The 288,358-nt window shown below is 36.9% G+C and overlaps 1 protein-coding gene and 3 long non-coding RNA genes across 9 annotated transcripts; 1 reads left to right on the top strand and 3 right to left on the bottom strand.

Moving 5' to 3' along the window:
• Window positions 1-38,757: 38,757 nt before the first annotated feature.
• On the bottom strand, window positions 38,758-46,306 carry LOC126952643 (uncharacterized). Its single transcript, XR_007724977.1, has 3 exons — window positions 46,116-46,306; window positions 39,676-39,793; window positions 38,758-39,019 (listed from the first exon to the last, which is right to left on the bottom strand). It is a non-coding gene; the product is annotated as an uncharacterized LOC126952643 (long non-coding RNA).
• A 19,562-nt stretch (window positions 46,307-65,868) lies between these two features.
• LOC126952642 (uncharacterized) lies at window positions 65,869-76,399 on the bottom strand. Its single transcript, XR_007724976.1, has 3 exons — window positions 76,309-76,399; window positions 75,321-75,438; window positions 65,869-66,622 (listed from the first exon to the last, which is right to left on the bottom strand). It is a non-coding gene; the product is annotated as an uncharacterized LOC126952642 (long non-coding RNA).
• Window positions 76,400-80,614: 4,215 nt separating this feature from the next.
• On the top strand, window positions 80,615-215,854 carry ADGRG6 (adhesion G protein-coupled receptor G6). Of its 6 annotated transcripts, none has more exons than XM_050787340.1 (25): window positions 80,615-81,097; window positions 88,505-88,605; window positions 140,728-141,069; window positions 143,619-144,242; window positions 153,489-153,557; window positions 161,765-161,850; window positions 164,410-164,462; window positions 165,350-165,412; window positions 169,403-169,545; window positions 172,343-172,454; window positions 173,845-173,903; window positions 174,456-174,663; window positions 175,627-175,798; window positions 177,511-177,651; window positions 180,288-180,407; window positions 181,966-182,011; window positions 183,397-183,503; window positions 187,063-187,190; window positions 187,887-188,155; window positions 189,351-189,447; window positions 191,903-192,186; window positions 206,938-207,039; window positions 207,705-207,857; window positions 210,532-210,577; window positions 212,948-215,854. In XM_050787340.1, coding segments are annotated over exons 1-25 (3,573 nt in total). In that variant the 5' UTR covers window positions 80,615-81,095; the 3' UTR covers window positions 212,994-215,854. The 6 variants fall into 6 exon arrangements, with proteins under 6 accessions (XP_050643297.1, XP_050643296.1, XP_050643294.1 ...); XM_050787339.1 differs by having other exon boundaries at window positions 140,725-141,069; XM_050787337.1 differs by lacking the exon at window positions 210,532-210,577.
• Window positions 187,966-189,837, bottom strand: LOC126952635 (uncharacterized). The gene is made up of 3 exons (XR_007724968.1): window positions 189,748-189,837; window positions 188,595-188,741; window positions 187,966-188,064 (listed from the first exon to the last, which is right to left on the bottom strand). It is a non-coding gene; the product is annotated as an uncharacterized LOC126952635 (long non-coding RNA).
• Window positions 215,855-288,358: the final 72,504 nt, after the last annotated feature.

Genomic DNA, 288,358 nt, shown 5'->3' with positions numbered 1-288,358 from the left:
CAAATGTACTGCTTACAGTTCTGGAGACTGGGAAGTACAAAATCAAGGCACCAGCAGATTCGGTATCTGGTGAGCGCTCTCTGCTTTATAGACGGTGCCTTCTTGCTGTGTCCCCACATGGCAGAAGGGGTAAACAAGCTCACTCCGGCCTCTTTTATAAGGGCACTAATCCATTCACGAAGGCTCTGCCCTCATGACATAAGCACTTCCCAGAAGTCCCTGCCTCTTTTTTTTCTTCTTCAACTGTTACTTTAAGTTCAGGGGTACATGAACAAGATGTTCAGATTTGTTACATAGGTGAAAATGTGCCATGGTGGTTTGCTGCCCAGATCATCCCATCACGTAGATATTAAGCCCAGCATCCATTAGCTATTCTTCCTGATGCTCTCTCTATCCCCAGCCTTCCACCATCAGCAGGCCCTAGTGTGTGTTGTCCCCTGCCCCCAATATGTCCATGTGTTCTCATCATTTGTTTCCCACTTATAAGTGAGAACATGTGGTGTTTGGTTTTCTGTTCCTGCATTAGTTTGCTCAGGATAACAGCTTCCAGCTCCATCCTTGTCCCTACAAAGGACATGATAGTGTTCTTTTTATGGCTGCATAGTATTCCATGGTGTATATGTACTATGCTTTCTTTATCCAGTCTATCATTGATGGGCATTTGAGTTGATTCCATGTATTTGCTGTTGCGAATAGTGCTGCAGTGAACATATGCATCCATGTATCTTTATAATAGAATGATTTATATTACTTTTGATATAGACCCAGTAATGGCATTCCTGGGTCAAATGGTATTTCTGGTTCTAGGTCTTTGAGGAATCAACATACTGTCTTCCACAATGGTTGAACTAATTTACACTCCCACTAACAGTGTAAAAGTGTTCCTTTTTCTCCACAGCCTTGTCAGAATCTGTTATTTGTTGACTTTATAATAATTGCCATTCTGACTGGCATTAGATGGTATCTCATTGTGGCTTTGCTTTGCATTTCTCTAATGATCAGTGGTGGTGACCTTTTTTTCATATGTTTGTTGGCCACATGTATGTCTTATTTTGAGAAGTGTCCTGTTCATGTCCTTTGCCCACTTTTAAAGGAGGTTGTCTGGTTTTTCTTGGAAATCTGTTTAAGTTCCTTGTAAACTCTGGATATTAGACCTTTGTCCAATAGGTAGAGTGCAAAAATTTTCTCCTATTCTGTAGGTTGTCTGTTCACTCTTTTACTGTGCAGAAACTCTTTAGTTTAATTAGATACCATTTGTCAATTTTTCCTTTTGTTGTAATTGCTTTTGGTGTTTTTGTCATGAAATCTTTGCCTGCACTTATGTCCTGAATGGTATTTCCTGGGTTTTCTTCTAGGGTTTTTATAGTTTTGGGTTTTACCTTTAAGTCTTTAATCCATCTTGAGTTGATTTTTGTATGGTGTAACAAAGGAGTCCAGTTTCAATTTTCTGCATGTGACTAGCCAGCACTTCCAGCATCATTTAGTAAAAAGGGAATCCTCTCTCCATTGCTTGTTTTTGTCAACTTTATTGAAGATCAGATGGTTGTAGGAGTGCGGTCTTATTTCTCAGTTCTCTATCCCATTCCATTGGTCTCTGTGTCTGTTCTTGTACCAGTACCATGCTGTTTTGGTCACTGTAGCCTTGTAGTAGAGTTTGAAGTCATGTACTATGATGCCTCCAGCTTTGTTCTTTTCGCTTAGGATTGTCTTGGCTATTCAGACTCTTTTTTTGCTTCCATATAATTTTAAAATAGTTTTTTCTAATTCTGCGAAGAATGTCAATGGCAGCTTAATGTGAATAGCATTGAATCTATAAATTACTTTGGGCAGTATGGCCATTTTCACCATATTGATTCTTCCTATGCATGAGCAAAAAACATTTCTCCATTTGTTTTTGTCCTTGCTGATTTCTTTGAGCAGCGGTTTGTAGTTCACTCTAAAGAGGTCCTTTATGTCCCTTGTTGGCTGTACTCCTAGGTATTTTATTCTTTTTGTAGCAATTGTGAATGGGAGTTCATTCATGATTTGGTCTCTGCTTGCCTGTTTTTGGTGTATAGGAATGCTACTAATTTTTGCACATTGATTTTTTTTTTATAATACTTTAAGTTCTAAGGTACATGTGCACAACGTGCAGGTTTGTTACATAGGTATACACCTGCCATGTAGATTTGCTGCACGCATCAACTCATCACTTACATTAGGTATTTCTCCCAATGCTATCCTGCCCCCTACTCCTGCCCTCTGATAGGCCCCAGTGTGTGATGTTCCCTGCCCTTTGTCCATATGTTCTTGTTGTTCAACTCCCACCTATGAGTGAGAACATATGGTGTTTGGTTTTCTGTCCTTGTGATACTTTGCTTAGAATGATGGTTTCCAGCTTCATCCATGTCCCTGCAAAGGACATGAACTCATAGTTTTTTAAGGTTGCATAGTATTCCACAGTGTATATGTACCACATTTTCTTAATCCAGTCTATCATTGATGTACATTTGGTTGGTTCCAAGTCTTTTGCTATTGTGAATAGTGCTGCAATAAACATACGTGTGCATGTGTCTTTATAGTAGCATGATTTATAATTCTTTGGGTAAATACCCAGTAATGGGATTGCTGGGTCAAATGGTATTTCTAGTTCTAGATCCCTGAGGAATCATCACGCTGTCTTCCACAACGGTTGAATTAATTTACAATCCCACCAACAGTGTAAAAGCATTCCTATTTCTCCACTTTCTTTCCAGCATCTGATATTTCCTGACTTTTTAAATAATCGCCATTGTAAATAGCATGAGATGGTATCTCATTGTGGTTTTTATTGGCATTTCTCTGATGACAAGTGATGATGAGCATTTTTTCATGTGTCTGTTGGCTTGATAAATGTCTTCTTTTGCAAAGTGTCTGTTTATATCCTTTGCCCACTTTTTGATGGGGTTATATGTTTTTTTCTTGTGAATTTAAGTTATTTGTAGATTCTGGATATTAGCCCTTTGTCAGATGGGTAGATTGCAAAGATTTTCTCCCATTCTGTAGGTTGCCTGTTCACTATGATGATAGTTTCTTTTGCTGTGCAGAAGCTCTTTAGTTTAGTTAGATCCCATTTGTCTATTTGGGTTTTTGTTGCCATTGCTTTTGGTGTTTTAGTCATGAAGTCTTTGCCCATGCCTATGTCCTGAATGGTATTGCCTAGGTTTTCTTCTAGGGTTTTTCTGGTGTTAGGTCTTACATTTAAGTCTTTAATCCATCTTGAGTTAATTTTTGTATATGGTGTAAGGAAGGGATCCAGTTTCAGCTTTCTCCATATGGCTAGCCAGTTTTCCTAGCACCATTTATTAAATAGGGAATCCTTTCCCCATTGTTTGTTTTTATCAGGATGGTCAAAGATCAGGTGGTTGTAGATTTGTGGTGTTATTTCTGAGGCCTCTGTTCTGTTCCATTGGTCTATATACCTGTTTTGGTATCAGTATCATCCTGTTTTGGCTATTGTAGGCTTGTAGTATAGTTTGAAGTCAGGTAGTGTGATGCCTCCAGCTTTGTTCTTTTTGCTTATAATTGTCTTGGCTATGCGGGCTCTTTTTTGGTTCCCTATGAACTTTAAAGTTGTTTTTTCCAATTTTGTGAAGGAAGTCAGTGATAGCTTGATGGGGATAGCATTGAATGTATAAATTACCTTGGGCAGTATGGCCATTTTCATGATGTTGATTCTTCCTATCCATGAGCATGAAATGTTCTTCCATTTGTCTGTGTCCTCATTTATTTCATTGAGCAGTGGTTTGTAGTTCTCTTTGATGAGGTCCTTCACATCCCTTATAAGTTGGATTCCTAGGTATTTTATTCTCTTTGTAGTAATTGTGAATGGGAGCTCACTCATGATTTGGCTCTCTGTTTGTCTATTATTGGTGTATAGGAATGCTTGTAATTTTTGCACATTGATTTTGTATCCTGAGACTTTGCTGAAGTTTCTTATCAGCTTAAGGAGATTTTGGGCTGAGACGATGGGGTTTTCTAAATATACAATCATGTCATCTGCCAACAGAGACAATTTGACTTATTTTCCTAATTGAATACCTTTAATCTCGTGCCTGATTGCCCTAGCCAGAACTTCCAACACTATGTTGAATAGGAGTGGTGAGAGAGGGCATCCTTGTCTTGTGCTGGTTTTCGTAGAGATGGTTTTTTTGTTTGTTTGTTTGTTTGTTTGTTTGTTTTTTGAGACGGAGTCTCGCTCTGTCACCCAGGCTGGAGTGCAGTGGCCGGACCTCAGCTCACTGCAAGCTCTGCCTCCCGGATTTACGCCATTCTCCTGCCTCAGCCTCTCGAGTAGCTGGGACTACAGGTGTCCGCCACCGCACCCGGCTAGTTTTTTTGTATTTTTTTTAGTAGAGACGAGGTTTCACCATGTTAGCCAGGATGGTCTCGATCTCCTGACCTCGTGATCCGCCCATCTCGGCCTCCCAAAGTGCTGGGATTACAGGCCTGACAAAAACAAGCAATGGGGAAAGGATTCCCTATTTAATAAATGGTGCTGGGAAAACTGGCTAGCCATATGTAGAAAGCTGAAACTGTATCCCTTCCTTACACCATATACAAAAATTAACTCAAGATGGATTAAAGACTTAAATGTAAGACCTAACACCAGAAAAACCCTAGGAGAAATCCTAGGCAATACCATTCAGGACATAGGCATGGGCAAAGACTTCATGACTAAAACACCAAAAGCAATGGCAACAAAAGCTGAAATAGACAAATGGGATCTAATTAAACTAAAGAGCTTCTGCACAGCAAAAGAAACTACCATCAGAGTGAACAGGCAACCTATAGAATGGGAGAAAATCTTTGCAATCTACCCATCTGACAAAGGGCTAATATCCAGACTCTACAAAGAACTGAAAGAAATTTACAAGAAAAAAAAACAAATAATCCCATCAAAAAGTGGGCAAAGGACATAAACAGACACTTCTCAAAAGAAGACATCTGTACAACCAACAGACATATGAAAAAATACTCATTATCACTGGTCATCAGAGAAATGCCAATAAAAACCACAATGAGATACCATCTCACACCAGTTAGAATGGTGATCATTAAAAAGTCAGGAAACATCATATGCTGGAGAGGATGTGGAGAAATAGGAATGCTTTTACACTGTTGGTGGGAGTATAAGTTAGTTCAACCATTGTGGAAGACAGTGTGGCGATTCCTCAAGGATATAGAACTAGAAATACCATTTGACCCAGCAATCCCATTACTGGGTATATACCCAAAGGATTATAAATCATGCTACTATAGAGACACGTGCACACGTATGTTTATTGCGGCACTATTCACAATAGCAAAAGACTTGGAACTAACCCAAATGTCCATCAATGATAGACTGGATTAAGTGTGTATGTGGCACATATACACCATGGAACACTATGCAGCTATTTAAAGTATGAGTTCATGTCCTTTGTAGGGAGATGAAGCTGGAAACCATCATTCTAAGCAAAGTATCACAAGGACAGAAAAACAACCACCATATGTTCTCACTCATAGGTGGGAGGTGAACGAGAACACACGGACACAGGGTGGGGAACATCACACACTGGGGCCTGTCAGGGGATTGGGGAGTGGGGGAAGGATATCATTAGGAGCAATACTTAATGTAAGTGATGAGTTGATGGGTGCAGCAAACCAACGTGGCACATGTATACCTATGTAACAAACCTGCACGTTGTGCACATGTACCGCAGAACTTAAAGTAAAAAAAAAAAAAAAAAAGAAGAAGCAGCTTTTGGGCTAAGACAGTGGGGTTTTCTAGATATAGGACCATGTCATCTGCAAACAAAGATAATTTGACTTCCTCACTTTCTATTTGAATATGCTTTATTTCTTTCTCTTGCCTAATTGTCCTGACCAGAACTTTCATTACTTTGTTGAATAGGAGTGGTGACAGAGGACATCCTTGTCTTAAGCCAGTTTTCAAGGGGAATAGTTTCAGCTTTTTCCCATTCAGTATGATATTGGCTGTGGGTTTGTCATATATAGCTCTTATTATTTTGATTTGTTTTCCTTCAATACCTACTTTATTGAGAGTTTTAACATGAAGGGATGCTGGATTTTATTGAAGGCTCTTTCTGCATCTATCAAGATCATCATATAGTTTTTGTCTTCACTTCTGTTTATGTGATGAATTACATTTATTGGTTTGTGTACATTGAACCAACCTTGCGTCCCAGGGATAAAGCCAACTTGATTGTGGTGAACAAACTTTTAGATGTGCTGCTAGATTCAGCTTGCCAGTATTTGGACAAGGATTTTTGCATTGATGTTCATCAAAGATATTGGCCTGAAGTTTTCTTTTTTTGTCATATTTCTGCCAGGTTTTGGTACCAGGATGAGGCTGGCATCATAGAATGAATTATTGAAAAGTCCCTCCTTTTCAATTTTTTGCTTAGAGGATCACTGGTGATTATTGCTGCCATGGTCTGTGCTGTGAATATTTAGGGTAAATCATGAAAATACTACAGTGCTTGTTAGAAAGCTGTGGAAAAGTTCACAATATGCTTTCATTTAAAAAGTTTCCAAGGCCTTCACCACCTAATCCTGCTTTGATCTAGATGTAAAACTGTTTAACTAGGACTGGAGACAGAGTATCACTCCAAATGAGTCTTGACAAGAAGGAGCACATATTATTAGAGGCGTGTTTAATTTAGTCACAATTTACCTTCTCAGGAAAGTCTTAGTGTTTAGGCATTTAAATTCCTATACTACTTGGGGAATGTATTAGTCAGGGTTCTCTAGAGGGACAGAACTAATAGGATAGATAGATAGATATAAAGGGGAGTTCATTAAGTATTAACTCACATGATCACAAGGTTCCACAATAGGCCATCTGCAAGCTTAAGGAGCAAGGAGAGCCAGTCCGAGTCTCAAAAGTGAAGAACTTGGAGTCCCATGTTCGAGGGCAGGAAGCATCCAGCATGGGAGAAAGATGTAGGCTGGGAGGCTAGGCCAGTCTCTCCTTTTCCCTTTTTTCTGCCTACTTTATATTCACTGGCAGCAGATTAGATGGTGCCCACCCAATTAAGGGTGGGTCTGCCTTTCCCAGACCACTGACTCAAATGTTAATCTCCTTCGGCAATGCCCTCACAGACACCCCCAGGACCAATACTTTGTATCCTTCAATCCAATCAAATTGACACTCAGTATTAACCATCACAGGGAAGATGAATAATCCTGGAAACTTGAATTCAGTACTAATGAAGTATAAAAAGCTTTAGTAATATTGATGAAGGTGATCTAAACTCTTTGATTCACAAACTTTTAAAGACAGAAGGGACCTCGAAGATGATATTATCCAGTCCTTCCATTTTACAAAGGATGGACTTGAGACCCAGGAGAGATGCAGTTATTTACTCAGGATCACACAGCTGGTTAGTGAAAGAGAAAAAAACAAAACACCTCTGACTCTTTTCTTATATCACGTTCCGAAGACTATTTCAAAGTGACTCAGCTAGCTAAGCACATTTTGAAATTTGACATTTTCCCCAAAATATACGTGTAAGTTTAGTGGGAATAATTAATTGATTAGTCAATTCCTTCATAAATATTCACTAATTATTACTCTAAAATGCCCTCAAAACTCCACAAAAGTACAAAGACGTATATCACTTCTGCTTACAGAGCTTCCAATCTCCCTAGAGCAGTAAGAAACATACAGTAAAATGATACCTAATGTCCCAAGATAAAATGTCAAATTGAGATGTTGTAAAATAACATGTTAAATTGAGACATTGTGTAATAACATGTCAAATCGTAGGATAAAATGTCAAATTGAGGGAGAAAACAACAAGAGTGTAGGCTATCATTGTGTCCTTAAAAATGTCCAAGAAGGCTTTGTAGAGTAAGCAGAGCTTGAAGATACTTGGATTTTCCTGGCATTATGGAAACTCTCACCCTTGCTGTTCAAGATAATTTGCATGACTTGTAGAACAGGGTCTGTACTCTTTTTGCCATTCCCAGGGCAACATCAGTGTTTTAATTCTTGATGTCTCCTTAGAACAAGAAGTTCTTAACTTGGAAAAGGGTCGATGATCTTGGATAGGATAGGAGAAAAAACCGTATCTTTACTTTTTTATATCTAGCTGAAATTTAGCATTATCTTTCTCTTTTTTTCTCTCCCTTCCCTTCCCTCCCTTCCCCTCCCCTCCCCTTCCTTCCCCTCCCCTCCCCTTCCCTTCCCCCCCCTTCCCTTCTTTTGAGTTTCACTCTTGTCGCCCAGGCTGGAGTGCAATGGCACGATCTCCGATCTCCGCGCACCACAACTTCCGTCTACCAGGTTCAAGCGATTCTCCCACTTCAGCCTCCGGAGTGACTGGGATTACAGGCATGCATCACCACGCCCACCTAATTTTGTATTTTTAGTAGAGACGGGGTTGCTCCATGTTAGTCAGGCTGGTCTCGAACTCAAACTCCTGATCTCAGGTGATCCGCCCGCCTAGGCCTCCCAAAGTGCTGGGATTATAGGCATGAGCCACTGCGCCTGGCCAAAATTTAGCATTTTCTACAATTATGAATATAAACAACAAACCACAGTAGTATTAGCAATTTCTGTGACCATCACCAATAGAAATTAATTACAGATATTTTCAAACCTCATTACAGTCATTGCAGAAAAATAATTTATGTTCATCACTGTTTTGAACATATGGACATTGTTAGATCTGTTCTAGATCTTGTTATTTAACGTGATAATAAAGACGAACATTTATTATTATATCAAAAATTTGGCTTTTAATATAGTTTTATTACTGATTTCCACATAATTATTTTATCTATAGTTCTACTAGGTAAAACAATGGCCACCAAAGAAATCTAAACCCTAATCCCCAGTACCTGTGAATATGATCTTATAAATGGCAAAAAGAGACTGTACAAATATAATTAAGGTTAAGGAAACCGCTGGGGAGATTCCACCAGGTGGGGAGATTATACTGAATCGCCCAGATGGGCTCATCTAATGTGTTTATAGAAGCAAAGAACCTTTCCCAGCTGTGATCAAAGACGACTATGGAAATGACTTGATCACCTTTGCAGCCTTTGAAGATGAAAAAGGGGACCATGAACCAAGGAATGTCGGTGGCCTCGAGAAGCTTGGACAGGCAAGGAAACACAGCCTCCCTTAGATCTTCCAAAAAGGAATGCAGCCTTCTCAACACCTTAATTTTAGTCCAGTGCGACCACTATCAGACTTCTGACCTCTAGAACTGTAAAATAAATTTGTATTCATTCCCCAAATTTGTGGTATTTTGGTACAGCAGCAGTAGAAAATGAATACTCATTTTTACTTTATTTTACTTTATCCATTTCAAAATATTATTCTGAGAAACTTCACCAGACAAAGCTGCTCAGGCACAAAATATAGATATATAGTTAAAAAAAAAAAAAGAAAAGAAAACCCTGCCTAAGTAATGTATGCAGCTGCCCTTACAAGGAAAACCTTATGTAATTCGACACTGACACCAGTCAATGTCTAGTGGGACCTAAAAGGAAAAACTCTATTTGTTTTCACAATTATCCAGATGCTCCAGTAAAAATTTTTGTAGCAAAATCACAAGTTAAGTTCTCACTCAAGCTTGGCTTTTCCCTTGACTTTCTTTTTCAGTGGTTCTTATTTTTTCTGGCTTCCACCATTTCCAAATTTGGATTACATTCATACAGGCAATTCATTCATGCAGGAATGACAGCCAAGGGAAGAGTGTTTTTAATCCTTTTGATTGACATTATTACTTTATGAGCCTTCGAATGAACCCAGCAGTTACTAAAATACCATGCTAGGGAATTGTAGGAAAATGATAACCCAATAAAGAGGGCAAATGGGAAAGGAACCGTGTTTCTCCTTCCCAAGGGTGATTGGGTCTCTGGAGATTTCTTGATTGGAATTCTCAGGATAAATTACTAATCCTGTTATAAAATGTTAATGCCAAAACAATTTTTACAATAGTTTTAATTTTCTATCTGTTAAATGTAAATAACACTTTTTGAAGTATCTGACTGACTAAAATTGCTAGTGATAGTTAAGTTTTGTCAAGTTCTGGGGAAAGGCCTTATATAATTTAAAAGTACATTCTTAACTATTATTTTAGAGTCTGTCAGTCAGCTAAAAAAAAAAAAAACAAAACAAATTATTTGTAATCCAAAAGAATTGTTTCTTTCCTTGTGAACAACCACAACCATGAAATAACCAAACCTGAGTCTGTCTAAGAATTGTTTCTTTCCTTATGAACAACCACAACCATGAAATAACCAAACCCGAGTCTGTCTTTGTCAACAGCAGCCCAGTCTGTTTGCTATTAGGCATAATTTGCAGTGTACTTCCCAGCAAAACATCCACATCTTCCGGTAGCAAGCAGTTTTGTTTAAAGCACGCACTCAGATCTTAAGAGAATAAAAAATTAAAACTGTCGATGCAAACAATGTAAAATTCCAAATTTTTGATCAATTTGCTTTTGAAAATATGCATGAAGGAATATAATCATTCTTTCCCAGGACTAGCTCCTTTGAGTAATGAAAGACAGATGTGCTAAAGATGTCTGTCTCTAGTCTAGGTAGAGAGTTACATATAGTGTATAATAAAGTATGATATCTGGATCTTAGACAAAACACAATGCCAAAACTAGAATGTTGCCAGCTTTCCACTGTGCAAGGTCTAATTTAGTTGATAAATCTGCTTTCTATCCTTCATGGATCTCAATGTGTTTTCAGGAATTCAAAAGTAATATTTCTCAGTATTTAGGATATGTCGTCATTGTGGCCTCAAGTACATGAAGTTGTATTAAATGACAACTATTTTAACCTTGGAGATTTTAGAATATCTTACAGAGAGTTTTCTCATATGTGAAAAAAAAGTTGTGACGTTAAAATTCAGTTGAAAAATTCTAAAAATTTAAATTGTGCATCGTAGAGTTTTCAATTACTTTTTCATTGAAGCAATTGCATTTCCCCACACATGAAAAACATACCTCTAACAGTAACCCTCAGCTAAGACCAGCATTTTTTTTAAGACCAGCATTTTATTGGTGTTTTCATATACTAAACAAATCATAAATGCCTGTGCATTGTAGTGACAATTTTTTTTTTTTTTTTTTTTGAAACAGGGTCTTGCTCTGTCACCCAGACTGGAGTGCAGTGGTGCAATCTCTGCTCACTGCAACCTCCATCTCCCGGGTTCAAGCAATTCTCCTGCCTCAGCCTCCCAAGTAGCTGAGATTACAGCCACCCACCACCATGCCTGGATAATTTTTGTATTTATAGTAGAGACAGGGTTTCACCATGTTGGCCAATCTGTTCTCAAACTCCTGACCTCAGATGATCCTCCCACCTCGGCTTCCCAAAGTGTTGGGATTACAGGTGTGACCCATTGTGCCTGGCTGACAAATAGTTTTTTATAAAGGCAGAAAATATTTGCTGGTGATGCAAATGGTTTGCAGTTAGTAGATCTTATTTTTTAAAATTAATTTTAATCTAATAGAGAATGTCTACTATTTCATGCTACTAAAGAAAACCTGTAGGGGTTCACAATACCGAAAGTGGATTATACTACTATAACAGATGTACTCCAAAATGCATAATAGCAAAAACACAATATAAGTTTGTTTTTCACTATTATGAAAGTCCAAGGAAGGTATATCTGGTCAGAGGGTAGCTCTCTTGCAGGTGGTGATCAATGAAGCCGGGTTCCTTCTCTCTTGTGGCTCCATCATCACCCAAAGTTGTTTCATCATCCACATCCAGTGGGAGGAATGGGAAAGAGCCCTTGGAGGTGGTATGCCATCTCCTTAAGACCTTTCCCCAGAGATTGTACTCATCACTTCTACTTCAATTTCATTGGAAAGACAGTCATATGGCTACATCTGGCAGCAGAGGAGGTTGAGAAATAGAGCACAGCCATCTGCCCAGAAATAAAGGGGAGCGGATTTTGTGAGAAGATTTGCTTGGGGTAATTTCTAATATTCAAATCATTCTAGGTTAATTTTCATGGATATGAATGAGATACATAGCTTCTTAGAAAAACAATTCATTCTCAGGGGAAAAAATCCAAAAACCATAGGAAAAAAAGCAAAAAAGTAAAAGATCCCCTCAAGCCCAGAGACAATCACTGTAAACACTTTGTATTATGTATAGAAAACATGGGTATATTTGGATCTATGCAAAACAGTCAAACTATGCATACCCATTAACCTATGTTTACATTCTCAGGAAGATAATCTTCCCTCTTTTAATTATGAGATGCAATTAAAATCAAACAGAAAACAAGTAAATTTTGATGGGACATATCTCAAAATAATAAGAGCTATTTATGACAAACCCACAGCCAATATCATACTGAATGGGCAAAAACCGGAAGCATTCCCTTTGAAAACTGGCACAAGACAGGGATGCCCTCTCTCACCACTCCTATTCAACATAGTGTTGGAAGTTCTGGCTAGGGCAATCAGGCAGGAGAAAGAAATAAAGGGTATTCAATCAGGAAAAGAGGAAGTCAAATTGTCCCTGTTTGCAGATGACATGATTGTATATTTAGAAAACCCCATCGTCTCAGCCCAAAATCTCTTAAGCTGATAAGCAACGTCAGCAAAGTCTCAGGATACAAAATCAATGTGCAAAAATCACAAGCATTCTTATACACCAATAACAGACAAACAGAGCCAAATCATGAGTGAACTCCCATTCACAATTGCTTCAAAGAGAATAAAATACCTAGGAATCCAGCTTACAACGGATGTGCAGGACCTCTTCAAGGAGAACTACAAACCACTGTTCAATGAAATAAAAGAGGACACAAACAAATGGAAGAACATTCCATGCTCATGGATAGGAAAAATCAATATCGTGAAAATGGCCATACTGTCCAAGGTAATTTATAGTTTCAATGAAATCCGCATCAAGCTACCAATGACTTTCTTCACAGAACTGGAAAAAACTACTTTAAAGTTCACATGGAACGAAAAAAGAGTCCGCATTGCCAAGACAGTCCTAAGCCAAAAGAACAAAACTGGAGGCATCACGCTACCTGACTTCAAACTATACTACAAGGCTACAGTAACCAAAATACCATGGTACTGGTACCAAAACAGATATATAGACCAGTGGAACAGAACAGAGCCCTCAGAAATAATACCATACATCTACAACCATCTGATCTTTGACAAACCTGACAAAAACAAGAAATGGGGAAAGGATTCCCTATTTAATAAATGGTGCTAGGAAAACTGGCTAGCCATATGGAGAAAGCTGAAACTGGATCCCTTCCTTACACCTTATACGAAAACTAATTCAAGATGGACTAAAGACTTAAATGTTAGACCTAAAACCATAAAAACCCTAGAAGAAAACCTAGGCAATACCACTCTGGACATGGGCATGGGCAAGGACTTCATGTCTAAAACATCAAAAGCCATGACAACAAAAACCAAAATTGACAAATGGGATCTAATTAAACTAAAGATCTTCTGCACAGCAAAAGAAACTACCATCAGAGTGAACAGGAAACCTACAGAATGGGAGAAAATTTTTGCAAGCTACTTATCTGACAAAGGGCTAATATCTAGAATCTACAAAGAACTGAATCAAATTTACAAGAAAAAAACAACCCCATCAAAAAGTGTGCAAAAGATATGAACAGACACTTCTCAAAAGGAGACATTTATGCAGCCAACAGACACATGAAAAAATGCTCATCATCACTCACCATCAAAGAAATGCAAATCAAAACCACAATGAGATACCATCTCATACCAGTTAGAATGGTGATCATTAAAAAGTCAGGAAACAACAGATGCTGGAAAGGATATGGAGAAATAGAAACACTTTTACACCGTTGGTGGGACTGTAAACTAGTTCAACCATTGTGGAAGACAGTGTGGTGATTCCTCAAGGATCTAGAACTAGAAATACCATTTGACCCAGCAATCCCATTACTGGGTATATACCCAAAGGATTATAAATCATGCTGCTATAAAGACACGTGCACACGTATGTTTATTGTGGCACCATTCACAATAAGAAGGACTTGGAACCAACCCAAATGTCCATCAATGATAGACTGGATTAAGAAAATGTGGCACATATACACCATGGAATACTATGCAGCCATTAAAAAGGATGAGTTCGTGTCATTTGTAGGAACATGGATGAAGCTGGAAACCATCATTCTTAGCAAACTATCAAAGGAACAGAAAACCAAACACCGCATGTTCTCACTCATAGGTGGGAATTGAACAATTAGAACACTTAGACACCAGAAGGGGAACATCACGCACTGGGGCCTGTTGTGGGGTGGGGGGCTGCGGGAGGTATAGCATTAGGAGATGTACCTAATGTAAATGACAAGTTAATGGGTACAGCACACCAACACGGCACATGTATACATATGTAACAAACCTGCACGTTGTGCACAGGTACCCTAGGACTTAAAGTGTAGTAATTAAAAAAAAAAAAAAAAAAAAAAACACACATATTTTAAAAAGGACATCTTTGTTAAAATAGTATCCATGATGGTATTATTTGGCTAATTCTAACTGACTATTCTGGACTTTAATGGCTAAAATAATTCAAAGAGTTGTAGGAATCTTACTCTCTGAATATACTAAATAAAAATAAGGTGTCACCTTGCCACCAAAGGCGTTGGCCTAAAGGGCACTGGGCTTCAGGATCAAGGCTCTGTCATCATGAGTCACATGACATTAGCCTCCTGTCTTTCGGTTTTCTTGAGGCCCACAACATCCAGTTAGATCTGTTGTTTTTCTAAAACATTACAACATATTTGTGAAATAAGTCTTCCTCTCTCCCTCTTTTCAGCTTTCAGTACTAAGTATCCCAGAACAAAGAACTACAGGATGATAAAGTTGCTTTCAGCTGTATCTATTACATGTGACGCCCTGATTCTGGGACAGGCCCTCTACAAAATGCATGATGTGTTCTTTCATAATCTTGCAATAACTCTGGAAGGTAACTGGTTTCTGTTTCCATCAAAGGACATAAAGCCGAAGAAAGTGGTTAACTTACCAAGCCCATACACCTAACAAGGATGTGATGTAGGATTTAAATCATATCGCTGTGACTGCAAAGCCTGAACTTCACTGTTAGGCATCCCCATGTTCTTGTCACTTGGTGCCATCGATATTTCCTGGGCAGTAAGAGTGTGTCATAGTCGCGGGAACAACTCTGGTTTTTCTAAGATGTAAGATTAAAATTTCTCTAAAAGGTTGCTGTAGCTTAACTATTTAGTTGTTTTGATATGTATGTGTGATGTGCCTTGGGTGAATTTTTTCGAAAAGTTTTTTTTCTGATTATAAAAATACATTTTTTCATTTTAGAAAGTTAAGAAAGGAGTCGGGTGCAGTGGCTTATGCCTGTAATCCCAGCACTTTGGGAGGCCGAGGCAGGTGGATCCCCTGAGGTCAGGAGTTCGAGACCAGCCTGGCCAACATGGCAAAACCTTGTCTCTACTAAAAATACAAAAATTAGCCAGACCTGGTGGCGGGTGCCTGTAATCCCAGCTACTTGGGAGGCTGAGACAGGAGAGTCGCTTGAATCCGGGAGGCGGAGGTTGTGGTGAAGCAAGATTATGTCATTGCATGCCAGCTTGGGTGACTAGAGCAAAACTCCGTCTCAAAAAAAAAAAAAAAAAAAAAGTGAAGAAAGTTAACGAAGGGTAGAAAAAGCTATATAATAAACAGTAAGGATCACCCATAATCTCACTACTCAGAGAGATTCCTTGATGACATCAATGTCCACTCCTCAGACCTAGGGAGGAAGGGCAGGTTAGCCTAACTAATACAGTTCCTGCCTGGTCCTCTACAGAAAATGATTTGTGACATGTATCATAAAACATTACGGCAAATATTTTAGCCCAGAGAGTTCAATACTGGGTAGTACTAGTAATCTGAGAGATGTTCAATATCTCTCACTCATATATTCACAATTCTTTAGAATATCTGGTTTAAACTGCACTCTAGTCTGATGGACCTGCCAAGAGTTAGCTGCAAAATTTACCAAACTAGCAGAATCAATTGATTTATCTGAAGAGTGACTTGGAATTGTACATTCGAACATTAGAAAATATCTACCAAATTTGTGTGTGTGTGTGTGTTTATAGAAGTTAATGTTATGACGTTGAGCTGTTCTTTCAGCAAGTAATTAGTAATCAGGCCCTATTCTTAAGAACATCATGGTTTATGATAGAAAAATTGCATCGCCATTGAAGAACATAATGCTTTTTTATTGTATTGACAAGTTGGCATGTGTTCAACTTATCTAAAAATGGAATCATTTAGATATGTTAGAGGAGAGGTACGCAGGGCTTGTCCAACCTCTTTTCTATGCTTAACATTGAATTTTGATCTGCCAAAGGACTATTTCTTTAATTTCCAGGGACAGCAGTAGCATTTTGATACTTTCTGTGAAACATGGTTGTTAAAAGTATGTCTTCTTCCTCTCTACCAGTGTTAAGTATAACCAGTAATTGCATGCTTGTGTGCATAAACCGACTTCTAATTATGTATTTTAGAGGTTTGGCAAATGTTAGTAATGATTCTTTGTGGGAAAAAATAAACAAATAATAAAAATATAGTTCCTGATATTCCATCACCATAATAAAATCGGGCTCTACAACTTGCTAACCATGTTGCCATTGACAAGTTACTTGGAACCCACACAACTTCCTTGTCCTTATCCACAAAACGGGGGAAATAAGATTACTTGAATTACAAACTGAATACTTGTGAAGCACTTATATGATGTCTAGTGTGGAGTAAAACATAAATGGAAGTGTTTCCGCCTACACTTACGATGATTGATGCAGGTGTCCTTATAAGCCTTTTCCATCTCTAGACATTAAAGTTGGTGATAGATCAATAAATGGTGCAAAGTGTCTTAATCAATGATTGGGGAAAAAAGTACTGCATCTTCTGAATTTCCTCCACGAGAAGAAAAAGCACAGCAATAATCACTTGTGGAAAAGTGACACCTAAAGTCTGCTTCCTCCTTATTCAAGGTCCCCAGAACTGTAGCATCTTAAGAAAAGGAAGTTAAAATATGAACGAATGTCTAAAGTGGAAGCATAATTTGTAAAACACAGAATATTACTTTTTTTGAAAATAGGGAAGGCAAATGCTTCAAACATGTTCCTCTCAAGAAGTCAAAAGAGAATGAATGGATGCCTGCCAAGTGTTCTGAAATAAAGGAGATACACAGGCCACGTCTCTGAAATCATGAGTTGTATCTTATGATTCATGCTAATGTTATATTCTCTATCTTATTTTTATGTTTGTTACCTTCAAATGTTCTTAAAAATCTCAATGACAAGATGCACTGTGTGTGTTTGAAGGCTTTTTGCCACACTACTGTTTATCAGATGGGAAGTACAAGGGCACAGGAGTTTGTCTACAGTCTACAGACATTATCGCTAAGGAATACATTAACATAGGAGAGAAAAGAACCTGTCACCTTGAACAGCAATCAAACAGTCATAATGATAATTTATGGAGTTAATGTGATATTGACAAGTCACTATTAAAATAATCCTTTGGGAAAATTGTTAGATATCTGCTGTAAGGTTTTATTTCAAGGGAACCTAACCTTCATCTTAGGAAACTAGTTATGTAATGAAAAGAATGAGGATTTTGCAGTTAATGTATTCTAAACCTAGGTCTGCCATTTACTAGTTGAAGGAAAGTTATATAACTTCTCTGAGTCTCTTCATCTACAAATAAAGAGTTATTTAAAGGATCAGAAATAATGAGTATAAAATGCTTAGCTTGAAGTGGGGTGTGGTGACTCACACCTATAATCCAAGCACTTTGGGAGACTGAGGCGGGTGTATCACTTGAGGTCAAGAGTTCCAGACCAGCCTGGCCAACATGGTGAAACCCTGTCTCTACTAAGAACACAAAAGTTAGCTGGGCGTGGTGGCACACACCTGTAGTCCTGGCTACTCGGGAGGCCAAGGTAACAGCATTGCTTGAACCTGGGAGGTGGAGGTTGCAGTGAGCTGAGATCATGCCACTGCACTCCAGTCTGGGCAACAGAGCTAGACTCCGTATCCAAAAAAAAAAAAAAAAATGTAAAAGAAATGCCTAGCTTGGTTACTGTGTATACTGGATGCTCAATATAATATAATTATACTTTATAAGGTTTTAATCATTCATTCATATATTCACTTACTCATTTTGGCAGAATTGTGTGTTCCTGAGACAACGTGAAAAATATAGTCTGAATTCCATTCTTGACACATATTTTATTGATATCTACACACAGAAGTTTCTTCAGATGATCAGTATAGATCATAGTGTTCACTGGCCACTAAATAACCCAGAGCAGTTTGAGGAATTTATTTTCTATAAAGCAATGAGGTTAGAATTCCAGTAGGTTGTGTGTGCATATAGGTCTATCTCAAACTGGTTATTGAGCTTTCAGTATGAAAAAAAAAAAAAAGCATCATACTAGCTTACAGAATGAACAGGGCTGGCATAAAATGGAATAAAATTGCTGCTTCTAGTGTATAAGGGGCTCACCTCTAAAGGGGATAAAACAGTAAGTATGCAGGAATGCTAGTGTATTTGTTTTTGAAAAATAGAATGAATGTAGGCTCTAGGAATAGATATTCTCAAAGCTTATGAATAAAAAGTCAACATAAATGGAACACTTGCTAGAAACATGAAGCCTCCAAATAAAACTCTGCAGTGTCAGCTCCAAAATTGCCATGTGGGAGGAGTCTAAGACCATCTGGGAGGAAGGAGGGCCAAACAGACTTCCCTTGAAGCTTTGTTTACCTGTACACAGATTTTACTTGCGGTGGTTGTGGTGGTGAAGGAGATTTGGAGAATGTTTAACCACAAACACTATCCACCACTCCCACCCAATGTCCCCTTAAAATGTGGATTTTAGAATTGGTTTTATCCTTATATTTGGAAGCTGAAGTTTGTTATTTTAATATATGTTGAGCACCTTATAAGTAAGGTGCCAGCTGAAGACACAATATCTTTTCCCGGGACGCACGAGTTCCAGTCTATGGGATAGAGACCTGAAAACAAGTAAGTACAGCATGTCATAAGCGTCTGTCTGGACTTGTTTCTTTCTAACACCCGATAAACTGGGTAGAAATCAAGTTTCTATCCAGAACAGGCAAGGTAGTTTTCACAGAATTGGGGTTGTTGAAATCAACTTTGAAGGAAATCTTTCTCCACAGTACAATTTCTGTAAAAGAAAGCTAAATTTCAAAGCACATGTTCCCTATAAATATTATCTTCACTAGTAAATTTAAAAAATCACCCCAAATTACAAAAACTTGTACATAGCTCTCCTGAAAACCCACAGATTGAAAAAAAAATCACTGGTGCCTTAACATTCCACTGAAAGAAAAAGAAAAATACTTTGGCTGATCATAGCTAATTTAGTTAATAAGGGCCCAATGAAAGCTAAACCTTATTTTGTTAAATGCTGAGAATACTGAGTGATTACCATAAGCCAAGATAGCAGTGGGTGATTTACACACATTACATTTATCAGAATTCTACAGAATGCTTCTTATACAAATGTATATGTTAAAGGCCTAAATTATTCTTCCCAATGACAGTTTTCATTTCCAGGATTGCCCTTCCCTTCAGCTACCAACTATCAATCCAAGAGCAGGCCTTAGAAAACAAGGCCCTAAAACATTTAATTTCCTTTTGGTTTTGGTTTTATGTGTGATCACAAATATTTGGCTTAGAATTCATAGCTTCTACTGTGCCTTAAAAGAGTCAAATTCTAATGTGAGTCTCTGTGAAATGTTTTCCAAAGACTTGAGGCTCTCAGTATAATATTGACTAGATAAAGAAAGAAACTTTACGGAAGTATAAATGTGCTTTTCTCCTTTTGCTAAAAAGTAGTTAGTTCAATGGTATTGGGCTGCTAGTAAATAAAAATCAAATAAAAGGAAAATAAGGAAGAAGTATTTAGTTCAAGAAGAAAATGCTTAATGATATATTGAATAGAACATTTACATCTCAGGTTTAACCAATACCAAATCAAATACATTTCAGATTTCAAGAGATCAAGATCATCCTGGCCAACATGGTGAAAACCCCACTCTACTAAAAATATAAAAATTAGCTGGGTGCGGTGGTGGGCGCCAGTAGTCCCAGCTACTGGGGAGGCTAAGGCAGGAGAATCGCTTGAACCCGGGAGGTGGAGCTTGCAGTGAGCCAAGATTGCGCCACTGCACTCCGGCCTGGCGACAGAGCGAGACACCGTCTCAAAAACAAACAAACAAATAAAACAACAACAACAACAACAGCAGCAAAATAAACACCTCAGATCATGTACTGTAATGAACAGAACTATAGGGACAGGGTATCCCAGTCTGCTCACTTTATGGATGAGGCAGCAAATCCAAAGAAGGGAAGAGTCTCCACAGACTGTGCAGCGTGAAGACAAATGCGGGTAGGGCTAGAGTACATTCCACACTCCATTCCATTGCCTTTTCCACTGCACTTGTTTTTCTTTCTGCTGGTGTATGTGGTATTTGTATGCAGAGTTCCCAAGGACCACTCTCAAAATGTATGATGCTGGCTATACCTCTGCATTTTCCTCATTCTATTGTTTTTCTCAAGTATCTCTAAACTTCAATAAAGGTCACTCAAGATTGCAAAAACATGCTGTCATTTCTCTACAGCAGGAATGCCCTTATTCCATTGGATACCAGAAAGTTCCGATTTGTAATGACAATAACAAATAATTCATTGTAAAGCCAGGATAAAACATGACCAGAGTTTAGTGGGGGGATGGGCATGCCAACCTTGGGAATAGCTAAGAGTTGATAATGGCATAAGCTCAAAAGAGTATGCTCCCGTTTTTATTAATTGATAGGGGCACACAACTAATAAATAATAAAAGACAATGATTAACCTATTAGTTACCAAATGCATAAATTTATTTAGTTTTCTGGGTTTTATTTTTTTATTTATAACATTTTGTATAACTAGCTGTCCTCCCCTTTTGAGTTTGTTTTCCCTTGGCTTCCTGGATACTTCATTACCAGTTGTCCCATTTTCCCCACAGATTTCTCCCTTCACCTCTCTCCTTCAGGTGCCTCATCTAGGTACTGCTGAATATTATATTTCTCGGATGCTCTTGTTTTCTACTCTCTCTCTCTCCTTCCCTGTCCTGATTTCTCTGTGGAACAATAATTTTGCATATTAAACACCCACAGAGAGCTTCCACTACGTATTTCCAAGACTTCTCAAACTTTGTGTGTCAAAAATGAACTCATTTTATGTACAAACGTCACCCCCAAGGAAGTGGTGCATAATTCCCCATTTCTTAAGTGCAGGCTGTGCATAGAGACTTCCTTCCAAAGAGCACAGTAGAATAAAGTTGGGGGGAGTGTAACTTTATGTGGAGAATCCTGACAAACCCTGCCACAGCCTGGTGACCAAGATCAACACCAACAGTGATAAGTCATGATAAGTCATATTGACACATATACCCTTACTATTCTGTGATGAACATGGTACCCTTACTGCCCTGTGATCTCCAGAAACCCTTACCCAGACTAATCATGAGAAAATGTGAGACAAATTCCAGTTGAAGGATTTTCTACAAAATACCTGACCAGTACTCCTCAACACTGACAAGGTCTTTGAAAACAAGGAGAGTCTGAAAAACTGTCACAGCTGAGAGGAAACTAAGAAGACATGACAATTAAACATAACCCACTATCTTAGGTGGGATTCTGGAGCAGAAAAAAGGGATGCTAAATGAAAATTAAGACAATATGAGTAAAGTATGAACTTCAGCTAATTACAATGTATTAATATTGGTTCATTAATTTTGTAAGAAATGCACCACACTAATGTAAGACTTTAATAACAAAGGAACTGGGTGTAGGGTATAAGAAAGCTTTCTGTACTACCATTACTATTTTTCTGTAACTCAAAAACTATTCTAAAATAAAAATTTTATTTTTAAAAAATTTATCAGGTTGCCTTCCCAGCCTTTTTTCTCATTTTATATTCCCTATTTCTGCCCATGTAATTATGATGGAGCAAGTGGAGCTTTGCCCCAAGGATCCACATTTATAAAGCACACAGGTGTTAGTGAATGAAGTTTTATTAATTTTGGAACTTAACATCTAAGTTAAATTCCACATCAATTAAAAAAACAGTTAAAATAGGAAACTTCCAGATAGTCCCTATTGTTAACAACAAAAATCTGGGTACCACACCATGAAATACAGAGTTGGTTTGAGGCAATCTAGAGTGGAGAGGTCAAAGTGGACCCACTGTGATTCTGATTCAGAAAACTGTAAATTTATTTCTCTGTAACTTAACTGGACTGACTCATTAGGACCACCTCACAGGGCCTTCTGCCTCTTTTGCTTGCCATTTTACATTTATTAGTTTTTCCAATTAAATTCTATACTCATTTCCCTGGTTAAATAAGTGCCTATTGAATACATACAGTCTTCACCTTTTTCTTCTTTCTACTTGTCTTCTCAGATTTAATGTCTCAAGCAGGCTCAGTGACCAGCTGCATGAAGTAGCACCTGGTCTGCCACCCTCCCCTGTCCTGGTGGCCCCTGCTGTGGTCTGGTTGCACCCATTTGGTCACAAACATGCTGAGCCTGTGTTCATACCACAAGGCACTGCTGAGTTCATCTATTCTCTCAGGTTCTATACTTCTCCCCTGCTGAGCTCTCAGCTGTGGCCTCTAGTGCTGGTGTTCTGCTCACTCTTCAGCCTCTGCTTCCTGATCTCTGGTCTCTTCCAGTTCTCTTACCACATCCACATTACTTCCAGGGCATGCAGAAACTTCAAGAACTCTTGCACTTCAAATATAGGCCCTGGAAATCAAGAATAGTATCTTAGGCCCATATACTTAAACCCCTTCTTTAACATTGGCTTAATGTTTAATCATCCACTGCTATATTTCCAGGTTGCCGTGCTGCTCTAGAATGATGCTAAATGCAAGTATTCCTGAAGGGGCCATGCCATAGGAAAGAAGGAGCAAATCCTCTGGCTTTGGGGTTATTCCAAAGCGATTGGGGTTCTTCTACCACTGTGACTATCATCAATAAGTCCCTCTTCACCTTTGTAAGACAGCAGTAGAGCATGGACTAGACTCCCCAAATTGGTCAGCTTTTGTTCTTGTCTTCACGCTTCATCATGCTCACATGCTCTCTCTGTCCTTCTTCTCATTCTCCTCTCCCACCAGACTCAACTCCTCCCCTTAGATATAGAAAGGACTTTTATTTCCTTTACCTCCCTCATAGGAGTTGCTCTCACTTATGTCATAGCCGTATCCTTCCCTAATGTGTAGTTATATTAAATCTTCATGCCTTTGGGGAGGCCTAGGAGGGAGAATCATTTGAACCAAGGAATTTGAGACCAGCCTGGGCATCATGGTGAAACCCCACCTTTACAAGAAATACAAAACTTAGCCAGTTGTGGTGACAGGCACCTATAAGTGCCAGCTACTTGGGAGGCTAAGGTGGGAAGACTGCTTGAGCAACCTCCACAACTGCAACCTCTGTTGTGGAGGTTGTGCTTTAGTCCTCTGTATATGACTTAATATTCAAAGCCTAGATTTGGAAATTCTGGAAAAACCAGTTTAGTGATCATTAAGCCAGGATCTTACAAATAATAATAATAAAAAAGACTTCTTTTGAGATTATCATCTCACCATAGACTTCAAAAATACCTATGTTGAAATTCAAAGCCGACCATTGCTTTCTTTGGTCTCGGCAGTGTCTGCCCTCTGCTGCCCTTAGAAATAAGATCACGCTTAGATCTGAATATTCATGGCAGAAGGGCTGCCAGGGACAAACCTCCATTACTCAGAGGAATAATGCCATAGGTTATACTTAAGCTATTATTTCAAAATAAATGTCTGTATTCTACTTGGCTCAGATTCCAGCAATGAAGGTGATGGCTTTGGACAGAACTCCCATTGTCCTAGTTACCAAGGCAACTAACAATGGCGTTTCGTTTAACTGCTTTCTCTGATTTCATATTCAACTAAATATCAAGTATTGTCAATTCCATCACTATACTTTTTCTACCACTTTTCCCTCCTCCCAATTTCCATTAATTCTCCCCTTACTTCTCACCTAGAAGTCTTTACACCTTCAGTTTATTTCAGAGATTCTTTCTTTAGGTTTGGAACATGCAACTTGTGGTTCTGTAAACCTTAGATCCAATTCTACTTCTACATTTGCTAGTTTGTGAATTTGAGCAAGTTTTTAAACCTGTATTTCCTCGCCCTTATAAGGCTATCAGGAGGACAAAATAAGATAATGCATCGTGGTGTCTAGTGCAGAACAAGGCAAATGGTTGCCATTGTTATTGTTAACTATTATTCTGCTCAAATGTCAAAATGTTTCATACAATCCAAGAAAGAGATCGATGTTAAAGGCAAGGTATGCTTCAGAAGAGTGTAGCAGTGGGGAAAGATCATGCACATGGGTGTCACCGGAAGTACAGAGTGGTAAAAAAACAATTAAATGGAAGCAGACAGGGTCAGGGAGGAAGGGAGAGAAATGTTGAAGAGGTGGACTCAGAATTGGTATTTTATTTCACAGGCATTGAAGAGATGTTTCCTTTATACAACAAAGTTGTGCATGTGTAGTGTAAGTGTGTGTGTGTGTGACTCTAAAATTAAAAATAAAAGCCAGAGGTTCGAAAGATAGCAAAAATGAATGGTTCTAACAATTAAACATGCTTATATTTTCTAAATCTGAAGCAAACTTCAGATTTTCTAAAAAGAGATAAATCTTTACAGGTGAAAGTTAACTATCAAAATCTCCCCACCCCATTCTATCAACAAAATATTTCATTTAGTTTGTACTTAATGTCTGTTAAATATTTTAATTTTTTAACCTTAATTTTAGCTTTGCAATTAGGCCCTCCTGCCTTCAAATATGTTTACTGTTAACAACAAAAAGGGAGAAAGAGAGACATACGTCAAAACCCAAGAGAAAGGGAGAAAGAAATTACCAGCAGAATGAGATTTGGAAAAAGCCAAGGATAAAATCTTAAGGATGAGAGGCATGAAAAGAAAGTATGCTTACGTAGAATGGCAATAAATGAATGCACATACTTAGAATAAACATTCGATAACTGCCCCACCCCCAGACAACAAATAACCCAAAAAGAGGAATAAGACATACAATTAGTCAAGTAAGAAACTGCATCTATTTCACATTCAGAAGCGAAAGGCTCCAAGTGAACATGGTTCATTGACAGTCACGTTGGGAAGAATTCAAGACTCAGCTCATCAGGTGATCAACTGCCAAGCTCTTAGCAGAAAGGAACTGTATCTTATTTACTGTATCAGCTCTGGTTATCAACACATAATTGGCCTTCAGTAAATTTATTGAACCAAACGAAACACCTGAGGGTTATAGAATATGAACTCTAACCATGGGACTGAGCTGGCTTTTCACCAACCTTTGAAAACAGGTCTATATTATCCTCCCTCAGCTAAATGATACCGTAGAACTGGTTGAGGCGAGTCTTGCATCACTTTACATTCTGTCTGAGGAAAGTTTATGGGCTTGTTTTTTCTTTTGTTGACCCTCCATTGTAAAGAGAATTTATCACAACTTTATTTATTTATTTATTTTTTATTATACTTTAAGTTCTAGGGTACATGTGCACAACGTGCAGGTTTGTGACACGTGTATACATGTGCCATGTTGGTGTGCTGCACCCATTAACTCATGGGTTCCAGTTGTTTCCTTCTGCTCAGGTTATCAGGAGTTGCACAAAATGGGCTGGTACCTGGGACACTTTGCTGTCCCAAAAGGGTGATATTCAAAGTCTGGTTCTACTAACTCCACTCTCCTTCCTGTAAGACCCTTCCTAAGAGACTGTCAGCTGTTCCGCAAGGAGTTCAGAATTACTAATTATGAGTGACTGAAGAAAATGAGAAAGGTTGAGAATGCTAGGATGGGCAGAGTAATAAAAATTAAAAATTTCAAATAATGTTTTGTATCTTTTACCTCATGTCCTCCAGGCTATTAATTAATTACCTGTTTCAGTGTACAAGAAAAATAGGACCTAACTCCCAGTGGATGAGCATCCTTGAAACCTTTGTGATGCACTTGAATTATAGCTATTAATAGCAAGCTCATGGAACAATGAGTAAGACATTCCTACTCATTAAAGTTCTCCCAAATGATATATTCAAAATTTTAAGTTCCTTAAGTGGCTGTAACTTTCCATTAATAGTGAAGAAAGTTTCCTTTTTAAAAAATTTATAGGAAATGGGGTCATCTTCTCTAAAAAAAATGGTCAATTCCTTTGTGACTAATTGTCTAAGGTATTTTTTTCTTTTCTTTTCTTCTCTCCCATTATTGGAGTGGAAGAAGGAGTGTGAGTAGCGTCCTATCCTTTATTTCTAGGCTTCTTCAGGAGTTTATGTGGATCGGTGAAGACTAGTAAGGATTCAAAAAATGTGAAGACATAACAAGTGTTGAAACCATTCTTATTTATATCTTTTTTGCTACTGCTGTTACCTTGCTAATTTCCATTTCACATGTTAACTTTCCATTTTCAGTCAGTGATTTTCACCTGCTCAAAAGTCTTTCTATCAATGCTCACTGTTAAATATCAGATAAATAACAAAAGTTCTTACATTTGCATGGAGGTAAAAATAAAATAGTAAAGAAGGGCCAGGTGCCGTGGCTCACGCCTGTTATCTCAGCACTTTGGGAGGCCAAGGCAGGCAGATTGCTTGAGGCCAGGAGTTTGAGACCAGCCTGGCCAACATGGTGAAACCCCGTCTCTACTAAAATTATAAAAATTAGCTGGTCATGGTGGTGCATGCCTGTAGTCCCAGCTACGTCAGGAGGCTGAGGCACAAGAATTGTTTGAACCCAGGAGGCAGAGGTTGCAATGAGCCAGGATCGCAGCACTGTACTCCAGCCTGGTAATACTCTGTCTCAAAAAATATAATGTAATGTAATATAATATAGTATAATATAATATAATATAGAAGGAGGGGGAGAGATATGCTCCTTGAAGAACTATCAAACACATTTTGGGGATGTCTTCATCCAAGGACAACTCTGATTACCTGAATCTTTCACCAGAAAGATCTAAAGAGAAAACCAAATTTTATTATTTATTTTTTGCAAATTCTATTTTGGATTCAGGTTTGTGCAGGTTTGTTACATGAGTGTATTGCATGATGCAGAGATTTGGGGTGCAAATGATCCTGTGACTCAGGTAGTGAGCATAATGCCCAATAGTTTTTCAGCCCATGTCCTCCCCCGAGTAATCCTTAGTATCTGTTGTTCCCATCTTTATGTCCATGTGTAATCAATGTTTAGCTCCCACTCATAGTATTTGCCTTTCTGTTTTTGCATTAATTTGCTTAGGATAATGGGCTCCAGCTGCATCTATGTCAATGCAAAGGACATAATTTCTTTCTTTTTATGGCTGTTTAGTATTCCATGGTGTATATATACCACGTTTTCTTTACCCAGTCCACTGTTATTGGGCACCTAGGTTGATTCCATGTCTTTCCTATTGTGAATAGTGCTGTGATGAACATGTGAGTGCATGTGTCTTTTGATAGAACTGTTTATTTTACTTTGGGTATATACTCAATAATGGGATTGCTGGGGCAAACAGTAGCTCAATTTTAGGGTCTGCAAACCTAGTTTTCTTAGTTTGAAAAGCAGTGATATAATTTTATTATTATTCAGTTTGTAAATCTGGAATCATTTCTCAATAGGCTGATAGTGTGTTAAAAAAAAAAAAGACAAAGAAAATCAGAACATTTAAATTCTAATCTTCTGGGCTCTTAAAAGAGCCCAGTTCAATTTGTTTTGTTTTGCTTTCTCACACAACTGAGATACCACAGCTTTGTAGCATCTACAAAAGATTATTAAGGTAAACTGTGGAAGTTGTTGATTGGAAAGGAGGACTTTCCAGTTTTATTTTTATTCAGATTCCTGATTGATTAGGCTGCAGCACAACCTGGTTGGTCACTGTGTAGGTTGAAGGAATCCTGCAGAGAAAATGAGTAAAAATCAGAGCCCAAACCAAATCCACATGTTTTCTATACACTAATCCCCAGGAGCTTTAAATACATAAAACATGTGGAAAAACATAATCAAGTAGCTACAAATTCCATCATAAAAGTTTTCCAGTGGAACTGGGCAATAAGTCCATTCAAAATAAACCACAACAGGGATTCTTGATGGTGGAAAACATTACGAGTAACTTGCAAACTGGCAAGAAATTACAGCCAATAAGTGTGCTCTAAGAATAGTAGATACCTATAATAAATGATTTCCAAAGGAAATTCCAGCTATTAGAGGAAGGCCAGCAAAAGATGTGGAGATGACTTTAGTTCCAGCATGCTCTGTTTCTCTCCACTGGCTTGTGTTAAAGGGAAGAACTGTTTTTTAATTCCCCATTTCAAGTAGTTGCCATGCTTTAATATAGTCAGAAACTGGATATGTTTTCCCCATAATGTAAAAGACAGCCTCATTCTTTAAGAAAAGAATGGGAATTGCAAACAATTATTACCATTAGCATGTCTAGAGAGGATCATATTGATATATCTTGAAAGACGCATCCACGGAGTTTATAGATGAAGCCAGGTGGTAGAAATAAGGACTAGTCCTTTAAGAAATATAGGCATTTGGCCGGGTGTGTTGGCTCATGCCTATAATCCCAGTACTTTGGGAGGCTGAGCAGATGGATCACCTGGGGTCAGGAGTTTGAGAGCAGCGTGACTAACATGGCAAAACCTCATCTCTACTAAAAATGCAAAAAATTAGCCAGGTGTGGTGGCGGGCACCTGTAATTCCAGCTACTTGTGAGGCTGAGGCAGGAAAATCGCTTGAACCTGGGAGGTGGGGGTTGTAGTGAGCTAAGATCTCACCACTGCACTCCAGCCTGGGCAACAAGAGTGAAATTCCATCTCAAAAAAAAAAAAAAAAAAAAAAAAGAAAGAAAGAAAAGAAAAGAAAAAAAGAAATATAGTCATATAAGGCATAAACTTGCTTTGATTGCCCACTAACAGGCCCTAGGGATTTGAAGTCAGACAAGACCCTGGCCTTTCCATCAGTGATTATGCCTGAGTGGAGGATGGGGATAAATACATACATTATCATGTTACCATATCATTTGTACAATAAAAGAGGTAAGCAAAAAAGCTCCAAGGAGAGAAATCTAAAGCATACTGGGAGGCAAATTGCTTAAAATCCTGTGACCTGGATTTTCTCATCTGAAAAACAGAAACAAGGATAACCAAACTGTGGAAATATTGAAAGGATCAGATGAATCACATTATAATGAAGAATGCTATACAAATGTGATCTATTGTTAATATACTTCTAAAACAGGGGTGTCCAATCTTTTGGCTTCTCTGGTCCACATTGGAAGAAGAATTGTCTTGAACCACACATGAAATACACCAACACTAACAACAGCTGATGAGCTATTAAAAAAAAAAATTCACAAAAAAACTCATAATTTAAGAATGTTTACAAATTTGGCCAGGCATGGTGGCTCACGCCTGGTGGCTTGAGCTCACGCTAATCCCAGAATTTTGGAAGGCTGACATGGGAGGATCACGAGGTCAGGAGATCGAGACCATCCTGGCTAACACGGTGAAACCCCTTCTCTACTAAAAATACAAAAAATTAGCCAGGCGTGGTGGCAGGCATCTGTAGTCCCAGCTACTAGGCAGGCTGAGGCAGGAGAATGGTGTGAACCCGGGAGGCGGAGCTTGCAGTGAGCCTAGATGGCGCCACTGCACTCCAGCCTAGGTGACAGAGTGAGACTCAGTCTCAAAAAAATAAAAAAAGGTTTACAAATTTATGTTGGGCCGCATTCAAATCCATCCTGGACTGCATGCAGTCTTTGAGATGTGAGTTGGAGAAGCTTGTTCTAAAATAAAAAGCCTTTAATATGTGCTAAGCACTGTTATTGCTATTTGCATATATAAATCAATCCTCTCAACCACCCTATGAGGTAGATACTATTGTTAGTACTTCACAAATGAGGAAACTGAGGCCCAGAAAGATTAGGTAACTTCTGTACAGTTTACACAGCTAAGTTTCAAACCCAGGCATCTGGCTCCAAGCAGAGGATTTACATCGAAGCTATTGATGCTTAAGCTTTGGGACTTCTCCTTTACATGTGTCACATCAAGACTCTCGGTGGGGTCCCAGTAGTGTCTTCATGTGGCCATATGTACTTGTAAAATTTGCAAAAGTAAGACATTTTATCCAATTAGTTCAGAATATTCTCCTTTTTGATTCCAACTTCAGATGCCTCATGTTTCCCCCCTTGCCAGGTAGAGTTAGAGTAAACACGTCATTTTTGAAATACAGCTGAGGGCTAGTTGAGTTGATGTTGATGACACATTCACTTGGGTTTAGTGAGGTCTCTTTAGGCAGCTTGCAGTCACTCCCATTACTGGTTGTTGGGGAGGCCTCACATGCCAGTCAGGGTAGAGACGGAATCCAGAGGTTTGTCTGACTCTATTGAAAATTCTCCTGACCCTACACTCCTTTCATGTGTTCAGTAATCCATAAACAGTTTTCTTAATTCTTTAACTGAGACATGATAGTCTATCCTCAGCCACCAACAGCATTTGGTACTACAACTCATGTCCAACCTGGCTTTAAACACACCTTTTTAGTTTATGTCCCCTCTAGATCTCCCTTTACACCATGCTCCAGCCAAAGGGCACTTCTTCCTTTGCTGGGCCATACTCTTCGCTCTTGCTTAGGCTTTTATTAATTTCTTGCTGACATGGCATGAAATCTGATATCAGCGAAGATAATATACACTCCTAATTCACCATAAAAAAACATCAGTGTCACATTGGTTAGTGGGCATTAACATTTAAAATAAGTCACTACACAAGAAAACTTGAAATGGCAGAAAAATTACAGCTTATATATAAAAAAGGAACTACAGTGTTTTTAGATTTGGTGAGAATTCTAAAAATATATATGTCATTACTAATAATGGAGTTTGAAGCTGAAAGTTTTCTAAACTATCAGTAACTATAAATATTGGCTAATAATATTTCCCTCACAATGGTGGAAAGACTGAATTTGCACACTATTCTTGCCAAAATAGTGATATAAAAGTTGTTAAAGGTCAGGCACAGTAACTCACACCTGTAATTCCTTTGAGAGGCTGAGGTAAGAAGATTGCTTGAGGTCAGGAGTTCAAGACCAGCCTGGGCAACATAGTGAGACCCCCATCTCTACAAAAAAAGAATGTTGTCATGTGCAGCAAAAATTACAGTAGAAGTAGTATAAGGTGTATCAGAGGTTAATAAATGAAATATTTTTTCTGGATTTTCTGATTTGCAGAAAGTCTTTGAAAACTGTTCTTTTGTAACCTTTAATAAATATTTGTTTCATACCTAATTTTTTTCTATCCTTAAAGAGAGTTCCACAAAATGTGTAAGATTTAGGCCTGACCAGGCATGGTGGCTCACACCTGTAATCCCAGCACCTTGGGAAGCTAAGTCATGAGGATTGCTTGAACCCAGCATTCAAGTCCAACCTGGACAGCATAGCAAGACCCCATCTCTACAAAAAATAATTTTAAAAATGAGCTGGGTGTGGTGAACATGTGCCTGTAGTCCCGGTTATTCAGGAGGCTGAGGTTGAGGATCACTTGAGCCCAGGAAGTCAAAGCTGCAGTGAACCATGACTGCACCACTGCAACACAGCAAGACCCTGTCTCAAAAAAAAAAAAAAAAAAAAAAAAAAAAAAAAATTAGGGCCCAAAAACTTGGGTTTGTCTCTCATGTTTTTTCCCCTAACCCATTTCCCCAATCCATTTTCTGTAACCCATTTTTTTCTAACCCAATAGCTTTTGGTTTAAGCTGTTCTGTTAGTTACATACTGCTTTGAATGAACATATTGCTTTGTTATATGAATTTTGAGTGGTTACATTAATGCTTTAAATGAACCAGAGGGTGACAGGAGCACAGACTGGATAGAGTTCTGCTGGGAGTGACCAGGTTTGTATTCCTACCTCTAGCTGTGTGTGTCTTGAATCCTAGTGCCTCTTTCCACTAGGTAAGTAAAGTAGTGCCTTCCACTACATGGTGTGCAGTGATTGTTCTGTGGCTCTGGGTTCTGTGGGCCTCTGATAACTATATGAAAAATATTCTCTCTCTTTACTCTGTTATTTTTAGTTTGGCTAATAGGAAATGAATGTGGTTATTGGAACAGCAGAAAGCAAATAACCAATGACTTCTTGCCTTACTGCTTAAATTTGCTTATCACTCTATTACCTGCATCATTGAGGCTTCCTTATCAGTATTGTTAAGTATTAAATATATTAATAGAAACTCTAACAAATCAATTGCTGTGAGTTAAAGAAATGCAAAGGAAGTTTCTGGGGCCAAAGGAGCCCAAGCAAAAATCAGAATGCAATAGTAAATGTGGCTCTGGGAAGTAACAAGCCAGGTTGATGGATTACATTACACCTAAAGCAAAATTATCATCGTCAGAGACCTAGCCATCCCAAGTAACAGCTTAGGTCTGTGGTTCTCAATGCCAACTGAATATTAGAATCACCTGGACTTTAAAAATTAAGTGTCCTGCCCTGCTCCCTTCTGAGAGTCTGATTGCGTTTCCCAGGTGATCCTATGTGCAATTAGATCTGAGCACCTCTGATCTAGGTGTTATGCTTTCTGGGGCAGTGGAGAGGCTGGATGCTTATAAAGCTTCTCTTAAACAAAGGCTAATATCAGAGCTGGATCCATTTAGTAAAAGAATTCAGTTAAATATAGCTCTCCCAGAAGGAAAAGTATTTTAAGCTATTATTAGTCATTTATACTTCAGTGCAACTCTGTTCAATAAATAGAAGTTTCTGTGATGATGGAAATGTTCTATATTTGTGCTGTCTACTTTCTTAGTCCACTAGCCTCACGTGTCCATTGAACACTTGAAATGGGGCTAGAACAACCGAGTGACTGAATTTTAAAATTTGTTTTAATTCATTTAAATTTAAATTGTTGCATGTGGCTAGTGGCTACCATGTTGGTCAGTGCAGTTCCCGTGTGAATGGGTAATGAGTAAAGTGATAAAGTAGGGGTTACTGCATGCCTGGGGAGAGGAGTCAGAAGGACACCAGAGGATGGAAAAAAAAAAAGGGAGTAAATGAGGTCAGGTTCACTGTGAAAACTCCATAGGGAGAGCAGAGGAGAAGCTATAGCAAAATGTGGCTTTGGGAATGCCTATCACTCTTGGTGCCACCCCAAAATAATGTTGAAGAGGAATTTCTGAGCTGGGGACTTTGGCTCTGATCTGCCCCACCTCTCTTCTACAGACCAGGGACTGACCAAATAGTAAAGCTCACAGAAGCCTTTGCTGCTGGGAACTGTTACTAGGAAAGCAGCAAAGAGAAGTGGAAAGAGTAAGGCACTAGTGCTTACAAGCCAATAAAAAGTCACCTAGTATCTCGGAATCACTGTTGTTTCATAGCACAAGTGGTAAGATATAAGTGTCTACTCAGTGCCATTCAACACATATTATGTTGCCAGATCGTATCAGGCTATAGATGGAAGCCCCTTGGACCCTAAGAGAACCACTGTAATTATTGATTATTCCTGTGGAAAGAGCTGATCCCACTTAAATACTACCCCTTCCAAAGGTATTGTGAAAGAACTTCCATAGGTACATGGTGGTTCAGTGGTAGCATTTTTACCTGCCATGCGGGAGGTCCAGGTTTGTTTCCTGGCCCATCCAACATGTCATCCCATTTTGGCTGGGTGCGGTGGCTCACGCCTGTAATCCCAGCACTTTGGGAGGTCAAGGCAGGCAGATCACTTGAGGCCAGGTGTCGGAGATCAGCATGGCCAACATGGTGAAACTCTCTGGTGGTGCACTCATGTAGTCCCAGCTACTCAGGAGGCTGAGGCATGAGAATTGCTTGAACCTGGAAGGCAGAGGTTGCAGTGAGCCGAGATTGCACCACTGCACTCCAGCCTGGAGGACAGGGTAAGGCTCTGTCTCCAAAAAACAGAAAAAAAAGGAACTTCCAGGCCGGGCGCGGTGGCTCACGCCTGTAATCCTAGCACTTTGGGAGGCTGAGGCGGGTGGCTCACGAGGTCAGGAGATCTAGACCATCCTGGCTAACACGGTGAAACCCATTTCTACTAAAAATACAAAAAATTATCCAGGCGTGGGGGCGGGCCCCTGTAGTCCCAGCTATTCGGGAGGCTGAGGCAGGAGAATGGCGTGAACCCGGGAGGTGGAGCTTGCAGTGAGCAGAGATAGCACCACTGCACTCCAGCCTGGGCGACAGCAGGAGAGTCTGTCTCAAAAGAACAAAACAAAACAAAACAAAAACCAAAGAATTTCCAGAGATATGAAGAACACGATGTCTGTAGATGTCAAGACTGGAAGGAATTTTCTAAGCATAAATCTTGGTCCTATGATGTTACAGGCCAAAAGAAATGAGGCTCATGATCAACTCAGTATACCACTGGAGGCTATATGAGTAAGCAACAAAACTGTTTGTCATAAATGCAGAATGTTGGCAAACTGACAAAACTGCGTCTGCCACCCAGAAGGAATGCTGAGGGCAGTCACGCCCCAAGTGCAGTGTTTCTTGTGATTAGGTATATCTGAAGCCTGTTAGTAACAATATGAACCTGTGATCAATTAAGCAGCTGACCAGTCCTTACCTCCTCCTCCTTGCTCTTGTTACCCAATAAATAGGAGCGGCTGTGGAAGCTCAGGGACTGCCTTTGCTCACTAGAAGTGGGGAGCTCTCTTTTTCTTCCCTGGCTCCCCTTCCTTCAAAAGTTTCTTTTGTTTTTTGTTATAATTTCTACGTTTGTCCCTTGGTTCAGTTTGTAATGACAATCTCAGGCAGTAACAACAGTAACTGCTATAATCACGGTCTCAAGTAGTAACCATGGCAGTCGGCTACACTATGACAGAGCCTATGGCAGGCCAGTCGGTAACACTTTGTAGATGGCTACCTATGCTATTAATTCTCATGAACTGTTCTTTGACTCTAGTCTTTACCCTATTCCATAACTAGGGAGTTGATTGCATCAGTCTCTGCAAAACATTTTTTAAAACTTGAAAATATGCATTGACAATGAGTTTATCTAGTTAAATCATTCCTATTTAAATACCTGGTTAATGATATTTGGGTCTTATATCTACCCTCAAATCAATTTTATATTTTTAATGACACTACAGGTCAATTCCTTTTAAGAAAAATTGGCAAAGAAAATATTTTCATGTTTTATTTGGATAATGGTCCCAGAGCGCCCTGGCACACATTTTGACAGAGTGAAAAAAGTTCAGGAAAAAACAGAGGGAAAGGATAATTAAAATAAGCATAATTAAAGCATAATTAAAACAGAGGGAAAGGTAAAATAAACAATAAGTCTTGGATAGAAGTGAAAGTGTGACCATTTGCAATAGCAAAGAGTATACCTGGCCGTCTTTCACAATTCACCTAAGGAGTTGCTAACAGATCTTGCACGGTGGCTTGAACTCTAGCATATTCCTTCTGATCTTGACCATGCAGCAGTCCTCCTCAGTCTCAATAGCCTCACATTACATGTGTGAGGCCCAGTCCCAAACCAACGATCTAGAGTCCTTAGGTGCAGCACCCTTCCTACTTACTCTTTCTGATTCCAGAACTCTGACCTCTTCTTCCTCAGCTGAGTAGGGCCACAGTTTTCTTTCTGGTTTCATTCTACCTCTTTGTGCTCTGCTCAGAAAATTTTCTCCAGGCACAGAGCTAGCATGAAGTGGGAGTCATCTCATGAGATTCTCTTCTGTTAGGGATTGAAGGCTTGCACTGTCAATGTCCAAAGTCCACTGTTTGGAAATCATTGCTTCACATATTTTGTCCAGTCTTTTAGCTTTATGTTTCGTATGGGTAAAAGTGGAAGTCATTACTGTTTGATAAGATTTTTAACAAACCATTGCAATGTTTATAAGAGACATCAAAATACAGTGAATACAATAAAGAGATAGAAAATGATAGATTAAAAAAAAGACTACCAAGCAAAGCTATTGAAGCCTTATTAATAAAATATACATTCCAGCAGCATAATGATAAGCAAAAGGATTACTTATATATTGCTAACGGGAAAAGTTTATAGGAAAATATAACAAAGATGAACTTGTATGAGCTTAAAAACATAGCCCCACACAAAAAACAAAATATTTAAACACATAGAGAAATTCCATCAGAGTTGGACATTTTAGCCTACCTCTTCCCATAATTAATTGATAAAGTAGATGAATAATTAATTGATATGAACATATATTTGAAAAATATGATTTATAAGCTTTATCTAATGAACAGATGCACAACTCTGCACCCAGAAATTGAAGGTACACATTCTTTAAAAACACACATGGAATATATATAAATGTTGAACACTTAATAATTAATAGTAAGTTTTATCAAACAATATAATCATTTATATTTATTAATTTAATATATATCAGAATCAAAACCCTCTTCTAGATTATTTTGACTCTAAGAAAAAATTATAATGTACATTAGAAACTAGAGCAAAACAATGATGACCATATTATATTAAAAAATGTAACCTGCAGCTATAAAAGTGTCCATGGAAAAAGGTATAATGTTAAATACTAGCATGAAAAGAAAGGCTGAAAACCATGAGTAATCAACAACTCATAGTTTAGAAACAAAACAACCCCAAATGTAGGAGAAAGAAAATATTGACAAGAGAAAAAGACAGTAAACAAAACAAAATAGATAGGACCAATCAACAAATACAAACCCCAAACATTGTCTACGAAGATGAACAAACCTCTGTTCATTCACATCAAAAGGGATTGATGAAAAGGGCGCATTATATTTAAAATAGAGATTTTTTTAAACACAGAAGACTACATGAATAATTTTATCTTTGATAAATTTTAATACTTAGATAACACTTAGATAAACAATTTCTTGGAAAAATATTAATTTAACTTTAAAAAACTAAACTTGTATTTTTAAATCCACTTATCATTAACAAAAGAGAAAGAAAAAGTCCTGAAAAACACCACACAACAATGTTTTTCTTGGCAAATTATATGTAATCTTCAGGTAACATATAATACCTGTCTGAAAAAACTGTTACAGAGGATAAAAATAAGGCATAACTCCCTAATTTATATCAAGAAGTTAGGGTGGAGTGGACAAAGAGAATATGAAGTAAAACATTCTAAAGTTCTCATAGGGGTAGGAAGAAAAGTTATAGGAAAAGGATGGTGAAAGTTTTCTAACATTGTTATGATATTGCGATGGCAGAAAAATAAGGGAAAATGAGCATATTAAATGGTAAACTGAAATTTAGGGGGACAAGTTTGGGTTATTTTTGATTGATAATGTGAGCAAAGAAAGAAAAGTCAGCCATTGATGAAATGTAAAATTACATCAGAAATTCTAAAACAAGGTAATTAAAAAATATTTAAAAAATACAAATACAAATTTGATCAATCCACAGCAATAATAAGCAATAACGATATGAGAAAATAATACAAGTAATAAACCTGAAGAAAGAAGGAATACATTAAGAATAATCCAAATCTCATGTTGAAATGTAATCCCCAGTGTTAGAGATGGGGCCCGGTGGGAGGTGTTTGGGTCAAGAGAGTGGATTCTTCATGAATGGCTTGGTGCCATCCGCACAGTAATGAGTTCACCCAAGAGCCAGTTGTTGCTCTTGCTCCCTCTCTCACTCCCACCCTTGCCATGTGAATGTGTCTGCTCCTTCTTTGCCTTCTGTCATGAGTAAAAGCTCCCTGAGGCCCTTACCAGAAGCAGATGCTGGTGCCACACTTCTTGTACAGCCTGCAGACCTGAGAGCCAATTCAACCTCTTTTCTTTATAAATTACCCCATCTTGAGTATTCTTTTATAGCAGTGCTAGAATGGCCTAACACAACCATGTATAAAATATGCATGTCATGTATAAAATGTAATTATAAACAAAAGGATTACTTATATACTGCTAACAAAAAATTCATAGGAAAATATAACAAAGCTGAACTTGTGTGTGTTTAAAAACACAGCCCCCAAATGCAAAAAACAAAATATTTAATTAAACACATAGAGAAATTTATAAATAGTGCATTCCATCAGAGTTTATCACATGAACAGACATTTCTCAAGAGAAGACATACAAGTGGACAAAAAACATAAAATCAACATCACTAATCATCAGAGAAGTGCAAATTAAAACCACAATGAGATATCATCTCACACTGGTCAGAATGGCTATTACTAAAAAGTCAAAAAATAATAGATACTGGTAAGGCTGTGTAGAAAAGGTAATATTTATACACTGCTGGTGGGAAAGCAAACCAGTTCAGCCACTGAGGAAAGCAGTTCAGAGATTTCTCAAAAAACTTGTAACTATTAGGTTGATGCAAAAGTAATTGAGGCTTTTGCTATGATTTGCAATGGTAAAACATGCAATTACTTTTGCACCAATTTATACTATTTAACCCAGCAATCCCATTACTGAGTGTATATCCAAAATAAAAGGAATTGTTCTACTAAAAAGACACATGCACTCACATTTTCATCACAGCACTATTCACAATAGCAAAGACATGGAATCAACCTACATGCCCATCAGAGGTGGACTGGGTAAAGAAAATGTGCTGTATCTACATCATGGAATACTACACAGCAATAAAAAAGAATAAAATCATATTCTTTGCAACAACATTGATGCAGCTGGAGACCAACATCCTAAGCAACTTAACTCAGGAACAGAAAACTAAATACCATATGTTCTTACTTACAAGTGGGTGTTAAACATTGGGTACTCATGGACAAAGAAGGCAACAATAGATTCTGGGGAATATTGGAGGTGGGAGAAGGAGGCAGACAAGGGTTGAAAAACTTCTGGGTACTATAGTCACTTCCTGGGTGATGAGATCAATTGTACTCCAAACCTCAGCATCACACACTATCCATGTAGCAAACCGGCATATATATCCCCTGAATCTAAAATAAAGTTTGAAATTACAAAAACAAACAAACAAAAAACCAACAAACAAAAAACAGGAATACCTGTCATCATACTAAAATTAAATGGACCACATTCAATTCTTCTGTTAGAGAGAGTATTTCAGGTTACATCTTACAAGAAGTCCGCAGAGTTAGGAAACACAGAATCAGCTTATTTTTAAGCAGTATATTAGTTGTATTGTTTTAAGCAGTATATTAGTAATTTTTTTTTTTAACTTAAAAAAAAAACCCTTCCAACACATTTTCAAGTGATGCATGTCTGGATTAAAAGCGCTGGCTTTAATTTTGAATATGACCTGTTCAAAAGTTTAGAAACACAACAAAAGTAATGTATTTATTGTACCTTTTTCAGATTAACAATTAAAATTTGGATGTAAAATTTTAATGAGAAAACTTTTGTAAGAAAATCTAGGAGCAGAGAAAATTTTTTTAACCAACACTGAAAATTCAGAATTATATAACAATTTCAAAATTAAAAGCTTCTGCTAGGCACAGTGGCTCAGTGCCTGTAATGCGACTCTTTGAGAGACCAAAGCAGGTGGATCACTTGAGCCCCGAAGTTCCAGACCAGGTTGGGCAATATGGCAAAACCCCGTTTTTACAAAAAATTAGCTGGGCATGGTGGCACACACCTGTGGTCACAGCTACTCAGGAGGCTGAGATGGGGGGATCAGTTGAACCTGGGAGGTTGAGGTTGCAGTGAACCGAGATCATGCCACTGTACTCTTGCCTGGGTGACATAGCCAGATCCTGTCTCAAAAAAAAAAAAAAAAATTAAAAGCTTTTATATAACAAAACTTTTACAAATAAAATCAAGAGGTGATTATAATGATGGAGAATGTTTGTAATGTGGATGTTAAAGCATTAATGTATACTCATACAAAGAGCTATTAAAATTGACAAGAAAATGACAGCTCAATAGAATATCCAATAGCATAACCTAGGAGTGCATCATAAACCACAGAGGGGTTAACCTAAATAGGCAAGAAACACTTAAAAGAAATGCTTATTTGAAAAAAACAAAAAACAAAAAACAAAAAAACAGAAAGAACATTTGTACCCATCAGGCTAGTAAAATTTAACAATGAGCTACAACATCCCATTGTTGTCAAAATGAATCTAAAGATTACTTTCATACTTTCAATGTTAATATGATGTGTTACAACTTCTTGGAAAGCAATCTGGCAAGATACACTAAAATTAAAAATAAGTATATTCTTGACCTAGCCATCTCTCTTGTGGGACTCTCTCCTAATGAAATATAAGCACTAACATGTAGGAACAGATGTATAAAACTATTTATTGCAACCGTGTTTTAGTGGCAAGAAAACAAGCAAAATGTTAATATCCCCTAACAGGGAAGTGAATGAAGAAATTATAGAACACTTACTTTTGTAAACCCTTGTTTATAAAATATTATTCAACCATTAAAAATTATTGCTATACTAGTTTACTTGGAAGTATTTTCATGAGCTACTATTGAGTAGAAAAAACGATGCAGAAAATATGTATAACAATATGATCTCATTTTTGTAAAACAATGATGTTTTTAAAAAAATCTTTCTGCACATGTATTTATACTATATATATAGAGAAAAAGAAAGGTTAGTGTCTCAGCTCATGCTTCTAGTCCAAGAGTCTAGTATAGTGACAGCTTGATGTATTACAGATCAGAAGGGCATTACAGCAAAGCATTATAGATCAATAGAGAAACGATGAATGTTTAAGAAATTGTTCTGAACTTACACACACAGACACACAGAGGAGAGAGAAATAGAGAGAGAGAGAGAAAGTTTGAGACCAACTTGTCACTGGAGTGATAGTTTTTGTTACATTGCTTCTTCTGAAAGCCTGGAGCTGGAGCAAAGAAGAAGGAAGCCTGAATGATGTCCCCGTTGTGTGTAAGTTTAGAATTTCTGATTTTTGTTATGGGATAGAGGTTATGAGCACATTTATTTATTGAGTTTTAGCATTCAGTAGCTACCTGAGTTCATGACAGGCACTGTTGGTCTTTTATCCAATATCTATTCTCCTCTTATTAACAGAATTTCAGTTTTGTTTGGGGCAACAGTGTACTAGGTTTAAAATATTCTAATCTTCATACTTTTTTGTAGCTGGAGTCACTTATTAACCTGTTCTAGTCAACTGGATGTAAACAGAACTCTACTGGAAAAGCTATCATTTTCCTGATTAAAAGAAATGAATTCAAAAAAAAAAAAAAGAAATTGTTCTGGAATAATTAACTGTGGGAGGTGGAAAAATGAAACTAGGTGTATAGTGCACATCAAATAGACATAAAAATTCTGGAAAAAAAATCAAGACCAAAACTTTAAAAATAAAAGGTGTGGTTTTTTTGCATGAACATGGAAAAATTGTTATGCTATTAGGCAAAATATTTGCTTTTAAAAAACAATGACAAAAAGCACAATCCATAAAGGAAAATATTAATTAAAATGGCAGTTTTAATTAAAAACTATGCTTCACAGTGGGAGAAAGGTGCTCCAGATTTGGAGAAGGTATTTGAAACTTTATACATCCACATTTTTTTAAAAAAAGCTACTAAACATTAATACAAAAATAATTCAACAGAATAATAGGTAAAGGATTTGTATTAGCTAAGGCAATGCTGCCAGCTTCTGTAATAAACAAATCTCCAAATTTGATAATTTAAAATACAGGAACATGAATAAAAATTAATGAAATAACTATTGCCATATATTAATAAAATGATTCATATGTATACTTATATTTTCCTCTCTAAATGTATTTGACAAAACCTATAGTTTTAGCCTTAGTGCGAGGTAGCAGTTCTTATTCTGTCAATGAAATATTTACATCATTAACTAAAGGACTTAAGTAACAACTAAGAAATGGTAAATTTGATATCTGAATCCCAGTTTATCTTGTTTCCATTTCTTATTATTAAACACTAAGTAATACTCTCTTAATTTCCTTATCTTTAACACACAAAGGATTAAATGAGAAAGTCACTGGACCGATACATTGCAGTTTCTCAAAGTGGTTGATTGTCTGTGTTCTCAGTGGCCAATTTATAGCGATTGTTCTTGCCCAAGGTCTTGATAAAAATGTATAGTGATGGGCTCACTTCTATCTAATATTGTGCTGCTAAACAGGAATGACAAGTATGTATATTCAAAGACACCAGTGTATTATCAAAAATTGTGCTGAAGCTATTTTGTGTGTGTGTCGAGTTCTCAAGTTAATTTTCCTTCCTGAATACTAATAAAAACGTAATATGTGTTTAGAAAGAATTATCATAACATACTAGATGAAAACACTTTCTCATGTGACTTTAAATGATGGCTGTAAACTCTCCTGTTTAATTGACTGAGAAGACCCATCCCCCATCTTGGTATTCTTCTAACACAAATTTAATCTTGCAAATAATACCCTGTTCTTTTACAAAACACATCTGTGAGAATAGTTAATAGGGACAAATTAAGATTTTTTAAAAACTATGATCAATAAAATATGACAGAGCAGTCAGAGTCTGATCATTATGAGAAATTTGAAGATTAATAGCGCTATTATCTGTATAAAAGCCATTTTATTCCTAAAAATTACCATATCAAAAAAGAGACCACCACTCACTACCTCCTTATAAATTCATAGTTCCATGTAAATAGGAATACAGTAAACTTTGCAAAATTTCAGACTAAGTGAATTTAAATTTTTTAATACAGGACTTCTCAGAGCCTTTATTTTGTTATTCTGATTTATGATCCTTCAAGAGAGGGGTTTACTGTACGTGACTATGTGACTCCCCCATTTTATTCAGATTCTCTTACTAGATAAATGTTTCTAGGAATATTGAGGACTTCTGCCCCTGAAAGCTATGTATTTTAATGTCCTGTATTGCCTTCAATTTAGTATATATTTGTTTCTTTATTGAGTTTCTGCTGTGTACCTTGTACTATGTTGAAGGCTGGAGAGGTAGTGAAGTTCAAAGTCTGGTTGGAAAAGCAGATATGCAAACAAAGTGTTATAAGATAGGCTTAGTTCAAGGTTGGCTCTGGGTTAGGACAGTGGAAGATGAGAAGGAAGAACAAACTATTGTCTCTATAGTGGAGAGTAAAGTTCTTCAATTGCAGGTAGTCAGAGGAGAAGTAATATTCAGAACTGGTTCCACACCAGACTGAGAAGTAGCGAGTTTACTTTTAGTGTCTATAATGAGACTGAAACTCTACCTGAGACAACTTTGATTTCTTTTTCTTTTCTGCAACATCTCTCAAGTGCCTCCCACCTTAGGCTCAAATCCCTACCAGGAACTCATCTAGAACACTCTTCTTTGGAACTCATAAGTCTAACTCTTTGTTTTCAAACTCACTCCTTCAGGGCTGGACATCTCCTGAAACTCTGTTCTTACTCATAGTTGAAGATCTCTTTCCTGAACCCATTAAAAGACGACTTCCTTTAGCTTCTCCAGCAATTTGTTTTCTTATCCTATCTCTCAAAGTCAGACTTTTTCTATCGCCTAAGAAAACTGTTACTATATCTGATATTCTGATTCTTACTAATGTGTTGATGGGGGTGTGTCAGTTTTAGACCTCAGAGAAACAGATGCCAAAACAGGATTAGAAGTGCAAGAGAGATATTGGGGGAAATGCTTATGAAGGGTTAAGGGAAGAGAATAGAAGAGGAGGGGAGTTGGGTCTGCAGCGCAGTTCTGATGCCTGTGGAGGAAAAGGACTGGGTAGGAAGACGTGCAGTCAGCAGCACAGCTCTAAGAAGACATCCTCTCATGACAAGTATTAGGTGGTGGTTGTTATTTTCAAAATTACTAGAACTCATGAATATGAGCATAAATGATATGCTTTCATCTATTGTATTTTTTTATAGATGTCGCATCTTTGGTTGGTAGGACCATGTTAGATTGGATCCTGATTCATTCTGATGCAATTATAGTCTTTGATAAATTCATTGCCATCTGATATCATAACAGATTCCAAACTCATTTCATACAATTCCTACTCCAGACCTCAGAATTATACATATCTAAGCTATGTTTCTTTTAGTGGGAAATATGATTTAGGAACTGGAATCCATTCCTTAAGGATATTGTGGTTATTCCTGATCATTCCTAGGCCTTTTCCGTGGACAGAGCTATAAAATATACATTAATTTTGATACATTCAATGCAAATTCAGAACTGTATTGTTTCTGCTTACCCTAAACTGTCTTACGATTACAGAATTTTTTCTTTTATCCAATGCCAAGTGTCCTGGTTTTCAAAGACAATGGTGACACTAAAATTTGAGTATTACATAACTGTTCATTTGATTTAGTACACTTGAGTCACAGAACACTCTAGAATAACATTAGTACCACTAATAACATAATTGCTGAAATAACTAAATATTTAGTAGCTCTTTTGTTCTCTGTATACCCCACTGAAACTATACAAATTTCTGTGTTTTAAAATCATAGGAAATAATTCTACTTAGTGTGGTTGTGCCACCAATTGGTACAAAATTGGTTCATTAAAAAATTTATTTTTAATATTTAGAAATTTTTAAAATTTTAAACTTTTTAAATAATTATGTTAAATAACATGTATGTTTCAAAAAACAAATCTACAAGTAGAAGATATACTCAAAGAACTGTAGCTCCCGTCCCTGTCCCTTCTACCTGAGTTCCCCTCTTCACGTATTGCTAACTAAAATAAGTAAGATTTATCCTTCCTTTGTTCTTTTAGTAATATAATATATTACAAAATATAATAAGATATTATATTACAAAATATACATATTTTATATTACCAAAAGAACAAAGGAAGGATAAACCTTACTTGGTTTACATGCATTTTCTTTTTGATAAATAATAGCATTCTAAACACATTTTATCTTGCTTTTTGGACTTAAATCTTGGAGACCATCCCATAGTAGTATATATAGATATTCCCCATTCCTTTTTTACATCTCCATAATATTCTATTGTGGTTTATATTTTATTCAACCAGTCTCTTGATGACAATTTGAGGTGTTTTCAGTCTTTTGCTGTAACAATGGCCCAACCATCTAGATTGTTATACCTGTATAATTTTTCCCAGGGTAATAGGTGAGAAATTGTATTCAGTAGAGTTTTAATGTGCATGTCTCTTGTGAGAGAGTTCGTGTGTCTTTTTTATATAAGTAAGAACCATATCCCTTTCTTTTTGTGTGAGCTGTTCATTTTGCTAGCCTATTTTCCTACAGTATCAGTCTTCTCGGTTGCATAAATGAAGCAGGAAAGGGATTGAGAGATATGGAGAAATAAAAAATAAATTGTAATTTGGCTGCTGATGATGAATGAATCCCAGAACATCTTTCTTACTGTGGCTGTAGACATCTATTAGACCACAATTCAAACTTTCAACAACCACAAAAACACTGAATTGTTAGCATGGGTAATTCTCTGAGACCTAGTGAGGCCTCCAATGCTTCACTTAAGTGATCTAAGATACAGAGTACCTAAGATTTTGTTCTTACACATATTCCTCTTATTATCTGCTGGCTAAAAGTAGTACTCTATAAGGAATTACTTCCCATCCTTTTTCAAATAATGGCAAAATAGACAATTAATAGTGTTTACATAGTACACCAAGATAAGCTACTAGTAGTTTGGGGATGTTTATATGAGACTTATTGAAATTATCTTTACATTACTTAACTATCATAAAAACCCAAATTATTACAGATGATATTAAAAGTTGAATTTGTATATAACCTCAAAATTACATTTTTTGAATTGGTTAATGAGAAACTTAAGCTTGATTTTGTGAATACATCTTTTTAAAGTTAGTCTGAAATAGCGACATGAAATTCTTAATTTTCCACGAAGAGATACTTTGTTAACAAAATGAAGTGACGAAAATATTGCAATCTCATGTTTTAATCATTCCCAAATTTATAACTTTTGAAATTTTATTCATAAAACGAATGCTTCTCACTCTTCTTTCAATAGTAAATGTCATATGAAAATTTCCTAAGATCTGTGAAAACTTACGTTTGGAGCTACCCCCTGGTGCTGCTACTGCCAGTACACCTGGCCAAGCTTCCTTAGACCAGCTCACCTTGGTCTATGGGCCTTTTCCTCGGCCACGAACTCTTCCCGTGGCTCCCCTAGTGTAGAAACATGATGGGTAAAGTGGCATTCTCTGAGACGAGTTGCTCAAGAAATTGTCCAGTTGGTGGATCATCAATTTGGCTTCCCCAGTCGTTTCACTGAGGAGAGGTGGTGTTAGATGCGGCTCACCATGCTTGTCACCTGCAGCGGTAGCAAGACACACCATTAGACCTTGTGCCACCAGTTACTACCGAGGAGCTCCAAACATGCCTTCTTTGGTAAGAAATGGCCATTCCTAGGGCTCCATCTACCTGACAACTGAAGGGTCAGTATCTCCTGGCACACAGGTGACCCACACAAATTGAGAAGAGCTGCTACCATGCAGTATGAATAAAATGCATTGGTTAGAAATAACCATTTCTAAATTCTTTCCTTACCACTCCTTAGTGGGTGATATAAGGGAAATAAAAGTTTCAAAGGGTTGTTTTTAAATGGAATGTTTGCTAAATTAAAAACAAATTGAGAAGCGACTCTGCTGAAGATTTTATCTTACTCATTTGTGTGGAAATGAGAGTTTTAGGTAGAAAAAAATTATATATGTGTAAGAACTGTGTTTCCTGGCTTACTTCTCACATTGTCAGAAAACTGTACTTAAGTGACAGGCTATCCCAAGGCACCCTCAGATTCCAAAACTCACCATGACTTTGCCTAACATTCAATTCACTTAGACAAGTGTACAAGTTAGAGGAAGAACAAGAAACATCATTGATATGGGTTGGCTGTGTCCTCACCTAAATCTCATCTTGAATTCTAGCTCCATAATTCCCATGTGTTGTGGGAGGGACCCGGTGGGAGATAAATGAATCATGGGGGTGGTTTCCCCCATACTGTTCTCATGGTAGTGAATAAGACTCACAAGATCTGATGGTTTTATAAAGTTTTTGCTTGGCTCTCATTCTCTCTTGTCTGCTGCCATGCAAGACTTGTCTTTCGCCTTCCACCATGATTGTGAGACCTCCCCAGCCATGGGGAACTGTGAGTCCACTAAACTTTTTTTCTTTATAAATTACCCAGTCTCAGGCATGTCTTTATCGGCAGCATGAAAATGAACTAATATAATCATCTTACCAAACTTGACTTTCTCTGGCTTATAATAGATATGTTTGCCCATAATGTTATACTCTTTGAAGAAGATATTCTAAATCAACTGGCCTATAGACATCCAAATTCTGTGGTTAAGGACAGCATGACTTACATTTCTTATGTGTTCAGCAGATGTAAAGAATATTGTCAAGATCTCTCTCTCTCTCTCAATGTGTGTGTGTGTGTGTGTGTGTGTGTGTGTGTGTGATGAGGAGTCCAATAACATGAGGGAATGATGGGAAGAGAGAAAAATTAAGACAGGGAAGAAGCACGGAGAGGGAAAGGATTGGATGACCAGGATAGAGGAATAAATAGAGATAGGTGGTTAAAGATAGAGATTGTTATAGCACAGAAGCACCCAAGTTATAAATTATTACCTACTTAATTCCACGAAAATTTAAATGCCTACTGTATCAGGACCTGGGATACAACAGTGGACAAAACCAGATAATACTCCTACCATTCATAGTTTACATTCTAGCTGATTCTGTGCAGCTGCCAAGACTTAGTAAATAACTTTCTTAAAATACATTCAGTAAACATCTCTATTCATAGATAGTACATGTTGAGGGTTTGAAAAGGAACATTCAATCTTTTTTTTTGTCTTTTTAAAATCTTATTTTCAATTGACAGATCATAATTGCATATATTTGTGGAGTACAATGTAATATTTTGATATAGGTGTATATTGTAGATAATAACATCTAGCTAATTAACAAATGCGTTACCTCACATACTTTATCATTTTTTGAGATGCAAACATTTAAAATCTACTCTCTTAGCAATTTTCAATATAATACATTATTATTAACTATATCCATTATGCTGTGCAATAGGCCTCGAAAACGTATTCCTTTTATCTAACTGCAGCCGTCCCCTGTGACCAACATCTTCCCCTTCCCCCCTCCAGCACCACATCACTTCAGTCTCTGCCATTCTACTCCACTTCTCTGAGCTGAACATTTCTAGATTCTATATATAAATAAGATAATGTAGTATTTGTCTTTCCGTATCTGGCTTATTTCACTTAGCATAATGTCAGCCAGGTTTATTCCTGTTGTTGGAAATGACAGAATTTCCTTTTTAAGGCTGAATAGTGTTACATTGTGCACATATAACACATTTATCCATTGATGGACATCTACACTGATTCCATACCTCAGCTACTGTGAAAAACACTTCAATAAACATGGGAGTGCTGATACCTCTTCAACATACTGATTTTAATTCCGTTGGATATATATCCAGGAGTAGGACTGCTGGATTATATGGCAGTTCTATTTTTAGTTTTCTGAGGAACTTCCATACTGTTTTCCATAATGGCTGTACTAATTTACATTCCCACCAACAATGTACTAGGGTTCCCTTCACTCCACATCCTCACCAACATTTATCTTTGTTTTTAACAACAGTCATTCAAACTGGTGTGTGGCAATACTCACTGTGGTTTTAACTTGCATTTATCTGATGATTAGTCAAAGATATATACAATTTTTATTTTCAATTTTGAGAAATGTAGCAGATAACCAAGTAGTATACAACTGTCTTAATTTCATGATATATAATGATTTTTTTAAAATGCATAAAACAGCACAAGTGGTTTAAGGAAAAGTTATAAAAACAAAGCTGTACATTTTATTACCACTATCTATTTCCATTTCTCTATTTTCAATAGGAATTGTGTGAGGTCTGTGTTTTCAGGGAATTCATTTTCAGATTGTAAAATTCCTTCATAGACTATAAAATTATACACAAATGAGTGGTGACAAATTGTATTTTCTATTCCTCATATTTCAGAGAGTTTCTCTACCCTCTTCCTGAGGCCCTGACCCACATCAAGCCAGGTCAAACAAAGATGACCATCTTGTCACTCTTTAATAAGTGGCATAATAGACCTGGGGGTCTTGTTGACATAATGAAGTATCAGGGATGTTATGATGGGCAAACTGTGTCTTGAAGCTGTTTAATGCAGAAGATTCCAGGAAGAACCGGTTTCTGCCACTACTGGATACACATAGGACCTGAAGCATCTGTGACCATCCACTTCATCATCAAAAGAAAAACCACATGGAACAATTCAATTGTTAGCTAAAACCTAGAAGAAGCAGCACACCACTGGGAAGCAGAAAGAAAAGGGAGTAGGGCCGGGTACGGTGGTTCATGCCTATAATCCCAACACTTTGGAAGGCCGAGGCAGGTGGATCACGAGGCTGGGAGATCAAGACCATCCTGGCGAACATGGTGAAATCCTGTCTCTACTAAAAATACAAAACTTAGCTGGGTATGGTGGCACGTGCCTGTAGTCCCAACTACTCAGGAGGCTTAGGCACAATAATTGCTTGAACCCAGGAGGCGAAGGTTGCAGTGAGTCAAGATTGCACCACTGCACTCCAGCCTGGCAACAGAGCGAGACTCCATCTTAAATTAAAAAAAAAAAAAAGAAAAGAAAAGAAAAGAAAAGGGAGTGGAGTCAGAAAAAGATGAGGAGGACACTGTGATGTCTACACAAATGTACTGATTTGCCCCATGCTCTAAACTACAAAAATAAGATTTCTTTCCTGTCCTGGAAGCCATTAAGCACATGCGTGAGGGGCTTCACAAGATTTATTATTAACTATTATTATTACTATTATTGCTGCTGCTGTTGTTGTCGATATGGTGACAGACTATAAACATGCCTGTCTTTCACACACCTCCAATGCTATTAATGCCTGCCATTAGGATTGAGAGCTACTGATTTCATGTTTCATTATAAAATCACAGTGGGGCCAGCATGGATATCGTATGCAAGTCCACTTTCCCATACTCATGGCAAGCAGGAGGCAGCAAACCTGTGCCTGTCCAAGGACCATATCCTGGTCTTTTTCTTTCTCCATGGATTCCCAGCAGGTCCCTCGGCTTCCCACTTTCCGATTAGAATAAAACTGTAAGCTGCTGTCTGTTTTAAAATAAGAACTACTCAAGGGCAGTGAACAAAACCACTGAGTAAGTGCTATATCCAGAAGTTTTACTACTCTCATTTAATCCTACCCACAAAACTGCATGTTGTTGTTGTTATTATTGAGACAGGGTCTCTCTCGGTCTCCTAGACTGCAGCAATCACGGCCCACTGCAATCTCTGCCTCCCAGGCTCAGGCAAGCCTCCCACGTCAGCCTCCCAAGTAGCTGGGACTATAGGCACGAGCCACCACTCCTGGGTAACTTTTTGTATTTTTAGTAGAGACAGGGTTTCGCCATATTACCCAGGCTGTTCTCAAACTCCAGGACTCTGGCAATCTGCCCCCTAGGCCTCCCAAAGTGCTGGGATTATAGGCATGAGCCACTGTGCCCAGCTCGTTATTTTTAAATTATCATTAGTTTACAGATGTGCAAACAGAGGCTTGGGAAAGTTAAGTAGATTGTACCATATCACATTTGCTAACAAGTAGTAAAAACAGAATCCAGATCTAAATCTATCTAATGTCAGACTATATATTTTGCACTGTATATCATTTCTAGAGCCTGCTGTTATTTCTGTTGGGTGTGGTAGCAAGGCATATGGATTCAAATGCTCCCTTATGAGTCAGACAAGATTTAGGTTTAAAAGCTAGTTTCATCACTTTCCATTAGCATGATTTTAGCCTACTCATCTGTACAATGGGGATAAGAGCAATATCTACTCGTGGAGTAACTCTGAGGATTAAATAATGTCCCTAAAAACATGGCTCAGTGTGTTATGTAGTAAGCACGATAGCTGAATGAGTCTACTTGGAACAGCATATAACAGCATTTAACTTTCACTGCCAACAGCACTCATTCTGACTTATTTTAAAAAAGCTCTTTTTTGCTCCTCTCTCTGTTTATAATGTCATAATTTCCCTTGGATGACTCTTTCTCTTCTGGAAAAGATAATTTCCTCATGAATAATAGTCCTGCAAGAACTTGGTGTCTTTCTAATTTTAGCTATAGGGAAAGGGCATATTTATAGACAGTGATGATAACTCTCCATCTTAATTTTCCATGGTGAAATCGTACAACCCTTTTCTTCAGCCAGACCACCAAAAACATAAAGGCTGTTAGCTATAGGTGTTAATCAAATATGTGTCAGACATCTTTAAAATGTCTATTTCTCTAAAAAACATGGCTCCATCCTGAAAGCAAGGCATGGAAAGAACTCAATTTTTAAATTAGGAACATGCTTTGGGTGATACCTTTAATTGGCCAAATTCTTCTTTTCTAAATAATTTGGTAATCTTGAATGGATTTGTATGTAATTTCACCTAATCCAGAGATTTTCAATTAGAAATTTCAAAGTTCAGCCCCAAAAATGCCTTGTGGGGGAACTGATACCCAGACATCATTATTCCCAGTGATACGTGGAGATCTGGGGAAGGGAGAAGGTGGCTGCTGATGTTCAGATGATGTGGGAGGCAAATAGGTCAAAAGGCTGCCTGCAATTCTTTTGCTCTAAAGAGCCGGGACATCTCATTTAAGAAGCTTCTGAGACTTGTATGTTATATTCTAAAGAGCATGTCCTTCCTCCCCCCTGTAAGTGGCAGATCTAAGTCCATAATGTGTATGCTGAACAGATGTTTTATTTGTGTCCCACGTGTTCCTGGTAGGCTGCTGGGTGAGCCAGAGGCGAGGAAGAAAGATAACTGAAAGGCATAAACTCTGCCTTTGGAATTTATACTCCCGTTGAATTGAATTAGAATGACCTATCCTTATGCTGAGCTTGTAAGAATTATCCCTCAAGAACAAAAAGTTGGTAGCACTTACTATAAAGTCAAATGCATTTAGACTCTTGGATGATGAAGTGTGGCCATGAGAAATGAATGGGAAATTCTCATATGGATTTGAAGTCAGTTACCTGGACTTTTAGTGCCAGTTTGTCTCTAATTTTGTAGGTCTTATATCCAATCACTATTAAATCTAACTTTTAATTTCTTTGTTGATAAAGCCTAGATTAAATCACCTTTAAGTCTCTTTCAGAAATATGTTTCTACAATTTTAAGTGGAGGTTATAAGAATCAAGGCAACAAAACTGTCTTCAGGAACCACTAAGTGCTCTGCACTATGTCCGCTGGTGTGGAGGAGTGAATGAGGAGTGAGTCATGGATCCTAAGGACAAGGGATTATTTTCTATGGAGGAAACTAGATATGCATCCAGCATGGATATGTGACTATGCAACAAATGAGTTAATGCTCAAACAGGTCCAAGAAAGGTAAGATAAACGTGCCTGGGTATATTTATTAATTTTACTCTCTAAGGCACTGGAAAAAAGGCAAAAGACCTGCCAGACCAGACTGACAACTTCTTCTCCCTGATCTGAACCCCTATTTGTTATTATTTTAATCTGTATATAGGTATCTCACATACACACACATTGTGTTGTGTGTAATGCGCTTAGTTTGTTACATTAATTTACATTCTAGATGCACTAGGAGAACTAATGCATTCATCAAGGTTCTTCAGTTTCAAGCAATGTAAACAGACTCTAGATAATGTAAGTGAAAAGGGAGTTTGCTGCGAGTTGCTGAGTGAGATCACAGAGTGAAGGGAAAGCACTAGAACCAGCATAAGAAAGTTCAGGAAGCAGCTAGCTCCAAGGGTTTCAGTGGCAACAGAACTCTGTTGCTTTTATCAGTCAGTGAGCCATCAGAAGTAGAAGACATTCATTCCAACCATCTTTTCTAACTTTAGGCTCAAGATTCAAAATTCTGGGAGAGAAAATATCTGATTCGCTTAGCTTTGGCTTTATGCTTACCTTTAAACCAGTTGAGGGAAGATTCCCTCTAAGACTGCACACGACGGGAGGCAGTAGGAAACTGGGAGATGTAAATTAGATGCTCAAAAGGAAAGACAGCATGGATGCTGAATAGTCAACACTAAAAACACCCATTATAGCTAGCTATTGTCAAAAAGCCTGAATTTCTCTTAAAGAGCAATTAATTATCATTGAAATCTTCTTAAAGGCTGGGTTTGGGTTAATTTCTAATTTATTTTTAAAATTAATATTGTAAAAATATATCTGTGATTTTTAAAAGATTATTTTGGGGGATAAAATAGATGTTCCAGGAATATATAGCATGTTTATTCTTTGGCTATAAGTAACCTCTGACACATCCTTTGAAACTCCAGGAAACAATTATAGCTGTCTAGAGGAAGGCAAAGTTGGAAAGAGCTGTTGATAGTGTCAGGGAGACCAGATTTGTATCTTCATTATGTACTATATGCACAATTTTAGACAAACCCTTTGACTTCTCAGTATCTCAAATTCCTAAACCATAAAGTGGAAATAATCTGTGACGAGTGCACAGTGAGTGGAAAACAACTTAGAACAGTGCCTGGAACACAGAGAATGTTAATTGTGGTGTTGCTGTGATTGAATAGATATGCTATGCGGGTCACAGGACATCTGTAAAACAGAATGTTTTACTTTCTAAGGGACTCAAAAAGACTTCTGAGACCAGATGAATAACTTACCTGTTTTAAAATGCTCCATAAAAATCAGGTATTATCATTATTTCCTATTCTTCTTAGGTTGATTTTGCCACTTGAGCCACGAAATTGTCTCATGATTCCTAATTATTTCTGCTAAAAATAACACTTTCATAATGATAGTACCTTTGCCTGTAAATTTATATTTCCTTCCCCCTTTTTTATATGTATTCAATTTCTGTCTTCAATTAATGCCCATCTCATTCCCCTTCTTCTCCATGATGCTTTTCTCAGCCCTAAATAAGGGTTTCTCTTTTCTCAGAATTCCTGCATTATCTTTGCACAGGTCACTCATTTTGTCACCTACTTATCCATTATTTTGAAATGTTATTGTTACTTGTTGCTTTATGCATCTGGTACTTGGCTGTAAAATTCAACCAATATTTGGTACCTAACATGTGCCCGGCCCAGTGCCAGATCCTTCAGAGATTTCAAGGATGAGTAACATGGGTCCAGACCTCAAGAAATTTGTAGTCAGGTAGGAAAATGAAGATGAGCACTGTAGAAAGAAGAGAAGGCTTTTGAATGTCTGAATCAGTTTGGGTTGCTCTGACAAAGTGCAATAGACGGTGGCCTATAAAAAACAGAATTCGTTTCTCAGAGTTCTGGAGACTGGAATCCAAAATGAGGGTGCCTGCACGGTTGGGTTCTGGTGAGGATCCTCTTCCAAGCTGCAGATGGCTGTCTTCTGGTTGTATCCTCACATGGCAGAAAGAGGGTGACAGAGCTCTCTGGGGTCTGTTTTATAAGGGCACTAATCTCATTCACCAGCTCTGCACGCTTATGAACTAATTAGCTCCCAAAGGCCCAACCTCATAATACCATCACATTGAGGGTTAAGATTTCAACTTATGAATTTGGGGACAGGACACAAACATTCATTCATCCAGTGGAGAAATTAGGATTTAAGAATTATTTTCCTCATCAAGAAATAATGGTGAAGGCTAAGTAAGGACCAGGTAGCAGGAAGGACTTTCCAGTCAGAAGGAAGAAAGCACACGAGAATCACATCATTCATCTCTTTCTAGCCTTCTACAGAACGTGGCCTGTGCTAAGTACATTGGTGGAACTTTAGTAACTAGCAGTTACATTTCACAGAAAGAAAGAAAGAAATTGAGAAAGAACTATGCTTAAGGAGTCTGAAAATTCAATATTGTTCTGAGCCTTTTTTTTGGGAAAGCAAATCAAGCTTGAATTTGTCTCCAACTGTTTTAGCCAGAGTGTTCATGGAACAGAGATGAGAGTGACCATGGAGATGGTCATTACTTATAATTTATGTCCTGCTTCAGAAACCTGGGGACCTCCCTGAGCTAGTCGTGTAACTTACCAATATGCTATCAACAGCTCTGATGAAAGGCTGTGTTAGTCTGTTCTCATGCTGTTAATGAAGACATACCTGAGACTGGTAATTTATAAAGGCAAGAGGTTTAATGGATTCACTCACAGTTCCACATGACTGGGGAGGCCTCAGAATCATGGCAGAAGATGAAGGAAGGGTAAAGGGATATCTCACATGGTGGCAGGCAAGACAGCACATGCAGAGAAACTCCCCTTTATAGAACCATCAGATCTGATGAGACTTATTCACTATCAAGAGAACAGAATGGGACCCCCCACCCACCATGATTCAACTACCTGCCATGCGGTCTCTCCCACGACACGTGGGAATTATGGGAGCTACAATTCAAGATGACATGTGGGTGGGGATCCAGCCAAACCGTATCAGAGGTTGTATCTTCAGTAGCTCTGGAGTAATTCACAACTTTGATTTCTCTCAGGAACTTCAGAGGTAAGGGGAATCAGAGCTGAGATTTCTTTAACTCAGCAGTGAACACAAGAGACACAATCCCAGGGAAACAACCACGTCAACAGGGGGCTGTGGATTTCATGTCTTTGTATTTGGGTAGAATTATGCTTGGATGATTATCTTTACCCACGTCATCATTCTTGTTTTTAAAAACAAGTACATTATTCTACTTCCTCTCCTGATTTACAAATTTAGCTCAATGACAATTTATGCTTTCTTCTACCAATTTTTGTTGCTGTTGCTTACATTTCAAGCCAAAGCACTAAAAACTTGTTCTGAGCCTACCTTAAGTTTACTTATTTTCGACATAGAAGCTCACTGCCCCAAAGGAGTCTTTACATATTTTTTCCTCTACACATACACAAAGTGTTTTCCACAAGGATCTTTTCAAGTTGTTCTGGTTTCCATTGTGACTACTACATTGTACTGTCCACCCAAGAGTTCCTTGTTTTTCATGCATAATAATATTTAAAACCACATATTTCAGCCAATATTTCTGGTAGAAACTCCTACCTCAACAGAAGGAAATTAGGTATTCTTTTTGATTTATTAATTGACCATTAGGCATAGGCATTTACATGCATGCAGAGAAACAAGGGCTGCAATGAAGTCCAAGTGCTCAAAGAATAAAGTTTCCTGTAAACAAAACGAAGTGAAACAAAATGCTATTCCAAGAGAAACCCTATTCAGGGAGATTCCAGAGGGCATATCTTTTCAGCCTCAGGCAGAGAAACAGTACAAACATTTCTAGAGAAATTCTGGGCACTTATCAAAATATTCCCCTCACTAAAGCAAGAGGGCATTTCAAGGAAAAATTGAGTAATGATTTGGCAATGGCATGTGTACTGCAGGGCTTCCAATTTAATATTCAGGTTTCTCAACAGTCCAAATATCAAGTATTCCTGACTCACATTTCTATATACCTCTAAGGTATGTAAGTGATATTTTTCTTTGACCAGCATTCACTCAAGACACAATAAGGAAAGCTCTTTCTAGTCATTTTTTTCACATCCTCTTAAAAATTCTTTGGATTCTGTCCTGACATTGGCATGTTGCACAATAATAAAGTGCTACTCTCTTCTGCTCTTTTTAAAGATGAACAAAAAAGGGGTCATGTTTCAGTTGCCATTCTGTTACTTTTCTGATTCATACTTTTGGAATGTAGTTATAGATTATGGGTCATTTAAAATCGATAGGCAGGGCTGATTTCCCAGCTGCTGACACGGGCCTTATCCTGAAAATTACCTTTACTACTATTGTAAATTTCTAAAATTCCACCCCTGGGTATGTATTAATGTGTTCCCTACATGTTAAACTACAAATATCCAGGAAAGAAGGTAACCATAATAGCTCTAGTTCTAATGTTTATTTACAACTTTCTCAACTTTTTAGTTGGCAGCCCATTTTGATGAGGGTTAGAGAGAGAACAGAAAGCCCATAAGGGAGCCTGTACCTGAGGGAACAGAAAGCCCATGAGATGCCGTAAACGAAAGGAGAGAAAAAAAGGAGGGGACTTTCAAGGGAGGTTAAGCATGAAGGGTCACATGTTTAAGAGCCAACTTAATGTCACTTTCACCCTAAAGTCTTCCCTGTGTGCTCCAGTAGAAAGCAAGAATGTTTCCTCGTTCCTATTAACCGTGGTAGGATTCAGCACTAATATCAGGATATCCCCACATACTACCTTGCATTGTGGTAGTTTTTACAAATGCTTAATCTCCTGTTTTGTGTAAAAATATATTTTATAAACTTCTCTAATTTTTTTCCCCTACTTACTCTTAAGCTGGTTTGCCTAAACCTGAAGCAAGTTATTTTATACGGCAGCTAAATCTGGAGTGAAAGGTGAGAGAGGAAAACAAGGACTGACTAGGACTGACTTCCTTCCTGGGACAAATGATGCTCTCCTGAACTATGACCTCAGAGCACCTTTAGACACACAGAGCCTGCCTTTGGTTACAGGAAAAACATGCTCTAAAAAAAGATAGCAGTATAGCTTAAGCAAATATTCTATGTGGATAGAGTATGTGTTATTTGAATAATAACAGAGCTATTTATATTTGCATAGGTGAGGTCTTTATCCTTACTGCAATATAGCAACATTGTGATAATGTTATGATGTCAGGCTTTTGGTTAATTTCACACACACACACACACACACACACACACACACACACACACACTCTTTTTCTTTCTCAAATATAAATGTCATCTAAAGCTAATAGAAGTTAAATGATTTCCCTAAAGAACAGAAAGTCCCCTGTGGGAGGCCAAGGTGGGTGGATCACGAGGTCAGGCGTTCAAGACCAGTCTGGCCAACATAGTGAAACCTCGTCTCTACTAAAAATACAAAAAATTAGCCAGGTGTGGTGGTGGGCACCTGTAATCCCAGCTACTCAGGAGGCTGAGGCAGGAGAATCTCTTGAACCCAGAAGGCGGAGGTTGCCGTGAGCCAAGATCATGCCCTGCACTTCAGCTTGGGTGACAGTAAGACTCAGTCTCAAAAACAAAACAACAACAACAACAACAACAACAAAAGAACAGAAAGTCTCAGTGGGTGCTGAGAATACTATATCAAGAAAGGAAGAGTTCGGTCACTACACTTTAGTATCATAAATGCCTTACTGATCCTCTTCTAGAAAAGAATGCCTACACTTTGTTCCCAATCTCATTTTGGATTATTATCCTTCTGTTCATTCAGATACAAACCCCAGAACCACTTAATAGCCTCCTTTATCCCCAGAATCCAAATACCCTCAATTCTACTTTGGTAATGTTAAAAACATTCATTTTCACTGAAAATACCTTACTTTCAGTTTTCTATTCTACACACAAATATTTTAAACATCTAACCATTTCTACAATGTCAGAATTATTTCTCCTTTCAGTTTTGTCAGTTTTGGGAGGTTTTCTATTAGGTGCATATACATTTACAACTGCTGTATCTTCTTGTTGTATTGACCCTTTTAATTTTATGATATGTTTGATGTCTCCTGTAGAAATATTCCTTTGCTGGATGCCCTCTCTCACCACTCCTATTCAACATAGTGTTGTAAGTTCTGGCTAGTGCAATCAGGAAAGAGAAAGAAATAAAGGGTATTCAATTAGGAAAAGAGGAATCAAATTGTCTCTGTTTGCAGATGATGATTGTATATTTAGAAAACCCCATCGTCTCAGCCCAAAATCTCCTTAAGCTGATAAGCAATTTCAGAAAAGTCTCAGGATACAAAATCAATGTGCAAAAATCAGAAGCATTCCTATACACCAATAATAGAGAGTCAAATCATGAGTGAACTCCCATTCACAATTACTACAAAGAGAATAAAACACCTAGGAATCCAACTTACAAGGGATGTGAAGGACCTCTTCGAGGAGAACTACAAACCACTGCTCAACAAAATAAAAGAGGACACAAACAAATGGAAGGACATTCTATGCTCATGGATAGGAAGAATCAATATCATGAAAATGGCCACAGTGCCCAAGGTAACTTATACATTCAAGGCCTCCCCATCAAGCTACCATGGACTTTCTTCACAGAATTGGAAAAAACTTTAAAGTTCATATGGAACCAAAAAAGAGCGTGCATAACCAAGACAATTCTAAGCAAAAAGAACAAAGCTGGAGGCATCATGCTACCTGACTTCAAACTATACTACAAGTCTACAGTAACCAAAACTGCATGGTACTGATACCAAAACAGATATATACACCAATGGAACAGAATATTGGCATCAGAAATAACACCACACATCTACAACCATCTGATCTTTGACCATCCTGACAAAAACAAGCAATGGGGAAAGGATTCCCTATTTAATAAATGGTGCTGGGAAAACTGGCTAGCTATATGGAGAAAGCTGAAACTGGATCCCTTCCTTACACCATATACAAAAATTAACTCAAAATGGATTAAAGACTTAAATGTAAGACCTAACACCATAAAAATCCTAGAAGAAAACCTAGGCAATACCATTCAGGACACAGGCATTGGCAAAGACTTCATGACTAAAACACCAAAAGCAATGGCAACAAAAACCCAAATACACAAATGGGATCTAACTTAACTAAAGAGCTTCTGCACAGCCAAAGAAACCACCATCAGAGTGAACAGGCAACCTACAGAATGGGAGAAAATCTTTGTAATCTACCCATCTGACAAAGGGCTAATATCCAGAATCTACAAAGAACTTAAATTTACAAGTAAAAAACTAACAATTCCATCAACAAGTGGGCAAAAGATATGAACAGACACTTCTCAAGAGAAGACATTTATGCAGCCAACAGTCATATGAAAGAATGCTCATCATCACTCGTCATCAGAGAAATGCAAGTCAAAACCACAATGAGATAGCATTTCATGCCAGTTAGAATGGCAATCATTAAAAAGTCAGGAAACAACAGATGGCTGGCGAGGATGTGGAGAAATAGGAATGCTTTTACGATGTTGGTGGGTGTGTAAATTAGTTCAACCATTGTGGAAGACAATGTGGCGATTTCTCAAGGATCTAGAACTAGAAATACCATTTGATCCAGCAATCTCATTACTGGAATATACCCAAAGGATTAGAAATCATGCTACTATAAAGACACATGCACACGTATGTTTATTGTGGCACTATTCACAATAGCAAAGACTTGGAACTAACCCAAATGTCCATCAATGATAGACTGGATTAAGAAAATATGGCACATATACACCATGGAATACTATGTAGCCATAAAAAAGGGTGAGTTGATGTGTTTATGTCCTTTGCAGGGACATGGATGAAACTGGAAACCATCATTCTAAGCAAACTGTCACAAGGTCAGAAAACCAAACACCACTTGTCCTCACTTATAGGTGGGAGTTGAACAATGAGAACACATGGACACAGGTCAGGGAACATCACACACCAGGGCCTGTCGGGGGTGAGGGGTTGGGGGAGGGATAGCATTAGGAGAAATACCTAATGTAAATGACAAGTTGATGGGCGCAGCAAACCAACATGGCACATGTATACCTATGTAACAAACCTGCACATTGTGCACATGTACCCTAGAACTTAAAGTATAATAAAAAAAGAGAAATATTCCTTTGCTAAAAATTCGGTCATATGTTAACATAACAACTCTAGCTTTCTTACGCTTACTTCTAAATTTACACTGTTTTCTATCCTTTTTCTTTCAACTTGCTAGTGTTTCTGTATTTCATTTGTGTCTCTTTTAGACAGCAGTAGAGTTCTGCTTTTAAATCCAGTTTGGCATTTTTTTGACTTTTATTTTGTGTGTTTAGTCAATTCACATTTAATAAAATTATTTATAGTGTGGGTTTCAAGTCTGTCATTTTGCTGTGTTTTTAAATTTGTTTCATTTCTGTTTTGTTCTTCTTCCCTTTCTTTCGTGCTTTCTTTTGTGCTAACCAAATATTCTGCATTATACCATTACAAATCTTGTATTGACATTCTAACATGTCTTTTTGTTTCACTAGTGGTTGCTCTGGGTATTAAACATGCAACTTTAACTTACCAAAATCTACATAATTACTATTTAACTGCTTCCAGTTCAATATGGAAAATTTTCAGCAGTCTAGTTCTGTTTCTCCCTCCTTTCTTTGGAATGTTTTCATCTATATACAATATAATCCCAAGAGTATAGTAGTATAAATTTCACTTTAAATATGCATATATTTTGTAAGAAGTCAATAAAAAAAGTATGTGTCTGTACATGTAAAATAACTCATATATCACACATATCCTTTCTGTTGTTCTTATTTCCTGTATGTCTGAATTACCATATGATGCAGTTTTCCTTAGTTGGAAGAACTTTCTATAGCATTTTACATAGTGCAATTCTACACTATTTAATACAATTATTTTAATCAAAAATAATTTTAGCTTTAGCTAAGTATTTTAGCTTTAGTTTAGAATAATTTCTCTGACTATAGGTATCTTGAATTATAGGCTTTTTTCTTTCAGCGTTTTAAATATATCATTCCAATATCTTCTATCCTGATGCTAATCATATTGTTATTTGTCATATGTCAGATATGCCATATGTAATATGTCATTTTCTTTTGCTGCTTTCTAATTTTCTGATTATTTCTGGTTTTCATTAGTTTGAATTTGATGTGCCTGAGTATGATTTTCTCTGTTTTCCTTCTACCTGAGTTTCACAAAGATTCTTGCATTTGTAAGTTTATGTTTGTCAACAAATTTAGAAACTTCTATTCAATTATTTATTTAAATTTTTTTTCTCTCATTTATTTCAGTCCTCTCCTTCTTGGACTCTAAGTACATGTGTGCTGTACCAGTTGATATTGTTGCAAAACATTTTTATTTTCTTCTATATTTGCTTCCTTTCTATGTATCAGAGGGAATAATTTTTATAGAAAATTATTTGCAATTTGCAAGCACACTAATTATTTATATGCCACTTAAAATCTGCAGTTGAATTTATCATCAGGTTTTTCTTTTAGTTATAATTTCTAGATATAGAATTTTCAGTTTTTTATTTTCATTTTTTGATATCACTATATATTTACTCATTAATATGATGTTTATTATTTAATTATTTGAACAAGGTTTAATTTTTTGAAAATATTTGTAGTACTATTTTGAATTTTATAACTGTTATATTTAACTCCCAGTCCCACTTCAAATGAATTTCTCTTGACAGCTTTAATCTTTTTGTAAATTTTTTTGTATGACTTATAAACTTTAGTTGAATATTAGACACTGTAACCACGCTGCAATGTGTTTTCCTCTTCTGAGAATTGTTGAATTTTTGCTAATAGTCTCTAACTTGCCTGAACTCAAACTGTGACACCTATCTCCATGTAGTACATGGCACATATATCTCTGCTCAGTGTTTTGGGTTTTAGTAGCTGGGATTTTATTTCAACTGGCATCTTGGAAGTCTCCGTAGCTCACGCGAAAAAAAAATCAATATGACAAAAGGTGTGTGTGTGTGTGTGCACTCGCACATGTACATGCACATATATCTTTATTTTGCTGGATGAAAATGGACAATTTTAGAACCATCATACACTGAGAGTTCCTCCACCACACTGACAGGCCAAAGGATTATTTCTGGAAAAGATGCCACGTTGTTACATTTCCTCATTCAGTCTTGCTTCCCCTTCTAAAACACGATGAAATGGAAGCTCAGGAGCTTCAGATACCACCCAGCCTATCCATTCTATTTGATTTAAGCAATAGGTTATTGATTTTGACTTTGGAAGTTTATATTTACTTTCAAGAACTCTGTGTCCTGCCAACTCTGCCTGAGATTTTCTTTGTCTTCTCTCTTATAGTCATCAGGATTTTACCATACTTGGGGGCCCTTTTAAAATTATAGCTTAACACTTCAACGTTGTATTTCGTGCTGTCATCAAAGATAGCTGACTTAAAAAATAAAACCCAGAAATCTGAAAACAATTTAAATTACATGGAAGAGGTTCAAATAATGACCAACATTCGTCCAACATTTTGCAATTTTTAAGGCATTGCCCATCTATTATCTAATGTGATCCACACAATAAGTAGAATAGGTGTCACTATAATTGTAATTTTACCAAAATTAAGCTAAATGTTCAAAGTCTCTTAGCAGTTATAACGTTTCTTTACAGGATGCGTAAGACAATTCTGCTTTTATGTCCCCAGGGCCCATGTCATACTCCACTCAGCTTAGATTCTTTGGAAATATGGCAAGGGTCCATACTCACTTTGACTTCAAAACCAATGTTTCTTTCATTTATGCTATGCTTCCACAGCTATACTACTGTAGGACTAATAGGGATTATGTCAAAAATGTTAGTTTTAGAAATATATTTAACAATTCCATCTGAAAGTCCAATCATGAAAATAATGTTTATACTTTAATTTTAGATTAAATTCAAATCAGATACAGTTACATATAATTAAATGCCCATAACTCACATTTATATTTATATAGTGTATAGTTCACCAATTTAAGCAAAAATATTAATTTTAGCATATCATTATTTGGCATATGAACAACAAGGAAAATATATAGTGTTAATAATTTGAACTTCATAATATACGGCCAAACAAGAAAAAATGCTGTGACTATATTAATACATTGTCTATAAGGTTAGGCAGAATTTCAGGGTTAAGTCTGTTTTGTAGGAAACAAGCTTACCTTATTAGGAACAAATGTAGACACATAAAAGAATAAGAAATTTGTGGAAACATCATAGTCAAATCTTTATTTTAGTTATAGGCACTAATAACTGTTTTGAAGACAAAAGAATATGACAAAATTAGCTGTAATACTTTTGTTAATATTAATAATTACTATAATTTATTTTATTCTTATTTTTGTCAGGTTGCATAATACTGGGTGTTTTATGTATAGTGCCCTTTACTGCTAAATCTAAAAAGGAGACTTTATTACACTGTTAAAAAACTGCTTAATACATTGAATATTGTCTTTAAATATGAGCACACACAACAAAAACTGGATTTTCATTTAGGGATTACCATTTTACTTTCTACGAAATATTAGATAATACCTCTAATTGAGCTCTCTGTGTATTAGAACTCAATAAATGTTGAATTGCTAATAATTAAAGAAATTCTAAATTTCTTTATTAATCTAGCTCTGAGTATTTAAAACAAAGAAGTACAGCAAATAATTTTCTATTTTCTTCCAATTTTTACAATGATTTGCTGAAAGGGAAATGTCTCTTTTAAGAGGCAGTAGCCATTTCAAGTATGTTTCATGAATAAATCTACTGTTTATAGAACACAACTTTGTATTATGTTAACTGTGTCAGCATGATGAAGAACCCTGAAGACCAGTGTCCAGCAAGAGTAGAATAATAGTTCTCTTAAACTGCGCTGAAATCAGTTCTCATCCAAAGCGATGGCCTAGGCCTTGAAAACAAGAGGAAAAGTTTATTGTGACTAGCTAATCTGGAAAAGTAAGATATTGATTCTGGGGAAACCATAAAAATGATCACGTGCCCACGGACAGGAGTCTTGTTAAATTCGGCAGAGATTTTCATTTAAATCAATGATCATATATAAAAATAGAAATATGTAAACTAAGAGTGCAACTCCATAGTGGCATTTGGCTTTTAAACATTAAGCAATATTAAACTTAACATACTCATGTAGATTGTGATAAAGTAAAACAAAAATCAATTTGTGACATGACAGATGATTTCTTTGATATTGACCATTATTTCTATAATGGGTAATGAGAAACTGATTATAAAATGTATTAATATAGTACAGAAATAATTAAGCAAAAATATTACAGATAACTTTAAAATACTGATTTAAAAATCTTTTAAATGATATTGTTTTAAAAAATATTTCACTGGTTGAATCAGTTTGGATTCTAGACATAGTTGCCCATGCCGAAAGCACTGCCATTTTCCATGTCAAAATATTTTTTTTCCTGAAACTACCTAACTATTAGCAGCTGTCTGTGTGAGAATAGAGGGAGGATTGTTTTACTTCACTCAAAGATTAATGATATTTTATAACTTCACAAGAAGTTTTCAATTCTGGCTTTAATGGCAGGCACCTCCTTCTTGTCTCTTTTTATTTTATTGCCACGTTTTAAACATAATTATTCACGCTGTGGCACATTAAAATCATCTACAAAGGATTTTTTGTTTGTTTGTTAAAAACAAGATTTTGCTTGCTATTAACTCTGCAGAATTTCACTATTTTCTCTTTCATTTACCAGGTAAGCATTATAATCATTCCAATCATTTTTTTGCTCAAATATTTAATGCTGGTTAATGGAGATAAGAAAAAGGGTGGGATGGGGAGGTTTAATTTGTTCTTATTTTTCTTCAGCTTGTATTTTTTAGGTTCTCAAAAGAAGATGTAGCAACATTTCAATGATATAAATTAAGTCAGGAAGTAGTAAAATTATTATCCACATCCACAATTCCCTGACTTGCTACCAGAGTTGTAACTAGGCAACAGAACAGTCATAAGCCTACACTGGAAATAAGCAAGGCTTCCACCAGCCTGTCCTCTTCCTGATCGCCCCCTTTCACTTCATGTCAAAAGCCTTAGGCTTACTGGTCGCTTTTTAATCTTGTGTGTGATTCTTCCAGCAGGACACCCTCCAAATTATGAGAATTAAACTTTTTTTTTTTTGAGACGGAGTTGCCCAGGCTGGAATGCAATCGCGCGATCTTGGCTCTCTGCAACCTCCACCCCCGGGGTTCAAGCAATTCTCCGGCCTCAGTCTCCTGAGTAGTTGGGATTACAGGTACCCGCCATCATGCCTGACTACTTTTTGTATTTCTGTAAAGACGAGGTTTCACCATGTTGACCAGGCTGGTCTTGAACTCCTGACCTCAGGTAATCCACCCCACTTGGCCTCCCAAAGTGCTGGTATTACAGGCATGAGCCAATGCGCCCAGCCGAATTAAACTTATCAAGGATTTCCAACAAACTGTGTAACCACCCGTCCATCCTGCCATGAGGTCACTTTCTTGCTTTATGATTGTATTAGTCCATTTTCACACTGCTATAAAGATACTACCTGAGACTGGGTAATTAAGAAAGAAAAAAGGTTTAATTGACTCACAGTTCCACATGGCTGGGGAGGCATCAGGAAACTTACAGTCATGGCAGAAGGCGAAGGAGAAACAAGCATCATCTTCACAAAGTGGCAGGAGAGAAAAAGCATGCAGGAGAAACTGCCACTTTTAAACCATCAAGGTCTCATGAGAACTGCCCCACCATCACAAGAACAGCATGGGGGAGACCACCCTATGATATAATCACCTCACACCAGCTTCCTCCCTCCAAATGTGGGGATTACGATTCAAGATTGGATTTGGGCAGGGACACAGAGCCAAACCATATCAATGATAGATAATCACCATCTTGCAAAGGCCATTCTAGAATAGTATAGTGGGACGCACCTACTCAGGAGATTGAGGCAGCAGAATCACTTGAACCTGGGAAGCAGAGGTCGCCGTGAGCCGAGAGAGTGCCACTGCCCTGCACTGCACAGGCTGAGGTAGGAGGATCCCTTGAGCCCTGGAGGTTGAGGCTGCATTGAGCCATGATGACGCCACTGTACTCCAGCCTCTGAGGGGACAGAGTGAGACCTGTCTCAAAATAAATAAAATAAAATAAAATAAAATAAAATTCCTTAATAGCATATCATATCACTGAAAATAAAATTCCTTTCTGCACCTTGACTTACAAGACTCTGCATTATCTGATTGTTTGTATGTCTGCTTTCCTATTTTCTCCCCTTCACCCATTATATTTTACCCATAGCTACCTTCGTTTCTGCCTCTCAAGCTTATTCTATGTTTTTCTGCCTTAGATTTTTGTAGTAAGTAGATCCCTCTGCCTTGAATGTTTTTCTCCTAAATTTAGGCATAGCTGGCTCCATTTCATCAACCAGATCTCATCTTAAGATTTTAAGTGTCACCTTCTTGGAGGTACTTTCTATGGGTACTCAACCTAAATTAGCACACTCCATTCTCAGTTATTTTTTCCATCATTTTAAATACTTGCTGCTTAGTTTAGATAATAGCTTCACAAATTGCCATTGTATTTCCTTTACAAGAAAATCAAAATGTGCTCTAATACCTCTAAAATCTAAAGTCTACTGTCTCTTCATCTCTATAAATAAATTATTGGCTGCATAGTTCTAAATAAAATAGTGTGCCTATCCTTTTAAATAAATCAATCTTTTCTCCAATTGTAAAAAAAATCTCTGATATTAAATTCTGCATCAAGAGCCCTCATATAAAGGATAATTGATTTGGTTTCACAACATGTTTACTTCTATTCCAGTTTATCATTCTCCCATGGGGAATTTGATTTTGCTTTCTGTCATGCACACATACACACGCACATACAATTTCCATTTACTGCCAAATCCCTGAAAAACTACTTCACTTTGATATTTTAAAAACAGATCACAGAAAACTTGTACAGAATCAACTCAATAAAGCAAAACTATTACTTTCTGTTTGTGCTTGTCTCTTTCTGGCCAGACTTTTCATTGTACATCAACAGTATGTCTGTTGCTCAGTAGTTTTGAAATAATGAAAAGATAAAGTTTCCCACATAAAGTAGATCCTTTTAATTATTTAACTATATTTGACAACTGATTATATATTGCTTTATTTATTCCTTAGATAATAAATATCGTATCAATCAGGATCAGCTAGATTACAGTTAGTAATGACCACATATCTTAGTGGCTTATAGCACTGAAAGCTTATTTGGGGCTCACGCTATATTTCCCCTGTGGTTGGCTGGAGCAGCCACTCCACATCCTCCTCACTCTGGAATACAGGCTGGTGAAATCTCCACCACTTAGAATATGGCAGGTGGCTGTGTCAGGAGGAAGAAAAGATGACCAATTGTGCACTACCTCCTAACAACTCCTGCCTCAAAATGACACACATCATTTATACTCATATCTCATTTGCCAGACCAACTCATTACCATGCCTAACATTCAAAGGAAAGAGAAGAACAATCCTACATGTCCTGAGAAGAAGAATCACACCAGTGGCAAGCAGTCCCAATAATTCTCACAGTTATATCATGTAGAAATACAAAAAAAAAATCATGTATAATTGTATAAATTAACAAGAATCCAGCCAATCGTACTTTGCACAACGCCAGTCATCAAACAGTCTAGATATCTGTTATGAAAGAATGGACTAGATAGAATTAGGTCTCTTCGACTTCATATTTCCACCTCATCATATTTCCATTCTCCTTGAATTAATATTTTTATTGATGCTGCAGTATTCATTATCTCACCCAGTGCTACTGCAATGACTTCCTAACTTCTCTCCTTGCAGAAGTCTTCTTTATTATAGGTTCATTCTGATTAGTTTTCTATAACATCGTTTTAATTCTGTGGCTTCCTTGCCAACAAGATAAACAAAAACAAAAGACAAACAGCAAAAACTAAGCTTAACTGGTTCTGCATATCCTGTAGGATCAAGACAAGTACTTTAGCCTGACTCTCCAAACCTTCCACAATTTACCATCAATCAGTCATTCTCTCCTCATTGGCCTCTAGAATTCTACCACTGTAGCCAGGCTATTTGTTCACATTACCACATTTTTAAATTTTTTTTCTTGTAGTATAGTTTGAAGTCAGGTAGCGTGATGCCTCCAGCTTTGTTCTTTTGACTTAGGATTGTCTTGGAGATGCGGGCTCTTTTTTGGTTCCATATGAACTTTAAAGCAGTTTTTTCCAATTCTGTGAAGAAACTCATTGGTAGCTTGATGGGGATGGCATTAAATCTATAAATTACCTTGGGCAGTATGGCCATTTTCACGATATTGATTCTTCCTATCCATGAGCATGCTATGTTCTTCCATTTGTTTGTGTCCTCTTCTATTTCACTGAGCAATGGTTTGTAGTTCTCCTTGAAGAGGTCCTTTACATCCCTTGTCAGTTGGATTCCTAGGTATTTTATTCTCTTTGAAGCAATTGTGAATGGAAGTTCATTCATGATTTGGCTCTCTGTTTGTCTGTTACTGGTGTATAAGAATGCTTGTGATTTTTGCACATTTATTTTGTATCCTGAGACTTTGCTGAAGTTTCTTATCAGTTTAAGGAGATTTTGGGCTGAGACGACGGGGTTTTCTAAGTATACAACCATGTCATCTGCAAACAGGGACAATTTGACTTCTTCTTTTCCTAACTGAATACCCTTGATTTCTTTCTCTTGCCTAATTGCCCTAGCCAGAACTTCCAATAATATGTTGAATAGGAGTGGTGAGAGAGGGCATCCCTGTCTTGTGCCAGTTTTCAAAGGGAATTTTTCCAGTTTTTGCCCATTCAGTATGATATTGGCTGTGGGTTTGTCATAAATAGCTCTTATTATTTTGAGATACGTTCCATCAATACCGAATTTATTGAGAGTTTTTAGCATGAAGGGCTGTTGAATTTTATCAAAGGCCTTTTCTGCATCTATTGAGATAATCATGTGGTCTTTGTCTTTGGTTCTGTTTACATGCTGGATTACGTTTATTGATTTGCGTATGTTGAACCAGCCTTGCATCCCAGGGATGAAGCCCACTTGACCATGGTGGATAAGCTTTTTGATGTGCTGCTGGATCCGGTTTGCCAGTATTTTATTGAGGATTTTTGCATCGACGTTTATCAGGGATATTGGTCTAAAATTCTCTTTTTTTGTTGTGTCTCTGCCAGGCTTTGGTATCAGGATGATGTTGGCCTCATAAAATGAGTTAGGGAGGATTCCTTCTTTTTCTATTGATTGGAATAGTTTCAGAAGGAATGGTACCAGCTCCTCCTTGCACCTCTGGTAGAATTCAGCTGTGAATCCATCTGGGCCTGGACATTTTTTGGTTGGTAGGCTATTAATTATTGCCTCAATTTCAGAGCCTGCTATTGGTCTATTCAGGGATTCAGCTTCTTCCTGGTTTAGTCTTGGGAGAGTGTAAGTGTCCAGGAAATTATCCATTTCTTCTAGATTTTCTAGTTTATTTGCATAGAGGTGTTTATAGTATTCTCTGATGGTAGTTTGTATTTCTGTGGGGTCGGTGGTGATATCCCTTTTATCATTTTTTATTGCATCTATTTGATTCTTCTCTCTTTTCTTCATTATTAGTCTTGCTAGCAGTCTATCAATTTTGTTGATCTTTTCAAAAAACCAACTCCTGGATTCATTGATTTTTTTGGAGGGTTTTTTGTGTCTCTATCTCCTTCAGTTCTGCTGTGATCTTAGTTATTTCTTGCCTTCTGCTAGCTTTTGAATGTGTTTGCTCTTGCTTCTCTAGTTCTTTTAATTGTAATATTAGAGTGTCAATTTTAGATCTTTCCAGCTTTCTCTTGTGGGCATTTAGTGCTATAAATTTCCCTCTACACACTGCTTTAAATGTGTCCCAGAGATTCTGGTATGTTGTATCTTTGTTCTCATTGGTTTCAAAGAACATCTTTATTTCTGCCTTCATTTCGTTATGTACCCAGTAGTCATTCAGGAGCAGGTTATTCAGTTTCCATGTAGTTGAGTGGTTTTGATTGAGTTTCTTAGTCCTAAGTTCTAGTTTGATTGCACTGTGGTCTGAGAGACAGTTTGTTACAATTTCTGTTCTTGTACATTTGCTGAGAAGTGCTTTACTTCCAATTATGTGGTCAATTTTGGAATAAGTGTGATGTGGTGCTGAGAAGAATGTACATTCTGTTGATTTGGGGTGGAGAGTTCTGTAGATGTCTATTAGGTCTGCTTGCTGCAGAGATGAGTTCAATTCCTGGATATCCTTGTTAACTTTCTGTCTCGTTGATCTGTCTAATGTCGACAGTGGGGTGTTGAAGTCTCCCATTATTATTGTATGGGAGTCTAAGTCTCTTTGTAAGTCTCTAAGGACTTGCTTTATGAATCTGGGTGCTCCTGTATTGGGTGCATATATATTTATGATAGTTAGCTCTTCCTGTTGAATTGATCCCTTTACCATTATGTAATGGCCTTCTTTGTCTCTTTTGATCTTTGATGGTTTAAAGTCTGTTTTATCAGAGACTAGGATTGCAACCCCTGCTTTTTTTTGTTCTCCATTTGCTTGGTAGATCTTCCTGCATCCCTTTATTTTGAGCCTATGTATGTCTCTGCATGTGAGATGGGTCTCCTGAATAGAGCAAACTGATGGGTCTTGACTCTTTATCCAGTTTGCCAGTCTGTGTCTTTTAATTGGAGCATTTAGTCCATTTACATTTAAGGTTAATATTGTTATGTGTGAACTTGATCCTGCCATTATGATATTAACTGGTTATTTTGCTCATTAGTTGATGCAGTTTCTTCGTAGCCTCGATGGTCTTTACATTTTGGCATGTTTTGCAATGGCTGGTACCAGTTGTTCCTTTCCATGTTTAGTGCTTCCTTCAGGGTCTCTTGTAAGGCAGGCCTGGTGACAAAATCTCTAAGCATTTGCTTATCTGTAAAGGATTTTATTTCTCCTTCACTTATGAAACTTGGTTTGGCTGGATATGAAATTCTGCATTGAAAATTCTTTTCTTTAAGAATGTTGAATATTGTCCCCCACTGTCTTCTGGCTTGTAGAGTTTCTGCTGAGAGATCTGCTGTTAGTCTGATGGGCTTCCCCTTGTGGGTAACCTGACCTTTCTCTCTTGCTGCCCTTAAGATTTTTCCTTCATTTCAACTTTGGTGAATCTGGCAATTATGTGTCTTGGGGTTGCTCTTCTCAAGGAGTATCTTTGTGGCATTCTCTGTATTTCCTGAATTTGAATGTTGGCCTGCCCTACTAGGTTGGGGAAGTTCTCCTGGATGATATCCTGAAGAGTGTTTCCCAACTTGGTTCCATTTCCCCCCTCACTTTCAGGCACCCCAATCAGACATAGATTTGGTCTTTTTACATAATCCCATACTTATTGCAGGCTTTGTTCATTTCTTTTTCTTCTTTTTTCTTTAGGTGTCTCTTCTCGCTTCATTTCATTCATTTGATCCTCAATCGCTGATATTCTTTCTTCCAGTTGATCGAGTCGGTTACTGAAGCTTGTGCATTTGTCACGTATTTCTTGTGTCATGGTTTTCATCTCTGTCAGTTCGTTTATGGCCTTCTCTGCATTAATTATTCTAGTTATCAATTCTTCCACTCTTTTTTCAAGATTTTTAGTTTCTTTGCGCTGGGTACGTAATTCCTCTTTTAGCTCTGAGAAGTTTGATGGACTGAAGCCTTCTTCTCTCATCTCGTCAAAGTCATTCTCCGTCCAGCTTTGATCCGTTGCTGGCGATGAGCTGCGTTCCTTTGCAGGGGGAGATGCACTCTTATTTTTTGAATTTCCAGCTTTTCTGCACTGCTTTATCCCCATCTTTGTGGTTTTATCTGCCTCTGGTCTTTGATGATGGTGATGTACTGACGGGCTTTTGGTGTGGGTATCCTTCCTGTTTGTTAGTTTTCCTTCTAACAGTCAGGACCCTCAGCTGTAGGTCTGTTGGAGATTGCTTGAGGTCCACTCCAGACCCTGTTTGCCTGGGTATCAGCAGCAGAGGCTACAAGTGTACTTGTCTGATTCTTGCTTTGGAAGCTTCCTCTCAGGGGTGTACTCCACCGTGTGAGGTGTGGGGTGTTGGTCTGCCCCTACTGGGGGATGTCTCCCAGTTAGGCTACTCAGGGGTCAGGGACCCACTTGAGCAGGCAGTCTGTCCGTTCTCAGATCTCAACCTCCGTGTTGGGAGATCCACTGCTCTCTTTAAAGCTATCAGACAGAGTCCTTTGCGTCTGCGGAGGCTTCTGCTGCTTTTTTATTTGTTTTTGTTGTTGTTGTTGTTGTTTAGTTATGCCCTGTCCCTAGAGGTGGAGTCTACAGAGACAGACAGGCCTCCTTGAGCTGTTGTGAGCTCCACCCAATTCGAGCTTCCCAGTGGCTTTGTTTACCTACTTAAGCCTCAGCAATGGTGGGCGCCCCTCCCCCAGCCTTGCTGCTGCCTTGCTGTTAGATAGCAGACTGCTGTGCTAGCAATGAGGGAGGCTCCGTGGGTGTGGGACCCTCCCAGCCAGGTGTGGGATACAATCTCCTGGTGTGCCCGTTTGCTAAGACTCTTGGTAAAGCGCAGTACTGGGGTGGGAGTTACCCGATTTTCCAGGTGTTGTGTGTCTCAGTTCCCGTGTCTAGGTAAAGGGATTCCCTTCCCCCTTGTGCTTTCCAGGTGAGGCGATGCCTCGCCCTGCTTCAGCTCTCCCTGATCGGGGGCTGCAGCAGCTGACCAGTGCAGCAGCTGACCAGTCCGGCACTCCCTAGTGGATGAACCCAGTACCTCAGTTGAAAATGCAGAAATCACCTGTCTTCTGTGTTGCTCGCGCTGGGAGCTGGAGACTGGAGCTGTTCCTATTCAGCCATCTTGCTCCGCTGTCCTGCTACAGTAACCAAAACAGCATGGTACTGGTACCAAAACAGAGATATAGACCAATGGAACAGAATAGAGTCCTCAGAAATAATACCACACATCTACAGCCATCTGATTTTTGACAAACCGGAGAGAAACAAGAAATGGGGAAAGGATTCCCTATTTAATAAATGGTGCTGGGAAAATTGGCTAGCCATAAGTAGAAAGCTGAAACTGGATCCTTTCCTTACTCCTTATACGAAAATTAATTCAAGATGGATTAGAGACTTAAATGTTAGACCTAATACTATAAAAACCCTAGAAGAAAACCTAGGTAATACCATTCAGGACATAGGCATGGGCAAGGACTTCATGTCTAAAACACCAAAAGCAATGGCAACAAAAGCCAAAATAGACAAATGGGATCTAAGTAAACTAAAGAGCTTCTGCACAGCAAAAGAAACTACCATCAGAGTGAACAGGCAACCTACAGAATGGGAGAAAATTTTTGCAATCTACTCGTCTGACAAAGGGCTAATATCCAGAACCTATAAAGAACTCAAACAAATTTACAAGAAAAAAAACAAACAACCCCATCAAAAAGTGGGCAAAGGATATGAACAGACATTTCTCAAAAGAAGACATTCATACAGCCAACAGACACATGAAAAAATGCTCATCATCACTGGCCATTAGAGAAATGCAAATCAAAACCACAATGAGATACCATCTCACACCAGTTAGAATGGTGATCATTAAAAAGTCAGGAAACAACAGGTGCTGGAGAGGATGTGGAGAAATAGAAACACTTTTACACTGTTGGTGGGACTGTAAACTAGTTGAACCATTGTGGAAGACAGTGTGGCGATTCCTCAAGGATCTAGAACTAGAAATACCATTTGACCCAGCCATCCCATTACTGGGTATATACTCAAAGGATTATAAATCATGCTGCTGTAAAGACACATGCACACGTATGTTTATTGCTGCACTATTCACAATAGCAAAGACTTGGAATCAACCCAAATGACCATCAGTGACAGACTGGATTAAGAAAATGTGGCACATATACACCATGGAATACTATGCAGCCATAAAAAAGGATGAGTTTGTGTCCTTTGTAGGGACATGGATGCAGCTAGAAACCATCATTCTCAGTAAACTATCGCAAGAACAGAAAACCAAACACCGCATGTTCTCACTCTTAGGTGGGAACTGAACAATGAGATCACTTGCACTCGGGAAGGGGACCTTCACACACTGGGGCCTATCATAGGGAGGGGGGAAGGGGGAGGGATTGCAATGGGAGTTATACGTGATGTAAATGACGAGTTGATGGGTGCTGACGAGTTGATGGGTGTAGCACACCAACATGGCACAGGTATACATATGTAACAAACCTGCATGTTATGCACATGTACCCTAGAACTTAAAGTATAATAATAATAAAAAAATAAATAAATTAAAAAAAATTTTTTTTCATATTTTCCTACATTGTTGCTAAAATAGTTCCACTGGTTCAAACTGTCAGTGTAAGTCCAACCTATTCTTCAGAATTAATTAGAATTTCATCTTACCATGAAAGTTCATTCTGCAATCACCAGGAAGTTTGACATTGACTTCAGACAAAATCTTAGAATGTAACGCTTAATTAACAATTTGTATTGTTATATTGTGAGTTAGCTGCATGTGTTAGAATATCTCAGACTTACCAAGTCCAAAACTGAACTCTTGAGTTTTCTCCCCGAAACTGTTTCCTTCCCCGTCTTCTCCAACTCTGTGATTAAAAACTCCACTCAGTTGCCTAAGTGAAATATTTCAGGGTATTCTTTGTTTCTGCTTTCTCTTATACTCAATATCTAACTATAAGCAAATCACCTTCAAAATATCCCATATTCAATTACTTCTCATCACTTCCTTTTTCACCACCATAGTTGATATGATACATTATTCTCTCTTACCTGGATTATGCAACAGCCATCTAAATAGTCTCCTTGTTCTTACTGTTAAACTCCCTAGAGTCTATCTTCCATATATGTCAGATCATGGTCTCATCTACTCAGAAACTTCCAGTGACTTCTGTAGGGAGAAAGATTAAAACTTCTTTTTTTTTAACCTTCTTAGGTTCAGTGGCTTGGGCCTGTGAATTACACTTCAAAAAGACAGATCAACAGGAAAAAAGAACCCCAGAATTTGTTTATGCATGCAATGTACATATATATAGAAGAACTTAATGATGGGTAACTCAAAGGTGTGATTAGAATTTGGAACCTATATATCTTAACAAAGAAAGATAAGTTTGTGGAGAACTGACAAAACAAAGGAAAAGGAAACTAGGCTTCCAGGGACAGTCAATTGAGGGAAGGTAAATATATAAAGGGAAACTAATGGAAGATAAGGGTTATTTTAGTAAGGTTTGTTCGTGCAGACCAATGTTGGTGCTGACATTCCAACTCCAGTAACAATGGTTGTTTTCCTCTTCATGGTATGAGAGAAGGAAGGACATTCATGTCCTGCTTTTAGGCAAATCAGGGGAGGACAAAGAGCTCTTTCTGTTTGCTGCTTCATAATTGCCTTCAGCTCAAAATAATCATTATGCCAATGTAGCATATCATGGGGTGGCATATTTTGATCCCCTTCACTAGTTTATCTTACAAAGCCTGTTCTAGTCACAAGGTACATAACTTGGTCTACTACATTCTCTTAGAAAGAGAAATGAGAAGCTATCTCCTATCATGTTAGAAAAGAGGTTGGGTGGGGGAGGGGCAGTTTGTGAGATCAGGGAGTTGAGTGGTTTCCAAGAGAAGCTTTGTACCCTGCCCCTCAGATAGAGGCCCAGGAAGCAGGCAAGGCCACAAAGAGAGAAGGGCTGCTTGGAGGGGGCCAGGCTGATGAAGACTGATAGGCCATTAAGGGAATGAAGAAAGAGCCTGAAAGAGACTTACTTACCAGACTGACATCCTATGTGGACCAATGGCCAGCGACCAAAAAGGTTGATATCTACTGATACAAGTAAGTCAAAGACCACATTTCTTTTACCCTCTCTGCTGAAGAAAGCAAGAAACTTGATGAATCAGAAGGACATGGACTGATTAAGGCAGAATGAAACATAAACACAGAAATTTCCAATTGGGTTGAATTATTTACAAATATATATTTATTAATCTACTTGATTTGTGGAATAACATTTATATACTCCCTGGAACATAGAAGGTCAATTTATTATAGTTACTATTCCTGCTATATTTTATTTTATGTGTATGTCCATCTCTTTTTGGTTAATCTGATGCTTAATTGTATGTGTCAACTTGGCTTGGCCATGGTGTTCAGATATTTGGTCAAACATTATTTTGCATATGTCTGTGAAGGTGTTTCTTGGATGAGATTAACATCTGAATCACTGGACTTTGCATAATGTCCTCTAGGTGCATTCATGTTGTCATAAATGACAGAATTTGTGTTGCTGAAACAATTTTTTGCTGCTCAAAAAGTCAACACCAACTTTTATTTACATAAGAGTAATATCCAGTTCAAGAATGGTAAGGATCTCACTGTCATCAGGGCTGAGGTTTGAAATCCACTTTGAGTACACTGCAAAGAGGGCTGATGTTGACTAATATGCAGATAGGAAAGGGCAAGTCACATGTGTGGTGAGGAGCCAGACACTGAATGGTTAAAATAACTAGGGCTGTCAAAACTGAATGAAGGAAGGCTCAACAGAGAGATGATAGCTGTTTTCAGATATTTGAAAGGCTTATTGTGGATGACAGAATGTGCTTGTTCTGAATGGGAGTTGAAAGCATGAATGTTTGATTCAATCCACAGAAAGAGGAAGCTTCTCACAGTTGAGTGTGCATCAATGTTAAGGGATTCAAACAGATGTTCAATATTCATTTTGTCTGGAATGTTGTCAGAGGATTCCTGTGTGTAGAGGAATGTGGTCTTGGCACTTTTCAGTTTAGGATAATCATAAGAGGGTGGGCAGAGACAACTAATATTAGCAAACTTCAGGAAATATGCTGAATGCTTCATGTCATTAGAATGTCTAATGACATCAGAATGTCTCACTGAATCTGCCTAACAGCTCTATGAGTTAAACATTACAAGCATTATTATTCTTATTTCACAAATCAAGCTTAGTTTACATAGCAAACTGCCAGAGTTCACAATGCTGAGAAATTGTAGGGGCAAGTTGAGAATCCAGGTCTATTGCATTAAAAGACTATATACTTTCCACCATACACTCCATTTCCCTAACATGCTTTTTCAAAAGAAAAGAACAAATTCTTAGTTTGAGGACAAAACTGCCAAAATATACAGATTTTATTAACAAACTGACCGATGACAGGCACCGATTCATTGAAGTATTTTAGCTATGATTCTGATCATGTATTAATTTCAATGCTTAAAATTATGAACATTTTAACATATAGTAATAGCACATGTGAAAACTACTGTCTTCTTGATATATGTCCATCTTTTTTTGGTTAATGTGATGGTTAATTTTTTTATGTGTTAACTTGGCTTGGCCATGGTGTCCAGATTTGGCCAAGCGTTATTCTGTATGTGTCTGTGATGGTGTTTCTTGGATGAGATTAACATTTGAATCAGGGGGCCTTGCATAAAGTCCTCTAGGTCCATCCATGTGTCACAAACGACAGAATTTCTATCTTAAAGGTCGAACGGCATTCTATTGTGTATATATTCCATGTTTTCTTTATTCATTCATCCACTGATGGACACAGAGAGAAAAAGCAAATGATCCCACTTACATGTGGAATTTGAAACAAACTAATAAGAGTAGAGAGTACAATGGTGGTTACCAGAGGCTAGAGGGTGAGGTGGGGTGGAATGGTGAAATGTTGGTCAAAGGATACAAAGTTTTTCAGTTAGAAGGAATAAGTTTTTGAAATCTATTTCACAGCATTGTGAATATAGATAATAATGCCTTGCATATTTCAAAATTGCTAAATTTCAAATGTTCTTATCACAAAAATGATCGACATGTTAATTAGCTTGATATAATCATTCCACATGGAATGTCAAAATATAAAAATATCACATTGTATCCCACAAATATATACAATTATAATATGTCAAAGACAAAAATAAATGTCAAAAAGAAAATCAGAATAAAAACTATTAAAAAAAATCGGGGGACTATGTACAAAGAAGATTATCCTCCTTTCCGTAGGTAAGCCTCATCCAAGTGGTTGAAGGCCTTAACAGACCAAAGACTGATCTACCCTAAGCAAGAAGGAATTCTGCCAGACTGCATTTGGATTTGGACTATAACTCTTCCCTGAATCTCCAGGCTGCCTGACTGTAAATTTTGCACTTGTACCTCCACAATACCTTAAAACTAAAATATATCAATCTATGTACATACACACATCTAACTGGCTCTGTTCTTCTGGAGAACACTGAATAATGCAGTTATTTATATTTCTTTTCTTTTTTTGAGACAGAGTCTAGCTCTTTTGCCCAGGCTGGAGTTCAGTGGTGCAACCTCAGCTCACTGCAACCTCCACCTTCCAGGCTCAAGTGATTCTCCTGCCTCAGCAAAAGTAGCTGGGATTACAGGTGTGTGCCACCATGGCTTTTTTTTTTTTTTTTTTTTTTTCCCAGTAGAGGTGAGGTTGCACCATGTTGGCCAAACTGGTCTTAAACTCCTGACCTCAACTGATCCACCTCAGCTTCCCAAAGTGCTGGGATTACAGGCATGAGCCACCATGCCTGGCAGTTATTTATATTTATTTGCTCTTATATTTCCAGGTTTCTTCTAGCTTTAAAATTCTATGACTGGAATAAATACATATGTGAACTTGGAAGTAGATCTTTCCCCTGTCAAGCCTTCAGATCGGACCACAGCCTTAGTCACCACTCTAATTGTAGCCTCCTGAGAGACATTGAGCTAAGGCACATCCACGTTCTTGACCCACAAAACTGTGAAATACATGTTGCTTTTAAAAAATTCCATGAGTGGCACTTAAATTTCTTTGGGACTATATCATTTAATAGAGACTGACTCAAAAGGGGAGTCTGGGAACCTGATCTTAGCCCCTGGTCACCTCTAGCTGGTGTGCACAGACCTCAGATCTTGTCAGTCTTATTTCCCTATCTGTTAATGTGAGAGAGTTGGGCAGAAGAACTTAACTTCCCTTAAATGCTACAACTCAATGTCTCTATTAATCATACTGTTTATTCATCAAAATGAATACTGATAAAAATGACAAGTAGAACACACCCTAGATGTTCAGGCCTCTGGAATTGGTGGCAGCGTCCCAGCTTCCTTTCTGCCTGTAACTGTGAGTAAGTCCTGCTTTACCTCTTCCCCACCCCCGCACCCACCAACAGTTCTCTATCACAAGCTAATCAGCGTTAAATAATTGTTAGGGCACTTCTGTGCGTGGCCTGTGCATCTGCCAGTGTGTACCCCGTGCAAGCTGGGCTGTTAGGGTTCTGGATGTGCATACAGTCCTGGCACCGGAAGGTTTGCCTCTAGCATTTTGTGGACTAACTCTGGCAGTACACAATGGGAAGAAAACCTTTTTCCAAGTGTAAGCCCTTCTCTCTTCTCATTCCCAAGGAGGTGTGTCCAGATCCTTTGCCAGGCAGCTACTTTACAGGAGCATTGGAGAGCAGGAAGCTAACCTTCCCCAAAGAGCAGCTAGATTTACATTGGAAAATCAATCCCTCTCAATAAAATGTTATGTGACCATCTTCCCAGCCCCCTGTTAACATCCCTTCATTTTTTCGAGCAAGCGAAACAGTGAGAGAAGACAGAAAAGTAAAGTGGCAGAAAAGTTAAGCAAAGCAACGACCCGGGAGCGTGGCGGGGAGACCCGCGCGGGGACTCGGGTGGGCTGCAAACGCTGGGGAGATGCCACAGGAGCGCCTGCCTTCCCAGCTTCTCCTTTCTCTCGTTGAGGGTCGCCCCGGTTCAGCGCTCCCAGCATTCTGGCGACCTCCAGGTCCGCCCTGTCCCCTCCCCGCTCAGCCCGGCTCTGCGCCCATCGCCCACCCCACGCCTACCCGCCGCCACTCTCCCATCGCCGCTCGCTCCGAGAGCGCCTGTCCCGCCCCGCGGGGCGACTTCTCCCTTTCGGCCCTGAGGTCCAGGATCCTGGGTGGGGCAGCTGCGCCTCCGGGACAGCCCTAGCCGCAGAGCGCCCAGACCTGCGCCGCCGGAGTCCGTTCAGAAGTCCACGCAGCCGGCGCCGCCGCACCTGAGCCCCGGCTCCGGTCACGCCGCTGCGCCGGAAGCGCGGGCGGAGCGCACGGGCCGGGGGAGAGTAGCCTGCGCCCACGAGGGGGACCCAAGTCCCCAGGGTGGTGGCCGAGTCCCGCCTCCCGCCAGCAGGGGCGAGGACCTGCGACGCGCACCCCTCTGCCCACGCACCCTGCCCGGCCGGGTCTCCTCAGCACCAGCGCCACGCACACCCGACTTCCTCAGCTTCTAGTCCTCACCCTGCCAACTTCCCTGCCAGGAGGAACCTGCCGCCAGCCTGCTTTCTCGCCCGCAGGCCCTGCGCTGAACGCCGCCGCGCCCAGGGTTCACCTTACGCCGTCGGGAAAGCCCATGAACTCTGCAGAAACAGCGTAAAGGAGGGTCCCGCCGCAACGCACGACTGGGGCCCCTGGGTTCCCCCTGGGTGGAGCAGCTGCAGCAGAGCCGGGAAAGTGGTGGAGGATGATCTTGCGGCCGAAGGGGACCTCGACGCAGTAATGTCAACATGTAAGTCCCACCTTTCAGCTCGGAATTCCTTCACTCTTTTATCTGTGTTCACCCTCTGACGCCCCCTCCCCGACCACCCCATCCGCAAGAGAAATGATTTTGTAAGGACTTCAGCTGCACGGAGGGAATAAACTGGTTTGTCTTCAGTTTGTCCCTCGAGGCACTGAGGAGTAGGACTATTGCCAAGTGGAGTTGTGACACGTGTGTGTGGCTTCCCCCTCCCAGCGAGGTAAACCTCACATTTGGGCGGTGTAAAGCCTAATAAAAAAGGGCAGGGCTTCAAGAATGGGGAAAACGTGTTTTCAATTCAAATTAAACAAGGAGTAACAGGCACCGCTCCTCCGGTCCAGGGGCCTGGCCCTGCCAAGAAGGCGCTCTCCGGGATCAACACCTGGGGTCTTGGAAGGTACTGGTATGCCGAGAGAATGTTGACTTTACACATTGTCACCATTGACTGTAGAAGTTATTCTTGGATCTTTGGGGTGTTTGAATTTTTTTTAAGGTGCGCAGAAAATGTTTTCAGTGTGCTTTGGAGATTAAGAAGTAATTAAGGGTTATGCCACGTTACATGATAGGATCTGAGGGGACTTCCATAGACTTATGGGGGCGGGGAGAATTGGGGCATTGAAACAGAAACTTGAAAGATTTTGCTTCCATAAAATTGTCATCCTAATGGTGAGGTGGCTCAGAGCGACCCCATGAAAGGGTCGCCACGCACCGTCTGGCCTTCCAGAATGGGAAAAGGAAGATTGTACTCAAAAGGGCCAAGCTTATATTTGTGTCCAAACAAGAAGTTTCTTTTTCTTGTAATAGGTAATTTTCCTTCTGGTGTTTTACTTAATCTTGGGCGGACACCGTGACAGACGTTTTATCACCTTCCACTAACTCACGTACAACAATTTCTAGAACTTGGTAGTTAACCCTCCTTCCCCCAACTCCTGGATCCTACGTGAATTTACTCTTTCAGTTCAGTACATAGGGAAAGACCTGCCCCCTAGGTCCTGTTTTTCCAGACTTTCCTGCACTTTCCATTCCCTACTTCCCCACTCCCCAAACACACATTTTTAAAATAGGAGAAAGGATAGTGCCCACAAGTGTAGCACTCTGTAACTCTGTTCCTAGTACTGTGAGATGTAATCAGAAATGAACCACTTATTTTTACTAAAACAGCATGTGAAATAATTCCACACCTGGGAGTTTTAAAGTTTCCTTTATGCCGGTGGAATCGGCAAGGTATAACTTGAAAAAAATTATTTTGGGATACAGCCAGCATTTTCATATAAGACTTGTTCTCATATACAGGCTACACATTTTGAAGTAATATGAGCTTGTTTTCAGCTTCAGTTTTTCTTGAAAATATACCTGGGATTTTAACATCAGGTATTTGCCCAGGTTTTTTCAGCTTTCCTAAGTATTTAGATCTTATGAGAAAAAAAGCATATTACACATAAAAGTATAAATACCTATTTTTAAAATAAAAGATGTTAAGCTTATCAACAGGTTATGTAAAAATTTCCTGATCATGAAATTAAGTTATATAGTCCACTTGAATTCTTCGTGATTAAAAAATCATGTCATTATTGGCCCCATTTGTTTAATCATTCCCGTTCCTCCTTGCCTGCCTCCCCACCAGCCCCTCCTGTACACACACAAACACACACACAATTTTTTTCTGAACCATTTGAGTACAAGTTGTATACATAAGGGCTTAAGAGTTTAATTTTTCAATTGAAATTTTAAAAGTGTTTCTAACTTCAAATATAGTTGCCAAAAAGTACGGAGATCCAGTATACCTTTGACCCAGTTCCTCCAGGGTCATTATAGGGTAAAAGCGTGAATATGAAATCATGTAGAAAATAGGGCTTGATACCTGGATTTGAGATTCTTTATTGAGCTATTTTGACTGAAAGTTTCCATTTTTTACCAGATGGTAAGTATGTTTTTTTCCATTTTGCTGTTTACGATTCATATGGAGTGGTTTAGGATGGTCTGATTCTTTTTAGGTATTGGTTTGTTAGAATATATGGAAAGAATTACCAATCTTTCCAAGATTAATATTCTTATTATCTTGTTGAAAAATGTTAAAATGGGGAACATAAGCTATATTATGCTTTAAATTTTAATAGATTCAAGTACAGAAACTACTTATGTGTGTTTTATGCCTCCTCCTTGTGGAGAAAGTGTATTTGTATATTGTTATAGTCAAGTTCTGAAATTATAGACTTTACGAATATATTTGGGAGTTGTAGTGACTGCATATTTTTCATACCCTAAGAAATTTAGTAGATGTAGCAAGACTTGCGTTAATTCGTCTCAAGCTGCATGAAGCTACTGTTCCATTTATGGCTTATATAAATTACATGACATTGTGCTTTTTCAATATGAATGGTGAATAAGGCTATTGTCTCTTGATTTATGGGAAATATTAGAAGCCTGTAGTTTTGTAGCCTAACTGGACACATGACTCTGATGTCTGGAAATAATGATTTGAAAGAGAATTAGTTTACATATTAAAAATAAACTAATGACCGCTTTTTAAAATGTGACCATTTTTCTAACGGCCTATATATCTTACAGAGTTTACATTTCTGATGGGATGATTAAAAGTTTCTACAGTCTATTTAGAATTTAGACTAAATAGAAAACACTTTGTTCAATGTTTGTGGTATGCATGGGCAAAAACTGTTATCTTTCAATTTTCATTTCTAATTGGATGAGATTATTATCTACATTGGATGATGTTAAGAAGCAATATAGTTGACTGGGGTGGTACTGTATAAAGGATATATTGATAAAAATATGTGGCTACGTGAGTGTCATCTTACTTTCCTTTATAAGCATTACTTGAAATGGAATTATCTGGAATGCCTTAAAAAAAGGTTCAAGATTAATTTATTTAAAGCAGAGCAAATATGACAAAAGTTTAACGTATTTAAAATAAGAGTGGTCAAAAAATCACAAATCAATGAGGAAAATATTTATATTTGTAATAGAAAACTATACAAATGACTTGAACATGACAATCCAAACAAAGGAAATTCAAATGAGACACAACTTCTTCTATCAAAGTGACAATGATTAAAGCAATAATACTCAATAGTGAAGAGAGAGCCGTGACATGAAAACAGTGATATGTTTCAATGTAAATGTGTATGTATTTAACTCTTGTAGAAATCATTTTAAATCTACAGGAAGTTTTCAAAAATAAAAATAATGCGAAGAAAGAACACACCTCTATACCTTTCACCCACAATTACCTATTCTAATTATTGGCCCCATTTGTTTAATCATTCCTGTTCCTCCTTACCTGCCTCCGCACCAGCCCCTCCTGTACACACACACACACACACACACACAATTTTTTTCTGAACCATCTGAGAACAAGTTGTATACATAAGGGCTTAAGAGTTTAATTTTTCAATTGAAATTTTAAAGGTATTTCTAACTTCAAATATAGTTGCCAAAAAGTATGGAGATCCAGTATACCTTTGACCCAGTTCCCCCAGTGGTAGCATTTGGAAAACCTATAGTACAATGTTAAAACCAGTATATTGATACAATTTACTTCTCTTTTTCTTGTGTGCCTATGTGTGTAATTCTTAAGGCTGAGTTTTACTCTCACCTCTGGTATAAGCCAGTTATACATGTTACTGTTCAAATAAAGTTTAAGATTTGTGCAGGGTTGAAGAATAAATCAGCCTTTTTGAAGTGGAGGTACACCCAACTTAATAAAGGGACTTAAATCGAGTTAATAGAATAGCACTTAAAAAAAAAATACATTGCTTTGGCTCAGGAACATGATCTTTAACCAAAAAAAGAAATACGATTATGAGCAGACTTGAATAAACCAAATTACTGTTCTTTTCACTCTGGAAGAATTAAGGTATTTTCTCTGCCACTCCCCAGTCCCTTTTATGAAAAGATTTGCCATAGAAACAGGGATGGGATATGACGAAAGCAGTTAATTCTGACAGTTGCTGTTATTGGTTGCATTAGTGTCATATCAATTTCTCCACTAATATCACAATTTCTTCACTAATTTCTCTTTAAATTGTGACTTTTGGGGAAACCAGTAGGAGTAGAGAGATGGAAAATGGTAGGTTTTTAAGATTATTTCGGTGATCCATTTGGATAAAATAATGCGTACAAGGAATCATATCCACATTTAAAGCAATTCTGTAGAAGGGTTACATTCTAAAGCTTCCTGAAACAGGACTCAAGCAAATTGTATTTTGTAGCTTACGTAGATTGAAAAGGGGAACAAGTTTGCAACAGAGGTAGCGTGGTTCTCAAAAAGGACCCTAGGTTGGAAGCCAAGTGACAAAAATGATGTTTTGGCTCTGACACCACTGATCATATGATCTTGGGCAAGTAGTTTAGTATCTTAGTTTTTCACCTGTAAGATGATAGATTTTTTTGCATAATCTTTAGATTCCTTCCAGATATAGGAGTCTATGACTGTCTTTTACTTAAAAAATGTTCCTGCTGTCTTCAATAGAACTTTAAGACCACAATCAAAATGATATAAGAGTGTACTTGTGTGTGTGTGTGTGTGTTTTTTTTTTTCCTCGTAGTTCCTATTTAGAACCTTAGTAACCCTGTTCAGGATTTTCCATTCTTGGGAGATAGTTATTTAAATCTCAGGGGTGTATCTTTGCTAAGTGATCCCCTGAGAAAACACATAGTACTTTCCTTCCTGTGTTCTATTCTTAATTTATTTGTTTATCTTCTTCAGTAAACTGTAAAGTGGTTGAAAGTTGGCCTGTCCTATGGTTTGTTTAGTTACAAGTGCTTGCCTTGTTGGGTTTCTTTTCTGTCGAAGTGATAGGATCTGGACACATGGAATGCCTTAAGCCGTGGTCATCATTTGCAACTGATGGGATTGCAGGCAGCTTTGATAAGACAGCCTCAGAATTGAATATGGAATCCCTAAATGCTGAAACCGTTTATAGCGAAGAAGTTGCCTGAGCGCATAAATAGTGTTTTATGGCGAAACTAATGAGCAGGAGTCTATGAGTATTATTTAGAGATTATATGAATCTAAGAGCCATTATTCACATGTTGATAAAAGATAATTGTCATATATCAAAAAGTGTAAGAAGCTGGGAATTCTTTTGAGCTGATACATCCTTCTGTTAATATCGGTAAGGGTGACAGCCAGGTTTGACTGGTCTGTCTCTTTATTTTTCTGGACCCAAGTTTCCTTTTTTTTGTGAAATGAGAAGATTCAATTAGACTTCAGCATTGGTCCTTCTAGCTCTAAATTTCTTTGAATATGTAATTGTGCTTTTGTTTTAAAAGCATACTCATTCATCCAGCATCAGTAGGAAACAGGCCTATTCTTCCAAATAAGTGAACTTTCTATGGGACGGAAGTTTGTCACCTACTGTTTTAAAAGCCCTTACAGATTACCCTGTACTGTTATTTCAAGTTCTTTTTGGTGGGTAATATCCTATTTACAGAAGAAAAGACTAAGGGTTTAAGTACTTGCTCTACAAACCACACAATTTATAGAGGCACCAGGAGGTAAGTTGGTGCTGTTCGAGAGTCCACATCCATTATTATAATTACTAATTTCTTACTTACTAAAATATACGTCTTATTAGCAGTACTTCTTTTAATCTCAGATATTTTGGATGAATGGATTTGAAAACATACTTGCAAACAACAGATACTCTTCAAATCTTAATCTTTTCCTAGTTTCAAATTTTCCTAGTTTAGAATTTCCATCAGGAGAGCTGCATGGTTCTAGAACTTCTAGTTTGGTGAATAATAAAACGTGGCATGAGTTTCAGACACTACTTAACATTTCTGTATTCATTAGCAGACATGAATAACCAATTTCATTTTGGCCCCCAGGTGATCTCAGAAGTGACCATAAAGTGAATTGATTGGTGTTGGCATATGAGATTAATCTTGTTTACTCTTGATTTAGTCTTTTCCTTTGATTTCACTATGGACAGAATAACACCACTTGAATGAGAATGTCTGGAATGATAGTAATAATAATAATAGCTAATATTTATTGAGTACTTGCTGAGTGTCATGAACTGTGCTTGCAAGGCGTCGTCTTATGTAATCATCTCAGCAACACTGTGGACTAGGTTTATTGCTGTTCCTTATTTTACAGGTGAGAAATAGGAGGCACAAGGCATCAAGCAATTTCCCAAGGGTTACAGCATAGTTCATAAGTAGCAAACCAGATCTGTCTCACTCTAAGCTTGTTCTCTTGGCTATGAGATGGAGATGGCCTCTTAAAGATTAAAAATGCAGGCTTGAGGCAAGTGCAGGAGTCCTTCCATGTCTAATTTTGCTCATTTGAGTATTTCTCTTTCTGCTCGTCTGTTTAGTATTACACATTTCACCCAGGTAAGCAAACTTTAGGCTTTAGGGTAGATATTACTGTAACCCTAAAGTATCTTATTAGTTGCTCCTCGATAAAATGAGTCTCAGTTATTACTTATAGGCAAAGTAACTCTCCCTGAGGGGATTTTCAGGTCTCCTGGAGATTTCTAACTACTGCTTGCTTACCTTTCTGCCTCCCAACGCTTCTGCTCGCCAGTCCGCTTATGGTCCCTTTTGATGACTAACATTTTTAATTTCTTCCTTCTTTGCTGGTTTGCCTTTTTTTTGATGGTGCTGATTCAATGAACTGTATTATAACATTTTTTTGAGACAATATAATGTGAATGTTCCTTTCTAAATCATTATTAAATATAATTTTCAGAATTAAATGAGTCTGTCGTGCAGAAGGATTGTTGAGTTTTCAAAGCATCACCTCTCCATCTAATGTCATTTACTACTTTCTATAATACCTGGTGTTTAATAGCCATTTAAAAACATTGATAGCTATTTTATATATAAAGACTGTACCTTTTTTGGAATATTAATGCTTCAATGTATCACTTTAGGGGATAGAACAGAGCTTGGGCAATTTGATTTTATGTTAAATATTTCCATTTGTAAAGCAGCAGACATTAAGGAATACACATCCTTACAGTCTAAATTTCTGGGAGATTATAAGGAAGGTTGATAGAAACATCCTTCTTCTACCCAGATGAACATGAGTCTGCTGAGGCTGAAACTAAAATTGCTTTATTTTTTAATAAGTAATTTTTTTGAATTGTCTGACTACCCATCCTTATGCGGAAATCACCTATTATGTATATTTTGATAAGGAAAGTGCTGCCATGTGGCAAATAAAATGCATGGATTTATTTTCTTTTGCTAATTAGCTTGAAGGAAATCATTAGGTCGTCGTCATCTTTTAAGTTGCTCCACTATTTGGAAGCAAGGCTGAAAAAAGTTTATTTTCTAGTCCCTACTGGAAACCTATACTTTTACTTTATTTGTCATAATGCTTTACTGAATGTTGAATGTCCTAATTGCCATTTTCTTTCTTTGCAGGATGTTTCGCTCAGATCGAATGTGGAGCTGCCATTGGAAATGGAAGCCCAGTCCTCTCCTGTGCTTATTTGCTTTATATATCATGTGTGTTCCTCACTCAGGTAAGACTCTTTCTCTTTCACACCTCGAGTTTAATCATGATGACATTGTCTGCAGCATAAGCATGCTACTTATTTACATTGCCTTACCTTTACTTACTGCCTTTCTTTTTTTTTTTTTTTTTCTGTTTCTATCCTTATAGGGCAGTTTTTTTTTCTGTTTATGATTTGTCTATCCTCTTTGAAATTTGTGTGAATACTATTTCTTTGATCATTGTTTTATTTTCTAATGAGTTTATTTCTTTAATCTTTGCTGTCTTTTATTTATTTACTTAGCCCGTATTGAGTGATGAGATAACTACATAAATGGCATTTAAAAAGTGCTAGCTGTTTCTTCTACTGTTGAGTAAATATACTGTACTTCTCTTTTCAAGTTTTCATATAGTTATTTATGGAAAGTACAGACTTTGCTAGTTTCATTCATCCTCATTTTATTAGCATGTTGCAATATGAATTAGGAATTGGAACTTAAGTTTTTAGACTATGCAGTTTAATTTACTTGATATGAAAAAGTTAATTTTAATTACAGCATTTTTGGAATTAAAGTGTCTATTTTTTCTAATTACGTTTTTTTGAACTTTGAAATAAGATCTTGTTGACTGCTGAAAAAACTAAATTTTCTGTAAACAGCACATTTTATGAATAAGCCAATTAGAAGCTGAGGAATGTGAATGATGTTTAAAAGTAAACTGTTTCTTCATTTTCTGGTTTCGTCACTGAACTGAGCAAATTTATTTAAGTCCATTCTATTTTACTCTTTGTATTCTCCTGGTGTATGTATTAGGCTTATTATGTTTTCCTTTAGAATAAAGCTAAAATGTCAATTAAGAAAATCATAATTGTTGAAGTCTTATGTATTTACTTGGAATTTAATCAAGATTTATTAATTTCATATTTATAATGTATCTATATTATCATAAATAATACATTTTAAACATTATGGAAATAGATTATCTGCTAAAATTGCTTATTCATGGATCAACAAATTAAACTTGTATTGAGATGTGAAAACTTTTTTTTCCAAGCCTCCAAGTGTTTTAAGAGTTTCAGTTACTTACTTGGAAAATTCCTGGCACTTACTTAATGGCTTCAAAACAGAACAGATCTTTCGGTGAATTTTGTGTGTATTGGTTAGAATTTTATTGTAAAGCCATCCTTTTCCTTATTACCGTCATTATTAGAGGAAACACACTTGTAAACAGATTGAAAAATTAAAGATATATTAGATGTTATGATGTACAGTGTTGAACTACTTTCAAAAGTGATTAAGAATAAATTACATGATATGAGATAAATTATGAGATTAACATGATTAGTTGAAGTCTGTTTACTTTCATTTTTGTTAGGTCATGTATTTGTATAATTTTAAGGCTTCTTGAGACCATAGCACCTCCAATTTGTACTTTTAGATGTCAACATTTTAATTAATATATACACATTCTTGAATTTTAATCATTTGAATAAATGAAGCATGTCTCTTTAGGGTAAAGAAAGGGAATCAACTTGTCTGGGACCAGGCTGAGGGAGGAGAATCACCTGGGTACAAAATTTAAGGAGACACTCATTCCCAAGGTCACCAGAATCAAAGTACTTACACTTGTTAAGTTACTCTCTCACACAAGCTTTTCTTATTTATTTGTTATTTCCTGCATTATTAAACTTTTTTTGTGTATCAGATAAGGTTTTGTGACAGATAGTTTTCTGTGTTCACTTTTGAGGCCAGAACATTTTGTGTTAATACCTGTATCCTCTAATAATGACTCACTTAAAATGCTGCCACCTCGTAAGTGTCTGAATTCACAAACACTCTTTAGAAGTTATTATTGGCATTTTAATAGAAAATTTTTGCATCATAAGATGACTGAGCATGGTGCCTTATAATGAATTCTCAAGCCATTTAAAATAATGCATATTACAACTTTGGATATATCTGATATTTAAAATCTTTTTTTGCATAAATCAAAGTGTAATACTGCTATGTTTTTGAAGACTAGTGCTCAACTGATGTTATATCCTTGTTTACACCTTCGTTGACTAATTTTTGCTTCTTTGGATAACCCCTAGATGATCTCAAGTGGCTTTAAGTGGCATCTTGACGCCAGCGTCTGTAAATCTGTATTGTCCATCCTGGCCCCTTCCTGGCCCCTAGAGCCATCTCTTGAGGTGCTGATCCTCATCTACCCTTGGATTTATAATAGGCCTTAAACTTCAAATGTGCAAACAGGACCCCTAGTTCCTATCTCCTATCCTCAAATCTACTTCTCTTTTAATCTTTAAAATTCCTCCTTCTATCCTCCTATTCTCTACCACTCTATTTTGTAGACACACTGGCCTTTCTATTCCTTGTCTATGCCTTCCTAGTCTCCTCTTCTCCCTCACCTTGTTCTTTTTGACACTCAAATCTCAGTTTAATTATTACCACCTCACATAATCCTTCCCTATCCCTCAATTCAAAGGAGCTCCACTGGATCATATATTATTCTTAGTGATAATCTGCATAGATTTTGGTTGTTGTCTTGTTTGTTAATTTTTTGTTAATTTGACTGTGATAGCTAGGTTAGGAGATTGGCAGATCTCTTTTGGTTGTTACGATTGACACTTAGATCAGATGATTAAAATTAGAATCTTATGGTTTGATTCCAATAACACCCATAGTTTAATTCTTATAATAGAATTGCAGTATTAAGTTTGCTAGTAGGTAAGTTAAGATTTGTATTTCATGGGACACTTAAAAAAGAAATATGTGAATTTTGTGCATTTCTGGATTTTCAAAAGTAGTGTGGAAAAATAGCTCACTGTGTCTTGACAAGTGATGATTATAACCTTTAATAAGAACTACAATAAAATAACAATTTAGAATATTTACACTCGTGCCATAGAAGTATGCCTTAAAACAATAAAATACGATTTATTTTTACCCACTATCTTGACACCATTTAGAAAAGCTGACAACATCCCATATAATCAAAATTGTTGGGAAAAGAGTGTACACTGACACTGTTGACTCTTTTGGGAGAGTAATTAGGTAACACATAAAAAAATTAAGAATGTGTACATTGGTATATCACTCTCACATGTAGGCATATACCCTATAAAATAAAAAACATAAATAGATAGAGAAATCTGTATCACTATGTTAACTAGCATTGTAATAGCAAACCGGAAAAGACATTGTTCACCGAAAGGGGGATGTTTATGTGCATTATTTTACATTTGTTCCGTCAAATACTGTGCAGTGCCTCAAAACAATGTGGTCAAACTGCCTATTGGCTTGGAAGGCTATTCATGATAATAATGTTAAGTTTAAAAGCAGATTATAATCAGGCACTGTGGCTCACACCTGTAATCCTAGTACTTAAGGAGGCAGAAGTGGGAAGATGGCTTGAGCCCAGAAGTTTATGTTATAGAACAATATAAAATTATTTTAGATTTGTAATAGCTTGCATTACAAACCTGGATGTATTATGTATCTATGTTTATATAAGACTTTGTAAACATGTTAACAAAACATGGAATGATACTCATCAGGCTTCAAAAATGGGTTATCTCAGAGGCACAGTTTGGAGAAACAGGAGAGATGACGATGGAACTTCGTACACCTCTGAATTTTTTTGCATTCTTACAATGATCAGGTATTTAGTAATCTGAAAAAAAATGATGAATTTCTTTTTTTTTTTTAAAGCCACATAAAAATGATCAGAGAGGCGTAGAAGTGTATGAATATTTAAATTTTGTTAGTTACTTAACTGTTTCTCTGGCTCTTTCTTCACGTAATAGGAATCTCTAAAAGGAGTTTCAGATAATAACTTGTTTTTTGTGACCTAACACTCCATGACTCTGAAGATAAATGATGATATTTCAAGCAGACAGAGGGTTATGGATTCAAGTAGAGTGGGAAACAGCTAAGAGCCAATACATTTCGAAGCAACCAGGAACCTGTTTCCACACAGATCGTCTTAGTCATGAGCAGTGTGGGAGGAGCCTCCCTTCTCTCCTGAAAATCAATGATATCAGCAGATTATTTCAGAGCACAGTGTTATTCTGATATCTATGAGACATCAACAGCTGCAAGGGGAAATGTTTCTGAAAGTAAAATCTGGCCTGAATTGTGTATGTTCTAGCCCAGGGCACAACATAGTTCTGGAAGGCAGGTGATTGTGTAAAAAGAATCTTGTGCTTTTTTGTTTATGTGTTAATTTTTCTTATGATCATAAATGAACAATTATTATTTAGTATCAATTATATTGCAGTCTATATTTAAGAGTTAAACCAAAGTTTGGTCAAAGGACTTTCAAATGTCTAGAAAAATAATCCTTTTATGAATGTGCATGTTTTTTAAAAAAAATTTAGTATTGTCTGTTGAAAATTACTAAGTAATTACTAAGTGTATCTTAAAGGTCAAAAATAAGGCTCTAATTGTACAGACCATTTTGCATATAATGATAAATGTGTGTATGTGTGTTTCACTCAGAATCAAAAATGCTCCAAATTACTGTCTGAAGCTTTCAGCTAAAAGATTGTTTTTCCATTTCAGACCTCAGATTAGAGTCAATGTGAGTGAATAAATAAAGTCTAAAAAGTTTTATACAGATATTTCCTTAAGGCAACTTTCTAGATAATTTTCTTCATACACCTTTGGATGGCCTGAATTCGATGTTGTTAGATAGGAAATCATACATTGAGGGGTCATAAAGCCAATTACATAAACATAGAATGGGAATGACCTGCCTTGTCACCACAGTGACAATTTCAAGTGACCCTGCAGTGTGATGGGACCACTAATGAAACTGATGCCACTTAAATGATATTAGGAAGAGGGAATGTCAAGAGTCCTACTTTTTATTGGTCAGATCATGCTTATTTCCAGGCATGGTTGTCATAATGTAGAGAGGGTTGGTGAACAGAGAATATTTAGACCAGGCATACCAGCGTACTGATGAGTCTCAAGCTATCTGAGGAATTTTTGGAGCAGTCCCTGTCAATACTGAGTGAGTGAAACCTCTTTAGAGGTGGGCTGGGACTGTGGACTCCCTTTGTGTCAGCAACAATATTCTTGCTTTCATGTATCAATTTGTTTGCTTTTTAAGTACAAATTTTTTTGCATTATTGCATTAAAAATGGATGTAGAGAAATGGCACATTTACTTTAATAAAGTCAGTAGGAATAAGATACCAGCCTTTAGATATCTGGAGACTGGTCATCTGGAAGCTATAACAGACTTCTACGTATCTCAAAGAGGAACTAGGACCAGTGTGTTAATGCTGTAAGAACCAAATGACGCTCTTAGTAATTAATTGTCCAAAGATAAACCTAGCTGTCCTTCAGATTCCCCTATCATTAGTAATCAGGACACGAAGGAATCTCAGGATTGAGGAATTTGTACCAGAAACCTTGAAGACCTCATTAGCCTATAGTCCAGTCATGGAGTGTGTGTGTGTGTGTGTGTGTGTGTGTGTGTGTATGTGTGTGGTGTGTGTTATACAGTCTGTTTTGTTCTGTGCACATAGTTGTAATTGTTTTACCTGTAAAGTTTCTTCTGTGTGCTTCCAATTTTAGCAGGTACTTTTAATAATGAACTAGACCTAGAGTTTGGGCGGGTAACTTTCTTGGACAAGATAAACCTGGGGAGCTCTAGACTTTAATAGGGACATACAAACTCTGAGACTTTGGCAGGCACAAAATTGTCTACCACTTTTAAATTCTTTTTAATTCTCTAAGGAGTTTTCTTTTTATTTTCAGCAAGTAGAATATGTGCTTTTTGGCACTGTTCTGACTATTCTTTCTTCTTTGGCATTGTTCGTACTTGCAATATCATAGTATTCAGTAAGTAAAGAAGATGGAAAAAAAAAAAACCAGAATGGAGGAGAACCACAGACAAACCCCAATATATTCCAAATATAATGAGCAAAAATACTTTATAGGGTGGGGCAGCATGGGGAAGAAGGTTTTGAGGTTAGATGAGAAAAATGTATTAATCCCACAATGAGGATCAAGTCACATAAACATCCTTTCCCCTCCATTGAACTAAGATAATTAAACACCTGAAAAGAAAGCAGGGTTCCTTTGGGAGGCTGAGGCAGTCGGCGGATCATGAGGTCAGAAGTTCAAAACCAGCCTGGCCAACATAGTGAAACCTCGACTCTACTAAAAACATGAAAATTAGCCTGGTGTGGTGGTGTGCACCTGTAATCCCAGCTACTCGGGAGGCTGAAGCAGGAGAATCACTTGAATCTGGGAGGCGGAGGTTGCAGTGAGCCGAGATCATGCCCTGGGCAACTATGTCAATAAATAAATAAATGAATAAATAAATAAAGCAAGCAAGGTTCTTGGGCAGCACATGGATAGTGGCTATCACCAGTTCAGGTTAACCTTCTTAACCATCTCCTACAGAAAAAAACTCTCAGAGAGGAATAGAGTATCCCAGTGGGGAATATGTGGCAATCATATTTCTACAGTTAAGACTATTATCTTGATTTCTTAAAATCATTAAATATATTAGTAATCTTTTGAATGAGATTTTTCTCCGGAAAATGGTTTGAATTATTAGGTATTTCGTGTCAGCGTATCTTGGTTTTTAGTCATTCCTAAACTAGTTTCATCTTAAACTTGTGGTTTAGAAATGATATGCTTTTGTAAAACAATTACATAATTTTCTGCAATAAATTATTATGAGTCAAAAAAGATGCCTTCCTCTACTACATTCTCCTCCAAGTTTGGTGCTGCTAGTTTAGATAAAAGAGAAAACGTTTTTGTACTAGAGCTCAGAAGATGGATTGTGTCAACCCATTTAAAAATCAGGATCTTTCTTATAATAACTGCAGAATTATACTAGTCACTATTATTGGTTTGGTCAAAACTACAAGAATGAGAAAATGCCTATAATTTTGCAAAGAGAAGGATCTTTTTAGAAGAATCCTTACCTGGCCAAAACTTTATTAAACAGTATTATTGAAGTAAAATATAGATCTGGAGAAAAGAATACTCTGGCAATATTAATCATTGCTTTTATACACATTCACAGTTCCTTTCTTCTGTCCTTCATTTATTTGTTTTACGCCTTAAATACATGTCCAGAAATATGACATTATGTACAATTGATACTGTCCCCTATGAGTATAAGGAATAGTTTAGCTGTATCACTGGCCTTATTGAATAGAGTTTTAAGGCAGAGTTTCTGATCACAGTGATTTCAGTGGCTGCAGTAACAGTGCTATGAGGAGGAAAAGCTAGACTTTTAGAGATAATTTACCTCACTTTGTTTTTAAATTTAGAGAAAATGAGCTCCAAGTATGCACTGAGGTTGTGGAAATGTAGCCTTGCACCTTTTCCAGAATTCTCCTAATCAGATTGTGTACACCAGTTGTCTCCTGGTTGGCTCATCAGAGGTCAATATTAGTATTTTATTTGGACTGCAAATCTCATCTCTCTTTAGAATGGTAACCTCAAAATCTATTACTTGTAGGCAGCTCAAGACCACAAACATTTTTGTTTCAATACTGCTGATAACCTAATGTTTCACCAACAATAGGGTTTGTGGTTTTTCTCAGAGACTTTGCTAAGTTGACACAGGACGTTTTCCTTCCAGTTTGGTAAGCATCCTTGATGCTTTAGTTGGTGTTTGGTTAGGACTGTTATTACTTCTCATCATCTGACTGGCTTCCATGTCCCACACACATGAGTTAGAGAGGTCTGCCTCTTTTATTGACCTTTTGGAAGAAAGTTCTCTTCGAATTTTAAGCCATTTCTGATATTTAAGGTAGTGTCTACTTGCAAACATGATACTACTGATTGTGACACCATGGAAGATGGATTCAGTAAATGTGTAGCAAATAAATTGAATTGCTTTCCAAGCTCTCTTGCCAGAGCTTGGATTTCCCTTAGCAGGTTGTGTCTAACTTATCAGAGAGTTAGGTATTCTTAATTAGAGTCCCCTCATTTCTCCACCGTTATTAAAGTATGTTCAACATTTGTGAGAGCATTATAGTAAAGAAGTTACAGAGAACATAGAGTTAATATTGCTGTTCTTAGACTCATTTAAACACTAAAGGCTATGTCATAGTACTATATATGAGCAGTGTGTGTGTATTTGGGGGTGTGTGTGTATATATATACACACATATATGTACATATGTATATCAGGCTCATTTCAAAGTCCTAGTTATGCAAAGCGAAATCATTGCCTTTAATGTTAAAGAGTTTTAGTGTTATTGGGGAGACTAACGTGAGAAAAAAATAGGATGCAGTGTGATGTGCGATTTAGTAGAATTATAGGCATAATATCAAGAGATAACAGAAGAGGTCTCAGAAAAGTTCTCATGGATAGATAATGTTAAAACTGTATCTTCTGATAACAACAGAAAGGGAGAAGATGGAGAATGGGTCTGAAAATGGAGAAGGGGGATCTAGGCAGAGAAAGGAACAGGGACAAGGACAAATGCACAGATGCATTATAAATGACTTTGTAGAAGCACACATATTTCTCATTACTGGAATAAAGGGTCTCTGCAGAAGAAGATAGGGAATGAGGCTAGATGGGGAAGTGGGAGACCAGACGAGGATGTCAAGTGAGGGCCGATGCTGACAAAGCTGAATGAGGACTTCCAGCCCAGCAGGGGAGATAGACATGTCCCCACTAGCTACAGTTCTGTAAGTAAAATTTGTGCATTTGCAGATGAAGATGAATGCTGAAGGGCACAGAGGTTGAGAGCTTCCCTAGGGTGGTAGTTAGGGTACTCAATGAAAAAATTGTTTTTTGTTTGTTGAATCTGCAGTTTTATGATTTTTCTCAGTCATACTGTTGTGCCTTAGAAATGGCAGCCTTAGTTTCCTCATTGGTGAACAGCCCTGACACACATGTTGAAAACCTGGAAATGGTAATAGCACTTCAGGCACCCTGGATGCCTTCTGCTTCTTGCTCAAATGCATATTTAGTTGTGACCGAGGGTTGGTGAATCTAGATCAGAAATACCTTCTTTGTCTTCATAGCTATTGCCTTTGAGGCTTTCATCTCCACTGGGTATATTGTAAGAGCTCCTAAGTAAACTCCCTGGGTCCAAAGTAAATTGGACAAAAATTTCCTTTTTCATAGTAAGTCTGGCTTAGGGTGAAATTGTATGACAGAATGAGATGACTAATGATTTAAAATTTAGTCTAATGACATTCAACTTTTGAGAGCCCATCTTTTTTACATGAAGCTTTTCATATTCTTCAAATTGTTCCTTTAGGTGCCTCTGACTTCTGAGCAACTAATATGACTTTTTGTCATTTAAAACAGATTTTCCACCTGATCTGCCTAGTTCATTTCCCATTCCTATTTCTTCCTTTTGAATACGTTTCAATTTTCCCATCATAACTTAAATTTTTCCATAAGATAGTTATTAGGATATTTCTTTAAAGCGGTTGGTTCAAGTGAAACAGAGAGAAAGACTTATCTTTATTCTCTGTCCACTATGTGTGCCTGACATTACTTTACCACAGCCTTTATCTTTATCATAATTATGTTTGAAAGCATCTTGAATTGGGAACTTTGGGCTAATTTAAGTTTAAAACTCCCATCTGTGGGAAGTAGAGATTTTGTATCAAATATAAACATTTAGTGCTGTAAGTAACAACTTATTTTTTTTTTTGGTCAGAAAAAGATATAGTTCGTTAGACTTTGTTAAAATAGGTTAAAAGTATATTTTACCTTTTAGGGCAGAATACATAAACTAAACCAGTTTGTTTATGTGGAAGTAAAAAAAGTAGGTTTGAAATCTAATAATAAAAATGAACATATGTAATTTTGTTTTCCCCATACTTAAAGGAGAGCTTTTCATATTTTAAAAGTAAGACTACAGTCTTACTTTTTAAGACTATGCCTTAGAAGCATCAGTAGTACTTTCCACATGGTACCTTAGAAGTATTTTAATTTTTAGTAATCTTAGAAATAAAATCAGAAAATATATTGTGGGTTATTTCAGGTTAAAAATAAAGTATTATTTGAGAGAAAAATGTGTCTTTGAGAAAATACATTACAAATTTATGTTGGATTTGATTTAAACTTGAACAGCACACACCAAGCATTAAAGCCCTTTTTGATGCAACTAATGATGGGAGTGAAAATAGTTGCTTTTGCTATCAATAGCACTGCTAACTTGACTCTGAGTAACTTAATCAGTAACATGAATTAAAATGCTGACTCTGAAGTGAAATTTTGCAAGATGTTCCTTTACAGTCAGAGATACCTTTCAATGTGTAGTGAGGCTTTGTTCCTTGTGAGCTGTAGTAGGAAGATACAGTTAGTACACATGGTGAAAACTGCATGCCTGAACTTTTAGCTTGTGTTTCTATTAATAGCAAAATCAGGCAGAGGATGGTTAACAGACATTAAATTGGATGGTTGATTTCCATTTTTCTGGTTTCATAGCCCAGATATAACTTGATCAAAAATTAGCTTCAGTACTTGCATATTCAACGCAAGTGCAGTGTGAGTACACTGTATTCACAGCTGTGTGGTACAGCTTTATTTGAAATATACCGTGAAGTTGAAAAATGATCCTGTGAATTAATTTCTTATTTTGTAGTCATCCCTTTCTATAAATATATATTAGAGCAGTAAGACATTTCCAAAGGCTGATAAATTCTGTATCTATCACACTTTTTAAACCATTTGACCAGTAGGTGCCTATGTGTAACAACACATATAGATTCTCATCACAAAAATAGTTATAATAATTAAATATTAAAGACAAATATCCACCAAGAAAGAATTAGATAATTATGGAATATTTACATTATGAAAGATCTGCATAACCATAACTTAATTTTTTGAAATGTTTAGTGAAATGGGATAAAGATAAAAATGTAATTGAGAAAAGCAGGGCATAAAACTGAGTAGTGTTTTTCAAACAATAGTCTGAACTAAATTAAAAAAATGGCAAGATAGCAATCTCTATGCTTTTAAGATTCACATATTTCCTTTTTCATTATATCCTTATGTTTCCAAAAATAAGCATGCATATATATATATACACACACACACACATATATATACTATGATTTAATAATTGTATTATTGGATATTTATCCAAAAGAAATGAAAATATCCACAGGATATTTTATAACAGGAATTTTATACAGGAATTTTATAACACTATTATTCATAATAGCCATAAAGTGGAAAAGAAAAATCCAAATGTCTATCAACATGTAAATACATAAACAGATTTTGGTATATTCTTAATATAGAATATTACTCAGCAAAAAAAGAATGAACTACTGATGTATGCAAAAATATTAATAGGGATCTCTAAAACATGCTGAACAAAGAGGGACATAGAGTACGTACTCTATGATTTTGTTTATGTGGAATTATGGAATAGGCACAACTAAGCTATAATGATAAAAACCAGAACACTGGTGGCCTCTAGGGAGCAACAGACTGGAAGGAGATATGGTAAGATTCTCTGTGTTGATGGAAATGTTTCATATTTTGATTTGAATATAATTACACAGTAATTGTAGCAATGTAGTAGTTGTAGCAAATGTAGTAATTGTGTAGCAATGAATTGAATTGCTTTCAATTCAATGTATACAAACGTATACAAACGTATACAGGGGTATATGTTTATCAAAACTCATTGAACAGCTTAGTTAAATCTGTGCATTTTTTTTCTACGTAAATTATACCTCCATTAGAACAGTCTCATCCAATTAAAATATACAGGCAATAGTTTTAGGACAGAATTAACATAATTCCACTGTCCCCAAAACTATCAAGATTTTACTATCAGTATCGAGAATTAAGTGCCAGCTTTCTAAAACACAACTTTTAGTGATTTGTCCTCTTTTCACAAATGCCTGCTCTTGGTGAAAACTCCACAAATCTTTATAAATTTCATTTCTCAGCAAATATAAAGCATGAACCAGAAAGTACATTTTAATCAAACACTTGAAAATACTGACCTAGAGTAGCTCAGCACCTGGTGAATGGCCTCTGAGGGGGTTATTTGTTCTGCCCTGGTTACTGTCTTGAGAGGTTACATGAGTGAGTAGTGAGTTGAAAGCATCAGTCAAGACAGTCTCATTTCTGAAGAAGCACCTGCTATATCTGTACCCTTGGATAAATGTCATTTTTTTTTCCCTGTGAAGAGTGTAATGAGAATGGGGCTATTGATGGAAGCAAAATAATAGGACCCATAATCATCAACTGTTAATATTAAGATCCCAGATGACTTGTGGGTTATACAAACACATCTCATGAAAGTGAGAATATATCCTTATTAGATGGGATAATTTGAAGAAGTATGATATATAATTCAGTAAATCCAAAGGGTGAAAAGTGGTATAATTTTGAACTTCAGTACGCATTACAGAAAGGTGAGGCTCAATCTTTATGTCTTAAAATCTGTTCTCATTCCTTAGTTTATACGTTTAAATTAGAGCCGATTTAGCAGATATTTTGCTATGCAGGACCTGCGTTAACAGTTACACAGACCTGTGCCACAAAACAATTGAGGTCGATGACAGTCCTCATATATGACAGTGGTCTCATAAGATTAGTTATGCATTGCTTAGCGACAAAGGTATGTTCTGAGAAAGCATCATTAGGTGATTTCATCACTGTGCAAACATCATAGAGTGTACTTACACAGACCTAAATGTTATGGCCTCCTACACAGATGGTATAGCCTGTTGCTTCTAGGCTATAAACCTGTTTAACAGGTACTGAATACTGTAGGGAATTGTAACATAATAGTATTTGTGTATCTGAATGTGCCTGGGAAAGGTGCAATAAAAATGCAGAATTATAATATTATGGGCCCACCATCATATATATGGTCTGTCGTTGACTGAAATGTTGTTATGTGGTACATGGCTGTATAATGGAGCAGCCCTATACAGGTGTACCATATTTTGTCTTTTATATTTTTTATTGTTGGCTGATTATGAGAGCTTCTCATGGACCTCTATGTAGCGATCTGAGATCTTCTTCAACCTAACTGCTTTTTCCTGTCTTCAGGGTGTTAATATCACTACTTGTCTTCCTCCAGACTTCTTTGAGATCTAATTCATTGCTAAATATGAGAGCATCTCTTGTCTAACTGTATTTTTTTTAATGTCCTTTATTCTAATGCAGACCTTATTGCCTCTTGCCTCAGCTTCTGTAAAACAGAAAAACTGATTTTGTTGCCTTCTGTCTTCCTCTGCAATCTAGCAATAAATCACTTTCCTATAAACATTTCTTTAAGTGTAATTTGCACAGGGACTTAGGAGAGCTTTCAGTTGCTGATGTCAGCATTGCCTTTGTTGATTGGCATTGAAGTTCCTTCACCATGTATCCTCAACCAATATTTTCTAAACTATTTCCACTACTTCCTTACACGTAATCTAAGAAATAAACAAGCTGAAAACATTCTTTCCTCTGACATTCCACAAACTTCCCTGCCTCCACACCATTTATTCAACACAAATCTCCATTCTCCTTCATTGCTACCTAATAAAGTGCTTTGCCATCTCATGACTTGTCTCAAATGCCTCTTCATGTAGGCAGCATTTAAAATAAGGATAGAAAGATAGGTAGTTTTGTGGTCTTCATTATCATGTGTGTGTATACCCAGGTGACCACCTGTTGGATAGCATTTTAATGGTGGAAATGGAGCAGCAAAGTATTTTCTAAATCTCCAAGTTTCCTCCATCTCTCATTTGGAATTCTGTAACCATTCATACTTATTCTATGTCTTGTTGCCATATTGTATTTTATGATTATTAATATGTTTCTATTTTTCCGTTATTAGTGCCTACAGGTAGGGAGTATTTCTTCTTTATTTTTGTATTCTGCACAAAACTAAGAGAGTATAGGTACTGCAATAGGAATGAAGTAAAGCCCATTATTTGAAGGAAGACATTTGTAATTAAGGCAGTACGTCCACTCTACAGTTTGATGTGAAGGGCAGAGAAACTCTGTTGTAAACAAACAGAACGAGGCACAACCATGCATTTTAGTTACATTGGGAGCATATTTACTTGGATTATTTACAGCGCTAGAAATACTCGTAGCTCATTCTGCATTCCAGTCATTTTGTCTCTTGCTGTTTACCTAAAAAGTACAGGAATTAAGAAAACCTTCCCAAGCAGTTGGTAACATAAGAACTTTGGACTTATAGACAATATGTCTAAAAGACCATGAAGTTTACTTCTTCCTGTCTTTTCTTGACCCAATAATCCCTGTGGTAGATTTGTGCTCCCGCATAGCCCTCCACTGTAATCACCTTCCTCGTGGTTCCCATAGGAGAGAAGTGCTAGAGCTTCCACCCAGCTCCACCTTCCTATTCTTTACATCTCCCACGAGGCTTGTAGCTTAGCAGAATCTTGGGCTGAGGCGCCACGGTATTAACTGGATTTAGGATTAATTTTGTTTTAGCTATGTTATAAGTTGGCCTGGGATTTTAACTGAATTTGATAATGTTATTTCCATGGGAAAAAGAATTCTAAAATCCAGACAACCAATTTGGAGTTTATTTTTTGCAACATAATGAATTGTATGTTTTGGATTTTTGACATTTGGAAGACCAAATATTTCTACATTTATTGTATCTATGCCCTGTTCTTTAAAATCAAAATACCTGTAACCATAGCTGTATTCAATGAATTATTTAGAAACATGATATAGTTTCAGACTTTTACTAATTTATCTGATATGCTTCTCATTTAAGTGAATATTTGTAGACTTTTTTAAAAAAGGAGTTATCTTATAATTAGTGGATTTATTATACTAAAATTAAATGTAGGTGTTTAATTTTTAAAAATAGTCCCTGCTGTAATCATCCAAGAAGGTAATGTACTTTTGATTAATTACTAAGAAGTTTACCTAAGAATATAATTTAGTAGCAAATGCTTGACACATGAAGATATTCATTTAAAATTAAGGTAGAAAAAAACAAAAACCCTAAAATCTCAATAATACAGAATAATTTTATGAATTATGGCAAAATGACTATAATTATAATGTAGAAATACACATAAGTTTAGCATAATAAAATATTAATACTAAATACTATGCAAAATATGCATGCATATAAAAAACTAGTAGATAGTATGCAGATATTAACATAGGGATAAGAGAGTTAATAATAGTTTTATTTTTTTCAAAATATGTCTTCAAAATAATTCTACTTGATTTTAAACAGGTTGTTTCTAGAATAATTCATGTACACAGATTTAAAGTGGGATACATCAAAACAAATCCAAAACTTTATTGTTTCTCTGCATGTCCTCCCAGCAAAAAAAAAAAAAAAAAAAAAAGAGATTTTTCTTAATAAGTGATTTCCAGTTGTGTTTCCCTTTCCTTTCTGCAAAATTGTGAATTTTCAAAACTCCCATACAAAAAGAAATGGTAACAAAAAATTAACTAGAACTTTAGAAAGATAATTGGCATATCTCGTTGGACCTAATTATTTACAATATACAGTGTGATCATGAGTTTTCAGATCCGCTTGACTTTTTTTTGTTTCTGTTTTTGGTCTTGAATATAGTTCAATATGAGTGTCACACTGAATACCAACTCCCTGTACAGAACAGAGTTTTGTTCTTATCTACCCCTTGACTATTCACTGTTCTTTTAAATTACAAGTGTGAGAACAAACTCATTCTATGAGACTGAGATCATCTGTTATCAAAACTCCGTTATTAGGTGGAGACAGATAAATCATGGCTGAGGAGATCACAGAAGCATCTGTGGAAAGAGTCATGCAGTCATGTTAAGTGAAGGTTAAGGGTGTGTATATGTGTGTGTAGGGGCATGAGTGATTAGTTGGCTATGAACCCTTTGTGTAGACTTGTGGGATTTATATTTGCATACATTTGCTTTTTATTTGAAAATCTTTTCTCTTTAAGAATCCTTTTTAGATTAATTGACGCAGATCATTCTTTCAGAAACTGATGACATCCAGAAAAAGTTTAGTACATTATTTAATGATTTAGTACCAAACCATGGGTATTGTGAAAGTACCCAAGATAATTTATCATCTTGGTCTGATTATACAAGACTATTATCCCATCTTACTCCAGTACTTTGTTTGGTATGTATGCTTTATTAATTAAGTTGTTTTTAAACGTAATGCAGTTGTCAATGGGGTAATATGACTTTTCTAAAAATATTTCAATTTTTAAAGCCTCATAAAATAAAGAATGAGGCAAATGAACCATAGATTTAACTTAATGATAGGCAACAAGATAAAAAGAGGAATTCATTAAAAAAAATAAGTCTTTGGGGACTAGGAGGAACTGGAAGTACCATAACAGCAACTTTCTGTGTAAAATGGAAAATCCTCTCATTCAAATTTAACACATGGAGTTCACCGTTTATATTAGGAAATGTTTCAGAACACAGTGTGAAAATCAGCTGTAGCAAGAGACAGATCTTAATTAACATAGACACAGAGTAAACCTCTGAGGCTGTTATTCAATTCAGTTGGAGGATAAGCTACTAGATATTTATAGGAAATGTGTATTTTCATTTCCACAATTGTGTAGCACCAGAACTCTTCTGCCTGCACCTGTTGACTTCTTACCCATCATCATTCCATTTCCCTTTCTCTGCAGGAGTATTATGTAACCAATCTTTATTCATCCTATTTGGGAATTCAGTTATTTCTATAAAGGGTAAGCTCTTTATCAGTTTTTTTCACTGAATTTCCTTCCATTTACTCCTCTACATTTTTTCAAATCTTTTGAGTTAAAATATGCCTCCATGACTCATTGTAATGATCAGTAATCATAAACTAGTGTTAACGCTTAATTTTCTTGAAAGAAAACAATCCTACATTTTGAGATTAAATCAAATTTGATCAAAATCTCAATAATGTTACGTTATTTTGCATATTATTTCTTTGTGTATAATTTTTTTTCAGTTACTTCATTAGATTCTTACAATTTCTCAAAAGGCAAAAGAATTATTTTTCCTGTGTTACCGATAAGGAGACAAAAGTTAGGAATGCTTAAGTGCCAGCCCAAAGGAAAACAGAAAACAAAACAAAACAGAATGCAGTTCTTCAGACTCTTAGTCCTTAGTCATAGTTTTTTCCATTATGTTCGAGGTAAACCTCCAAAGGACCCACCAATATCAAGCAAAGGCTATGGAGGTTTACACCTCCTTACGTGCTTATCCTTTTGTTTTGTTTTGTTTTGGTTTTTTGAGACAAGGTCTTGCTATGTTATCCAGGCTGAAATGCAGTGGCATGATTTCAGCTCACTGCAACCTCTGCCCACTGGGCTTAAGCCCTCCTCACACCCTCAGCCTCCTGAGTAGCTGGGATTATAGGCACACATCTCTGTGCCCAGCTAATTTTTGTGTATTTTGTAGAGGTGGTGTTTCACCATGTTGCTCAGGCTGGTCTCGATCTCCTGAGCTCAAGTGATCCTCCCACATTGGCCTCCCAAAGTGCTGGAATTACAGGCATGAGCCCCTGGACTGACCTGCTTATCCTTTTCTGATTACATTTTTTTCATCTTGATAGCCAGGAGTGAGGTTGTGCTTTTTAAATCTAATTACAGTTCAGTAATTGTACTCAACAAAATTTCTTCTGTTATGTTTCAATTATAAGTATTGCCAGAGAGTTTTATACCAGTGGTTTTTCAAGTGAAGTCTGGTCTTGGGACCAACAGTAGAGTATCACCGGGAAATGCCATAGAAATGCAAATTCTTGGGCATCATTACAGACCTACTGAGTCAGAAAGTCTGGGGTAGCACTCCTTGACTTTTGTTTGCCCAAGCGCTCCAGGTGATTTTGATGTTAGCTAAAATTGGAGAACCACTGTTTTAAACTCTTAATTGATGAAATTGACATTGAGGTTAATTGTAGTTTAATTTTTGTCCTGAGCTACCTAAAAAGCCTGTCCAGCATTTATAATACTTTTCTTACTTATGTCCACATCCCCACATTTGCTCCCTGAGATGGTAGCAGAGTATAATGGTTCAGTGTGTGGGCTCTGAAGATGAACTGTAAGTTGGAATACTGGTGTTATTACTTACACTTCATATGGGCCCTGGAAAAGTTACTTCTTTGTGAAATGCAGTCATGGCACTTCCTACCTCCTAAGGTCTTTGTGATAATTAAATAAGTAAAATGTTAGCTGTAGTTGTTATTATTAAGCACAGTTATTTGCACAGTGAATCATGAATTATTGTTTTGAAAAATAATATTTTAAGTTTCAACCAAGGACTTTAAAAATGAACTTTTGGGGAGACAACCAATTTGGAAGAGTTTCCAGGGTAATATATAATCTTCATGGCTCATTAGCCATATTTTTTCCTTTCTGAGTGTTGTTTGCAATTTCATTTTAATAATTTATTAATAACTAAAAGTAGCTATAAAGAAGACATTTATGCCAAAATATTTGAAGGTTTTTTTTTCATTTTTTTCTAATATTTTCACTTTTGAAAGGGAAGAAAATAATTGCATAAACATCAGCCATCTTCTGCAGCCTTTTGCATTTACTTTACTTTATAAGATCATCACAGTCTGTACTAAAACAAAAATTGTCACAACGTGAATTTAATATAAACTAACATTTCCTCCTTCCCTTAATGAATAATCATTGATTGTAGAAAAAGCTCCCATCATTGAATCATGTTTGTGATCAACACAAAGGATAAATGAAAGGACCTTAGAGTGGTGAATAGGTGTTCCTGCCCTGAGGGTTTCTTTTTCATTTAAACATTGATGTACAAATACTTCAGTAGCTAATTCATTCTTGGTTACTCCTTAAGATATCTTATTCCTCTCTAAGTTTTTCTAATTGCAGTGCAATGACAACAGTCACATATCTGCCACTTATCATAGGAAGGGATTAGAAAAGGAGGAGCCTGGGAAAAGACAGCTGTGTAAAGGTGAGATACGTGAGCACTGATGAACTTCCCTCTCCACTGCGGCCCATACATAGCCTGCAGCTGTGTACTTCTTTATTTTAGTCTCTACTAGGCTCCGGCAAGGAAAATAACATGTTCTGCTGGAAGAAATTTTTCATTTGCCACTGCAAATTTTTGTAAAGGGGGAAGTTAAGAATTAGGTGGTATTTGGTTTTCTGTTCCTGTGTTAGTTTACTAAGGATAATGTCCTCCAGTTTCATCCATGTCCCTCCAAAGGACATGATCTCATTCTTTTTAATGGCTGCATCAGATCAGGAAAAATAACTAATGGGCTTAATACCTGGGTGATGAAATAATATGTACAACAAACCCCCATGACCCAAATTTACCTGTGTAACAAACCTGCACATGTACTCCTGAACTTAAAATAATAAAATGTGGAAAAAAAATTAGGTGGTGAAAACAGTTTTTTCTTGATGATATTCTCAGCCAAACAGGATTATGCAAGCCGGAAAGATGTGGGAGTAAATATGGCAATGACATTCATTAATCATGAAAACCATATTAAGGAAAGGGCTTCCCCTAACCCTCAATGTAATATACTAGGTCACCAAATCCATTTTTAGATTCAGAGATTTCTGTTCTCTGTTCAGAATCAAGAAACAGATGATGTATTACAGTTTTGATACTTTGCCTTTCCCTTCAGGAAAAGGAATAAAATATGCTTGAGAAGAAGATGGATTTGATTTACTATAACCTTGTAGTATGGAATGCATTTAGTGGGCTGAAAGTTGCAAATACTTTATATACCTTTTCCCCTGCTTGTCATTAATTTGGGGTTTTGAGGAGGAGGAATTTACAACTTACTCTTTCCATTTTCAAAAGCAGAGTATAAAAACATGCTCTTTCTACCTTGAAAAACCAATTTTCAATTTATTATCCATCAGAGGAACTATAGCCAATATTTTTAGCATATATAATTCTTGCCCATGTAAAAAAATTCAGAATTGTTTCTTTAAAAAAAAAAGCTTTTTAAGCTTCATTTATATAACTAGACTTGATGAACAGTTTTTCTGTGGGAGCTTAGAAGCAAAACTTGCCTTTGCCTGAAGTCACCGATGGGGCCCAGGGTAGCCAAAACTCCTTTGGAGTTGAGGTCAGACATGGCTGTATGTGACAGGGACAGTCTATAGAATACAGCAGGGTATTTAGTGGAAAAGAGTTTAAAAAAAAAAAAAAAAACAACAACTATCAAACTAGTGTTTTTCAGTTGTCCTGGACTTTTTAGTGTTTCCCTACTAAGATCTAACCTTTCCCATCTGTATGCTTTTAGTTCTGAGAAGATATACTGCCTCTTTTTCTTCACTGCCCCTCCCCACTGAATCTTATGGCTCCTTTAAAGTGCGTAGTTCAAAGAAAAGCCACAGTAAAAAGAGCTGTGTCTTTTTAGGCCTAGTGAGACATGTCCTGCAGCCTATGGGCTTTGTGTGAGGCTTTCTGTGATCTCATCTTGCAGAGTCAGAAATGAAAAGAGATTCTTCTGTTCTGTGTCTGTCGGTATAATCATCATGCTGTATGACGAAAATGCAGTGGGAATCCAGCAATGACATGACCCTCTGAAAAAGATGCTTTAGAAAACTTTTTAGAAATGTTGTTAACTTGATCTCATTTTGCTTTCCTTGATGAAAATAGTCCTGAAATGCAGTGTTTTTACAGAATGTAGATCTAGATTGTTACATTTTTTTAAAGCAAAAATATTGATTACTATTGGCAGGGTTAATGGAATAGAATAGTTAATGAAAACTATTGCCTTCTCTGTTTTCTTCTTCTTTTTTTTGGTAAATGGTCTTTTTTTTTTCTTTTTTTTTTTTTTTTTTTAGTGTACTTGTGACTAAGTAGGAAAATATGTGTCACTGCTTAGCAGCACCCCCTTACTCCCCTCACTAACTAATCATTTTCATTCACAGCTTGTGGAATTTGGCATGTTTTCATGTTAACTTTTTTATCTAGTCATTAGGCCATCTTTTACTGAGATGCAAATAAATGTTATCTCAGAAAAGTTAACTGTATTTTTATTAATTTGGTACCATATTGGTATTTTGCAGTAGTAATAGCTTTATAATGGGACAATTAAAGATCTTTAGGTTTTTAGTGTAATATACTGTTACATCTAAAATACATATCATTGATACTTCAGAAAAAGAGAAACCATATATAAATGTAGGAATGGCTCACAATTCTTCTTAAAGTAGATGGAATGGGATTTAAGATCACAATATGGGTGGCCGCCCCTTGTCGATTACTGTAAAACAACTATACATATGTAATATATAATAGGTTCTCTTTGTTGTGAAGTATTTGGATACTGAATGTTTGCAGCAGAGAGGCTGACTTACCACATAGTGATGAGTAGGTAGAAAGTCCTAGCATATTAGTGATACCTCTTCTAATTTAATTCACAAAGAAACTTAAGCATATTTATGTATTAGGTGTCTTTGCATAGACATTGTAATTTTTATTTTTAATTATTAAAGTAAATTTTGTAAATTTCTGGCTTGAGACCTCAATTGACTCTCTGTTCTCCACTAAATTAGAATTTTTTAACTAGCATGTTTTTTGCTTGTTTTTGAGTGTGTGAAGGAAGTCTGGGTTAAGCAGAGTTGACGTTCTGCTGGCTTAGATAATGAGCCACCTCATCCCAAGGCAGTTTCTCTAGGAAATGATTTCCTTTTCATGTGGACATAAAACATTATTACTTACCATGTCAAAAATGATAGCTTTTGCAAGAGAGACAAAATGTAGTAGATTGTGTTGATCTTTTAGACATCTGTTGTTTATCTTTGGGATTTTAAGTTAGTGAGAATAGCCTTCAGCCTTCATCCTCCCAAGCAACAAGTAAAGGACCATAATATGGGCTGAAGGATCGTGGCAGTAATAACGAGCCAATAGGAGTTCTTGAATCTTACAGGTAAGGGCTTCTGTCAGATGCCTGGAAAGTTAAGCACATGGAAGTGCTAGTGTGCAGTTTAGTTATCATCCTAGCCTAAGTACGCTAGGAAATATACTGCACATAAAAATAGCTTGACAATTACTGACTGAGAATTATTTGAACTGTTGCAAAAGCTAGAGTGGAGATGGTCACAGGTTTCCATTATTCAAATGGTAATAAGCGTGGAAAAGTATAATCCTGTCATGTGCCTTACATTTCAGAGCAAAGAGAATATATGATGCAAGTCTTGACTGAGACAGTGTTAAATTATTTTCTTGCTTGAATTTGTCAGTCAGTAACTCAGTTTGATTTGTCAGTCAAACTACCCTAGAATACAGAATAGTGGACCCAGATGGTTAGAAAAAGAGCACTGTCTGTATGATGACTCCTTTGTTTTAACTCATCACCAAGCATATTTATTGGTTTTTCAGGGTTATATCCCCTCTGACCCATTGTACTATTTCCCTAAGAGTTTACACATACCATTAGGATCACAAGGTATGGAAGACCTGGACTATCAGCTTGTTTGTCTTCTTGATATTAGTGTGTGGTGTAGTGAAGACTGAATGTTGCAGTCAGGCAGACTGGAGATGTAATCTCACCTTCATCAGTTAAAAAAGTTTTTATTATTTTTTTAGCAGATATGAGGTCTCACTGTGTTGTCCATGCTAGGCTGCAACTCCTGGGCTCGAGCAGTCCTTCTGCCTTGGCCACCCAAAATGGTGAGATTACAGGCATGAGTCACCATGCCCGGCCACCTTCATCACTTTTGAGCTTCAAGCTCTGGGAATTTGGAAATATTACTTAGTGTTCTTATCTTTTCAAGATGGGATCAATAATACATATGTCACACTTTGGTGAGGCTGAAACAATACAATAGATATCCATGTCCCTGGTACATTGTAGCTTATTATTATTGAGAGATGAGGAAATTGAATCACAGAGAAGTTAATGGATTTGTCCATCATCACATTAGCACTAAGTGGCAGGGAAGGACTTCAATTCCGGCCTTCTGTCTCTAATCCTATGGCTTGTCCACACTGTCATTACTCTTAATTCAAATATATTTTGACGAATAAAATCTTTTACCAGAGTTGGTATGTGGTGTAAATTACCACTAATAAATGGTATCAGATTTTTGTCTGAAGGAAGAAAGTGGGTTTTCCAACAAATGAATGGATATGGCATCTGTTCTATGATAGTTTCAAGATGTTTCCAAGGTTTACCCCAAGATATGAATGTTCAACTTGAAATTCTAGAAATATGATCATTAAAGGAAATACAAAGGTCTTAGACAAAAGATGGAAGAAATAATTCAGGAGGGAAGCTAAAAAGAATAACATTTCACATAAAAGGGAATCAAAACAGTGTTTGGCTAAAGGAAAAGGTGGTAAGGAGAAGAGAAGGAAAAACAAAACTACTCCACATTGCCAGATATATTACACTTGTTAACACTAAGGAATCCAGTCTGTCTATACCATTCTGTACCCCCTAAAACCATGAAGTAGATTTGCAAACATTAACAAATTGTAGAAGTGCAGTTACCTAACTCTCCACAAATAGCAGAAGCCCAAGTGCCTGTAGAGTTAGAGCTAGGAGTTATGCGTAAAAGCTACAGGAAGTATGTCTTGGCCCAGAATAAGGAAGAACTTTCTGACAATAAGAGTTGCCAACAATGGAATGGCCTATTCCCCAAAGTAATGAGCTTCCTCTCACTGGAGAGTCAGGTAGCTGCTAGAAGATTGGCAGGGGTGCAATCAAAGGACTCTAGCATGAGGTCAGAGTTTGAATCAGGTGAACCTGAAGGTCCCTTACCAAGATTTTGTGATTCTATGACTGTTTTGGTTACACCTTTTTTTTCTTTCATACTCAGTTTTACTATGTTTTGTAAGTGTCTTTTAATAAACAGAGGACAGAACTTAGGCTTATTAAATAAGATGAACTGTGACAATCCTTTTAAAACAGTAATCAAATGAAATTGAATTATAGTTAACATCATTTGATTTATAATTTTATAATCCTATAATAATCTAAAAGAAGTATAATTCCTACTTTCATCTGATATGTAACTGAAACATTTTAATTATTTTTTCTGAGTCAAATAGTAATGCTGTATGTCTTCTAGTCATTCATTTACCACCATCAAGCCCCTCATCTGCCCCACACACATACTTGGAAACAACCAAAATGTAAATTGACTTTTCTTTCAATAGCTAACTCATTATTCTAAAAATTTATCAAACACATTCCACATTTTTCTGGATGCGATTATGCTGTATTAATTATCTAAATTAATGTAAGAATTTTTAAATCTTTATACTCTTAAAACTTCATATCCAGGATAGTTATCAATTTTTAACCTGTCTTTCACAGTAGTTGTACAGATCTCAGGTGTTAAATATTTATATACATTAATAGTCATCTTTAATTTTTGAGTCAGGGATCCTATAGAGAATCTGATGTTAGCTATGCACAAGAATTCATAATCACTTCTCACGGGTCAATATATTGCTTAGAGCAGTTGCAAGAACAAGCCAGGAGGAGAACCTCTTCTTTACTGTCAAATATCTACTGGGGCATAACAAAAATATGAATGCCTTCAGAAAAGCTGCAGACCAGCAAATAGTAGAAATTGGCATGTAGCACTGGAATTAAAGATTTGATTTGGGAAATATCAAACGTGCTTCCATCAGGGCTAATGTCAGAGCTTTCTGGAAACCACACTAAAATTTGAACCCTTCTTCCCCTCCCAAATGTCAAGAATGAGTACTGATGCAAACTTTGGCCATTTCTTTTTCATTCCTTCTGCTTTGCTTGAGTATCTGGATTTGACATTATATGTTGTTACTAGCATTGTCTTATTTTAAAAAGCATGATCCTTTTGTGGTATCAAAGACTGGGTTCATGCAGTGCTCTGTTACATTTGACGATGAGCAGGACTTCTTTAAGACTAGCCATACTCATAGGATGTTTTGACCTCAAGGATTATTATATGCTTTACTAGAAGTACAGAATAAAAAGGACTCTGAAATTACCTTTTAAGGCTTTTCATTGCAACTCTTTATACTTAATGACAGATAATTGGTTTTGGATTGCCTTACATCATGGAAACTTCAAAAACCAGGTGATTTTTTTTCTTTTATTCTAGTGTTTTGCTCTTTAACGTTATAGAATAAGTATTTTTTTTCTGTGTTCCATTATCATACATGTGTATTGCAGGTGTGGTTGGCATTGGAAATTTTGGCTGCTGATAGGCAAAAAAGCTTTCAAATATTAGATGCAGAAATTAGACAGTGCTAAGCTACCCCCTGTTTAATAAAGTTAACTTCTCTTTTGTCATACTACTGACAAATGTTGCACATTAACAGTAGCTTATATGCACAGTGCAGCCAGACTCTCTCTCCTGAGAGTAATTCTATATCTGTGGAAAGGGGAGCATTAGAAGTGGCAGTTAGTTATACAAGTGTTTCTATGCTGACTTAACAACTGCCGCAAGTTATTTTGCAAGAAAGACAAGGTGAAATGCAGATGTATTAAGAATAAATGTCCATTTATAGCAATTTTTACATTACCAAATATTTATCATTTATCTAATATGTAAAAGTCTTGAATAACATTATTCAAGACTTGTTATTCAAGGTTATTTGTGGTCATGAATAAACTTACTCAATTCCCAGTGTGTGAACTTAGCTCACTATATAAGGTTGTAATGGTAATAAGGTTACTTGTAAGAATTTAGAAGGGCTCATATGTACACATAGCTATATAAGGGTACACTGCATGTAATCATAAGTGTATACATATACATTGTTGTAAATCTATGTAGCAAAAACTTGGCTGTGCTAAGAAAAAAGTTCAAAGGAATATGTCCTTTTACTTTAAGAATCAAATGAAGAGATAAAGGGATTTCCATTCTCTGCCTATTCTGAAGCCTTTGAATAGTACATTTTTCTGAGAGAGACATTCTTGTCCCCCCACATCATTCCAAGTATAAGCAGATAAATCTTTAAGTCTTAATCACTGAAGTTGCCGAGCCTCAATAAGGGGGCAGCTTTTACAAGCTTAGAAAATGTACTTGAAGTCTGTATAGTATATGTTTTTGTTGTTAAGATGTTTGAGGATACTCTCATAGTTAAATGTGTAGAGTACTGCCCTGTTACATTATTTTCTCTGGTTGTGTTGGACTTAAAATTACAGGATTTCTTAGGTTGTGGCATTTTTCATATGTATAGAAAATAATAGTTTCAAAATGCAGGAGTAGGAATTGGTTCAGGAAGCCATGTGGGAAGATGTCTTTTTTTTTTTTTTTTTAATTAAAAGGATTGTCATATGAGAGTAAGCATCTTGTTAGTGGATATTTATGAATGAAAGTCATCTTCAAAATGGAAAATTACATAGCCTAGAGTTGATTTCTGAATTTCAGAGTAATTAGTGATGTCTCTAGGGTGTGATGGGTATCAGTAAATGAAGTTGTTAAGAGAAGAGGTTCTGGAGCTGGACTCCTTCAGTTTGAATCCTGTTCTACCACCTCTAAGCTTTGTGACTTTTGGCAGTTACTTAATTCTCTTTAAGCCTCGGCTTTATTAACTGTTCACTTGGGTTATTAGTAACTTCTGCCTCACTGGGATTCCTAGCATATTATAAGTATATATATATATGAATGGAAACCTCATTGGAGAGCAAGATTCTAATGATAGTTGTGCCTTTGAGTCACTAACTATGCAGACTTGGACGGGTTGTACCCCATTTTTACCTCTCCTTCTAAATTGTAAAATTAGACAGTCTATATGCTCTCTAATTCTGTACCAATTAAAATTCCATAATTCTATGAGTATTTTACCAATGAGTACCAATTTTGTTTTTTAAAAAAACTTGAATCATTCTGAAACTTGAGTGATTGAAATGCCTCCCAAACTGTTTTATTTTCTGAGTGTAAAAAGCAGACCCTTGAGTCAGTCTCATGCCTAGAAGGCTTGCCACTTAGGGTTAATCTAGAAAACAGTTTTCTGGTGAAGTTTACCTCTTAAGATGCCCATCGTTTCAGCATTAGCAACTGAACTGGTTAGAAGAGCCTGCTGCTACAGGATCTGTATGCACAGAGGGAATAAAATGGAGTGGACAGCAAACAAGGGAATGGGATTATTGGAGAGAGACAGCAAATGGAAAGAGGCAAGTGTAACTGAGTGGAAAAAAAAATTATACAGAGAGAGTGGAGAAAATTATTGAAAGGAAAACATAGGAAACTTTATCTCAGAGATTTATTCCAAGAATTAAATTCCAGAGAAGGTGCATTTCCATATTGCTTTCTCAGTCCATACTTAGGCTGTGCTGCGGTGATGATGATTATTCAAAATGAGAAAATTGTAATATCCTGAAGAATCAAACAAAAGTTAAATGGTTTTTATTGTTCCATGGAATACAGTATATTCTTTGAAATGAATTTTAGGAGATAAGATTCCTACCATTAACTTAAAGAAAAGATTATGAAACCCCTAATTTCCTGAGCATTCTTATTGATACTTTACTGTCTAAATAAAACGTGTGGAAGTTTTCATAGTTAACCGATTGCTTCAGTTGTGTTTTACCCAGATCAAAATTTGTAAGCCACGAGGCTGACAGTAGCGTTCCAATGCTCTCCTGTGACCTTTTTAAAACTTTGCTAACCTTATAAGACATTTAAAAAATTATCAAAAGTACATAACAAAGCCAATCACACAGTTGAAAAATGACTGAAATCTGTTTCATTTGTAATAATCTGGCACAAATTATTACTTCTGTAGGTAGATATGTATTTAGCTACTTAGAGGAGGAAAACTGATGGAAAATATTTTATTTTATTTATTTTTAAATATATTTTAATAAGTAAAATGCTAAGAATAGAGATGAAATTTTGACCTCTGATTTACTCATGTTATTATTACTTTTGTATATATTTCAACATGACTTGCAGATATACACGAATGGATTCTTAATATAAAACTGGGTAAAAGTTTTATAAAACTTTTATATAGGGTAAAAATTTTTAATAAAATTTTATGAAACTATATGAGGTATATAAATATAAGCTTATAAAAATATATTCTCTGCATTCTCTGCAAAATCGGATATGTGCTTTTGACAATACATAAAATACATTTCCTGCTTTTCCTGTTTTTTTATTTAATAATTTTCACGTTACCTAAGTAAGTGCCTATGCATTTTTCATATTCATGACAAACATAAACAGTATTTACTTGGTTAGGACAAAGAGACTACTTGGAAATAAGAAAATAACGTATCTTAAAAAAATTCAATAACCAAAGATGACAAAGCATCAGTAGGCAAATAAATAATAAATTCTACTCTTTACAGTAACATTCAGAAAAAAATTATATATATTTTTAATAATAATGAGCAGGGATATTAACATCTTCCACTAAAGACCTATATTTACTCTTTTAAAAAAACATGTATTTTTCTCAGATCTCATTTAGTGAAATTGTTCTAAGAAACATAAAACGATAAACAGTATTTAGGGATACATCTTTTTATTAAATCTACATTCAGGTTTTTCTTGAGATAAAATATAGTTTTACAGTTATACATTTTAAATTATATATTTTAACATTAGGACAATATATAGGTAATAGTAATATTTTAATTACCATCACAAAAAAGAGCAAGAGTCAAATTGAAAAATAGATTTAGTTTCCAAGAATAACACTAAATCGTCCATGATTTTAGATTAACCAAATTCAAAGCCAATTCAATCACTTATTTCAACATGGTACAAAAAAGTCAAGTGTGTGAATTATCTGGCAAATGAAAAAAATTCAAAAGTGGGAATTCCTCAATTTATATTCTCCTGGATTGAAACATTAAGACTTAGAATACTCCATAGTATCTCATTTGGTGTACTTCACTAGTGCTTGAAGTTCACAACACTGAATTCCTGTTTCTTAAGCTTATCTTAATGCTAAATGAAATGTATGAAATATCTTTCTGTTAAACAATAGTTACAGTTCCTACTGGATTTTCTTTTGGTTGGAAGACTGAAATATAGTGCCCAGAGAGAAGTCAGAAAGATCCAGTTCACGTGCTAATACATGACTTATTATTCCTGATTTATTACTCTGTGAAATGTGAAAAAAATCCTGCCCTAGATGGTGTCACTGATTCTTTTGTTTCCAAAATATTAGCGATAAGAAAAATATTACGTGAGCTCAAAATTGTAAAACAAATACTTACTTGAGAAAACAATGTCTAACAATGTGATGTGCAATATAAACAAGCTTTTCTTTATGCTATAATTTTGTAGTAAAAAGGTTTTTGAAATGGTTTGTTAATACAATCTGAGTATTTGACATGAGTCATAGCACATCACACAGAGCTGTTCTAGATCATGTCTACTTTGTTGTAAATGTTCATAAGAAAATGTCTAGACTTAAAGAGTGTGCAAATTAACTTGGCATTTCCTTGCAAACGTATTTTAAAGAAAAGAATGTGGATGAACATTTAAAGGCTTTTGATTTCTAGGATTTAAGGAAGGGAAATTCCTAAGACCAGGCAATATAACTTTTATAATTATCTCATTAAATGATGTTTTTTCCTTAAGAAATCTGATATCAGGTGATACAATAATATGTACTTCTTCCTCCAAAAATTTTTCATAAAATAGCAGGCTTCCTTAAAACTGTAGGGAGAAAGCTTCTGCTTCTATTCTATTTGAGGCAATAATTGGTAGGTAAGAGTTTATGGAAAGGATATGCACAGGAGATACAAGACACAGCTTTTAACATTTCTAACATACTCATATTCAGTATGAGTCTACAATTGTGGCTATCAAGTTGTTTTGTGATAAAGTAGATGACCACAGGGAAGTTTGAAAAATCTCCTCAGATGTTGGGAATATTAGGAAATAAACTGAGTCTACTGCCACTTCAAATACAGAGTAATTCCAAATACCTGAGGCTACAACATAGGATGAGAGGAATGGAACATAAGGGAATTAAGATTCCAACCAGCCCAATAGAGGTCAGAATTGTGGGCCATTCAATAATTGGATTGTAAAATATTGCTGCCTGTGAAAGTCAAAAGAGATATGAGGAATATTTATTTTGTATTTTCAAGTTTTAATGACTAAAACATTTTCTACAGAGTGGTAAAAGGGTAAAGAAATATGTGCTACAGATTCATTGATGAATTAATAACATTTTTGATACAAACATGTAATTATCTCTAATCTTTTTTAGTTTTCAATTAGGAAATAGCCTAGGGGAAAAGTATAAGTAACTTGAAAACATATCGTAGTATCTTTAGCAGTCGTAGTCAAGGCTCTTCTGCTTATGCTTGTTGGCTGAACACTATAAACATTGTCTACATGATGAAAATACTAACCCAAAGTTTGTAAATGTAAAATTAAACACTATATTAAACCTCTTATTTTTTTGTTCAGAAGTTCTTTTCACATCATGATCAACTGTGTTTGAATTCAAAATAGTCTTTCTGGTTTACATGTCAGTGAAACACATGAATTTTTAGTGGGTGTTCCTGACATCCAAAAGGGAAAGGAACAGAATATCATAAATATTAGGTTCCTCCTCCCCCTAACAGCATGTAATGAATATACCCTGCAGAATGTTTTTTATGATTCATGTAAATTTATGATCAAATAATTCAGTCTACTAAAAATATATTTTCCAGTGACAGCATGGCTGTTTGTCTGAGGCAAAAGTATAACCAGTTGAAAAGGAAAGTTTTATTTCCCTTATTACATGGTTAAATTTGACTATTTCAGTAATCAAACTTTTAACCACTAGCTAGACTTTAATTTGTGGCAAAATTGGTTTCTAGTAATCTATTAAATTAGTTTGTTGTTATACTTTAGATTTGTATTAACACAAAGAATGTAAAGTTATTTTAAGGAAAAGACGTTAGTAGATGACTTTGATTTGAGAGTTTGCATTTTTAAGGGTTGTTTGAGGTCTCTTCCTTATGTTCACTTTAGTAATCTCACTTTAATTCCTGTGAAGGAAAATCCCTGCTGTGTCTTTAGGGATGGGTTAGGATAGTGGGCTGCCTTTAGGAAGGCTGATAAAACCTTCCTGAGACACCTTACTAAAGGTATTCCTAACCTCCTGAATTGATCTAAGCATCAGTGTTGGAAGCTCAGAAGCTTGACTTTGAACCCACTGCAAGATTAGATCTATCTCTTAAAAATAGATTCATCCATAATGGTTGAACTAATTTACACTCACACCAACAGTGTAAAAATATTCCTATTTCTCCACATCCTCTCCAGCATCTGTCATTTCCTAACTTTTTAATGATTGCCATTCTAACTGGCATGAGATGGTATCTCATTGTGGTTTTGATTTGTGTCCTCTAATGACCAGTCACGATGAGCTTTTTTTCGTATGTTTTTTGGCAGCATAAATGTCTTCCTTTGAGAAGTATCTGTTCATATCTTTTGCCCACTTTTTGATGGAGTTTTTTGTTTTTTTCTTGTAAATTTTTCTGGGTATATACCTGAAAGATTATAAATCATTCTACTCTAAAGACACATGCACATGTATATTTATTGCAGTACTATTCACTATAGCAAAGACATGGAACCAACCCAAATGCCCATCAATGATAGAATGGATAAAGGAAACTTGGCACATGTACACCGTGGAATACTATGCAATCATATAAAAGAGCGAGTCCATGTCCTTTGCAGGGACATGGATGAAGCTGGAAACTGTCATTCTCAGCAAACTAACACAGGAACAGAAAACCAAACATCCCATGCTCTCACTCATAAGTGGGACTTGAACAATGAGAACACATGGACATAGGGGAACATCACACACTGGGGCCTGTTGGGGATGGGAGGCTAGGGGAGGGATACTATTAGGAGAAATACCTAATGTGGTTAATGGGTGCAGCAAACAACCATGGCACATGTATACCTATGTGACAAACCTGCACCTTCTGCACATGTATCCCAAAACTTAAAGTATATATTTTTTAAAAAGCCATTTTTCAGTCAAGTAAAAAAAAAAGATTCATCTAAATTAATGTAATGTATTTGTTTGTTTATATATGTATGGATGTATTTATGAATTCTTAGGGCCAGGGACAGGCACTATACTAGGCTTGAAGATACAGTAGTAAATAAGTCATTGTCACTGTCCAAGAGGGAACAGAGATGTTGAACAAGTGAAAGTTTACTTACAGTCAGAGCTGATATTCAGTTGTTTTTAGTTGTTTGTCATCCACATCAGCATCTACTCTGATCGATCAGAGCCCTAAATATTACCATAGTTTTTATATCACTGTATTGGGACTATCTCTCTACTTGGGAAACCAAATTTTAATGTCAATTTGTTGATATATAATGAGTAATATTTCAGGGGAACCAGAAGAGTAGATAGTCCACCTATGTAGAAAACCAAACAATGATCTGAGTGTGAATTAGAAGACTGAGATGTATCCAGTGTTTAATCTTATCAAACCAAATGAGGTTTATGTATCCATCTGATGAGAGGCTTGATCTTATCAGGGGCACAAGGATTCTGAGTCATTTGCTGGGATTTTTCTAGTTGGCCTAGTACGGTACTTGGGTGGATATTACTATTGAGCTCTTCTTAGACTTCCCTTTTACTATACTTGGTGTATGTCTCTACATTCAGTCTGATAACAGTCAAGTCTTACTCTTCTCAGATTGTTTGTCTAAGATGACTATGTCTTTTGGTCTCAATGCAAAAGAGTTAACATTTAACACTTTAAAGAACAATTTAATTTCTAAGTTCTTAAGAAATAATTCATCATAGCTCCCCAAGACTGACAAGAGTTTCTATTTGAATAAAGTAACTAAATATTCTTTGGATTTCTATGTTAGTTATTTTTTATATTCTGGACGAAACTACTATGTTTATTCTGGCCAACAGATTTAAAATCTAAACATAAAGGTTTATTTTTCATAAATATGTTTTGAATTTGACCTTCACAGGGAACATTTTAAGTATCGTAATCAATGAGGTTTCAGGTACCTCTTTACAGAGAGCTACTGTGATTATGTTTTTGTGGTTGGATTTTTCTGAACCCATTAGCTGCATGGTAATGGGGTGGTGGAATTAAGGTTTTGAGAATCATCATACCACCCGTTTACCAGAAGTCAATAAAAAACAAACATGAGTGATAGGTTTATGTTCCAGTACAGTATATTTCTAAAATGGTATTTGTTAATCCCTCCAGAGAATACATCAAAGGGAATATGAAACTCCAACTTTGATCAACTGAGCCTTCTTAAAATTAGACTCAGCATCAAATGTTAAAAGATCAGATGGAAGAGTCAAAATTTAGATATAAACATGAGATAGGTCATTTATCCAGAGGGAATAATGTGTATATTTATATTGGTAAAAATAGGATATCAGAAAAATGTTGTTTTCTAATTTCCTATATTATTTAAAAGTACCCCTCCTCTGTTTATTCCTGACGTCATTTGTAAATATCTGCTGCTTCAGTGTGAATACAGAGTGGACTTCAGTAACCAACTTCTTCCATATGCTTCAAAAATATTCATGGATCATGAGCAAAGCAATATTTGAACATAAGGAGTGGTTTTTAAAATATATTTAGACTTCATAGAAAAGAAAAATCTGGTTTACTAAAATTTATGTTAAGTCTTAATGAGAATGTAGGACATTTCATTTATCAGCAATCTACTTTGATTTGTATTCTACAATGAATTAATGAATTTCTACTTGATTAGGTTTATCTGGAAAGTTCTGCATTCCAAATATGTTAAGAAAACATGGTGATCTTTAGTCATCTTCGGCTTTTTGAATTGATTGGGATTTGATAAAAGTGTAATTATTAATTTCTTTCAATACAAACTTTTTTTATTGGTCTTATGGGAATATGAGCACAGTTGGGCCTGAAGCGGGTTCTAAAATGAGGGAAGCTATACCTTGTTTCGAAGTTACAATGCCATCACATTTTAAAGCATTAATACTGAGATATTAAGTAAGTGATCCAATCTAGTTAGATGGTGAGTGGAACCAGAACTTACATCTTTTTCTCACTTCAGTGCTGTTTTCACCATATCACTGCAGTTTGAATAGACATTTCTTTATGAGCATCCTCAATGCCTCTAGTTTCAATCAAACATAAGACAATGAAATAACCAGATGTTGCAGATCAGGTTCGTGGAACACCAGATTCTGAGATAGAGATTAGAATGCAGGGGGTTGATCAGCGACTAATCTTGGACCAACACCTCTGTGGAAAGTGAAGGAAGAATGGGGCAGAGGAAGAAGTTGGCCTGTGGCACAGTCCCAACAGCAACCTCAGCAGATAGTGCAGGCCCCCAGGTAGCTGGAATGTCCCACATAGTTGCTTAGACTGGCACAAGGAGACTAGGCCTTATCCCTTACTTTGAGCAATCACTGGATGGAAGCTACCTGGGAAGGAGTCGTAACTAGGTGAGGTATCTCTCTTCAGTCTTCCAGTAGTCTGAGGGAAACTCAGCAGAGTGCTGTCACTGGCTGTCAGTCTCAGCAGCTGAGAGAATGAGTACAGTCTCTAAGAGGGACCTGGCCAGAGCTCGACAGCGTCTACTATAACACCTTTATTGAATGACTACATGATGTTGGCTATTGCATAAGTCATTCTATATAGAGTTTCACTAATCCATACAGTAACCACACACACACAAAAAAGGTGTAGGATATCTAAGAATAAATGATTTAGAGAGGTTGAATAACTTGTCCAAGATTACATAAAAATGGCAAGTCTGTCTGACTAAGAAGCTCATGTTTTTTTCATAAAGCTGTCCTTTAGGTAGCATAAATGATGGAGGGTGGATTATCTGAACTCTGTGGTTCCTCAAAATCCTTTGATTCTAGAGAAAATTTAAATATTGTATTAATAAATACTGTTACCACCAGTACTACCAGCACTAGGGATAGATTTACCATTAAATGATGATTAAACCAAGTTAGATAGGATCCCTGACTTTTGAGAAGCTTACAGACTAGATTGCCTAAGCAAGGTCATTTTTAAAAATGATACACAGAAATCTGAGTTTTTCCATCAATAACGTCATACCACCTACTTTGTAAGGTGGTTATAAGAATTTATATGTGGAACGGTAATAGCACATGGTTTGAGACATCTTCAGCACTTGAAAACTTACTTTCTATGTTTATATTCAGTACAAGCATAGAGATATTAAAGAATATTTGTATTTATCATAGTTGGGAAAAAATAATTTTCATTTTGATTTTAATTAGCGGTGTCCTCTTGGGCAAGTCAATTGGTATCTCTGGCCCTTGGCTTTTACATTTTAAAAATGAAGTGCACAAGGTGGATGAATTATAAGGTTTATACCAGCAGTAATATTCTACTAAATGCTATTGACAATAGAGATCCAGGTGGTTCAAGATGAAACAACTCACAAACTCAGCAACTGGTCTTAGTACATGATGCACCTGTGTGAGGAAGTTTATAGCACTCTGCTGTGGCTTCCTGTCTTTCCTAAAGAAATCCATTTCCTCTTTAATATTTATAATGTGTGCCTTATGCAAAGTATGTGCTGAATAAATATAAAGTGACTAAAGTGAGACAAGGGTATATATGAAATAAAATATATTCTCATCCTCAAGTGGAATTCAGTTTAACTTTTATCATGATCAGTGGGAAGAGGGAGAAAGCAAATTGATCAGTTCTTCCACCAGAGAAAAATCTTGATTTTTAAAAAACAATTATCTCTTATGGTTATACTGACCAAAAGCAATTTATAGATTCAAAGCTATTCCTATCAAATTACCAACATCATTTTTTCACAAAATTTAAAAAAAAATCTAAAATCCATACAGAACCAAATAAGAACCTGAATCACTAAAGCAATCCTAAGCAAAAAGAACAAAGTGGGGGGATCACACTACCAGACTTCAAACTATACTATAAGGCTACAGTAACCAAACCAGCATGGTACTGCACTAAAACAGACTAATAGAACAGGACAGAGAACCCTGAAATAAAGCCACACACCTACAACCACCTGATCTTCGACAAAGTTGACAATAATAAGCAATGGAGAAAGGACTCCCCATTCAATAAATGGTGCTGGGATAACTGGCTGACCATACGCAGTAGATTGAAACTGAACCTCTTCATTACACCATATACAAAAATCAACATAAGATAGATTAAAGATTAAATGTGAAACCCAAAATTATAAAAACCCTGCAAGACAACCTAGGACATTCCATTCTGGTCATTGGCCTTTGCAAAGACTTTATGACCAAGTCCCAAAAACAACTGTAGTGAAAACAAAAGTTCAGAAGTAGGACCTGATTAGTGAGCTTCTGCACAGCAAATGAAACTATCAGCAGAATAAACAGTCTACAGAAAGAAGAAAATATCCACTGTGCATCCAATAAAGGTCAAATATCCAGGATCTCTAAGGAACTTGAACAGATTGGCAAGCAAAAAACAACCCCATTAATACTCATCACTAATCATTAGAGAAATGCAAATCAAAACTACAGTGAAATACCATCTCACACCAGTCATAATGGCCATTATTAAAAAGTCGAAAAACAACAGATGCTAGTGAGTTTGCAGAGAAAGGTGAACACTTGTACGCTGCTGTCAGAAATGTAAATTAGGTTAGCCACTGTGGAAAACAGTGTGGAGATTTTTTAGTGAACTTAAAACAGAACTACCATTCGACCCACCAATCCCACCATTGGGTATATACCCAAAGGAAAATAAATCATTCTACCAAAAAGACACTTGCATGTGTATGTTCATTGCAGCACTATTCACGATAGCAAAGACATGGCGTCAACCATGATGCCCATCAGTGGTGGACTAGATAAAGAAAATGTGGTCCATGTACACTATGCAATACTACGCAGCCTTAGAAAGAATAAAATCATTTCCTTTGCAGCAACATGATTGTAGCTGGAGGCCATTATCCTAAGTGAACTAATGTAGATACAGAAAACCAAAAATAACACATGTTCTCACTTATAAGTGGGAGCTTGAATCGAATATACATGGACCTAAAGATGGCAACAGTGGACACTGGGAACTGCTTGAGTGGAAGATGGAAGGAGGACGTGGGTCCAAAGGCTGCCTCTTGGGTACTATGCTCCCTATGTTGGTGACTATTTGTACCCCATGCCTTAGCAGCACACAATTTTTCACTGTAACAAACCATGGGTACCCTCTGAACTTAAAATAAAAGTGGAAAAAATTATCTTGTAACATTAACACATATATTTGTATAAGTATATATGTTGGATATTGTATGTATTTTGAAATATACATGTCAAATAGACATGCTGCCTGACCCCAGGGAAATTGTGTGAACATATATGTGCATCCAAAAAGCATATACATTATGTATATACATGTAATAGTTCTCCCCTTTTTTCACTTTTTAAAAAACTTATCTCTTATGAATTCGTAGTGCTTAAGAAAAAAAATACCTGACAAGGAAAACAAGCAATAAAATTAGATGAAGAGTGCCAAGGAAAGCAGTCCTAAATTTCAGAGGGCATGCCACAAGGTATTCAGATCTCCTCCCTCTCCTTTCTCTCTCTCCACCAAAAACAAACCCAAGCCTTTCCCTGATGTGAGATGAAAGAAATCTATAACTTTGTGTATTGGCATTACACAGTGTCACTGTATGAACTCAAGATAAGTGGGTCGTCTTGGAGATACACACTTGCTATTTTTTCTTGTCTCTCTACTTCCATTTTTATTGGATAATCCCCAAAGAATCAAAGAGGAAACAGATAGCTAAAGGCTCCCACCCAAGTTGTGGGCCCCCACCCACGCTAAAGGCTCCCACCCAACCTATTTATTTTATTTAAAATAAAATACATTTTATTTTACTTCAAATAAAATACATTTTATTTTACTTCAAATAAAATACATTTTATTTTACTTCAAATAAAATACATTTTATTTTACTTCTTTGGGTTCTTTATCACCAATTGCTACAGGACATCTAGAGGAAAAGGTGACAGTTTAATCTCCCATGATGTTATTCTAATTATGTTTAACAAGATGCCAATCATCTTGCAATGGTTTAATCATGATTTATATCAAACATTCTTAGTGTAGGATGTCTCCCTCCCAGTCTTTCCCTAAAATCTTGCATCAAATCAATTGAGACTTGACATTATCTTTTCTTTTTTAAAAAGTTTCTTTTTTGTTTTTTTAAAATCCAACAAAGACAGCAAAAGGATTACTATATTAATATTATTTGGATGTTGTATCAAGTGGGTTAGAATTTGATGTACTTTTTAAATTAAAATTTACCATTAAAATTTACCTCAATTAATGGTTTTGTTTAAAAAGTTGATCTAACTTAATGAGATTTTATGTTTATTTTTATATTTCTGAAAACAGTGTGCCCCAAGAAGAGGATTTCCACATCTTCTTACATAGCTTTTACATCACTAAAAGCTGTATAAAAGCATCAAACTTTGAATTGAAAGGCTGTACCTAAAAATGATGTCATGAAGCAAATGGGTAGAACTAGATAGGATATAGTGCTGTCTTTGTCTTTTGCTTCAGCAGCCCAAGTCTAATTGTTGAATAATGTGCTTTAGAGGACAGTAGTCTCTTTCAAACTGAAACATTACAGAAAGTTCCACCCAGGCAATGTGCTATTTCTAGTCAAGTATATGGAGACTTTATATGCAGAGAGCAGCTATAAAGATGTTGGGATAGGAGCAACTTAGAAACCAGTTCAAATAGCAACTTAGACTTGTGTCCAAAATAGCTTTATATGAATTATAGATGTTTAATGTTCAGCCCTCCTCTAAGCAGATATTTAAATATAATAAACATAAATGATTTTTAGATTTTGCTCTTCTCATTTTCTTCTATTAAAAAAACCTTGGTGAAACTCCATCTCTACTAAAAATATAAAATTAGCTGGGCATGGTTGCGCGTGCCTGTAATCTCGGCTACTCAGGAGGCTGAGGCAGGAGGATCACTTGAACGAACTTGGGAGGCAGAGGTTGCAGTGAGCCGAGATCGTGCCATTTTGCTCTAGCCTGGGTGACAGGGCGAGTCTCCGTCTCAAAACAAAACAAAACACAAAAAAAACTTTACTTTGTCTGAGTTGTTAATGGCCAAATATAATCCTCAGTTTGTCAGTTATACATTAATAAGTCTTACATGAAATCACTTCATACATTCTCTTTTGTGTTTTGGCCAGGAGTTTAGCCTGAATTTTAAATTCAGTGTGATACCTATATTTCTTATTGATTATTTGTATAAGACAAATAGTAATCAAGGAAGTTCATCTGCATTGTTTGGTTTTGAATTATGACTTAGCTTTATAGAAAAGAAATCTGTAAAACGTCGTAAAATGATATCCCTAAAAGGGCCGTATTAGAGAAAAAATGTTTTCGACAATTTAAAAGGTATTCCTTTCAGATAAAGTTGCATATATGTAAACTATTAACATTAATTTACAAGCAAATATTAAGTTTTATTAAAAATTTTTGGCTCATTTTGCATAGTGGAACTAACAGTTCATCTACTTAGAAGCTGTACCACATTGGCTGGATGGCCCTTCAGTAAAATGCCTGATGCCTTGTTCACCCTAAAACCTAAAAGTCTGGTGATTATATTATAGGGAGAAGACAGTCATTTTGATTTCTTTGAATAGAGATTCAACTCGAATTATCTTAGTGAATAACTTGGACAATGATCTATTATCCAAACATCTCCTATTTATTTTAATTAGTAACCAAAAACCTGGGGTTTCTCATCTTTTCCTGGTTAAGATTTGATGACAAAATGGCACATAGTCTTCCCATTAGATACTCTTCTCTGCAGGAGCAATATATTTGTATCTAAAACTTTGTATTTATATTGAATTTCTAAAGCGGCTTTTTTTTTTTTATTTCCCTTTCAATTTTTCTGCAAGATGGACCTCCCTATGTAATTCCAGTAACCACCAGGACTCAGTCTTCCCAGCCATCAGTGTTGTTTTCATGGAGAGTGGGGATACTGTACTGTGCTATAGTTTAGGGTTATAATAATAATGTACCTATTATTCTTTCAAAATGACTTTCCATGGAACATCACTACTTGATATTCTAAATGGAATCATGGAAGGAATCTATGTGTTAAAATAATATTTCTCTTTCTGTCAAATACCACTACAAAGCTAAATGGTAATCAAAATCATAGAAGCAATTTTGCAGAGATTTTGAATGATCATTCAACTCCCCCACGATAGTGAGTGGAACAAACGAATGCAGCTGAGCATGCCTCTGCTCTCCAGCAACAGGGAGTGAGGTTTGCCACCATGCAAATCTCTGGGGGCACTGACAAGCTTCTATTTTTAGGTCTGTGCCTCCTATTGGAAATATCCTGCACTGTGTGCCCTGTAGACCACCCAGCCCACCCACTTTTTGTGGTTTGGCCTTCTGTAAGGCTTGCCTGCAGGTGTGACCTTACTCACCCACCTAGAACAAGCTACTCTGCCATTTTTCTGAAGTTTAAAAATATGACTGGCTAAAAGAAGACAGTAAGCAAGTCGATTTTTATACTGTCCTGGAAAGTTATAATTATAAAGTTTGGTGAACTTCGTGAACTTTTTGAAGCATGTTTTTGCTGCAAACTTGTGATTGATGTGGAGGCCCCTTGGGGCATAGGTAAAGCAGTTAAAATATAGGAAGTTGAGTGAGCTGTCTCTTGTACATAACCTACCAGAGGCTTTATGAGGTTAGTGTGTACATTGCCTCACCCCCAGCCCAGTGCAATTTGAAATTAGATAAACATTTTGGCAATGGTGTGGCAAACCGAAATTCAACCTTGCTTTTCAATAATTCTATTAACTTTATAAAAGTAATAAGCTATTTTTTGTAAAGTAAGCTGTTAGGCATCAAGAGCACACTAAAGCAGCTATATTAAGTAGAAAGGAGGTGATTTTTTTTCCTAATGTAACCACACTCTAAATCTTCACAATCTGTCAAAACTTGCTCTATAATTCTAAGCCAGCAATATTCAAAATAGCACAATAAGTACTGTTAGCAAGATGTGGAAATTTTCTTGAGCAGTAGGAATGTACCCCAGAAGTCAGGATGTTTGCTGACCATTAGCTCTACTTGCATGCAACCTGTATTGGCTGTCCCTTAGGGACTCAGACTTATGGCTCCAAAGTGGACAAATGAACACAAAGTCTCATGAACACTCAAAAAGAGCTTCTTGCTTCATAACCCTGTTAACTATACAAGGTACTCCTTTCCTTAGTGAAGCATCATATGTCTTCATAACTTCCTTGGAAACTTCTTTGTAGTAAAGGGAAAAATTGAGGCTCTGTTATGTGTCAGAACCTGAATCCGCCACCCATAGTAGAACTTTAGAGCCAAAAGAGATTTTTTTTTTTTTTCCAGATGATGTGGAAATTAGAACCTCAGGGGCTAGTGACTAGCTCAAGGTCACATGGTTTGTTAATGGAGGAGCCAAGACCAGAAGCCACTGTGATATCACTTCTAACATAGCCAAATAACCACATAAGCATGAATTACTTCAAGAGGAAGGTGATTTAGTCTGTCTTCTCTTATCTGGCACAAAGTAATCACTACCTAGATGTTAGTTGTTGTCAGAGTTATTTTAATTATTTTTATTTCCCTCCCTCTCCAGATGTTACTGTGTTTCACAACAATATGTTTTAAGGGTTTATGTGGCTTGTATTCAAATTTTAAAGTAAAGATCTTGTGTAAGTTTAGGTCTGGGGAAGATATCGAGAGACCTTCTAATTTAGCTTCATAATAATATTGTCCTTCCCACAATGATTTTTTCCACAATAATAAAAAATCTTTTTTTAGCTATGTCTTACGATTTTAGCTAGAAGATAGTTTGAATAGAAGAAAACTTTTTAAAGTTCATTTTCAGAGTTTGCTGAAAAAATTATCTGCTTCTCTTTCCCTCTCTCTCTCATTCAGGCATACATAATCCCCTGACACATTATACTTGAGATCTATATAAAAAGTTAACATTTTATAAATACTTTGAAAACTAATTCCAGTGATGAATTAATTTAAAGCCTTAGATGGATAGCATATTTAAACAAGCTGTTCATGTAAAAATGGAAAGCTTTTTTGAAAAAAAATTATTTAAAAAAATCTGTATTATGGAATTTTTACATCAGCTCTTATTACTAAGATGTTTACATAAAAAGTGTTCCATAAAGGGGGAAAATTATGCCGGTTGCACCTATAATTTGCTTTGCTCCAAACCTTGGCTGTTTAAACTGCTTCCATTTATGTGCACAAACCTGAATGAGTTTTTTTTATGCCCTCAAATTAAAGGCCCATTTGGAAAACTTGAGCTAACAAGCACACTTATCCTGCCACTACCATCTTTTTCCCAATATATTCTTCCAACTTATTGGGAAGGTAAGTTCGTAAACCCAAAATGTGCTCTAGCTACTAATTTCAGGTCCTTCACCTGCACCACATAACATGGAATAAATAGGAAGCAATAACCCTCTGGTGACCATATGTAAAGACATCTAAAAGAAACTGAACATGAAAGGAAGTAAGGGCTCAGTAAGTTAGACTAATGAATGAACAAATCAAAATATGGCTAACATGCTTTGCCATTAAATAACAACCACAGTCACAACAACACTGAAAACTAATATTATTTGAGCATCTTACTGTGAGTCATGTATGGTCCCAGTACTTTATATAGATATCTCATTGGCTACATTCATGTGCTCAGGAAGTTAATTATGTGCTGTTTAGCCAGTAATGACATCATTGCCTTCATGGGTATTAGAACTATAATTAGCTTTTATGAGGCTAAGACAATCTCTACTTATGTTGGTAGTATTTAGCAATATTTTTCTGATTAATGCCAACATAAACCTGTTCCACCCTGCAATACTGCCTAGGTAATCCATATGGAAAGATTTTCTGTAACAGTCTCAAGTGAGATGAACATTGAGTGTGTGTCTTTTAAGTTTCCCTAGTCTTTCTTTAGGTGTAATAGGTAAGATCAAAATGAGACAAATCTTTGATGAACATTAGAATAGTCACTTTGCTGCTTTTCTGTCTTATCATCAGCAGTTAGGCTCACTTCAATGAATTCCGTCCTTGTAGAATAAATCTGCCTTGCCACTGTGACTGCTATGTTCTTTCCACAAACTGTCAGTGTAGCTTGTTAGCTTTTGTCTTTCTTCTTGTCGTTTGTAGGTTCTTGGAATTGGGCTACAGTGATTCTTACAAGGATCTTTGTTCACTGGTAGTTTTGTGTTGTTTATGTATAAAGGAGCAAGGCTTTAAAAAGTATCTGTGACTGGACCTGGTGGCTCACGCCTGTAGTCCCAGCACTTTGTGAGGCCAAGGAGGGTGGATCATGAGGTCAGGAGTTTGAGACCAGCCTGACCAACATGGTGAAAACCCGTCTCTGCTAAAAATACAAAAATTAGCCGGGCGTGGTGGCACATGCCTGTAGTCCTAACTACTCGGGAGGCTGAGGCAGGAGAATCGTTTGAACCCAGAAGGCAGAGATTGCAGCAGTGAGCTGAGATCACACAAGCCTGGGTAACAGAGTGAAAAAAAAAAAAAGTATCTGTGCTGACCTGGTGCAGTGGCTCATGCCTGCACACCTGTAATCTCAGCACTTTGGGAGGCTGAGGTGGGAGCATCACTTGAGTCCAAGAGTTTGAGAGCAACCTGGGCAACATTATGAGATCCCATCTGTACAATAAAAAAAAAAAAAAAAAAAAAAAAAATAGCTGGACATGGTGGTACATGCATGGTGGTCCTAGCTACTTAGGAGACTGAGGTGGGAGGACTGCTTGAGCCCAGGAGGTTGAGGCTTCAGTGAGCCATGATTGCACCAGTGCACTCCAGCCTGGGAGACAGAGCAAGACCATATTTTTATATATATATATATATATATGTGCTAAACACAAATCCAGTTATTTTACTTTTGCCACATTAAAACCTTTTTAGTTTTCCTATTGCTGTTAGTATAATTTTTCATTTTCTCTAACATGACTTGCAAAATCCTGCTAAATCTTATCTCTGCCTACTTTGTCTTTATCTGTTATTTCTCTCCACTTTACACATGATGCTCTAGCTGAACTAAATCTTAAGTTACTTGAACCATCTATGCTGTCTTGTACCTGATGACCTCACTGCCCAGAACACTCTTTTCTATTTTGTCTCTATCTTCCCCCTTTACTTGGCTCACTCCCAAGCTGCATATTTATGTCTCAGTTTCTTGCTGATTTGGTTAGAAATGGTACTGTTTCCATGAAGCCTAAACCCAGACTATAGTATGGCACTCGTCTATTCTATCAGAGCACCTGTTCTATCAAGAACACCTGTTCTATCATAGCAGTTATCACATTGTATTATCACGATCTACTTATTTATCTGCATTTCCAATAATCCATAAATTCTGTAAAGTCAGAGATTATATCTTGTGCATGACTGTATTCCCAGAACCTGGCACAGTGCCAGGCACATAAATGTTTAATAAGTATTAAGTGCAGGGATGTGGGGAGATGAGAAGAAATAAGTTAGGAAGAGTGAACAGGGCTAATAAGGAGTGCTGTGTATGTCAGTCAAGGGGCTTGTCTTGTTGGATCCCAGAGAAGATTTGGAGTTACAGAAAACTTATCTTCATACTTGGATATTGATACATCTTTCTTTCTGGTAGTGATGTGAAGGATGAGTTAATTGCAGGTGACAAGAGTATTGACAAGGAGACCAAACTTTTATCCAAGAGAGAAAGGATGAGAACCTTAAATGACAGGACCTTAAACTATTGGAATGAGATGAGGAGATTTAACAACTGTGAATAAAACAAATGTCATAGCCTTTGGCAAATTATTTGAGACAGTGTGGGAGAAGGAAGAGAGAAGGGATGTTCAGAGCCCTAGTTTGGATGATGTTCATGCTGCTAACAGTTATGAGGAGGATACAAACATTATTTGAGGAATGATGTTTGGACTGATGGCTCTGTGGGATATCCAAGTGGAGATATTGAGTAGGTATTTGCAAAGCTAGGATATGGTGCTCAGTAGCACATGTATGGGATCAACATTTAGGTATAATAAGGCTTTTGTTCAGATGAGATTAGCCAGAGAGAATGGGCATATATAAAGAAAAGCTGAACATAGAGGAGAGCTCTATTAGAGTACTGGCTTGAGGCACACTTGGTTGCAATGAACAGAAATCGATTAAAATCAAGTAAAGTAGTAGGGCAGTAGGTGTAATAAGAATTATTGTCATATAAGTCAAGGACAGGCCACAAGAAACAGCTCCTACCCTTCATTACTGGATGTGGAATGGCTGGAATTAAAGCCTCTCTGTTTCTCAAAGGTCTGGTTTTCTCTCATCTCTCTGCTCTACATTTTCTTTTCATTTATTTATTTATTTATTTATTTATTTATTTATTTATTTAATTTTTATTGAGAGACAGTGTGATCTCAGCTCACTGAAACCTCCACCTCTTGGGTTCAAGCAATTCTTCTGCTTCAGCCTCCTGAGTAGTTGGGGTTATAGGCGTGTACCACCAGGCCTGGCTAATTTTTGTATTTTTAGTAGAGATGGAGTTTCACCATGTTAGCCAGGCTGGTCTTGAACTCCTGATCTCGTGATTCACCTCAGCCTCCCAAAGTGTCGGGCTTACAGGCGTGAGTCACCACGCCCAGCGTCTACATTTTCTCTCTTACCCTTTCCTCTGTCAGCCCCTCAGCTTCCTATATTTCCAAGTGGTCAAGGCAGCTGCTACCTTTGAATTTCTATAATGTCATCATTCTTCTTTTTGTCATTCTCTGGATAAATTGTGTGTGTCTCTATCTTGAAATTCTCAGAGAAAGACAGCATTTGGGTGATTAGCAAAGCCCGTAGTTTGGTTCCCTTCAGGTCAGGGGTTTACTCCTTGGACCAAGTAGTGTGAAGATGACAGCAAGAACTGTGAGAGGAGACAGATTCTCTTGGGAGAAGGTGTACCTATGAAGATTGAGTAGCTCCTGTAGTAAACTGTTATTTAAAGCAGTACTTCTCAGAGTTTAACATGCTTATTAATTATCTGAGAATTTTGTTTAAATGCATTTTTTTTTAGTAGGTCTGGGTGATTCTGCATGTCAGCAAGCTCTCAGGTGATGCTGATGCTGCTTGTCTGAGGTCCTCTGGCCAAACAGAAAGGATTGTAAAGCCAAGAGTAGCAGAGGCGGTGCTTGGAGAGGGCTGAGAGGGCAGGAGAGAAATGAGGAGAACGGAGAATTTGTGGGTAAGACTGTCCAGAAGCAGCCTGTGCTCGGAGGCATCCAATGCTGGAGAGGGTGAGCAAAATAAAAATGGAAGCTGCTTTAGTGTAAACACTGTGTGAAATTTTGTAAGTTATCAGCTGAGTCCAAAGGCCTATGAATTCGTGAGCAAGAAGGTCCACAGCTGGATTAATCCAAAGTTGGGGGTTTGCAGGAAGAGAATAAGGAACTTGAATAGGATATGTTAACCAGGAGGTAGATTTGGTGATAGACATGCAGTTTATGTTGTTTCAAATTATTCAGTGCCTTTAGATTTTTTTGTTTTTTAAAGCTGGAAAAGACTCAACCATTGCTTGAGAGAGAATAGTTTCCCATGAAAATATGTGTGGGTGTGTGTACATATGCATACCCATGTGCTTGTGTGTCTAATCCTCTTGCAAGTGATGTATATCTACATAACAGGCTGACTCTGGAATGATTTACAACAGTTCACTTGTTTGGATCTTCAGAAAGTATTATCTTTTGCAGTCAGACATGGAATGTTCTCTTGCCAACGTGATTATGGAAAGACAGAACTCAAAGTTTAAACATTAACAGGATTACAGAAGAAAGAGATGTGTTTGAGGGTGTGGTGCATGTGGGTATCTTCGGAAATTCAAAAAATTGCCAGTCTTAATGGTGCCTCATCAAGGAAACTTCAGTTCAACATCTTGTTAATTTTCTAGTAATGTCAAACTTAATTGAACTGATTCAAGTAAGCCGATACCCTTTGGAACTCATGCTTAAAGTCGTTGAAGTAGCTTCTTATTCAGGGTGTTTCCAAAGAACGTTTTGGGGTTGACCCATTACAGAGGGAAATGGAACAATTATCTGGTTGACTCAGGAAACCATTGTTTTAGGAGGAGTGGGTGAATGAACTGGTATTCTGGCATGGCTGTCAGAAGTTCTGGTAGAGGACTGGAATGACCAATGTAACCGTGCTTTACGAAAGACCCTCCTCAATAGTGGAAATGCTATTTTTGAATGCAGAGCTTGAGGAGGAGTGGTGAGGGTGGTGGGGATGCTTGCCAAGTCTGTCACATTAACAGAATCACAGATGTCACAGCCAGATTGCCTTGGATTCCATGCCATCTTGAAAAATATGGATAGTGGTCTGAAATCACTTAAAATAGCTTACTTTGATGAAGTCATCCATTTCTGCATATTATCAATCATTTAATACATGCCAGAATCTAAAATGTTGCTGATATTTTACATTTCAGTGATGTTACCTCTGATAGCAATTTACTTAGATCTGGAGAAATGGTATGTGGCTATCCTGGCTCTTTACTGACTTAGGTATTAGAACTGGTTCTAGAATTGTTAGTTGCTGGCCCTTAGGTTTAATCTTTAGAAGCCATCAAGACTGCTAAATATTTTAAATGTTTTTAATCAACAAATGAGCTTTTCATGTGTTAGAACTTAGTATATCCTCATGGATAATTCAAATCATGACTGAATAAATGCAGAACAAGCAGGCGACTTAAGCTAAATTTTCTGGAGATAATTTTCACTGGTCAGGTTTTTCTACAGGCTCATTAGCTGCAGTTTTATGTATGTTCAAATAAAGATCAAGGTTTACTTAAATGAATTAATTTTGTTCACCATTTAACACAATCTAGAAAAAGCAATTATTCAGTACCATCTACATATTTGTGTTGAAAGAAGCTAAAGTTAATCTCCATTTTGATTTATCTCTTGGGATCTAAAATTCTTGTTTTAAAGAGATTTTAAAGAATAGGCATTTGGATTTTATAAAGAAGTACTTGTGGCAAAGGTAGTGTAAGAATCCAAATCTGAGATATTAAAAAAACCTCACAAGGTAATGGTTATTAAATCTGTATCGAAGTGTTACATATCAATTGAATTATGCTTTGGCATGACTGGAAGATTTTTCATTATAGATTAGAGTTTCATTGAAAAATAAACTTTTGTAAAAATACGCACAAGTAAATTACTGCTAAATACTTGTAAGCATAGGCAAGAACTGAGGGTGGAATTTGGTTTGTCGTTTGTTTGGATTACTTGAAAACCTTGCTTTTATAAATTATCTGTAAGAATATGTTACCATATCTGTCTTTGAGAACATATTGAGCCAGATGCTTTGAATTGGGTAGCTTTTAGCATATGTGTTAATCCTGATTTTACCAATACCTCATTCAGTGGCTACTTCAGTAACCATCTAATTAGGTAGCCCTGACTCTTACGAGAGAACAAAGTAATTACTTACTAGGCTAGCTCATAGTGTAGGAATCAGTTAGCAGTGATATTTGACTACTCCAAATTGGAAAATTCAAAGCACTATATTTCATACTTCCTAATACTCTTTATTAAAATGTTTCCAAATGAGTTTCTTAAAATATGTTTATTTTAGGGCTATGGAACTATTAAGAAATTGTCCATTTAAAAAATGTCTTTTAAAGAAGTACTTGAGCTCACCATTTTGGTCTGTGTTTTTTGTTTAAGTGTAGCAACTTTTTCTTTCCTAGAAAGACACTAGGCTTACATTCAGAAGGGCTGGTTTGAATTTTGGTGCTGCTATCAATTAGATATGTGACTTTGTGCAAGTTATCCAATCTATATTAGCCTCATTTGTTTCCTCTAAAGATAGAGGTGGTAATAATTCTCAGGGTTATTATAATGTTAAATGAGTTATATGTGAAAGCTTGTTATTGTGAATTGTTCTATGAGTATAATGAAGAGGATGATATTGTGTCTAATTTAATTGATATTTCATCTATTTAAGACAATTATTATTTAGTAGCACTATCTCTAAATGCTGTCTAGCCACTGAAGGTAAGAATCATATGGAAGAATGTATCAAATGTTCTTTTGAATTCATGTTATGAGTGTCATCTTTATCTTGTTTCTATCCCTCTGAGTGCCTAAGGAAAAAAGAGATTCTACTAAGGTGGTGTCCTATTTTACCTTTCTTAAATTTTTAATGCACTGATTTTGTGTTATAGTAATTATTAATAATAGCCAACACTTAACTAGTGCTAACTGTGTCCCAGGTACAACTTCCAGGACTTTCTAATATTAATCCATGTTATCCTCCTGGTAACTCTGGGTAGTGGTTGCTGTTATTATCACCAGTGTAAAGGTGGAGAAACTGAGGCACAGATAAATTAACTTGTGAAAGATTACACAGTGTTATCGGTCAAATTTAACTTTCTTATACCCTTGGGCAGGCGTGGTGGCTCAGGCCTATAATTTCAGTACTTCCAGAAGCCGAGGTGGGAGGACTGCTTGAGCCCAGTAGTTTGAGGCTGCAGCAAGGGCCACTACACTCCAGCCTGGCTGACAGAGAGATACCCCGTCTCTAAAAAATAATAATTATAATAAATTTTCTTAAACCCTTTCTTCAGCTTTTAGGGAAGAATTTCACAAAGATAATATACAGGATAAAGGAAGTCATGCACATTACTTGGGTCTTGGATATAAAGGATGACATCTTATCTTGGAAAAATGATGCTGCCTATCTGCATGTTGAGATGACAGAGACTGTTGCTTATTTTCCTTTATATTTTTATTTTTAATCTCCAATGTCTATAACTGGATAAATTATTATTAATTTACTAGGATTACTTCTCTCTCCTGAGCCTAAGGCAAAGTAACAGTCCTGGCCATCTCAGTCCTGTGCTGTGAGTGATGTAATTGGAAGAAACAGCCCAACACCCCACCCGAAGAGATGTTCCAGAGCACATGTACTCTATCTTCTTTTCAGACTTAGAATTTGACTTGGTTATACTGCATGGAGTCTTTCTTTAATTTAGGCATGGTTCCCTTCATTTAAGCTACTCATTTGTTCATAAATTTAGCAAATTTTATCGAAGATCTCCTATGCGCCAGGGGTGCTGTGCAGTGCTGGAGAGTAGAATGGCAAATATGACAGTCACACACCCTCTGCTTGTTGAGTTTACAAAGTAGTGGAAGAAGATTGACAATAAGAAAATCATATCACAAATGGAAGTAACACAAGTCCTCTGAATAGCGCTACAAAGCAGAGGAACATGGTGCTCCAGGGATGGATAAGAGAAGGCATTTGGCAGACACTTGAGGATCATCGTTTGTTTTCCATAGTCTGTCTTTGGTCTCGTACAAGACGTCAGAGACTTAAGGAGGACTAGCAGGAGGAGGGCAAGTTAAAAAGAATGGATGGGGATAGAGTTGGCATATTGAAACATTGAGTAATACAAAGTGGCCGCAGAGAAAAGGAAAACCTCACTTGAGCTGTGTAAAACATCGAATTAGTCCTTGAACGTATCACTGTATCATAGAAGAATAGTTGTATTTGTAGTAACTACCATGTTTCAAGAAATGTTACTGCATATGCATTCTAGTCAACTCAGTAAAAGAGGGAGGGAGATAATAAATTTAGTTATTTTCATTAGTATGTTGAAAGCATTTTATTGTTTGAAAGTTTATGTGTCCATTTAATGGCAGTTTATCCAGTATTTTGGATAAATGAGATCACTGCCTTCATTTATATAAATATGTCAAAGCAATGTGCATATTAGTTGCAAAAGCATCTCTGGACAGGAAGATGATAGACCTTGGTTTCTGATTCCAACTGGCGGATAAATAATAATTGAGACAACCTAACTGTTCTCATTAGTGAAAATGGGAAAGTAGCATTTCCCCTGTCTACCTCAGAAGGGTTTTTCTTTACATATTTCATTCAATTAATATTTTTTGTGAACCTTATACTGAGAACAAATAGTGATGGGCAAAGGAGACATCATCTTAGATCTTATAGGACTTACATTCCATGGGAAAAAACAATATTTATTTACAATGGGTCTTAATTTTTCCATTCCTGTGACCTGCAGTGCTGTTCTCTAGTGTGCTCATGGCATGCTCCCTCACTTCATTCCGTTGGGTCTCTTCTCAAGTATCACCTATTTGGAGAACCACCATCTCTAATATTCATTTCAGTCTCTCTTTATCCTTTGCTTTACTTTTCTTCCTCACCTTTATCTGTCATTATACTTGTAGTTGCCTTTAGGTCCAACACTGAAGTATAATAATCCTTTATCCAACCAGGCGTAGTGGTGCACACCTGTAGTCTCAGCTACTCAGGAGGCTGAGGCACTAGAATTGCTTGAACCTGGGAGACAGAGGTTGCAGTGAGCCAGAGTCATGCAACTTCCCTCCAGTCTGGGCAACAGAGCAAGACTGTCTCAAAAACAAACAAACAAAAAGATTCCTTTATAGAGAGACTTTGTCTTTCCTGCTCATTGATATTGATATATATTATTTAGAATAGTGCATGGCACATAATAGACTCACAATAAATATTTACCGAATGAATGAGTAAATGAGATGAGCCCACAAGCATATAATTACCAACTGTGACAAACAAATGGGTAAGTGAATGTATTTTCAAAACTATAAGTAATCCATGTTTGCAAGGTGATGCTATTTATTTGAATTTCAGAAAAAAATACAGTCTGCCAGAAGATAGCTTATTATTTTTTTGTATTTGTAGCTTTCTATTAAATTATTTATTTTCTAAGAGTTTCTCTTCCTTTATATCCATGATTTGTAATACTGAACACTATCTTTATGGTTCTGTAACCCCCGCCATCCCAGTTCAATTACTGTCTGGAGTAGAGATTCTTAATCTGGGTCAGTGAACCTTTGTGAAATTCACTGTTGCCTTCTGAGGCCTCATTGTACTCCTTGAAATTGTGTGTAACGTGTGTGGCCCCTGCTCATTTTACTGGAGAGAGTTCCTATAACTGTCAGATTCTCAGACTGTATAACCTCCCAAGTTTAAGAATCATTGCATTAAAATTTTTTATTTCCCTTTTACTTTTTGTTGCTCTATTGATGGTTCTTTTCCTCCTCAAGAAGGTTTCATTTTCCATTTATATTTTATGATTGTATGTTGGTATTTTTAAATATTTACTGCTCGATTGTCCCCAGTGTGTGGTATTCTCGGTTTATTGTATGCATCTGAACCCAGACCTTCTCTCTGTCTCTCTTTTGTCTGGCCAGCAGTGTGGGGATGTGCCAACTGCCGAGTGGTTTTGTCCAACCCTTCTGGGACCTTTACTTCTCCATGCTACCCTAACGACTACCCGAACAGCCAGGCTTGCATGTGGACGCTCCGAGCCCCCACTGGTTATATCATTCAGATAACATTTAACGACTTCGACATTGAAGAAGCTCCCAATTGCATTTATGACTCATTATCCCTTGATAATGGAGAGAGCCAGACTAAATTTTGTGGAGCAACTGCCAAAGGCCTATCATTTAACTCAAGTGCGAATGAGATGCATGTGTCCTTTTCAAGTGACTTTAGCATCCAGAAGAAAGGTTTCAATGCCAGCTACATCAGAGGTATGTAAACCAAAGGCAATGCCAACCTTCTGCTTTTGTTTAACATGTTCTGCAGTAAACACAAGGACCAGAAGACAGAGTTATGCTCTTTTATGTGAATGTGAATGATTAGGATTGGGATTTAAGGGCAAGAAGCTGTTAATATTCTCTGAGCATTCTTTTTAGCAAAATATAATTACCACATCCAAAATCTGGTTACAGTAGAGTTGAATTCTTTTATGTTGTTTATATACAGAACATTTAAAGGCTGCTTGGAAGACACTGTAGATATTCCACTGCTAATAATTAAAATCTGTAATTCTAACATCTCTCCACTGAAAATTTAAAACATCCCTTTTAGAAATCATTTCATTTTGGGTTTTATGATGTTGTCCTTTTAAGGAACTATGGTACGGAAAAAATACAGAAAATGAACAGTAAATTTTTAACAAGCTATTAACAGTTTAAGCTAATAAATAACACAGCTTGAGGAAAGCCCCCTGTAAATGGCTAACTGAAGGAAATAAGGCATATTTTTATTAAATATGTTTTCTATATTCTGGCACAACATAACATTTAAATAATCTTTCTCTCTCAAACCTGTGTTTCCCTAAAGAAACTCAAGCTTCGATATGATGAGACTTAGTTATACTGTTTCTTCTGTACTTTCTAAGTAAAAACAAGCAGAAAGGTACAACTATAAAAATGACTATTATTTAGTTACACTTTTTTTTCTTCTGAACTTTCTAAGTAAAAACAGAAAGGTACAACTATGAAAATGACTGACTGTCACTATTATAAATTGTGTTTTTTGATTGTGGAGTTATTTATTTATGTTTGCCATGGTTAAAACACACATGCTTAAATTTTTCAAATTGTTTTAAATTTTTCAAAATAATGTTTTAAAAATGATAAAATATAGGACATTGGAAAACAAAAAAAGAAGCAAAGTAGAATTATCTGTACAAATGCCACCCAGCTGTAACCACTAATAAAATATTGATGGAGACATTTATTTCTAGGCTTCTAATTTTAACAATGCATGTAGAATACTGGTTCATATTGTTTAAGTGTCTCTTTGCATAAGTGGACCTATAAACTTCTTTATATTTAAAAAGTAGACTAAAGTCCATGATTCCTTTAAATTCTATCATAGATTTTTACTAGAATAGTTATACTAAAATGATGTTTTATTACAGAACTATTCTTGATGTACTGAATATTAAAATATATTCAAACTGTTATTCGTATGAAACCAGCATTAAAAAGTATTTTCGGCCGGGCGCGGTGGCTCAAGCCTGTAATCCCAGCACTTTGGGAGGCCGAGGCGGGCGGATCACGAGGTCAGGAGATCGAGACCATCCTGGCTAACACGGTGAAACCCCGTCTCTGCTAAAAATACAAAAAGAAATTAGCCGGGCGTGGTGGCGGGCGCCTGTAGTCCCAGCTACTCCGGAGGCTGAGGCAGGAGAATGGCGTGAACCCGGGAGGCGGAGCTTGCAGTGAGCCGAGATCGCGCCACAAAAAAAAAAAAAAAAAAGTATTTTCGAGGAGAAATACTTCTTTCTTAAATTAGTCTCACAATGGCTATGATATTAGCATAGGGCTAAATCTATTGGTATTATTTAATAATTTTGCATGTATCATAGAAGGATTAGGTGAATACATTTTTATTTTGAATTTATTGCACATCTATTATAATAATAGTACTTGCCACTTATTGCTGTGGTACTGGCACTGCTCTATGCTTTGGACATACTAACTTATTTAATTCTTATTGACCGTATATGCAATAGGTGCCATTGTTGCCCATTTTACAAATAAGACAAAGGTAGAGAGAGATGAAGTAACATACCCAGGGTCACATGGCCAGTACTCAGAAGAGCTGGAGTAGGAAACTCCATGGTCTGCCCTTTACTACTCAAAAACTAGCTTATATGTCTGGATACCTTAAATTTCCACTTTGTTTGACTTTTCACTAGACTCCCTTTCCTCCCTCTCCTTAATAGAATTATTTTTGTATTTGTTCCTAAAACATCCTGATGATGGCAGAAAAAAATAGGAGGATATAGGGTATCTGAAAGGGAGATGGCAGTACAGGAATGTTTGGGAAGAGTGAAAAGTAATCATTAATGAAAATAAGAACTATTATTTGTGTTTAGAAATCATTTGAAAAGTAGTTTTTTTGAAAATCTTAATGTATAAACAAAGCCTTCCTGAAACCAGTTATTTCCTTAATTAGGTAGTTGGGGTTTTTAAATTGTTAATGTCTCAGTTTCAGGATTTAAAAATGCTTATCCACTTTGCTGGCTGTAACTCAAAAGTTTAGGTGTGAGAGATCCAATCATGACTAGAGATGAAATGAGTAGAATTTCTTACTACTGTTGCTGATATCAGACAACTGGTAATGGGCTGCTGAAAGAAGATGGATGAGTAAGAGGGGAGGGATGGGGCAAATGGTAGGTAAAAAGCTAACTAGTAGGAAGCGGTGGAGGGCTTGATGTTTTGCATCACATTAGTCTGTGTTCTGAAGTTAACAGGTTTATCTTTCCTGTTATGTTTTGTCCTAGTTGCTGTGTCCTTAAGGAATCAAAAGGTCATTTTACCCCAGACATCAGATGCTTACCAGGTATCTGTTGCAAAAAGCGTCTCCATTCCAGAGCTCAGTGCTTTCACACTCTGCTTTGAGGCAACCAAAGTTGGCCATGAAGACAATGATTGGACAGCTTTCTCCTACTCAAATGCATCCTTCACACAATTGCTCAGTTTTGGAAAGGCCAAGAGTGGCTACTTTCTATCCATTTCTGATTCAAAATGTTTGCTGAACAATGCATTACCTGTCAAGGAAAAAGAAGACATTTTTGCAGAAAGCTTTGAGCAGCTCTGCCTTGTTTGGAATAATTCTTTGGGCTCTATTGGTGTAAATTTCAAAAGAAACTATGAAACAGTTCCATGTGATTCTACCATTAGTAAAGTTATTCCTGGGAATGGGAAATTGTTGTTGGGCTCCAATCAAAATGAAATTGTCTCTCTAAAAGGAGACATTTATAACTTTCGACTTTGGAATTTTACCATGAATGCCAAAATCCTCTCCAATCTCAGCTGTAACATGAAAGGGAATGTAGTCGACTGGCAAAATGACTTCTGGAATATCCCAAACCTTGCTCTGAAAGCTGAAAGCAACCTAAGCTGTGGTGAGTTTGTACCTTATTCCTTTTTTTTTTCTTTTTTTAGCATTATTCTATGAATATGATTGTCAATAAGGAATTGTACATACACACAAATGTACGTGTATGTATATTCCCACATATAGATATAGATATCTATGTTATCGTTAAAAAACTCTTTTAAGTTTTAAAATGTCGTCTGCTCAGCTCTTATAGCACACATTTGATTATAAACTATGCATGATCCATCAAGACATTTGGTTTAACCACTTTTAAGTTTTCCCCATGTCATAAAATATCACAGAGTTTATCACTAATATAACAACAGTTATAATTGTAGACTTTCAAATAGAAGTGTTAACACTAGGCTTGAAATAAAATAAATTAATAAGTAAGTTATTGTTATTTTTTTTGAGACAGCATCTCACTGTGTTGCCCAGGCTGGAGTGCGGTGGGGCGATCTTGGCTCACTGCAAACTCTACCTCCTGGGTTCAAGCAATTCTCATGCCTCAGCCTCCCAAGTCTCTGGGACCACAGGTGTGCGCCACCATGCCCAGCTAATTTTTGTATTTTTTTTTAATAGAGATGGGGTTTCATCATGTTCGCTCGACTGGTCTTGAACTCCTGACCTCAAGTGGTCCACCCACCTCAGTCTCCCAGAATGCTGGGATTACAGGCGTGAGCCACCCTGCCTGGCCAGTTACTGTTTTTTGTTTGTTTGTTTGTTTATTTTGTTTTGTTTGAGACAGAGTCTTACTCTGCTGCCCAGGCTGGAGTGCAGTGGTGTGAGATCTCAGCTCATTGCAAGCTCCACCTCCCAGGTTCACACCATTCTCCTGCCTCAGCCTCCTGAGTAGCTGGGACTACAGATGCCCACCACCATGCCTGGCTAAGTTTTTGTATTTTTAGTAGAGACCAGATTTCACTGTGTTAGCCAGGATGGTCTCGAATCTCCTGACCTCATTATCCACCCGCCTCGGCCTCCCAAAGTGTTGGGATTACAGGCGTGAGCCACCAAGTCTGGTCACAAAGGTGATACAGTAATAAACTGATCTTTATCATCCTGGAATTAAATTTCAATTGGATGACTTAAATAAACAACCATCACCTAAGAAAAGTATTTACTCAGCCAGTATTAAATATCAAAACTGTCCATTTTATAGAAAATCTTAATCAGAAATTATCCATTTTTTCTTTGAACATATTTCTCCATTTTTTAAAAATGAGGATTTATAGTTTGTTGCAAATACTGTGTTGTCTCTAGTTCTTCATGAGACTGTAAATGTGCTATTATTAGAAGTAGCTAAATGCAGAATATTTTGAGAAATAATTCTGTGTGATAAAAATTGTATTAAAATAGATCTCCACCTAATATTCTCCATTTACACAAGCTAATTCTGGAAGCTCTTATTTTATTATAGGACTGATTCAAACACAAAAAGTAGAAGTTTCATTATCTACTTTAAATGTCATATGACTAAATCTAAGACAGTGATAATGTATACATTTTAGTCACAGACATAACTCTCAATTAAAAAGGAGAAGAAGGAGCCTAGTATTCAAAAGTAATTTGTGTGTGACTTTGTTCTTGTAAAAAAATTTCGTTGGAACACAGCCATGCTCATTAGTTTATATATTGTCTTTGTCTGCCTCTGTGCTACAATGGCTGTGTTAATTGATTGTGATCAATACAGTATAGCCTGCCATCCTAAAATGTTTACAATCTAGCCCTTTAGGAGAACATTTGCCAACCACTGAAACTAGTCTAAAGAACTATGATAGTCCACTTGGCTGAACCACAAACTTTGGACAGCACTAGAAAAGACCTGCTAGATCTCCTCAGCCAGGGAAAACAAACCAATCACCCACAGGCTAGTTTAGCCCTAAGACATGGGTGATGGTGGTAGCATTTATTTGTTCCTGTTCATTTACATTTGTTTCACACAGTGCTTTTAATTGATGAATTATTCCCAATATTAAAAAATTAGATTTCACATAAAAATGAAGTTTTGGAATTTTCTGGTAAATATAATACACTAGGCTACTATATCTGCATGACCAACACAGCTGGAGCTAAATGGTGGCTGCTGCTTTCAACGGGGCTTCCCAGTTTACTTCAGCCCTTAGCAACCCCTTATTCTTCCCACTCCAGCCCCCTTTTTGTCTTTAGATTGCCTTCTGGCCCTGATAGGCATTTAAGTGGGAATGGTGATTTATGCCACTCCCTTTATATGGGCCAGGAAACTGAAGCAAGAAAATAAGTGGCAGAGGCAGTTGGTGGGCTCCAACACGTGTCTTCTGTCTCCATGTCTAGTATTTATGTCTGGGAATACTCATTTAAAAAATTATTTTAAATTATTTTAATTGATAAAAACTATATGTGTTTATGGTGTACAACATATTTTAATATAGGTATACATTGTGGAATGGCTAATTTGAGCTAATTAACTTTCATTATTATCTCATGTACTTATTTTATTTGTAGACAGAACACTTAAAATCTCTCAGCAATTTTCAAATATACAATCATTGTTATTAACAATAGTCATCATGTTGTACAATAGATTTCTTGAATGTATTTCTCCAGTCTAACTGAAATTTTCCATCCTTTGACCCATACATTTTCAACTCCTGTGCCCTGTCCACCCCTGTGCCCCTGGAAACCACTCTTCTATTATTTGCTTTTATGAGTTCAACCTTTTTAGATTCCACATTTAAGTAAGATCATTCATTTCTCATAATTTCTTAAACTCTGTCTTCTAGACTCCTTTCCCAAGCCTTAAGATTATCAGAGTGCATCAAGTACATACTCATGTACCTTAGTCATCTATAAGTTTTCAAACTCATTTTGTCAAAAGGGTAGCGTGAACTTACACAGTCAATATATTTGAGTCTTTTTAACTTTTATAGTGATCTTCTTGCCATTCCAAGATGACGTTAAGCACTCACATTCCAGACATTCAGATGTCCTGGACTGTGTTTCAGGAGAAATGATGGGAGAGGGAATTTCCTGCTGCTTAATCATCAGCTTTAGGAGTTGAAGAACCCAAGTCACTCATTAACTGACAGGAAATACCTGTAACAGAGATTATATCAAGGCTTGTTAGCTAAGCAAATCTTTCATAAGTGTACCCTGTTAACATTTTAACCTTTCATTTTTTTTCCAGAAAATGAAAGCATCTTGCTGTTTATGGTTATAATTTCCAACAAACTAATGATCAGTACAGTAACCAATGGGAGAATAGAAATTTATTTCTAGCATTCTATTGAATAGACAATGTCTGCTAAATATGAGTTTTTATTTCAGGATTAATTTGTGATGGAAAAATAAATAGATTTTGCAAAGGTATATTGCTAAATAAATTTTAATTTGAAAGTAACATAGTAGAATTGAACTGACTCAATTCAACATTAAAATGTCCTGTCATTTGTTTCACATATTAAACATCCTAGCCTTAATAAAATTGATATATTATTAGTAAATATTCTAACAATTTTAGAATATGACTTTGTTTTCCTATACTTTTCTAAAAAATATTTGGGAAATGTACCTTAATTAGGAAATTTTCAGCAGATTTTTAAAAACATGGTTAAACCTGTCAATCCTTTTAAAAACAAAATGCTTTATTTTGCAATAAATCTTCTTCTTTTTATAGCATCTTCATTTTTCTTAGAACAATTTTATTAAACACATTCAGTTTTATGACTCTCATGGATAGACAAATTTTTAGTGGACTCTTTAATTATAGGTGCAATTATTTATTTACCTGTGTGATGATTCAAGTTTAGATACTGGCTAATGTCCGTCAACTTCACAAAGAACAGACAGTGCCTTCTCTACTGGTTTTATTTATTTTTACTGATTACTACTCTTTCCTGAGGGAGTGGTACGATATAATGCAATGAATAGTCTAAGTTCAAACAAATTACATTTATTTTAACAAGCATTTATTAGGCACTTCCATGGATTAGCTACTGTGGATGTAGAGATAAGACACACTTTATAAGTACTTTATTGTTATTCTTTTCTGAAATTTCTGGCTTTGTACTTACTTTTGTTTCCCTCTTTGGATTTTTTACCGAGTTTGCTAAGGTTTCATCAACTCTTGGATTTTTACCCTTTCATAATCATTACAGTTCTGTTCTTCATAGCCTTAAATTCATAGCCTTCACAGCCTTCAATTCATTATTGGTTCTTCCCTTGCACTTCTAACAAATGATTGAATGCAATATTTTTAGATAACTAAATCATTTTTAAATAATAAAATTAAGATAAATCACTTTATCTTTACAAAGGACTTTATACTTTGAGGATGCCCAAACTCTTTATGAACATAGATGACTAAATTTCACTTTAAATATATTTATTCATGAAAAGTTGAAAAATTCATCTTAGTAACAACTGCAAAGAAAAAATGAAAGGAATTACTGTTTTTCTTTTTCTGTTATTGCAACTTATTGTGAGGGTTTGCTCTTCAGTTATTTGGAGTATTATTAAGTAGGTGTGAGAGGAGCAGTGGACTATACATCAGTCTTTTTTACCACAACTTGTGTAAATATTAATATATAGTGACTTCTTTCAGTAGCATAATTTGGAAAGAACAACAGATAGAGAAGGATTAACAGCTTTAGAGCTTTTCCTCAACTACCTGTTTTCAGTGATTACATTTTTTTTCAAAAAAATTGGGCTCTAAATTTTGCTGTTAATGTTATAGAACTTTGCTGCTTAGCTCAGCTAAAACCCAGGTTCTTGTCACACAACCAGGAAAATTTAGGCACGCATACACATTGAGGGGTGAGTAGAGCAGGACTTCACTGGGCAAAAAGAAAAAACGAAACAAAAAACCACAACAACAAAAAGCTCAGCAAAGTGAGATGCAGGCCTGCTAATAGGCCCTCCACCTCACTAATTGATTGCCAGATCCTTACAGGAGCTGGAGAGAGCAGGCTCCTCCCCTGCATAAGGCACAAATTCTCCGTGGCTCCACCTACCTCCCACAGTGCGCAAGTCGGGCCCTAATCTGCTGTGGGCAGGCTCAGGCAAGGCCTGGGCAGGTTTCCTCATCTGCACAAACGCATCTGATGTAAACACTTGTGGAGTGGGTGGGAGATTCTCCAGGGACCCCTTTTTATCTGCCTAGGCATTTGGCTGTCTCATTAATATTAAGTAAATATCTGAAAACACCTTTCTGGTAGCCTCAAAAATCAGTAAACACATACAGATCATATTCTAAAACCAATTTGTTGATGATAAACATAACACTATCCAGGAGAGTGAATTGTTTGTTCTTCCTTAACAACCTCCTGATGCATAAATCCATCAGCCAAAGAAAACTGATTGTGATACTGACTTTTTATGTAGATGTGTTGAAAATAGAACTGGGTAGAAAGAAAGTTTGGGCATACTTTTGATATTTCATGTATTTATTTTGGTGTGTTTGTAATGCAAGTTTTCATTTATCAATTTAATTTCCTTTTAATTAAATTAGTCACATGTATTTATACCATTTTTACTTAAAAACATTCCAGTTTGATTTTTATTGTCATTTTGGGTCATATTAAAATAGCGTTTATTGAGTATTTAAAGCAGTGTCAATTTGCTAAACTAGAAGTTCCCCAGAAGGAACAGCTAACTAAAATATTGAGAAGTAAATGTTGCAGTTTCCCATAAAAGAATGCTGCATATTGAAATTTATACGTGTTACTGTGCAATGAAACTGATGAAATGTTCAAGAAAATTGTTAAATATCTTGCTCTAAATCATAGCTCTTCTGATTTTCTTTTCTTATTTTTACCTCTAAGCTCTTTAACCTACTAGTGGGAATGCAGTTTCCCTAAAAACTGCTTTCCCACAACACTGAGCCCTTATCTCCCTTTGTCTTCCAGAGATATTGTATCAGTGCCAGAAGTGGCCTAAGGAGCCCTTGACTGCCAACATTGTGTGTAATATGAGAACCACAGGAACTCCCTCCAGGGTCTCCTCTGTTGCATGCTACAGAGGCTGAGATTTCATTAGGCTCTGAACTTTAAAGGCTTTTTAGTTTACGGAAGTCCCTTACAAAATATAAGTACCTACAAAAGGGAGGTCCTACAAAAATTGGGCTTATAGTAAATGTGATGCAAGGGAATAATGGGCAAAAAGCATTCAAGACAAAATTCCACCTCAGTCCTGCCTTAACTTCTGCCTCCTCGAATATTCTTTTTCCATGGTGCATTTGCTTAAGTTTTCAATCTTTAAAACACCCCCTTCCTCTCTCTGCTTCCTTTCACAGCCAAGCTTCCTCTTCTTGCATTCACTCGTCAGATCTTGGCAGTCTAGATTTCATCATTCCCACACAACTCAAACTATTTTCTATAGAGGTACTACCAAAATCCCAATGCAAAGTTAAAGTTCTTCTCATTCTTTATCACTCTTGGCCTTTCTGGTATTCTCGATATTGCCATACCCTGCATTAAACTGTCTTCTCTTAAATTCTGTAAAACCACCTCTGTAAAAGTTTTACCTTTTTAAGTCTATAGCTCTTTTTCTTATATGCGATGCTTAAATATAGAAATATCTGTGGTTCCATCCTGTTTCCTTCTCCAATCTACAATCTATCTACAGTGATCCCAAACACTCTATAGCTTTTGATGAATATTTCCTGGCTACACCTCTTACAAAACACGTTTGCATCTAGGTGTCACACAGGCACCTCAGTTTCCGTTACTGTACTTGGTGTTTACCCCACCTAAGTCTGCTCTTCTTCTATTATTTCCCATCTCCTTTTATTAGATCGATATGTACCAGTTTCTTAAGCTGGAAATTAGCAAAACGTCCTCTATTCTTCCTTTTTTTCCCATCTTTAATTAGTTGCTAAATGTTATGCATTCTGTCTTTAAATTTCTTGTATCTGTATCTATCTCTGTCGATCCTTTTTACTCATGATATCAAGGCTGAATTATTAGTAGTATTCCTGCTTCTGTTTCCCTTCTTTTGGTTGTAGAACCTAAATGACTGTTTTCAAATGAAATATAGTTTTCTTGCCTACCTCCTTCTCATTTTCCCTCACTGCCTTTAAGAAAGAGTTCACAATGTTAGCAGTTCACCTGGTGAACCCAAAATATCTGAGACAGGTTTCAATTAGTTTAGAAAGTTTATTTTTCTGAAGTTAAGGACACACCCGTGACACAGCCTCAGGGGGTCCTGATGACATGTGCCCAAGATGGTCAGGGGACAGCTTGCTTTTCTATGTTTTAGGGACACAATACATCAACCAATCCATGTAAGATTTACATTGATTCAATCTGGAGAAGGGCGGGACAACTCCAAGTAGTGGGGAGGGGGCTTCCAGGTTATAGGTAGATTTAAAATTTTTCTGACTGACAATTGATTGAAGGAGTTATTATCAGTAGAAAGGAATGTCTGGGTTAAATAAAGGGTTGTGGAGATCAAGATTTTACCATGCAGATGAAGCCTTCAGGTAGCAGACTTCACAGAGGATAGATTGTAAATGTTTCTTATCGGACTTAGGGTTTGTGTTGATGTTAATGCTGGAGGGGTGCAATGAGGCATGTACAACCCTCTCTTCCATCATGGCCTCAACTCAATTTTCAGATTAACTCTGGAAGGATGTTGGCCAAGAGGAGGAGTCCATTCAGATGGTTGTGTGGGCGCCCTAGAAGTTCATTTTTGGTTTACAGCCTTGAGTGCCCACCACTCAAGGTTCCAGTGTGTGGGATTAACCACTGGAAGAAAGACGGAGGGCTCTAGTGTTCATGGTATTGATATTTTCCAAAGCCTTACAGCAGCTGTCCATTGTTTATATATCTGATCATCCTTATCAGTTTTTACTTTACTTTAGCAATGCCCAGTGACTTGGTGCACAGACCATTTCAGTGCCTCCTTGGTATTTGTTTTAGAAATTCTGTCTGCCAGTAAAATACCCATCTCTACTCTCCTACCCCTGGCTCTCTCACAGCCTCCTGTGCCTTATGGGCCGCCTTCTTTGAAATTGATTTCTGTTCACTTTTCTTACCAAGCTGCTGTCACATCCTCCTTTGGGTCACTGCCACCTTTGGAGCACTTCCCTGATAGCACTTAGAACTGTGACGCCATCTTCCTTTCATGCCTCCCTGAGAGCAGCAACTTAAATTAAAGCATCATTCTGGTCTCTGTCCCTCACACAATGTAGGCAATAAGTAAATGTTTGTTGAAGGAATGTGTAAAGGTCTGTGACAAGAGCTGCTTGCCAGTCAGTGTCATGTCATAGCCTGCCTGTAAGATCAGGCCTTTCTGAAGTATCAGGATTCCTTCCTTGGGCCAAGTGCCGCAAGGTATCAAGGATGAAGAAACCATGCCTCTGGAGATACTGTTAAACTGTTAGGTTATTTTCTGCTTATGCATACGGTTTACCTAGTTACTTTTGTAGGCTGGTGCAGGAGCTGTGCCCTCACATTCCCACAGGAAAGTTTTGAAATGTTTATTAGAATAAAATCACTATTATATAAATGTCCCTTAAAATTAAATATGTTGTGCATATTATATATATACAAGCATATAAATATGTTGTGCATATTATATATATATGTGTATACATATATACATATATATTTGTATTTTTTGTGTGTTTTTGATACAGTATACTTTGTTGTAAGTGTAGCCAATGTTTCTCAAGACTCAAGCTGTTGGAAAAAGTCTGTTAGTTGTCAGAGGGACATTTAGTGCAACAGTGAAAATCTACAAAAAAAAAAATCAGCTCAAAACTTGTCCTGCTGAGAATAAGTTAGTAAAAGCTTGAAATAAAAAGACACAGAGACTGAATTGAAGTCACAAAAATGTATTTCTGGAATTACAAATAGCATATGCTAGGATGTATGAACCAAAACTGTGCATGTTATGGGTAATTCATAATATGTAACTTCACTTTTGAAACTTATTCTTGATGTTTGTATTATTTTATTTGTATGAATTCCCACCCAAACTCTTAAAATGTTTTACACAAAAAAGTCCTGAACTTTTTATACAAACTTTAAGGGGCAATGGCACTGCTTTTCTTTTGATGTGTGATGACTGATAAATTGAGTTAAAGATTTCGAGGACAATTTCAATACTTTGGTTTTACATTTGAGAAAATTAAGGCACAGTGACCTTAAGATACTTTCTTGACATCAAAGAATTACTGGTGGACTCTTCTAGGGCTGCTTCTATTAACCGTATGATTCATGATATTTTTTTCTGGATAATATCACTAAATCATAAATCAAACTTACATATTCTCTTTGTGTTGATCAAGGTTCCTACCTGATCCCGCTCCCGGCAGCAGAACTGGCCAGCTGTGCAGACCTGGGGACCCTCTGTCAAGGTAGGGAGCCCACACTGTGCTCCAGAATCTCTTTGCTTTCTACTTGCAATTTTGGATAATGTAGTTGTCATTGTTTTGATTTTTATCGATTTTTCACTTGGAAAGCCAGAAAACAGCAAAACAGAAGAATTTCTGCATGTGTTTTAGTTGTGTGGGTGCACAGTACGTACGGCGTGGAGAAAGAATGCTTTCACACCATGGGTAACCACAATTCCACAAAGCTCTGAGTTTAAAAATGTGAATTTATATCCTATTAAATGTGGATTGGTTTCATTTTTCCCCCATGTCTTCTCAAGAATATACTGGACTTGCAAAAAGTCCAGTGTAAATACAGTGTACAATACTTTGAAGAAGTATTCATGTCTATAAAACAAAGAGGGAAATTTATTTGAATATTCAGTTAACTTTAAGATAAGGCCGTAAGGCAATTTATGATGACAAGATAACTTAAATCTTAAGATTAAAATGGTTAAAGTAAACTAATGTTAATGTAACTATGTTAATTGTTATGATGCTTACTATATTGTGGTCAGTATTTCAGTTACATATTATGTACTAAATAGCTGCATGCTAAATAATATGTAAAGTTATACAAGTTTTAAAATAATAATATAAATATTTTGCTTTATTTTATCATTTCTCTTCCTAATTACCCATGACTCTTTTCATCTATTCTATTAAATACTTCTATAATGAAGTAGCATGTTCTATGTACCACATTAAGAATCACAGCCATGCCTTTTGTAAAAGCTGGATCTCTTATTAAGAAGATCATAGCACAAAGGTGACAGTGGTTAGAAGTGAGATTGAAGAAGTAGAAACCTAAGCTCTCTTCTGTGGTTCCAGTGTGAGAGTAGGGCAGGCAGGAGATGGGGTGGGGTGTAACTTATTATTATCTTTGTTTTCCTTTTGGAGACATTATTTCTTTGATATTATTATTAATCAACACCCTATGAAAATTAAGTCATCAAATAGTTTTTTCCCCGTAATCTCTGTGTAGTTTTCAAATTGTTATATGAAATTTTAAAAATCTGTAATTCTGTTTAGTTCAAGATCTAAAGTTTTAAAAAAGTTATTTTTATTCTTAAAATTATTCTCACCTGAGATATCTGACATAATACTTTGAAAATGTCTCCCTTGTAAAGCTTGCCCTATGAAATACTTTTTATTCATCAGTGTTTAGTAAACTTGTTGGAATCTTTAAATGATTAACTTAGTCCATGCATTTCATTTGTCTTTTTCTTTACATTCATCTTAAAAAGAAGTACATTTTTCTTCTGAGATTTTATTTCTCTAGTCTCAATGTTATTAGGCAAACTTAGTTTAGAGAACTTTCAAGCTGCAGATCTGTACAGGCTGCTTTCTATAACTTCTGACAGACTCAGGAAACTGAGTTCTAGAAGGGTTTAGTGTTTCACTGTGTGATTGCCAGCTTGTTAATGGAGATCTAGGTCTAGAATCTAGAATCTAAATGTCCTTTCTCTCGTCACTTTGTGCTTGCTCCAAACCCTTGTGTATTATAGCATCAAAGGCCATGTGTACTGATTCTTAATGTGCCATAGGAAGCATTGCTTCATCTTACACATTACAACCTTGGAGTCTGTTGTATTTCAAAATGGTTTCCATTCTTGCCCTGTATATTTTAATGCATTAATTATAAATTGCTTATCCAAATTAACTGTCATGTGCTCTTTGCAAAATTACATCTTTCTCATCTTTATTACCAGCTACTGTAAACTCTCCTAGTACTACACCACCCACTGTCACCACTAACATGCCTGTTACTAACAGAATCGATAAACAAAGGAATGGTAAGAAATCGTTACCTTTTATATTTTTAGTATGTCTAACATAAAAAATTGTATTCTAAGGAGGGAAATATGTATTATTCCAACAAAGTTGCTGTTATTGGAGTCAATTGGTACATTTGTAGGACTAGTAAAATTAATAAAGATCACTTAACTCTGTTGAGTTCCTCATTCTTATGACCAGTGGAATGAGTACATTTCCAGTACTCCTCTTTTGCGCTTTTAGCCAAAATTTTTTTCAAAGGAAGTTTTAGGGGAAAAAGCATTTAATTAGAAGGCATTAATGTGCATCATAATAGAGATCAGATAAAAACATATTTCCGTGGTATTTTGTCAGATTATTTTCTGCAGAAAACAAGTTTTAAAGGATTTTACAAATTTCAAAAAACTAAGTAATTTTAATAATTTGATTTCTCACTTAAGTGAACTTTATGTTCATATATTTGTGACATTTAAATCAATTTTCATAGTAATACTTTGCTTTCGGTTTTTATTTGCTGAAGAATAATAGATTGTGATTATAATCAACTAAATCAAATCAATTTTTGAATGACAACAATTAAAGTCACTTCAAATACTTCTTGCTTTTTTCCTCCAAATATACTTTTCTATTATTTATAATTTGCAAATACAGCAGTGTATGGTAAGAAATAAACAGAGGAAAAGTCAGGTGAATAGAGTTCTTTAAGCTGTTCCTAGATGAACCACATGCATGGCCTTTTGGTAATTCACAGTGAGCGATTTCAGTTTCTTCTAATAAAAGAGAAATTCCAATCAGGTGACCATACCATTGCTTTGAATACAGTAATATTCTCAAATATGAAGCATTAGAAACAAAGAAATTTTCTAAACTCCAGTCATTTAGCTTATGAGGCCAAGACATCTGTAATATATCACCAGGGACCCAAAACCCTGAGAAAGGAAACCCACATAGTTCATTTTTTCTTGGCTTCAGAGGTTACATTAATTTCCTCTGTAAGACATTTAAATTGGAACTATGGAATATTTTACATGAAACGTAGATATAAATTTCATTAGGGTTATAAAGGCGTCGATTCAGGGAGTGTTTATGGTTATTCTGGTAGTTACACCAAGGAGATTTATGATGGAGCAAAAATTCCAGCATCCCCCAAGAAAGCAACAGCAGCTGAAATTTCCAGTGCATATTTCACATGGACTCTAGCCAGTAGATGGGAATATTATAATTCTAACTAAGTATTTCACTCTTTGTATGAACATACAAAGAGCCTCTGTGGTATTCTCCCTCCAGGACTGACACATCCTCTACTGCCCAAGAACTTTTATACCGTGCTTCAGAGTCCTTGACTTGGTGGAGTGGAGCTGTATTCACTCAATCATATCACTTCTGACATTCTTGAAGAAAGCCTTGTTTAGGCCATCTCTCTGCGTCATAACCTTCATTGGAGTTTCAACAAAGCAAGCAAATGTTAGAATCAGTTAAAATGTTCTGCTTAACCATATTAATGAAAAAAAATCTAATTCAGATAATTCTTAATCAAAATGTCATCTTAGCATTTAAAAATATTTGGGTCATTATATGATGGAAAAATTCTCAAAATTGTGTGTCAAATTTGTGTACCATCTTAACAAATTTTTTACCATTTCTCTGAATCACATATACTATTTAATATGATTTTTTTCCTAAATTGACTCACTTTTTAACTTAAACATTTGTGTTTACTTGGGAAAATCTATTTCACGACTGTAAAGTGAAACCAGTCCTACTTGTTATAATACAGATATAAAAAGTGAATATAAATATAATGTAAACAATGTTTTAATGTTCTCCCTGTATCCTATTACCTTCTCACATCTTAGAGCGTGAAGCCTTCATTATCTTTTTAAAAAGGAAGACTAACAAAGTATTAGAGACAGACTATAATTAAGATTTTTTCTTTGATGTAATCAAATTTGAAATTGAAGAGAATTACTTTTTCACCTATGAATAAATGCTATTTAATGTCATGTCCTGGATTATCATCACTGATATAATATTAACAATTTCTTATTCTTTGGGAAACAGAGAATAAACATTCTCAGGCTTGCTTTCTGATATATTAGAGAATTCTATTTTATTTACTGTAAGAAAGATTGGCACAACTGTCAATTATCTAATTTGTCCAGTCCTTTTAACTCTTGGCTATCAGAATTTTACTGAGTCAATCAATAACAATATTGCATTGTTGGGAGAGGAGAGGGATTGAGTTTGTTTGATAATCAGATATATTTATCATAGTGTATCAATAGAATTTGTTTTCCTGGTTTTTGTGAAATGTTCCTATTTTTCTGTGTAAAGTTATTTTTGTTGTTTGCCATAGGACTTTTATCTGATACCTCAAATTACACTAAGTCCTCATTAATGTCATTGATAGGTTCTTAGAAACTGTGACTTTGAGCAAAATAACATGTAATGAAACCAATCTTACCATAGGCTGATTGATATAAACAAGAGTTAAGTTCCTACAGCATATTTCTGGTCACAGAAACATCACCAAACTTCCAAGTAAAGACTGAAAGCCTTCTAATATTTAACATTGTAGTTAATATGAGCTGTACATACATTTAAGAAAGATTAATGAAAACAAGTAAGATAATTGATTGCCCAAATTTGGGTGAGCCAGTGAGTGACTGCAGACTTAGTGGCGGTGATGGGTTAAATCAAGAAACAAATGTTTGCGCAATGAAAATTGCGAGGAGCACCACCTGCCACCAAGCAGTTCCAAAACAATCACCAATATGGGGGTTCACCGAGTGCTTTCATACTATATCATTTATTGTTGTGCTTTTATATGATTATCTTATACTTTTTGAATTTTTGTTTTACACTAATTTGTAGCCATTCATTAATTGACTTTCCAACCTGCTTATTCTATCCAGTTCAGGGTGGCGGGTGGCTAGAGCCATCTGGGCAGCTCAGGGCTGCAGGCAGGAACTAGCCCTGGCCAGGACGCCATCCCATGGCAGGGCACACACACACACCTACACCTACTCACACTGGAACCGTGTAGACAGGCCAGTGAATCCAAGGTACACAGCTTTGGGATGTGGGAAGACACTGGAGGACCTGGAGAAACCCCATGCAGACAAGGGGAGAACATGCAGACCCTACACAGACGGGGGACCTGGCCAGGAATTGACTCTTCTCCTCATCAACTTTGTAATGAAACTCCATTGAATGAAATGATGTTACTCAGGGATCTGCTGTGTACACTAAGAAAGTATTTAAAGCTATTTTTCACAAACAGGTATTTCAGGATGTGGATGATCTGGGGATTCCCACAAATAATGACCTTTTATATGTTTTCCATTACATTCCCAAGAAAAGCTCTTGGACTAATTATTATTCCACTCCAAATCGTATCTTCTCTGCTTCAAACATCACTCTAGTGCTATTGAATAGTAAACTTTTGTGAGGTTGTCACAAGCAACCCAAGTAAGGAATTCACTCCATTAGTCTGTATTATTGTTCTAAAAACCTGGTTTACAAGTAAGTACAGATTGTAACACTGCTTCCAGTTTCTCACATATGTTTAGCTATTTAAATAACGAATTCCTTCTAAGATCGTTTGAATGGATCCATTACTCTGCTTTTTATGCCATATATCTTAAAGAAATTGTGTGTTTAGGAGCTGCAGGATGCCAGTCGTATTGTAAATGCCACTGTCATAATAGAATTCCCTCATCACTAGTTCAAAGAAATAACCAGGTATCTAGATTAGCATTTGGTTTATATTTTAACGTCTGTTTTTTCAAATATGTATTTAGGCCTATCATTTCAAACCTGTACTTTACATCCTTGAATATCGCATAGATTAGAGCAATGTCATTTCTATATTCTCCAAGAAACTCTGAAAAAAAGTGTAAGAAGCTAAAAAAGGGAAAGATTAATTGGAGAAGAGACCTACAAAAAATAATGTTGTTTTGATAACCACATTGGTAATCACAGGCAGTGATTTCTGCTTGAAGTTCTGCATGCTGAAAGAAGTATCTAAATGGAAAATGGATATATTCTTAAATCATTTTCCCCATTAATGTCTATAATAAAATCTTTGGGCCTAGATGTCATTATTAGGATAGTACATACATATTTTGAAGTCTCTGGAACACAAGAAGATTTGTGAATAGCTTTTAAAACACCATGAGTAGTGTTAACATTTGTAAGAGAAGACAACTTTACTGCTATGGTAACATGGAAAATCCTGCATGTGTGTCTTAATTATGCATTTCCTCCAATTGCAATGTTGAAGCCAATTATTTTGCTCTAGTCCAAACCCTTCTCACCAGCCCTTCAGTGAACATATTTTTTTATGTTGCTTTGACAGTTCACTCTTGAACTTTTCTCATGGTTACTTATTGACTGCATTATTCAAAAATTTTAAATAAATGTAACAAGTGGACTGGGGCAGGAAACAATGTTTAAAGAAAACATCTTAAATATTTGGATGCTTTCTAAAAAATGCAGAAATGTCAATGATTTTTAGAATTTTGACGTATTTTCCTAAGAGGGAACAAATACTACTCTTATAACAAAAGCATGCTTTAGGTTTCCATCTAGTGGTGGCTTTTCAGATACTCTGCTAGCATTGATAATACAGATGCTCCTCCACTTGCAGTGGAGTTTGCATTCCTATAAACCCATTGTAAGCTGAAAATACTGGAAAATATCAAAAGTCAAAAATGCATTTAATACACCCAACTTGCTAAACATCATAGCTTGCTGAACCCACCTTAAACACGTTCAGAACACTTACCTTAGCCTACAACTGGGCAAAATCATGTAACACAGTCTATTTTATAATAAAGTGTTGAATATCTCATGTACTTTATTTAATGCTAAACTCGAAAAATGAAATGGACATAGGGGTACTAGAAGTACAGTTTCTACTGAATGCCTTTTGTTTTCCTACCATCATAAAGTTGAATGCTGATGAACTATAAGTAGGGAACCTTCTGTATAGTCACAGAATATTACCAGGATCCTGAAATAACTGTTTGACCCTCACAATTTGAATTTTCTCCCAATCATTCAGAACATCTGTGATTTGATACGATGAGATCTACAGTGTAAAAGTTATCTTTATATGTATTATTATGTTTTACATGTTCCTCCAAATATTTTTCATTCAGAACATTTTTTTAAAGGAATATAAAAGTCAAGATCATTAAAATACCCAAAGAATTTTAGAAGTCGACATAAATAGTCTGCATAAATTAAATTCGCCTGTGCTTGGACTTGTGCCAGTTTTATATATTTATATTACTACATCCAGGGGCAGCAATCTATATTATTTAGCACAAGACTCTGACACTTGCTGGAAAGACATTCCTTTGGTAGTGGGACTGGAATTTGCATTTTGGTAGATTTGGAAATTCCCAGAGGCTAACTTTTACATTTTTTTTTCTACTGCCTCCCCACAAGTTTTACTGTTTTCTTCAACATTGCTATAATTATGTATTTCTATATTTGTGTGCCTATTTTACTTAAGACTTACCTAAACCTATAAGCATGAAGAAAGATAATCGACAATGGAGATTCAAAAATTGTTCTTCTCTCTATAACCTACCATATTTTAAAAGGGTATTTTTCTCACTAGCTGCTTTGACTAAAGCACCCATTTACAGCTATTCAGCAAACCCTTGCTGGTGAGTTTGATTTTTATTTTAAAAAATCAGTTTAAAGATTTTCCCCCACCCAAAAAGCAGAATCTTCTTTACAATAAGGTTTTCTTTTTAAAATGAGTTAGTTCAATGAAAATTCTGCCTGCAAATATTATTTATTTTTTTCCTCTACTTTGCTATAAATTAGCATATTTAAGAAATTTTGATGAAAAGTCTGGTGAAATGCCACCTAATAGTTTAATAGAAGTGCTTTATTAAGCAGGGGAAAGAGAGGAAAAGGAGAGGAATTAGAGCAGTAAGTATGTGTATGCCTGTTCTACTTTTTCAAGTTAATTCCTCCACATGATCTCATTCAAGTTTTCACATCCCAAACTCTTTATCATTCCTTATAATGCACAGAAAGCATAATGCCTTGTTATCAGAAGTCAAATTGTACATGAAAACAGTTAACACATTACAGACAGTAGATATCAGAAATCTATAGAATTAAAAAATATGAAGAAGCATATACAAGTAATAAGAGTAAGCTAATTGGTAATTATTTCTAAGAAGTTGGAAGGTCAAAAAGCTTAACAGCAAAATATTTCATATTTGTTTTGCCTATGTAGAAGGTGTTTCTTTTAACTTATATTGTAAATTATGTGATTATGAATAAAACTATATGATTGTATGACTTACGTGATCATAACTTTAAATTGTTTGATAATTATATAACTACAAAAATACAGTTAATGGACTAATCCTATTTCCAATGGGCAGATGGAATTATCTATAGAATATCCGTAGTGATTCAAAACATCCTTCGTCACCCTGAAGTAAAAGTACAGAGCAAGGTGGCAGAATGGGTAAGTGAGCTTGTAACTTTTCTTTTTTAAAAAAATTCTTTAACTTCTGGGAATCTGGAAAAGACTAGTTAACTGAATCCACAAATTATACTGAAACACAGATGATATTCATTAGAAATACATAAGTAGATACGTAAGTTGTTGTCCTTATGCATAGGAAGAGAAGTACATTTGAATAAAGGATAAGAACTGAGCCTAGTAGACTATCAGTGTCTTAAATAAGAATAGTATCGCACAAATGGAAATAGATTTTGGTGGCAACAGTTATCTTTATTTCCTATTAGATCCATATATTTTCTACTATATTTTTAAACAGATTCTTTTAAAAAATTGTTTGAATGTTTGGTCAAAACCAACAAGTATGAAAAAACGCATTATGAAAGTCTTCCACCCATCCTTGCTGCTCATCTGCGTGGAACCAACCCAATAACCAACAGCAAATAGGAAATCACTGTTAGTTTTCTCTGCTTTTTTCAGATATCTTGGTGCACCTGAAAGAAAATTAAACTATAGATTCTTACTTTCTTTTTTACACTAAAAGTAGTATACTTTACATACCATTCTATACCGTACTTATTGTTGCCAGATTTGCAACATTAGAGAACTTTATGGGTTTTTTTTGTTTTGAAAAAACAATGCATACTATTTCATTATGTGGCTGTTCAATCATTTATTTAGCAGATCTTCTGTTGATGGACAGTTAGACTGTAATTTAACCAGTATCCTATTGATAAACATTTTGTAGCTTTCAATTTAAAAAATTTAACATTTTATTTTCTTCTTTTTCTTACAAATACAACACATGGATTTTTTCATTTTCTTCTTCACAATAACAATCTCAAAAATTTTATTTTCCATAGGTTTCTATTCTATTATTTCATTTCCTACCTACGGCATACTATGAGACTTCGTACTTCTTTTTATATATAATGCTGTTACGGTTCAAACATTTTTTTTAATTGAGTCACTATACATTCTGAAATAAGAAAAATGGGTTTTCATATATATTTGGTGTTCGATAAATGTGTCTTTGGTAGCAAAAGAAATTTTACACATTGAGAGGAAGTGGTAGCTACACACACACACACACACACACCCCTATATATATATGAAAAATAACTGATAGAAAACAGTCTTCATTTTAAAGACAGTACTCTTTAAAAAAAAGTTGCCCATAGGTAACAATAGTAGGTAATTAACTCTGTTACAAAATTGGTGAGAAAGGTGAAATTCTCTATTGAAATAAAAGAAAAATACTACTGTTGATTTGGGGGAATGCCACATTGAGATCAGTAACTCATTCAAACAGTAGGAGATATGTTTAACCTCTCAATGGAGAGAGCAGGCTGCAGAAAGAGTATATTCTTTCTGTGTATCCCATTTTCTTTCCAGCATTGTTCTTTTTGTTTAAAGTCAGAATGATTTCAGAAGATAAAATTCTTTATTTTCATTCTCAAGTAAGCTACTGTTAGCTTATTTGTGCAAATAACGGGTAATGTTATTAATCTGAAATTAGCATTCATTAGAAAGTTTGTGCTAGATAAGGTATAAGCTTACATTTATATTTACTTCATGCATGGTTTTCGACATAGCTTTATTTTCATCTGCAGCTAAACTTTACTAGACGTTTTTGTTTAAAATGCAAGATACCAAAGCAGATACTTGATAACAGAGAAAATATAAATGGTGTACCTGTTTCAAATTACTACTATTTACAATTTTAAAATAATTTAACACTTTTTTTGCTACGATTCCCTAAAATTTACATTCAGTTTTGGAAATGCTTAAAAGAAAGGCTATATGAAACAAATGTGTATATGAAAGAAGGCCTAAATCACCCTTCGGAGATGACATGTAAATAGGAGGCTCTCATGTCAGTGAGGGAATCCTGTTTTGCAATTGTATGGGAAACTGCATCATGGAAGCTTCTTTATATTGGAGGAATCCATTGCTTCATTAAAAATTCTTATGCTGAAACCATAAAGACTGCTAAATAACCACATAATAAATACATAGTTCCAATAGTATTGAACTTATTTTATTTTTACATTTATATTGTTAATTTATAATTTTTCTTATTACTAATATTGTGAGATGGTAATTACTAGAAAAATGTTTTAGTGTACCTCAGTGTTTGTTGAATCAAGAATAGAGAAGATATTTATTGTGCAAATCTTCTTTAATACGAGGGCTAGAGAGGAAATGATAGTTTTCCAAACAGACTTGGGCTCCAATCTGGCATCTGCTACTGCTTACTTGGATGCTCTTGGGCAAACCATTTCTTCTCTGAAAGCTTAGTTTCTTTATATATAAGACTGTGGGGTATGTGGGGATAATACCTATTGCATTGGTTGTCGTGAGGATTGAAAGGAATAACATTTATCAAATTCTTGGTACACAATGATCCATTAACTGTCACCTTTACCTTTCACTCCTCCAACTCTTCAGGATTTTCCCAGAGTCTTATCTCAGTAACAACTTATGTTTTAGGCAGAAACTTGATTTAGATATATTTTTAAGGTATTATCAAAACTCATCCTTTTCCATTGTGTTTTCCAGCTCAATTCAACCTTCGAAAATTGGAACTACACGGTTTATGTCATTAATATCAGGTAAGACAGAATAAATAATTCGATAAATTAAAAGTAGTGTCTAATTTAATGCTTCTATTTGTCTCTCTGATTGTACCAAAATATACATACAAATACACACAGCTACCATATGCATAATCTTTCTAAAACAACTGTATTAGTTCATTGCACAAAAAAACCTCAATGCTGCAGTGATGGTTTTAAAATGTTTTGATCATGCATTCCAGTTGATTTGTATTTGTTTTAAATGAAAAGTGTGTTGTGTGTTTGTGTAACTGAATCAATATATGTTATAATGTGTCAAAAATTAAAATTGGATAATTAACTATAAATAGAAGTTATTAGTCTCTTCTCACACCCTGGTGGATCACCTAGAGCACTTTTTTTTCCAGATCTAATCTCATATATCGACAGTCTGATTGCAACCTAACTTTTCGAAATTATCCTTCACTGTATTTATATTTAGTTCCTCCACTAATCTTCAGCAATTCGCATTGTCCATATATCCTCCTGTGTACCTTGTTTTCACAGTTCTATACCTGAACGAGTTTTCTAAAGTGTATGTCATGACCCCTAAACATATATTCTGTGAAGATAAGAGATTTAATAACACAGAAAAGGGGTCAAATCGTCATATAAGTTCAGGAAGTATGTTATACAAACTGAAGCATATTTTTTATCAGAATGTCTCAATTTCTTTAGTGTGATAATATGAATTGTGAATCTTCAAAACAGAGCAAAGCACACAGTTGCCTAGCTTTATGAAAGAAGTTAGAACCTCAGGACACACATTTGGAAATATTGGCTTAGAATTCCCATTCTGTCTCTTTATTTCAGGTCCCCAAATTTTATTGTTGATGATGCAGTTGGTGAGGTGGATTAATGGTTATATGTATTTGTGTTTTTAGTTTTCACCTGAGTGGTGGAGAGGACAAGATTAAAGTCAAGAGAAGCATTGAGAATGAGCCAAGGTAACAGGACAAAGTCTTATAAAGAGTGTAACATTCTTTCTCTTGCTCACTACTTTATCTGGTAGAGAAATGAAAACAATTGGATGGAAAAGAAAATCTTAATCACATAGCACAGTTATTTCTTTAGCACTACTGTACACTACTTTTTTCTTGTAGTTAAAACTGTAATAGAACAGACTGGGTAGTAATGTATATCCGATGAAAAATAATTGAGAAATAGGGCATTTAAAATGGATGGATTATTATTTTTAGTATTTCCAGTTTATTTATGATAACCCATTGCCTCTTACTTGAAATTCCAAAGGTACCTTCAAAGAAAATAGCTTTAAATAAAGTGTTTATATATGATAACATCTAATAATATGGATAATAGATGCCAAAATGTTTTCAGCATTTAAAGGTATTAGCTAATTTTCTGAAGTCTCCATTTTAAAATTTATATCAGGATCATGCTTTAATCATGCAGGTAATTTAATTGATATGTCCAGCATATATGACCAGTTGGTATGTAAGGACCAACTGTTTAGAGTACTGTAAAACAAAAGAAAACCCCTAAACTTCCAAATGGAATAAATTTAGTTGTATTTAGGTTATTCAGGTCATGTATTGCATCTCTGTAGAATTTTTTGTCTTGGGACAGAGTCTCACTTTGTCACCCAGGCTGGAGTGCAGTGGTATGACTATCACTCACTACAGCCTTGAACTCCTGGGCTCAAATGATCCTCCTGCCTCAGCCACCTGAGTAGCTGGGACTACATACATGTGCTACCATGCCTGGCTAATTTTTAAAATACTATTTTTGTAGAGACTGGGTCTTACTGTGTTGCTCAGGCTCGTCACAAACTCCTGGCCTCAAGTTATCCTCCTCTCTCAGCCCCCCTGAGTGCTGGGATTGCATGTACAGGCATGAGATGTTATATCTGGCCTCCATAGAATTTTTTAAAAATTTGTTGTAAAGGAAAAGTTTCTATAAGTCTTGCTGGATCTCAATAGACTGAATTGATATTAGTGGATATACAGCCCTGATTATGGAGCCTGCTTCTTTTCAGGTGATATCTTCTTACTATGAGAAGATAAAATTTCATATGAGGATTGACCAGAGAGCTTTTTTTTTCTTTTCAATTCAACACTAGAGAAACAAGTGTTTTGAAAGTTATATTGAAAGATGTCATTTTCGTATACATATTAAATGGATTGGATTGAGTCATCTGATTAGGGAAACTTGTTTCTATTTTCTGGTATTTTTTCTTTATGATATGAACACAGTTGTATATTTCAGTACTGTATTCTTGAAGGTGACAAAACTCTTCTCCACTATTTAACCAAATAGTTTTTTTCAATCCTTTCTGTTAGGTCATATTGCATCTTCAGTAATGGATCCAGCAGCAATCAGGATCCCTTTGCTGGACACTTTGTGTAGCAACTGGGACAGCCCTGGATTTGGTAGATATAGCCAGTGGTATACCTTCTTCAGGCAGTCAGCATTCGCTGTTTAGTTTACTTACTGTGGTTCTTCTGCTACCTGGTGATACTAAAGTCAGCCATCGTTAGTACATGTCAGCACCTCAGAAACTCTTCTTGAAGGACATTTAAATTCATGGGATTTCAGTTTCCTGGTCTGTCAAAGCAATGAGTAATTTTACAGAAAATTGTAGGGAGAATGAACTGAAACAGTGTATATAACAAAATCCACATATTTAGGGTTTTTTTTGGTATGAACTCTTGTCATTATTTAATATTTATGTTCATAGCCTTTCTTGCCTCTCTTTTTTCTATTCTCTATGGCTCTTACCCACATTGATGAGGCTTCATAGTCTCAGTTTTTCTCAAAACCACAATCTACTACTTTTACACACATTCTTTTTTAAAAAAAACCTTTTCTTTTCAATTTGATTGTATCACTTAACACAGACCGTAGCTTCAGATAATGCTATCATACTCTATTGCCTAGACAGACAGGAAACCAAAGCCACAGAGAGGTTTTTTTTTTTTCAAATAAAGAATGGCTGATAGTAACAACAGATAGAATGTGACTTTGTAGAACCATAAAATAGTTTCAGTTTTCAGGATGAGAGAGGAAAACACACAGATAAGACCTGTGAAAATGCATGGCTCTTCCTGACTTCTTGGGTTTGGGTATTCAATATCACCCACAATGCTTTGGGCTAATTATGTTCTCAGTATTCAAGACAAGTAAAAGGTCACTTTCCCAGCCGTAAGTTCTCACCAGCTGGAGTGGTGAAGCTTGTCTTCAAACAATGATTTAATCAAGGGATACTTTTTCAAGAGTCATTTTAAAAATTGTTAAGCTATCATAGTCACATCTCTATTCACAGCTATCTTTATAGTCATTATGTTTGCCTTATCCTGAAATATGGCTTACATGTGAATGGTAAGCAGTAGATCATTTTAGAGAGAGCTTTTCAGAGTTAATTATGAGAAGAGTAGAGCACCTTTTCCTTGAGATTAGCACAGATATTTAGGAAAGAAAACCGGAGCTATTCTTTAATTTCACCTAGTCTTGAATAACAAATATTTCATATATTCCTTCTTATTTTTTAACACCACAAATAAATTACTACTGCAACAAATACTTATTAATATTCATAGTTTCGTAAATAAAATATGCCACTGCCTCTCCACTGGACATTCCATAACTAGTTTAACAACAATATTACCACTTTGTGTTTGGTATGTGGACAGTAACTGATCTCAATAATACAACATCTTATATTATTCATTTCTCCTCTGAATATGAAGAAGAAACAAAATTTTTTGTGAATCTAGAGCCTTCACATATAAGCAAAAGAAATTCTCCTCTACCTGACAAAATAAGGTTCTTACTTTTACCTCAGTGTTAAATTAATAGTTTTGTTTTCTGCTTTTGACTATAGCTGTGATTGTAGTTGAACAGAAAATTATATTACTTTAAATTATAGAACCAAAAGTTTTTAACAGGGCTTTGGAGATGCATTTCTTTGCTTCCCATAGAGGTATTTCCTTTTTAAAGACCTTCAAGGTCAACCATTCTATAACCTTCTTAAGTAATATGCTGGGCAATCACAGAGTCGATTTTGATTATTTATTTTGTGAAACTTTTTACCATACAAAGTACTTGCAAATGCTTCATGGAGACAGAAAATCATTTCTTGCTATTCTGGAGAAATTGTACCACATTCATAAATAGTAACACCCTTTATCGTGTTAGTAATTAGAAATAGTTAATTTCTTTGTTTTTTTTTTTTTTTTTTTTCTTTTTGAGACGGAGTCTCGCTCTGTCGCCGAGGCTGGAGTGCAATGGCACGATCTCGGCTCACTGCAAGCTCTGCCTCCTAGGTTCATGCCTTTCTCCTGCCTCAGCCTCCCGAGTAGCTGGGACTACAGGCTCCCACCACCACGCCTGGCTATTTTTTTTTTTTTTTTTTTGTAGTTTTAGTACAGACGGGGCTTCACCATGTTAGCCAGGATGGTCTCGATCTCCTGACCTCATGATCCGCCCACCTCGGCCTCCCAAAGTGCTGGGATTACAGGCATGAGCCACCACACCTGGCCAAAATAGTTAATTTCTAATAGTTAGAAATAGTAATTTGAAAAGACAAATGGTCAACTGAAATCATAGTTTTTTTAAAAAATGTTAATTTGGGGCCACAAAGAAAAAAATATAGAATTAACCACAGGAATGCTGTTTTCTTGTGTTTATGCTTTAACTAGTGACTAATATATTACTATCAATATTAAAATCTTTCTGAAAAGAAATGGAGTTATATGATAGAATTATACATGCAATAGCCTATAGAATCTATTAATATTGGAATATTTTTAACATTATAATTCACACAGCAGCAGAGAAAGTCTGTGAGCACCTTGGCTAATCTCTTCAGTCTCAACAGGTGATGGTCATCCCTCTATATCCAACTATTCTGTTTCTACTACCAAATGACAACCAACCAATCAACAACAACAATAGTTCTATCTGAAATGTTTCCCTAGGTTGGTGCTTTGGGCCCTTCTAGTTTACAATGCTACCAATAATACTAATTTAGAAGGAAAAATCATTCAGCAGAAGCTCCTAAAAAATAATGAGTCCTTGGATGAAGGCTTAAGGCTACATACAGTGAACGTGAGACAACTGGGTAAGTGACTAATTTTTTATAATATGCATTTTATACAACTTATATATTCAGGTTTACTTGAAACAACAGAAATTTTCTTTATATGCTATTTATTTATGTACATTTTTTTCTGATGATGAAGTTCATCACAAATGAGTGACATAGCAGAAAAAAAATTCAGCTCAGTATCTGTGAATCCAAGGGAATGAAGGAGGTAGATGAAAGTTCATATTTTACTTTAGGGACATATTTTGAAAATACTAACAATACGAACAAAATGCCAGAATGATCTTGATCATCATTGTTGTCAACTTTAGGAATAAAAAGAGTGTGTAAATGTGGATGTGGGAACTCTAATGAGATACATCTTGTAGAAGGAGATTTCCTGTTATAAAACATCTCCTGCTGGGCATGGTGGCTCATCCCTATAATCCCAGCACTTTGGGAGGCCAAGGTGGGAGAATCACTTGAGCCCACGAATTCGAGACTAGCCTGGGCTACGTAGGGAGACTGTCTCTATGAAAGATTAAAAAATTAGTTGGGTGTTGTGCTGTGCACCTGTAATCTCTGCTACTAGGTGGGTCTGAGACAGGAGGACTACTTGAGCTTGGGAGGTCAAGGCTGCAGTGAGCCATGTTCTTGGCACTACACTCCAGCCTGGGCAACAGAATGAGACCCTATCTCAAAAAAAAAAAAAAAAAAAAAAAAAAAAAAAAAAACAGAAAATATCTCCTTCTCTCATGTTCCCTGTCTCTATTAGTGATACCACTGTCTTCACAGGACTAGGTCAGGAATCTGGAGGTCTGTTGGACCTAGAATCAAGTCTCTCCTAGAAATCGTTCACATCCTAAGCTCTAACCACACATGGCATGGCTTGTACTTCCACAAAGAGGCTGTGCTCCTTTATATGCCCTTTCTCTATCTTTGCACACTGTTCTCCACTCCCACCGTCAATCTCATTATCACCTATGTATTTTTAAAGACAGCTCCTAAGTCACCTCTTCTATGGAAACTTTTCTGAAATCAAGTATAGACATCACTGCCTTCGAGCCTCTACTTCATGCTGTCCAGGTGCCTAGAGCATCATACAGACTAGATATATTTATGTTCATATATATATATATATATTTCATATATAATGTTCATATATATAGTTCATATATATATGGTTCATATATATAGTTCATATATATGTATTGTTCATATATATATATATTTTGTAGACAATAATCGCTTACTTAAGATCATGTTTTCTTTTTTCTTTAACTCTTACTTCCCACATATTCCCAGAACCCAGCACATCCCCTGGAACTTGAACACTTATTGAATAAATGAATGAATGAGTCTGCATGAGAATATTTTAGGAAATCAAATATTCACAAATATGGATAACAAAAAGCAGTTGTTTTAATGTTATTCTATGATTACAATTATATTGTGATTAGATACATTAGTAGAGATCAAAAGAAAAGAAAACTTTGACCCTTTGCCTTCTCTACACTCAGGAGGTTGAATTGAGGGAGGCGTGTTCCTCAGCCTTGAAGAGCGCGATTGCGACCAAGGCCAGAATCACAGTGTAGTAAAGAGGCAGGCATCTCCACTTCTGTGAGGAGCTACCCATTTCTATTGGGTGGATGTAACAGTTACGAAGAACTCATAGAGATGGGTGAATGCAAATAATACTAATAATACTAATCATGACAGTAAACCATTTGTGAGTCTCTATGGGAAAATACTTACTTCTTAACAAATGGGGCTTTTTGGAGGGAGGGAGAATGCAACCTGCTACCCTTTCACGTATAGGAGTCTTCACACAGAAGCAGCCTGACAAATGGTAGTTTATCTATGACTGGAGAACACTAGGAGGACCAGCACCATCTGTGTCCTCATAGGCTGGCAAAGCCCAGCACCACTCTCTCCATATACCTAGACATCTAATTTATACCATTTAAATTTAAATTATCCATTTTATTGTTTTTCTGCAAGTGAGTCTGTGGATAAGTGCTTCTACCAATGGAAAAATAAAAGGCTAAAACCTAACAGTTTTAAAGCTCACAGTATACATAGGAAAGTTATTTGAATTTTCAGTTGGTGATGACAGTACTTGTTCCCAGAAAACTGATATTACTTGCTAATGTTCGCTGCTGAAATACAAGAGTTTATTGTTGCTGTTGATGTATTGCTGTTACTTTGATATTCTTTAAAATATAAAATCTGAATCATTGATGTATGAGGCTTACTTAGAGAGTTGTCAAACCAAAAGTCAGATGATTTGAGGATACAGAAATCCGAGGGTGTGTTGGTTTGCAGGTGACTTCCTGTGGCCCCCTTAGCTTCCAGACAGGAGAGGCTATCAGAGCAGCTGGAACATTTTCTATAAAATAGCCACACAACTCAAAGGTGACACTATCGAGTCATCATTTATAGGCTTTCCCCTTTGAAAAAAATCAAATTACATTTTGAATTTTTCAAGATTGTTTTCCTTCTCTATAGGGCTTATTCCTTTGAATAAAACTAGTATCTGCAAATGATTAGAATGCTAATGTATGTTTCATGTATATACTTACATAAATGTGTTTTTTACTAATGGTTTTGTCCGATGTAATGGTTTTTGTATTTGAAGTGTATTAAGTGTTAATGTTTTTTCTAACTTTTAATTTTTTTTTACAAATTCTGAACATAAACAGTAATATTTTGGTATTACATTAAAGGAATACCTAATTACCAGCATTGTCATTTTGCTTTCATCTTGCATCTCTAACCTCTAACTTTAAAAAATAAGTGAATATTTCTCATGCTGGTTCTTATGTTCATATAGGTTACTGTCTTGCTGTGGAGGAACCCAAAGGCTACTACTGGCCATCTATCCAACCTTCTGAATACGTTCTTCCTTGTCCAGACAAACCTGACTTTTCTGCTTCGCGGATATGGTAATATTTTCACTGACTCTTACAGCAAAGCTCAACATTATCAGCCTTCCCAGGGTTATACGTGCAGCACGGTAGTTCTCAGGCATTATATTGATTGCAAAGAAGGGCAGGAATCTCTGTGTATGCCTATATCATTCACTCCTGGGGAATAAAGATAACATAAGTGGATGACTCAGAAAGGGAGTGTTTTCCAGCCGCATGCTAATCAAGCCCTCTCACAGAAAAACTGAAGAATTTAGAAGCCAGCGGGTAGCACCAGAGCAAAGTACCTTGTTTGTGGATGAACCTAGCCTAGCCTTGGAATATGCATCTGGAAATCCGAAACTTTTTAGCTATTTGGACTGATTATTGTTGGAATGGGGAGAGGAGGCAAAGAGGAAATGAAGACAAGATCCAGATTGGGATAGTCTACTGATGGAAACTGTCAGGGTATAGATTTTCTCTAAATGTTTAACAGAAACCTCAGGGACAAGATAATTGCAGGGATTCATGGAACAGCAAGTTAAATCCATTTCTCCACCCACCTCACTCCCAATTAGAGTTTTCTGGGGGAAATTCAGAAATGGAAACTGCCTAAGCATACATACTTTGCATACTGTAAATACTGCTGGGTTTGACACTTTGTAGGGAGAAAAGAAGGGGACTTTAGAGATGTATGGACTTGAGTGAAATGTGGCTCCATCTCTTCCTGGCTGTTAGAACTTGGAAAATTCATTGATTTATTAAATTCCGTTTAATCTTCTGTAAGATGTGGATTATAATCTGCTTTGCAGAGTTATGTGAACTCAAAATCAGATTTTACCTGTAAAGTTCTTAAAGCAGTACTTGGCCAGTGTATCCTAGGTTAGGATATTGCTGGTATATTGTTTCTATGTTGTGTGCTACTGATTTTTTCCCCATAAGAATTTTTAGCATGAAATTTATTTCAATGCATTACAGTTTTATTTTCAAAGGAAACTTACCTAGAAATCAAGGCAAATCCCAGAAGTTATTAACTAATTTTTTCAGTTCTAATATAATTTATAGGAAAACAGGAAAAGAAAACTTGTAGAAGGAAATAGTACAAATAGAGAAACAAACTGGGGTGAGAGAGGAGAGAATAAGGAAGGGTGAGAAGAATGAGGTGGAGAAATGGAAAGAATTTGGGAACATTGTATAGATAGGGTGGTAAACAGAAATAGGCTAGAGAGATAGAACGTAGACATGTAAACAGGTCCAGAGGTAAACAAAGAATTAAAATGAAAACAGAGTGAGAAACTCAGTGTCTTAAAGGGAAGCTTAGCCATTGATCATGTTATAATAAATGTATACATCATGTAAAAATCCCTTTAAACAGTACAAAATAATATCAGTTATATCAAATATTTAAAATATCTATTTTGTTTCATAGTTATGCTACCAACAAATCGGTAGCCTACTGGGGACCTCCTGATATCTCCAGCTGTTCAAGTAAGTGAGCAATTTTCCTTTATTTCTCAAGGACAAAATGACATGACTTCAGGCTTCATGGTTTTCATTGTCTTCGGGAATATTCTTGTGCTATATGATACTGTTTTCATATTAAAAGGCAAATGATTATTTCACTTAAGACAGAAAATACTTTTTGCTCTCATTTTAACTTTCTGTTCTATAGGGGATTAAAAATAGGAAAATCTAGAGAAGACAAAACTAATATATAAATTGATATTTGTATCAATGTTTTGTAGTTTGCATTAATTTTAAATAGCAAATTATGCTTATTCAGTGATTCTGGGGATGTTTCTCTTAGAACTTTGTGTGTTCATCCCTCCAAGTTATTTGTATCTTACTAAAGAGAGAAGTTAGTCTCTGCATAGAAAGAAATATTATTGCCTTGTGAATATGGGGATGAGGTATACACAGGAAAATCTCACTTCCTTGCTTCAACTGTAAAGTGAAATGTTACACTCTACTTTGGATTCCTGGAAATGCTCAAAATATGCAGGTAAAACTTAGTGTTGTTTTCTTCTGCCTTTGTTTTAGAAGCAAATGAAGTTGCTAACCAGATTTTAGATTTAACTGCTGATGGGCAGAACTTAACCTCAGCCAATATTACCAACATTGTGGAACAGGTCAAAAGAATTGTGAATAAAGAAGAAAACATTGATATAACACTTGGCTCAACTCTAATGAATATATTTTCTAATATCTTAAGCAGTTCTGACAGTGACTTGCTTGAGTCTTCTTCTGAGTAAGTATTTTTTTTTCTGGAGAGTATATTTTATTGGATAATGATGTTTCATGATTTCTCACCTATCTGAATACTTTGTGCCCAGATTTTAGAATTCAAATCTCTGCAAAATGTATTGATAGTCATTCATAGTTAAACAAAGTCATTCACAATGTGAACTTAAAAGTTCTGTGTGGTCTTTTTTTGAGAAATACAATTTACAATATACATAGCCCTAGAAAGCACAAGCAGTCTTTCATTTTTTATTTGAAAATTCTAAATTTAGTTTAAAAATTCTAAAATTCTAAATTTAGTTGACCAGTAGAGTTATGCATAACTGGTCATTGTAAGTCCACTATACTGTGAACTATGCCACTGACAGCCACAGCCACATGATTGTTGGACTTCTGAAATGAACACACTGGGGCAGATGAAAATGTACCTGTATTTATATGATTCAATTTGTATTTAATTGCTTCACTTAATGTATAATATTAAAATATTTAATGTTTTTCTCTTTCTTCCCTTCTACATTTCTCTGAAGAAAATTTTATATTTGTTAAAAATGTATTTTCTAACAATCTACATAACAATATAAACATTTTTCTAGCGTCTTGCAGTTCACAAAACACTTTTATCGCATTATTTCCTTTGATTGTTGATAAGCCATTAAGGTAGGGAGGATGCTTTTTTATGTGAGAAAAGAGAGACCAAAACAAATGAAAAACAGTATCTGTTCAGGATTATTTAATTGTTGATTTTCTTTAAAGCAGATATTTCTCTTGAGGATTTATCCATCCCTGTGATTCCATGTTTTAACAGATATCACTATGGATTGGGGTAATTTTATGGGTGTTCATGTTAAGATCAGAATATCTGAACACAACTTTATTTTGTTTGCATTTTGCCATGCAGCAAAACTTGTATGTTTAAGAATCTAAAATATCATATTACTTAATAGTGGTATTTTTGTCATTTCTTTAGAGCTTTAAAAACAATTGATGAATTGGCCTTCAAGATAGACCTAAATAGCACATCACATGTGAATATTACAACTCGGAACTTGGCTCTTGGCGTATCATCCCTGTTACCAGGGACAAATGCAATTTCAAATTTTAGCATTGGTCTTCCAAGCAATAATGAATCATATTTCCAGGTAATGAGCCAGTGGTTTCTTTCATTTTAATTAATTACTTAGACATATAAAAACTTGCCGATCGCTTAGCGGTTGCTGCTTCCAAGAGGTCTTGGTCCATGAAGTGGCAAGCAGGTCTGAATGTTGGTTAAGTTTAACTAGAGCAGTAGCCATAAGGTATTGTGGGAGCTCAGAGTGAGTATACTTTCATAATCTGGGTGACAGGGGAGGTCAGCTTACCTTCTACAAGAGGGGTTACTGGAGCTAAGCATGAGTAGGGACCACCATACTTGGGGTGAGCATCAGTTCAGTTAGAGGAAAGAGCTTTAAGGGCCCCAAGGTTAAAAGAAGCATGGTGCATTATCTTTGCCAGTGGTTCTGAAACTGAATATTAGGATCTTCTGGAGAATGCTGGGTGTGGTCTCTTATGCCTGTAATCCCAGCATTTTGGGAGGCCTAGGTGGGTGGATCACTTGAGGCCAGGGGTTCGAGACCAGTCTGGCCAACATGATAAACCCTGTTTCTACTAAAAATACAAAAAAAAAGTCAGCCAGGCGTGGTGGTGCATGCCTGTAATCCCAGCTATTTGGGAGACTGAGGCACGAGAATCACTTGAACCTGGGAGATGGAGGTTGCAGTGAGTCGAAATCATGCCACTTCCCACCAGCTTGGGTGACAGAGCAGGACTCTGTCTCAATAGAAAAAAAAAAAGAATCTTCTGGAGGACTGGAGAACTTGTTAAAACAGATTTCTGGGACCTACTCCAGGAGTTTCTGATTTAGTAGGTTCTGGTTAGGCCCACCAAATTTGCACTTTTAGCAAGTTCCTTAGACATTGCTGGTCTAAGTATCACACTTTGAGAACACGTGATGTAGAAGTCTGAGATAGCAGGTGACAGTACGGCTGGACACATATGCTGGGGCTAGATTGTGGAGAACTTTTTCAACATGTTCAAGCCATGCGTAAGCAAAGAATTTTCAAGTTCCTACTACATACCAGACACTGTTAGCCACCAGAGCAAACAAAATCAATGAAGCATTGTCCTTGACCTGGTAGAGTACAGTATGTGAAGCGCAATCTATCTTTTAACTGTTTAGATAGAACAAACTGAAAATATAAAAAGCCTGAAATCAGGATACAGGCAAGACCTTTTTTCTCCATTAGGCTGCAGGCTGTTTTGGGTAATTCTCTTTCATATTTTAAGAGTAAAACTCAGTCAACCTCAGTCTTATTCCAAGACAATTTGCAAGAAAGCTTTCTTTGGTCTTGAGCTATGGTTTCAGGAAAAATGATATCTGAGAGTGTTCATAAAATTTTAATGCAGTTTGAAATAAACAAGTTAACTTCAGTCTCTTTCTCTTTCTCTCTCCCTCGCCCCTTCCTCCCATAGTTATTATCTTTCACTACGTGTTTTGAGAAAACCTCAAAATCTGCTGCTGGTAAATCTAATTCTTATACTTGAAAATGTTGACTGATTTGTAGATTTCTTCCTATGTCTTAATTAAAATCAATGCATTTTCTCCTTTGACACACATGTAAAACCCAAATGAGATCTACAGCTCTGTCTGTAGGGGTTTATCCAGGAGTTGCAGTGACTACTGTAGATACAAAGGGAAGTCCTGGTACTGGCTAATTTGAACTTGCAATTGTTCACTCTCCTGACTATGCATGTGGAATAAAGTTATTACCATTTAATTATGATTACTTGACCAATATATCTCTGTGTGTGACAGATGGATTTTGAGAGTGGACAAGTAGATCCACTGGCGTCTGTAATTTTGCCTCCAAACTTACTTGAGAATTTAAGTCAAGAAGATTCTGTATTAGTCAGAAGAGCACAGTTTACTTTCTTCAACAAAACTGGACTTTTCCAGGTAAGCACATTCATTAAATTATTATTTTTCAATTGCTAACGAAGTTTCTTTGCTCAAAGGAAAAAAACAAAAGTTTAGATTCCTTTGAAATATATCAGAAGGTTTAGAAAAATTTACTGCATTTTCAAAAATGAAAATTTTTAATATAATTGTTTAAATATTTTATTTCAGATAATATGCTTATTAACAAGTTGTATGTACTTCAGTTTTTAAAATAATTCAAGTATTAGGCTAAGGCTTGCATTAAACAATTAGAAATTGAATTAGTGAAGAAATGACTGTTAATTATTACTTTCGTTAAATATTTTATGCTCTCCAATCATTTAGGCCTTTAGAGTTAAAGAAATTGCACACCAAAGGAAAGGGTTTTTTTTTTTCTCTAATTCAGCAGGAAGCACTGTTTACATAATGAGCAGCATTCTTGGCTTTAATCAGTTTTCCCATTAGTATTTCAAGTGACCTTTGGTCTTTACACATCCGCAGAGTAGGATGGCATTGTGCTAAGCACATATTATCATTTTTATTGGCATCATTTCTAGATTCTAGAAGGCCCACTGCCAGCAAACACTGGTGACCTCTGTTTGCCTTTACAAGTACAACCTGATGGAGAGCAGTTTTGCTGGACCCTTTTTAAAAAATAAAACTTATCTGTTAAATTCAAGATATCATTGCATATTGAACAATGTGACTTATATGAAAGAAAATAGCAAGTCTCAAGGCCAGAGAATTGTTTGTAGTAGATCTGCCTTTATATGTCATGTGTAGAGGAACAGCCAAGTAGAGATATATTCAAGGAAAAGAATACCATGGAATCCTTGACAGTAATTAATTCCAAAATTTAAAAGTTTTATCAACAAATGTTTTAGGAACCAGCTGTGTACAAATTTTGTGATTTATATGAATGCAATTTATATATTTTATATAAAAACGTGTAATTTATCCTGAAGGATTTAATACCTATAAACATATACAACTGCAGTTTTAAAAATTATGGAATATAAAATGTATGACAATGTTACCTTAAAACTAGTATAAAAGGCCGGGCGCGGTGGCTCACGCCTGTAATCCCAGCACTTTGGGAGGCCGAGGCGGGCGGATCACAAGGTCAAGAGGTCGAGACCATGGTGAAACCCCGTCTCTACTAAAAATAGAAAAAATTAGCCAGGCGCAGTGGCGGGCGCCTATAGTCCCGGCTACTCGGGAGGCTGAGACCGGAGAATGGCGTGAACCCGGGAGGCGGAGCTTGCAGTGAGCCGAGATTGCGCCACTGCACTCCAGCCTGGGCGACAGAGCGAGACTCCGTCTCAGAAAAAAAAAAAAAAAAAAAAACTAGTATAAAAATGCAGTAGGTGTCACAAAGTGTGAATGGTACAGAAAGGGGGTCCAGTGCAGGGGGAAGGTTTAGTCCTGCACTCTTAAATTTGCAACTCTTAGATTTGCAAGGATCTGTCATTGTTTTGAGTCATCTCCACATCATTGTTTCCTTCTCCTTTGGTATTTCCCTACCAAAGTTGTTACTAGGAAGCATATCTGGCCAGGTGCAGTGGCTCATACCTGTAATCCTAGTGCTTTGGGAGGCTGAGGAGGGAGGATTGCCTGAGACCAAGAGTTCAAGACCAATCAAGCCAACATAGACCCGTCTCTAAGAAAAAAAAAAAAAAAAAAAAAAAAAAAAAAAAAAAAAGGAAGCATATGTTCAGTTTCTAAAGTTAGTTTACTGGAGAATGAAAAAACTTTAAAGATTCTGTGGTGCTCCTCTATCATAGAGGGCAAGGTACGATGGTGTTGTTTTGTGTTTTACTGAAAGGCTGAGTATCACTATTTAATAGCTGAATTTAATAGTGACCACCACACAAAATTAGTTAAAAGCTATATTCTGGATGCTGAATTTTATTTAGAATTTATCTTGTGATTATTCCAAAACAACTGATTTGTAAGCTATGATATAAAGAGAAATTCAGGAGATTTGACAAGAAATACAAGGGAAAGAAAAAAATAGAGATTAACTTGCTGAAGAGAATGCTTATTGGTCCAAACCATTTTATGGGACAGATTTGATTTCCTGACAGCCTTATTCCTTAGTGAAACCCGCAGATGCTGGCAAGGAAACAATCAGAGAAGAAGGTAGATGTCCTGGATGGGACTTGAATCCAGTATTACTTTTAGGTATAAGTTAGTAAACATGTCAAGCTGTTGGCATGGATGTGAAAGATGTATTGCTTTTATTTTTCACACCATATTTTCTTTATACTTCTCTGAAAGAAAACAGCATCTATTTTCTGGAGTAGGGAAATGATCTAATTGTTTCACAGCTTTTTATGAGTTTATATTATTTATGAGTCTGCATTGTTTCAGATGTTAACTGGCTGACATCAGTCACCACAATCAAGAATGTAGTTTTATGAACTCAGTCTTACAATATTGGCTCCCAGCGTTCCCTCAATGTATTTATTATAATAAGGGAAGTAGCAAACCTCCTTCAGGAAAGCCAGCAACTTGATGTGATAAACAGGATGTTCTAGAACTGAAGATCTTAAGTGTAAAAATTACTGACAGTTTGCTTATTTTGGAGCACCAAACTAAAATAAAAGTGTGTACTTCTGACTGATACACGCGATTTTTTTTTTCTTTAAAAGGATGTAGGACCCCAAAGAAAAACCTTAGTGAGTTATGTGATGGCGTGCAGTATTGGAAACATTACTATCCAGAATCTGAAGGACCCTGTTCAAATAAAAATCAAACATACAAGAACTCAGGTAAGAAAATGCTCCCAAAAGCATTTGGACAGAGGTGGACTATTTAAGATACTAATGGGGCCTTTTTTTCTACATGTTAAAAAGTAACTGACCCTTTTTTGTGGAGTAGGACCCAGTTTTCCATAAAGAGAGAACAACTGGTCAGGTAGTGCTTTAAAGTCACAGTAAATTGAAGCAGCTGGAGAAGTTAGTTTTATCTAGGACTCAATAATCAGAAAGAGAAGGGAAGTGAAGAGAAGGACTTCTTTTTTTAAGATACAACATATATTGCTTCAAATAAATTAGATGCAGATGTAGTTGCACAATTCTGCCAATAGATGTATTGTTGTTTCTTTGTTTTTCTGTGTATGAAAGAAACAGGGGAGGGTGGACTTATTTTTTGAGAGATTAGCAGTTGTTTAGTCTTTGCAAGTGTTGCTTTTCTTGTTGCTTCATTACCCTTGTCATCTATTTGTTTCATAAAATTAGATGGAAGTTCTTTATTGTCCCAGATGGCCCAAGAACAGGTTTTTCTCACTTTTCTAAAGGGCCGTCATCATGATTCTGCCATGTATTAGATAGGCAGGAAGGCAAGCCGGAAACGAGTGTGCTGAGGATTGAAAGCCAAGTCACCTAAGATCTAGCCTCCTATGTCACGAACCATCTTAGACTTCTGTGTTCAACACTTTGGCCTCCTTTGTTTCAGCCCTTTCATTCATGAAGGAAGATTTTTAAAAATTGTGCAACATGCATAATATAAAATGTATCATCTTAATCATTTTTAAGTGTACAGTTCGATAGCATTGTGTTCACATTGTTATGCAACCGTGACCACTGTCCATCTCCCCAGCTGAAACTGTTCTCCCATTAAATACCCATTGCCTCTTCTCTCCTTTCAATAGCAACTGGCAATCATCATCCTACTTTCTGTCTCTTAATTTCACTACTCTAAATACCTCATATAAGTGGAGACATATAGTGTTTGTCCTTTGTGACTAGCTTATTTCATGGCACAATGTCTTCAAGGTTTATCCATGTTGTAGCATCTGTCAGAATTGACTTCCTTTTTAAGGCTGAAGAGTATTTCATTGTATGTATATACCAGATTTTGTTTATTCCTCCATCGATAGACACTTGGGTTGCTTCTACTTTTTGGCTCTTGTGAATAATGCTACTGTGAGCATGAGTCTACAGGTGTCTCATCGAGTCCTTGTTTTCAATTTGTTTATGTAAATACCCAGACATAAAGGAGAATTTTGAAGATGATGTGAAATTTTAGTGTCAAGAGCTTTTCTAAATGCTGAGAATGAGAGTAGAATCAATATATTTAGTGATGGGACATTTGTAGTAACCTACAGATAAATGAGTAGTTAGTGTGATTCCTCATGAAGTTAGAGTTGATTTTTGCTTGAATTCTCTATGGGAGAGAAGAAGATCCTGCCTGACATTTTTAGGTTGAATTGGCATGTTAATACTAATCTATTTCTTTGTGAAACCCTTTGTGTTTTTATTTTTTTGCCATATTTAAATCATGGCATTTTAAACACAATTTCACATGTTTATTCTTGTGTTAATATAGGAAGTGCATCATCCCATCTGTGCCTTCTGGGATCTGAACAAAAACAGTAAGTTTTAAAATACTGGTTGTCTTAATATAGATAACAACTGAATTTTAAACATTGTTAGACACCCCCATTTCCTTTAATTCCACCCCAAACCAGAGTGAGTCACAATGTAAGTGTAAATGGCAAATGAGTTACAAAGTTAGTTTAGGTAGCTTGGAAAGTCAGTTCTAATTTCTGTAACTTTTTAGTCATTTCAAGAAGAAATAGGCAGACTTCACTGTGTTTTCTTTCATTTTATCAATTGAACAGCCTCTTTAACATCAGTTATTTGTAAAATACAGCATACAATTTTATTGCTACTTTTGACGAAAGTAGACGCGCACTTAATCTCATTCTTCTAAGACACATTTGAGGAGATTATTTGATATATGTAAGGCAGACAATTTAAAATCCAGCTTCCAGACCTCTAGTTATGAGGGAGGTGAGAAGCACACTAAAGGAATGTAAATATAGAAATGGTTATAATGGACATGTATTACTTGAAAGAGATGAACAGCCTGCAGCATTAGATTTGACTATCAAGAAAGGAAGGCAAAATTAAGGGATGAATCAATCAGTAGGCATAAGGTGTTGAAATCTCTTTGAAAGGAAGTACAAATAAAGAAGCCTCTTCTGTTTGTCCCCTTGTGAGGATTATTGTGGCCAGATTCATTCTGATATCAATGCAGGCTGCTTTGCTGATGAAAACAGCCTGAAAAGGGTGAAAAATTTTTTTGATAGTCCTTGTCACAGCAAGACAGGTATTTTTTGGTGGAGGGGTTTAGTTGCATAATTTTGAGAAGATCTTTACTCATTTGCATAGTTAAAAGTATCACTTTATATCTTAAAATCTTTTTTAAATAAAAGGATTCAGTACATTGACACTATGTGTTACTCATATTCCGTTTTATACCATAAAAGTCAGATAAGGTGGGTTCAAGCCATTTACTATCAGTTACCACCAGTAATGATTGCTGTGTACATAAATAGCACATTCCAAGAAAGCAAACTTTCTTTGTTATTATGTCTTCATGAAAATGTAGATTAACCCTCAGAAAAAAATTGTTGGTTCATTAGTGTGTAATGTATTTGAAGAGGAGTATTCTTTATATGGAAGTTCATTTTAAAATATGTTAAAAATTAAACTTGAATCAAGCATTTGTGGAACTCTCGAGTTTGAACCCACTGATTAGATCACCTCTAACTGCCCACCCAGAACTAACATTTGACGATTGTAGGAATCCAAATTATTCTAAGCATCGAAAGCTTTCATAATGGTATCCATTTTATAGATAAATTCTATATGGCAGAAGAGACTGAGGCAAATTTCTCTATAGAAGGTCTCATCCATTATAGAGAAGACACTGACCTGTTGTTTTCACACCATTTGTTGATTCCTTCAACAGAAAGTTTTGGAGGGTGGAACACGTCAGGATGTGTTGCACACAGAGATTCAGATGCAAGTGAGACGGTCTGTCTGTGTAACCACTTCACACATTTTGGAGTTCTGATGGTAAGGGGGGGATTTCTAAGCTCGTTTTGACATGCTATAACTGTGGATGGCATACTCCTTTTTGTATGTATTTTTAGATTATGTATTTTGGGAATTATTTCCTGATTAGTTTTCATCTGTACCATGAATCTTAATTCTTAATAAAGAATCTAATTAGCAAAGATCACATATTAAAAATACGTGAAAGTAATTATAGAAAAGAACTTTCTCCCTTTTTTTTATCCTGTAGCATTAACAGTGATGATAAATAATCTCAGAAACATGAAAATCCCCATGAAACTTTTTAATTAAGAGAGAAACAGTATCAAGGAGATGGACAGGGAGACAAGTGGGGGAGGGAGAGAAAGTTAAAGAAGAAAATACTGGGTGTTCCTAACATGGAAGGGAATTGTGAATAGTGTGATCAAAAAAAAATTTTCTTATGTTATCACTCACTCAATGTATTTGAACGTTACTTTGTACCTGGTACTGCACCACGTGATCTCCCTCCTAGAGATTGCAGTTTGTTAGGACAGACTAGTGTCTAGGGTTAGAGTGGAGACTTCAGAGCTGCAAGAGAGATGATGGTTATGATGTTTCTGTCATTCTTAGGCCTCTATATCATTCTTTCCTTCCTTCTTCCACGCTCCTGTTTTATCTTATTAGCCAGCTTGCCATACAGTTTTAAACAAAAATTAGATTGCATCATTGTATTTTTCTTATCTCACCAAATTTTAAGATGCACCACACATCCAGCGACTTGTTTGAACTCATCCATAGATTTATACCTTTACCTTTTATCCGGTATACTTGTGATTTTGCAGACACTTTTCTGGTCTTTAAGGTACACTCTGGGTTGTAGCATAGCCTTTATTTCTGTATGGTTTTCATAAAGGGACCAAACTACATTTGTTTTTTAATAGGAGATAGGAGTAATGTAAGCTGAGGCAACAAAGCTTTTCAAATTAGAATCACAGACGTCAGGTTTTGTTTATTCCCGCCTTTAAATCTTGCACCCTTCTTCCTGTGGGGACTGGGAGGAAGCCGTGAGGATCTGTGGGATGTAGTATTTGGCTCATGAATCTAGTCAGCCTATGTAAATGGCCATTGTCATGGCAACCTTGCAAGTTGTAATTTTCCTGACAATCAAGTACATAAATGCTCTGTGGAATAAGAACAAGTCATTTAAAAAGGTGACGAATCATAAAAGATACCTTTTTAACTATCTAAATACAAGTATTTTGCTTTTGCTGCCAAAGCGTGAAAATGAACAATTAACTGTTGCATGTTTTCCTTAAGTAATTATAAAAGAAAGTTCCGCTTCCTTCCATGTTCTCTTTTCTGCAAAAGTGATAGCAGACATTCTTTCAAAGACCACTTATTTTTCATGATCACTCATTCAGCTATGTAAGCTTTAGCTTAATTCATTTAAATATTTCAACTGTGTGCATGCTGTAAGTCTAATATTAAATAGATAACCGTAACAAAATTTAGTCTTCAGAGATGAATTATATGCAGCCAGAGTTTGCCTGCTCATGACTTCACATGGCCAGTTCCTTCATATATTGTCTAAATTGTATTATGAGTTTGTAATTATGTATTTTTTTTCTGCTGCCATCTGATTGAATGGTTAATTTTATGTGTATGTATGTATATGAAGATAAGCATCGTTCATGCTATCTTTCCATTTTCCACCTTGTCTGTTTTTGTAATATTAAAAATTGCTGGTAGAAAATCTTTTCAGAATGTATCCTTTTTGGTGTTGTTCTCTTTTCAGTTTTTCCAGACCAGCAAGATTTTGTTAAGAGTTTTTCTTGACTTAGAAACTCTTTATTCACGTGTATAAGATACTCTCAGAGTCTGCATTGTCCCATGACACATTCACCAATTCACCATATGAGATGCTAAAGCAGTGCACCTCATACCTATAATTATATCTTCTGATCTACAAATATTTTCAGAATTTAATGTCTTCTGCTACAGTTCTTTGTACTAAAACTGGCTTTCATGAAGATTAGTACATTTTCATATTGGCTATATCATAAAAGTTTTCGTATTTTCATTCTCTAAAAGAACAAAACAACATGAAATTGTGTATAAATCTGTATCAATAAATAGCCTTATTTAGTTTCTATTTGAAATTCTGGATTTAATTGTGATTTGCAAGTCATAGGTTTTTCAAGGATTTGTGACACATCACTTAGCAATCTCTCAAAACCATGATTCATCTCTCTGGGCTGATGAATCATTGGTTGAGGTAGCCTATCTGTGAGTCAAGTGGCACCGACTCAAACCCCTCCCATGTACCTTGGGTGTCCTGTGTTATCCCAGTGTTTTAAGGGATTCCTGGGATAAGAAGATAGGGGAAGCCCCCTCAGACTCTGAGCCTTTGCTTCTGCTGAATTCCATCACTTTGTACGTTGCTTGATGTCGCAGAGATACTGTACCTGTTCTTTACTGCATCAGTGAAACCTGAGACTAACCCACATTTCTCTCTCTCTCTCTCTCTCTCTCTCTCTCTCTCTCTCTCACACACACACACACACAGAAACACACAAATTAAGGCCTGTGTGTGAGTAGCAGATTTTATTGGCATTTCGATGAAAATTAAAGACAATTCACATATAGAAGGAAAAATAATAAACATTTTCTCCATAATTTAAAATGTAAAAGTTTACACTAGATATTCAATACATCCCTTCTCTAAGAACACTCCATTTTTGAACATCTATATAATGGAGGTACCTTTCTCCTCCAACCAGGATTGAGTGATTGGTCTTACCTCAAGATTTATTCCTATCCCAATCCCCCATTTAAGGAGAAAGATTTTCCTACCAAGTCCAGACTTTGTAAGTCTCCCTTAGCACATTGAAATTAATACTTTATATTAATACACTGGAAAGTATTTACTTCTTTCCACTCCACAACAGCTCCGAACAATTTAAATTATATCCTTTCAGTACTATAGGAATAAAAAAGTCTATGACCCCCAAAACTCTTAGTGGCATCTCATTTATGAAAATAAAGACTGTCCCACCTCATACATACCAAGCATTGAAATGACCAGGATTAGGAGCCTCCGCACCACCCGTAGAGCATGGCAGTCACCGCACCAGCACAGCCTCTGGCTGAGCTACTCGCTAACTGGCAAGGAACCTAAAGTCTTGAGGGTTTGACCGTATAGACTACCAGGGTCTCCATTTGAACTGGTGCCCCAAGCCCTGCAATTGTTAGGAATAGGCCTGATGGTTTATTATGCAAGGCAACCATCTCCTCTCCAGTTTCTGTTGACGGTCCTGGTGGTTTTGATCTTCAGGTTATACCGGTGTGCAAAAAGCTTGGGAAAGAAGGTAATGATGAAAAACAATGTATAACCGCTTACAGAAGTAATGTTTCTTTTTTTTCTTTTATTTATTGATTGAAAATAATATAATAAATGGAAATTTTAATATTGATTTACACTGTTGGTTTTAGTCCCTGAGAGTAAGCTGCTCTAATGTTAACAGTGAACTTTCTGGTGAAACAGAACCATTCTCATGAGAAGAGAGATTCTTACAGCTGCTTCCCATGTTTTATGTAGGACCTTCCAAGAAGTGCCTCACAGTTAGATGCAAGAAACACTAAAGTCCTCACTTTCATCAGCTATATTGGGTGTGGAATATCTGCTATTTTTTCAGCAGCAACTCTCCTGACATATGTTGCTTTTGAGTAAGTATTTTTTTAATCTGCCAAACCCTTTGCTAACTGTTCCAAATGTGAATAAGAAAATTGCCTCGGCTTTGAAAAACATTTATACACTGTAGGGTGGTTCAATGCTAATGTTCATGTTTCTCATAAAATATATTATGCAACATGAATTTTCTAGCTATAGAATTTTAATTTATAATTACTGTATTTCTAGTTAAAAAATGCATTTGAATCTGTTAGAAATGATTAACATTCAAGTAAGTAAAAATTATATAAGGTGCTTTCTGTATTGCAAAACATGAAAACATTTGTTTTATAATCTTATAAAATTAGTCCTGAAACAATTTTTTTAAGATCCTTAACTCATTAGAAATCAAGAAGGTTCAAATAATTTAGGGAAATTATATTTTAATAAAAATGTCATCCTTATAACTCTAGAATTTTTCCTGGATTAAAAAAAATTCTGTTGAAACCCAACTGGGAATTGTATAAACAATTGGAAATAATTTTGAAGTAAATTAATATTTTTAAAGTCTTTATAACTTGCCAAATACTCATAAATATCCTTAGCCCCTCCTTTTAGCAGAACCACATCAGAAAGGTGGTGCTACCTATCTTATTGCAGGGTTGTGTAAGATATGAATTTATACAGGTCTGTGCTTATAAGATTGATATACAGTATTAGTTCTGTCATAGATTCCTTTTTTCATTTTTTAGGAAATTGCGAAGGGATTATCCCTCCAAAATCTTGATGAACCTGAGTGCAGCCCTGCTGTTCCTGAATCTCCTCTTCCTCCTAGATGGCTGGATCACCTCCTTCAATGTGGATGGACTTTGCATTGCTGTTGCAGTCCTGTTGCATTTCTTCCTTCTGGCAACCTTTACCTGGATGGGGCTAGAAGCAATTCACATGTACATTGCTCTAGTTAAAGTATTTAACACTTACATTCGCCGATACATTCTAAAATTCTGCATCATTGGCTGGGGTAAGCCTCTTCAATTTTTTTTGGCTTTGTTTTTCCCTCATGAAAATTACCAGATTCTCATAGGAAAAATTCTTATTTAAAAAAAATAGCACCATTAAGAGGAACCTCAAAATTGTGAATGCCATGGGCTAGCTATACATAGCCTAAGGAAGGGACATCTTCACAACTTTATTTTTTAAAACTCATCAACAGCACTCACTGTATACACGAGTAAAGGAAAAGCCCTCACTCCTGAGTCACCACAAACTTATTTCCCGAGCCCAGAGCCAGCCCACCCAAGTCTGAAGAAGCAGCTGGCAGACAGTGGTGTCTTTCCCATGATGCTTTAAAATACAAAGGCCAGCTCAGACGGCTAGTTACACTCATCCCCAGACACATGCCTATGTCTTGGAAACCAGAGAAAGAATGTTGTTCTTGCGTGTGCAACCAGAATACTTACAGGATTATTGCCTTGAACTTTTTGTAATAACATGAGTCCTCAGTCAGACATAGGTGGTTGAATTAACCTGTCTGAGATCTTCTGTTGTGTTCCTTTGTTTTTGCAAGTTTCATATTGAGTCAGGCATTTTAGAGCTTTCTCACAGGTCTGTTTCAGATGGAAATATAAAAGTGAGAGATATTTTCAAGACCTTCAAAACCACCTCAGGAGGCAATAAGCGCACTCTTTGGAGACCTGGCACACCTGCCATAGAATTTCCCCACTGAAATATACATGGAAATACTTAATCTCTGGAGAGAGAAGGCTACAAAGACTTTATAACCCCCTTGCTTTTCCTCCCCTTTTTCTAAAGAGTTTTCTTTACATAGAAGGAGGCAGAATAGGCTATAATGACCTTGTCTGCCTAAACTCTGCCACTCTTAATTAATGAAACCACATTCACTAGTGCTAGATTTGATACAAATCAGGTTCTGGTTTTCTAGTGAGTCCCACTAAGCAAACAGAATTTTATTTAAATATCTGTCATTTAAGAGTAGGTTTGGATTGTTGCCAGTTAGAGTTGGACATTGAACCCCAAGGAGGGGATTATGTTGTTAACCAAGTTGCCATTTCTAAGAAGTTTGAATCTGGGATATGGAATGTTGACTTGCTTGCATTTCTCTTCTTTTTATCTCTCTTCTTTACATTTCATTAGCTGTCTTATGAAGCAGTTTCAGATGCTTCAAAAGAGTTTGTGTCATGGTGTTTTTCTAACAGGTTTGCCTGCCTTAGTGGTGTCAATTGTTCTAGCGAGCAGAAACAAAAATGAAGTCTATGGAAAAGAAAGTTACGGGAAAGAAAAAGGTGATGAATTGTAAGTAATAAAAACTTTTTGTGATGAGTAGATATCCTTTGTTTCCTGAAATTTAGCATTAGTTAATTTCCATGCCAATAACAGGGCTTTCATTTTAAAAGGTTAATGTTTATTCGCATGACTGCCAAAGTCTCTGCTACACCACAGATTAATTCAGTTGAATGCCCTGAAATGTTTGAGACACTTTTTCATATTAACATTGTACTCTGTCATATGGAAGAATTGAGAAAATACCTAAGAGTCTGTTTTTTTAGCCTCGGAAGACCCATTCTATTTCAGAAGATTTCATAACACTCTCACCTCCTCAGACTCACCCACATCTTCAAGAGAGTTAAATAGCAGTATCAGACAGAGAGTGAATGATTCAATGCCAATGGGAATGTTATGTCGAAATTTAGAGAATGGAGAGATCAGCAAGTTCTTAAACAATTTTGAAAGTTCTTTTCAGATTGTGAGATCATTGAGATTAAGGTTTTTGTATTGTTCAGTTTGGGCAGTTACTGCTCTCATATTTTATTAATCCACCATGGGTATTCAATTAAATATATGTTGATTGAAAAAATTACTGAATGAATAAAGAGCCTATTTCTGAAATGGGACCCACAATGCCACATATCTGTGCACATTTCATGGATGGATAACATTTACAACAGCTGGACGCAGTGGCTCACCCCTATAATCCCAGCACTTTAGGAGGCCAACCTGGGTGGATCACCTGAGGTCAGAAGTTCGAGACCAGCCTGGCCAACATGGCAAAATCCCATCTTTACTAAAAATACAAAAATTAACTGGACATGGTGGTACACGCCTGTAATCCCAGCGACTACTCGGGAGGCTAAAGCAGGAGAATCATTTGAATCTGGGAGGCAGAAGTTGCAGTGAATTGAGACCGTGCCATGCACTCCAGCCTGGGCGACAGAGTGAGACTCCATCTTAAAAACAAACAAACCCGCTTACATCACTTATCCAATCTCTGTCCCATTCCTTCACAGTCTTCCCTTCTCATATATTTGTAAAGTGGCACTCGAAAGACCCCACAAGAACTAGGGAAAAATAATGGGGTTAGGTCAGGAATTCCAGAATTTTAGAAGAACTTCTATGTGTAACAGAAACGTTAGCTCTAGGGACAATCTGTATTGTTTCAGGAACATTTATAACGACATACATTAAAAGTAGAAATCAATAAATAATTTCTAAATAAAAGAATTTAGAAGTATGTTCATCAACTCATTCAGAACTTTAAAGTACTATTTAGTAAACTACTATACCATTAGGAAATTTCATTCGTTGATAATTTACTATATGCAAGAATCATGTTAGTTTCTAGAATTCAAAGATGTGCAGGACAGCTTTTGCCTTTGTGGAGATTTTGTTCCAACGTGGAAGACATGGCCCAGAATAATAACCATTTGTGCTAGAATTTCAAGATGAATTACTAGAATTTCAAGATGAATGTAATTGCTTTAAATCATTTATCCAATTTTCGAGGTGTCTTAAGAATTTCCATAGAATTGATTAGGCACTAGGACATCTGCAAATTGTATTATTTGACAACTTTGCATATCATACAGTTTTAAAATTTCTTTCATCTACTATCCAGTCTATATATTCTAAGTATCAAGTATCTTCTTCTCCATATCACTGGGATGTTTTGTAATCATTGTAAGCTATGTAATTGTGCATGACAAGCATCTGTATATTAATCTCAATTATAATAAGGTCTTGCCTCATCTACAGCAATGATATTAGTAGCAATTATTTTACCACAGTAACAAACTCACAACTAGTTGTGACTTAAGTGAGTAGGAGTTTACTCTGCACATGACAAGAAACACGGTAGTGGCAATCACTGGTATTGATTTTGTGGCTAAAAATGTCAGGGCCAACAACTCTGCAGGTGGCTTGACCACTGTGTCATTGGACAGAAGATGCTGGCTGCAGCTCCATAGCTCACTTGCACGTTTGAAGCTGGAAGAAGGAATAAGGGCTTTGCCAGTTGAGTCTACCAGTAATAGCTCTCCCAAAAATCCTTTGGCAGACTTCTACTTTCATATCACTTTATAAAACGATGTCATTCGGCCACTCCTTAAATACAAAGGAGACCAAAAATGAGTTTTTAAATTTCCCATTCTTAGTGTACAGGCACCCAAGAGAAAAGGAAGTTAGACATGGCTTGGAGCAAGTCAACCAAAGTGTTTTCATATCAACTCAGAATTCAGGAAGCCACCTTGTCTTCTTTGTCTACCTAGATAGTAAGACAATGGCCATCCAAAAACAAATGAACAAAAGACCTATGAAGAGATTGAATAAGAAACTGAGGTCCAAGAAAGTAAAGTGACTTTCTAAAGGCATTTGAGAGGAAAATCTGCAGTAGCCCAAACTAAGCTGAGAAGAGTCTTAGGTAAACAGGACATGGTAATACATCTTTTTTCTTTCTCATTTCTTTTTTCTTAAGCTGTTGGATTCAGGATCCAGTCATATTTTATGTGACCTGTGCTGGATATTTTGGAGTCATGTTTTTTCTAAACATTGCCATGTTCATTGTGGTAATGGTGCAGATCTGTGGGAGGAATGGCAAGAGAAGCAACCGGACCCTGAGAGAAGAAGTGTTAAGGAACCTGCGCAGTGTGGTTAGCTTGACCTTTCTGTTGGGCATGACGTGGGGTTTTGCATTCTTTGCCTGGGGCCCCTTAAATATCGCCTTCATGTACCTCTTCTCCATCTTCAATTCATTACAAGGTAAGATAAATTGTACATGAATAGTCTCTGCTTTCTAATTTTGTCATATTAGCAAGCAGCTTCACTTTTGGACAGATGCCATGTTAAGTTTCTGCGTCACTATTTCAAGTGCTGAATATAGTTCCAGGTGCACTGTGGTCACTTGTTAAAAGGGTCTTGAATAGATAAATGAGGTAGAATGTTAATTCTACCTTTTTATCAGTGATATATCCCAAGCACCTAGAACACTGTACCTGGCAGACAGTAAGTACTCCATAAATGCATATTATTTCATGAATGAATATGGAGCAAGGGAAGTATCTAGCTGAGAACTGAACAGGGAGTTTAAAGGGAAACACAGACAAGTTACCTTCCTCACAGTTTTGCTGAATGTTGTTGCTCTTTATAGATCCTTGTCCCCTGTAGATTTACCATTGATGGCCAGAAGAATTTTTAGAGTCTATGTAAGAACAGTAGCAGTTCACCTTGATTTTTGGTTCCTTTGATTTCAGAATAAATACCAACACTGTAGTTTAGAAACTTTTATCTTTTTATGAGATATATTGAACTTTTCACAGTTCAACAATTCAACAAACATTTGTCAATGATCTGCTTTGCATAAAAATACTGGGCTTCCTTCAAAGAGCTTGCAGTCATACGTCTTATTCCATAATACATACCATAGTGTATTCTATAATAAATTTAGCTTTTGAGCTTAAGTGAATATAAATTGTCTTTTTAGATCATTAAATGGCATTCTTTAAGATTTTGTGAATATACCCTGTAGTGTTGATGAAACGCCTTAATGTGCAGAAGCACCATGAGGCCAACACTCCAAAAGAAATTAGAATGCTTGGAATGTTTCTGAGTAGAGCAGTGCAAATGGCTTGACTGAAGCTATTGGTCTTGCAGTTGTAGATGTCTGGGGAAGAAATTGCTGAATATATCTGAGCTGGGGTGGAAAGCAGATTTGTATTACTCACCAAATGAGGTGCCAAGGTGGGTACTCCCTGCAGGTGTGTTTTAAGAAAGTCTGTACTTACCTGCAGGGGACAGTTGGTTACTGCCTATCTCCCATGCTCTTCCACTAGCTTGTGAAGTGCAAAAAATAATTGTCACATGGTAGGTGCTTAATGATTGGTGAATTAATGGATTGCTAGATGGAGAAAGAGGCTTTGGGGATGGCCTAATCCAATCTGAGATGCCTCTGGCATAAATATGTATTAACTACTTCAGCAAATTTTATTCAGGTTCATTGTCTTATAACAAAGGAAATATGCAGATTCGCTATCTTTAGTCAATAGAATAATAAGCCTTAAGTGCACCTCCAAAAATTGGAAAATGAGTATGTAGCATATAAATACATCTTTATTGGGATCTAGCTCTATAAAGTGAGTATTCCTCTATTTACTCTCTTCTATAATATACAACATAAAAGTGCCTGAATAAATATTGACAAAAGTATCCATTAACATTAGAAATTCCATGGTTTTATATTTCAGGATTGTACATAAAAGGCACATTGATCTGCCAGCCCAACCTTGGTTTTGCTTTTAGAATTTCCTGGCAGTTTCAGTAACCTTCAACAGCTATAGTTGTCTGTTCAGCTCTGTTTCCATTAATGAGAATTGGGATGTTTTATTTTTCCCAGCATGGGTCCCCTGTCAGGAGGGAAAAATGTTGTAAACCATCATCAACTCAGTGTTCTTCATAAATCATTGACTTTTAAGACTAATTTTAAATCATATAAATGCAGAACAGATTTCAGCACATTTAGTTATATTAAAACACCTCCCAGAAAGAAAATTTAAATTAAAAAGCAGTGATGCAGAGCACAGGAGTCTACCAACAATTGCTTGCTGCCCAGACTTGTGCCGAAACTTCTTAGGATGCTATGGAAATGTACTTAATGGTTTTTATCATTGAGTCATTTTCAGAACCTTCCAAGAGAGCCTTTGTTGTTAGAAGTATATGCTTTGTTAAAAGAAGCCTGTAGAATTCAGACAGCTTAAAGAAATGATTCAGTGAATGCAAAATGAACTCAGGTAGTAAGGAGGCAAACTACATTTTATCTAATTTTTTCTTTTTGATATTTGTCATTCCAGCAAAAATCATGATGTGGTCCCTCTGCCTCATGGAATTTATATTCTAGTAGGGGAGACAGGTTAATTAAATATATTGCTCTATAAAAATTACCATGTGACACTGAGAACATTTTACAAAAAAACATGATATCTAAGCTGCAATCAGGAGGATCGATAGGAATTAACTAGGAGAAAGATGGGAGTAAGAGTAGGAAGAAGAATATTTGAGATACTGGGCATTTCATGTGCAAAAAATTTGCTGTAGTTGGTGATTACAATGTATATTCAAGGTATTAAAAGGAAACTCATATATCCTGAGAACACCAAAGGGGCAAGATAGTGACAAAGCAGAGAGGCACAACAGAGAGGCAAGGACTAGACCAGAAGGCTCTGTATTTCAATCTTTACAAACATAATAGGAAGTCTTTGAAAGGTGGAGTGACGTGGGGGGGTGACATGATTCAATGTGCACTTTGTAAAGATAAAGCTGGACATAATGTAGTGAATGGATTAGAGTTGCCCAGTAGTATCTGTAGGCAGAGCAGGTAGGAGGAGACTCTCACAGTGTTTGGGGAAGAGGTGGTCCAGTATTTTAGACTGTGGTGGGGATGGGAGAGCTAGAGAGATGTGCACAGAGCCAAGGGAAATTTAGGAAGCATGCTGCTACAAAATACTCATCATTGATTTGCTCATTAAACTCTTACTTTTCTAGAATGATTAGAGTAAGGAGTCTTCTTGTTAATACAATATTATAGTTAATGGATGCCTGTCATTATAATATTTAACAATGGCTAAAGCTTTAGAATGCAGAGCAACATCCTGAAAGCTAAAACTATGCTAAACATATTTTAGTCCTTCTTAGATTTAGCTTGCAGGGGAGCACCTTAAAGTCAGCAGGGTCACCATGTAATGTTATGGAGGTGGGATGTGTGGGAGCAAGTGTTTGAGCTGGGTCTGTTGTGGTGTCAGGGCATGTATTAATTCGTTTTCACACTGCTGATAAACACATACCTGAGACTGGGCAATTTACAAAAGAAAGAGCTTTAATTGGACTTACAGTTCCACATGGCTGGGGAAGCCTCACAATCATGGCGGGAAGCAAGGAGGTGCAAATCGCATCTTATATAGATGGCAGTAGGCAAAGAGAGAGTTTGTGCAGAAAAACTCCAATTTTTAAACACATTAGATCTTGTGAGACTCATTTACTATCAGGAGAACAGCCCAGGAAAGACTTGCCCCCATAATTCAATCACCTCCCACTGGGTTCCTCCCATGATGCTTGGGAATTGTGGGAGTTACAATTCAAGATGAGATTTTGGTGGGGACACAGCCAAACCGTATTATTCCACCTCTGGCCCCTCCCAGATCTCGTGGCTTCACATTTCAAAACCAATCATGCCTTCCCAACAGTCCACCAAAGTCTTAACTCATTTCAGCATTAACTCTGAGTTCACGGTCCTATGTCTCATCTGAGACAAGGCAAGTCCCTTCCACCGGTGAGCCCGTAAAATCAAAAGCAAGTTAATTACTTCCTAGATACAATGGGGGTACAGGCATTGAGTAAATACTGCCATTCCAATGGCCAGAAATTGGCCAAAAGAAAGGAGCTACAGGTGCACTGCAAGTCCAAAATCCAGCAGGGCAGTCAAATCTTAAGGTTCTAAAACGATCTCCTTCAACTCCATATCTCACATCTGGGTCACACTGATGCAAGAGGTGGGTTCCCATGGTCTTGGGCAGCTCCATCCTCGTGGCTTTGCAGGGTATAGCCTCCCTCACAGCTGCTTTCACAAGCTGACATTGAGTGTCTGCAGCTTTTTCACACACACAGTGCAAGCTGTCAGTGGATCTACCGTTCTGGGATCTGGAAGATGGTGGCCCTCTTCTCACAGCTCCACTAGGTGGCACCCCAGTAGGGACTCTGTGTGGGGCTCTGACCCCACATTTCCCTCTGTACTGCCCTAGCAGAGGTTCTCCATGAGGGCCTCACCCCTGCAGCAAACTTTTGCATGGGCATCCAGGCGTTTCATCTTCTGAAATCTAGGCAGAGGTTCTCAAACCTCAATTCTTGACTTCTGTGCACCCACAGGCTCAACACCACATGGAAGCTGCCAAGGCTTGGGGCTTCTACCCTCTGAAGCAACAGCCCGAGCTGTACCTTGGACTCTCTTAGTGGTGGCTGGATCAGCTGGGACACAGGGCACCAAGTCCCTAGACTGTACACAGCATGGGGACCCTGAGCCTGGCCCACGAAACCACTTTTTCCTCCTAGGCCTCCAGGCCTGTGATGGGAAGGGCTGCTGCAAAGATCTCTGACATGATCTGGAGACATTTTCACCATAATCTTGATATTTAACATTTGGCTACTCATTACTTATGCAAATTTCTGCAGCTGGCTTGAATTTCACCTCAGAAAATGGCATTATCTTTTCTATAGCATTGTCAGGCTGCAAATTTTCCACTTATTTTCTCTGTTTCCCTTTTGAAACTGAATAGTTTTAACAGCATTCAGGTCACCTGTTGAATGTTTTGCTACTTAGAAATTTCTTCTGCAAGATACCCTACATCATCTCTCTCAAGTTCAAAGTTCCACAAATCTCTAGGGCAGGAGCAAAATGCCACCAGACTCTTTGCTAAAACATACCAAGAGTCACCTTTGCCCCAGTTCTCAACCAGTTCCTCATCTCCGTCTGAGACCACCTCAGCCTTGACCTTATTGTCCATACCACTATCAACATTTTTGTCAAAGCCATTAAAGTAAGTCTCTAGGAAGTTTCAAACTTTCCCACATTTTCCTGTCTTCTTCTGAGCCCTACAAATGGTTCCAACCTCTGCCTGTTACCTAGTTCCCAAGTTGCTTCCACATTTTTGGGTGTCTTTTCAGCAGCACCATACTTCTGGTACCAATTTACTGGATTAGTCTGTTTTCACACTGCTGATAAACATGTACCCAAAACTGGGCCATTTACAAAAGAAAGAGGTTTAATTGCTCTTACAGTTCCATGTGGCTGGGGAAGCTTCACAATCACGGCAGAGGGCAAGAAGGAGCAAGTCACATCTTATGTGGATGGCAGCAGGCAAAGAGAGAGCTTGTAAAGAAAAACTCCCATTTTTAAAATCATCAGATCTTATGAGACTCATTGCCTATCACAAGAATAGCCCAGGAAAAACCTGCCTCTATAATTCAATCACCTCCTACTGGGTTCCTCCTGTGATGTGTGAGAATTGTGGGAGTTACAGTTCCAGATGAGATTTGGGTGGGGACACAGCCAAACCATATCAGGGCATATACATTACTTTTGATAGATTTCTTGTCATATTTGTTTATGTCTTCAAAACTTTGACTCAAGCATATTAAAAAATCCATTTAATCTTTCAGGATTCTTGGAAATATATGAAGGGGTATGTATAAACACATATACATGTGTAATTATATGGGTACTCACATAAATTGGAAGAGTCTATATATAAAATTTTATATATGCTTTATTTTCATTTTTATGTTTTATATTTTTATTTCTAGCATGTATTTTTATTTTTATGTATAATTATAACTGTATAATTTAATTGCCAAAAATTATGTTAAATGGGTATCAGAAAATTGTTACTATCTGTTTGATTATAAAAATTTTACCTACTTAAATAAGCAAATGACATCATAAATTGAATTACGGCTGAAACCAAATTTATTATTTTCTAATTATCCACAGGATAATGCTTTGGTCTTTTAATTTTACCAACAGTATTAGTCAGTTTTCACATTGCTATAAAGAACTTCCTTGAGACTGGGTAATTTATAAAGGAAAGAGGTTTAATTGACTCACAGTTCCACATGGCTGAGGAGGCCTCAGGAAACTTACAATCATGGCAGAAGGGGGAGCAGGCACATCTTACATGGCAGCAGGCAAGAGAAAGCGTGTGAAGGAGGAACTGCCAAACACTTATAAAACCATTAAATTTCATGAGAACTCACTCATTATCACAAGAACAGCATGGGGGAACCATCCCCACGATCCAGTCATCTCCCATCAGGTCCCTCCATTGACATTTGGGGATTATGGGAATTACAATTCAAGATGAGATTTGGATGGGAACACAGAGCCAAAGCATATCACCTACTTAATTTGATTAAGTTACAGAGTAAGCATTTTGTTGATTTTTTTCCTGCAAAAATTAAAAGATAAATGTACCTTCTCTTAACATACTTGAATTACACATCTGTCTGCTTTTGCTATTTTTGCTGTTTTCCAAGGTAAAACAGGCATATCACTGTATTAAAATTTTTAATTTTTTCTAAAGAATACAAGCAGAAAATTTTGTGGTATACAAATTGCTATGCAGCAGAGAGTATTCTATTTCCATTCAAAAAAGAGCTATTACTAACTATACATTAAATGAGTAGAGGATAATATAATCTCTTACCCTTATTCAGCATAAGTAATTTAGAGAAATGCATATTATTATTATTGTATTGGTAAACTAAGAAAATTAAGTCAAAGTATGAGATGAAATATGCTAAATATCAATGAAGTGTCACTTGCCACTGGAGGCTGAGGTTAGGGGCCTCACGAAAGTCGAGCTGTTACATAATCACATGTATAATACACATATTGAATTGGTGCCAAGGTAAAGAGATGACCCACCAATTCAATCCCTCACAAGTGAAACATCAGGTTGGCTGAGACATTACACGCTGCAAGGAAATAAATTACTCACCCTTTGGCAGGGCATTTTGTGCCACAGAGAAATAATTTTCTAAAGGGCACCTTGGTAGTATGAAAGGAGGATTTAAGAAGTTTCCAGAGAGAGCCATAAACCCTTCAAGATCCCCAGCCACATAGCTAGCTGACTGTGTCTGTGTGACAAATGAAAACAGAAGCTGTTTAAAGATTTGGACACAGGCTACTCAGGAGCTCAGAGGTCACCTAGACTAATATGGTCAAAAATCAGTGGTACCTAGAGTATGTGGCTACTTCCCAAATATCTGCTATAACTCGTTTTTAACCAATTTTTCCCATCAAAACTCCAGAACTGATCAGGTACAGTGGCTCACGCATGTAATGCCAGTGCTTTGGGAGGCCAAGGCAGGAGGGTTTCTTGAGACCAAGAGTTCAAGACCCACCTGGGCAATTTGGTGATACCCTATCTTTACAAAAATAAAAATAGAAAAACTAGGTGCAGTGGTGTGCCTGTATTCCTAGCTACTCAGGAGACTGAGGCAAATCAATTGCTTGAGCCCAGAAGTTCAAGGTTACAGTGAGCTATTATCATGTTACTGTACTCCAGCCTGGGCGACAGAGTGAGGCCTTGTCTCGGCGGGGGGGAAAACAAAAACAAAAACAAAAACAAAAAACCTGCCAGAGTATGTTATGCTCGTGACCTGATTAAAACACCAGTCATTACTACCCACTGTAATGCATCTCACATCCCTGAAGTTATCTATATCTGCAGTCTTCTCTTTAATTGTATTTCTGGATATTTATTATCCAAGGGAAGAAAAAAAGTCAACTTAGAATATTTATCCAGTTTGTTGATGATAATTCTGCTGAAAGTGTCAGTGGTCTTTAGTTGCTGAAGAACTCTAAGAGATGAGGACCCAAGGTTGTCTGTTTCCCCCCTCTCTACCTAGATGCTTCAAAGGGACTTTTTAGAACACCAAGTACATTATAATATGCATTGCCTTGAATTTTACTGTATAGTAGTATCCAAGGAAACTGTTTCTAGAAATTCTTTAACTTTTGATAACCAGAAAGATATGAGAACATCCCTTTGGCTACTCATTTTACATTTGCCCAGAAAGCCATGGATCGTTGTTTAAAACAAGCGAAAGGAATGAGTTCTATGTGGAAGCCAAATTTCTAGCCTAAATATCTAAGTGTATCTTTTCCTCCCTGAATCGTTAAATAGCTCTAATAAGACCAAGGTTGAACACAACCCCATACAATCTACGGTAAACATAATATCAATACTTAGAAATGGGTGTATTATTATTTTTCAAACATGCTACTTGAATGTGTTCTCTGGTAGATGAAAGGATTAGATATCAAAAGTTAAATTCACTACTTGAGATTTTTCAGAATGTTTCTCACTCCAAGTTTTGAAAACCTTCTTGGCTACTTATTCACCACCTTCCTTCACTATATTTGCTGAACCAGCCTTGGCCCATAAGAGTCTTTCTCTTAGGAGTATTAGACAAGTTGGCATTCGATACATTTTCTGTCCTAACAACCCCCGTAGGCCCACTTTCAGCACTTGTGTGTTACTTGCAACACCCTTTCTCCATTACAATTAAAATGTTATTTATTTTAAATGAGGAAATTGCAAATTTTACTGAGAATTAAAACATTTTCAATTCATAATTACAGTTTTTTTTAAAAAAAGGTAAGCATATACCTCTGGTTAGTGAAAGATGGAAGTGAAAGGAAGGCAGGGCTAAGGATGGGATGAAAGTTTACAGAGCTGATTAGGAATCTGCTCATCTAACAAGAGTGAAGGTTTTTTTCCTTATTGTACTAGCATAGAATGGATTCTTAAAGAATCAAGGCAGTTATCAAGCTGAAGAAACTAATTCTAAGGAATTTTGGCTTGGATTATCCAGAGTGATAGTTTTCCAGGCTAAAATGCACCAGAAGAGGTCTATCATGAACTCCCTTTTGTGATATATGAAGATTTCTTGAACTGGCACTAGCTTTTCAGGATGACGTAAAAGCTTTAATTCTGTGTTCAATCTTTTGGGCCATTTTAGCTTCTACCTTTCATGGACAATGTTAAACAAAGCTTCAAGTACCATGAAAAGTAAAACCTGATTGTCCTGGTTCTGGTCACATCTTAATGCTCTTTCCAGAAAGCTAGAAGAGCATATATTTCCTAGGTGATATGAAGATTAGCAAAGGGGAAAAAAATGATAGAAAGCAAAGTGCAGGCGTGGTGGCTCATGCGTGTAATCCTAGCACTTTGGGAGGTTGAGGTGTGCGGATCACGAGCTTAGGAGTTTGAGACCAGCCTGGCAAATATGGTGAAGCCCGCCTCTACTAAAAGTACAAAAATTAACCGGGCATGGTGGCACGTGCCTGTAATCCCAGCTACTCAGGAGGTTGAGGCAGGAGAATTGCTTGAACCCAGGAGGCAGAGGTTGCAGTGAGCTGAGATCGCACCATTGCACTCCAGCTTGGGCGATAGAGCCAGACTCCATCTTGAAACGAAAGAAACAGAGATTGAAATGAGAAATCAGACAGATTTTCTTGGTTGTCAACGTAGAACTCCATTAAAGTTTGTGATTTTAGTCCTGCTTCTAACACCGAAATCTATAAGTAGATGGAGGAAACAAAACAAAACAAAAAACAAAAGCCTCAACCTCAGAATTTAAGAGGGAATAGCCATGTTTTCTCACATTAGCCTCCAGGTGCATTTGACTCTCTGTCTTCATTTTCTACTGCTCCTTCCTGAAGTGTTCAGAATTTCTTTCCATATTGCTTGTGTGTGCTGTTACAGATCCAGGTGCCTGCCACACTGCCCGCTACTAAACTCTAAAAGGGATATTTTGTCCTGGAGGAATTTTGGTATAATGTTTATTGCTAGACTAACTTAAATTCATGGGGAAAAAAAAAGGGCTAGTTACTACAAATAGTAAAATAACCTGTTATGAGAATCCTATTCTTATTTAAAATAGAAATGTATCTCAAGATTATAGGATTGACCATATATATATTATAAATACAATACCTTAAAATTTAAAGTATATTCATTCCTAAGAATTCTAATTTGTTACTCTTATTATCTAATTTTGTTCCATAGCATCACAATTCATAGTGGAAGGTAGAACATTTAAATGACTTCTCCTCTCCAGTGTTTCCAAAAATTATTAAGTACCTGTATATTTACAGACCACAATGGTTACTTAAAAATAGACAATGTCATTTAGTGTTATATAATTATGATACAGGACAGCACTATACAATCTAAAAAACTGTTTTATTAAGTCAGTCTTATCTTAAACATTATCCTCTCTGACTGTGGTTAGCATCTGATTCTCAAAATAATTCACATTTTAGTACCCAACAAGGCTGAGAAACTGAGTCTGTGACCTGATTCTTTTCTGATATCCTCAGAACACCAGACTCAACCTCTGACTTTTTTTTCCGGGATATATAGCATGCAGAAAAACTACTAGGTGTTACAAAAGAATAATAGAGTATTAAGGGAAGCAACATTCAGCAATTTTTCCTTCTACCCAGAACTAAAAATCATTTGCTAAATGTGAGGACCTCTAATAAATAATACCTGGATTAATGCCTAGGAACGAAAGACCTTCATTGAAGTTTATATTCCCCTCCAGCTCTAAAATGTGTCTCTGTTAAACAATTGTTTAAGAATACACAGTTACCTATATTTCTAGCTGTGTGACAGAAATACCTCCAAGAACAAATTCTGGAAATTCTGACCCCGTTAAAGGAAAATAGAGTAAGCTGAGACAATGCGGACTTCCTTCTCTAGAGCTGCAGCCTCCATCATCTGTAGCCTCTATTTACCTTACCTCAGGCTTCCTTCAGTCCACTCTACTGTGTAACTGCCACACTCTCTTCAAAACTTAAAATAATCTAGTAACCAATTCAAATTATTTACACACTTTTGCCTATTCAAAGTGCTGGTGGTACAAAGTATATTTGCTTATTGAAAGGATTTACTATATTGGCAACCTGACTAGGGAATGTAGTAAGTATGGAAAGGCTTTGAAAAGCAATGAGATTTAGTCATGTAGAGTGTGAGAATGAAATCCTAACCGAGTGATATCTATTCCTTAATTCCTGTGAAGGAGGATCAGCCTGCAAAGCCTGCTCTGAGGGATTCTGAGTATAGAAGAAAATCTTCCCTTACTCTGAGACTTGTAATGCCCTAGCATAGGCCAGGACAGTGTGCAGCCGGTGCCCTCTCCAACTCTTCCTCCCCAACCTGGAGCACAGAGACCTTCACGAGATGCTTGTTTGCATTCTAAATAATTGAAATTGATTTATATTTATTAGAACTTTTCTTTTGTTAAATTAGAACTTCCCAGCCAGTCATGATGGCTCATGCCTGTAATCCCAGTGCTTTGGGAGGCTGAGGCAGGAGAATCATTTGAGGCCAGGAGTTCTAGAACAGCTAGGGTAACATAGCGAAATCCTCATCTCCACAAAACATTATTTAGATGTGGTGGCACATGCCTGTTGTCCTAGCTACGTAAGAAGTTGAGGCAGGAGGATTGCTTGAGCCCAGTAGTTCAAGGCTGCAGTGAGCTACAGTTGCACCACTGTACTCAAGCCTGGGCAACAGAGTAAGACCCTGTCTCTTAAAAAAAAAAAAAAAAAAAACTTCTCTACCCTATCTAACATTTCAAAGAAATAGATCATTAGGATTTATTTCCTTTACAAATTACTTAATTACCAATAAAGTATTAGTAATAAATTATATAGTAATAAAATCATATTTATGTAAATATGTATATAACCATATATTAATATCAAATGACAATAGTAATAACTGCAATGCACTATTACTTAGGTCGTTGTATGCCTTATTCATACCTCTCAGAGATCAACGTATTTGAATTTCCCAAGATTTTTTTTTTTTGAGACGGAGTTTCATACTGTCACCCAGGGTGTAGTGCAATGGCGCTATTTTGGCTCACTGCAACTTCTGCCTTCTGAGTTCAAGCAATTCTCCTGCCATAGCCTCCTAAGTTGCTGGGATTACAAGTGCCAACCACCACATCTGGCTAATTTTTTGTGTTTTTAGTAGAGACAGGGTTTCGCTATGTTGGCCAGGCTGGTCTTGAACTCCTGACCTTGTGATCCACCTGCCTCGGCCTCCCAAAGTGTTGGGATTGTAGGTGTGAGCCACCACGCCTGGCCCCCAGGAATTTTTTTATGGGCTGGTCATCTACTTGAAATCAATGACCAAATGTAGTCAGTACTTTTATAGTGGCATTTTTCTGCAAGTCAAAATATGTAATGCTTCTTCAGTAATTTAAATAGGAATTTATAGACAGCACCTATTAAGTATCAGGGCTTGTGCTCAGAGCTTGTTAATCACCAAACAACAAGCTAAACCCAGAGGAAAATCAGCCTAGTCATTTTACTGTGATCAGGACCCATCATGTAGAAATTAAGCTCCTTTTCTATAATAATATTTGCTAATAATATAATTTATTCTGAAAACTAAGGGCTACTTTGAATCTTTGTATTAAGACATAAAACATAACCTTAGACATATTTTGCAAATTTATGCACATCTAAAGAGAGTACTGTTAAGACTTTTCCCCACTTTTTCCATTGTACAAGCTATAATGTAGTTTTCTTGATGAATACTCCATATTCAAAAGGAACGTATAAGTTTTAATGATCCCTTAAAAGGAGTGTCATAAGTTTTACATTTATGCCGTTCCATAATAGACTCTTTGTTCTATGAATACAAGGATGGTCTACCTTGTTCGCCGTTGAATCTCCAACTCCTAAAACACAGTGCCTCCTGCTTAGCAGTGCTTAATAAATTATCACTGAATTAATTACCCTTCCTGAAAACTTCCCTCACTTCCCTACTGAACTTAAGGTTCAGTTCAAGCCCCAGATCCCCTAAAAAGCCCTCCCTTATGTAGATATACTGCTTAATATTTTACTGGGACACAACTTCAGCAACTTATTTGCATGCTTTTCAGAAACTTTTCCATTAAATGTGTTTTCATTTCATTCCTATTACCTCTTAATTTGACTGCTCACTCCTATTTTAATCTCCCCATCTCCAAACACATTTAACACATTAGAGTATACATGTAAGCATTCAATTAACTCATGTAGACTACATAGTTGATTGATCTTGATTACCATTCATTCCATCAATAAACATTCATCAAGTTCCTGCATAATTCTTGAAATAGTCAGCACAGCATTGAATACACAAATATCCCTGTTCTCTTGGAGCTTATTATCTGCTAGTAAGAGACCATCAAGCAAAGGAATAAATGAATAAATGAGGAATACAAGAATGTCAGATACTGAAGAGTGCTGTGAAAAAAAGTACATATGTGAAAGGGAGTGACTAAAGGTTAAAATTTAAAAAAATAAATAACGGTTGCTGGGGGCCTCTCTGAGGAGTTAACAGTTGGTCTGAGACCAGAATGATAGGTAGGAAGGTGTTATGGAAAGATCTGGGAGAAGAGCATTCAGCATGGTATTGGGCTGGAATGAGCTGGACACATTGAGAATTAAAGGGATGTGTGTGTATTTGAGGGTCATGATTGTGAGAACTTCTGTTCAGAACATCTGGGATGTGAAATGCTGCCAAGTGAAGATACAGCCCAATGAAGATGTCCTATGAGCAATATATGTTGCAATCCTGGTGGGGGTTAGGGGAGAGAAAGGGCAGAACCAAATATAAAAATCACTATGTAGTGCTTATATTTTAGAAGTGTTAGTACCCCAAGTGGCAGTGTAACCATAGAAGAGATAGAAACCCAGGACCTAGTCAGGACATGTAAACCTTTTTTAGAGTAAAGCAGAAGAATCTACTAAAGAGACCAAGAAGGAATCCCCAGCAAACTAGGAAGAAAACTGGGAGAAAATGACCTCGAGAATGAAGGGCTGTTTGATTGTGTTGAGTGCTGCTGAGAGGTCTAGAAAAGTGGTCATGGGAAACTCAGCAATATTGGAGTCGCCATCATTCTTACAAGAGTGGTCATAGTGGGGTCACTGATGTGGATAGCAATCTGTTTGGACTGGGTGGAGATGAGAAGGTGTCAGAAAAAGTGGAGGCAGTGAAAGTTAACCATTTCAAGAAGTTTTATTGGGAAAAGGAATAAAGAGATTGAAGCTGGAAGAAACTTGGAGGTTAAGGGAAGAATTTTTCGTTTGTTCTTTAAAAAAGTGTTTTAACAGTATGCTTGTAAGTTAATGGCAATAACCAAGTATAGAGGAATAGAGAGAAAGATTGATGGCACCTCAAGGAGAGGGTTAAAATGCAGAAGCAAATGCCATGAAAAGTTAAAAGGGATTGACTTCTATGATACAAATGACAGATTTTGATAAGCACAAGAAGTGACTATAAATATGAAGACTCTCTCTCATTATGGAAATATTTCTGTATTAAAATCTTGAAAGGCTAAAGTAGGCCAGGTGGAGCCACATGATTTTGCTGATTTGGTGCCATGTTTCACCTGCAAAAATACCACTTTTCTATGGCCCAAGCTAATATACTATGAATATAACTGTAATATACATATGTAAAATAGCTCAGAATACACAAATTGAAACAGATGATGAGCTTATGTGTGTTTTCCATTTTCTATTTTGTAAAAATATGTATGGAAAGTTTTAACATAATTTTAGGACAAATATATGGGAAATACTAAATACTTCTAGAATTGAATGTTGCTTATTTCAGCTTGGCTTTTAGGTTAAGTCATAATGAATGCTGAACAGAACAGGCAAAGACAGAATCAGATCCCTGTGGTTATTTTAGTTTTATCAGAGCCTTTATGTTATCTTCTAAAGGATTAAAGTGTCTGCTACATACTGTAAGATTCATTTCTTTAAGATCTTTGTTTCTTAGTGACTTTGATGTAAAAAAATTAAAATTAAAATGAATCCATGTATTTTATAAGATTTCTCTTTAAAGATGTGTCAGTTGGCTTAAATATTTATATTTTCTTTTGTCACAGGCTTATTTATATTCATCTTCCACTGTGCTATGAAGGAGAATGTTCAGAAACAGTGGCGGCGGCATCTCTGCTGTGGTAGATTTCGGTTAGCAGATAACTCAGGTGAAGGATTGTTGATTGAATTTTACATCTAAAAGTAGATGGGAAAGTTTGTCATTCAGTCTTCCATTGTCAAAGCAACCCAGTCCCAGTGGTAGCAAGCTGTTGAAGTGGAGCATGTGAAGATGCCTATTTGAAATCATAGAATATCAGGGCTGGAAGAGATCTGAGAACTTTGGGCCCAACCCTTCTATTCTGCAGAGGGGAAGCATGAGTTAAATGAGTTCCCCGAGGTTTGATGTCTAATTTAACAACCCATATACCCAGAGCTTCCACTATGCAAGACTCACCTTTCCACATTTTTAAGACCCCTGATTACATTATTAGGCAAATAGATTTTTTCTCAGTATTTAACAAAAAAAAGAAAAGAAAAAACTGAAAAAAACCTACTTTGTCTTTTTTCTTTATCTTTCTCTTTCTTTTTACTGTTAGTGGTTACTTCTCATCCTTGGTATATTGAAAGTGAGATTTTAAATAGTACATATACAAGATCAAAGTAAGAAATTATCAATTTCCTCTTATTGTTTACATGTCAGTCTCCTCTCTGAGCCATTGCCAGCATATCAGAAAATCAGATGCTCCAGATAAATAATGCAGTGATGATTTTTTCAGAGCAGTTCATATTCCCTGTAAAGCAGATTGATACAGTGGTGTCATTTTTCTTTCAGATTGGAGTAAGACAGCTACCAATATCATCAAGAAAAGTTCTGATAATCTAGGAAAATCTTTGTCTTCGAGCTCCATTGGTTCCAACTCAACCTATCTTACATCCAAATCTAAATCCAGCTCTACCACCTATTTCAAAAGGAATAGCCACACAGGTGAGTCTAAAGATGTCCTCAAGTTTAGTTCTCATCACATTTTTCATTGCAAAAACTGGCATATCATGAAGATTGATGAATCACAGTGCCTGAGAGGGTACATCTTTTAGATTTATGAAAATAAAAATGTTTGAAGATGTCACCAAACACCTTTATGAATATTTTGTCCTTTTAAAAATTTTGTAACCCAAACTCTAGCTATATAACCATAATAATTCACTCTGTATATTATTGTAACTTCATCATTTAATTCAAAAACTTGATTATCTTTAAAAATTATGGTATTTTATTTTAAAAGTTATATATTTTTAAAATTTAAAATTGAATTACAGGTTATTTCAGCATGGTATGATAGTTATTGGAAAAGTTGTCATGGGAACAGGAAGAAACAATATCTAGGATGTACATTTTATTTAAGAGTTAATTCCTTAACCATTGCAAATGTTATTGATGACTGTCCTTTAAATTGCTGATTACATATGAAAAGAACATAATATTTGGACGGTGATACAGGGCTATAAGAATCACTGTCTTTCATAATATCCTGTTTTTTCACGATATTTGCAATTACTGCACATTCTGACACTGAACATGTATGTGAAAAATCCTGAAGACACCATGGAAATAAAGAAGAATTTAAGCCAGGTGCTGTGACACATGCCTGGAGTCCCAGCTGCTCTGGAGGCTAAGATGGGGGGATTGCTTGTGCCCTGGAGTTCAGGCTGCAGTGAGATATGATTGAGCCACTGCACCACAGCCTGGGCAACATAGCAAGACCCCATCTCAAAAAAATAGTAATATTTTGCAGCACTTGATAGTGAATGATGTGAAAATGTGTAACCTTTTCATATTTTCAAAGGGAAATAATAGAATTGCTGCTTTTAAATTAAACCCCTGGCAGACAGCTGTCAACACTTAAAACAGAGCACTTTCCTAATTAAAGATAATTCTAAAAGGATAATGGAAATAACTTTTTAATTTTTAATTTGTTTAGCTATTAAACATGAGCAGAGGTGAATGGCACAAAGAAGATTAATACTTGGCTTTTTGCAAATAGGGAGTAAGGTGTGTGATGCATCTGTAATTATTCATATTGCAAATACTTGAATTGCAGATGACCCTGGTGTACATTTGAATGCTTATACATGTCCCTGTTTGCACCATCTTCTACGTCTTGCCACTGGAGTGGCCACTGCCTGGGATTCATGATAGTACTATGGAAAAAGTGTTGAGTGTTTAGAGAGTTCGTTAATTCCAAAATTAATTAAAAATCCAAGAACTTGGAGCAACTTAGGACAGCAGTTCTTAAAGTTTCTTGGAGTCTAGGACATTTTGACATTTTGGGGGGAACTGAATGAAGGCTATTCTCTTCCAGAAAAAAGGTACATATTTTGAATCATCTTCACAATTTTGCATAAAATTAAAGAAGTTTGTGTACCTCTGCTTAAGAATACCTGTGTAAAGAAATTGATGGCAGGTGTATAGTCTAAGATAGATTATTCTACTTATTTGGTGGTTCCTTGGCACAAAATATCTTTTGCTTATAATGAATTTTTTTCACTTTATTTAACCATACTTAAAATTTGATACTGATTTTGCCTCCCCTTCTGAAATACAAATACTTAATGCCTTATCAGTTATGAATAAATAGGAATTAAACCAATCGAATTGCTTTCCTCTTAAACAGCTGAAAATAGCTGGCCTGAAGAAATGCCAGTCTTAAAAGAGGAAAGAAGATAACAGGGCAGTTAGTTTGGAACATGAGGCATTTTGAAAATATTAAGGAAAGAAAGGGCTAGAGGATTCGGGGAAAAACAGACTAGAAGATAAAAGAGGAAATGCAGAGATGGAGGTCCAAAGGCAGACTTTACTATTTTAAAATATTGTGTGTTCTTCTTTTTATTTCATCTCTTGTTTTTATTTTATTTTATTTTATTTTATTTTATTTTATTTTATTTTATTTATTTTTTGAGACAGGGTCTCACTCTGTTTACTAGGCTGGAGTGCAATGGCACACTCACGGTAGAGGCTTACTGCAGCCTCTGCCTCCTGGGTTCAAGCAATCCTCCTACCTCAGCCTCCCGAGTAGCTAGAACTACAGGTGTGCACCACCACACCTGTCTAATTTTTGTATTTTTGTAGAGATGAGATTTCATCATCTTGCCCAGGCTAGTCTCAAACTCCTGGGCTCAAGGAATTTTCCTGCCTCAGCCTCCCAGAGTCCTGAGATTACAGATGTGAGCCACCACACTCAGCCTTTTTTTATTATTATTATTATACTTTAAGTTCTAGGGTACATGTGCACAATGTGCAGGTTTGTTACATATGTATACATGAGCCATGTTGGTGTGCTGCACCCATTATCTCATCATTTACATTAGAATGCATTAATGTTCTTGTTTCCCTTAACAAAAAACCCTTGGGGCTAAATGGGTTCTTGACAACTAGGATGAGAATATAGTTAGTTATATGGCATTACTTCAATAGTATAATAAATCCTGGTTTACAGTCAACTGACTTCACATAGGCTTTGGCCACCCAGCCAGTTCTCAGTGGGACAGTTAGCATCCTGGGGATCACTCAGGGTATGGAAAACATCACTGCATATCATCATGGATATCTAGTTGGTTCATTTCTTGGAATTGATCTAGATATTCATATGTTTATGGTGTAGATAATGTCTCCTATGAGCATTCCTTCAACAAAAGTGGATCATTCAGGTAAACTTTCATTACTTTTTTGAATGCATGAATTTTTTGCAAGGTAATAAGAGAATATTTGCATGGATTAAGCTAAGATTCTTGCTGCATCAGCAAAATGGCTTGTTCTTTTCAGCTAGCACAATGACATTCCTGCACTGAACTGGAATTTCTGAAATCTTGAATGATAGTATGTGCTGTGCTGGTTCTTCTCTGCATGGGGTATCTGCAAGCCGCTCCTTCTAGGAAATGTACCATGGTCTGTAGTGAGTGGATCACACATTATGTAAAATAATGACAAAAAGCAGTACTTGAGAAAAGATTTGTTGTAGAAGGCATGAAATGCTTTATTTTTCCACTGCTCATATGGATTTCTGGATATGTCATGGTACATTCATAGAAGTCATCATATAAGTGAAATTGTCAATTCCAAGCCTACTTTGTGAGAATTGTTATCTGCTTGAAATTTCAGCATAGGTCAAATAATAGTTCATACCCCTAGCCCCTGGTTTTCAGATTTGCGACTATAATCAAAGTCTTTATTACCCATAATGTACTATCTAACCAGAAGACTGGGAATAGCATATATAAAAATACAGCCCTCATTCAGAATTTTGCTTTATTAAACTGTGAAGACCCACTAAATTGGATCACATTGTTCAAATGAGGCTGTTCAAAATCTCTAAAAGTACATGCCACTGGAAGTTACAAAGGAAGCAGAGTGACTATATCCTTGTTATCTCTGAGGATATGTGGTTTTCTAAAAACACCGAACACTAATTATTCATTATTGATATATAAGTCAATAGAAAAATCCCCACCAGAAAACCAATGGCTAGTGAATATATGAACTGAAAGGAAGCTCAGAATCAATCAGCTTGCTGAGAGCCTAATGGGGAGGGGCCTTTTGTCATGCTTCTTGAGCCTTTTCCTCACCAATATTGGAAAATGCTTCAGTTGTTCCACCATGCTTCAGTGTGTCCGTTCTTTCCATGAACCATCTATTCTTTTCTCTGGCATCCTTTAGTGTAGGTTGAATATCCCATTTCCCTTTTTAGCCCTCATCGTATTTAGTGTCTGCTTCAACACAAGATAATAGTTAAGCAATTTGAATAGTTTCCAGAGACAACAGATATCATGATGATAATGGCTTTTACCAATTATTGATGGATTTTAAATGTTTTGTCACATACTGAGTCCAGCATACTCAAAATGTAAAAAGCCTTGGAGTGAAGATTCCAATTTCGGAGCCATGATTTCTAAAAGTTTTTCAGGATAGAGTTTTTGCCTCTTCCACAATGTATGAAGAAGGTACATAGGAAACTGAATACTTTATAAAAGTTCATATCTTCTTTATCAGTGTAAAATTTCTATAATTTGGTTAATTTGAGGGTAGAATTTTTCCCTAAAGTGTATTTGGAGAGGGAGGTACTTAAAAGATATTTGTAGGATACATGAAGACAACCATACGTGTTTATAGATAATAGAGTGTAAATGAGTTTCAGAGCATTCTGCGTCAATTTTAGAAAGCTTTTCTGTATAAGGAAATAACATTTAAATATATGATACTGAAAATTTTAGAAAAAATTATTTAGCAGTCTTTTACTACTATCAGTTGCTATAATAGTGCTGTTAGCAATAACATCGTTCTGAAACTATAAGATAATTAATACAAATAAATCATTTTCTATTAAAATATTTCTGGTAATAACTTTGATTGCTGTAATTAAAAAATAATTCATAAGAAGTACCCTTTTTGCTATATTCCAATCATTTATCCAACTAAAAACCTTGGGAAAATACGTTCAAAGTAGCTTTTCATATTTATTTTCATTTGCTTTTATTCTCCAAAATCCTATAAATTTAATTTTGTAAAATTTTTTATTATGAAAAGTGTCAAACATATATAAAAAGTAGAGAGGATCCTATTATAAATCCCCTTGTACCCATCAATTTATAGCCAGTTATACACCCCTACCCATTTTTCCCTTCCTATATTTTTGAAAACATATCTTAGATATAATTTCTTCCACAAATATTTCAGCACATTCCAATTCCTTGGAATTTTGTACATCTTTCAAGCCATAGTGCATATATTTTTGAAGTGGTTTTCCAAATATTTTTTCATTGGCTCTGCTACATGCAAGAATATTTCTTACAGTAAGCCACAGTACAAATTACTAGAAGGCAAGTTGACACTCAGTGACTATCAGGAGTATTCTTAGAAGAAGAAAAACATGGAAGTTTAGTGTTGCCTATTACCTAATCTAAGAAAGAATTGGAGCTTTATTTTCTTTTGTTCTTCTTTAATGTGCAAAACGGAGTATACAGTATGGTGTAGGCATGCCACCAGCTCATCTTGAACCTAATTTCTTGTATCGTTTCTTGCAGACAATGCTTCCATGGACAAGTCCTTGTCAAAACTGGCCCATGCTGATGGAGATCAAACATCAATCATCCCTGTCCATCAGGTCATTGATAAGGTCAAGGGTTATTGCAATGCTCATTCAGACAACTTCTACAAAAACATTATCATGTCAGACACCTTCAGCCATAGCACAAAGTTTTAATGTCTTTAATGTAACAAAAAGAAATCAATCTGCAGAAATGTGAAGATTTCCAAGCAGTGAAAACTGCAACTAGCGATGTAAATGTGCTATTACCTAGGTAACTGCATATATATAAGGAATGTATTTTGTTAAGAAGGCTTTTGTGAAATTCATAATTTTTCTTTTTAATATATTTCTTCCATGGAAGAGTTGTCATCATCACTAAAACTTCAGTACTGAGAGCAACATGACTCAGTAGCCACAGAAGCTATGATTTTTAAAATGTATAATTGAATCAGAGTAATCATAATTCAGGGGAGACATTCAAATTAGAGACAAGGGAAAAGCAACGCTGAGGAAGACCCTAGATAGAGCTCATTTTAGTCCACCTAGTCATTATATCTGGCTGTACCCATTTTCTGTGTCTTCTTTCTCAACAATAAAAAATGTAACTATTTTGAATGCCCACAAATCCCATTCCAGTGTTACTTTCCGTGGATGCAGTACCATGTTCTCATTTTCAATGACATTTCAACCACAGGCAGAAAAGATTGTTTAGTGCTTGACCCAAAGGATTTTTTTATTATTTTAAATATTACTCCTTCAGAACCATAACATGCTTAAGAAAGTTTTCCCAAAATGTTGACCTAGTTAAATGAGGCTATATGAATTTCTAATATTTTACTTATTCTATTCAAGGCATAGGGCCAAAGCATTAAGTATAATTTAATCCCATACATTCGAGTTAAGTTTAGTGTTGATGTTCCATCGATGTGGACCTCCCAGGAGTTGTTTAAGAATGATCTTACACCTCTACTTTTGCCCCTCTACTGTATATTAAGCCCATAGGCTTGGGGGAGGAAGGAGAATTTCCATTAGGCAAGCTGTATGCAGTGGAATATTCCTTTTAGGAGACACACAGTTGAGACTCTCTGGTTCTTTCCTTGCTTTAGAGATTTTAAGACATTTCCTAGCACACAAATGAAAGCCTCGTATTTCCCCATTGAGAGTTTTGTTCCAAGGAATATGAAGTGAGACATATGGGTGAGTCATAATAATCAAAATAATTTATAAACAGCTGTGTCTGCAATAGCTAGTCTAAAAACTCCTTGTGTGTCAGTCCTCTGGTTATAGTATATAAGAGCCTAAGGAGGTCTGGCAAGATAGATGGTGTATTATTTATGGATCGGCTGCTGCATAGGAGCCTTGCATACTGTTATGCAGCTTACCTAACTCTCAGATTATTCTGAGTAATGCTTGCTTGCTAATGAATGTATAGGAGACCACACTGTAATTGTTCTTAGATGATGGAATCCATGTAGTTTCTTAGAAATCGGTCTCAGTGCATGCTGTACTTTTTCACATTTGCTCTGGGTTATCTGGGAAGTATCAGGTTCTGGGAGGCAACACCGTTAAGTGATAAGAAAAGGAGACGTTCTGGTAAAGCCAGTCTGCTTAAACGCAAAGTTCAGAACCTGGAACCTAGAGGCCTTCCTCTCTGCCCCCAAAAAAACAGGCAGTTTGCAGGCTGAGACATGGGAGAGCTTTCAGGCTACACAGCAACCCTCGGGACCTCTCACCTTTTGCTGAGCTTCAATCAGGAAGCTATTTGCCCGGCTCCAGCAGATGATGAGATAATGAGGTAGTGGGTTTTTTATTACTGTTCCATTTTGCAACATCCTGCAACACCATCCTGGGAGACAAGAGCATTACCCAGCGTGGCTTTCACAGGGGAAGGTTATATTCAGTAGGAAAGAATAGTAAATCTAAGGTCACTGAGATTCACTACAGCAGAGCCAAATCCTTTTCAATAGGCGTATATTAACAGGCTGCTTATTTTGGCAGAGGTTTCAACATATAGATGAAAATGAATCTTAGTCACTGAATATTCATATACATTTCCCTCAATACCTTAGACATTCATGGTAGATTTTAATTAGTTAGCTTTCTAACTAGTCAGATTTCTGCCCAAAGTTCTTAGTCAATAGTAATTAAGATATAGCTTCAAAAATGGCTTTGCTTTTGATTTCTACTCATATTCATATGGCTCCAGAAAAATATTTTTTTCATATTTGACAATGTCAGCTCCACTTTAGAAATTTTCAATAACCAGATGAGAAAAAATTAAGAAATTGCTCAACAGAAACATTTGTAAATGGATTTGAAAGATTGAGCCAAATTCTGTTGTCAGTTCTAAGCATGCAGTTCTCACCTCCATTTAGGCCCCCATCAGATGAGGGTCAGGAATTTAGCTGGGGAGCCTAAATTTAGTTCAGCCTACCTTTGCGAATAGCATCTATTCAGACTCTCTTTTCATTATGTTTTCTTTTCTTTTTCCCTGTTATTAAACTACATTGTGTTAGAGTTGTAGTCTAGGATCCTGAGATATTTTCCATTCTTGTCACCATTTACCGCATTGTAAAGATTTTTGTCTATTGTTGGCATAGATTCTTTTGTACATATTTATTTATTTGTGTTTATACATGTCAATTGGTTTCCTATCTTAGCTTGATATTGCCTAGCTTTGTTGTTTTAATTAACTTTCTATTAGAGAGACTGTATATATTTTTTCTAAATACTTTGTGAAATCATTTTTGGTAGCAATATCTTTGAATATGATGAATAAAAGTGACTGTGAGTGCAAATAGAATTAGCAGTGAGAAGCTACTCTAGCTAATTTGCCATTTTACTTAAATGGAAAGTGTTTTTCAAATAAATACTTATGTTGTTCACGTTCCAAGTTATTCAATTCCTTTATGAGTGAATGTTTTTACTTCTGACTCCTAAATAGGAAAAGATTATTTGACAGCTGGAAAATAATCTGCCACCAATTAAGCTAGTGACATAGGGCTACTTTGCCAAAACACTTGGAATGAGTATATTACATAGATCCAGTTCACTAAGGATTAATGCATCTTGAAGTTCTTAGAATTTCTTGGGATGACTGATGCAAAGCCAAGTTCTATAGCAGATTAAAAGTAATGCAGGTTTCCTTTGGGGAATATCTTCAGTATCCTCAAAAGGGACTGAGTCAGTAACCTGTAGAAGATAGAACCTGGGATATTTTTCTCACATTTATAGTTGCTATTTTCATTGTGAGAGGCTTGATACGTTTTAGTGAACTTCACTTACTTGATGAGAACAGAACCTCCCCACTTCCTTTTACTGTGGATATTTAGGATAACATTTTTTCTGCAGTGAGCCAAAGCCCAATTTTACTTACTGCCCTACTCAGCAAAGTGTGTGCCCAGTGCAAAGTTGTGAGGTGTTTTGACGGTCACTGCTAAACCAGGTCTTCCAAGCCAATGTTCACAACTCCTGGCCAAGCATGGTAAGAAAATAGACAAGCAGTTGCTTAAGGCTCATCTACAGTGATTTTCATGCAGGTTACTTCAGAAAGCTGGAGGGATAGAATTGGGGAACAAATGAAAAATACATATTTGATTTGCAGGCTGACCTGTGTTGGTAATATTTTTGAAATCTGGAGGAATTGGTCTTTATAAATTCAGTGTTTTGGAAGCACTTCTCTGTTTCCAGATGAATAACATTCCATTTCTCTCATATAAAAACATTAAATAAACTCTCTCCCTCCTCCACACCAAAATCCTTCTCCCCTTTCTTCCGTTCTCTCTCCCTTTTTCCTTCTGTCTTCATTTCAAGGAAGAATAGTTCTTTTTTTGCTTCGCTAGAGAGAAATGAGAATAAATGTGAAATTTTCAAGTGTTTGCATTTATATTCTATATAGCCTGTTCTGCCAAAAAAAAAAAAGTAAGAAAAGAAAAAAGGATGCTTTGTTACCATAGGCAGCTCCAACCTAAATTGAGTAATCTGAATTATACAGTGGGGGGGGGGGAAGCAGACACAGTGGCTAATGACTGTAATCCCAGCACTTTGGTTGGCCAAGGCAGGCAGAGGTCAGGAGTTCAAGACCAGCCTGGGCAACATGGTGAAACCCCATCTCTACTAAAAATACAAACACTAGCAGGCATGTTGGTGCATGCCTGTAGTCCTAGCTACTTGGGAGGTAGAGGCAGTCGAATTGTTTGAACCTGGGAGGTGGAGGTTGCAGTAAGCTAAGATCGTGCCACTGCACTCCAACCTGGGCGATAGAGTGGGACTCCATCTCAAAAAAACCGAAAAGTTGTAAGTGTGTTTGGATGCCAGATGTTTATTTCCTATCTCATGGAATTTCCACCACAGTTCTATGACAAATTGTTAGTTCACTCTTCCATTTGGGGAAACAGGTGATTAAGAACAGTAAGTAACCTGCCTGTGGCCACAGAGACAGTAAGAGCGCGACTCGCATCTAAGTCCATCTGACTCTGTTCATTCTTCTACATCAGCTTTTCTAGCCACCTCCTTCAAAGAACCTACAGCCTGGTGAAGGAAGAGAATCCAGGGCCAGGATAACTGCCCTGATATCCATTTGTCAGCAGCTTCTGGAGCTTCAGGCAAAAGCTCTGGACTAGCAAACCAGTAGCAATGATTTGGGCTTTCAAGTTCTGGTAGATTCTGATTGGCCTCTCCTGAAGGTAAGGAAAGATTCTAGACAAGGAGGTTGGAAAGCCCAAATAAATGGGTGGAAAAGAGTTGAGGCAGCCTTGATTGCAGGGTGTGGAAAGGAGTTGCAGAGGGATGACAGTCATTGTGTGAATAACCCAAGTGGCTGGCTAGGGAGGTTTTAACTTATCAGCAGGCATAAAAGAGGCATAAAGGCTTCTAGGCAATGAAGGAACCCAATCCCAGTTGGGTTTTAGGGCCATGACTGTGCTGGGATCATCGGAATGAAGAGGGGCTGAACTTGGAGAGAACAGTGAGGAGCCTTTTGGAAAAGTCAACAGAGCAACAAGGCAATTTGAGGAGTAGTGTCTGGGGATCACAGGTCTCAGAAGTGACAACGCTGACAGAAGGCTTTCAAAGCAGCAGCCAGCCCATGCATTGGTGCATCTACCTTGCCACATTCAGAACAGCAGGGAACATCTTGGTTGTATCCAGTTGGCATGGGTTTAGAAGGGCCTGTGAAAGAAGCAAGCCTTCAAGAGACAAAGAAGCTGCTTATGTCAAAAAATGTGAGAAGGTAGAGAAGAGAGGGTAAGTTGTTTAAAAGAGTATAAACTTAAAGGACAGTGTCTTATGAAGTTTAATTTGTTCACTTGTTTTATGGAATACAATATTCGAAGGCAAAAGGAAAGGCATCAGAAGACAGTGAGGTGGTTGGTACAGCAGGCTCCTAGAGGTGAGGGGAGAATGGATGAGAAACAGAAGAGGCCTATCTTCTTCTGAGATTGAAAAACAGGCTATTAGATAAGACAAAGGTGCAGATATTGGGGAAAGCTTGTTGAGTTTCCTGATTTTTGTCAGTAAAATAATTAGAGGCTCATTTCATCTGCTGGGTATTGCAAGATAGAAAGTATTAGGATGGGGACCTGAGTAAAATTTAAAGGATTTGGAACAACCTCCCAGGGAATGCAAATCCCTGGCAAAATTTGATTAAATAAATAATGTTTGCCCTTAGGGTGGCTTTTACAAGGATAATCCCCAAATCATTTTATTAAAATATTTTTATTTGCTGTGTTTTGAAAAACCAGTTTGTTTCAAGGTCCTAACTAAACACTTAATATTCTAAAGTCTCAAACCTTATTGGTCAAGGATACATTTTAATCACTTGTAAATAAATGGACAATGAATAATTTCAGATACACTGTAAATCTTTTGAATCTTTTAACTTACATATTTTGTTTGACTTGACTTTTTTCATTCTGAATGAAAATGATTTTTATAAATTCAGATGTCAATTAGAATAAAATATTTGATTTTTTTTTTTTTGCTTTTGTTTTTTGTTGTTTTGTTTTGTTTTTTGAGACAGTCTCACTCTGTCACCCATGTTAGAGTGAGGTGGCACAATATGACTCACTGTAGCCTTGACCTCCCAGACTCATGTAATCCTCCCGCCTCAGCCCCACAAAATTCTGGGATTACAGGTGTGAGCCACTTCACTGGGCCTGATACATAAACACATTTTAACATTGATACTTGTAGTATCCAGTTCACACTGCATGTGAAAATGACAAAATCAAAAGTTTAAATACCCTAGGAGCAAAAGAAAGACCTGTAGAACACAGGAACACTTTTCTGTTGCATTGTCCTAAACCTCAATCAATCATGTATATTAAGTAACTTCAGCCCATTTTTGGTTCTCAGGGGTTCAAAATAAAGCACATAACCTTCCTAGGAAGAGTTCACTGGCCAAGAGAGGTGACAGTTCTTACACATTCAAAAGTATTTAAACTCAAAGAATAATTGGTTTATAAAGATCTGAAATGTAATCAGTGATACTCAACTAGAGCAAAAGCATTGTCTGCCATGGCACTTAACTGCAATAAATATTGCCTTAAATTTGACACCTTATATATATATATATATATATAGTGTGTGTGTTTAAATTTCATGTGCATGTGACTTTTCTACTGAATGATATTATTAAACTTCTGTGCATTGGGTTATGTTTATAGTCATCATTTTGATAAGCAGTAGCATATCGCTTAGCCACATAACAGGTGCTTAGTTAATGTTTATTGAATTAAATTGAAATGTGTAGTTGACCTGGTCCACTTGCATTGTATATTTTAGAAAAGTAGATGTCAAAGTACCTTGGATTTTAGTGGTTTGGAAGAACATGGATTAGAAATAAAATGCAAAGAAAAGCAGTATTAGCCTTATGCTCTTCAAGCCCCTTTACCCCAGTTGCTCTATATCACTCTATATGATGCAAGCAAATGGTTAAGAACAAAAAGACAGCAGTTTGATAGTAACTGTCAATCTTAATGGTATTGTGTCCAGAATTTATTCCTTACGGTGGGTTCTTGGTCTCGCTGACTCCAAAAATGAAGCCGCAGACCCTCGCAGTGAGTGTTAACAGCTCTTAAAGATGGTGTGTCCAGAGGTTGTTCCTTCAGATGTTCAGATGTGTCCAGAGTTTCTTCCTTCTAGTGGGTTCGTGGTCTGGCTGGCTCAGGAGTGAAGCCGCAGACCTTCACAGTGAGTGTTACAGTTCTTAAAGGTAGCACGTCTGCAGTTGTTTGTTCCTCCCGGTGGGTTCATGGTCTCACTGACTTCAGGAGTGAAGCCACAGACCCTCATGGTGTTGCAGCTCATAAAGGTAGTGTGGACCCAAAGAGTAAGCAGCAGCAAGATTTATTGTGAAAAGTGAAAGAACAAATCTCCCACAGCACGGAAGAGGACCCGAGCAGGTTGCTGCTGCTGGCTGGGGTGGCCAGCTTTTATTCCCTCTTTTGGCTGTGCCCACATCCTGCCGATTGGTCCATTTTACAGAGTGCTGATTAGTCAATTTTACAGATTGCTGATTGGTCCATTTTACAGAGTACTGATTGGTGCGTTTACAATCCTTTAGCTAGACACAGAGTGCTGATTGGTGCATTTACAAAAGTCTCCAAGTCCCCACCCAACCCAGAAGCTCAGCTGGCTTCACCTTTCAGTATCAGGAAAGGAACTGGCTCAACTCAAGTCTGAGATGAATATGCAGAAAATCCTCCTTTTGAGCAATTGTCTTGGAAACTGTTTTATGGTTCAAACTGGCTTTAATATTAGAAATTTAATGTAAGAGCACAGAGGGACCTCACAGAGCCCAGCATCCAGGTGTGCAGCCAGACTTTGGGAGATCTAGGACCAAGGGATGATGGCTTTGGTCATCAAGCAATCATTTTCTTTGTGTTGCTGTTGTTGTTGTTGTTGTTTTAAAGGATGTTTTTAGTGCAGTTTTGGTACACAGCAAAATTGGGAAAGCAGCACAGAGATTTCCCATATATATGCTTCCACAACACATGCATACTCTTCATTATCAACATCCCCCACCAGAGTAGAACATTTGTTATAATTTATGAACCTGCATTGACGCTTCATTATGACCTAGAGTCCATAGTTTACATTAGGGTTCACTCTTGGTGCTGTACATTCTATGGGTTTGGACAAATATATAATGACATGTATCTACCATTAAAATATCATACAGAAAATTTTCAGAGCCCTAAAAACTTCTGTGCTATGTGTTCATTCATTCCTCCCCACTACCCCTTCCCCAGCAACCAGTGATCTTTTTATTATCTTTATAGTTTTACCTTTTCCAGAATGTCTCATAATTGGATTCATACGGTAGGTAGAATTTTCAGATTGACTTCTTTCACTTAGTAATATGCATTTACATTTCCACCATGCCTTTTTATGACCTAATAGCTCATTTCTTTTTAGCGCTGAGTAATCTGTTGTCTGGATGTACCACAGTTTAGTTTCCACTCACCCACTGAAGGATGTGTCAGTTGCTCCAAGTTTTGGCAATTATGAATAAAGCCATCATAAACATTGATGTGAAGGTTTTTGTATAGATGTAAGTTTTCAGTTCCTTTGGATAAATATCAAAGAGCATGATTGCTGGCTTGTATGATGAGTATGTCTCGTTTGGTAATAAACTGTCAAAACGCCTTCCAAAGTGGTGATGCTATCATTTTCATCTTTGCTCTTTTTTCCATATCTGCAGCAGACTGGCTTCCTTTCTACAGTATCATGCCGAGTATTTTCACTGCCCTAAAAACTCTGTGCTCTGCCTGTTCATCCCTCTCTCCTCCAGCCCCCAGGCAACCACTGATCTTTAGTTTCTGTTTCTTCAGAGCTACATATTATATGAGGTTTGATGTTACCATGGTATCATTTCTGGCCTCAATCCTAAACATAAACGTACAGCTCTGGTTCTCAATACCAAATAACCATTATTTCAGTATCTCTTCATTTAAATTCTTGAGAAAGATCCATGATTAACTCAGCTTTAATCAGGTGTCTACACCTGGTCCAAGGACACTTGGTATGAATATGGCTGCTAGACCCACCCATTCAAAAGAAGCTGTGGAGGCAGGAAGGGGCAAAGTTGCTCATTCAGACAGGATATATAGACTGTGTTCAATTATGATAAATGATGCAAAAAAACAGTGATTTATTAAAGAGTGTCAGTTAACTCACTGTGTCAGCTTGGGTCACCCAGGAAGTGGATGCCAAGGTGGACTTAGGAATTCCAGCTGTTTCTTAGGGATAGTGCCTGTGAAAGATAGCAGAAAAGGGAGCAGGAGTAGTCAAGGAAAGCCTATAAAAGGAGAGTAGGAAGGAGGAAGACAGGGTAGAAATAGCCTCAGACTGCAGTATAATTCTGAGGAAGTCCTGGCCAGTCCATCAAGGAGATGTAGCACAAAGATTTCTCATTGAGGAGTCCCATTCTGGTTGGAAATGACCTCCAGTTATTGACTGGAGGCCGCGTCGGAATAGGATGTCCCCAGATCTAAGCCTCCAGCAGACCTCAAAAGCACTGTATCTGGAAGCAGTAGCCTGACTCCACTCATTACGGCAAGTTCTCTGAAAGGTCCAAGTGGGATACCCCTGTGGCCACCCCCCATATTCAGGAAAATCCAGGATGGCTAGAGCCTGGCGTTTGAAGGCTGTGTAATCAGGAGCAATGCTAAGATTAACCTACTGGATGGCTTTGATCACCCTGGTGGATTGGCTACCGAGTGCTTCCAGATACAGGCATGGAAAACACAATTCTAGTGAGTAATATCTTCAGCCAGCGATTTACAAAGAAAATGAGTTTTAAGAATAAAAAGTGAAGTTTGGAGATTAACTGTGAATTTTGATTATCCATATTTTCCTCTATCAGTTTTACTATGTAAAATCAAGAGATGGTTTAGAAACTATGCTGAATTGTGTAATTAACATGACCTTGAAGAAGGCATTTAAAAATTATTTTTCATCCTCATTTGATAATCAGTTTCCTCTAATGGTTGTTAGCTTGTTGAGAGAATAATTGTAATTTGGCTAACAAAAATCCAATATTTGTTAGAATCGCTCTGTGTGAACCTCTGTTAAATATGTTTTGTTTTTTTTTTTTCTTTCTGGTTAATTTGTTGCAATTGAAGAAAAGTCTGAAGTCCCAGTCAGCTGTTAGCCTGGGTTCTATTACTGTCTAGCAGTTTCTGACATGAGAAAACCATGTTACATCGTGCCATTTTATTAAGTTGTGATAGTGTTAACTAGTAAGGAAAAGAAGAACTAACAGAGACCTCAAAAATAACATCACATATCTACAACTATCTGATCTTCGACAAACCTAACAAAAACAAGCAATGGGGAAAGGACTGCCTATTTAATAAATGGTGCTGGGAAAACTGGCTAGCCTATGCAGAAAACAGAACCTGAACCCCTTCCTTACACCTTATACAAAAATTGACTCAAGATGAATTAAAGACTTAAATGTAAAACCCCAAACCATAAAAACCCTAGAAGAAAACCCAGGCAATATAATTCAGGACATAGGCATGGGCAAAGACTTCATGACTAAAACACCAAAAGCAATTGCAACAAAAGCCAAAATTGACAAATGGGATCTAATCAAACTAAAGAGCTTCTGCACAACAAAAGAAACTATCATCAGAGTGAACAGACAACCTACAGAATGGAAGAAAATTTCCACAACCTACCCGTTGGACAAAGGTCTGATATCCAGAATCTACAAGGAACTTAAACAAATTTACAAGAAAAAAAACCAATCCCATCAAAAAGTGGATGCAGGATATAAACAAACACTTCTCCAAAGAAAGTGTGCGGCCAAGAAACATGAAAAAAACCTCATAATCACTGGTCATTAATGAAAATGAAAACCACACTGAGATACCATCTCATGCCAGTTAGAATGGTAATCATTAAAAAGTTAGGAAACAATAGATGCTGGAGAGGATGTGGAGAAATAGGAATGCTTTTACACTGTTGGTGGGAGTCCAAATTAGTTCAACCATTGTGGAAGACAGTGTGGTGATTCCTCAAGGATCTAGAACAAGGAATACCATTTGACCCAGCAATCCCATTACTGGGTATATAAACAAAGAATTATAAACTATTCTATAAAGACACATGCACATGTATGTTTATTGCAGCACTATTTACAATAGCAAAGACTTGGAACCAACCCAAATCCCCATCAGTGATAGAATAGATAAAGAAAATGTGGCACATATATACCATGGAATACTATGGAACCATAAAAAAGAATGAGTTCATGTCCTTTGCAGGGACATGGATAAAGCTGGAAGCCATCATTTTCAGCCAACTAACACAGGGACAGAAAACCAAACACCGCATGTTCTCACTCATAAGTGGAAGGTGAACAATGAGAACACATGGACACAGGGAGGGGAACATCACATACCAGGGCCTATCGGGGATAGGGAGAAAGGGGAGACAGAGCATTAGGACAAATATCTAATGCATGTGGGGCTTAAAACTTAGATGATGGGTTGATAGATGCAGCAAACCACCATGGCACATGTATACCTATGTAACAAACCTGCACATTCTGCACATGTATCCCAGAACTTAAAATTTAAAAAAAATAACAGGAAGGGCATTAAAGAAAAAGGAGTTGTATAGAATTACCACTGTTAAGGTTTCAAAAGGTAGATTGATCCCATTTTGCTAAAGCCAACAGTTCCTTCACTCTTAAAAATTATATACTGCTGACGAAGGGTCACAGGCCTAATTTTTAGGAAATATTTATTCTGCCAGTAATAGTCTGTACCATATGACTTTACTATGTCACTTACTGGCTCTAGGCCTTAGTTTACTTCTCTGTAAAATAAAGGAGGCTGATTATTATAGCTAAAATATATATAAAATATACAGCTAAAACATGTTCAGCACTTGAATGCTATGATTCCCTTTAACTTCGTTAAATATAAAAATGCTAGTAATTTCCATATAAACACAAAGTCCAAAGATCTAAACGCTAAATGTCAACCTAGATATTGATCTTATTCAATCTAAATTTTTCAAGGGAATACATGTATTCTATTAGGTTGCTGCAGAAGTATTGGCGGCTTTTGCCATGAAAATACTTTTGCACCAACCTAAATATATCTTTTAATTTCCAAAGTAAATTACTTTCCTGTACATACAATTTAGTACTTTCAAGACTCTTATTAAGTCTTCTAGGGATAAAATTAGTAGGAAGATTCACTCTCAAATACAAAAGAGAAGATGGCCCAGCAGTAAGGCAATATCATTGTGAAAAGCAGAGATAAAACCCTATCTTTCAGCAACTTTGTCAAATTAGTGATCCCCCCAACACGGATACCAAAATCCCATTTCTCTTCCCCAGCTGTGTGTTACCACACTGTGCAAAGTTCACTGGGGAAAAGTAGAAAACAGATCAGCAGGAAATACAAAGACAGCAAGCAAAGCAGATTTGACAGTTGCCAAGAAGTGGCCTCAGATGTACAATCCATGATCTCTTGCTGGGCAAATGAGAAAGGCAAAACCAACAGGCTCTGTTCACTAAACGCACAAGGATGTGCCCCACTGCACAGAACCCTATCTGTACCTTTACTCATGGGTGCCTAGAGCACGTTTGCATTCAAATTAGAGGAAGCTGTGTGCATATAAACTATGGTGGGGTGTTTGTGAGCAGGGGTGCAATTCTTAGCGTAGAATCCGTTGCCACAGATCCAAGAAGCACTTTAAAGAGATTATACTTTATGTGATTGCCTTTCACGGGCCCTGAGAATCTCCTTGTAAATTACATCAAACATGAGTTTACAGACATCATGACAATGGGAACTCACTGATGGCAATGAAAATATGGGAAGTGGAACAGGAGCAGCAGTGCTTGAATGACAGAAATCAGTACAGCTGCTAGAATAGTAACCACACATTTTTAAAAACTAACATATATTGTGAAAATAAATCGTCACTATCTTGATTAATCCATTTCTATTTAGTAGTTAACATTTTAACTGAAGATAATAAAGACTAATTTCTTCAAAGTTTTTGGTAGATAATATATATATATATATGACTTTTTAAATAAAATACTCAGAATTGTAAAGAGGATATTTTCTTCTCAGGAATTATTCCAGACAAGTACTGTAAACATAAAAGTTAGAAAATGTTTTACTAGGCCTTTTCCACAGTAACAGAAAAATCAGTTTGTAGTTATGAGTGTTGGGCTTTCTGTTTTCGTTATCCACAAAAGCTATAAGGAATTGCTAACATAGTTGTGGCTTTCATTCTTCCAAATAATCCCCAATTCGCTTGGAAATTTTTTTTATTCCAAAAGATCTTTTTCCTATCATTTGCTTTGCTATTTTATACAGTCAGTGTTTACTCAATAAAAGCGTTTGAAGTTTAAAAAAGCATTCTCTCTTCTAATCCTTGACTTAGATTTTTCCCATATCTCCCTTGGCATGTGTTGGGATGAAAGTGGCCAGGGCTCAAACTAGAGAACACATATTTCATACCCTCTCCTTGTTTTCACTTGCCTCATTTATGTTCACCAATCCAATCAGTGTGAGAGTGAACCCCAGCACCCTCTGAGTTCTTCCTGAAATAATTATAATATCCAAAGCCTTGCTTACTTCATAGTCACAAGAAAATGGCAGGACAAATCCACTGTTCCCTAATCCCTCCCTCCTTCAAAATTCTTTTTGCACAAACCTCTATCAGTCCAGGGCGGGTGTGGGCAGGATCCAGAATTTAATGTTTCTTGAGTGATAATAGTGTTATGTTATTTTCTAAAATGCATCAAAATGAGCTGTTAGGTTTCATGAAACATTCCTTCACTTTAAAATTGCTCCATATGTTTAAGCAAATGAAAAGGATCTCCTAAAATGCCTAGAAGACAAATTTAGTCCCTATTTGTTTCTGACACAGAGATGAAGGCAATTCTAGAGTCCAACTGAGATTATTGCTTACTTTCTTGAACCCTCGTCTTCAATTTAGAGACAACCAGGATGCAGCTGGCATCTTCTGGAAGGGACTATTTATTCACTTGTTAGCAGGCTAGTTTTAATTTCATATGAAGGCAGAAAGACTTTTGTTTCCTTGCTGCATTGAATAGGTGTGTGTGTGTGTGTCTATATGTGTGTGTATACAGCAGGTCTTTGAATAAAGTTGTTTCATTCAAAGTCGTTTAATTATAACATTGGTGAGAAAAAACATTGATTCCAGACTGGGGCCCCTGCCTGTGTGGAGTCTTCATGCTCTCCCCATTGTCCGTGTGCGTTCTCTCTGGCACTTCTGCTTTCCTCCCACATCCTAAAGCTGTGCCTGTGGGTTTCATCTGTGTGAGGTTCACATGGTCCCACGATGAGTGAGTGTGGGAGTGGGTGTGTGTGGGAGTGGGTGTGTGTGTGAGTGTGCCCTGCCATGGGATGGCATCCTGTCCCAGATGAGTTCCCACCCAGATAAGCTCTGGCCACCCATGACTCCGAACTGGAATAAGCAGATTGAAAAAAGAGTGAATGAATGAATGAAGACAAATGATTGTAAACATCTGTCAAGTCTAGGATAATCATCCAAATGGACAGCAATACATGCTGCAGTACAATAGCACTCAGTGAGCCGCCATATCCGTGGGATTGTGAGCTGTATGAGGGGAAGAGGTGCTCCTTACAATTTTTCCTTTGCAGGCCTTTATTTCTTGATTTAACCCACTGCCATTACAACTGCCATCACTGATTCACCAAAAATTGGGTAAATAATTATGTTGTGTTCATTAATCTTTCTTAAATATATATATAAAACTCACACTTAGTTCAATATTTAATAGTAGAAATATTTTGTCTTTATTTAGAAGTTCGGGAATGTTTTGTGACCATAAATATTGCTGTAGAAACTAACTCTTGGTTATATCCATTAGCCTATGGTAAAATTGGTTTTGTTATATGTCATTTTGCTTAAAGTTACAATTTCCAGAAACCTATCCATGATGTTAAGTGAAGACTTACTACATATATGTATACACATATATATTATTACTTGTAAATATTACGTATGTATAACATTACATATATATACACATACACACAGATATATACACACTTACTACTTATATTACCTAACATTATTGTATTAGGGTTTTCCAGAGAAATAGAACCAGCAGGCTGTGTGTGTGTACACATAGAAAGATTATTTTAGGGAATTGTCTCATGTGATTGCATAGGCTTGGCAAATCCAAAATGTATGGGGTAGGCCAGCAGGCTGGAGACTCAGGGAGAATTGCATTTCAATTCCAAAGGCAGTCTGCTGGCAGAATTCCTTCTTGCTTGGGGAGGGCAGTCTTTTCTATTCAGGCCATCGGCGACTGGATGAAGCCCACCCACATTATGGAGGGTAATCTGCTTTACTCAGAGGCCACAGATGTAAATTTAATCTCATCCAAAAAGCTCCTTCACACAAACATCCAGAATAATGTTTGACTGAATATCTGGCCACTATGGCTCAGCCAGTTGCCATATAACATTCACTATCACAATTATATAACATTAATAGACACTATGTGCAAGACGCTTTATGCGGGATGGAGTGACATTAACCACTTCATCTGTATCTTTCCATTCTTGGCCCCACATAAAGAGAGAATACTTTGGAAAGCAAATACTTTAGTACCTCTGTGTTTAAAAGGGGTAGTGCTGACTCACTTCTTCAGAAACTGTCTCTAAAAAGGCTAAAAGTTTGGAGAGTATCTTGTAGCTAGCATAGTGGAAACAGAAGGAGATCACATGGCTTTGTCATCAACTCAGCTCCCAACTTCTCTGGGCTATTTTCTTTCTAGTACCTTTCCATTATTTTAGCTACAAGATACTCTCCAAACTTTTAGGAAAATTATGGTAAAATGTCATTAATTTTAAATAAATACATTAATAATATTGCTGGTTCTGTCTCCTAGTGCAATTTCTTTACATCAATGAATGACAGTATGATGTGGAAATAGCAAAGGATTTTAAGAAAAATGTCTGGACTGGCAACTGTCACTTACTAGGAAGTATCTTAATCTCTCCAAATCTCAGTTTTCTCAACTGTAAAATGGGAATACTGTTGGTAATGTCCATAAGTACCTCACTTGAGGTAAAGAACAACTGAGATAAATATGTGGCAGTATTTGAAAAATGATAAAGCGTCATGGCCCTGCTTGTTATTCTCACTTTCTATTAAACTAAATTAAGTTGTAGAACCTTGGGCCCCACTCAAGGGCCCAGTTTTCTTAGCGTGGGTGTGGAAATTGTGACTACTAAAAAACAGGCAACTCTCGTATCTACAGGAGATTACTAACTTATTATATAGGAATTTGACCTTAATCTTGGTAGAGGGGATTTCATCCTAGTGTATCTGCAGCTCTACCTGGAATATGCTGAGCTTCATAATGTCTACTTCAGGCAAATGCTTTTCTCCTCCAGTACAGCCAGTCTTCTCTGCATTCATTGGAACACTCAGAACATTATTAAATGTACCTTCTGTCTTATCTGGATGAAACTAAAAACAGAAATGGGTAGTTTTATAGTTTTATAATAATATTTTATAATAATTATATAATAATAGGCTTTGTTGCTTTTGGCAAAAAGAACTATCTGTGTTGGAGCCCATGTCCTCAAATACCCAAGTAAATCTAAAATCTTAGCAGTGTTCCTTAGGTGTTGCAAAGTGTTAGTAGGAAATATCCTAAGTGTGCAATGTCTCCAAAGTTTGTGGAGCTTTTTCCTTTAAGGATATTGTTTCTAGCTCAGCTGAAGTTCTCCATCTCTATGGGGATTTCCTTTCACCCACTAATAGTCTTTAAGAACATTTCAATTTTACTAATATCAATGACAATTTCATACTTTGGTAAGATTCCTTACCCTACTCTATCCTGACCTCTTTTCAAAATATTAATCAACTAGACTATAAAAATAATCAAAATAATAGCAGAAAATCTCTCTGTTTATCCTTCACATATGTTTCTATTAGTTTGTAAAATCACCCACATCCCCACTAGGCCCTGTGGCAAGCATAAATATCACATAGCATAACAAGTACTAAGAATTTGTGAAACTTAATGTTACTGTTTTATCAACCTCAATGGAAAACTATTTTGCATTCTTTTTTTTTCTTTTCTTTTTGTACTTCTGAATTTGTGAAGTCATATCTTCAACAATTCATTTGACCAAATTTTATTGAGAATACCATATGGTATGTGCCTCAAATCATACACAGAGCAACTTGATGAGTTTTCCTAAATCTAAGCTCTCGCTGATCAACCCAAAGCCTCACCATTGCCTATTGAATTAAGTCAGATTCCTTTCCTTAGAATCTAAGGGCCTCCATAATGCATTGATACCATGATCCAACTGAGCTGTTTTCCCACATATGTCCTGTCATTTTCTCTGTCTTGGAACGTTCTCTCTCTTGGTATCTTTTTTTTCCAATGGTCTCCATTTGAAACGCCTCCTTTTCCATGAAGTCTGTCCTGTCACCAAATAAATGTCATTTCCCCATTTATAATACATCCACAGTCTGTTTTTATTCCACCTGTACCATAGTCATCTTTGAGCTTTCCTAGTCTACTCTGTAAAAACTGTAAGCTTCTATAAAGCAGGAGCTCTGTCTCAACCATAGCATTCATTCAGGCACATTTCAGAAGCATATAGTATTTCTTAGAGGATGACAGCAGGGAATCCAGAAATATTTTTTAAATTCCTTTGTGTCCTTGTATTTTCAAGGTTAACACAATTCCATTTTAGTAAAAAGCCTCTGTAACCTGTAATCTCAATCTCTATATATATACACACACATATATATAGATTGTTTTTTCTGGTAGGGATAGAGGGAAATAATGCAAGGTCAGTGTGACACTAAGTAACAGATTAATTAAAAGCAAAATGGTTCTATGATACAAATCTACTGCATGAAAGCTACAGTGGGAGCTGTAAAGAGACAGGTCATTTGTAGGTTGGGGAATTGTCAGGATGGGTGTATTAGTCCATTATCATGCTGCTAATAAAGACAGACCTGAGAAATAATGGCAGAAGGGGAAGCAAACATGTTCTTCTTCACATGGCAGTAGGAGAGAGAAGAATGAGAGCCAAGTGAAGGTTGAAGCCCCTTATAAAACCATCAGGTTTCATAAGAGCTTACTCTCCATCACAACAATAACATAGGAGAAACTGCCCCTATGATTCAATTACCTGCCAGTGGGTTCCTCCCACGATACATGTGGATTATGGGAACTACAGTTCAAGATGAGATTCGAGTACGCACACAGCCAAACCATATCATTCCACCACTGGCCCCTCCCAAATCTCATGTCCTTACATTTCAAAACACAATTATGCCTTTCCAACAGTCCCCCAAAGTCTCAATTCATTAAAGCATTTACCCAGAAGGCCAAGTCCAAGGTCTCATCTGAGACAAGGCAAGTCCCTTCCACCTATGAGCCTGTAAGATCAAAAGCAAGTTAATTATTTGTTAATACAATGGAGGTACAGGCATTGGGTAAACACACCCAATGGGAGAAATTGGCCAAAACAAAGGGCCACAGGCCCTATGTGAGTCCAAAGTCCACTAGGGCAGTCATTAAACCTTAAAGTTCCAAAATGATCTCCTTTGACTCCATGTCTCACATCCAGTGCACACTGATGCAAGAGTTTGGCTCCCACAGCCTTGGAAAGCTCTGGCCCTGTGGCTTTGAAGGGTATAGCCCCCCTCCTGGTTGCTTTCATGGGCTGGCATTGAGTTTCTACAGCTTTTCTGGGCAAATGGTGTAAGCTGTCAGTGGATCTACCATACTGGGATCTGGAGGACAGTGGCTCTCTTCTCAAAGCTCTGCCAGACAGTGTCACACTAGGGACTCTATGTGGGGGCTCCGACCCCCACAGCAGAGGCCCTCCATGAGGACTACTCCACCCCTGCAGTAAACTCCTGCTTAGACATCCAAGTGTTTCCATACATCCTCTGAAATATAGGTGGAGATTCCCAAGCCTCAATTCTTGACTTCTGTGCACCCACAAGCTCAACACAACATGTAAGCCACCAAGGCTTGGGGTTTGAACCTTCTGAAACAATGGCCTGAGCTGTAAATTGGCCCCTTTTAGCCACAGTTGGAGCTGAAGCAGCTGGGAAGCAGGGCACCAGGTTCCTGAGCAGCATAGAGCTGGGGGACCCCAGGCCTGGGCCACAAAACCATTTTTTCCTCCTAAGCCTCCAGGCCTGTGATGGCAGAGGTTGCCATGAAGGTGTGTGACATGCCATGGAGACATTTTCCCCATTGTCTGGGCTATTAACATTTGGCTGCTTGTTACTTATGCAAATTTCTGCAGCCAGCTTGAATTTCTTCCCAGAAAATGGATTTTTCTTTTCTATTGCACCATCAGGCTGCAAATTTTCCAAACTTTCATACTCTGCTTCCTCTTGAATGCTTTGCTGCTTAGAAATTTCTTCCACCAAATATCCTAAATCATCTCTCTCAAGTTCAAAGTTCCACAGATCTCTAGGGCTGCAAAAAATGCTGCCAATCTCTTTGCATAGCAAGAGTGACCTCTACTCCAGTTCCCAACAAGTTCCTCATCTCCATCTGAGACAATCTCAACCTGGACTTCATTGTTCATATTACTATCAGCATTTTGGTCAAAGCCATTCAACAAGTCTCTAGGAAGTTCCAAACTTTCCCACATCTTCCTGTCTCCTGAGCCCTCTATGTCTCTAGGAAGTTCCAAACTTTCCCACATTTTCCTGTCTTCTTCTGAGTCCTCCAAACTGTTCCAGCCTCTGCCAATGACCCAGTTCCAAAGTCACTTCCACATTTTCTTTATCTTTATAATAGCACCCCACACCTGGTACCAATTTACTGTATTAGCCTGTTTTCATGCTGCTATAAGGCCATACCTGAGACTGGGTAATTTATAAAGGAAAGAGGTTTAATTGACTCACAGTTCTGCAGGGCTGGAGAGGCATTGGGAAACTTACAATCATGGTGGAAGGGAAGGCAAACACGTCCTTCTTCACATGGCATCAGGAGAGAGAAGAATGAGAGCCAAGTGAAGCAGGGAACCCCTTATAAAACCATCAGATTTAATGAGAACTCACTATCACAAGAACAGCCTGGGGGAAGCTGTCTCTATTATTCAATTACCTCCCACTGGGTTCTTCCCTCAACACATGGGGATTACCGGATCTACAGTTCAAGATAAGATTTGAGTGGGTCCACAGCCAAGCCATAGCAAAGGTCTTGGGTAGGACTTAATTCATTGAAGTGATCTTAAAATGTTACCTTCAGCTACTAGGTCTGTCAAGCAGAGGGATGTTCACAAGCAAGGACATAAGGAAATTAAACTGTGAGATTGTTGAGGGCCTTCAATGATTTGGGGATGGCTGGTTTATGAGGTGCAAGAGAATAACATTTAACTAAATGAAAGAGCCAATTACAGTACAAGTTCTAAAGCCCTGAGTATCATTATTATTGCTTATCTCTATATCCCAAGCAGTAACTAACACAATGCCTTATACATAGTTTGTGTTCAATTAATGTGTATTACATTTATTCATTAATTTTGATTAGTCTAGGACTTTTATAATGATAGAGAGTTTAGTTTCACCATTTTTTTGAGTAGTCTAAAAAAAAATCTCTCTCTGTACCTTCTTCAACCAATCTATGACTAGGTTTTTTTGTAGGAATTTTATTAATAGATACCAAACATTGTAATATCTTTACATTCAGATTCCAAAGATACCCTAGAAGAGCAGAGAGTTGCACTTCCTCTCACTCACTTTGCATTCCTCCTAAGAAGTACTTGCCCCTAACTCAAAGGAGAGAAGGAGTCAGGGCTCTTTCAGCATTAAAATTCTCTAGAATTTTCTGGGAGAGACACATGTTCTGAGTCTGAGGAGAAATGTTCTGGTTGTTGTTTATAAATTATTTTCATCTTCTATTTCTTAGATTATAAATCTATATTTTATAATACTTCATACTATTATGAGGATTTCATTGACAAATTATCTTACAATAATCACCCATATATTCATGCATGGCCCAGTTCACCTTCCTTTGCTTTCATATGTAGAATTTCCTTAATGATGCTTTCTAAAGAGAGGTAAGATCCCCCGCCTGTGTAAGTAGGTCAAGCACATTTGCTCCAAATAAATGAAGATATTTCACATTTCGTTTTTCACACCCACCCACAATTCTTCTTCCAGAGGTACTCCACTAAACTGTTTCTTACTTTGGGACAATACTAATATGGTTCCTTGCAATCTTTCTCTTCTAATATATGCTAATATAAAAGCAAAGTTAAATATATTCATATATCCAGAGTTGCTTATTCTTCCGATTTCAAATATGTCAGAAAGCTCTTAACACATTTAGTTACTAATCCTCAAAACCAACAAAATAGATATTCAGAGATTACAGCATGATCTAATGGAGAAAATGTGAAATCAATAAGCTAAAAGTTTTATATGATAAATGGATTCATTAAAATCATGGATTTGAAAAAAAAAAAAAAAAAAAAGTTTTGGTGTTTTCTGTTTTTGTTCCAGACCATATTGTCCCTGAATCATTTTAACAAATGAGAAAGTACAAACATAAGGGTCAAAATATGGTTAGATTCCATGCACCTTTTAATTCCTATTAGATACAAAGAGCAAACTATTCTTAGACATTACTTGCATTGCTCTCAGTCTGCCTCCCAAAGCTGGGAAAAAACCAATGTCCAGTTAAATCCTACAACCTGAGCTGGTGTTACCTGCTCCTGTTGGAGGCAAATGACAAAACATGTATCTACTGTGTCATTGAACGTGCTGCAGCAGCTGAAGGAAGTTCCAGTCCTCCCAACCCCATTCTACTTTTTCCTGGGTCTATGAAGGTAAATGAAAGGTACCCAAGTTTCCATAATTCTTTGCTGAGTAAAGGCCCTTGTCCAGGCACTTGTCTAATCCTCAAATAAAAGAACGAATCCTTCCAAATATATTCAGAATCAGCAGAGTAAATCAGCAGGGTCCTTAAACAGTTCAGGTAGAAGAACTTGCAATTTTAAGCAAATAAGGAACTATTTTACCAAAAAAAAAAAAATGCATCTACTGATCACTGGCAGAACGTAAATGGAAAAAAAATGGTCATAAAAGTTATCAATATTGCTTTTTCTTATAAAAAGCATAAATGAAAACATGAAACTAGGCAATATGAAGTTCAGGCCTCTGTTGTCAATTTTCCAATGCCATAGTGGACTTCACTATTTTTACCCTGGATTTCTAAATTAGCTTTCTAAATGATTTATCATGCTCTCTATTCTCCTTGCAATCTATCTTCTATAATTCTGGAATGATTTATTTTTCTAAAACATAAACCTGGTCAAGTCACACTGCTGATCAGTCCATTCAAGTTATTTCTGCCTGTGTTTCTATCATTTCCTATTGTGCCTTCCATTGTAGGCTTTACTTTCTCCACACCGACATGTACATAGTGCCTAAAATTACTATGATTTTTCACTTAACTATATGCACTCACTATCTCATATTTCATAGATCCTATAAGATTTGCTATACTTTTCTTAAAAGATTTCCTGACCAACAGACCAAACAAGAGTAGAAACAATCCCTGCTCAAAACAAATGAAGGATGCATGCTAATTATATCTATTTTAATGTTGCCCTTGATTTTACAGCCTCACATTTGCTTTTGACTGTGCATTTGCTGAGGATGAGAACTGTGTCTTGGCAATCATGTATCCTCAGTGCCCAGTACAGGGCTTGACACAAAGCAGGCAACAGAAATGTTTTCTTTTGTTGTGTTTTTAATAAATCCTTTAAAGAGTGGAAGATACAGAAAATGAAATGAATGGTATACAATATCAATTGCAATTTTGATGACATCTCTATACTTGTAGTGAATATGATCATGATATTTATACTGAAGATTTAAATCATAAGAGAAACCTTAAGAAATGAGGGGCAGTGTTGGAAAAAGTGTGATGATAAGGTGGGTGGCAGTCTCAACCTGCACACTGCTGGATATATTCAGAAGGACTAATTCATGCAGGCTGGACAGACATTTCAAATGTGAACCCTTCCAGACCAAAACTGGCAAAAGCAATTGAAATCATAGCAGAGAAATACACCTAAAAGTGAATATGTAAGAGCACTCTACTAGAAAACCATTTTAAAATAAGTAACTCAAAGCTGAGGATTATGGAGACTAAACATACAGTTACGTTTCCTGGCACAAAACAGTAAGATGACCAGACTACATTTAACTTATAGACTGTACTTCCTTTAAAATGTCATGAGCAATCAAAAGAAGAAATAGGCTTTAGTTCTTCCTCCAAGAGATATCTTTCTATTTGGCTAAGCAGAATTTGAAAAGTTGCCACAAGGAATTCAAATAAAAATTTAAGTAAATATTGGAAACTGGTCCTGTTTAGACAATTACCCACCATCCAGGATCATTTGTGACAGTTTCCATTATGTTTTCTGTTATGCAGAAAATGAAAGTCCACATGTTTAAGAAAAAAATAACACTATTCCACTTGTCTGAAAGCAATCAGGGCACCTTCCTGACCCGTATTTGCCAACATCTCTTATAAAAGTAATTCTTATCATGAAAAAAACTAAATATTACAAAAAAAATTTACTAAAGGGAGGTATATAATATATGATACAGTAGTAAGGACTCACTTTATACGACCTTGGAACTCATATAACCAGTAATGAACATTTCCCATGGAAAGGTAAATCTGTCTCCTTTTTATGTCCTGTTGTAGACTGGTTCTAAAAGCCACTTGCTTACATAAAGGGTTGAAAAATGGTGGGGTGAGCAAAGAAAGCAGTCTGTTATTCCATAATCACAGACTCTCCCACTGGGTGGACAGGACTCTCTAGGACACTGTTTAAAAATCATGTTTCATGGGTGGGTTGTAAGGGGGCTGATGATTCCCAAAATCTATTTCCAGTTGTTTTCGTGTGTTCATTTGTCAGGAGAGGGAGGCTATAAATTTTATCTGACTTTCATAGTATAGGTGATTTCCTCCCCAAATTAAGAAAGAATGAACTCATCCCACCACCTCTTTGGCCTCTAGTAATGCATGTTATAGCCCAATGCCTTGTATTTAGAATGCTGTCCTGGAATACCCCAATATAAAATTTGGAGACAATGGGTGTTATTTTCCAAAGAACCTGCTGGGTCTCAAGAGATGCAGCTGCTTGTTTTTGTATTTTAATGTTATGTGGTTTGCTATGTGCTACTGTAATGGATGGAATTGGGGGAGCCTGGTTCACCTGAGCTTGTTTTGAAATGAAGATATGCCTTTTTGTCTGCAGGAAGACAGCTGCAGGGTTTGCTCCGTTAATCAAAACTCCAGCGCTGGCTGACTTCTAAGGAGATCCATTGTCTTAATCCATTCAGACAACTATAATAAAATATCATGAACAAGGTGGCTGATAAACATCATTTATTTATCACAGTTCTGAAGACTGGAAGTCCAACATCAAGGCTTGCCAGCAGATTCAGTGTCTAGTGAAGGCCCTCTTCCTGGTTTGTAGGTGGTACCTTCTCACTGTATCCCCGCATGGCAGAAGGGGCCAATGAGCTCCCTTGGGGCATATGTTTTAATGGCACTAATCCTATTCACGAGGGCTCCACCCTCATGACCGAATCACCTCCCCAAAGGCCCCACCTCCTGATATTGTCACCTTGGGAGTTGGGATTTCAATACATGACTTTGGGGGCACATAAACATTGAGACCATAGCACCCAAGAGAATCCAAGAGAAATATTCCAAGAGAATCCTTCTGAAATACAGCTCTGATGGAAAACAATTCAGTTAGTGAGTGATTACAGAATCCCAAGAACATGATCAAAACCCTGTTATAAAGCCTCAGGAAAGCTACAGTCATCGTGGGAAAACTCCCATGATGAGAACTAGCACTTTTCATAATCACACTTCCAATTTTGGATTCATATGCCTGTGCTCTTTATATCAATTTGTTTTTCCTGAATCAGCTGGTATTGTCTGTGCCCATTTTAGGTGCAATGTTCAATGAGACTTGACAAAAGTGTAAATCCATGTAACTACCAGCACAATCAAGATACAGAACATTGCCATCATTCTAAAAGTTGACTCATGCTCTTTGCAAACAGTCACTCCCACTAACCGCAGGGAAAACACATTCCTATCACTATAGATTAGTTTTCTCTAGTCTGAAAGTTTATGCAAATGTAATCATACAGTACTTATTGTATATTTACTACATACTTACTTTGCTCAACATGTTTTTGAAAGCCATTCACAGTGTTGCTTGTATTAGGAGCTTCTTGATACACACACACACACACACACACACACACACACACGTACGTTGTGATTTTTATTACAGGTGTGTCCTGTGGAGGCTCTAGAGAACAAACCATTTCCTTGCCTTGTTCAGCTTCTAGAGCCTCAGTCCTTGCACTCCTTGGCTGATGAACCCTTACTTTATCTCCAAAGCCAACAATGTACCGTCTTCAAATCTCTCTCCACCTTGGTCTCATTGCCCTCTCCTATGTGTTGTTATCTCCCTCTCCCTCCCTCTTCTAAGGAAGATTTGTGATCATGCTTAGGACCCACAAAGATAAGCCAGAATAACCTCCCAACTCAAGATCCTTAATTACATCACATCTGCAAAGTCCATTTGGCCCCGTAAGGTAATATTTATAGGTTCCAGTGATGAGGACCTGGAAATTTGGGGGAGGAATAATTTAGCCTACTACAATGACCAAGTTAGAGAGTGAAGAATCCAGTTAACATCCAGGAAATATATCATACCATGGCATTTTAAGGGTTGTATTTTGCTTTTATTGCAACTGATTTTTTGTGCACAAATGACATTCATTCTTACTCCATGTCAACTCAGGAACTAAATTATATTTTACGTTAAATGTTAATAATCACAACCAAATTTGCCTGACTCTCAGGTTGCATTTCTTCCAGTCTATTATTCCTTACACCTGCAGTTCTGCATGTGAATTCTATCAAGAAGTTATCTTGCCTAAGCATTTATGATCTTTTCCCCATTCTATATTTTGTGACAAACTTCAACTCTCCAAGCAGCAGCTATTCCTAAAGTTCATTGGGTGGGTTCACAGTAGATGTTCCCAGGGTTTGAATCTTATCTCTGCTAATCACCTGTTGGGCGAAGTTTAAGTTACTCTACATTTCAGTTTGACATTTCAGTTTGACCAAATATTTGATAAAATAATACAGAGTGGCAAACCAATAAATAGTGACTACCTATGTGTGTATATTTGTTTTATATAAATATATACATACATTTAATTGCAATAAGAACACTTAACAAGAGATCTACCCTCAACAAATTTTTAGATGTACAATACATAATTGTTGACTATAGGTACTGTGTTGTACAACAGATCTTTAGAGCTTATGCATCTTGCCGACTGAAGCTTTACTAACTCCCCATTTCCCTCTTCCTACATCCTCCAGCAAACATCATTTGATTCTATGAATTTTACAAATTTAGATAATTCAGATAAGTAGAATCACGTACTATTTGTCTTTCTGTGACTGACTTATTTCACTTAGCATAATGTTCTCAAGGTTCCTCCATGTTGTCTCATATTGCAGAATTTCCTTTTTTTAGAGGTTGACTAGTATTGCATTGCATGAACATGCATTTTCTTTATACATTCATATGCCAATGAATATTTACAGTTTCCACGTTTTTGCTATTGTGAATAATGTTGCAATGAATATGGAAGTGCAAACATCTCCTCAAGATCCTGATTTCAATTCTTTTGGATAGATACTACTGTTTCCCATAGTGACTGCACCATTATGTATTCCCACCAACAGTGTGCAAGGGTTTCAATTTCTCCACATCCTCACCAACACTTATTGTCTTTTGGTTTTTGGGTTATTATAATAGCCATCTTCACAAGTCTGAGCTGATACCATATTGTAGTTTTGATTTGCATTTCCCTGATGATTAGAGATGGTGAGCATTTTTTTTCATATAACTGTTGGCCATATTTATGTCTTTTTTGGCGAAATACCTATTCGAGCCTTTAGCTCATTTTTAATTGGGTTATTAGTTTTTTCACTCAAGTTATAGAAGTTCCTTATGTATTTTAGAGATTAATCCCTTATCAGATATACGGTTTACAAATATTTTATCCCATTTTGTAGGTTGCCTTTTCAATCTGTTGATTGCTTCCTTTGCTGGGTAGGAGCTTTTTAGTTTAATGTAGTTCCACTTATTAATTTTTGCTTTTGTTGCCTGTAGTTTTGGTGTCATAGCCACGAAATCATTGCCAAGATGAAAGTCCTAGCCAGAGCAATTAGGCAAGGAAAAAAAAAAAAAAGGCATCGACATCAGCAACAAACAAGTAAAAGTGTCCTGGTTTGCAAATGACATGATCTTATATAGAGAAAACCTTGAGGACTCCATAAAAAAACTGTTTAATAAATGAATTCAGAAAGTTGCAGCATACAAAATCAACATACAAATATCTGACTATGTGCAGCAGCTCATGCCTATGATCCCAGCACTTTGGAAGGCTGAGGCAGGAGGATCCCTTGAGGCCAGTAGCTCAAGACCAGCCTGGGCAACAAAGCAAAACCCTTTCTCTACAAAAAATAAAAATAAAAAAAATTAGCCAGGCATGGTGACACAGGCCCGTAGTCCCAGCTACTCAGGAGGCTGAGGCAGGAGGATTGATGGAGCTTAGGAGTTTAAGGCTGCAGTGAGCTTTGATTGTGCCACTGCTCTGAAGCCTGGGCAACAGGGTGAGACTCTGTCTCTAAAAAAAAATTAAAATTAAAATTAAAAAGTTATCCTTTCAGTAAGAAATAGCTTATGGTAGAAGAAAAAAATCAGTTGCTTTTCTGTACATTAGCAATGAACCATCTGAAAAGGAAATTAGAAAAACAATCCATTTTCATTAGCACCAAAAAGAATAAATATCTAGGAAAAAACTTAACTGAGGAGGCGAAATGCATGTATACTAAAAACTAAAACATGAATGAAAGAAGTTAAGACACAAACAAATGGTAAGACAGCCTCCATTAGAAGAGCTAATATTGTTAAAATGTCCATACTACCCAAAGCAATCTATTAACTCAGTGTAATCCCTATCAAAATCTAAATGACATTTTTTACAGAAATAGAAAATACAATTTTAAAATTCATATAGGGCCACAAAAGACCATGAATAGCCAAATCAATCCTGAGAAAGGACAAAACTGGAGGCATCACATTTTCTGATTTCAAAATGCAAATCTAGAGTAATCAAAACATTATGGTACTGACATAAAGACGGACATACAGATGAACAAAACAGAATAGAGAATCCAGAAATAAACCCACACACCATGATCAGCTGATCTTCACAAGCATGCCAAGAATATACAATAGGAGAAGGATAGTCTCTTCAACAAATGGAAACTGGAAAACTGGATATGCACATGCAATCAACTGAAATTAAACCCTTATCTTAAACCATACATAAAAATTAACTAAAAATAGATTAAAGACTTACAACATAAGACATGAATTTTTAAAACTCCTAGAAGAAAACATAAAGGAAAAGCTTCAAGACTTTTTCGTTATATTGTGATGTCTCTCTGACTTAACATATATAGTCATAATAGTGAAGCTGAATTTTCAGAAACTTCACGCCAAAGCTATCATTGATGCGATTCATTTCAATTTAACCTGTTTTTATAGCATCTACTATAAGCAAGGATGCGGGCACTGCAGGGGATCCACTGCGGATTAGAATCAACCCCACACCTTAATAAGGTCATGGTCTAGTGGTGAAAGCAGGTAATGACAATACAAGGTGATTAGAACCATAAAATCAAGGAGCTTTAAATATGATATTTGATGGTATTAAGGAATTATTAATTTTCCTTAATACTATTAAGGATGTGTGATAATAGCATGATGATTATGTTAAAACAACCTTTATTGATTAAAGACTCAATTCATTTTCTATTGCCACCGTAACAAATTACCACAAAACTGACGGCTTAGAAGAGCACAAATCTGTTCTCCTAACGTTCTAGAAGTCAGAAGTTTGAAAGAAGTCTCATAGTTCTAAAATCCAGGCATCCACATGACTGGTCCTTCTATAGGCTCCCGGGTGTGAATCCATCCTTGGCCTCTTCTAGCTCCTGGAGGCTGTGGCCAAGATTCCTTGACTAGTGACCACATCACTCCAGTCTGTTTCCATTGTAACTGTCACATTGCAGGTCTCTGATTTTAGTCTGTCTGCCCTCTTCTTCTAAGGATCCTTGCGATTACATGTGTCTCTCCTAAATCACATCCAGGATGATCCCCCATCTCAAAGTCTTTAATTTAATCACATCTGCAGATCTGTTAATATAAAGTCTCCTCTTCACAGGTACTTTATCTTAGATGGGGGTGTTGGGAGGACACTTTTTTTTTTTTTTTGATACGGAGTCTCATTTTGTTGCCAGGCTGGAGTGAAGAGGTGCAATCTCAGCTCACTGCAACCTCCGCCTCCCGGGTTCAAGCAATTCTGCTGCCTCCCGAGTAGCTGGGACTACAGGCGTGTGCCACCAAGCCCGGCTATAGAGACGGGGTTTCACCACGTTGGTCAGGATGGTCTCGATCTCTTGACCTCATGATCCGCCCGCCTCGGCCTCCCAAAGTGCTGGGATTACAGGCATGAGGCACCACGCCCAGCTGGGAGGACACTTTTTGCACAGGAAAGCAGAAATGCTTATCAGATGTAATGGTTTTCGAAGTTATTGCCTAAGAGTTTCTCTAGAACAATCCATATTTTGTAGGACACAATTGCAGCCCAGAGGAAAATCTCACTTTGTAGCAACGTATCTTGGCTTCTAGAAAAACAAACAAATAAAGAGGCCCACAGGGGTTTATTTTAAAATATGGTGAGGGAAATGTAGGCAAGCCGAGGGAGATCTTGCTTTTGAAGAACTAGGCCTGATAGCCAGCGGACCTGGTATCTTCCCAGAGTTTCTGGACTCTCACAAGCTCACAGTTCATGGTAAGTTCTCTGAGAAAGGATTTCCACCTCGGCATAGGCCCAGCTCTCTTCCCTTCCCTCTAGCTAAGGACCCGAGTGTCCGCAGGGCGGCGCCCCGCGCCAGGGTTTGGTTCCTTTTACCTCCGGGTGCCTCTGTTCTGCGCCTTCCAGCCTTTCTTCTCCCTGGCTTGCTTGGCTTTCTCAGGTGAGGGTACCTATTTCTTTTGTCATTTTGCACAGAAAATGTAAACTTTTCCTACTCTAAAAAGGTCATCTTTAAAATTTTCTTATAAAAACAATAAGATATTCCTACAATTTTTTTCTCTCTAAATGCTATTACTGCGGTATAAAAACAAAAAAGGAACAAGTTCCTCAAGGATTTCATTTTCACGGATGCAACTGTAATTATTCATGTTACCAGAAGATGGCAGTACACCATTAATAACAGTGGCGCATCCCTTAGAACAAAATGGCTTGTTCAATTTTTTGGAGCTCGGTAGACCTAGGTACTAAACAAATGTTAGTGGATCTGTTGCTAAGTGCAAGGTTATTCTGGGTTGCGTTAGTTAATACAAGAGACAAAAGCTGCTGTGATGGAGAGTGCTAAACTAAACTTGCAAGCACAATTAAGAAGAGAGAATTGTCCCAGTCTTGTCTTTTAAAATTGCATCTCACCCCTCCTCATTCATTGAAAGTCACATTTCTGAGAGAAAACATTATAGCAAAAGGAAGGAAGGAAAACAAAATACCACAAAATTCTCTTATAAATGAGGATACTTTAAAAAGGCAAAGTGATTTGCCCAAACACACTGGTAATGATTAGCTCCAAGGCTGTTGACCAACATTTTCTCTATCCATGGTACCACACTGATCCTCGAAATGACAAATTCAGGGATTAAGAATTCCAGTCCTTGCCCCATCACTGACCATTTGTGAGCTCTTAAGCAAATTATTTAATTACTTTTATGTAAAAAGTAAGGCACTGGACTAGGTCAGTTCAAGCATTTTTACCAAGGGAATTTGTTTTTTCTGTTTTTCATTTTAAGACTCCTATTCAGAAGTTCAAAACCTAAAATCAAAGAAAATGCTAGAGTTGAAAGAGATGTTTTCCTCTTGAGTTTACTCCTTTCTCCCCCAGATTCTTAGGCTTCCTCAGAGCACAGTTTGTAAACTATCAGACTGGGTGATCTTGTAAATACCTTTCAGCTCTAAAGATTAATTATCCCTCAAGTTCATTGAATTAATCGTGAGATAGCAATAAAATACCCTCAAAAGTGATTACTGTTTGATAAAAAACAAAAGCAACAACAACAAAAAACTAAATCCTGAAGATGATGACAAACTGGTATTTGTTATCTGTTAAGAACAAAGAGAAACTGGCTTTTAAAGCACTTTCAATATTTTTCAACACGATGCCTCTGAATAATGACATTATCTTCATGTTTTGCAGGGTCCTTAAACACGCTCAGCCAGGTTTCCTCTGTGAACATCCTCTGGCACATGCTCTCAGAAATCAGAAGGTTGCCTGTGGAGAACACTGTGGCTCCCTTGCATTTAGGCAACAGACTTTTGGCTGTAGTAAGTGCCAAAAGCCAGAGGTGGTATGGCTTATGCTGCGCCATGCTGTATTGGGCCAAAGAGCTCTGGAAACCATTCAACCACATGGCCATCAGCAGTGATGGGAAGGACAACTTAAGGTCAAAGGACTATGGGAGGGTGTCTAAGATGGGCCTTAGAATTAGTCTTCCTGGGTTTACAACCGAGCTCCAACACCTTTGACAAGTTACTTTGGTTTCTAAATTTTAATTTGGGATAATAACATTACTTCCTAGGAATGAAAAGACCTCACAGGGCAAATAATAGCAGTGTATGAACACCAAGTAAAAGTTTCTGTTTTCTTTCACAGGATTCCTGCAAATATCTCCAGGCTGGGCTCCTCATCGGTCCTCCACCTTTCAATCCATCCTCCACACAACGGACTGAATGACCTTTAAAATACACGTCAGATCACATTGCTGCATGTTTAAACCTTTCAATGACTCTTTCTTGCACTTCCAAGAAAATTCACATTCCTCACACTGACCTACAGGCACTGCATGATATTCCTTATCCACTATCTGACTTTAATTGGCACTCGCTGACCATATTCCAGCTGCACAGGCCTTCGGACAGTTCTGGGAATAGCCCAAACCTTTTCTAGTCTTTAGAACTCTTGTGTGTACTTTTTTTCCCTTTCCCAGAACACACTGGCATTTCCTAAAGTCTCAGCTAAAATATTTCTCCTCAGAGGGGTCTTCTCTGGCCACCCTATTTAAAGTATCAACAATAAAGTACACCTTATTCTTTCGCACAGGGCTTGGAAATGTTTGACCTGTAGCCAAACTGGCCCACCATGTTGTTTTTATAAATAAAATTTTATTGGAAAGCAGCCATTTTTATTCATTTAAGTATTAACCATGACTGTTCTGGTGTCACAGTGGCCAGGTTGAATAGTTGCAAAGCCTTTTATTTGGCCCTTTATAGAAAAAGTTTATCAATCTCTGATCTGTAAAGTAAGCATGCACTCCCATCAGCATCTCTTCATTTCTGTTTATTCTCCAGTACCTTCAGGTAGTTGCTTTTTAAATTATGTTTAAGTTTTATTGTCATTTTCTTCAGAGTAAGTCATCCTGTGGAATCTTTTTTCCCATTATACCCAGAAGCCGATTCTAGTTATTTTAAAAATTCTGTTCAATAGTTTCAGTATCTGAAACATCTCTGAGTCTTGTTCTATGGTTGATTCATCTCTTGAAAATGGGTCATTTTCCCCTATTTTTAACTTCATGTATCTTATATTTTGTATTGAATGTCTAATATTATGTGTAGAAGAATGATGAGAACTGAGGTAAATAGTATTTATATGTAGTAATAGGCACCAGTTAACATTACTGGTTGTTACTGTGGTAACAATGGTTACCACATTTCTGTCTGCACAATCGTATGGCAGGTTGTGTCACTGTAGTCAATAGTTATGCAGAGTTTGGTATTTTATGTTGCTTTTATAACCTGTATACCACAGTCTTCAAAATCCTTGACAGGATATTTCTGTTGCCTTGTGTCGTGTGAGCATCTCGTGGAGGCCTGTGGAAACAAGCCTGCACATAAGTGTGAGCTCACCTTGCATGGGCTTATGGTTATTTTAAGTTGATATGCTAGCTCACACTTGGCTTTTAGTATGTTTTCTCATTTTTAGCTGACTTTCTCTTAGTTTATTTAATGGCAACCGCCTTTCTCTCATGTTCTGTCAAAACTGAAATAGTCCTTGGACCCCATCTCTCCTCAAAGATTCTTGTCACCCTTTGGAATCAGTTTGTTTATTTGGCTTACAATGTCAGCTCTCTGATATGATCAAGAAAAGGTAGAGTTTTATAGATTATCTGCATTTTCTCATAGGTAGAGTGACATTCTTACGTAGCTTTCCAAACAAAAGCAGAATGCCAGTACCCACATTCTAAAATTTGCCCTCCTTTCAAATGGACAGAGACAAAAACATAATTTATGCCAGTAAGGTTAAAAAAGAAGCATGACATTGTAAATTGACAGTTGGTGCTATAGACTGAATGTTCCCCACTCCCACCCCCCTTCTGCCCCAACCAAATTCATATGTTCAAACTTAATCCCCAGGGTGATGGTATTTGGAGGTGGGGCCTTTGGGAGGAGATTAGATCATCAGGGGAGAGCCCTCATGATGGCATTGGTGCTTTTATGAAAGAGGTCCCAGAGGGCTCCCTCCTCCCTCCTGCCATGTGATGACACAGCAAAAAGATGTGATTTATAAAACAGGAAGCAGGCCCTTACCACACACCGAATCTGCTGGTGTCTTGGTCTTGGACTTGCAGCCTCCAGAACTGGGACCATTAAATTTCTGTTCTTTATAAGCCACCCAGTCTATGGTGTTTTTTCATAGCAGCTCCAATGGACTGAGACAGTTGGGTAGTAAATTTGTATAACCAGTCTAAGAAGGATTTTGAAAATATGTAGAAAGGGTCATACAGTCTGATCGTTTTGATGTAATATTTCTACTTCAAGTGATCTAATCAGAGATCCTGAGAAATATTCTTATAGAAGGATATTCACTACAATATTATTTATTTATTTTAATTGACAAAAATTGTATATATTATTTATAGCATATTGTTTTGAAATATGTATACATTGTGAAATGGCTAAATCAAGCTAATTAATATAAACATTATCTCACATACTTACCTTTTTTTGTGGTAAGGATAATTGATATCTATTCTTTTAGCAATATTTGAAAGTATAATACATTGTTATTAATGATAGCCACCATGTTGTACAATAGCTCTCTTTAACTTATTTCTCTGGTCTAACTGAAATGTTGTATATTATGAACAGTATCTCCTCACTCTCATCCGTAGCCCCTGGTAACTCTACTTCTATAAGTTCAAGTTTTTTAGATTCTGCATATAAGTGAGATCATGTAGTATTTGTCTCTCTGTGCCTGGCTTATTTCACTTACCTAAAGATCTCCAGGTTAGGATCTCCAGGTTCATCCATATTGTCTCAAGTGACAGAATGTCCTTATTTTTTCTTAGGCTGAATTGTATTTCATTGTACATGTACCACATTTTCTTTATCCATTCATTTGTTGATGGACACTTAGCTTAGTTTATGTGAATAATGCTCCGGTGAATATGGTAGCACACGTATCTCTTCCATCTACTGATTTCATTTCCTTTGGATATACCCAGTGTTGGGTTTGCCAGATCACACGGTAGCTTGATTTTTAATGTTTTTAGGAACCTCCATACTGTTTTTCATAATGACCAAACTAATTTACATGCTCAACAACACACCACACTATTATCAAAAAATGGAGACAAACTAGATAACCAACAGTAGAAAAGTATTTTTAATAAATTGAGATCCAACCACATAAATAAATGTTATGCAAATATTAAAATACTTCAGTGAAGAATATTTACTGAGATAATGATCATAATATAATGTTAAATATCAAAGCCAAAACTATATATATAAATTTTATATATATATATGTACATACACACATTCAATTTTGTTGGGAGTTACTAACAAACTTTGAAATTAAGTTTTTGTGTGTGTGTGTGTATATATAAATATACACACACACAAAAATATATATATACCCAACTTTAAAAAAACTTTAAAAAACTAAGATTTTTAGGGAAAATATATATATTTGTGTATATATATACACACACACAAATATATATATATATATGTATATATCTCACTGCTGCCTATAAGTTTTTTGTGGAGAGATACACACACACACACACACACACACATATATATATCACTGGTGCCTGTAATTTTTTTTGTGGATGTATATATATATATTTTGTTTGCGTGTGTGTGCATGTATATATATATACACACACATATATATACACATATACATACACATATATATACACACATATACATATTTACAAAGTTTATTAGTTACAACAGTTAAAACAGTATCTTTACAGTGAAGAAATCTGAAAGACAACACCTTAATCAAGCAATTATAGTTAATATCACCAGTAACGGGATAGAATTCTGTTATGTGCCTCCTAACATGATGCACTGAGAAAGATGCAATATTTTGTGGTGTTCCTGCCAGAAATGCAAAGCCTGAGTCTAATTATGAGGAAGTATTAGACTAACCTAAGTCGAAGGACATTTTACAAAATAGATGGTCTGTACTCTTCAAAAGTGTCATGGCCAAAAAAGTAAGTCTGAGGAAGTTTCTACATTAAAGGAGACTAAAGAAGCATAACAGTTAAATACAAAGTGCAATCCTGGATTGGATTCCAGGCCAGAAACATGAAATACATACATATGTACATACCAACATACTCATGTAAACATACATGCATATAATTTATTTTTGTTACAAATGGTATTATTGGGACAGTTGGCCATGTTTGAATAAGGTCTAGGGATTAGACCCTATTTCTGTGCCACTGTTAATTTGATTTTGATGTTATATTGTGGTTATATAAAATAATGCCCTTGTGTTTAGGAAATTCACTGAAGTACACTAAAGTATTTATGCATAATTGGTCATGATGTCTGCAACTTACAACTTATTCTCAAGTAGTTTAGAAAAAAATTGTCTATCTTTGTGATATTGCGATATAATAAGAAATGTGTATTTGGTCTTCATCCCAGGTTCCTGGCACAAAATTTCTAACACCCTTGTATCTTCCTGAATAATAGAACTGCTAGGAAAATCATTTGTTGTAATAGTCTATCTTAGTTCCTCCTTGGTTCCTGACAGAAGAGCTTCTAAGACTTTGGAACCTCTGGAGCGATAAGAGTATCTTTTTTTTTTTTTTTTTAGACAGAGTCTCACTGTGTTGCCCAGGCTGGAGTGCAATGGCACAATGTTGGCTCACTGCAACCTCCACCTCCCAGGTTCAAGCGATTCTCATGCTTCAGCCTCCCAAGTAGCTGGGATTACAGGTGCCCACCACTACATCCAGGTAATTTTTTGTATTTTTAGTAGACTGGCCAGGCTGGTCTCGAACTCCTGACCTCAGGTAATCCTCCTGCCTCAGCCTCCCAAAGTGCTGAGATTACAGGTGTGAGCCACCATGCCTGGCCAAGAGTATCTTTTTGTATGTTGATGAGATGAATGGTGGCCGAAAGCCCCTAGATAGCTCCACAATGAAGGCTGTTGCCAGAGGAACCAACCATGTGATTAGAGAATTGGGACTTTCAACCCCATTCCCACCCACAGCCTCTGGGGAGGACAGGGAGGCTGGAGATTGAGTTCAATCACCAATGGCCAGTGACTTAATTAATCATGCCTGCATGATGGAGTCTGCAGAAAAGTCCTAAATGAAGTGGTTTGGGGAGCTTCTGAGATAGTGAACATACAGAGGTGCTAGGAGGGTGGCCAGCCCAGAGAGGGCATGAAAACTTCATGCTCCTACCCCCATACCTTGCCCTCCATACCTCTTCATCTGGCTGTTCATTTGTATCCTTTATAATAAACCAATCAATGTAAATGAAGTGTTTCCCTGGGTTCTGTAAGTCATTGTAGCAAATTATTGAACTGAGGAGGGGGTCATGGAACCCCTAGTTTACAACCAGCCAGTCAGAAGTACAGGTGGAAACCCGGGACTTGTGATTGGCATCTAATTTGGGAGCGGTCTTGTGAGACTGAGTTCTTTAACTTGCAGGATCTTAAACTAACTCCAGGTGGATAGTATCAGAGTTGAAATGACCTGTAGGTCACTCAGCTGGTGTCCACAGAAAACTCAAGTGCTGAGTGTAGAAAATTCACATATTTGGTGTCAGAAGTATTGTGCATATCCAGGAAGACAAGTTTTCCCTTTTTAATCTCTATTTTTATCTACCGAGCTATTATCTATATAGAAGCAAGTAAGATTAAATGATAAAACAAATGTGGTAAGATGTTGATAGTTCTGAATTTGGGTTAAGAGTACACAAAAAGACTTTATACTATTTTTGCAACTTGTCTACAAGACTAAAATTGTTGTAAAATATCATGCTATAATATGTAGAACATAGGTTTTAGAGTGGCCAATGGAAAATATTATGATTCAGTGCTCACGCATCAATATTATTTCATGGTAAATTATATTTACCTTTGTAGGATGAAGCACAGTAAATTCATAGAAAGGCATAATAGTTTTGTGCCCGACCCCCATATACACAAAGTAAAAAAGAGCTGCAAGTCTCTGTAGAAACATGTTAACCGTGTTTATCTATAAGCTACATATTTTCCGGTGTTACTCATTTTCTTCTTTAAACTTATTCATCTTTCTAAATTTTTATAATGAGAGCTTAATATTTTTATTATTGAATTCCTGACTTTCTTCTTTTCTACAGTTTCAGAAAAGAAAGAAGCAAAGAGGGGAAAAAGAAGAGACAGAGAGAGAAAGAGAGATGAGCCCTAGTAGAGTTCATGGCTCTCTGTGAGCCATTGAATGCACCTGAATGGGGAAGTGCTTGAGGTTGCATAATATCAGCTGATGCTTACAAACTGTTACTTCATGGTCAATCATGATGTGGCTGCCTCCAAGGGAATACAGCTGTTCAATACTCCAGGCTTGCTAATTTGGGGATCATTGGATCTTGCCTGGTGGCTAAACCCTAGGTCTGTTCATACCACCACAAAGAGAGAACCTCATCTCCAAAGGCATGAAGTGGTAAGACACCAAGACAGAATGATGCCACTGCCACCTGGAGCACAATACAGTGAAGCATGTGTGCAGAATTAATACTGGCACAATGCTGGACAAGTGACAGACAAATTTGTGCAAGCTTCCATAATGATTACGCTATTTAATTAGTGGATACCTGACCAGTGTTAAAATCTGGAAGAGTATCAAATACCACAAAGTTTACAATTCCCTTTTCTGGGAACATTTTCTCTATTAAATGGCATCAATGACAAGCTAAAATACAGTCCTTTATCTATTAGCTATTTCACTTCTCTTTTCCCGAAAGAGTTACTCAAAGGCACATAAAGAGGTTTCTTCCTCCATGCCTTGTCTCCAACTCCTGTAGATAGATTTATGCCCCATACCTGGTGCTGCTAATCACATTACAGTGCCTCATGTTCCCATTAACAAAACCATGTGTTAGGGTGGGAGTAAATGTGGGAGAGGGAATGTCACACAGTTTAATTATTTAGTAGGGGGGGAATAACTCAAAGTACAGTACTCTGGTGTAAAGGGATCTTCATGATGCATGGTTGAGAAATGCCTGGACTCATTAAGTGCTGAGCTTTCCAAGGCTTGTCATTCTGTAAGACACCTGTTCTGAATATGTTTATAGAGAGGGTATGGGGTGGGCATTACATCGTGGGTTCATGCTGCTTTCTGTTTCTACTTCCCTTCAAACTGCATTTCACTCATTCATTCTTTGGCCACTTGGGGCCATGGCTTCAGGAACAAATATATTATAGAGATACAAAGATTATTCTTCCCAGGATAACTCACAGAAAGACAAATAAATCAGCATGCAACACCTCCTTAGGTTGTTAAGCCAAATGCTTTAGGAGAAATAACCATTTTGTCTTGAGTTAAGTAGCCCAATCTACAAGCACTCTGTTTTAAACACCAAATCTACACCAAACCTGAATGGCTTCCAAGTCTCCAGGACGGGCTACGTGGTGGAGAGGAAGGGACATGTTTTTGTCTCCTTGTGCACCTCGCTTCCAATCCCAGCTCTAATATAAGATGACTATTTAACCTGAGTAAGTTCCCCATCGCTGAGATTCTCATTCTCATTATCTGTGAAATGGGACTAATACCAACTACTTGTTGGACTATTTTTATTAAGATTAGAAACAGTGCACACAAAGTATCTTGTACCAACTAAGTGCCTACAAGAGGAGTTACTATAACTATTATTACATGAGAATGTGGCTTACCCTTTGACAATTCTGAGAAGAAAAATTTAAAATTTCTCCAACTGACTAAAAGAGAAGGAATGTTGAAAGATAACAAGGAAGAAAGAAAGAAAGAGAAAGAAATAACAAAATACAATGAATGAATGAATGAATGAATGAATGAATGAATGAATGAATACATGAATACATGAAAGCAAAAGAAAAAGGAAAGAAGGAAGGAAGGAAGGGAAGGGGAAGGGAAAGGGGAAGGGAGAGGAAGGGAGGGGAAGCATTTATGAAATAGTCTATTAAGATTTTGGAGACATGAGGTCTGTTTCCAGTGAAAATTTAGACACAGACCCTCAAGTTCTCAATTTCCTTAGCTACAAATTGAGGGTATTGTCTAAGGATGAGTTTTGGGAAGCAGCCATTCCTAGCTTGAGGAAAAGAGAATGTTGGTTCTATGGGCTAAATGGTCAGCACCCCTCTCCTCTCTCCACTCCCAGTGGAAACTGTGCACATTTCACCTGAAGGCACATATTTCTCAGATTGACATTTCTGCTACAGCGTATTAGTCAGGGTTCTGCAGAGAAAAAGAACCAATAGGATATAAGATGGCATCTATATAAGATGACATGGTTTGGCTGCGTCCCCACCCAAATCTCATTTTGAATTGTAGCTCCCATAATTCCTGTGTGTTGCGGGAGGGACCTGGTAAGAGTTAACTGAATCATGGGGGAGGGTTTTTCCTGTGCTGCTCTCCTGATAGTGAATAATTCTCACAAAAGCTGATGGTTTTATGAAGGGCAGTTCCCCTGCACATGCTCTCTTGCCTGCCACAATGTTAAGATGTGACTTTGCTTCTCCTTTGCCTTCAGCCATGATTGTGAGGCCTCCCTAGCTATGTGAAACTGTGAATTTATTAAACCTTTTTTTCTTTATAAAGTACCCACTCTTGGGTATTTCTTCATAGCACTATGAAATGGACTAATACAATAGCTATATAGACAGAGATGTATTATGATGGAATGGCTCATACAATTAGGGAGGCTGAGTCCCATGAGTTGCCATCTACAAGCTGAAGGCCAAGAAAAGCCAGTAGTGTAGTTCCAGTCCAAACCCAAAGGACTGAAAACCAGAGAAGCCAATAATGCAAATTCTCATCTCAGTCTGAAAACCCCGAAACCAGAAGTGTTGATCTCCAAAGGCAAGAGAAGATGGATGTCCCAGTTCAAGCAGAAAGAATAAGTTCACCCTTTCTTTGACTTTTTGTTCTATTCAGATCCTCTACTGATTGGATAATGCCCACCTGAATTGGTAAAGGCAGTCTTTTTTACTCAGTCTACCAATTCAATTTCTCGTCTCTTCTGGAAACCCTTACAAACACACTCAGAAATAATGTTTTACTAGCTATCTGGGCATCCCTTAGTCCAGTCAAGTTGACCTCTAAAATCAACCATCACACACAGAGAGATTCCAGCTGAGAACTTTATGTTCCAGAAGCCCTCACTTGCAACCTCCTCATAAGAGGCACCTCATACATTGAGCCTGATTCAACTCAACATTATCTCTTTGCTTTTAGATGTTTTACAATTTTATTCAAAGCAACTTGTGGTTTGGTGCTGTTGGAATTTTGCTTTGGCTGTTGAAACTTTACTCATTTATTTCATCTTCCTTATTGGGAAATGTTTACATTACTTCATCACATATTTATTTTTAACTGGGGTCTAGGACATGGCTGTAGGGAGGGAACAATCTTGAGGACACTCTATGCTTCAGGATAGATACTTCTTCCTTCTAGTCTGCCCTGCACAGACCTCAGAGCTCAAAGAAGCACTGTGACACCCGCCGCTATCTGCCCTTAGGAAAGATGCCAAGTTTAGAATTGGTTTTCAGGTGGTTTCAGCAGAACAGCCCACACTGCCTCCTAAGAAGAATGACTATGCCAACTCCAAAGAGCACTGGGCAAGAAAAGAACAATTATTTTCTGTTTCCGGTATTCAAAAACTCAGCAAATGACTGGGCACAGTGGCTCATACCTGTAATCCCAGCACTTTGAGAGGCCAAGGAGGGTGGATCACTTGATGTCAGGAGTTCGAGACCAGCCTGGCCAACATGGTGAAACCCCGTCTCTACTAAAAATACAAAAATTACTCAGGGATGGTGGTGCACACCTGTAATCCAAGCTACTGAGGTGGCCGAGCCAGGTGAGTCACTTGAACCTGGGAGGCAGAGTATGCAGTGAGCCAAGATCAAGCCACTGCACTCCAAATGGCAGCATAGCAGGAAAGTTTAGAGTATGGATCCTGGGTCCAGGCTGCTATATTTAAATCCTAGCCCTGGCTGGGCACGGTGGCTTATGCTTGTAATTCCAGCACTTTGGGAGGCTGAGATGGATGGATCACAAGGTCAGGAGTTGGAGACCAGCCTGGGCAACACAGTGAAACCCTGTATGTACTAAAAATACAAAAATTATCTGGGCATAGTGGCAGGTACCTGTAATCCCAGCTACTCGGGAGGCTGAGGCAGGAGAATTGCTTGAACCCAGGAGGCAGAGGTTTGCAGTGAGCCAAGATCACACCACTGCACTCCAGCCTGGGCAACAGAGCAAGACTCCCTTTCAAGAATAGAATAGAATAGAATAGAATAGAATAGAATAGAATAGAATAGAATAGAAGAGAAGAGAAGAGAAGTAGAGGAGAGTAGAATAGCCCAGCCCTGGCACTTACCAGCTGTGCAACCTGAGATATGTATGTGAGATACAAACTCTCTGTATTCAAAAAGTCCTCATCTTTGAAATTATCCTGCCCAATGTGTTGTTAGGAAGATGGATGAGTTGACATTTGTAAAACACTTAGAAGAGTATCTAGCACATAAAAGTTCTATATTTAAATATTGGGTAGGTAAAAGCCATGGACTCTAATACGTATAACCCCATTAGAGGGTAGTTATTTCTCATAAGTCTCCTGTGCCATGGAGGATAGTGGAAGTGAGTGAGGTTCTTTGTTATTCCTCTTCCTTATCTACGTGTACATGTGCGTGTGCATGTGTGTATTTTTATATCCACCATTTTAACAGTTGCTTTACAGCTCTTTGTTAATCCTCCTATCAACCATTCATGACCATATTGTTATCAGTTGATAGAGGAGTCTCATAGAGGTCACTCAGTGGCTCAGGTCACAACACTTTGGATTTAGAGTTGGAATTTACATCCCTATCACCAACATCCAAGACTCATGCTATCTCCACTTTTCCCAGCCCCCATAGATACACACATACACCTGGACTTGATCCTCAAATTCTGTTTTATTGGGAAGTTTCTGGGACAGTAACCAGATGATTCTGAACAACAAAGTATCCATGACAGAAAACAGGTCAAAAGGCCCAAAGTGGTTTTGTTAGAATGGTGGGATTATTAATTTTTTTCCATTTCTCTTCAAAGCATTTAATTGTTAAATATTCAGAGAACCTTGTAGTTGACATGAGAAATCTAGGTGAGGATCTGAAGTGGTGCTGCTGGCATCTAATTTATGAATTTTTATCAACCAAAGGCAACTATAAAATTGATTTCCTCCTTCCTATTTTTTTTCCTTCCTCCACCTATCTCCCTTTGTAATATTTCTTTCTTTTTCTTTCCTTCCTTTCTTCCTTTCTCCCTCTCCCTCTCTTTCTTTCCTTTTTTCTTCTTTCTTCTTTTTTTCTCTCTTTCTTTCATTTCTTTCTTCCTTCCTTCTTTCTCTTTCTTCTTTCAAAATTCTCCTTTATAAAATTGTATTGACTATATATAAAATCATATGTTTATTTTTTAAATCATCAGTAATTGGCAGAAGTATTTTTATGTTTTGTATTCGATCTAAGTCTGTGTACACTGTTTCTTGTTTAAGGAAGAGATTCAAATACTTCCCCCAAATGTGAAAACTCAAGTCTTGGCTGTGGATGGAGGTGAAAGCACAGAGGAAACAATACTTACTCTTATAGGTGACTCTTTTTTTTCCAAATCAAAAACTCTATACTGTCTTCTCCTGTTCAAACCTGGGAAGCATTGTAGAGAATGTAAAGATCAAGGAAAGGGTTTTAATTCCCAAATAGATCAAATTTCAGTTCTGAGAGCACACAGAACTAACTAAGGGACTGCCGGGGAGAGGCCAGGTGCCTTCCAGAGCAAAATGACCACTAAGGGGCTCCAAGCTCTAGATTACTCATTGGGTCTGATGATTGACCTTCCAAATCTATGTTTTGAGCATGGATTCTGTAGCAGAATGATCCATACTGCTGCCTTTGGTACCTCATATATCTAACATTGATTCTGTTCTCTTATAGGGGACACACACTAATCAAAACTTTTTGTCTGGTCAGAATCTCCTTATCCTTCCTGTTCTTAGGGATCTTCCACCCATTGCATTATGGTAGGTGAAACTGACTTGCATTTAGAAAGTGAAGAATTGTACTTGCACTGCTGGGCCATTTTACCAATAATATCCACCTATCCAGACTCCTGAATTTTGGAAACAATGATGCAACAAAGCAGACAGAATGAGAATTTATACAATCCTGGAACCGCAGCAACACCATCAGACACTTTCTACAGTTGGCAAAGGCAGGGGTTCCCAGGTTGTGTGTCTGGTGCCAGTGCTCAGTGGCATCACCAGGTGAGCTCTAGGCCATGATTTTAGATGCTTCAACCTAAAACCCTTGTGTCTCTGCCTATTATCAAGCCTGCATCTCTGTCAACTCCATAAGCTACACCAGTCAGAGTCTTTTCTGGTACTTGCCATGGATAATCTGACAAGTTCATATATCCAACTCCTAGTTTGGCCAGTTTAGTCTCAAATCCTTTCCAGTTATTTCTTTGACCTTTCTTTTACCTTCATTCAATCCATTTCCAATTTCATTAGTCAAGATATGTTATGACGCTTTACAATTGAGTGATTTTTCCATTAGAAGACTTAGAAGACTGGCTGGGAACCTTATCAATTCTTCCAACATGAGTAGCAGTGATGTATTAGTCAGGGTTCTCTAGAGGGACAGAACTAATAGGATATATTTATGAGTTTATTAAATAGTATTGACTCATGTGATCACAAGGTCCCACAATAGGCCATCTGCAAGCTGAGGAGCAAGGAAGCCAATCCGAGTCCCAAGGCTGAAGAACTTGGAGTCTGATGTTTGAGGGCAGGAAGCATCCAGCACAGGGGAAACATGCGGCCTGGGAGGCTAAGCAAGTCTAGCCTTTTCACGTTTTTTCTTCCTGCTTTATGTTCGCTGGCAGCTGATTAGATAGTGCCTGCCCAGATTAAGGGTGGGTCTTCCTTCTCCAGCCCACTGACTCAAATACTAAACTACTTTGGCAAAACCTTCACAGACACACCCAGAATCAATACTTTGCATCTTTCAATCCAATCAAGTTGACACTCAGTATTAACCATCACAGGCAATAATAGCTAACACTTACAGTGAGTGTACCATTTTCTATGTACTTTCAGTTATTATATCACATATTCTTGAGGAAAATAAATATGGACTATTTACTATAGCTATACCAATTTTACTGACTAGGAGATGTGCCTGAAAGAATGACATAACTGTCCAGTGTGCACAAGCAAGTACGTGGCAGAGATAAAAACCAAATCCAACTCTGTCTGCCTTCAGTGACTGAATGCAAACCATTTCCTGCACATCCCTTTTGGGGCCTTCACAAGCTGTTGTACTTCAGCCAGAGTTAACTGGGTCAGGTTATTAAATCAATCAATAGAGAAACATTTCATCTAAGTTTGAAAAGGCCAATAAGAAAAAATCACCTGAATCCAAGAGATTGTTAAATCATATTGTACAATGATTAAAATATTTTCTCTTTTCTTAGAGACAGAAGAAAAGCTGGAATAATGAACATGTCTTTGTAGTTTCAAAATTCGAGAAATGAGCAATTTAGAGAAAAAAAAGAATCTCTTGCTCAAGGTGTCAGGGTCTCTCTCAATATTTCCATTGGACAATGTGACTTTGCCAGACCCTGGGGCAGCCTGCTCGCACCAATTTCTGTCAATTCAAAATTGAAAGCGATTCTAATCAGTACATTTTTTGAGTGCCTAAAGAAGCATTATAGGTCAGCAAGTTTAATTCAAAAGATGATTTCTCATTTAAATGATCTGAATGGGAAAAATATATATTTTCCCCCTGTCCAGTGGGATCCTGATGAGACAGACACAGAACTATCAGTGGAGAAATTCTTTCCAAGCAGCAAAGACATCTGTGGACCCTTAGTTGTTCCTTTAAAGCATTTAATTGTTAAATATTCAGAGAACCCTGTAGTTGACATGAGAAATCTAGGTAAGGATCTGAAGTGATGCTGCTGGCATCTAATTCATGAATTTTTATCAACTAAAGACAACTGTAAAATTGATTTCCTCCTTCCTATTTTCTTTCCTTCCTCCACCTCTCTCCCTTTGTAATATTTCTTTTTCTTTCCTTCCTTCCTTTCTTCCTTTCTCCCTCTCCCTCTCTTTCTTTCCTTCTTTTTTCTTTCTTCCTTTCTTTTTTCTCTCTTTCTTTCATTTCTTTCTTCCTTCCTTCTTTCTCTTTCTTCTTTCTTTTTCTTTCTTTCTCTCAAAACATGTTATTTCTTGACTCTTTCTCTTCCTTCCTTCCTTCCTTTCTCTCTCTCTCTTTCTTTCATTTCTTTCTTCCTTCTTTCTTATTCTTTCTTCTTTTCTTTTCTTTCTCTCAAGACATGTTATTTCTTGACTCTTTTCCTTCCTTCCTTCTTTCCTTTCTTTTTTCTTTCTTTCTTTTCTTTTTCTTTTCTTTCTCTTTTCTTTCCTTTCTTTCTTTTTCTTTCTTTCTCTCCCTCTCTCTTTCTTCCTCCTATGTCTTCCCTTCCCTTTAACTTCCCTTCCTTTCCATTTATTTATTTATTTTTGAGATGGAGTCTCACTATGTCTGGAGTGCACTGGTGCATCTCGACTCACTGCAACCTCCACTTCCTGGGTTCCAGTGGTGCTCCTACCTCAGCCCACTCACCTCAGCCTTCCAAAGTGCTGGGATTACAGGCATGAGACACCATGCCTGGCCCTTTCTTTTCCTTTTAGTGTATCACCATTCCTCTTGTACTCTACCTACTTTGTGGTGATGGTGATAATTTAAAACAATGACGGCATTTTACTCCAGAGCAGCCAAGCACAAAAAACCACAGTAATACTACATGGTCTTTTTTGGCAGCGGGAGATCATACTAAGTCCAACTAGTAACTTACATGCATGGGGTTGGGAGACCTGTGATTTCACCACAAATCCATGTAAGGCTTTGGCCAAATTATTTGGTTATGTTGTCTAAATTTTCCCAACCAAAAGCTAGAATAAGTTATAAGCTTTTCTATTATATTCCCTTTTGCTGTTCTATTAATTGTATTTCATAATCCTCTTCCTTGAAACATTTACTATGTCACTTTTGCTACCTTACTATAAAATGAGGACATATCAGCTATGGTGGAGAACAAGTTTTATAATATATTCTGCAAGGAGAACACCACCACTGACTTAAGTTGTAACCACTCTTTACAGAGGAAACTAACCTATATTCCATTAGAAGCCCAGAGGAGGGACTGAACCATACCATCGACCTCCAACCCTCATGCTCTTTGCATTCTACATTTTAAAAATTACCATAACTAGCTCCATTTTTAACGAGCCACTTTTCAACTGACTGCCCTCCTACTTTCCACTCAGCCACCGAGTTATGTACAGTCTCCAGGGCATTGGTGAAGAGCCCTCACAAGGTGCTTGCAGTCCGTTCTGCTCCAAAATTTGCTAGAGCTTCACTGAAAGTAACAAGAAGGGGAGAGATTAGCTGACTCTGCTCCCTTGTTAGGTTCAACATTTAATCAGAACCAAACCCTGATTTTTTTTCTTTTTTTTTTGGAGATGGAGTCTGGCCCTGTCACCCAGGATGGAGCACAGTGGCGCAATCTCGGCTCACTGCAACCTCCTCCTCCTGGGTTCAAGCAATTCTCCTGCCCCAGCCTCCTGAATAGCTGGGATTACAGGCACGTGCCATGAAACCTGGCTAATTTTTGTATTTTTAGTAGAGACGGGGTTTCACCATGTTGATCAGGCTGGTCTCGAATTCCTGACCTCGTGATCCGCCCACTTCTCCCTACCAAAGTGCTGGGATTACAACCCTGATTCTTTAAAATGAGATTTGATCTCTCCTACCTCTGAGAATAGAAGGCTTCAAAATGGGAAGGGTGTTAAGACCATCAGAAAGCAGCAATTTTCCCAGGATATTAATCCTTTCTTAACCCCTATAACTCTAGTGTGAAACATTAACAGAGACAACTGAAATGGAGTGATACAGATTGTGCCATTTACAATGTGACAAATTCCTGAATTTCTCTGACATTCAATTTTCTTATCATTTCTCATAGTGTCACTCATACTTTGTAAAACACTGCTTCAAAGAAATCAGAGATTACATAAACACATGGAAAAATATTCCATGCTCATGGACAGGAAGAATCAATATCATTAAAATGGCCATAATGCTCATACTGCTCAGAGCAATTTATAAATTCAATGCTATTCCTATCAAACTACCAATAATATTTTTCACAGAACCAGGAAAAAAAAAAAATCTTAGGCTGGGCACAGTGGCTCATGCCTATAATACCAGCAGTTTGGGAGGCCAAGATCACTTGAGGTCAAGAGTTCAAGACCAGTCTGGCCAACATGGTGAAACACTATCTCTACCAAAAAACATACACACACACACACACACAAATTAGCCAAGCATGGTTGTGCTCACCTGTAGTCCTAGCTACTCAGGAGACTGAAGTGAGAGAATCACTTGAACCCGGGAGGCGGAGGTTGCAGTGAGCCAAGATCATACCACTGCACTCCAGCCTGGGCAAAAGAATGAGACTTTATATCAAGTAACAATAATAATAAATAGAATAAAATAAAATGAGAAAGAAAAGAAAACAAGGAAAAAAAGCTATTTTAAAATTCATCTGAAACCAAAAAAGAGCCCAAATAGCCAAGGTAATTCTAAGTAAACAGAACAAACCTGGAGGCAACTTGTTATCTGACTTCAAAGTATTGTGCTGCAGGGCTACACTAACCAAGACAGCATGGTACTGGTACAAAAGCAGGCACATAGACCAGTGGCACAGAGTGGAAAGCTCAGAAATAAGGTAGCACACCTACAATCATCTGATCTTCAATGAAGTTGTCAAAAACAAGCAATGGGAAAAGGATTCTCTAGTCAATAAATGGTGTTGGGAAAACTGGCTAGCCATATGCAGAAGATTGAAACTGGACCCTTTCCTTACACCATATAAAAAATCAACTCAAGATGGATTAAAGACTTAAATGTAAAACTCAAAACTATAAAAACCCCGGAAGATAATCTAAGCAATACCATTCTGAACATAGGAACTGACAAGGATTTTATGATAAAGATACCAAAAGCAATTGCAACAAAAGCAAAAATTGACAAATGGGATTTAATTAAACTAAAGAGCTTCTGCACAGCAAAAAGAAACAATAGGGTGAACAGACAACCTACAGAATGGGAGAAAATTTTTGCAAACTATGTACCTGACAAATATCCAACATATATAAGAAACTTAAACAAATTTGCAAGAAGAAAACAAGTGTATTAGAAAGCAGGCAGAGGACATGAACATCTTTCAGAAGCAGACATACATGTGGCCAAGACCAAGATGCATATGAAAAAAAAAACTCAACATCACTGACTATTAGAGAAATACAAATCAAAACCACTATGTAATACCATCTCATACCATTCAGAATGGCTACTATCAAAAAGTAAAAAAGAAAAAAAAAAAAACAGATGCTGGCAAGGTTGTGGAGAAAAGGGAATGCTTACATGCTGTTGCTGGGAGTGTACATTATTTCAACTATTATGGAAAGCAGTATGGTGATTCTACAAAGAGATGAAAACAGAATGACCATTTCATCCAGCAACCCCATTACTAGGTATATCCCCAAAAGAATATAAATTGGCTGGGTTCAAAGTCTCATGCCTATCATCCCAGCATTTTGGGAGGCTGAGGCAGATGGATCGGTTGAGGTCAGGAGTTTGAGACCAGCTGGCCAACATGCTGAGACCCTGTCTCTACTAAAAATACAAAAAACTTAGCCAGGCCTAGTGTCATGTACCTGTAGTCCCAGCTACTTTGGAGGCTGAGGCATGAGAATCGCCTGCACCTGGGAGGCAAAGGTTTCAGAGAGCCGAGATCGCGCCGCTGTACTCCAGCCTGGGTGAAAGGACAAGACTCTGTCTCAGACAAACAAACAAACAAACAAACAGAATATAAGTTGTTCTATCATAAAGACACATGCATGCATATGTTCACTGCAGCACTATTCACAATAGTGAAGACATGGAATCCACCTAAATGCCCATCAGTGATAGACTGGGTAAGAAAATGTGGTACATATACACCATGGAATACTATGCAGCCATAAAAAACGAGATAATGGCCTTTGCAGGAACATGCATGAAGCTGGAGGCCGTTATCCTCAGCAAACTAATGCAGGAACAGAAAACCAAATACCATGTTCTTACTTACAAATGAGAGCTAAATGATGAGAACATATTAACACAAATAGGGCAACAACAGACACTGGGGCCTCCCTAAGGGAGGAGGGTAGGAGGAGAGAGAAAAGCAGAAAACGTAACTATTTGGTACTAGGCTTATTACCTGGGTGATGAAATAATCTGTACAAAAAACCCCTGTGACATGAGTTTACCTATATAACAAACCTGCATATGTACCCCTGAACTTCAAATAAAAGTTAAATAAAAAGAAAAAAGAAAACAAAAATAAAACATCCAATGGGACCTACATTCCTGAAAGTTTGAATAAAGTTACCAGAATATATCAACCCTTATTCTCAGTTCAGCAAAAATTTTTAATGTTATATATTAAAAACTCTAATCTAGGACCTCAAAAAAGTAGGCACTCACTATGTGTTGTATCTTTCCCTCAAAAATATTTTCAAGAATTGGATCTTTTAAAAATTAATACATTTCTATATTAACTAAAGAATACTTTTATAACAAGCACAAATTATACACACACACACACACATTTTCCATGCGCAAATCTATTATATGTAAAATACGAAAATGTTTAGTTACTCTGAATTTTTTTATAGTTTCTCTGGAATAGAGGTAGGTTGCTGTAATGCAACGCAAATGAGGAAAAGAGACAAGGATTTGGACTTCTAATGTTTTTATAGGGCAAATGTAAACACAGGCTGATGTTTTACAGAATAATGCCTTCAGGCCAAATTATATCAACAACTGCTCTCTGTGCCCCCTGTCCCCGCAATAGAATTAGTATCATTTGGCTCATGAAGGAATAAATATTAATAATATGAGTCCCAATTGACTAATTAATAACATGCACAATACAACTATTAGACAAATATAAATCAAAGAAAGAGCATTTAGCTTTTTGGTAACGGGAGGATACACAATCAAATGCAGTGAGAAATTATTCAGGGAACTGCAGAAAAATCAGGCTGCATTATTCTTTTCCAAGGAAGCAGCATGCAAGATCATGTTATTCATACACAAAAGTACTGGAATGCAACCATCCCCTTTTCTTACTACAAACTGCAATTCTATTCAATTCTAGAAATAATTATTGAGTGCCTACTATGAGTACCTACTATTTGTCATGCACATTGGTTAGTATTTGTGGAAACCAGTACACTTGTATTAGTCCATTCTCATGCTGCTAATAAAGACATACTCAGGACTGGGTAATTTATAAAGGAAAGAGGTTTAACTGACTCACAGTTCGGCATGGCTGTGGAAGCCTTGGGAAATTTACAATCATGGTGGAATGAAAAGCAAACATGTCCTTTTTCACATGGCGGCAGCAAGGAGAAGTGCCAAGCAAAACTGGGAAAAGCTCCTTATAAAACCATCAGATCTCATGAGAACTCACTCTCACGAGAACAGCTTGGAAATAACCACCCCCATGATTCAATTACCTCTCACAAGGCCCCTTCCACTACATGTGGGGATTATGGGAACTACAATTCGATATGAGATTTGTGTGGCACAGCCAAACCATATCAACACTAGATTGGTGACAAGCACATGCTTTAGTGTCAGACAATGAGTTTTTGAAAATCAATTCCATCACTTACTAGTTTTTTGTTTTTACCATGGGAAAGTTAAACAGTGTCTCTCGCTCTTGTTCCCTTTCCCTCCCTCCTTCCTCTCTTTTACATTGAGACATAATTTGCATATAATAAGATGTCCAAGTATTAAACAAGCTAAATGATATCTTACATTTTTATATATACCAGATCAATGTACAGAACCTTTGCATAATCTCAGAAAATATCCTTGTATTCCTTCCCAATGAAAAGTTTCCAGCCCCACTCCCGTTGGAAGAAAATACTACTCTGCTTCCCGTCAATACAGGTTAGTTTTGCTTATTGTTGAAATTCGTATAGATAGAATACTATATGTTTTTGTTTTTGTTTTTGTTTTGACAGGGTCTCACTGTCACCCAGGCCAGAGAGCAGTGGCTCGATCTTGGCTCACTGCAACCTCTGCCTCCCAGGTTCAAGTAATTGTCGTGCCTCAGCCTCCCGAGTAGCTGGAATTACAGGCTTATGCCATTACACCCAACAAATTTTTGTATTTGTAGTAGAGACAGAATTTCACCATGCTGGCCAGGCCAATTTTGTAAGATGACTAGCTTCGAGCATTTAGAAAGATATTCACAGAAAGAATATTTTTCTGCTGTTCCTGCTTTCTCCTGTTCTTTCCCCACTCCAATGCCCAACAGTTGCTTTCTTTCAAATCACCCAATTTCTTTCATGGCATTTTTCATGTTTGAAATGATTGTGTCTATTCATCTGTTTACTTCTTGATTTCCTATCTCCCCAGATAAGAAACTCCTCGGGGATAGAGAACCTTCTGTTTTATTAACATTTGAATTTCTAATATCTAGGTTGGAGAAAAAAATAGTTGTGACTTCATATTTCTCTTTCTTTTGCACTATGTTCTCATTTTAATTTCAAATATGAAATGAGGATGGACATTGTAACTGAAGCGTACTCATTTAGATATAGGCATCTTATGTTTAAGCCATCAGGTAAGATACCTAGGGTACTTGTGGATTCTTCAGAGCATTTCTCAGTTGTCCTTGTTTACAAATTGCTACCTTTGAAGGGAAACTGAGCTAAAGCATTGCTTAACATTTTTAAGCTCCTAGCACAGCAATTTCATATTCTCACATTGAAATGAAAGATGCTGTTAAAAATCCTTTAAAAGGTGATTAGATGACGCTAAATACTCTTTAGAATTGTCAACATATTTCTAAAGTTTTTTTATACCTCTGTAGACAAAGGATGATGGCATTTTTTTGTTGTTCCTTTGCTCCTTATTCAATCAACCAATTTGAATGTCTTCCATGTTGTAGACATAAGACATACATCTTGCCCTTGTTAAGCTCAGATTCCAGAAGAAAGTTTATTCAAAGAGTGGGAAATGCCACACTAGAACCATGTGCAAGTTACTCTGGAAAGCCAGCAAACAGATGGGACTGAATGAGGCTGGGAAACCAGAAAAGCACCACCACAGAACAGGTAATGTTGAAGCTGAGGCACAGAGAAGATTCATATACTCATCAGAAGAGAATGTGAGTGAAGAGTAGTTCTGACTGACAGAACTTGGGAAAACAAAGAGGTGAGAAAGGAAAGTCAGTAGTTCTACCAATCATATCAAATACTGTGAATTAATAGGCTGATAGACATGACACAAGTCAGTAAATCTCCAAACAAAGATTAATGGCTACTAATTGAATAACTCCGGGCTAAGTGCTGGGCATGGGGAGAAGGTCTTGCCTAAACAGTTCTTGTCTTCTGGTCTATATTCTAATTGCTGATGGAAGACATGAATACTTTACATGCAAGCAATGATACAAGGCAATAATACACAGTGCAGTGTTGAGGAAAATGAAGACTTTATTGATTAGACCAGTTGGCTTCCAACCTCTTCATTACTCATTTCTACTTGTAAAAAGTGTTTGAGTATGCATGCCTTTATATTTATTTCCTTAGAAACAATGCATATATACTATTGTCTAGATACATTAAAATCAGTAAACATTAATTTTTCCTTGTAGGTAAAAATAAGTATAAATAGAAAACCTAATACTTTTTCCATACCTTAGTGGATCACCTTGTGTAATTCTTAGGGTACTCACACCTGCATAAAAGATGACTAGCTGTGAGCATTTTGAAAAGTGTTCACAGAGAGAATATTTTTCTCCTGTTCACAGCATGGCCTAGATTTGTTCCAGAAATGAATGGCACTTTTAAGAAAGGATGAAAATGGGAGCAAAGTGTGTTCTAGAAACTGAAGGAAGAAAATACTTCCTAGACCTTTGATTAAAGGAGGACATTATATCAAGCTTAGTAAATCTAAATCAGGGTTTCTCAAGTTTGGTCTATGGACCACTTGCATCAGAATGACTTGGGGAGATTATAATGTAAACTGACTCCTGGGTCCCACCCAAGGCTCACTGAAGCAGAATATCTGGAAAAGGGGACAGGGAAACTGTAATAAGCTGAGTCTTTTTATCACTAAAGTTTAAAAACAAGCAATCTAAAAAATGGAGACTTCAAATAGCCAAACCAAAATTTTGTGTATTTTATGAAAAGCTAAGGTGTCACAGAGATGACAGATATGTTAGTACGTCTGGTTGCATTGGAGAATTCATCAGTCATAGACATTATAAAATCTATGAAAAATACTTACTTTCAATGTTTAGTTTTGCTAAGGAGAGGAAAATTTGCTATTTGGATCCTCACTCAAATATGGAATATTTTCTCTGAGACTAGTGAATACATTTACAATTAAGGTTATACTTCTTTTTTCTACAGACTATATGCCATATGATGCAGGAAAGTGGTTTTTGAGTCTTTGAGGACAACTTGCTCTCCAGGTAGATGAGTAGAGACAAGAGTGATGCCCAATGAACAGTTCTCTGCAGCAATTGTTAATATGGCTTAATCTTTAGTTTACAGCCCTTGTCACAGTTTTGGATATTCTGGTTCAGTTATCTCATTCTTCTCTAAAACCAATCGTGCATGAGACAACTCAATTAGAACCAAAATTTCTGAATGATTCATTCTATCAGTGCGTTTTACTACATATTGAAACTTCCACTCAAAGGTACAAACTAATCTTTTACCATACGTTGAATAGAAACCAGATATTGGTTTTTGCTGCTGTGCATGACACAGTTCCAATTTGTATCCAAAAGTCCCCTGATTGAATTGGAACACAAAAGCTTGTTTGTGGCTTAGAGGCCCTGTCTAAAGATATAGTTATTGAGTTTTAAAAAACTGAATGAGGGAATTGTTTTTAAAATCACATTTCTATTCCCCCCAAATGGAAACAATCTTCTTTTAAACTCTCATGATACTTTATCTATAACTCTCCTATAGTACATATCACTTTCCCACTGGTATCAATATACACACATCCCTGGATAGATCTCCGTGATGATCCGTGCTTTACAGAGGAAACGCGTGGCTTAATTCATCATCTCTGCTGAATAGTACCTTAAGAAAAAAGTCTCAAAGATAGATATTTAATGTTAAATGAGCTCTAAACACCTTCTCAAGATTCAGAGAGAGGCAATTCATACCTGCAAATATAGTACCTGCTTTTAGTTCTCATTTTCAACCCTCCAGGTTCTTATCATAGGGCCACAACTCTGCACCACCTAAGGCAAGGACTTGAACCCAGTACCTTCCACCTCACTCACTGTTTTATGCCTTAATTACAAACAACTAGTTAATATTTGCTATGTTCATTTATATAGTTGAGGAAACTGATGCTAGTAGAATTTAAACAAGTTGTTCAGAGTCACACAACTTTAAACAGATGGAACCTGTCTTTCAGACCAGATCTGTTAGACCCAAGAGCCTAAGACAATGACTGTATTCCATCTGCCCTCCATTGTGGATTCTTGTCTAATTCTCCATTCTGATCTCTGTCAAGTTCCTACACTTACATAACAAAAGCAAAGTACATTTACAGTATATTTATATATTTAAAATATTTAACAATAGGTCATAATGCTTGTTAAGAGAATATATTATTTATTAATTAAGCTATACATTACATTGATTTATTCATATAAAGAGTGAAGAATTTTGGCTAAAGTAGTCCATCATGGAGAGACATTACGTTGTACCGCAGTACTTGAGCGTTTCAAGAGAATTTCTATGTAAAGTTCAAATATTTTTGGAAATAATTATAATATTTGTTGAGCAGCAATCATATGTCAGGCATTGTACTATCTAGTTTCAGACATAATAAGACTCCAAAGAGACAGGGGCTAACAATGCCTATTTTAAATCAAAGAAAGCAAAGACCCAGGATAAAGGATGGTAGGTTTCTTGCCCCACGTAGCACAGTTAGGAAGCAACTCTCAAATCTTTCTCCCTCCAAAGCCTTGTTCTTTCCATTAAACTACATTTCCTCATTCATATGTTCTCTGCTACCTTCCATCTAAATTCCTCCCTTTGAAAGGTGGAAAAAGATGCCATAACTGAACATTTATTACTCATGAAGTCTCATAGCTCTCCTGTGCTCTCAATTTGCTATGTTGAAGAAGCTCAGTAAATCTTTTGCTTGCACCTACTTCCCTTTGACTAGGGCTGACATTTCTGAATTAGCTGGGCATCTAACACCTGAGTTAATCTAGTAATATTGTTCTACTCCATCTTTTTCTCTCTGACACATACTCCCAAATATTCATAATTCTGTGCTTCCCCATGAATGTGCAGCTACTTGTCTTTCTCTTGTTCTATTTTTAAAACTCATTTTTTCTGCTGATTCTTTCCTGATTGCATATCTTTATTTCACAAATATTGGCATTCTCCTCAGCACGAATACTGATGAAAACATACAGCATGAAACACATTGACAGCCTCTTTTCTATCACCTGGCCTAGAGAGGAGTCCACGCAGCTTAAGCAAAATCCATTCTAAGGCTGAAGGAACACTGGCCACATAACATATTAATAATTCAAACCCTGGCAACCACACAACTAGAATGAGTTGTTATTTTCCCAGAGGGATTCAAATTATGCTTAACATGCATCACATAGGGAAGAATTTTACTGAATTCTCTCCTCTCTGGCTGTGACCAAGAAAAAATAGAGGGGAAGAAAAGCTTGCTATTTTAGAGCTGGTGAAGGCTATATTTGGAGAGGAAGCTTGCGTTCTATTGGAGGCTAATTTTGGAGAAGATTACAGTGGAAATTAAGGATAACTACGATGGAGGGCATTAAGGACATAAAATTTAAAATGTTACTTTCACCTATCAATAGCCACACCAGGAAACACTAACACCAGCTATGTTAGGCTCCTTCAATGGCCTTTTGAAGATGTTATAGATTCTGTATTAAAGACACAAGGCATTCACCAGTTTAAACATTTCCTTCCCTCATTTGGAAAACTGAAGTCTACTTTTTAAATATCATGCTTGCTTTGGAGAAAATGAAATATCCTGAGATGATAAATGAACAACAATTTACCACCTGAAGAAACAAGCCACACTGCCCCCTGAGCATTTTTCAGGAGAGGCAGAACATCCATTGATCATGCATATTTACTCCTGACATACCCAGACCACCTGTAAATTTCCTGGTCTGGAATGGAAAATAAAAAATGTTTGCCACACCATTACACTTATTCCAGATGAATGCTAACACTGTATGAACAGCACTTTACTTCAGAACAGATTTAACACTGAGGTTAACTGTTTTTTGTCTATGAGAGGTGGAGGCAAGCATTTTCTGTTCAGGACTTTATTGATGGAGAACTATGGGCCATGCAGGTATGATGGTGACTGTAGGAGTTTTTGAAATACACAGTAGGTCCTTTTCCTCAATTAATAATAACATTTCTGAAATCAAAAGTTATATATTTTCACTGCAGAAAACTAGAAAATTTAGATAAGTGAAAAAAGAAAAAAAAAAAAAAGACCAAAATCCACCTACAATTCTAACACATAGAGGAAATTACATGATACTTTGATATATATCCTTCCAGGAAATTGTTCAATGCACAAATTTATATTTTTCCCAAAATAAATATTGAACATATGATTGGTAAACAATATTTTAACATAAATATGTATCATGAATATACATCACATAATTAAATATGCATATTATTTTATTCATTAATTTCAATGTATGTGCAGTATTTAATAAATATTTTAATATAATTTCTTCTTTTTAAAAATTTTAAGATTGGGGTACATGTGCAGGTTTGTTATATAGGTAAACAGGTAAACGTGTGTCATGGGAGTTTTTTATACAGATTATTTCATCACCCCAGTACTAAGCCTAGTACCCAATAGTCATGTTGTCTACTTTTCTCCTTCCTCTCACCCTCCACCCTCACGTAGGCCCCCGTGTTTGTTGTTCCCTTCTATGTGGCAATGTGTTCTCATCGCTTAGCTCCCATTTATAAGTGAGAACATGCAGTATTGGGTTTTATGTTTCTGCATTAGTTTGCTAAGAATTACGGCCTCTACCTCCATCCATGTTTGTGCAAAGGACATGATCTTGTTCTTTTTTATGGCTGCATAGTATTCCTTGGTGTATATGTACCACATTTTCTTATCCAATCTACCACTGATGGGCATTTGGGTTGATTGCATTTCTTTGCTGTTGTGAATAGTGCTGCAATGAACATACGTGTACATGTGTCTTTATGATAAAACCATTTATATTCCTTTGGGTGTATACCCACTAATGAAATTGCTGTGTTGAATGGTAGTTCTGTTTTCAGTTCTTGGAGGAATTGCCACACTGCTTTCCACAGTGGTTGAACCAATTTACACCCCCACCAACCACTAACAGAGTATAAGCATTCCCTTTTCTTCATAACCTCTCCAGCATCTGTTATCTTTTGAATTTTTGATAGTAGCCATTCTAACTGGTGTGAGATGGTATCTCATTGTGGTTTTGATTGGCATTTCACTAATAATCAGTGATGTTGGGCTTTTTTTTTTATATGTTTGTTGACTGCATGTGTGTCTTTTTTTGAAAAGTGTCTGTTCGTGTCTTTTGCCCACTTTCTAATGGAGTTTGTTCTTTTGTTTTGTTTGGTAAACTTTCTTTAAGTTCCTTAGAGATGTTGGATATTAGACCTTTGTCAGATGCATAGTTTGCAAAAATTTTCTCCCATTCTGTAGGTTATCTGTTTACTCTGTTGATAGTTTCTTTTGCTGTACATAAGCTCTTTAGATCCCATTTTTGCTTTTGTTGCAATTGCTTTTGAATGTTTTCATCATGAAGTCTTTGCCAGTTTACATGTCCAGAATGGTATTGCCTAGGTTGTCTTCCAGGGTTTTTACAGTTTAGGGTTTTAAATTTAAGTATTTCATCCATCTTGAGTTGATTTTTGTATATGGTGTAAGGAAGGGATCCAGCTGCAATCTTCTGCATATGGCTAGTCAGTTATCCCAGCACTATTTGTTGAATAGGGAGTTCTTTCATCATTGCTTGCTTTTGTCAGCTTTGTTGAAGATCAGATATTTGTAAGTGTGCAGCCTTATTTCTGAGCTCGCTATTCTGTTCCATTGGTCTATGCATCTGTTTTTGTACCAGTGCCATGCTGTTTTAGTTAGTGTAGCCCTGAAGTATAGTTTGAAGTCCCATAGCAAGACACCTTCAGTTTTGTTCTTTTTGGTTAGGATGGCTTTGGCAAATTTGGGCTCTTTTTTGTTTTCATATGAGTTTTAAAATCGTTTTTTTCTAGTTAGGTGAAGAATGTCATTGGTAGTTTGATAGGAATAACAAGAATAAACATGTTTATTCTTCCTGTCTATGAGCATGGAATATTTTTCCATTTGCTTGTGTCGTCTCTGATCTCTTCGAGCAATGTTTCATAGTTCTCATTATAGTTCTGATTTCAAACTTCTATCACCTCTCTGGTTAGCTGTGTTCCTAGGTATTTTGCTCCTTTTGTGGTGAATGGGATTGTGTTCCTGATTTGGCTGTCAGCTTGACTGTTGTTGGTGTATAGAAATGCTAATGATTTTTGTACATTGATTTTGTATCCTGAGATGTTGCTGAAGTTAGTTGTCAGCTTCAGGAGCTTTTGGGCTGAGACTGTGGAGTTTTCTAGATATAGGATTATGCCATCTGCAAACAGGGATAGTTTGACCTCCTCTCTTCCTATTTGCATGTTATTTATTTCTTTCTCTTTTCTGATTGATCTGGCCAGGACTTTCAATAATATGTATGTTGAATAGGAGTGGTGACAGAGGGCATCCTTGTCTTGTGCTGGTTTTCGAGAGGAATGCTTCTAGATTTTGCCCACTCTGTACGATGCTGGCTGTGGGTTTGTCATAGGTGGTTCTTATTATTTTGAGGTAAGTTTCTTTAATACTTATTTTATTGAGAGTTTTTAATGCAAGAGGTGTTGAATTTTATTGAAAGCGTTTTCGTCATCTATTGAGATAATCATGTTTTTTTTTCTCTTGTTCTGTTTATGTGACAAATCACATTTATTGATTTGTATATGTTAGACTGACCTTGCATCCCTACTTGATTGTGATGGGTAAGCTTTTTGATGTACTGCTGCATTCAGTTAGCCAGTATTTTGTTGAGGATTTTTGCATTGATGTTCATCAAAGATATTGGCCTGAAGTTTTCTTTTTTGTGTGTCTCTGCCAGGTTTTGGTAGCAGGATGATGCTGGCCACAGAATGAGTCAGGAAAGAATCCCTCCTTTTTAATTTTTTGGAATAGTTTCAGTAGGAATGGAATCCACTTTTTTGTATATCTGGTGGAATTTAGCTGTGAATCTATCTGGTCATGGGTTTTTTTGGTTGGTAAGCTATTTATTAGTGATTCAGTTTTGGAGCTCCTTATTGGTCTGTTCAGGGATACACTTTCTTCCTGGTTCAGTCTTGGGATTGTGTCTGTGTCCAGAAATTTATCCATTTCTTCTAGGTTTTCCAGTTTGTGTGCACAGAAGTGTTCATAATATTCCCTGATGGTTATTTGTATTTCTGTGGGCTCAGTGGTAATATCCTTTTTGTCATTTGTAATTCTGTTTATTTAGATCTTCTCTTTTTTCTTTTTTTATTAGATCCCATTTGCTAGCAGTCTATCTATCTATATATATATATATTTTTTAAAAAACCAACTCCTAGATTTGTTGATCTTTTGAGTGGTTTTTTGTGTCTCAGTCACCTTCAGTTCAGCTCTGATTTGGGATATTTCTTGTCTTGTGCCAGCTTTGGAATTGGTTTGCTCTTGGTTTCTCTAGTTATTTTAGTTGTGATGTTAGGTTGGTAAATTGAGATCTTCTTAACTTTTTCATGTAGCATTTAGTGTTATAAATTAACACTGCCTTATCTGTGTCCTAGAGATTCTGGTACATTGTATTTTTGTTTTCACTAGTTTCAAAGAATGATTTCTGCCTTAATTTCATTACCTACCTAAAAAACCTGGCTGAACATTTTTTCTCTCATTTTGACCTTGGAGAATCTGACAATCATGTGTCTTGGTGATGATCTTCTTGTGTAAAATCTTGCAGGGGTTCCCTGTATTTCCTGAATTTGACTGTTGGTCTCATCTAGCAAGATGTTGGGAAATTTTCATGGATGACATCCTGAAATATGTTTTCCAAGTTGTTTGCTTTCTCTCTCTTTCTTTCAGGGATGCCAATGATTCGAAGATTTGGCCTCTTTACATAATCCCATATTTTTCAGAGGTTTTATTAATTCCTTTTTATTTTTTTTCTTTATTTTTGTCTGACTGTTTTATTTCAGAGAACTAGTCTTCAAGTTCCAAGATTCTTTCTTCAGCTTGGTCTATTCTGTTGTTAAGACTTGCAATTGCATTTTAAAATTATTGCAGTGTGTTTTTCAGCTCTGTCATGTCAGTTAGGTTCTGTTTTATACTGGCTGTTTTGTCTGTCAGTGCCTGTATCATTTTATTGTGATTATTAGTTTCCTTAGATTGGATTTTGCCATTCTACTGAATCTCAGTGATCTTTGTTCCTATCTGAATTCTATTTCTGTCATTTCAGCCAGTTCAGCCTGGTGAAGAATCCTGGTTGGAGAACTACTGTGTTTGTCTGGAGGAAGTAGACTCTGGCTATTTGAGTTGCCTGAGTTCTTGCATTCATGCTTTCTCATCTCTGCATGTGGGTGTGTTCCTTTAACTGCAGTGTAGATTGACTACAGTCAGTAGACTTCTTTTCTGGATGTTTTCACAGGGGTGAAGCTTTGTTCGTAGTCTTTATTTGTAGCTGACTTCTTGTCTTTTGTTTCACAGGGCAGTATGTTAGTGAGGTATTTTGGTGTTGAAGCTTTGGGGTGTAATCCAGTAGGTGGCACTTAGGTGTATTGGTCAGTTGGTAGGCTCTTTCTTGGTCGTGTGGCCTCCCTATATTTCCTCACAGTTGCAGCCATGGTGCCTCTCAATCCTCTGAAAGTGTGGGCTCCTCTCCCACTTGAGTGCTGGCTGTAGATTGTGGCTTGGCACTCTTGGACTGCCCACTGCACTCTGGAGCAATCTCGGGGTTAATTTGGAAGTAGTGGAGGAAGGAACCTTAGCAGTGATTGTGGCCAAGGGTCTTTTACTGGGGCTCTACCCCAGAGAGATGCAGGTCAGCAATTGCTCAGTGTGATCATCCCAGGATGTGGGGTCTGTACTGTAGGCCCAAGCCAGGGGTTCCTTGTCTGGTGATGAGCAGAGGAGTGGGTGAGACTTATGTAAAACAGACTGGCTTCCTCTCTTTGGGCCGACTGCAACCTATTGGAGGGTGGATAAGGCCATTAGAGTCTTTGCTTCTTCATTAGTCTGAGGGTAGCAGATAGTACCACCAGAGAGGCAGAGGCAGATGGTCTTTCAGTTGTTCCTGGGGCCTCCACTGCTGAGAAACGTGGAGCCACTGTTACTGGGAGAGTTCAGCCAGTGGGGTAGGGTAGCTGCTCTGCTGATGTGAGCTTTGAGCTCTGCTTGTAGGGGAGCAGGAGATTGAATGCTCAATGGGAGGAGAGACTGTTCTCCTCTTCATATGATGACTGTGGCATCCTGTAAGCTTGGGCGTAGCCCTCAGCTTCTTTGTTTCTTCCCCAAACTGAGGGTAGCAGGGATAGAACCACTGCTGTGACAGTGGCAATGGGGTTGCCAGATGTCTCTGGGAGCCTTTCCCCAGGCAGATTCCAGGCTACTACCAGTGGATATGCTTAGCTGTGGGTGGGGGTGACTGTTCTGTGGTCATGAGTTAGGGGGCCTGCCTGGTGAGGAGTAGGGGGTGGGGATTCCAAGAGAAGAGGGGCTGGACTCCTCCTATGTGGCTGCAGTTTGCTGGAGGTGCCAGCATCCTGACTAGGTCCTTTGTTCCTTCCCCAGCCTGTGGGCTGTTAGGGTGGTACCACTGTGACTGCAGTAGCAGAGGAGTTATGGGCTGACTCTGGGATTTCCTTCTGAGATAAATGCTGAGCTGCGTCTGATTGAAGTGGTCAGGTGGAGGCAGGATGAAACTGTGCTGGAGTCCCAGGTCAGACTGCCTGCCCAGTGAGGAGAAATGAGGATCCAGACTACTTCTCTGGTTATAGGAGGCTCCCTGGCTCCGTGTTGCTCTTGAGTGGATGGTTGTTCTACCTTGCTTCTCTCCATTTTCCCTGGGTCATGTTGTTTCTTTGATGAATTCCAATACGTGTACCTGGATGTTTCAGTTTAAAGTGCTGTATTTATTCGCCCCCTTCTAATTCCATGAAAGTGGTACACACTAGCTGCTTCTAGTCAGCCTTCTTGGCCAGCCTCCCTCTAACTTTTTCTTGCAGGTTACTTTGTTTCCAGTTCATTATTAACAGTGGTATGATGAACAATAAAATAATTTAATCTTTCTATTTAAAAATTATTTTTAGTGGAATTGTTTATAGCAAATATTCAAAACAAAACTTGAGGGCTACTTCACATAACATGAAATTATTTGTTTGAAGTGGACACTGTTCAAAGTGGAGAGACTGTAAATGCTGTGTGTGTGTGTGTGTGTGTGTGTGTGTGTGTGTGTGTGTATATAAAAAATATTTTCTTTACGATGGATGCTTAGGTTGATTTCATATCTTGGCTATTGTGACTAGTGCTGCAGTAAACATGAGAATGTAGATATCTCTTCAACATACTGATTTTGTTTCCTTTGGATATGTCCCCAGTTGTAGGATTGCTAGATCTTATGGCAGCTCTGTTTTTATTTTTTGAGGAACCTCCATGTTATTTTCCATAATGGCTTTACTAATTTACATTCCCATCAATGGTGTACAAGAGTTCACTTCTTTAATATCCTCACCAACACTTGTTATCTTTCTTTTTTTTTTGTCATAGCCATTCTAAACAGTGTGAGGTGATATTTCATTGTGGTTTTAATATGCATTTCCATGATGATTAGTGATGTTGATGATTTTTTTTTCATATACCTATTAGCCACTTGAATGGCTTCTTTTGAGAAATGTCTGCTCAAGTCGTCTGTCCATTTTTGAATTGGGTTATTTGCTTTCTTGATATTGAGTTGTTTGAGTTCACTGAATATTTTAGATTATAATCCATTATCAGATATATGGTTTGCAAGCATTTTATCTCATTTTGTAGGTTGTCTCTTCATTCTATTAATTGTTTGCTGTGAAGAAACTTTTTAGTTTGTAATCCAGCTTGTCTATTTTTGCTTTTACTGCCTGTGCTTTAGGTGTCATTTTCCCCTATGTTTTCTCCTAGTAGATTTACAGTTTCAAGTCTTACATTTAATCTTTAATCCATTTTGATTTATTAATCCATTTTGATTTTTGTATACGGTGTGAGACAAAGGTCTAATTTTATTCTGCATGTGGATGTACAGCTTTTTCAGCATGATTTTCTGAAAAGAATGTCCTTCTCCTATGTGTTCTTTGCATTTTTGTCAAAAATTAATTGAACATAAATGCATGGATTTATTGCTTGGCTATCTGTTTCACTGGTATATGTGTTTGCTTTTATGCTAGTACTATGTTGATTACTATAGCTTTGTAATATATTTTGAAATAAGCTATCGTGATACCTCCAGCTTTGTTAGCTACAAATAAAATAAAATAAAATAAAATACTTGAAAATAAATTTATCCAAGGAGGCTAAGGAGCTATACACCAAACACTAGGACATTGATGAAAGAAATGGAAGAAGACATGAACAAATGGAAAGGTAGAACATGTTCATGGATTGGAAGAATTAATGTCAAAATGTCCATACTGCCCAAGCATTCTGCAGATTCAGTGAGTCCCTATCAAAATGTTAATAACATTTTTTCACAGATATAGAAAAACAATACTAAATTTCATATGGAATCACAAAAGACACTAAATATCCAAAGCAATCTTAAGCATAAAAGTAGTTTTCAATTTATAAACAAAATGTGTTCCAAAAGATAATTTATAATTTTTCTCTGCTTTGGACAATGTGTTTTGTGTTTTGGGTTTGAACATGGTTATACGCTCTAGGTCATTCATCATTGACTACTCATTCCACACATATATTTTTGAAAGCATTCTATCTAGTGCTATCTGCTGAGAAAATGGTAGTAAAGGCTTCTAGAAAGATGAAAACGAATATACCAGAGGGGAAGGCGGACATGAGATTACCGTTAGATGAGCACCCTCCTCCCCATGCTCCACTCTCTGGCTGAGCCCTCCACTTCGACACTGGGTCCTGTCTACTCTTGTCTGCTCAAAAACAGCACTTTAGTGCCTCTTCCTTCTTTCTTCACCATCATGATCCCTTCTCCATTGAGCTATATCCATTGCCATATAAACATAGTTTTTGTACTTTCTGTCTTAAAAGAAACAATTTGTCTTAACCCAATTCCTCCAAGAGCTCAAACCATATTTTTCTGTTCCACCTCACAGCATAATTTCTTAAAAATATTGATCGTACTCTATAATTTCTCTCCTCATCTCATCTTTTAAAAGTCAGCTCTGGCATCACCCTAACCCAGAAATCCTCTAGGACACTGAGAGTCTAAGATCGACCATCTTGTTTTGTCTCACTCTAACTCCTGTACTCTATGCATCATGGCTCTCATTGCTTTCTATTTTGATGGCCTGCTTACTAGCTGCTGCCTTCATTCAACTATAAAGATCTCCTGAACAGACACAATATCTTAAAATACTGAATCCTCAGTGCCTAAAATAATGTCTGGAAAATTATAAATGAATGATAAATGTTGCTGAATAAATTGAATCCTAAAAGATGAGCAAGAGTACAGTAGGAGCCAAGGGAAGAGTGTTCCAGGTATAAGGAAGAGAATGTGCAAGAACATGGAGTCTAGAAAGAATGTAACAGGCACATTCAGCCTAAGTCATTTAGTGCAGTAGGAGCACAGGGTGTGTGTGTGTGAGGATAAAGGAAAATATGGCAAAATTTAGTCCTAAGTTGTTAAGAGTCTTATACCATATGTCAGAAAAATTAGACTGTATCTTACTCAAAATAAGGATTCACAGAACAAATATAAGCTGGACAAACTAATGCAGGAACAGAAAACCAAACATCACATGTTCTCACTTATAAGTGGGAGCTGAACAATGAGAACACATGGATGCAAGGAGGGCTACAACACACACTGGTGCCTGAAGCCAGGTAGCAGAGGGCAGGTGTGCGGGAGGAAGGAGAGCATCAGGATAAATAGCTAATGCATGCTGGGTGATGGGTTGATAGGTGCAAAAAACCACCATGGCACATGTTTACCTATGTAACAAATTTACACATCCTGCACACGTATCCTGGAACTTAAAATAAAATAAAGAAATATAAGCTGGATAATAACTGGTCAAATTTTCATTATAATAATGCTTACTAATATTTGTTGTGCTACTCTCTGTCATTAATACATACTTTAAAAAATGTACTTGCCCCGGCTTTATAACTAATAAACAGTAGAATACACATTCAAAACCCAATCTCTCTGAGTACAGAAGACATATTTTAAACTCAATATTGAATCCTGAAGGATCAGTTTGGCAACAACATGGTGGGTTAAAGAAAAGCATCAGGTAGGAGGCAATTGCAACAGGCTGGATGACAAATAATGACACTGTAAACTTAAGCCAAACTCTTTGAGAGCAAGAACCATATCTTTTTAACCATGATCTGGCATGATGTGCCTGACACATTTAGGTGTTTAATAAATATTTTCTGAATGAACGTAAATATGACTAAGAGGAGGACAAAAAGAACCAATTTAAGAAGTAGAGTTGACATTTGGGAGGTAAGTGGTCAGGATTAGTGAGAGGAAGAAGTTAAAGAAGACTGGTTTCTAGTAGAGGCGAGAAAGTGAATTGCGATGCCATTAACTGAGACATGAAACATCAGAGAGGAGCAGGTTTGGACAGTGAGGTGGATGAGGTGGTGGTGAGCAGGATGGGTTCTGTTTTGAGATGTAAGTACCTGTGTAATGTTTGGATGCAGATGCCTGGTGGATAACTGGAAATATAGATCTGGAGCTCAAAGAGGAGTTCAATCTGAAGATAACCATCAATATAGGGGTAGGAATCAATATAGACACTAAATGAATGAAATTTGTGTATATAACTTCATAGGCAAAATGTGCAACATGAAAAGACTTCTAAGGATCAAATCTGAACCACACTAATATTTTAGTGATGGCCAGGGAGTGCTGAACCTGTAAATGGCAATAGGAAGGAGTAACAAATCTCAGAAAAGAAGAGTGCCATCAGAGACAATGGGGGAGGGCCAAGAAGGAGGGAGTGGTTCACTGTCAGATTCTGCAGGTGTCCTTACTTTAGTGTATCAGTTGGAAAAGGAAACAGAAACCCCTGCAGGTGTTTTAAACAAGAAGGATTGAATTCACAGATTGAGCTGCTTATAAAATTGTTAGCGCTGAAGTGGTAGATTCTAAGCTGGGCTTCCTGATCAATGCGGAAGTGCCCCATGTCTCTTCACAACTCCATCGTCTGAATTGTCTTTGGTTTGCCAGACATTGCAAGGGGAAGGGAACAAAGAGGAAGCTTCTGTTTCCTAAAACTTCTGTCCAAATGGCAACACCTAACTGCAGGAAGCAGGGGCATGCTGCCCTACCTTGTGCTCAGGAGGGGAAGTGTAGTCATAGTGAGCATATCACTGGCAAATTAACCTGCTCTACCTCACTTTCTTCATTTGTAATCATTCTTTGGCACTTATCTCTTAGGCTTGTTAGAGAGTTAAACTAATGCATACAAGATGCTACAAATAGTGATTGATCTAAAGCAAAGCATAAGTTATTTTTAAGCATTATTTTTTTTCTATACCTTTTCCTTAACTCTCTTCTCCTCCAGTACCTCTCTTTCAGCCCTGGACTTGCTCTGTTCAGCCTGCATTTTATTCTGGTCTGCCAGTTCATTCACTCCTCCAAGGAGAACAGCCCCTTTCTCCACCCAACACCCCACAAATCCATTGCTAGGGAAAAGAGAACAGAAAATTTCTCTTCTTCCTTGTCAAAATAAACTAGATATCTCTCTTAAAAGATGAAAACTCAGGAAGATTATTAAATTACATCTAGTAAACTGCCCTCTATTTCCTACCTTTCCTAATGGGTCACAATGGCCAGTCTGCAACAGGCACTAAAAAATGATTTGAAGCAGATTGATTCCATAGCTACTATCAGCTGCTACAGGGATTTTTCACTTCTAATCAACCTCGAACTTCTTGGAACTGCATATTCCCCCCTCCAGCAGTTCAGACAGGGAAGAATGGGAGTGAACAATCTCTCTTCTCCCTGTCAACTCTATTTCACTCTAAATCAGGGAATTGTATGCCTTCATGAACCTATTTCTGTCCTATCCCCAAGAGCAACAGAATCCATCACAGCTGCAACCTAGAAGGGGAAGTGTCCTGAGTACAAACAGCTGCCTTCCCTGCTAGCACCAGGAGAAAAGCAGAGGATTTTATAGAGCTACACTTGGTCCGGGCAGAGATTTAGTCATTGCCTTGAGCCCAAGAGACCCTTTTTGCCTCCCTGTTCTCACTCCACAACCCTGTTTCTCTGATTCTTGAGCTTTACAGCAGTCTGAGGCACACTGAGTGGTGCCTCTGCTGCCCTAAAGGTTTTCTTTTCCCCCAGGCTCTTGGGATCAAAGATATCCTTTCGGAAATTCTTGACAATGACAAAAGCATCCGACAACTGAACATCCCTTTCTAGTTCTGACCTCTCATTCTTGAAGAAGGAAGAGTGGCATTACTGACCTCTCATTCTTGAAGAAGAGTGGCATTATTTTTCTCCATACCTGTCAGCTCTGCTGGGAATACATTGTCCAGGATGTCTGAGCCCTCTTATTGCTTTGCTGTAGGGTGCCTTGGAATGAAGCAAGCCACTGGCAGTAAGACTGTCACACATTAACCCTGTTCACCTCTCCAGTAACCCCTACTCCCAAGCCTGAACTCTCTGCCAGGTCATGTCATGCATGAGATCTGATTCCAGCTTGTTCTCTAATGGCATCAATGTCCCAAAGTCTTTGGTTGACTAACTGATGAATTAAGCATCTAGTATACCCAAACATGTCCTAGATGCTGAGAGTACAGAGCAGGCTTGTTACTTGGGTTACTTTCTTTTGCTCTCAAGAAGTTCATTTTTAAAATTGTTATTATAAAATAATTCAAATAGTCAAAAAGTACAGCAATTATAAAACTAAGGAGATATAAATATCAACATTTGCCAAGGTTTTGAAGACTTTATATTGGTAAAAAATGAAATGTTATCAACAGAGTTGAGGACCTCTCTGCCAACCCCTAAATTTCCCTGTCTCCCTCTCTCCTTTCTTCCTTCTTTCCTCCCTTCATTTTTTTCCCCAAAGGTAACTACTAGCCTAGTTACCTACTGACCATGTATTCATAAAAAGTGACATTTTTATTTTTAAAAAATACACTAAAATGGTATCATACTTGATATGTCCTCTTGGATGTTACATTTTCCATTCAAAATAATGTTTTTGACATTTATTCAAGTCAATACATGTAGAACCAATTCAATGTATTCTATCAGTTGAATGTTATTTTGTTATATGAGTTTATCATAATTTATCTTTTTTGATTTTGATGACTGTGTGTACTCATTTCAAGGTTTTTGTTATTATAGTTCTGCAATGAACATTTATGTATGTGTTTCCTTGTTTATGTGTGTCAGAATTTCTCTAGGGAAATGTTTCGCAACTTTATTTTGACAAGGATCCACAGGTAGACAACATTTTATATCATCATCACAAGTCCAGGTGCAATCACATATAAACACATACATAGTAATTTAACTGAAACAAACCCAAGATATATTCTCATGTTATTCTATTCTATTCCTTTTCTGTTCTATTCTGTATGCTATTTCTTGTTATATTCTACTCTCTTCTACTTCTTGTAAATTCAGGGACTGATATACTGAGTTGATTCCACAATAGAGCAATGAGTCAGGATCTAGGGTTTGAAAAACACTAACTTAATGTATATATTCAGGAGGAGAACTGCTGTGTCTAAGAGTATGAGCATTCCAACTTAATTGTATATTGCCAAGTTGCTCTCTTCATAGCAAGATGTACCCATTTTAGAGATATTAAAATATAAAATATGTGCATTTTATAATCTAGGTTATTCAATATTCTGGATACAAATTTTTCATTCATTGTATGAATTTCCATTTTTAAAATCTGTCCTTTAACTTTCTTTATGTATATTTTGTCATGTGGAAGTTTTTAATTTTGGGGTAGTCAAGTGTGTAAAAATGTTTTATATAGCTAATTTTGCCTTTAAGATATTCCTACCTGATGTCATAAAGATAGTCTCCTACATATCTTTCTGAAAATTCTGCAGTTTTGACTTTTGGCCCCAGACTTTTAGTCTATCTGGGGTTGGTATTTTGTTATGGTGTAAGATAGGTATTAATGGATATCCTCAAGTATCCAAATGCTTTTTGAGTGACCCATTCTTTCCACATTGGAGTTTTCTGTTTGTTTGTTTTAAAATTTTTTATTTCCATAGGTTATTGGTGAACTGATGGTGTTTGGTTACATAAGTTATTTAGTGATGATTTTTGAGATTTTGGTACACCTGTCACACGAGGAGTATACACTGCACCCAATTTGTAGTCCTTTATCCCTCATCCACTGCCCAACCTTTCCCCCTGAGTCCCCAAAGTCCATCGTGTCATTCTTATGCCCTTGCATCTTCATAGCTTAGCTCCCACTTATGAGGGAGAACATACAATGTTTGGTTTTCCGTTCCTGAGTTACTTCACTTAGAATAATAGTCCCCAATCTCATCCAGGTTGCTGCGAATGCCTTAAATTCATTCCTTTTTATGGCTGAATAGTCTTCCATCATATATATAAAAAATATATGATAAATAAATATACATATATATCTCACATATATATCACAGTTTCTTTATCCACTCATTGATTGATGGACATTTGAGTTGGTTTCACATTTTTGCAATTGTGAATCATGCTGCTATAAACATGCATGTGCAAGTATCTTTTTCCTATAATGACATCTTTTCCTCTGGGTAGATACCCAGTAGTGAGATTGCTAAATCAAATGGTACTTCTACTCTTAGTTCTTTAAGGAATCTCCACACTGTTTGTCATAGTGGTTGTACTAGTTTACATGCCCACCAGCAGTGTAGAAGTGTTCCCTGTTCACCGTATCCATGCCAATATCTACTATTTTTTAATTTTTTGAATATGGCCATTCTTGCAGGAGTAAGGTGGTATCACATTGTGGTTTTGATTCGCATTTCCCTGCTCATTAGTGATATTGAGCATTTTTTAATTTGTTTGTTGGCCCTGTGTATATCTTCTTTTGAGAATTGTCTATTCATGTCTTTTGCCCACTTTTTGATGGGATTGTTTTTTTCTTGCTAATATGTTTGAGTTCGTTATAGATTCTGCATATTAGTCCTTTGTTAGATGTATAGATTGTGAAGATTTTCTCCCACTCTGTGGGTTGTCTGTTTACCCTGCTGCTTATTCCTTTTGTTGTGCAAAATCTCTTTAGTTTAATTAAGTCCCAGCTATTTATCTTTATTTTTATTGCATTTGTTTTTGGGTTCGTGGTCATGAAATCCTTGCCTAGGCCAATGTCTATAAGAGTTTTTCCAATGTTATCTTCTAGAATTTTTATAGTTTCAGGTCTTAAATTTAAGTCCTTAATCCATCTTGAGTTAATTTTTGCATAAGGTGAGAGATGGAATCCAGTTTCATTCTCCTACATGTGACTTGCCAATTATCCCAGCACCATTTGTTGAATAGGGTGTCCTTTCCTCACTTTATGTTTTTGTTTGCTTTGTTGAAGATCAGTTGGCTGTAAGTATTTGGGTTTATTTCTGGGTTCTCTATTCTGTTCCATTGGTCTATGTGCCTATTTTTATACCAGTACCATGCTGTTTTGTTGACTATGGCCTTATAGTACAGTCTGAAATCAGGTAATGTGATGCCTCTAGATTTGTTCTTTTTGCTTAGTCTTGCTTTGGCTATGTGAGCTCTTTTTTGGTTCCATACGAATTTTAGGATTGTTTTTACTAATTCTGTGATGAATTATGGTGGTATTTTGATGAGAATAACATTGAATTTGTGGATTGCTTTTGGCAGTATGGTCATTTTCACAATATTGATTCTACTAATCAATGAACATGGGATATGTTTCCACTTGTTTGTGTTGTCTATTATTTCTTTCAGCAGTGTTTTGTAGTTTTCCTTGTAGAGGTCTTTCACCTCCTTGGCTGGGTATATTCCTAAGTTTTGTTTTTGGGGGTATTTTGTTTGTTTTGTTTGTGCAGCTATTGTAAAACTGGTTGAGTTCTTGATTTGATTCTCAACTTGGTCGCTGTTGGTATTTAGAAGAGTCACTGATTTGTGTACATTAATTTTGTATCCAGAAACTTTGCTGAATTCTTTTTATCAGTTCTAGGAGTTTTCTGGAGGAGTCTTTCGGGTTTTCTAGATAAACAATCATATCATCAGCAAACAGCAACAGTTTGACTTTCTCTTTGCCGATTTGGATGCCTTTTATTTCTTTCTCTTGTCTGATTGCTCTGGCTAGAACTTCCAGTAATATGTTGAAGAGGAGTGGTAAGAGTGGGTATCCTTGTCTTGTTCCAGTCCTCAGAGGGAGTGCTTTCAACTTTTCCTTGTTCAGTATTACGTTGGCTGTGGGTTTGTCATAAACGGGTTTTGTTACATTGTATGCCGATTTTGCTGAGACTTTTATTGGTTATAAAGGGATGCTGGATTTTGTTGAATGACTTTTCTGCATCTATTGAGATGATCATGTGATTTTTGCTTTTAATTCTATTTATGTGGCATATCACATTTATTGAGTTACATATGTTAAACCATCCCTGCATCCCTTTTATAAAACCCATTTTATCATGGTGGATTATCTTTTTGATATGTTGTTGAATTTGGTTAGCTAGTATTTTGTTAAGGATTTTAGTATCTATATTCATCAGGGATATTGGTCTGTAGTTCTCTTTTTTGGTTATGTCCTTTCCTGGTTTTGGTATTATGGCGACACTGGCTTCATAGAATGATGTAGGGAGGGTTCCCTCTTTATCTTGTGGAATAGTGTCAACAGGATTGCTACCAATTCTTCTTTGTATGTCTGGTAGAATTCTGCTGTGAATCCATCTGTCTGGACTTCTTTTTGTTGGTAATTTTATTATTTTTATTGTTTGAGGAGTCTCGCTCTGTTGCCCAGGCTGGAGTGTAGTGGCGCCATCTTGGCTCACTGCAAGCTCTGCCTACCAGGTTCACGCCATTCTCCTGCCTCAGCCTCCCAAGTAGCTGGGACTACAGGTGCCTGCCACCATGGCCGGCTAATTTTTCGCATTTTTAGTAGAGACAGGGTTTCACCATGTTAGCCAGGATGGTCTCAATCTCCTGACCTCGTGATCTGCCCGCCTCGGCCTCACAAAGTGCTGGGATTACAGGTGTGAACCACCGCGCCTGGACTTTTTTGGTAATTTTTAAATTACCATTTCAATCTTGTCACTTATTGTTGGTCTGTTGAGGGTATCTAATTCTTCTTGATTTAAGCTAGAGAGTTGTATCTTTCCAGGAATTTATCCAGCTCCTCTAGGTTTTCTAGTCTATGCACATAAAGGTGTTCATAGTATCCTTGAATGACCTTTTGTATTTCTGTGGTGTCAGTTGTAATATCTCCTGTTTCGTTTCTAATTGAGCATATTTGGATTTTCTCTCTTCTTTTACTGGTTAATCTTTTACTGGTCTATCAATTTTATATATCTTCCCAAAGAACCAGCATTTTGTTTCATTTACCTTTTGTATTTTTTGTTTCAATTTCATTTAGTTCTGCTCAGATCTTGGTTATTTCCTTTCTTCTGCTGGGTTTGGGTTTGGTTTGTTCTTGTTTTTTTACTTCCTTGAGGTGTGACTTTATATTGTCTGTGCTCTTTCAGACTTTTTAATGTAGGTGTTTAGGGCTATGAACTATCCTCTTAGCACTGCCTTTGCTGTATCACAGAGGTTTTGATAGGTTGTGTTACTATTGTCGTTCAGTTAGAATAATTTTTTAATTTCCATCTTGATTTCATTTTTGACCCAATGATCATTCAGGAGCAGGTTATTCAATTTCCATGTATTTGCATGGTTTTGGAGGTTCCTTTTGGAGTTAATTTCCAGTTTTAATCCACTGTGGCCTGAGAGAGTGCTTGATATAATTTCAATTTTCTTACATTTATTGAGGCTTGTTTTGTGGCCTATCATGTGGTCTATCTTGGAGAAAGTTTCATGCACTGTTGAATAGAATGCATATTCTGCGGTTGTTGGTTGGAATGTTCTGCATATATCTGTTAAGTCCATTTGTTCCGGGGTATAGTTTAAATCCACCGTTTTTTTTATTGACTGTCATGATGACTTGTCTAGTGCTGTTAGTGGAGTATTCAAGTCCTCCTCTATTATTGTGTTGCTCTTTCATTTTTTAGGTCTATTAGTAATCATTTTATAAATCTGGGAGCTCCAGTGTTAAGTGCATATATGTTTAGGACTGTAATATTTTCCTGTTGGACAAGGCTTTTTATCATTGTATAGTGTCCCTCTTTGTCTTTTTAAACTGCTATTTCTTTAAAGTTTGTTTTGTGTGATATAAGAATAGCGACTCCTGCTCATTTTTGGTGTCCATTTGCATTAATTTTCTTTTTCTACCCCTTTACCTTAAGTTTAAGTGAGTCCTTATGTTTTAGGTGAGTCTCTTGAAGGCAGGAGATAGTTGGTGGGTGAATTATTATCCATTCTGTAATTCTGTATCTTTTAAGTGGAGCATTTAGGCCATATACATTCAACGTTAGTATTGATGTGAGGTACCATTCCATTCATCATGCTATTTGTTGCCTGTATACCTTGGTTTTTTGTTTTTATTTTTTAAATGTATTTTTGTTTTATAGGTCCTGTGAGATTTATACTTTAAAGAGGTTCTGTTTTAATATGTTTGCAGGATTTCTTTCAAGATTTAGAGCTCCTCTTAGCAGTTCTTGTAGTGGTGGCTTGGTAGTGGTGAATTCTCTCAACATTTGTTTGTCTGAGAAGACTGTATCTTTCCTTCATATATGAAGCTTAGTTTCACTGGATACAAAAATCCTTGGCTGATAATTGTTTTTTTGAGAATGCTGAAGATAGGGCCCAATCCTTTCTAGCTTGTAGGATTTCTGCTGAGAAATCTGCTGTTAATCCTATAGGTTTTCCTTTATAGGTTGCCTGGTGCTTTTGCCTCACAGCTCTTAAGATTCTTTCTTTCATCTTAACTTTAGATAACCTGATGACAATGTGCATAGGCGATAATCTTTTTGCAATGCATTTCCCAGGTGTTCTTTGAGCTTCTTATATTTGAATGTCTAGATGTCTAGCAAGGCCAGGGAAGTTTTCCTTGATTATTCTCC

This window comes from Macaca thibetana, chromosome 4, assembly GCF_024542745.1.
Source record: "Macaca thibetana thibetana isolate TM-01 chromosome 4, ASM2454274v1, whole genome shotgun sequence".
NCBI classification, from domain to species: domain Eukaryota; kingdom Metazoa; phylum Chordata; class Mammalia; order Primates; family Cercopithecidae; genus Macaca; species Macaca thibetana.
This window is presented reverse-complemented; position numbering and strand designations above follow the sequence as displayed.

Bases quoted from the DNA above. Each gene is read 5' to 3' on its own strand.
- ADGRG6 (XM_050787336.1), top strand. The intron at 165,413-169,402 runs GTAACAGGACAA...ATGTTTCCCTAG, and splicing joins AGCATTGAGAATGAGCCAAG to GTTGGTGCTTTGGGCCCTTC. The intron at 180,408-181,965 runs GTAAGAAAATGC...GTGTTAATATAG, and splicing joins TCAAACATACAAGAACTCAG to GAAGTGCATCATCCCATCTG.